The sequence below is a fragment of the Geotrypetes seraphini genome, chromosome 8 (assembly GCF_902459505.1).
Source record: "Geotrypetes seraphini chromosome 8, aGeoSer1.1, whole genome shotgun sequence".
Lineage (NCBI taxonomy): Eukaryota > Metazoa > Chordata > Amphibia > Gymnophiona > Dermophiidae > Geotrypetes > Geotrypetes seraphini.
In genome coordinates, this window is record NC_047091.1 from 131,946,824 (window position 1) to 132,189,137 (window position 242,314).

Consider the following 242,314-nt stretch of genomic DNA (forward strand, 5'->3'; position numbering starts at 1 on the left):
GAAGGCAGATCTTTGGTTTTTTCTTTCTCAGTGCGACATTGGGAGATATAATAGACAAGAGAAAAAGAAAAATAAAGAAAAAACTGTCAAATAAAAATCCTGCTGCCTGAAGTAAGAACTAAATCCTGGGAAAGAAAAAAAAAATTTTTTTTTTGATGGAATGACTAACAAAGATTTGATGATATTTCAGTGCTAATATACAACAAAAAGAAAAATTGCTGGTATAATAAGATATCAAAGACAGATTACTGGGAATTGAGACTGAAAGATATTATTGTGTCTCCTAATAAATATAAATAAAGTAAAATCTAAGAAAAAGAAAACAACAATATGGCAAGTACCAGACAAAACAAAAATGAGGCTGGTACGTCAGCAAAAAGACAAAAGCAAGATCAAATAACACCAAGCAAGATCCCACTTCCTGCTGAAGAATCTGACATATTGAGTAAAGCTGAAGTTATGGAAGAACTAAGACAAATTAAACAAATGCTAAAGGAAACTGTAACCAATATGTCGGATATGAAGGAAGAAATATTGAACATCCACAGACAAATGGAAGTTAATAATCAAAGAACAACTGCACTAGAATCTAAAATGGAGGTCATAGAAAGTGAAACAAACAGATACAAAAATGACAGTCTGGAATTGAATAAATTGAAAGATCAACTGGAAGACTACGAGAATCGAGGAAGAAGGAAAAATATTAAACTTTTTGGAATACAAGAAAATTTAGAAGGAAAAAATGCTATACATTTTCTAGAAAACTTAATTCCAAAAATATTACAACTTGATTTAAAACAACCACTAGAAATAGAAAGGGCGCATAGGATCCCAGTTAAAAATGTAGAAAATCAAGGCAGGCCTAGACCACTAATATTCAAAATGCTTAGATACCAACAAGCATTAGAAATATTAAATGCTGCCAAAAAAGACAAAAATCTAAATTATAAAGGATCCAGAATATGGTTTTTGCCGGACTTTGCTAAAAACACAGCAAATAAAAGAAAGAGATTATTAGACATGAGACCACAACTAAAAGAAAAAGGATATAAATATGGACTATATTATCCGGCAAAAATGAGAGTATCATCAGGAGATAAATCCTTATACTTCGAGGATCCAGAAAAACTAAAAGCCTTTCTTTCTAAATCAGAACCTATGACATTTTAATATAAAACATTAAGTTTGGTTTTGATAACATTATAAAAAATTATTAAAGTATGAGATTTTGAAGAAAGAAAATATGATCTAAAAAAGACAATAAAAATATAAAGAGAAAAGTATAAGATATAAGAAAAATATCAATACCATATTAAATATATGTTTAAGATATATTATTTATGAAGTGAAAAAAAAAAAAAAAATTGATGAAAATAAAAAAACATTAATGAAATGTTAAGAACAAAAATGATTACAGATAGTAAAGAGTAATATAGATAGATAGAAAGGGATATTGATAGAATGTTGGTTGCCTAGGGGGGAGGGGAATGTTCGGGTTGCTGTTCTAATGTGTATCCTTAAGCAGTCATTATATTGGGTGGGAAAGGGAGGGAAAATGATGGGATTTATTAGAATGTTTAAAGAAAATATTAATAAGGGATTGGATATTTCAGGGGTAAATATGTGTGTCATAGAGAATAATTTTTGGTTTTTAAATATGAAAGAAGAGGAGAAAAAGATTATAATGAGAAGTATTAAAATATATAATGTCTTTTAAGATATATTCTATTAATGTCAATGGCCTGAATCACGTAATCAAAAGGAAAAAAGTATTAACATTTTTAAAAAAGCAAAATGCGGATATTTACTGTCTGCAGGAGACCCATCTTAGTATAAAGGAATCACAGAAACTATCGGGTGGGTGGGTAAAGGAATGTTTTTTTTGCTCCAGCAGAGGGTAAAAAAGCAGGGGTAGCAATTCTTATAAATAAAAAATGTATGGCCAAGATTAAGGTAAAAAATTCAGATCCACATGGAAGATGGATACATATTGATATAGGTATGGGAAATGATGCCCTGACGTTGTTTAATATATATGCCCCTAATTCGAATCAATCAGAATTTTTTTAAAAATTACAGAATATGTTATTACCACTGGCTGCTTCTAATTTAGTGGTGGCTGGAGATTTTAATGCTGTAATGGATCCATTATTGGATAAAAAACCAGGTAAAAGTATAAAATCTTTAGGTTTAGATAATTTGGTTCAATCATGTAATTTGAAAGATATATGGCGTATTCTTCATTTTAATGATCAGGAATTTTCATTTTGTTCACAGGTTCATAAATCATTTTCAAGAATAGATTATATTTTTGTTTCAACAAATAAAGTGCAACAGGTGATTAAAGCTTCCATAGATCCTATTATTATTTCGGATCATGCGGGAGTATGGATAGAATTACAATTAGATCAATTAGAGAATGGTAGACCTCTTTGGAGATTTGATAATGCATTGCTTGTGGATGACAAATTTTTGGAAAATTTTAAAACACAAATTAACGATTTCTTTCAAATAAATTTAGTGGAGGATACATCTATAGAGAATGTTTGGGATGCATTTAAAGCAACTATGAGGGGTAATATTATCATATTCAGCTTTTATTAGGAAACAGATTAAAATACAATATATAGAATTAGAAAAAGAAATAAAAATATTAGAAGCTAAATTGGTAAGTAAATGGGAATATGAAGTTTTGCAAGCTCTTTTGAAAGCAAAAGGTAAATATAATGAATTAACTTCAAAAATGATAAGAAGAGATTTGTTTTCCAAGCAAACAATGTATTATGGAAATTCTAATAAGGCGGGGAGATTGTTGGCAAATTATCTTAAAGCAAAAAAAAGAAGAACTAATATTAATGGAATAAAAGATGATAATGGTATAATAACAAATCAAACAAATATAATATTAAAACAATTTTTAAAATTTTATAAGGACCTGTATTCTTCCGAGCCTTATTTGGAGAGACAAAAAGATGGGAAAAAATTTTTAGATTCAATTAATGGACCTAAGGTTCCTGATCATATAAAACGGAGTTTAGAAGAACCTATATCATTAAAAGAATTAGAAACAGCATTGAGATCTCTTAGAGTTGGATCCGCTCCAGGTGGTGATGGTTATACAGTAGAATTTTATAAAACATTTCAAAATATTCTTTCCCCATATTTATTAAATTTATATCAGACACAACTTATAAAAGGTAATATTAAAGGTACTATGGCTGAATCAATAATAATTGTTTTACCTAAGCCAAATAAAGATCCTACTTTGGTTTCAAACTACAGGCCTATATCTTTGATAAATGTGGATAATAAACTTTTGGCGAAAATTTTGGCTTTGAGATTAGCCAAAGCTCTCCCACATATTATAGATATGCATCAAATGGGTTTCGTTGCTAAAAGACATTCCTCTAATAACTCTAGATTATTGTTTCACATGTTAAACTTATCAAAAAAAATGGATGAACCGGTTTTTACAGTTTCATTAGATGCTGAAAAAGCATTTGATAGGGTAGAATGGAATTTTATGTATCAGGCTTTAGAATGGTTTGGTATAGGTTCTGGATTTATACAAATGGTAAAAACATTGTATAGCTTCCCGATTGCAAGACTAAATATTAATAATAAGATATCTGATGGTTTTCAATTGCAGAGGGGAGTTAGACAAGGTTGTCCTTTATCTCCTTTGTTATTTGATGTTGTATTAGAACCCTTATTGTTAGCAATACAGCAAACGGGGGAGATACAAGGTATTCCATATTCAGATATGGAATATAAAATTTCGGCTTACGCTGACGATATTTTACTTTATTTGAGAAATCCAGAGTCTACCTTATCTTCTTTATTGGAATTAATTGATAAGTTTGGCAAATTTTCAGGTTATAAAATTAATTGGAATAAATCTGAAATTATACCTTTAAATATTCATTGTGTAAAAGGATTATTTGATACTTTTCCATTCATATGGAAAGAAGAAGGATTTAAATATCTTGGTATTCAAGTTAAAAATACAATTGAAGATACCGTAAAAGAGAATGAAAAATTTATACTTAAAAAAGTTACGGAGTTGTGCGAGCAATGGAACCCTTTACATATTTCTTGGTGGGGGAGAGTACAAACTATTAAAATGATGATGTTACCTGTAGTTTGCTACCAAATGAGTATGATACCTATTTATTTTCAGGGGTCCTTTTATAAAAAGCTTAATAGCATTTTAACAAAATTTCTTTGGCTTGGTAAAACACCTAGAATAGCTTTAGTAACTTTGCAAAAATCAATTAAGGAGGGAGGGGTAAATTTTCCAAATTTCTATAGGTACCATCAAGCCTATATTCTACGTCAGGGTATGTATTGGATCCTCCCAGAACTTATGGATAATGCACCGGATTGGTTATATTTAGAATGGCGCCTTATGTTTCCCCTAAATTTAGTTCATTTGCCAAGTATTAACATACCTAGAAGATACAGAGAAAATATAATATTAATGGATACTTGGAAAACGTTGAGGTTTATTGATAAATTAATACCTATCCCAATAAACAAATCAACTAATCAATCTATATGGATAAACTCCAAGATCAAAATTGGCGGAGCTCAAATCCTTTGGAAGAACTGGATTATTGCAGGCATTAGATCTCTAGACGATGTTATTTCAGAAGGTAAACTGCTGGATTTTTCACAATTGCAACATAGATTTGGTCTTAATAAAACACAAAGTTTTAAATGGTTGCAATTGAAGCAGGCCATTCAAGTTGGGTTCCCTGAATGGAAAACATTAAATAATCAATATAGTTTAAAGTTCTTATGTTTTCAAGCAGACTTCCTAGGACATCAAGCCGCATTGTGGTATAAATTAATATCTGGATATTTGAATAAAAAACCAAAAAATGGTCTAAGAGATATTTGGAGCATTGAGATTAAGCATCAAATTAATGCATCTCAATGGCCACTAATTTGGTCTTGGAGAATGAGATGTACAGTGTCAGCATCTATGAGACAAACTTGGTTCTTTTTATTACATAGAGCGTTTTGGACCCCTACACGTTTGCAAAAATTAGACAGTTCTAAGTCAAATAAATGCTGGCACTGTAATCTTGAACCAGGGACGTTAGATCACTTACTATATCATTGTCCCTATATTAAATGTTTTTGGAATTCAATTTGGCCAAAAATTAATAAATTGATGGAAAATCATATAGCAATATCATATGATACAGTATTATTTGGAATGATGATGAGAAAAAAAAGTCAAATTTCACCAGAAAATAACAAGCTTTTATTAATCATGACAGGGGTTGCCATTCAGCATATAACCAACAATTGGAAGAATTATAATAACCTAAATTATACATTTTGGTGGAACACAATATGTCATATATTCAAAATGGAAAGAGCAATAGCAATACAAAGAGGGACATATATTAAATTTATAAAAATATGGGGGCCTTTGACAAAATATTGTAATGAGTAAATAGTAGATTTTTTCTTCTTCTTTTCTTCTTTTAAATATCTTTATTATGACACACATAGAGGGGGGGTAATGAAAATAATTTTTACATAATATGTTATAATATATTATACAATATATTATGTATGAATGAAAAGTAATAGAAGGGTGGAGGGAGGGAGAGGGGATAAAAATATATTTAGAAATAATGTATTAGATATAAAAGTGTTATTGTATATTCATCAATTGTATTTTAACATGTTGTACACTTTCTGTAAAATTTGAAAATAAAAAATAATATATATAAAAAAAAAAAAAAAACCTATGTATAATTTTCCTTTCAACCACCTTGTATTCATCTACTGTAATTCGCTGATTGTACAGCTCTTCTTCTTTGTGAACTGCCTAGAAGTCGCAAGATTGTGGCGGTATAGAAAAATAAAGTTATTATTATTATTATATGGTTCCCTTATTGGGCAAAGAATGCAGAACATTTGTTTTTCCTCTTATCTTAATCTACTGGTTGAAGGACACAACCTACAAGTTCTGGGCTAGTCTGGTGGGAATAAAGGAAATAAAACTAGCACATATGAACAAATTTATGCTTACTGTACCACTTCTCAATCAGCTGAAAGAATACTGATTTTATTCTACTTGTCTCATCACCTCTTCAAGACAAGAGCCACACTTGTTCTGAAGCTCTACTTTATCATCCATCACTAGAAGAGAATATTAATTTGGCTTCACTCTTTGCATTAGGAAGGGTTTAATCAACAGGCATTTTGTCCTTGACCTGTATAATTTGATAAGGATGCATGATAATACATTAAATAATATAACAGTGCAGTCTGAAAGGGGGGGAGGGAACAGCAGCTGTTTAATAAAAGTGGTATATCTTGTGGGTTGTTTTTTGGTTGGGTTGTTTTTTGGGGTTTTTTAAGTCCAGCACCCAGGAGATCCAGACTTACCTCAGCTTTGGAGACTGTAGTATTTGTCATGTTGCAGCAGTTCTTTATTACAATTAGCTAACTTTAAATCCTTGTCAATTTAGGGATCAGGATGTTGTGGCACTCCCAAAAGTATCTGGGAAGAACACACTTAAAAAATGGTAAGTGATAAAGGAAACAGCCTCTACCCATAATAAGATATATTTCCAAACAAAATTTAGTCATGAGGCCCTTTGGAAGCCATGTAACAGAAATTATGGAATACCTTTGATTAAATTTGTATTCCGGTAGCTCACACTAGACCCTGCCACAGATATCAAGGCTGAGACTAATGTAATATTAGAGATCAGTCAAATCAACCATACCATTTACAGTTCCTATCAGTGATTTCGCTCTCTATCCTGGACATCAGAAGTTGGCAGTACTATAGACATCAGAAGTGAGTGCCTGATCTTATTCAGACATATCACTGTTGGGTTGAGTTCACACAGCAGGGCTGTAGACTAAAGACGACTTCTACCCAGAGATAATGATGGAACACCAAAATATACCTTGTTTTTTTTTCTGCAGGCAAATGTCCCTTCTAAAGGAATCAGGCAAACAAGCCCAAGCTGTCACTTCCTTATTACTGATCTTCTGTTAGGATTAGCTTCGGGCAGGAAAGAGCTCAGGCAAGACTAGGAATCAATATGGATAAATGACTGAAGAAAGAGCACACAATTGCTTCAGAAAATAGATTTTACACTGCACAGCTCAATTTTCTAAAGGAATGAGTACACCTGTGTGCAGTTGAGAGTAGCTACAATAAGCATTTCTCTCATTTCCTCTTCCTGTTTTCATTACACAGGGGATTAACTGAGAAACTCAAAACATTTGGGTAGGGGAGGGCACAACTGCCAATTCATTATGTACTGTTAATAGGGCTTCCCATAATGGAATATTACCCTGCCTGCTTGAGAGCCTCCTGAACCCGCTTGTATCTCTCTTTCCTTATAGGTGGAGCCCCTATGAGAGCTTCCTTTTGGTCCAGTGCAGAGAAGGACTACAAAATTAACAGTACATAATGTATTTCATGGTAGGAATTGGGGCAGGAAGAAACCTGTACAAAAGGAGAATAGAGCTGCAAGGGTATGGGGCCTTTAACAGAGCTGCTGACAAGGTAGTAATATTGGAGGCTTTTCTTGCTAGCTAGAAGCAAAGTGAAATTCTATCTGTTTGTCCAGCAAGATTTTCTCCTTAAGCAAGATACTAGCTAGAGAGAACTTTGTATTTTCATCACTCTTCCTTTCCTCACACCTAGGATTCCAGCGCCGATTAGCAAAGAGGTGACCCTGCCAGCACTAAAGCAAACTTTAGGAAGCAACTTTGCAGCGTGTCAAAAGAGAACACAAGCAAAGAAAAGTCGTCAAGTGTGGCGCACTGGTCTTTAATCTGCTTCAAAGTTAATGTTAGCCTAATAATTGTCCCTGTAATTATTCATGTTATCCCTTCTGCTAGGGACTCGCTCTCAATACATCCATGGGTTTAGATAAAAATCAAATTTATTTGTATTGTTTGTTTATTGTTTATTCAGAGATATGCTGTACTACATTTTCTGTGATCAGGTCAATGCAGTTTACAATATAACATAACTAAAATCAGAAAAAAAGGAAAGGAACGAATAAAACTCATATACTTCAAGAAAAAACTGGAGTAGAAATAAGGGAAGGGAAGGAAGAAAAAATTTTAAACTGTACTATACTGTTTGTAATTCAGGCTCAAAAGAACTCAAAAAACTCGGTAACTGATGGCCTATAAGCAGTTGAGAAGCAAAAGGTATTCTGATAATGTCTGAATTATGAAAATGATGGTTCAGATCTTACTTAGGTTTTTTTTTTTTTCCAAGGCCACCAGGCTCTGGAATGCCTTACCTGCTCCAAACAAGGCACATTATGAATCTACACAAAATTTGGCTATGTTCATTAAAGGACCACAAAGGGTAGGACGGAGTATAAGGGATAGTTATAGAGGACAGCTAGGCTGGAGTATCAAAATGGTAGGCTAAATGTTAAACACAGAATTTTAAACTGAATGCGATATTTATTTGCACAAGGAAGAAAACAAGCAGCAGTGTTCTGAAAGATTTGCAGATTACATAGCTGAGATTTTTGTAGTCCAGTGTAAACAGTATTACAGTAATCAAGCCGTGATCTGAGAAAAGATAAGGGTTTTGTAGGGATGGAAAACTAAGCAAATTTCTAATAGAACGAAATTGGCGTAGTGACAGAAAGCTAGAACTGGTACTTGAGATACTTGATCCTGGAATGTAAGCTGTGAATTGAATATAAACAAAGATTGGGGTCTTACCTTGATAATATCTTTTCCAGTAGATAGGAATGGAATGCTGTCCACAGGGTTGGCCATCTGTGCTCACAAGCATACTGCAGAAGATGTCAACCACAGCTTTTCAACATCTACTTCCCCCTTGTCTCTGCTGACTTCAGTTTGTATCAAAGCCGGCGACAGCCCTACAAAAGAAGACACAAGGGGTATGAAACTGGGTGTCTGATCTGCTCAGATGAATTTAACACAAACACTGAATGAACAGTAATGTAGTTAAAACATTGAAAAGCTTCTGAGAAGAACAATGAATGTAAGAGAAGACATAGCAGTGGAAATAAACACTAAAAATTTACTGTTTAGTGTTTATTTCCTTTGTTTGCCTGTGTTTTAGCTCGTGTCCCACTCGTGTTTAATGTGCGCTTTTAGCCTCCCACCCAATTTGGCATGTCAAACAAGCATGCTTAGTGTTTTGTACTTGCGCATGGACATATACTTATTTTCAAACCCATGAAACATGTTTTTCTGTGTTTTGAATTTAAATCCTTTTCTCTGCAAGAACTATCTTTTATGTATACATCTGCTCGTGTCTGGCTTTTAGCTTACCATATATTGATACTTTATATTTTTATTCCATATTGGCGTCTTGAGTTTTCCCAATGCTATGTCTCTTTGTCATGTTATGGCTACAAGTCAAACTGTCACTTGCTCACAAGGTTTATATCATTCTGTTTGTAGACTTATGTTTTGTTATTTCATCACTCTCCTAATATCACTGGTAGTGGCACATTCATGCCCTAATTATTGCTCCGCTTCAGCAGTCCATAGTTAGGTCTAACTCATTGTAATTTTTAGTCCTTTTATCCTTGTGCAGTATCATATCTTGTGCCAGTGCATTGTTAGTCATATACATATGTTTTTGCTTGCCTGTTAAGCCTCGGATTGAACACATTTTTTCTTTTAATCCTTTAGTCTTATTGACATTGTGCTGAGTCATGTCTTGTTCCTTTGCATTATGTTTTATTTTGTGCTTGCCTGTTGCTTTAGTCTCCCATTTAATGTTTTAACTTTTTTAGTTTACCTGCGCTTAATGTACTATTCATAAGATAGAAAAATCATCCTTCGACGTAGGCAGATTTAAATATGAGTTTTATCATTAGATCACACAGAGTTTTAAAGTTTAATTTGCTCCATTCACTCTCCAAACATATTTCTCAGTGGTGGCTTATTGATAATCACTTTTTGGGAGCTTTGTCACATTCATTTGGTCCTCCATCTATATCTATCTTTTCTTAATTTGCATCTTCCTTTTCTGCTTTCCATTTTCTAGTTCTTTTTTACTCTGACAATATTTTTGAATGTATTACATTTATTATTACTTGTGAATCTTATTTGATTGTAAATGTTTAACAAATGTTTTGTTATACTTGTTTTACAATTTGCATGTACTGTTCCATTTGCTTTTATTATTTTTCGCCTGTGATATTTTTAGTTTATATTATGCATTTCATATAACATTATTATTGTTTTTAATTTGTTATGGCTCAATAGACTCTTGACAAAGTTATTGATTCTGAAACACTGTCAGTGTCGAGTCTTCACAGTGCTACTACCAATAAAGTGAACTTTGAACTTTATACCTGTGGCTGAATTATTGACATCTAATCCTCACAACTCCTCTGTTGTGCTATGCTGAACCATAGGGACCTACCTAAGCAGTTCCCAAGTCTAGGGTGGGAGAGATGAGCCTACATGTACTTCTGAGGACCCAAAAGGAGCATCCTCCTGTGCTACTATGTCTACCCTGTAGAATTTGAAGAAAGTATAAAGGGAGGACCAGGTTGCTAATCTACAAATCTCCTCAGGAGGAACTGCCTTGCTTCTGCCCAAGAGGAGGCTACACCTCTTGTCAAATGCACCTTCAACGACATCAGTGGTTGTTTGCCACCACTGATGTATGCAGAAGATATAGTTCTACAAATCCATCTAGAAATAGTGCCTTTGGAAGTGGATTTGCCTCATCTCACCTGATTGGTTAACATGAAAAGAAGATATGAGATGAAACTCATTTGTCACCTCCAGGTAATGCAATAGAACTCTCCTGACATCCAAAACATTTAAGGCCTTGAACATAGTGTGAAATGCTGGTAACCTAACCTGTTGGCTGACATGAAATGCCAAAACAACCTTCGGTAGGAAGGAAGGAGACTGAGGAACAGCTCTCAGCACGACAGGGCCTGCAATTTTGAGACTCTCCTGGCAGAAGTAATTGCCACCAAACAGCCTGCTTTGACTGTCAGATCCATGAGGGAGGCCTCCTGTAAGGGCTCATACAGGGCTCTTTTGAGTACCTCTAAAACTATATTAAGGCTCCAGGATGGAAACAGGTCTTGAATCAAGGGCCTTGGCCTTAGGGCACCCTTTAGGGCCCAGGTGGACTGCTAGTGAAGCAGTCGATCCTGGAAACATGAGAGCCCTGCTACTTGAACTCTAAGGGACACCACTGCCAATCTCTTGTCAAAGCCCTCTTGGAGGAATGCCAGTAGCAATGAGATGGGGACACTGCCTGGCTCTAACTTTTCTCTGCTGTACCAGGAATGTCTACCATGCTTTAGCATCCACTGAAACCATCATTGGATTTTTGGCTGTGAGGAAAGTAACAATGACTACTGAGTATCCTTTTTGGACTAGCGCTGTGTGCTCAACAGCCATACCATAAAATCAAAGCGTGCTGGATCTTCTAGGAGAGCAAGTCTGGATACACTTGGAGTCTGAGACTTTGCTCCTTTTGTAGTCATACAAGATTTGCATACCATGGGCGCTTAGGCCAATCTGGTGTTACAAGAACTAATGTTCCCGTGTGATGTGCTATTCGGCGGATCATCCAGTCTACCATGGGCCAGGAGAAACACATACAGTAGCCCTGTCTCTGGCCATGGTTGAGCCAGGGCATTTTGGCGCTTAAAAACATGTTGGGGCTGACCAAAAGCTTCAAAAAGTAGGATTTTAGAGGAAGGGGAACAAAGACCTAACTGCAGAAAAAGTCAAAACAAAGTTTTCCAAGACCCTCCTGATTTTTCCCATAGGCTGTCACGGAAATGGTGCAGCAGCCTGCTTCAGCTCCTTAAAGTGTAGTTGGATCTGGAGGGGTTCTCTGCTTCAAACTGCCAAGCTGAGATCTTCAGGCTACTAGTCGGAACATAGACTGATCCTCTACCCCCCCCCCCTAGGCCATGATGGATGCAGAAAAGAGGGGAGGCAAAACTGCAGCTGGCACCTTAAGCGCCCTAAAGGACACTACTGATGCCTAACAGACCTGTGCTCAAGCTCTGACCAAGTCAAGGAAGCAAACAAGTGTTGAGGGCCCAGAACCCTGAGCTCCACAAATCTTCAGAAGGCTCACTGCACAAGTCCCCGAAGGATACACTTACCAGATGCATACTAAATTCTGCTCCTCTGCAAGCTGGCACAGCAGTCATGAGAGCCGCGTAAAAAACCGCAAACAAAATGAAAAAAGAAAAATCACGAAATAAAGAAATAAATGGAGCAGATCAGAATAACACCTTCATGCTTGCCTGAAGAAGAAATTAAGGGGGCAGCGGACCAGGGAGGAGCAGGAGGAGTTGAAAAGCTGTGAGTAACATCTTCTATAGTATGCTTGTAAATACACATGGACAACCCTATGGTTCAGCATACTATCCTCGTTTACACTGAAACACAAACAGCAAAATGATTGAACTAGTTGAAAATTTAAACCAAATAAATGAGGAATCAATGACAGATGCGGATGAAATCCAGTCATCCGACATACTGCACTTTTTTCTGGATTCAAAATTATTTCATTATCCAATCGGATACTACAAAAGACAATCCTGTAATAGTTGTAATTTGGTGAAAGATGCAAGTTGGGTGTAATAGCAAGATATCAGCATAATAGAAACTTTAATATTGGAATTTTGATCTAGTGTAGCTAAAGGACTTATAAAATATTGAAAAGTAAGAGTGAAAGTATAGAACCCTAATTTGAGATTGAAAAAGACCAGTTAGACAAGTATGAAGAAAACCATGTCAAAATAGTGCCATCTAGCCCAATATCTGAAAGACACGATAGAAGAGAATGATCAATAAGGTCAAAGGCAGCAGAAAGATCAAGAGAAATTGTAAGAACTACATTACCAGAGTCAAGAACAGAATGTATTTCACTTAGAAATGCAACTGTGACCATTTCAGTACTATGATATAACCTAAATCCAGATTGTTGGGGGTGTAGTACCAAACTTATGCAGCTAATTGGCTCCCTCAATCAGTGGCACAATAGAGTACAGCATGGCTCCACATAGCACAGTTACTTATTGTAACAGGTGTTATCCAGGGCTAGCAGGCACATATTCTCTACACGTGGGCGACGTCATCCACAGAGCTCTGTCACGTATAGCTTTTCAAGCAAACTTGATTGAAGATCTCAAAGTTTGCTAGTGCTGTACCACGCATGCGTGTGCCTTCCCACTCCACTAGAGCGTGCGTCCCCTCCTCGTGGTCTTCAGTTCAGATAGCTAGCAAAGAAGCCAACCCGGGGAGGTGGGTGATTTGCGAGAATATCTGCCTGCTGTTCCTGGGTAATGCCTATTACGGTAAGTAACTGTGCTTTATCCCAGGACAAGCAGGCAGCATATTCTCAACACGTGGGTGACCTCCAAGCTAACCAGGATGGGATGGTGGGAAAGTTGGCAATTTAGGAGAACAGATTATGCAAAACTGACTGGCCGAACTGGCCGTCGTTCCTAGAAAAGGTATCCAGACAGTAGTGAGAGGTGAATGTATGAACCTAGACCACATGGCAGCCTTGCAGATCTCCTCAATAGGCGTGGACCTGAGGAAAGCGACAGACACAGCCATCGCTCTGACTTTATGCCCCGTGACCCGACCTGGCAGCAGGAGACCAGCCTGAGCGTAGCAGAAGGAAATACAAGCAGCCAACCAGTTGGACAAGGTATGCTTGGAAACAGGGCGTCCCAACCGATTAGGATCAAAAGATAGGAAGAGCCGAGGAGTCGTCCGATGATACTTGGTGCGTTGGAGGTAAAAAGCCAATGCCCTCTTACAGTCAAGGGTGTGAAGCGCCACCTCAACCGGATGAGAGTGGGGCTTCGGAAAAAACACCGTGGACTGGTTGAGGTGAAAGTCCAAAACCACCTTGGGCAAGAACTTGGAATGAGTATGAAAGACCACCGTGTCATGATGAAATACAGTAAAAGGCGGGTCCGCAACCAGCGCTTGCAGCTCACTGACTCTGCGAGCAGATGTGAGAGCAACCAAGACCACCACCTTCCAAGTGAGGTACCTCAGATGAGCCTTATCAATGGGTTCAAACAGAGGTTTCATCAATTGAACCAGAACCACATTAAGATCCCAAACCACTGGAGGGGGCTTGAGTGGAGGATGAACATTGAAGAGGCCCTTCATAAATCGGGAAACCACTGGATGGACAGAGAGCGGTTTCCCATCAAGCGGCTGATGAAAGGCAGCAATCGCACTGAGGTGGACTAGAATAATGTCGATTTGAGGCCAGACCAAGACAAATGGAACAGGTAATCCAGCACGGAAGGCAAAGAAGCAGATAATGGCTCCATGCGGTACTCAGCACACCGCGCAGCAAATCTGATCCATTCCTGGGAATAGCATTGTCGAGTGGAGCTCTTCCGAGAGGCCTCGAGAACATCCCTCACCGACTGAGAGAAGCCGAAGGAGAAAAGCACGTGGAGAGGAACCAAGCTGTTAAGTGTAGAGACTGCAGATTGAGATGCAACAGCGAACCCCGACTCTAAGACAGTAGAGAAGGAAACACGGGCAGCAGCAGAGGCTCCCTGACACTGAGTTGAAGGACCAGGGAGAACCACGGCTGCCGGGGCCAGCGAGGAGCTATCAAGATCATGGTGGCGCGAGCTGATTTGAGCTGCACGAGAGTCCTCAAGATCAAAGGAAAAGGAGGGAATGCGCCGAGGAACCGGCCCGACCAATCCAGCAGGAAAGCATCTGCCTCGAGAAGATCCAGGGAGTAAATCCTGGAACAGAAGCGAGGCAGCTTGTAGTTGAGGAGGGAGGCGAACAGATCTATTTGCAGCGTCCCCCATCGAGCAAACACCTGGCGCAGAATCGAGGCATGGAGCGACCACTTGTGAGGCTGGAGAAGTTGACTCAACCTGCCCGCAAGGCAGTTGTGTTCTCCCTGGATGTAGACCGCTCGAAGGAAGATGTTGTGGCTGATCGCCAACTCCCAGAGCCGAAGAACCTCCCGACACAGAGACAGGGAACCCGTACCCCCCTGCTTGTTCACATAATACATTGCCACCTGGTTGTCCGTGCGCACCAGGATGACCTGATCCTGAAGCAGATGACGAAAGGTGACCAGGGCATTGAAAATGGCCCAAAGCTCCAACAGGTTTATGTGGCACCAACGGTCAGCACTCGACCAAAGACCCTGGGTCCAGAGGCCGTCGAGATGAGCCCCCAGGCATACGCGGAGGAGTCTGTTGTGAGGACCTTCTGTGGCGGGGGCACGAGAAAGAGCAAACCTCTTGAAAGATTGGAAGAGCGCGTCCACCAGCGGAGTGAACGCCTTAAGGAGGGAGTCACCGTAATGCACCGAGAGGCAGGATCCTGATCCTGTCTCCACTGGGACGCCAGGGTCCACTGCGGTATGCGGAGGTGAAACATGGAGTCACATGAACTGTGGAGGCCATGTGGCCCAACAGGATCATCATGTTTGGCGGAGGTCTAATCTAATCTAATTTAAACCTTAGGTTTGTATACCACATCATCTCTACATTCGTAAAGCTCGACACGGTTAACAAGAGTTAGGGTAGAAAGGAATTCCAGTGGAGGGAACAGGCAAAATGAAGAGAAAATTTAGAGGACTAGAATAACCAGAGAGGGAGGAGGAGTTACATTTTTGAGAATAACTAGGTTTTCAGATATTTACGGAAGAGTTGGAGGGAGCTCAGATTCCTAAGAGGGGAGGTAAGGTTGTTCCAGAGCTGAGTGATTCTGAAAGGGAGGGAAGAACCTAGTTTTCCTACAAGTGAAACGCCTTTTAGAGAGGGAAAGGAAAGTTTCAGTTTTTGGGTGGATCTGGCGGAATTGGGTTTAGAGGAATTCCAAGAAAGAGGAATGAAGGGAGGGAGGATACCGTGTAGGATCTTGAAAGTGAGGCAGGCACATTTGAAGTGGACTCTGGAGATAATCGGAAGCCAGTGGAGCTGAAGGGCAACCCTCCGGCACAGGTGGATAAGGGCAGTTTGCCGAGACTGAGGCAGGAACGAGCGGAGGCGAACCGTGTCCAGCACTGCCCCAATGAACTGCAGAGACTGAGAAGGGCTCAACTGGGACTTTGGAAAGTTGACCTCGAAGCCCAGATTCTGAAGGAAGAAAATAGTCCGTTGGGTCGCTGAAATAACCCCATCCCGCGACGGCGCATTGACAAGCCAGTCATCGAGGTACGGAAACACCTAAAGACCCTGCGACTGCAGGGCCCCCGCCACCACCATGAGGCATTTGGTGAACACCCGTGGGGACGAAGTGAGCCCAAACGGGAGGACCCGATACTGCAGGTGAAAGTTTCCCACTTGAAACCGAAGGAACCTGTGAGAGGCCAGGTGGATCGGAATGTGAGTGTAGGCCTCTTTGAGGTCCAAGGAGCAAAGCCAGTCCCCCTCGTCCAGCAGGGGGTACAACAAGGGAAGAGAGAGCATATGGAACTTCTCCTTGACCAGGAACTTGTTCAGCTCTCGGAGGTCCAGGATAGGGCGCAGGCCCCCAGTCTTTTTGGGGACCAGAAAGTAACGGGAGTAAAACCCCGAGCCCCGTTGAAACACCGGGACCTCCTCCACCACCCGGAGACGAAGGAGGGCATGGGCCTTCTGGAGAAGAAGGGGGAGTTGTGCTTTGTTCGAAGGACACGCTCCTGGGGGCCGGGCCGGAGGCGGTGCCCGAAAATGCAGAGAATACACCTTCCGGATGACAGAGAGGACCCAATTGTCTGCCGTGATCAGAGCCCAACGGGGAGAAAAGGCACTGAGGCAGCCCTCTATAGGCAGAGAAGGCTCGAGGACGGAGGGGGCTGGCACGCCCCAACCCAGATAGTCAAAAAGACAGCACGTGCTTAGCCATCGCCAGTGCCTGAGGCTTCTGAGGGGCCCTCTACTGGTGCTGGCGCCAAGGAGGCAGCCTGGAAAACACTGGCGTCGACTTCTGGGGGTAGCGCCAGGGGGGGAGCAACATATACGACTTCGGAGGGGCGGGCTTCGCCTTGGGCCATACCAACGAGGCGAAGGAGCGCTCATGCTCAGAGAGTCATCAAAGAGTTTGTTGCCCAAGCACGGGAGATTCGCCAGCCGGTCCTGCAGATTTGGGTCCATGTCCACGATGCGGAGCCAAGCCAATTGGCTCATGGCTATTGCAAAAGCAGAGACCCTGGAGGAGAGTTCAAAGACATCATATGACGCCTGAAACATATAAAGTTGAATCTGCGACAAGGTATCCAGGAGCCGGCAAAATTCCGCCTGCGACGGACCGGCAAGTCCTCCAGAAAAGAGGGCAAAGATTTAATGCATTGTTTGAGGTAGGAGGTGAACATGAAGTTGTAGTTCAGCACCCTATTGGCCATCATCGAGTTTTGGTACAGGCGCCTGCCAAACTTGTCCATAGTTCGGCCCTCCCGGCCCAAGGGTACAGCCACATAGACTCGTAAAGGATTAGACTTCTTCAGGGAAGACTCCACCACCAGGGATTGGTGGGAAAGTTGAGCCTTCTCAAAGCCCTTACAGAGGACTGTCTGGTACTTGGACTCCATTTTGGACGGAATAGCCGGGATAGCATAAGAAGTCTCCAGATTCCGGAAGAAGGTCTGCTGTAAGACTGGATTCAAAGGAAGATGAAGGGATTCCTTAGGAGGAGAAGGAAGCTCCATCTCCTCCAAATATTCCCGGGTGTACCTGGAATCAGACTGGAGGTCCAATTACAGCGCCTTGCCCATGTCCAACACAAACCTGGTGAAGGAGGACGGCTTACCCGCAGAAGGCCCCCCCCCGGGGGGAAACTGAGCGAGACTTCGGGGCAGCAGAAAATGAGGGGGATGCTTCCCTCGAATACTGCGCCGGGGTATCAGTGTCCACAAGCATGGACGGTGAGGAAGCCCCACTGAAGGAACGAGGAGGAATCGACGATTGCTTGTGTCGAGGAACCCGGGAAGGTGAAGACCCCCGGGGTCTGAGGAACGAAGAACGGGGCAGCCCGCTCCGATGAGCCCCGGGGAGAAGAAATTGGTCGACCCTGGAGGGAGGCGGGAGTCCTCGACCTCGGCGCTCCGCGATCCAGAGACCGGGGCGGGAGAAGAGAGGGGTCAGACAGGATGAGGTCCGACGGCTTAATGGACCCCCGTAGTGTGGGGACCCGGGGACCGACCTCGCCTCGGGGGAGAATCCCTGGGCCGCTTCGCAGCTCTCTGCCTCGAGGACGAGGCATGTCTCAATTGGTACTTCGCCCGAGGCGGGCGGTGGGAGAAGTCCACTTCGACAGAACCGGCGATGAATCACTCGAGGACAAGCGTCGAGACCGACGCAATATGCCTCGAGAGTCCCCGGCGCGACACTCAGGCTGGTCCGCAACGAGTGAGGTCGAGGCCAGGGCAAGTTGGGCCAAAGCCGAGGAGATTTACGAGGTTAAAATAGCCTTAAGCATATCCTCGAACATTGGCAAGGAGACCATAGGGTTCGGAGGAACTGGTGCTCCACTGCACTCCAACGAGGGCAACCTCGATGCAGAGTATTCCCTTAAAGTGGAGGCAGGCTTGGAAGTAGGTCTCTTCGAGGCAGCAGGACTATGCTCGCTGCCTGGGTGGCCAGAGACTCCGAGGAAGGTTTCTTCGGTAGCTGAGCTGAATCTGAAAGAGGAAGAGGAGACTTACCTGAAGCCGAGGTCTTCGAAGCCGGGGCCCCTGAGGACTTCGAGGCCGAGGGAGATTTGCCTGGGACCGAGGTCTTCGAGGCCGACATCAAGACCAAGGCCGGGGTCGAGGTGTCACCAGCTTCCATGACGAAGAGGTCAAGGATCTTCGCCCGAAGCCAATGAAGAGCCCGAGGCTGAAGGGTGGCACAACAAGGACAGGAGTCCGAGGGGTGATCGACACCAAGGCAAAGGATACACCAACGGTGCGGGTCCGTGATAGAGATAACCCGACCGCACTGCGTGTACTTTTTAAACCCGGTGAGAGGCCAGGACATAAGGCAAAGAGAAGGGCCACGGCGCAGACAAAGCCGAGCAGCCACAAAAAGACCGGGACGCCCCGGTCACGAAGAACCGAAAATAAAAAAAGATTTTTTTAAATAAACGCAGAGCACAGCGACTTCCAACTCGAAAACAAGAAAAGAAGCCGCGGTGCTAGAAAGGCACAGGATCGCAGAGAAGAGAGACAGGGCTTTCTGGCTCCGCGGAAAACTAAGAACTGAAGACCACGAGGAGGGGACGTGCCCTCTAGTGGAGCGGGAAGGCACTAGCAAACTTTGAGATCTTCAATCAAGTTTGCTTGAAAAGCTGTCCATGACGGGGCTCCATGGATGACGTCACCCACGTGTCAAGAATATCTGCCTGCTTGTCCTGGGATAACCTTCTATTTAGATTGTGGCATAGATGCTGTTCCCTCTTTTACTAATGGCACACTGCTCCTTGCCAACCAGTAGTGTGGTCCAGTGGACACTGTTAAAAAAATATATCTTTAAGTCAATATTCAGCTGTCAGCTGTGTTTTGCTCACCGCCAATAGCATTATTCCCAGATATTCAAAGCTGGGGCTTGTGCAGTTTTAGGTTTGAATATCCAGTTATTTTTAAGCCAGCTAATATATAGGTGCCTAAGTTGATATTCAGCATTTAAGCAGCCATGGGTTACCACAGGAAGATAGGACAGACATTTATGAGGTCCCATTAATGTACCATTTGGCTCCTTTACTGAATTTCAGGAACAAATTTTAACATCCTTTGAACATCTTCTCCAAAACTAGAGTATATTGCACTTAAACAGCCAAGTGTTGACTTCACCCCCAAAAGCCAGCTTTGTGTTCAGCACTAACTGCAATATTCAGCGGTGCTTAGCCACTAGCCCCAACCAAGCTCCATTAGTGGCTGGCTAAATATTTTTGAATGTCAGACAGTTTAATTTTGAAATTTTACTGAATCAAACAGCACCACTCGCAGATCTTCATTATATCACTCTCCTCATCCGTGCCCACCGTGCAGACCTTTTCCATGCCACAGAGGGAACAAAGTTTAGAAAAGAGCTGAAAATTAAAGAAGCCAAAATCTGGAACAATTTATAATAAAGTAAAACATAATAAAACAGTACAGTATTCATGTACAAAATGTCAGGAAGTGCTGGGCTGCTTCAGTCACCAGAAAGCAAGCAATTGGTTAACAGTATCTTGGAGGAGGTGGGAGGGGAATTGAATAAGTCTAAGGCCAGGATTTCAGGAAAGCAATGAGATGACTAGAGTATTTCATCATTTTCTTTATGCTTGGATTCAGATGAAGTACCATGCTGCAGCTGGAGCATCTGACCTGCTTCTTTCACATCAAAACAGTGGGATGACTTAACATGTACATGACTTTCTTTGCATAATCAAGGTAGAACCATATCTTAGAAGTCATCATTCTTGGGCTGGATATCATAAATAAAGGGGAATGCTATGGAGCCTTGAGAACCTACTGTTCAGCTGCTCTGGTTGCTATCAGTTATTTGCACTGAATTTCAGGAACAGCTCTTAACATTCTTTGAACACCTCCCCTCAAACTACAGTGTATTGCACATGAAAAAAAAAAAAAAAAAAGAATCGTGCCTTACCATATAACTGAAGCTAGCCTTGGCTCTGTTTAATAGAGAAAGGCAGGTCACGCTGGTTCCTGCCACATCTCTGAAAGCCAGGGCCAGTCTTATCTGTACCTGGCCAGAGACCTCCACGCAAGTTACAGCTATACAGAGTGTGCAGTGTGTGTTCAGGAATACTAAATCTGGTGAAAAGTCTAAGAAGCATGTTAATACTCTCCCATCCTAACCAGTTTGATTTTGCAATAGAAGTCTAGAAATACATTTGTCTTAGAAGACAAATCCCAACTCTTCTTGTTCCTCAAACATTCTGGCATTAAACGGAATTATGTAAACAGCTCCAAGGGTGTATGTAAAGCAGGTCCACCAAGATAGCAGATGATAACACAGAGGCTAAATCTAATTAGCAGTCCGTTCCAAGTACTAAAGGCAGCTTCTCTCCATAGTCCCTGTCAATGCTTCCTATGCAGCTGAAAGGCAGGCCTGACGGATGCTCAGTGCCCAGGTATTGAGGAGAGCTGTGATTGAATGTTTGTCTGGAAGCTGCAGAAGTTTTGATGTCATATACCGATACACAGACTGCAGGAATGGATTGGCCTCTGGAAAGGAATAGAAAGGCAGGTTAAAGTCTTGCTGTACACTGTTACACAGGAGCCGTCTCCACCATATTCTAAAATACATTTCAGCTCTTCAAGCACAGCTGAATGGTGCCAGTTATTACACACACTATCCCACTATTTCCAAAGCTGACACACAAAATTAGGCACAGTTTTAGACAGCAAACGTGGTCACCTAGAGATATTAAGACATGAGAAGCAGTGTCTGCATTTCATGTTGTTCTCTTTACTAGCACAAGATTCCTAGGTAAACTGAACACAATCCTATCTATAGATCCTATTACAATGCTATCTTACAATGAAAAGGAAAATGCTAAGCACATTACCGTACTGCCTAGGGTTGTCTACCCACAGAGGGCTCTGATCAGGATAGTCAGCTGGGATGCTCAGTTGCAGTGGTGGTACACTCGGAAGGTCCTTGTCATCTAAAACAAAGAGTTAATGTAAGCTGTAAACGCACACACAGGACAGTATGGATCTGTCAAGCTGTAAGGATCTTCCTGCTCTATGAGGGAACCTAGCTTCTGAACAGGAGCATAAGATGAATGCTAGTACTGATGGAGCTTATATAAAGACAAAAAAATCACACCGATGGTATCATGATTCTTTAAAAAAACCAAGAAAAGGATGCCCAAAATAAATCACAAAAAATTGCACCCTCCAAGATACAGGACAAAAAAGTCACCTTTCTTTACAAAAAGGGAGAAAAGACCTCAGTGTCTAATAGGGGCTCTTTAAGCTTCCCATATAGACAGGCTAGTTTTAAACAGAATTTAATCCTAGCAGACACATCCTTGGTCAGAAAAACTCCCAATTAGTAAGTGAACCTCTATTCTAATTTTCTAATAGTTTTATATATTTTCTTATAGTTTTATATATTTTTTTAAACTTTTCTTCAAACAACAATTGTCAAAAATAGAAGTCACTTATCTGAGCACTTCGATATTCAGGTGTAGTCCTGGAGTAAAGCAAGCAGGAAAAACTGCTCTATGGAAAAAAGCTATCAGTCAAAACATTCTTCCAAAATATTTGGATATTTTGGAAGAATGTTTTGACTGATAGCTTTTTTCCATAGAGCAGTTTTTCCTGCTTGCTTTACTCCAGGACTACACCTGAATATCGAAGTGCTCAGATAAGTGACTTCTATTTTTGACAATTGTTGTTTGAAGAAAAGTTTAAAAAAATATATAAAACTATAAGAAAATATATAAAACTATTAGAAAATTAGAATAGAGGTTCACTTACTAATTGGGAGTTTTTCTGACCAAGGATGTGTCTGCTAGGATTAAATTCTGTTTAAAACTAGCCTGTCTATATGGGAAGCTTAAAGAGCCCCTATTAGACACTGAGGTCTTTTCTCCCTTTTTGTAAAGAAAGGTGACTTTTTTGTCCTGTATCTTGGAGGGTGCAATTTTTTGTGATCATGATTCTTTATACATGCCTACAGAATGTAATACTAACTCTTATTCACTATTTATCTATCATTTTCTCCCCGGGTGGTAAATTCTATTATATTTTTTCTATGCTGCTTTGGTCTTTTCTGCCTCTATTTTTTAAAATACAGAACAGTCAAAATATCTTGTCTGTCTAGTTATAAATACTAGATGCCAGTAGCTTGGCCTCCTGTAATAAATCACTTATCCTCTTTGAAGATCCTGTACTTAATCCTCTTATCTTGGCTTATAAAGATTTATAAAAATCTTAACCAACAAGACTGTTGCCCAAACATCTGACCATCTAGGTGACCCAATGACCTTCTTGAATAACTTGTCACCATAAAACTAGGTGGTCTGGGGCATTGTAGCCTGCTGGTTCCAACCCACCTACCCTAGCTCCCACAGTGTTGCTAGGCTTCATTTCATTTAATTCTCATATCCCCTAGTGTGCTGAAAGTCATTTGCCTTTTACACCCATATCCAAAATGTAACAGACAATTAGCACTCTTGGATGTGGCACTCAGACATGAGGCCTTTTGGACTTAACTGCTTTGTCTGTTTCTTTTGAACTTTGATACTAAACTAAAATTCACCCCAGGTCATACAAGCCAATTTTATGATAATGAAGATCTGCCTACTTGCCCAGTTTACATATGAGATGGACTGTTCCATTATTACTGCAGTGAGAGGGATCCAAATTAACCATGAATTTAGGATTTAATCTTGCAACTTCTCCTTGCAGTACATTTGGTATGGTCTGCTTTTCGTCGTCTTCAAATTTCCGCTTCTGAGGGGAGAATATTTGGGTCCTGCAAAGAGCACATCACTTTAGTTCTGGCAAGAGGAGCAGCAAAGGTGAAATTTAACACACAGTAAGATCATAGATCATAAGAAAAGAGGCTGGGATATGCAGAATAGAGAATGACATGGTGGCGGTTTACCCGCGGCCACCGCATTTTAGCCGCGGGTCACCCGCCGAAAACGGGGAAGAAAACTAGCAGTCGCTGCGGCGACGGGGACAAGGCCATTCACCGCCCGCGGGGTGGTGAATGGTCTTGTCTCCGCAGTGAGGTATCAAGGATCGCGCGGTCCCCGAAGCCACCGCCCGCCCGCCCGTAGCATTTAGCCAGCTCCCTCCCTCCACCTCACCTTAAATTTCGAGTTTTCCGGCTTCCTTTTTTCCGAGCCGCACGTGTTCAAAAATCCGTGCACGCGCAGCTGCGCGAGTCAATCTTCTCCTCTGACGCAACCGGAAACAGGAAGTTGCAGGAGAGGAGAAGTTTGATTGACTCGCGCAGCCGCGCGTGCACGGATTTTTGAACACGTGCGGCTCGGAAAAAAGGAAGCCGGAAAACTCGAAATTTAAGGTGAGGTGGAGGGAGGGAGCTGGCTAAATGCACGGCTTTTTGAACGCGTGCGGCTAGGGAAAAAGGAAGCCGGCAAACTCGGAACGAATATAAGGTGAGGTGGAGGGAGGGTGGGGGCTGCTGGACCATTCTTCATTACTTTGCCATACTAATTCCATTTTATGTTAGGTGCCACGGACTCAGATTCGAGTCCTAGCGATGATGAGTTAAAGATCCCAAAAGAAGCCAACTTCTAAATCCAGTGGTTAGAGCTACACTACACTCCTTGTGACCCTGGGCAAGTCACTTAATCCCTATTGCTTCTGACAAATGGGCAGTTCCAAAGACCAAGACTGGCCAGTGTCAAAGACAGGATGCTGAGCTTGATAGACCCTTAGTCTCCACTGTTTTTAGTGATCAACAAAGTTCTATGTTTCTATAATCACCCTAATTCTGTTATCATTGGACTAGATATTCAAAATGATTTAAATGGCCAGGACAGGCTCCTGGCTGTTCAAATCATCTGTCCAGGGCTAACCAGGCATTTTCAATCTTCATGTTCAGCCTAAATGGTGTCACACAATTCAGCAAAAATACCCAATGTTGTTCCTCATAATTTAAATATTGCTCATAGAAGGAACAACATTGGGTATTTTTGCAAATGGAAGTTGGAGGGTTAATTCCCTTGAAACAGCCAATTGAGTGAAACATGAATTCATGCTGGGACACAAGATAGGTTGAATTTGTTTTGAATTTAAAAAGAAAAATGATCAATGAAGAATACTATAATGGCAAGAAAATATAATGATAAAACAGCAACTAATTTTGCCTATTTTTATATATTAAAAAAGTACTACATAAGGTGAATGTCCATATTGCTGTCTGTTGTTCTGCTGAGCACTGGCATTGAAACAGCAAAATGCATTTATTGCATACTTGTCCTCTGTCGGAAACATTATGGTGGTATATTAGTTGTGTTAATAAAAATTTATAAACAAAGCCCTGCCAGCTGAACATCTCTTTCTCTAGTTCAGCAGCAGGAACTTTGATTTATAAGAATGGAATACGCTAAATATTAGAGTACTAAGGCTTATATGGATGCTGCGGGGACGGTGACGGGGCGGTGAATGGGATGGCAGTGGCGGTGATGGGGCGGTGAAAGGGATGGCAGTGACGGTGATGGGGCGGTGAATGGAATGGCGGTGACGGGGCGGTGCAGAGGATGGTGGGCCGGGGACGGGGACAGATTTTTTCCCCGTGTCATTCTCTAATGCAGAACTCCAATGGAAAGGGTGTTACAACAGATTATAAGAAGACATATGTATCATTAGAGTTGTCCAGAAAAACCTAAAGTTGGAAAATCTGTGAATTGAAGCTTTTCCCATGAATCTGATTGTGCTTGATCAGAAAATAATTTAAAAAAATTTTTAAAGCCCATGTGGGTTGCTCAAAGCCATTAATTACATAAATCTCTGTTATTCTTTAAATTTACTATTATTTTGCTTAATGGACCACATTTATTGGTATCATAGTTATAGCTTTTATGTTTTCTCAATCAGCAATGATACATTGGTAAAAAGACAGCTTATGAAAAAGGTCTAGAAGTATTTTATTAAATGAACCTTCTTTTTTAATCTTTATTTAGTTTTCAAAGCCAACAAAAAGTGCAATACAATATACATACATACATACATATAATAATCAAATAAGCACTTATAATCAATCAGTATCAATACAAAAATAAAACTCTCTCTCCCATCCAACATTTTCCATCAGGGAATAATACCAAACAAAAGATATACCCCCCTCCCACCTCCCCTGGATGTGTGGGTGCTAAAACAACAGAAAATAAAGATAAAGGACAACTATAACGAATCCACAAAAGACGTCAATGGACCCCAAACTAATTTGAATATCTTAGTATGCCCTAGCATGTCAGCATTCATTTTCTCATACTTATAACTTAAGCATAAATTCGCCCACCAAAAAGTAAAACTAAGGCGGTCCCAATTTTTCCAATTGCGAGTAACCATTTGCATGGCTATCCCGGTCATAATATTTGACTTCTGATATTCTTAACTTTATTTATGTAATTAATGATTTTAATCTTTGCATGCTTTGAGTTCTTATACTAACACTTTTTTTTATATACTGTATTTATTAACAATTCTTATAGCTCCTGATGCTGCCACTGGAGGGAGCGAAACATGGCGGTATCAGGCTACTGTTGATTTTAAGTGCAGTTCCTTAATAAATATCTGTTTAAAGGACTTTTCCAACTGATCTGTTTCTTTTTTACCGCATTGGATCTTGCGGATTGGCTGCCCGTTTGCTTTTTTGGACCTGCAGTGTAGAACATGACCAGAATGCTGGCATTTTTAACTAGCTTTTCAGGAAAAAGACAGTATAATAATCATTTAGTATACACATTCAAAATAATACATACGTAATAGGTGGACCATGAATTGCTGTCATGGCTGGCATGAAGGTCCGGTATAGAGAATGGTTGAAGACAGGTGAACGTATATTTGGCAGGACAGCATCCAGAAGGGGCTGGCACAGATATTGCTGCTTGGTAGGAGGCACTGTTGGAGGAGGGGGAGTTGGCTAGAATGAAGATACACAGCTGTTAGGAAACAGCACAGGTTTATCCTTGAAAATCAACTTCTGCATCAGATGTGTTTCTTAAACTAAGGTTGCTATTTAATCCACTAAGACTCAGTTTTACTTCACATCTCACATTTATGCAACATATTTACATAAGTAGATCCCTTGCAGCATACCTGTTCACAGCAGCACACACCTCGGCTTTACAATGTGGAAGGATGAGGAATTATATTAAACTACATAATGTCATTTATATCCCACATATATTCACAAAGAGTTCAGTATGTTTTACAAACAGAATGCTAGGCATTCCTAGGAATAAATCATTCTCCTTGCACAAATAAAATACTTAAATCTTTAACCATTACAAACTCCCCACCCCTTTTTTTTTTTTTAGCAAAGGCCGGTGTGCTGAATGCTCTGCGCTGCTCCGACAGTCATAAAGTTCCTACGAGCATTGGAGCAGCGCACAGCATTCAGCGTGCCAGTTGACACTAAAAACCTCTTGCGCAGTTTTATAAAAAAAAGGGGGGGAGGGGTAAATTTCTTAAATAAGGCGGCTTTCAACAATTTACAAGAAGTCCATATTGAGAAATTCTAAGCTGTACAGGCAATAGCTTCCACCATTTTGCCGTTTGATAGGAAAAAGATGCCGATATGATGGATCTTTTTTGAGGATTCAAGGTAACAACTACCTGTCCTAACTCTTATTGTAGAAGCCAGAAATATTTTTAAACTGACAAGCTGAGAACATCAAATCTGTCTCCCGTGTTTTAAAGAGTCTGTAGCTGCTTGTGAACATTTGCTCCACTGCTTATATATAGTAATCCAGTTGTGATAATATTCTGAATTTATCTAGATCAAAGTAACATCTATAATGTCTCAATTTCCTCAATATCCAAAAGACCTGCATCTGTAGTTCAAAAGTTAAAAACTTATCCACGCCAACTCTTTCGCCTTTATTTTCTCCGCCACTAGTTTGAAGAACCATATCGGCTTCCTTTTTCTCTTGTTTTTATTGATTTTCTTCACATAAAGGTCCATAGCCATTTTTATCGCTTCTTTCAGCTTAGACCACTGTCTTTCCACTTCTCTTATGTCCTTCCTTCCTAACAGCTCTTTCTTCAGGTACTCTCCCATTACATTAAAGTCCGTATGTTTGAAATCTAGGACTTTAAGTATCGTGCAGCCGCTCTCCACTTTAGCCATTATATCAATCCAAACTATTTGATGATCGCTACTTCCAAAGTGAGCACCCACTCGAACATTAGAGATACTCTCTCCTTTTGTGAGGACCAGATCCAATATCGCTTTTTCCCTCGTGGGTTCCGTCACCATTTGTCTGAGCAGAGCCTCTTGAAAGGCATCCAGAATCTCCCTACTTCTTTCCGATTCCGCAGACGGAACATTCCAGTCCGCATCCGGCAGGTTGAAATCTTCCAACAGCAGCACCTCCTCTTTCGTTCCAAACTTTTGGATATCCACAATCAGATCCTTATCAAGTTTGTGCAGAAGGCGTCATTTAACTTTTTTTGGCTCCACCTCCATCACTTGGCTATGCTGCTTCTTCTCAGCTTGTACTAAAGAGGTTGATAACCAATATAAGAGGAGAAATAAAGAGGAGGGGCATGGGGAACTCCCCAACAAAGACAAATCTGTTATGCTCTGAAACTATTACAGTTAATTAAACCAATGCCAATAGCACATAACAGAAAACAAGGTGGGGCTTGACAAACCACCTACCAGAGTGCACCAAGCATTGCAGTTCTCATAGTCTCTTATATGCCTTTTTGCAATAGAGAGTTATCTCATCACTCTTTGGACCTGCTTGACAGGAGAAAGACAAGAATCTCAAAATACATACATATCAGAGACAGTAAGCAGACTAAACTGAAATCTGACAGGGCAGGCCTTCAAGACTCATGTGCCTTTCTACTAGAAAGATGATGATCAAGGTAAGAACCTAATCTTCTCTTCTAGTACAAAAGGCATACAAGTCTTGAACCAGTGGGACGTACCAAAATAGTCCCCTGAGTCTAGGAAAGCCTGCTGCTAGCACTGAGGACGCAAAAATGACAACTAGATGTGCTCGCTATATCCACCCTATAAAACTTCATAAAGGTATGCAGTTGCCTTACAAATCTCCTAAGGTGGAAATGTACAGGACTCTATCCATGAAGAAGCCGTACTCCTCATAAAATGTGCTCTCTACACCTGATGCATGCTGAAGAAATAGCCATGCAAATCCATCTTGATATGGAAGCCATAGAAGCCGGCTTCCCCATGTGACTAGGACTCAGTAGTACAAAAAGATGATCTGAGAGATGAAAATAATTCATCACCTCAAAGTAACAGAAAACAGCTTTCCTAACATCCAGCAACGCCAAAACTTTGTCCTTTTTCTTCAAAAACATGGCATAGATCAATGTTTCTCAACTTGCAGTACGCGTATCCCAGGGGGTATGCGGGCCGCCTGTTGGGAGTATGGGGGCTGGCCGCTGCCCAGGATCTCTCCCTGCCTGCCCCCTGCTGAAGCCGCCACCAATTCCTCCTGCCACCTGATACATTACGTTCAGTGATTGGCTGGCCCAGAACCTTCTCTCCGTCGTCAAAATTGACGTCAGGGGGAAGGCTTATGGGCCGGTGTCATGCAATCACTGCATGTGCCTGGCCCTTCCTTGCCCGGAGTTGTGGTGGGGGATGATTGGATGGAGCATGTCAGGTGGTGGCAGAAGCGGGGGGCGGTGGCAGATGGGGGGATGGAGTATGTTGGGTAGCAGAGAGAAATCAGCAGCAGCTTCAGTGGGGGGCAGGCAGGCTTCAGTGTGGGTCGGCTTTAGGGGAGGGAGGAAGAGGGTGGTACAAAGGCTGGAAGGCAGTGAACGTAGGACACAAGGGAGGGAGGGAATAGATAGGGACAATTGTTGGGTCTGAGTGTGTGAGTGAGAGGGAAAGAGATGGTGCACATGGGGAGAGGAAGAGGAAAATTGGGCATAGAGAGAGAGACTCCAGTTTCCTAGGAGCCACCAGCACCGAGTGGTGACTGAAGATTTTTGTAGAAAGTCTTAGGATCCCATGCAAAGGGAGCTTTAGCATGGAGGATGATCATAGTCCAAAGTTTCAAGGTACTCCTTACTGTACTTAGAATCAGCCTCCAATTTCATCGAAAGATCCTTTCCCATCTGACTTATAAATCTAGTGAGAGCTTTTTGGTGGGAGAAATAGTTATAGCAGGAGAGAGTCTTGGAGAATCCGAGGTAGGAGAATCCTCAGCATTGGTAGTAGATGGAGTCAGAGTCCTGTAGCACAAAAGGGGAGCGTTGCTTGGATTGCTGCTGTTCCAGTGTTGGGGGTCTCAATGTTTTCTCTTCCGAGACACCTTCCAAGAATGACTGGATGAAGACATGTGATGCTGGACAGATGGAGACCGGTGTCGAGAAGATTGATGCTTCGGCACTGAAGTGGATCAACATGTCGATTCCCTGTGATGGTGCCGGTGATGCTGGCAGTGTTAGGCTCAGGCTGGACCGGTACTGGAGGATTCAATGCCGGGAGCAGCAATTGAAATTGGTCTCCGAGCTCCTCACAAAGCAAAGCATCGAGCATCGAGCTTCAGAGTAAGCACCGGTACTTGTTGCCTAGTCGCCGATACCACATGTGCTACAACACATTCCAGAGAGGATGAACATAAGAACATAAGCATTGCCCCTGCCAGGTCAGACCAGGGGTCCATCGTGCCCGGCAGTCCGCTCCCAAGGCGGCCCCCCAGGTCCATGGCCTGTAAGTGCTTCTAACCTAAAACATTCATACCCTATTCGCCTAATGTCCTGTAAGTAACCATCTATCTGTACCCTGCAATCCCCTTTGCTTCCAGGAAGTCATCCAGTCTCTTTTTGAACCCCAGTATTGTACTCTGTCCTATCACCTCTCCTGGAAGTGCGTTCCAGGTGTCCACCACCCGCTGAGTGAAGAAGAACTTCCTTGTATTTGTTTTGAATCTGTCTCCTCTCAGTTTTTCTGAATGACCTCTTGTTTTTGTTGTCCCCGCTAGTCTAAAGAATCTGTCCCTCTCCACCTTCTCTATGCCTTTCATGATTTTATAAGTCTCTATCATGTCCCCTCTCAGTCTCCGCTTTTCCAGGGTAAAGAGTCCCAACTTGTTCAACCTTTCAGCATATGAAAGGTTCTCCATGCCCTTTATCATCCTTGTTGCTCTTCTCTGGACCCTCTCGAGTATCGCCATGTCCTTCTTAAGGTACGGCGACCAGTATTGGACACAGTACTCCAGATGTGGGCGCACCATTGCTCGATACAGTGGCAGGATAACTTCCTTCGTTCTGGTAGTGATACCTTTTTTGATAATGTCCAACATTCTGTTCGCTTTCTTTGAGGCCGCTGCACATTGTGCCGCCGGCTTCATTGTTTCATCCACCAATACCCCCAGGTCTTTTCCTAGGTTGCCTTCCCCCAGTACCCTCCCTTCCATCGTATAGCTGTACATGGGGTTCCCCTTCCCTATGTGCAAGATCTTACATTTCTCCACATTGAAGCTCATCTGTCATCTTTTTGCCCACTCACTCAGTTTGTTCAGGTCGCTCTGCAGTTCTTTGCATTCCTCAACAGTTCTGACCCTGCTGGAGAGTTGTGTCGTCCGCGAACTTGATAACTTCGCACTTTGTCCCCATTTCCAGATCATTAATGAATATATTGAACAGCACCGGTCCCAGCACTGACCCCTGCGGGACACCACTCGTGACCCCTTTCCAGTCAGAGTAGTGTCCCTTTACTCCTACCCTCTGCTTCCTGTCAGCCAGCCAATTTTTGATCCATCTGTGCACGTCCCCTTCCACCCCATGGCTCCACAGTTTCTTCAGTAGGCGCTCATGGGGAACCTTGTCGAAGGCTTTTTGGAAATCCAGATATACGATGTCTATGGGGTCACCTTGGTCCAATTGTTTGCTTATCCCCTCAAAGAAATGCAGTAGATTCGTTTGGCATGATCGTCCTTTACAGAAGCCATGCTGGCTTGTTCCCATCAGATTATTTCTTTCTATATGCTCATTGATACCTTCCCTGATCAGTGATTTGGCCATCTTCCCCGGAACTGAGGTTAGCTCACCAGTCTATAGTTCCTCTCGATAATGGAAGCACCCCTCGATAATGGAAGTGGTTGCTGGGCCTTGTGCTTGGTTGGCATGAATTGACTCAATGCCTTCGTGAGGCCAGCAGCGTGTCAGATTTTAAGAAAAAATGGGATTGGCACGTGGGATCTCTTCATAGAGGAAGGTAGGGGTGGGTCATTGTTGTGGGCAGACTGGATGAGCCGTGGACCTTTTCTGCCGTCAGTTTCTATGTTTCTATGACCTGCGTCCCTGATGGGGAAGGGGATGGCTTCTTAGACAGCTTACCCAAAGGCGCGATATGCTGTGACACCGGTGGCAATGTTGGTACCTCTAGAATTGCTGAAGTCTTTGATGTAGACAGTGTCAATGGTGTATATCCCTCCATGGTGACACCGAAAAGTTTCTCCTGTTGAAGGATATGACTTTTGATGGTACGTTTCTGTAAGGAAGAGCAGTGCTTACATGTTTGAACACAGTGTTCGGGACCCAAACACTGCAGGCACCAGCTGTGAGGGTTCATAAGCAAAATAGTGTGAGAACACTGAGCGCACTTTTTAAATTCCGTCAGCGGGCATGACATGGATGGGAACACCGCTTTAGCCAAATTAAACTCGATGGCTGAGAGAATACGAAAGGCCCTGCCAGGCCAAAACCCACAGACAGCAAAGAAAGAAATACATATTTTAAAGAATTATATTTATTTTCTATACTGTACCGGGCCATGGTACACCCTCACCTCTATACTGTACCTGCCATGATGCGCCATTACCTTGAGTACTGCATACAGCACTGATCGCCATACATGAAAAAGGAGATGGTACTACTCGAAAGGGTCAAGAGAAGAGCGACCAACATGGTTAAGGGGTTGGAGGAGCTGCCGTACAGCGAAAGATTAGAGAAACTGGGCCTCTTCTCCCTTGAACAGAAGAGCTTGAGAGGGGACATGATCGAAACATTCAAGGTACTGAAGGGGATAGACTCAGTAGACAACTCTCTAAAGTTGAAAGGGGATAGATTTCATACAAACGTAAGGAAGTTCTTCACCCAGAGAGTGGTAGAAAACTGGTACGCTCTTCCGGAGTCTGTCATAGGGGAAAACACCCTCCAGGGATTCAAGACAAAGTTAGACAAGTTCCTGTTGAACAAGGCTAGTCTCAGTTAGGGCACTGGTCTTTAACCAGAGGGCTGCCGCGTGAGCGGACTGCTGGGCATGATGGACCACTGGTCTGACCCAGCAGCGGCAATTCTTATGTTCTATGTTCTTAAGAAAAACAGACGCGAGAGCAGGAAGGCAAGGAAAAATATTCAATGGCTGTTGAAAAACACGACTTCTTAGCTCTGCGGAAAACTAAGAACTGAGGGACTGCGCGCCTAAGTAGGGCGGGAAGGCATGGTGCGGGCTACGCAAACTTTCTGAAGTCTTAAAGTAGCGATGCACTTTTAAAGTGTCCGTACCAGGGCTCCATCAGTGACGTCACCCACATGTGAGAATATGCTGCCTGCTTGCTTGTCCTGGGATAATAGACTGTACTCACAGAACTGCTTGGTGCTGTGCCTGCATCAGCTTACACTGCAGTTAGACAATGGAGACGATTTCTGCCTTAGACAAGTCTCTATGATTCTTCAGCACTTGTCTCTTGAAGTTGCCTTTTAAACAGGCTCTGAGAGCCTGAAACCCTCAACCCCACTAGCTCCTCACATGTCTTCGGGGGGGGGGGGGGAGGGGAAGGGGGCACAGCCAGAACCTGCTACAGTCCTCTGGACCAACACAGGGCCACTCAGTCTGTGCTCAAGTGTCTAAAAAATCAGGAGTGAGCTGAGCTCCCAAGGGAACACGCCCCAAACTATCCCACAAATTAGTGCTGGCTGGCTAGGTTGGTGCCCTGCGATAGGGTTGCCCCTCCCCTTCACCACAGCCCTCTGATCTAGACACTGTATCTTCTCCCAGGCAGAGCTGTCTCAGGAATTCTGTGAACCTCTGTAGTACCAGAAAGCCTCAAAAACCTGAAAATAATAAATCAGATGTAGAGCAGATGAAAAAATATCTTCTGTTCTCACTTTCAGAAGGAAACACTGAGGAACTGAGGCATTGCCCAGTGACACAAGGAGGTGAAGCTGAAAAATGTGCAAACTTTGCGGTTGAAGGAAAAAAAAACCACTTGTCAAACCCACTGTACCCCTTTGCACTAGAAATTACATGAAAATAATCTGATACCCAAATGTGTTCTTATTTCTGTCACTTGTGTACATATAACAATTTCCATACTATAGCTGCTGCTTCTGAAACCTGATTATTTAGAGTGTTTTAATATCTTCTCAATCAGTTGGGTAGCAACTGGACCTTCCTTGACTGTAGTTACTAATGGTATGGACGCAACTGGTCTATAATTTTTTGAGTAGGGTTTTTCTTCTTCTTCTTTCTCTTTGGAGTATTAGGCTGACGATCATGTCAGATTTGGGTTTTCCCTTCCAATTGTATTCTGAATCTATGGGCATTATTATAGTTTGAAGATTTTAATTGATGTGCTAGCCCTATACCTTTCCTTTTGTGTCGTGTCTGGTGGGAGTCTTGTTACAGTATTTGTGTTGCTTTTGTTCTGCTTTGTATTTTTACTGCATACCGCTTTGATGTACTTTAGTTTGAAAGGCAGTGGTTACAGCTATAGCCTCAGCACCCTGAAGTTATGTGTTCCAATTCTGAGCTGCTCCTTGTGACCCTGGGCAAGTCACTTAATCCACCACTGTCCCAGGTACATTAGACAGATTGTGAGCCCACTGGGACAGGTAGGAAAAATGCTTTAAGTACCTTTATGTAAACTGCTTTGAATGTAGTTGTAAAACTACAAAAAGGTGGTATAAAAGTCCCAATCCCTTTCCCTTATTAAATATTTCAAAATAAAATAAATTAATTTGCCACTTCATGCAAATTTTGCACTTTGATCTTTCAGAATGGAGGTAAGAATAATGCCACCTAATTGATTGGGTCACAAACCAGCTTTCAAATTGTCCTCCAACTAAATAAACTTCTCAAAAACTAGTTTGAAATATTCTTCATTTTTTGTGTCAAAAGAAAACAAAAAAAGCAACAGGAGACAAATCCACTCCACTTTCTGGGTTGCTGTTTTTTGTTTGCTTTTTGACTCGTGGTGGACCTGTCTACTGTTGCTTTTTTTCTTGGGACAGATTTCCAACATACAACGTGAGGAAGAATATTTAAGCACCAACAGCAAATCACGAAGTCATTGTATTATTTATTTAATTTTTATTTTTTTTTGTAACAGATGAACAGCAATCATAACTTCTGACATATGTATGACTGCAGAGCCTTTAGAAACAAATCATTACTTTTAGCCACACTGCTGCTCTGTTCACTTAGTACTGAGTTCTATGGAGAATGTGCCTTTCAAACAACTGCCACTCACCACAGCCATGTCATTCTTCAGCTTATCCAGGGCAATTTCACATTTCTCTAGAGTTTTCAATGGACACCTATAGGCAAGACAGAGAGAAAAAAAAAAGAAAGCAGAGAAAATAGTGAGGCACATATCTTGCAGTTAACATAAGAATAGCCTTATTGGAGCAGACCAATGGTCCATCTAGCCTAATATTCCACCTTCACAGAGGCCAATCCAGGTCACAAGTACCTGGCAAAAACCCAAAGAGTAGCAGCATTTCATGCCACCGATCCAACAAGCAGTGGACAATGAAATACCTACTGAAGCCCAAGTTTGAATGCCAGAAGGTAAGATATTCCAATGGATTTTTTGGTCCCCTTAGCATCATCTCTTCAGGACAAGGAGAAGTGAGGTCTGAGTTATCTTTTTGTTAGCATGACATAACAATCGGCTTTTATACCTGCAGGACTGTAAAGCTCTATGCGGTTTACAAAAGAAAAAATTATTACAATTGAATGGAATAGCTTAGTTGCTCAAATATTTAGTAAACAAGTACGTTTTTAAATGTCTTTTAAATTCCAAATAGGTACTGGAGGTCATAATTAGAAGGTCTAAATCAGGTGTGCCCAAAAGGTCAATCGCGATCAACCAGTAGATCGCAAAGGCAATGCGACTCGATCGCTGAGACCATCCTGGGCTCCGTGATAGACTTACATTGCCTTTGAGTTCTACCTGCTTCCCGACGCCATAAAGAGGACGCTGCCTGGCTGCTTGGCTGGCCCAGAACTTCCTCTCCGACATTAGAATTGACTTCTGGGACAGGTGTCGGTTGGGGAAGGATGGTCAGCCCGGTGCTTCTGCGTCCTCTTTACGGTGTCGGAAATAGGGAGAGCTCAGAACTCAGCGGCAGTGGCTTGGGGGCCTGTTCCCCGATGGCTTGGGGGAGGGCAGGGAGAAAGACAAAGAAAGAAAGGGGGAAGGCAGGGAAACAGAAAGAAAGGGGGGACAGAAAGAAAGGGGGGGCATGGAGAAAGACAGACAGACAGAAAGAAAGAAAGGGGGCATGGAGAGAGACAGAAAGAAAGAAAGAAAGAAAGAAAGAAAGAAAGAAAGAAAGAAAGAAAGAAAGAAAGAAAGAAAGAAAGAAAGGAAGGGGGGCATGGAGAGTGAAAGAGACAGAAAAAAGGAGGCATGGCGAGAGAAAGACAGACAAAGAAAGAAAGAAAAGGGGCAGGGAGACAGAAAGAAAAACAGAAAGGGGGCAGGGAGACAGAAAGAAAGAAGGGGGCAGGGAGAAAGAAAGAAAGAAAGGGGAGGAGGGCAGGGAGACAGAAAGAAAGAAGGGGGCAGGGAGAAAGAAAGAAAGAAAGGGGAGGAGGGCAGGGAGATTGGAAGAAAAAGTTGTGGAAGGGAATGAGGTCTAGAGGAGAGGAAGCATACAAGAAGCTGAAAGAAGGGAAGAAATATTGGATGCACAGTCAGAAGAAGAAAGTGCAACTAGAGACTCATGAAATCACCAGACAACAAAGGTAGGAAAAATGATTTTATTTTTAATTTAGTGATCAAAATGTGTCCGTTTTGAGAATTTATATCTGCTGTCTATATTTTGTACTATGGCCCCCTTTTACTAAACTGCAATAGCGGGTTTTAGTGCAGGGAGCCTATGAGCATCGAGAGCAGCGCAGGGCATTCAGCGCAACTCCCTGCGCTAAAAACCGCTATCGCGGTTTAGTATATACAGAGGGGATATATTTGTCTATTTTTGTATAGTTGATACTGAGGTTACGTTGCATAAAGTTATCTGCCTTGACCTCTTTGAAAAAACCCCGGAATAGAAATGATAATTAACATTTCTCTGTATACAGTGTGCTTTGTGTTTTTTTTAATTTTATTGTTGGTAGATCATTTTGACTTGGTCATTTTAAAAGTAGCTCGCAAGCCCAAAAAGTGTGGCCACCCCTGGTCTAAATCTTTACCCCTGAATGCTGTCTGATAAGAAAGAAGGCGATGATGATATATTTTAAATTTGCATCCTTTAACGGATGGAAAAATGAAGTTTGCATGCAAGTGTCTAGTGTGTTTACTATTACTGTAATGAAGGAGAACAGATTTGTAAGATAGTTAGGAGTTGGTCCAAACATGATTTTATAACAAATACTGCCAAACTTGAACCTTACATGAGCCTCCATCGGCAGCCAGTGCAACTCTCGAAAAAAAAGGCATAACATGATCATACTCCTTCTTTTTTTTTTTTTTAATTTTTATTTATAAAATTTTCATTCTTACAATAAATGAATAGCATAATATTTAGTTTATAATAATTATAGTTGTATGTACATTATCATATCATATATATTGAATCCCTTTCCCCTGTTATTTGTTTTTTCATTTTTCCTCATATTAATTTCTATATTTCCCTCCCTAACCCTATATTATTATTATCAATGTGTTAAGATATCTGATCTTTAGAATATTTTGTCAATGGATCCCATATTTTCTTAAAATTTTTTATATTTCCTTGTTGTAATGCCAATATTTTCTCCATTTTGTATATGTGACACACCGAGTTCCACCAGAATGTATAATTTAGCTTGGTATAATCCTTCCAATTTTGTGTGATTTGCTGCATGGCAACTCCTGTCAATATTAAAAGCAATTTGTTATTGTTTGCTGATATTGGACTTTGTGTTCTCATTGCAGTACCAAATAATATGGTATCATATGAGAGACCAATATGATTTTCTAGTAATATGTTAATTTGGGGCCAAATTAAATTCCAAAAGGCTTTTATGCAAGGACAAAAAAAAATTAAATGATCTAATGTCCCTACTTCTATTTTACAATGCCAGCATCTATTACATCTAGTATTATCTATTTTTTGCAAGCGCGTCGGGGTCCATAACACTCTATGTAATAAAAATATCCATGTTTGACTCATAGATGCTGACTTTGTTAATCTTAATCTCCAGGACCAGAATCTTGGCCATTGAGATGCAGAAATTGTCTGTCCAATCTCAATGCTCCAAATATCCCTAAGTCCAGTTTTCTTTTTTTTATTTAGAAATCCATATATTAATTTATACCATTTTGCGGCTTGGTGTCCCAAGAAATCCGCCTGGAAACATAAAACTTGCAAACTATATTGGGTATTAAGATCTTTCCATTCAGGGAACCCTACCTGAATGGCTTGCTTCAATTGCATCCATTTAAAATATTGTATTTTATTTAGTCCAAATTTATTTTGCAATTGTGAAAAACTAAGCAAGGAACCTTCTGATATGACATCATTCAATGTTCTTATTCCTGCATTTATCCATTGTTTCCAGACGATTTTAAATCCGCCAATTCTGATCCTGGAGTTTACCCATATTGATTGATTTAGAGATTTAGCTATTGGTTCTGGTGATAGGTTACTTATGTATCTCAATGTTTTCCAAGTATCTAAAAAGATTCTGTTATCTTTATATCTCCTAGGCATTGTTATGGTAATTAGATGTTCTGGATATAAAGGGAACAGGAGCTGCCATTCTAAATACAGCCAATCTGGTACATTTTCCATGAGATCTGGGAGGATCCAATACATACCCTGTCTTAAAATATAGGCTTGATGATACCTATAAAAATTTGGAAAATTTACCCCCCCTTCCACAATTGGTCTTTGTAATGATACTAAAGCGATTCTTGGTCTTTTCCCAAACCAAACAAATTTTGTAAGAATATTGTTAAGTTTTTTATAAAATGACCCCTGAAAAAATATTGGTATCATACTCATTTGATAACAAACCACAGGCAATACCATCATTTTAATAGTTTGAATTCTTCCCCACCAAGAAAGATGTAATGGATTCCATTGCTCACACATTTCTGTTATTTTTTTCAATAAAAGTTTTTCATTCTCTTTGACTGTGTCTTCAATTGTATTTTTGATCATAATTCCTAAGTATTTTATTCCATCTTCTTTCCAAATAAATGAATATGGGTCAAATAGTCCTTTCGTACAATGAACATTAATTGGGAGGACTTCAGATTTGCTCCAATTAATTTTATATCCAGAAAAAGTGCCGAATTTCTCTAATAAATTAAGTATACATGGAATAGTAGTATCCGGTTCTCTTAAATATAATAAAATATCATCTGCATATGCAGAAAGTTTAAATTCCCAGTTGGAAAACGTGATTCCCTTTATCTCCTTAGTCTTATTTATTGCAATTAATAAAGGTTCTAGGACAATATCAAAAAGTAATGGAGACAAAGGGCATCCTTGTCTAACTCCCCTATGCAAATTAAATCTAGTTGATAAATTATTATTAATATATAATCTTGCACCAGGAGAGCTATACAATGTCTGGATCATTTTAATAAAACCGGAGCCTATACCAAACCATTGTAAAGCTTGATACATAAAATTCCATTCCACTCTATCAAAAGCTTTTTCTGCATCTAAAGATATTAGAAAAGCTGGATCATTTATATTTTTTGCTAAATTTAATGAGTGGAATGCTAGTCTAGTATTATTTGATGAATGTCTTTTAGCAATAAATCCTGTTTGATGTACATCTATAATGAAAGGAAGAGCTTTAGCCAATCTAAGTGCTAATACTTTAGCCATTAACTTATTATCCACATTTAATAACGAAATAGGCCTGTAATTTGAAACCAGAGTAGGATCTTTGTTTGGTTTTGGTAAGACTATAATTATCGATTCTGCCATAGTACCTGAAATATTTTCATTCTTTATTTGATATTGATATAAATTTAACAGATGTGGTAAAATGATATTTTGAAATGATTTATAAAATTCAACAGTATACCCATCTCCACCTGGAGCGGATCCAACTCTAAGAAACTTCAATGCTGTTTCTATTTCTTTTAAAGATATAGGATCTTCTAAACTTCCTTTTATATGATCCGGAATATTAGGTCCAAGTAAGGAATTTAAGAATGTTAATCCTTCTTGTTTTTTATTTTTATAAGAATTAGAAGTGTATAATTCTTTATAAAAATCAAGAAATTGTGTTATAATATCTTTTGTGCTGGTATGTGTGTTACCTTGTATATCTTTTATTGCAATAATCTTAGATTTTCTTTTCTTTTCTTTAAGAAAATTTGCTAATAATTTTCCCGCTTTATTTGAATTGCCATAATATTGTACTTGTTTATTGAAAATGTCTTTTCTCACATATTGAGAAGAAATCTCATTATATTTAACTTTTACTTTTAACAACTCTTGTAATGTATTGTTTTCCCATTTTTTAATTAATTTATTTTCTAATAATTTAATTTGTTTTTCCATATCTTCATATTGTTTTTTAAGTTGTTTTTTAATAAAAGCTGAATAAGAAATAATATTTCCTCTCATTGTTGCTTTAAAAGCATCCCATAAAATTTCTATATTAATGTCATCTGAAGAATTAAGTTGAAAGAATTCTTGCATTTTTACTTTAAGATCTTCTAAGAATTTCGAATCTGCTAATAAATCATTATTAAATCTCCATATTGAATTAAATTGATCAATATTATAATTCTTAAGGTTAATCCACACACCAGCATGATCTGAAATTATAATTGGATCTATAACTGCTTTTGATACACGCTGCGCTATGTTATTAGTTACAAATATATAATCAATTCTTGAAAAAGATTTATGGACCTGAGAACAAAAAGAATATTCCCGATCATTAAAATGAAGGATACGCCATATATCTATTAAATTACAAGATTGTATTAAATTATCTAGTCCTAAAGATTTTATGATTTTACTTGGTTTCTTGTCCACAATTGGATCCATTACAGCATTGAAATCTCCAGCTACTACTAAGTTAGAAGTAGCCAGTGGTAGTAATATCTGTTGAATTTGATTAAAAAACTCAATTTGGTTCGAATTAGGAGCATAAAGATTAAATAAATCCAGGGTTGTATTTCCCAGATCCATTTTAATATGTATCCATCTTCCTGAAGAGTCAGAATTTATTAATTTAAAATCAGCTTTGCATTTCTTATTTATTATTATCGCTACCCCTGCTTTCTTCCCTATTGCCGGTGAATAAAAACATTTTGATATCCATCCTTCTGTTAGCTTCCTAGATTCAGTGTCCGAAAGGTGTGTCTCTTGTAGGAAATAAATATCTGCGTTTTGCTTATGGAGAAAACCTAATAATTTTTTTCTTTTTATAGGATGATTTAAGCCATTGACATTAATTGAAAAAATTTTAATATCCATTTACTTTTGTAATTAAAATTTGACATGAAATCATATGATTATTATTTTCAGATATCCACACATTGTAATAATATATTTTCTCCATACTCCTTCAACTTAAAAATAAGTCTGACCTCTGCATTTTGGACAATTCACAATCTCTGCAAGTTTCTCTAAATGCCTGCCAGGTATAAGATGTTACAGTAATCCAGCTGACTGAGGACCAAAGACTGGACCAAAAGTCTGAATGATGTGGCATCAAAGCATGCCCTGATAGATCAAAGCCTCCATAGAGTATAAAAAAACCTTCATGACCAAAGCATCCACCTGATTCCAAATGGTTAGACTTTGATCCAGAAATACACCCAGTGAGAACGGGCTACTGGGCTTGATGGACCATTGGTCTGACCCAGTAAGACTATTCTTATGGTCAGAAATTCTCCTGGTGCCACTGCCGCAATGACTGACTGCATGGTCTCCGTAAGTAACCATGGCACTTTCATGGCTACATTGACAGACTTCAGATCCAGAATCGTTTCTAGTCTTCCGAGTATCTGCCCAAGCCAATTCTATGGGCAGAACGGACTCTACGGCTCGAATAGCTAACAGCCTGTCTTCTGTGCTTGGACTTTCCTCACTTTTTCTAGCCAGCTGGCTGATGAAACCAGAAAGCAGTCCACCAGAGGGTAGCTGAAATAGAAAACCTTTTCTGCAACGTGACTGAAATTGATTAATGTGGTATATCGCTTTAAATATTTTAATTAAAGATAAGATGGCACAGATACAGGGCATCAGACACACAGTCAATCCCCTCCATGACTAGCTGGAAGCATACTTTGCTGTCCATGCTGAGAATCCTACGGACTTTTGGTATGACTTCCTACGGACTCCTGCTGGTATGATAGGCACATGCCACAAAAGAGGTCGCTGAGGTCATCTTAAACTCCAAAGCTAAGGCTTCAAACTGATGTTTAAGGGCTACATCAACCCTGCAGTCCTGTGAATCCATCAGGACTACACCTCCCTTACTAGAGAGGGAAGTACACTTGGTAAACTGAGCTACCAGTGAGTCCACCTTCAGCTGGACAAATAGTTGCTGAAATTCAGGAGCCATGGAATACAACATTGTCATTGTCTTAGCCCCCCTTAGGAGCCCTCTGGGACCTCCTAAAGCTCTGTAGTTAAAGCAGTCAGATTTGGATGCAAGGGAAAAAATGAAGTCTGAGCCTGGGAAGCACTCAAACGAACACTGCACAGCTGCAGACTGCAGAATCTCTAAGTTTAACTCCCTCAGCAACTCTGGGGTAATCTCCATCAACGCCATTGTCTTTAAAAGGTGGCATATTGGGGTGTGTGGCTTGGGAGCGCTAATGAATGGTTGGGTAAATTTGAAGCTCCTCCTAATCAGGCACTTTTTCAGCTATTTTTCAACCTTAACAGGTTGTTGTTTTTTTTTGGGGGGGGGGGGTTTGGAAAGTCTCTGTCATATTTTAGGTTTAAACAATTTTTATTGATGCAAACAACATCAAATACAGTTGAAGACATGAATGTTTACAATAATGATGCATCAATCACAATAATATAACAAACACATATAAATACTCTCTACATCCCCTCCCCAACCCCCCCCTTCCCCTCACAACCCAATGGTACTCTCTACCCATCTCATCAAAACACCAATCCTACTAAATAAATAAAAACCCAATTAGGATACCCAACTTAAAACCGCACTTCGACCTTTAGGATGTAATGTTTGCAAATATGGATCCCAGATCTGCAAAAACATCATTTTTCGCTTCCTAGCCCTTCCAGCATCTCTAGCTTCCCAGATGGCCAACTGATGAAACTGATTTCTCCAATGCCAAAACCTTGGCGGATCAGGGATCGTCCAATATTGAAGAATACATTTTTTTGCCAATAAACTCATCTTCCTACACAGCGCCTTATGTCCCTTGGGTAAGTGTCCAAAAGCCTCAGGTAAATCCAAAATAAAATGGGTCGGAGAACATTGCAATGATCTTCCAATTATTTCTGACATATAAGATATTATTCGCTTCCAAAAGTGCTGAATAAAGGGACAAAACCAAAATGCATGTCCCAAAGTATGACTTCCCATCCCACATTTATGACACAGTGGAGTTGAAAGACCTCCACCATAAAACAACTGTACACGAGTAAAACAGGCACGTAAAATTACCCTATAAAATTTCTCTTAATCATGCACATGATGTCACCCTAGGTGTCGCCCTTAAAGTACGTGCCATATTCCATTGTTCCAAATTAAGCTGTAATTCTCTCTCCCATTTATCCTGAATATACTGGTAGTCTTTTTCTGGTTGTAATCTTTGTAAGCTAGAATAAATATTAGACACTGAAAGAGACACCCCCTCATCCCTAGTAAACATCTTTCGCAATCTAGCCCCCAAATGCCTACTCAATTGTGCTCTGTCAAGGGATCTCACATAATGTGCCACTTGAAAACACGCAAACTGCGCACCCCAGGTCACCCCTACCTTAGCTAATAATTCTGCACGGGTCAGTAATTCCCCTTCAGCCCCCAAAACATGTTCTAAACTAGAAACTCCTCTCGCTCCCCATAATCTATACTCTCTAGAATCCCGTCCCGGAAGAAAGGCCGGATTACCTTGCAAAGGCAAGAGATCAGTAACCATCAGATTCCCTCCCAAGATTTGCACAAGCCAACGCCATACCACCTGTAATGTGTTAAATAATAAGCATGAACGAATAAAAGAGGGCAATGCCTTCCGGCTACTATGTAATAATGCAAACACATCATAAGGAGCATAAAACTCCTGTTCCATTTGAATTGGGTTATAAGTGCTGGTCATATTTATCCAGTCTCCTAAATGACAAAGGAGACACGCATAATTATAGATCCTCATATCTGGTAATCCTAACCCCCCCCCCCCCATTCCAGTTACTCAGTAATTGTGTCAATTTTATTTTAGGCTTCTTGGACACCCAACAAAAACGAGTAACTTTTTTTTATAAAAGATATGTAAATCTTTCTTTAGTAAACACAATGGCAAAGTCTGCAACATATATAACCATTTGGGAAAAACAAACAACTTAACTAAACAGATGCGACCCATCAAAGAAGGGCAAAATCCGCCAGGTATCTAGCAAAAGCTCCATCTTTTGCTGAAGCTTATCCACATTAAGGCAATATAATTTGGAAGTCAACATAGTCATTATTATCCCCAAGTACATAAACTGCCCTTGCGCCCAAGTCAATGGAAACTCCGAACCCCATAAAGCCTGAACCTCTACAGAGGACGATAATGCTTCTGATTTATTTAATTTTTTTTTTGGTATAATATTTCTTTATTGAGCAACACAATGTCATACAGAACAATACAAAACAGAAACAGAGCTGCAAAACCAGTGCACACCCGCCTAAGCAGGACAGGCGGAAAGCATCAAGCAATAATCCAGCAGAAAGCAGATGACAAGAAGACAAAGTATGTCCAATACTAAATTTTACAATAATAACCCCGGGCCCACCCCCAGAGAAAACAGAGCAATCCAAACAGAATACACAAGCTAAGGCTTACGCACGCAAACCGCACAATTCGATATGAAGACCCTACAAAATTAAGGGAGTACATTTCTCAACAGGCACAGTCTATGTCGTGAAGTTCTTGATATTATTGTCTTCAAACATGTTGGAACACTGATTCTGTGCAATTTTGTTCATTATTATTATTATTTAATTATTTATTTTACAAGTGTAATGGAAAAAAAAAGGATTTGGGGAAAAATATGGTACATTTAACAGAAATAGAGTGCAGCGCTATTTGTTAACATTTGAATAAGCGCACGGCTATCATTCAGGGATCGGTCATTGAGGCGGTTAAAACTGTCAAACTACAATGGATTTCTTCAGAAAGAAGTTTAACAGCTCTGACAGATTTCAGGAACATGAAGTACGTCAGAGAGAATACAGGATCAAAGAGGCAGCTGAGACGGAAAGGGTGTTTATGACTGCATAAAATGAAGTGATGTGAGGTTTTCGCTGCGCATGCGGAAGTGCATATGTTTACGGAAGGAAAAGAAGATAAACAATAGTTATGGCGTAACATGGATCAAATGCGTATAGGGATTTTGCACTGTGCTGGATTAAAGATTTCACTTGAGGCTTCCATTTTAACAATTAAGGATTTCGAGTACAGTAAAAAGGATTTAAGTGTTTTTTCGTCAGAACAACGTCTCATAAGATTCTGTGTTTGCTGGATGACAGTCGTTAAATCGCCTTATGGATGACCTTAACAACAAGAGAAGATTCCGGATATGAAGTTGGGGTCCTGTATTTAGTGCTGACTACGTCATTTGAGATTTCTCTTCATTTTGGAAACTACAGTTAACTACATGGATACAGGATTTGCAGGAAATATGGAGTGGTTTTACTCTGAATTTGCATTCTATGGGTTTTGTATTGCTTAGAGTTTAGAAAATGGCAATGAAATGTGCTAGATTAAGGTTAAGAGGGTATGATGTATGTATGATTGAGGTAATACAAGAGTGGTAGAGGGAGTATGAAGAAGATTTATGTGGATTATGATGAATGTGTGCTGGTATGATAGATTATTGCATTGGTAAAGCATGGGAAATAAATGGTATTTTTATAAGTAATAAATGTAACTTTTGGTTAGCAATGCGGTTGTTTGGGGTTATAGTGGGATATATAAAGGAACATTCACAGTAAGGTATGGGGGTGTGAATGAGATGAGTTGTGGTATGTTGGATGATTTTGATTAAAGTAGAATGTATACTAATAATAATAATAGCTTATATACCGCAATACCGTGAAGTTCTATGCGGTTTACAGAAGATTAAGCAAAGGTAACAAATTGAATTGACTTTAAGAGGGGAGGAAGAAAGAGAATTAATAGGACAGGAAATTCATTGTTGAGGAGAGAGTGATCAAAAGGACAAGTTAATCGCTATAGAGGGGAGAGAGAAGAGAGGATCAGTTGTCTAGATGCTTTAGGAACAAGTGTGTTTTTAGACGTTTCCTAAATTCCCCATAAGTAGTGGGCGAAAGCAATTGTTCTAGGTCTTTACCCCATGATACTGCTTGGTGTGAGAGGTGTTCATGGTATTTTTTCAGTTTACAACCTCAAACTGGGGGGGAAATGAAATTGGAATGTGAGCTTCTCTTGTGTCTGTTGGCTGAGAAGAAGAAAAGGTCAGTTATGTATTTAGGGGCAAGTTCGTGTAGTGCTTTAAAGCAGAAGCAGGCAAATTTAAACTTTACGCGTGCCGCCATTGGCAGCCAATGCAGCTGCCGGTAGTAGGGTGTCACGTGGTCAAACTTCCTCAGCCCAAAGATCAGTCTGACTGCTGCATTTTGCATCAATTGTAAACATTGCATATTCTTTTGGGAAACTGCTAAATAAGCGATGTTACAGTAGTCAAGTAGACTTAGTACGAGGGATTGGACTAGGGTTCTGAATGCCGATGTATCGAAGTAAGCTTTAATGGATCTGAGTTTCCAGAGAGTAAAGAATCCCTTTCTGATTAAGGAGTCTACCTGGTCTTTCATGGTATGATAGATTTATTGCATTGGTAAAGCATGGGAAATAAATGGTATTTTTATAAGTAATAAATGTAACTTTTGGTTAGTAATGTGGTTGTTTGGGGTTATAGTGGGATATATAAAGGATCACTAATATAGTTAGTAGCTAACAGGATGTAAGTATATCTATTCAGAGGAGATAATAGGCGGATAATTAATGAATTACTTTGGGTGTTTGTGTTTAAAGGGAATTCTATGAAGTTATTTGGGTGGTTAAGTTTAATTGGTCAAAGGAAATTGAGGGTATAGGGTTAAAGGGGCAGGTTAGTAGATCTTTTCTCATAATGATTTGAGCAAATGGATTGGTTTAATTATTATTAGTACTATGTTGTTGATGGCTAAAATTTTTCATTATAAGTAATAAATGTAGTTATTAATTAGTATGGGAATGGTTTGTTTTTAAAGGGGGAACTAATATGAATGAATTTGAATGGATGAGTTTTATTTTGATCATAGGTAATTGAAGGTGGACTACATTAAATATTATAGTATTTAAGATAAATGATAAATGATTATTTGAATAGTTAGGAATAATGATAATTAGATATGAAATTGACTAGACAATAATATTTAGAATGCATTATATGTTATTAATTTCATTACTTTTATTTTAAATGGGTGGATGATTTATGTTATAAGCTTAATAGGGCTAAATTTTTGGAAGTAGATTATGGATTGCCTGAGAAGGAGCTTTGAGTTCCTGATCTATATGGGTGCTTTCAAGTATTCGTATTATATATGGGGTAGGGAGGAGGGTTTATTTATGGGTATATAAGGATGTGTATTGTTTACATAATGTTTACAAGGGTTAAGTGTGTTGGATTATATTTTAAGGTCCCCTTTGAATAGGATAGTCATAATGTTGAAATTTTATTCACTAAATGTCAATGGGCTCAATCATTCAGTCAAAAGAAAGAAAATCCTTAACTTCCTGAAACAACAAGACACTGATATTTATTACATCCAGGAAACTCATTTGAATGCTTTAGAATCGAGTAAGTTGATAAATAGGTGGGTTAAACATTGTTTTTCTACTCCTGCTGTGGGAAAGAAGACCGGAGTGGCTATTTTAATTAACAAAAAATTTAAATTACTCTCTTATGATCCTTCAGGGAGGTGGGTTAAGGTTAGCATGAGTTTGGGGGAACATGTTCTGACGCTTATTAACATATATGCTCCTAATTCAAATCAAATTGAATTTTTTAAAGATCTTCAATAGTTGATTCTACCACTGGCTGCCCCTGATTTAGTGGTAGCAAGGGACTTCAATGCTGTTATGGATGCAGTACTGGATAAAAGCCTAGTAGGATATTAAAATCATTAGGATTGGATAATTTGGTTCAATCTTGTGGATTAAGATATATGGCTAATTCTAAATTATAATGCTTGGGAATTTTCCTTTTATTCCCATGTTCATAAATCTTTTTCACGTATAGATTATGTTTTGATGTCCGATTCATTTGTGAAACAGGTAATAAGGGCCACCATTTATCCAATCATTCTATCAAATCATGGTGGAGTGTGAATTGAATTTAGAATTGAAGAGCAAGAATAAATAGACCTGTGTGGAGGTACAATAATGCATTGCTTGCAGATCTAGTTTTATTGAGAAATTTCAATTAAAAATGAATGAATATTTTCAAATTAATAACTCCGGAGAAATCTCTTTAGAAACATTATGGGATGCTTTCGAAGCTACCATGAGAGGGCAAATTATTTCATGTTCGGCACAAATTAGGAAAAAAACTTAGATTGGAATTCTCTGATTTGGAACAAAATATTAAAATTTTAGAATCTCAATTGGCTTTGAATAGGGAGCAAAATACTTTGCAGGCCCTCTTAAAAGCTAAATACAAATATAATGAAATTTCCTCTCAAATGGCTAGGAAAGAGATATTTTCTCTGACGTCAGAGAAAGGGCGGGACCGCCGGAAGAGGAAGCAGCGCAGACGCAGGGCTCAGAGAAGGGGCGGGACCGCCGGCAGAGGAAGCAGCAGGACAACGGTAGGCAGCTTCTCCATGATGGGGGGGGGTGGGGAGGCTGTGCGGATGCGAGTGCAAGCGGTCCTTCGGGGTGGGGGTGTGAGCGGTCATGCGGGGTGAATTGGACGTCGGGGGAGTAACTATGTAAAAAAAAATGTGTACAACGCGCTCACGAATATAACACGCATGGTTATACTCGGTTTGTAAAATCGTGTATAACACGCGCGTTATATGCGTGAAAATACGGTATTTGCAATGGACTCTTCTGGTGGAGATACACCTATATCATGCCAGATTTGCAATGGATGGCCGGCTGAACAGCATCTGTGTACCGATGCCCATAATATATCAAACTCCTTAATCCTTCAACTTCATATTCCCATAATATATCAAACTCCTTAATCCTTTATTTGGCTTGTCTGCTTTGAATAAACTATGTTCTGTCAAGCAGAGATTGTCTTGCATGTTTATGTATAGCACCGCATATGTTAGTGGCACTGTACAGAACATGTAAGACAGAAATAAGCAGTAAAGGTTACAGCTGTTAATACTATCTGTGAGCAGGAGAATAATGTTAATGAACAGAGAGAACATACCTTTTAGAAGGATCTGTAAGAATATCAAGTAGACTCTTCATCTTACTGAGGTCCTTCTTCCTGTCTGAAAAGAAATAAGTCTGATTAGAAGAGAAGAACAGCACAGGAGTCACTCTACCACTGAGACTCAGTATCATAGATCACTGGGACTCAGTATCATAGAAGCCAACTTTTCAAAATGATGAGAGGTGCTAAGACCAATAAGAATTATCCTTTCTTGGACACAATCAAGGAGTTTTCTCAATATTTGAGGTGTTCCACCACCCACAGAGCTGGCTCCTATACACAACAGACCTTGTAGCCCAGCAGTACCAAAAGCAAGGATGCTTTCCTCTCATGATTGTTATATGAAGTACTATTAGTATTTTGTAATCTCCCATACTCATATCCACATGTACCCATCTGCCCTGAGGATCTGCACTTATTCCTGGAATATTCCTGGAAGGAGGTAGGTTGCTTTCAGTCTGCACATGTCAGCATTAGGATCTGTGACAGTGATTAGGAGAGAGTTTCAGTTCATAAACACCTTACCAATGCATGATTCTTAACCTATGCAATACAAGTGACTGACCCAGAACTCTCTCTCCATGGGACAGTTTACAGCACACCTTCACAGAACCCCAAGTATGCGAGTCAGAACTTAGAATGTACCTTCATTTTTGTCTATCTTGTGGATCATCCTTCGTAAAGGCTCGATGTACTTTGATAGCTGCCTGAGCTTGTCCAAGTATTGCTGGTCCTCAGATTGGCAAGAGCTAGCTGGACTCATCACAGAATTTGGATTCCCTGCACAGCATAAACAGATTTTGAATTATACATTTTATTCGTAAATCTTTATTAATTATTAATCTTTCAACAAGTGTACAAATTAAAATCATACATATTTTTGAAAACATCACTTGTAAATCTATCAAGAGAAACAACTATTGTGTATATATATAAACCCATAACCCACCCCCCCTTCCCATTATTATTAATAGTATACACAATAAAATAAGAATCCTTCCCCCTCTCTATTATTCATGGTGTATATTTCAATAGAATAACTGGTGTTTAATCAGCACAAAAAGATGTCAACGGCCCCCATATTTTAGAAAAGGTCTTATAATTTCCATTTTGTACAGCTATTGATCTTTCCATTTTGAACATATGACATAATAAGTTCCACCAAAAGGTGAAATTAAGTTTACTGCAATCCTTCCAATTGTTGGTGGTATGTTGAATAGCGACTCCAGTCATGATTAATAAAAATTTATTGTTAAATGATATCTGACTCTTTTTTCTCATAGCTGTTGAATTATACATTTAATAAAGAATGGGAATACAGCTAACAGTGTTTAGACTGCACCTGGTTTCAAATCCCGCTTCTCCCACAAGACTCTCATTCTCTTTCTCCTAATGCCTCAAGTATCCACTTGTATAAGCTCCTCTGGAAAGGGATTGTAGCTGTATCCACTTTAATAATCTGTCCTGGTTTAGAGCAGCAAATCAATGAAAAAAAAAGGAAGGTCCTTTTTGCTACCAAACCAAAGATCAGAGGAGGTTTATGAGAAACCAACTGTACCATCCTCATTGTAGTTCTTTTCAAACTTTAATTTTAGCACTGTAAACCGCTGAGATTATTGAATACAGCCCAAGCAGTATAGCAAGTTTAAAATAATATTCACAGATTTTTCCAGGTGGATAACCTGAGAAGTTCCAAGGTAACCTCAGTGTTTTAGAAAGCCTCTTCAAAGCCTTGCTTAGCAATCTTCTTAGATCAGGGATGTCAAAGTCCCTCCTCGAAGGCCGCAATCCAATCGGGTTTTCAGGATTTCCCCAATGAATATGCAGAAGATCTATTAGCATACAATGAAAGCAGTGCATGAAAATAGATCTCATGCATATTCATTGGGGAAATCCTGAAAACCCAACTGGATTGCGGCCCTCGAGGATGGACTTTGACACCACTGACCTAGATGAAGAAAGCCTTAAAGATTAAATATGCCCATAGAATTTTTAAAAGTGACTCCTTACAAGTAAATTGAACAGGAGAAAAATCTTGGGTAGTTATAACTTATGAATGAAAGCTCATGGTCTTATGATCCTTAAGTCAGACTTACTGGTCAGACATAACGTGCATCCAGACAGGCAAAAATGTTTTGAGACAGCCCCCAAACCGCAGCAGGACATTCCTCAACCTGGCGCCATTGTGCCTGTGCATCAGGAGGCACAGCCCTGGAGTTGGGAGGAACATCTGTAGCCATCATACCATAACTGTTAACTCTGAGAAAACACCTGTGACGTGTCACTTGCATATATCTGGAAGCGCTGGGCGCCACAAGATTAGAATGACCAGAACCCCAGGAAGGCCAGGTCTGCTATCAGGCCAAGACATAGGGTGATGGTCCAGCCTAGAATCCATGAAGTTGTCCAGACCTTTGCCAAACAATCACAGCTCCTGAAAAGGCAGCCAAACCAAAGGAGCCTTGGAAGTGGAAACAGCAGTCCACTGCGGGCAGAGACGGAGTACTCTGACACCCGAGTCAAACTTGCATAAGGGCATACAATGCATCCGGCATATAAATTGTGCCTGCAAAAAAAATTGAGGAGAGGGAGCCACCGCCTCACTTTCCAGAGTGTGCTTTTGAGCGTGACAGGCATATGCGACACAAGATGTCACCAAAGCAGCTTTAATGCCTAAAGCAGGGGTGCCCAAATGGTCGATCGCATCCAGATCCCACAGATCAGGGTCAGGCAGCGCAAGCATAGTGGCAGGGTGAGTCTAGGACATGACTAAAGTAGAAATGCCACTGTGAGATGCCATGTAGGCGGACTGAGACTGTGTAGGGGGAGAACACATCTACTATCTGCTGAGACTGAGAACAGACTGGCTTGCAGGGGACTGCCCTTTTAGATTAAGTCAAAGCTCATTGGTTCTCAGTCTCCATCTTCTGGTAAGAAAGCATAATACCTATCTGTGCCAGTCTAGAGGCTTGCTATGGAATAATGTACTACATTTGAGACTTACCTGGTGTATTCAAAGGGCCTGGTGATGGAACACTGAAGTTCTGTGGCGTGCGTGCTGCAGCTGGACTTTGCGATGGCTGAGGGGATGGGCTGGGAAGAAAACTGCTTGGGGAAGGAGCTGGTCCAGAACTGAAAAAGAAAAGCATAATACTGTTAAATCTTTTTCAGTGACATGATACAGAAAGGAACTGAATTGAAAGGATTCTTACAAGGGAGGTTAGGACAGAGGTTACAATGAAACAGATGTGTTTCTACCACAGTGGTATGTGCTTGCTTCAAAGGCATTATTTGAATAATTTGAAATAAGCTAGTCTCAGTACCATCTGACAATATCCAATCTTATATTGTTGTTTAAACACTGCAAAAATAGACAGGAAGAAGTCCTATTTCTGCACTATATATGAGGCATCTTCATAAAGCTTCTGTGCTTTTATTTTTTTAAACACTATCTCAAAAATATCTCAAAGCAAATTACATCACTTTTCCACTTAATCGCCCTGTTGCCTGAGTAGTCACAAGCCCTCTTACCACTTCTCCTGCCCCAACCATTTCCCACGAAAATATGAAAGTAAGAAAACCTTATGAAGAACCCTCATATATTAATGCATTGAAATTGTCTCTATTCGGCTCCAAAGCATTATTTCACAAGTGGAACACTGAGCTAGTGACAGGAAATCAGAGTGAATTACAGCAGAGCTTCACCCTTATTACCTGAAGTTCCTCTCAAAGGGTTAAAAAAGCATGCCAATAAGCAGAAGTCATTCACCTAATGTTGGAGTTGGGCTGGGATGTCGGTTGGCCTGGCTGTGGAGATGGTTGAGGCTGAGGTGGGGGTGGCATAGACTGAGGAGTCTGAACTTGCTGGATGGGGGACGGAGAAGAGATCATAGTGATGTTGCTCTGGCTAACCTGTGACTGGAGGGAAAGAGAACAAAAACCTGAAAGTTTCAAAACTGATTAACACAAAGGGCTTGAAGTGCTAGGGAGCAGAGGTTCATGCACTCTCTGCATGAGAAACAGAAAATGTTACGTTTACCAAGAGCCACAAACTTGCTTTTCTCTCTATCATCACCCTGTTGCTAAATTTATCAAAAGCGACCTGGACATTCCAAATCCTGTCCTCCTTTTCGGAAAACACTGCAGTAATCAGAAGAAAAGGAAACTGCCAATGAATTGTCATCTCATTCTTTCCAGCAGTCTATCTATGTACGGTGATTTGAGTGTATTTAAGTAAATTGGAGGCACCATATTTATGCTATATCACAGTCATATTCTTAAGAGTTGTACTCTATGGGTGTTTCAAAAGGCCTGCCTTTAAATTATGTTGTAATGTATGCCACGTGACCAGAGTTTGAAAAACTCCTCCAAGACTTGCTTGCCAGAAACAATATGCAATTGCCATGTAATCTTACTGGTACTACCCCCTTACTTAATTTGGTTTCTTCTTTTTTTTTTTTTTTTTTTGGGGGGGGGGGTATCTCTCTCTCAGATAAATAGATCTCCATCTCTAGATATGAATGCAGTTCTTCTTTAGTGATTGCACTCCTCAGCTCTTCTCCTCTCCCCTTTCACCTCTGTTCTATACCCCTCCCCCATACACATACATACTTCTATTGCTTCCCCCTTTCCTGTCTCCCCAGGTCCCAAACAGGGCCAAAGACACCAAAATCTCATCTGACAAAACAATTCTCACCTCAGGCAAGCTGGCTAGGTGGTTGTTCAAACCCTACACATGGCAACTGGCGATAGAAATACTGTACATGGCATGACTTATTAAACGAAAGTATCAAAGTATGACCCCCATTCCAGGACATGACAGTGTGTGATTCATTAATGCAATACTGTCACTAATTAATTCAGGATAGGACAGGATATGTGACAACACATTTCATTAATCAAGGTAACAAGTGACCCTCATCTTGAGACTAGGCAGCATGGTATTATGTGACCCCTCATTTAAATGCACCATGTGAGCCATTAATCAGTCAAGAAAGCAACAGCTGTAAATGTGTGTGAAACAGACAGAGCATGCAGTGCATGATGGCACAATTTGTTACCCTTTGCCCATTGTGTGAGACATTAGAGAAATGTAAAATGACCAGGTCCACTGACCACAGAGCCAGCCAGGCATTCGTTATATCTGCAAGATTTAATTTGGCACTGCATCTATAAATGTATTCTATGCATATTAACTGCAGATATTCTGTAAACCTGATTAGTTGTGGCATCAGCAGGGCAGATGTGGGAAACTTTGTTCCAAAGTATATCTGCAAAATATGTCCAAGTTCAAGCTGTGATAACCTGAGATAAAAGATCCCATATCAAAGTCAGTTAGCAGACATTTTTTCAAAAGCTGAGCCCCTTTCATAATTCCCTGCTCTTGAAACTGTAAAAGCACTGCTAATAGCTGAAAGAGGACATTTACACAGAGTGTCTGGCACAGATATGCTGCACGTTACCACAAGCTTTTACTGTGTGTCCTGATCAGTGCTGCTCTAAAAACTCATGAAAGATGTTACTAAACCTGTATCTGCTCACAAATAATTAAAAGTTAATGTAAAAACAAGGATTACTACAAAACAAGAGAAATTTTCAAGCATGAATTGTGCCACCAATACAAAGCTTTACCCTGGACTCCATTCTCTCTGAACCCTGTATAAAGCTACTTATCAGCAAAGGCTCTCTCACAGGAACTGAAGCAATGCTGATGAATTAATTCCCTTTGAGTTACAAACGCACTACACCCTCTTTATACCCCCAGCCTGGCCACTAAGTGCTGTCAGTATTACAAAGAGGTGGAGTCATACTTGGGTGATCACAGAGAGTCTAGGAGCAAAGCAGAAAGGAGGTTAGAGCAGAAGAGCTTTTCAACCAGGAGGAAGTGTACAAGCTGCAGGTACTAAACAGCTAACACAACCCAGAGCTGAGCACACCTTCAGCACACCCTGTCACAGTGTGCTCAGACTCAGTAAATACCTGTGGCATTTGCTGTCCTCCCAAGGGGGCAGAGCTTGGAGGCGTGGCTGACACAGCAGTGGCAGGCGGGAACCGTGGTCTTATTTGCATCCCACCTCGGGCCATAGTTGCGCTGATCATCTTTGAGGACAGAGGGACAACAGACAAAAGTAATCGCAAAACAAGAATGCAGTGCAGTGGCAGAATGAAGAAAGGTGCATGCAGCTGCAGACAAGCACAAGGAGGTCATGTGTGCTGTATGTGTAAATGGGGGGAGGGAACAATGCAGTGATGCAATGCAGAAAGGCACATGCAGTCAAAGATGAGCTGAGGTGGGGTAAGAGGAGTGTGTGGGAGTGGGAGTGTGTGTGCAGGAGTGCAGTGGCAGAATGAAAAAAGGGACTGCAGCCAAACACAAGCAAAGGAGGTGTAAACCAGGGAGGGAGGGGAGCCCTGCATATAAATGGTATTTGGGACAGTACACTGGCAAAATGAGGAAATGCACATATAACTATGAATGAGCAAATGGGGTGGGGGAGGGGGAGGCATATATTTCAACTGGTGAGGGAGATGCAGAGGTATAATGAAGTACAGCTCATGCAGCTTGGAAAATGCAAGAGTAGGGGGAATGAACTTCTCACTGCATGTGTGTCTGAATTGGGAAAATATCAATATCCACCACAAGATTCCTTGTATTATCACATACTATCTGCACTAAACTTTTTTTGTGGCCCATCAGAGTTGATTTTTCATATACTTGCAATGAGAAACAATATCACCATAGAATCATTATCAGTCCAATGTTTTTTTTGTCTTTCTTTTCCTTTTCTCTAACTCATAAGTGATTCTTCTAATCTTTTCATAAGTATTTTCTTTGAACATTTCCATCAAAAATCCATTTTCAGTATCTTATAATAAATATTCACACTTATCTTGAACTTCATGCCATCAGGAGACTTAACGCAGACATGAATTCATGTTTCACCTATCGCTATTTCAAAGTTCTACTCCCCTTGAAGAAATATACAACATGTCAAGACTTCATACTGTTCTTCAAAAAAACACATTCTGATGTCCTTACCTGAATCAAGCACTTCTTAATGTTTTTCAACTGCACTAAACCATGCCCATGGTGTCTTTTCAAACCTTAATACGTCATGGTCATGTGACAAGTCTAGCCAAGCCTCATAATGGATTTACACCAATGTAATTATAAGGATTGGCTAGACTTGTCATATGACCATGATATATTAAGATTTGAAAAGACGCCATGGTTCAGTGCAGTTGAAAAACATTAAGAAGGGCTTGATTCAGGTAAGGACATCAGAATGTGTTTTTTTGAAGAACAGTATGAAGTCTTGACATGTTGTACATTTTTTCAAGGAGAGTAGAACTTTGAAACAACGATAGGTGAAACATGAATTCATGTCTGCGTTGTCTCTCCTGATGGCATGAAGTTCAAGATAAGTGTGAATATTTATTATAAGATACTGAAGATGGATTTTTGATGGAAATGTTCAAAGGAAATACTTATGAAAAGATTAGGAGAATCAATTATTAGTGGGAAATGGGAAAAGATAAAGATTAAAAAAACAACCACCCATTGGACTGATGGTGATTCTATGATGATATTGTCTCTCGTTGCAAGTATATGGGAAGATCACCTCTGATGGTCTACAAAAAAAAGTTTAGTGCAGATAGTAAGTGATAATACAAGGAATCTTGTGGTGGATATTGGTAACTGAGTAGTACAGATTCCTTTCAATTATAGGGTTTAATGAGTGTGCAGCTATTTTTTACTGAACTGGGAAAATAACCACATGCTCTTTGCAGGGACTTTTAAGTGTAAAACCATGCCAGCAATCCTGAGATTTCTGGGCACAGTTAATTTTCTCTTCGTGACAGGAGCAGCAATTTTCCATTTGGAATGCTTATGGAAACACAGAATACTGACAACAGATCCAGCTCTGCAGCAATGTACACCTCAGTTCATCCACCAAAAGGTTTTGCTTTCATTGTGGTCATTACATCAGGAATTCAGAAAACATTTCCAAATACAGGTAAACATCACTCAGATAATAAGAGAATACCATCTTCCAAAAGCAAAGTACAAACTGAAACGTAACTTTTCATTAAATGAAAATACATTCTTTCAATTAAACTACAGTAAAACTGAATAACAGGTTCTGAATAAACAATCATGAAAGGTTCTGATTGATAAGGCTGTGAAAGAAGTCCTCCAGTTCTTGCTGGAAAAGGCACAGCATACACAGTGGAACTGAAAGTTGCCCCCACAAATCAATCTCTACTCCTCCTACTTTTTCTAGAAGGCTATGGGGCTCATAATCAAAAGTTTAAAACATCCAAAAACCAGACTAAGTCAGCATATGGCCGTCCTAATAGCAGAGACATCCAAGTGCTGATAATCAAAACCAACTTTCTGGACATGCACTTCTAAGCTGCTGTGCATCCAGAGAGCAAAGGGGCATATTGGGAGGTGTGATTTATGCAGGAATCAGGCGGGCTTCAATCTGGATGTACCCCAGCCATAATCAAAACTTTCCTAGAGGGAACTTACGACGCCAGCAGTTAGACCTGTTTGAGTTGCGTCTAAGTTCCACAAAGGTGGCCAGACTGACAAGACCACTGGATGATTTAAGGCATGACCCCCCCCTCCACCTTACTCCTGCAGTGGTCATGACCCCCTCCCACCACCCAAAGAGCGAAAAAATAAATAAATAAAAAAACCTAGTAGGCTTCCCATCAGCTGATTGCAACAGAAGGAATCCCTATCAGCTGAGCCTGTTTCAGGGGATTCCTGGTGGCTCAGTTTATGGGGATTCTCCCTGCCAGGATCATCTGAGCCATGGAGCCCTACACCCCTGCCCCTGATATCCACCCCCCATCATTCCTGGGGCCCCCCCCCCGTACCTTTAGAAGAGCAAACAGCAGAAGGGAAGCTCACACCCTCCTGCCTACAGGGCTGTGTGCTGCAATGAAGGGGCTTCCTCCTCCCAAAGCATCTTGGGATGCAATGGGAGGGGCCGAAGGCCCTATTGGCTCAAAATTCAGCTGATCCTGGCAGAGGGAATCTCCATCAGCTGAGCTGCCAGGAATCTCCCAAAACCGGCTCAGCTGATGGGGATTCCTTCTGCTGCGATCAGACAAGGTATTTGGTGAGTATGTCTACAAAACTTGCTTTTGTACGTTTTTTGTGTGGACGTTTTTATTTTTGAAAATGGGGAAAAAAGGTATACATCCTTAGGACCAAAACTTATACCTAGCTCATTTTCAAAAATAAAAGATAGACATTTGGCAGTTTTGAAAATGGACATTTTTCCTGATGGGTGGAAAAAAATCAATTATTTTAATTTAAATCCAATTCTTTAAAAAAAATTAAATTTGATTTTTTTTTTTTTAAATAAAATGCATTTTTGAGGAAAAAGCTATCTAAAGATAGTTTTTTAAATTTAAGATTAATACATTATAGTCCAAAAATTATTCATCACGAAATAAGAAAGATTAAGCTCTTACCTTGGTAATCTTCTAGTGGTCCTGAACATTAAGAGTCTTGTATCTGAACTAGCAAGTTGCTTGCAGAAAATGCAAACCTTGTTTTCACTCCATCTCCTTCCCAGGGAGCTTCTCCTGCCCCCTCAGTTTCTACAAAAGCAATCAAGTAGCACTGTAATAAAAGATATAACAGAAAGGAGGAAAACAGGGAAAAATCCCCAAAACTACAATTTTGTTCTGCTCTGTACAAACATAGGAAATAACATTATAACATCCAGTCTTGTCCAACTAGCGCTAATTATGTATAGAGCTCTTAGCTACTTGCAAGACCTGCTATTAAGCAGAAACTGAAGCCAGAATGTATGGTCATGAGGATTTACCTATGCATCATCTTTCTTTTTTTTTTATCCTCTCAGCTCCTTTGAGACAGAGAAAATTCTTCAAATCCGAACTGATCTTAAGGCAGAAGGCAGACAAAGCCCATACACAGGGCAGGGCTTCAGGAAAACTAGACACATCTACAAGAAAAAGATTACCAAATAAGAATCTCATCTTTCTTTCTCGTGCAATGTGTCTACTGATCCTGAAAGCTAGAGACATACCAAAGCTGTCCCCAGAGTCTAGGGTGAGCCCGCTAAGCCTGACTTCAAAACAAGGACCCGAGAGTGGCATCTTTCCTGGCTGCTACATCCACCCTATTGAACCTCGTAAAAAAATATAAAGGCTAGACTTTGCAGCCACTCTACAAATCTCCTCAGGCGAGACAGCCCTAGTCTCTGCCTAAGAGGCAGCAACTCCTCTAGTGGTGTGCATTTTCAATGTAAATCAATGGTAGTTTACCACAGCCCATCTACGCAGAGGACATGGCCATTTTAATCCGGCCTCCCTTTCTTGGTCAGAACAAAAAAGTGATCCAAAAAGCAAAACTCGTTGCTAACCTTGACATTTCATTGATAACTCGCTTGACATCTAGCAAATGCAACGCTTTATCCTTTTTCTTAAGACACCTTGGGCAGAAAGCAGGCAAATTGACTTCTTTATTGACATGGAAGGATGAGACTACTTTCAGTAAAAAGGATAGAACAGTGCGTAAGGAAAGCCCTGCTTCTGTGATCCTAAGGAAGGAAAAGAGCTTGTAACTCTAAAACCTGTCTCGCCAATGCAATCATCACCAGAACACTGTCTTGACTGTAAGATCCGAAAAGGAAGCCTCCTATAGGGGCTCATATGGAGCAGTACTGAGACCTTGCAACATGATATTAAGATTCCAGGAAGAGAAAGAGGAACGCACCGGAGGGTGCAACTGCAGAGCCTCTTTAATGAACATGGCGACATTTAGGTGAGAGGCTAAGGAGCCTCTTTCCCCTTGAGCTTGGAAGCAGGAAAGGCCTGCAACCTGTACTTTCAGAGAACCTACCGACAACCCCTTCTAAAGTCCTACTTGCAAAAGTCCAGGACTACCGAAATTGGAGCTCATCGGAGCTCTACATCCTTCACTGCACACCAGCGCTCAAAGGACTTCCAGGCTTTAGCATAGGCTGCCACCTGAGCAATGTGGTGATGACCATGTCCAAATAACCCTTGCTTGTCAGGGCTGCCTGCTCAAGAGCCATACCGTAAGTCCAAACTGTTCTGGATTTTTGATAGGAACCAGTTCTTAAGTGAGATGATCCACTTGGACCGAAAGTCCGAGGCCTTCGTCCCTCTGGAGATAAACTAGGTCTGCAAACCATGTTCTGTGTGGTAAATTGGGTGCCACTAGGACTACCAAGCCAGGATGGGTTGCAATTCTGAGAATAACTCAACCGAGCATAGGCTACGGAGGAAAAATGTATGAGCTCGTTCTCCGGCCACAGCTGGACTAACACGTCAAACTACTTCCTTCTGAGCTCGGATTTTTGGCTGTAAAAACGAGGTGTTTTGGTGTTCAATGCCAAGGCCATTAGACCCGTCTGTGGAGGCCCCTACCGCTGAACTATGGTGTTGAACACCTGTGGAGAAGGAGACCATTCCCTTTAGTTAAGAATCTGCTGACTGAGAAAGTTGGCCTGCACATTTTCCACTCCTGCCAGGTACATGGCCAAGAGAGCCTTCAAGTGAGCTTCTGCTCACCAGAAGAGAAGTTGAGCTCTAGGCACAACAGAGCGCTTCTGGTGACTCCTTACCTGTTGATATATGCTACTGCTGTCGCATTGTCCAAGAAGACTCTAAATGCCTTGCCTTCCAGAAACTTTTCTAGTGCCTAAAGTGCAAGATGAATGGTTCTGAGTTCCAGGCAATTTATGAACTACTTCTGCTGAGCCGGAGTTCACTGCTCCTGGACTGGGCGTCCATCACAGTGAACCCTCCAACTGTAAAGGCTGGCATTTGTTGTTAGTATCTCTCAGGAGGAGATGCGAAGAGACATGCCCCTGGAAAGGGCAGCTGACCTCAAGCCACCACTGCAAGCTGCTCTTCACTGTAGGTAGCCAGGGGAGTGGCTATTGTAGCTAGTCCGACTGAGGGGACCACCTCTATGGTCACCGCCATCGACCTCAGGACCTGCAGATGCCGCCACGCCATGGAAGCCAGTCTCTGGAGCAGCTCCAAAATCTGCTTCTGGAGCTTGAATCTGTGTGGCTCTGAAAGAAATACTTGGCTCAAGGATGCGTCAAACAAGACTCCCAAGGTACTCCAGGCACTGAGTCAGTTCCAGCCAGTTCCATCTTCTTGAAGATGACTATCCAGGCCAAGTTCTGGAGGAGTTGCACCACTCTCAAAACCGCCAGCTTGCCTTTCTCCTTGTATGGAGCTCTGATAAGCTATTCATCCAAATATGGGTGCACCTGAATCCCAGCTTTGCAGAGGTGTGCTGCTACCACCACCACCATCACCTTGGTAAAAGTGTGAGGTGCCGTGGCCAGCCCAAAGGGGAACACGAACTAAAAATGCTGCTCCAGCACATGAAATCACAAGAACCTCCTGTGGGCCAAGAAAATGGGAATGTGAAGATAGGCCTCCTTCAGAATGAGGGAGGCAAGAAATTCCCCCAGCGCCATTGCCGCTATGACTGACCAAATGGTCTCCATGTGGAAGCGCGGTATCTTCAGAGTTGCATTGACCGAACTGAGGTCTAGAATTGGTCTGCAGTCATCTGAGCCTTTCTTAGGTACGATGAAGTATATGGAGCATCTGCCCAAGCCCAAGTTTGCATTTGGGACCAGCTCTATGGACCGAAGAGCCAGTACATTACATTACAATCATTGCTTATATACAGCAAATACCTATACAAGTTCACTGTTTTTTACAATTAGAAAGAATGGAGACAATGTCCAGAATAACAATTAAAACATTAAAAAACTATAAAATGCAAACATCATTTGGTTTTAACATAAATTTACTGAAAAGATGTGTTTTTAAAAATTTTCTGAAATTCTTATAATTAGTCTGAAAAGAACCTGAACTGGTAAGTTTTTCCAAGATTTAGCAGCCTAGTAGGCAAAGGTTGACCTAAACATTCAAACATATTTTTTCCTCTCACCTCAAGAAATCGAAATGGGGTTCTAATCTAATCTGGGATTTATGAGTCATGCTATGCCTACAAAGGTTCAAGGTGACTTACAGTACAGTTATAGAGAACTGTTTAGTACAATGCAAGGATGCTTAGAGATTCATTACAGTACAAGGATGCTATAGAGATGCATTACAGGATTTCGAGATTCTTTGAGGTAGTTTGTCATATTGTGCCTTTGAAGAAGTGAATTGGTAAAGCTCAGAGGAGCTGCGGGAAGGACATTAAGTAAACATTTAGGGGAGGATTACATACAGCAAGAGAAAGGTATGGTCTATTACAGTCATTCATTACATACAGCAAGAGTTTATCAAGTTTTTATTAGGATTTTATATACCGCCTATCAAGGTTATCTAAGCGGTTTTTACAATCAGGTACTCAAGCATTTTCCCTCTCTGTCCCGGTGGGCTCACAATCTATCTAATGTACCTGGGGCTATGGAGGATTAAGTGACTTGCCCAGGGTCACAAGGAGCAGTGCGGGGTTTTGAACCCACAACCCCAGGGTGCTGAGGCTGTAGATCCAACCACTGCGCCACACACTCCTCCATAGCTAATAAGATTCAAAAAAAGATGCTATGAGATAGGTATAGTCTGCTGCAGTCATTAACTAGTGGTTAGCTATGTGCTTGGTTATATGGTGGCAGTAGGGTGTACTGCGATTCCGTGGGGTCTATTGAGTTTAGATCTTGTTCAGTGCTGATGTCTGTTGGGATTAGTTGTTGGTATAGTTTATTGAATTGAACAGAAATGTTTTTAGTTTCTTATGACATGTGGAGGAATTAGAATCATATCTGATGGCTGTTGGGATATCATTCTTAGATTGTACGTCTTTATCTTTGACAAACAAATTCATATTATTTGGTGCCTCTCCATAATAAATTTTGAATAAAAAAAACAAAAAATAACTTAAAACATATCCTAGTTTACACAGGAAGCCAATGCAACTTCATCAGATATGGTGAGATTCTATCACCCTTTCTCAATCCAAAAATTAATTGAATCACCGTATTTTGTAATGTCTGCAATCTACACCATAAAGATTTTGAGTCTTTTTACTGAAGCCTGAACTTTGAGGGCTCTCTCCAGCCAGCTGGCCAGATGGAAAAATTACAAAGCTGTCTGGCAGGGGGTGCAAAGAACTCAATTTTTGTACCCCAGCGGTCTGTGTCAATTTAAGACCAGACTGACCAAGAAGCCAACAGTCTGCCCCCTATCTGAGGGAGCTGGCCCCTGGCCTGAAGTCATTGTGCTTTCTTAGTGGCTGGTGAGAGGCAAGAACCCGAGGCTTGCTGTCTCCTGCCCCCGCTGAATTTGACATGATCCTTGAAAGGATCTTTGCATTGACTGCCTCCCAAATATGTACAAAATCTTTGGGAGCCTTAAAAATTGCCCAGTCCCAATCTCCGGCCCATCCAGGGTCTGTTGTCCGGTAAGTACTTGGGACCATGGTCTATCACACTGGCCATTAGATCATCTAGGCCAGTGATGTCAAAGTCCCTCCTCAAGGGCTGCAATCCAGTCAGGTTTTCAGGATTTCCCCAATGAATATGCATGAGATCTATTTGCATGCACTGCTTTCATTGTATGCTAATAGATCTCATGCATATTTATTGGGGAAATCCTGAAAACCCGACTGGATTGCGGCCCTCAAGGAGGGACTTTGACCCCTGATCTAGGCCCTTGCCAAAAAGCATCTGCCCTTGAGAAGGAAGCCTGCTTAGTGTAGCTTTAGTGGTAGCATCTCCTGCCCACTGTCTGATCCAGAGCATCTGTTGGGCAGAGACAGAAAAAGGCCAAGACCTTACTTATAAATCTGATAAGATCATACAGAGCATCCACAATATAATTCACCGCAGAGAGAAGCATTTGGGGATCTTTCCCCTATATCAGATCTGAGACCCAAGACAGATGAGTGTGACAAGCACGTGCCATAAAGGAAGATGTAACTGCTACCTTAATCCCTAGGGCCAAAGCTCCAAATTGACGTTTGAAGATAAAGTCCGCTTTGAGGTCCTGAGGTTCCTTTAATATCACCTCTCCTTCACTAGGCAGGGAAGTTTGTTTAGTGACCTGCGCCACCAGTGAATCTACTTTCAGCTGAACAAACAGCCACTGGAAATCTGGCACCATTGGATACAGTTTAGCCATAGTTTTAGCCACTCAAAGGGATCCCTCAGGTGATTCCCAGTGGTCAGTGACCAGCTTAATGATGTCCAGACATGAGGGGAAAAATGCAGTCAAAGCCACAGAACTGCTTATAACTGAGCATTAAGAAGAGGAAGCTTGTAGGACTTCCAGCTTTAACTCTTGCAACGAGGTGGAAATAACACTCAAAAAGTGTAGAGGCCCTGAACAGCCGGCATACTATGGGTCGCCACTTACTTCTTGACCGCTGTCCTCCTCCATGGATGCAGACTCTGCCAGGAAGAGTCTGGGATAAAAGTGGCATGGAATTGGACTTACCATCCTCCCAGTCCATGAAAGACTGAACTTCCTGGTTCAAGACTGCATCCTCATCTGGTCACCTGTCAAGGAGAGAATCCCTGCATCGCCACCACTGGTGCACTGCTAACAGACACCGAGGACCCTCAGTGGTTCAAATAAGCATTCCACATAAGGCTCACAAAATCTGGGGTGAAGCCTTATATTGGGGGTGTCGGCGACCTTGGCATGGACCTCCTGGTCTCTGTGGCTCCCATGCAACAACGCCTGGCCAATACAGATTCAGAGGGTCCTAGGAAGGATCTCTTCCCTGAGAACGTATCCCCTGCAGATCCCCAGCGCTGGAGGACTCTGAGGCTGAGACCAAAGCTCCCGCCCTTTCCCTGCGTGTTCCATCTCATACGGGACATTGAAGCTCCTCGGCCAGCCAGCCAGTACAAACATAAGAACATAAGAAATGGCTTCGCCGGATCAGACTCTAGGTCCATCCAGTCTGGTGACCTGCACCCACGGAGGCCAAGCCAGGTGTTCCCTGCTGAGAAACCTTGTTTACTCGTATCCCCCAATGTGATTTGCAAGAAGGTGTGCATCCAACTTGCTCTTGAATCCCAGAATGCTGGTCTCCATCACGACCTGGCATGATATGGGGTAAAAAGGCTTGAGAAGTCTATCCCAGTTGATTTTGAGCAAAATCAAGAGGTTTTGAGGCAGATGGAGGCAAAATAAAAACAGATTATTTAAGATGGCCACCACCAAAAATGGCCCATGGAGACCTCCCTGAAGGAAAATAATCACAGGGAAAGAGGTTTTAGAGGTGGGGACCTTGGCTCTGGGGTTAGAAACCCTCAAATTCAAATTTAGGAACATCCCCCACCCCCACCCCCACCCCCATTTTCCCCTTATGCTTCAATAGCCTACCTGCCTGCTTCAGCATAGGATTTCAGATGGAATCAATGGAGAAGAAATGTACCTCACAGATTCACTGAACCTCAACCCCCAGAAAATCGCACTGTGAAAAGAGAACCACGTAGCCAGCCCACTGTTAGTCCCAGCTGAGCCAAGAAGGAACATAAGAACATAAGAATTACCGCTGCTGATTAATTCAGGAATGTGAGAGCAGCTACGCAGGCTGACAAAGGCTGGTTAGCCAGGTGTCCCCAAGGGCTGATCCTGCTAGCAATAGACTTCTGCCATATAAGTCTGTGTTTTCTCCTAGGCACCAACTGGGAACCTCTGGGCACTGAGTCTCCAAATAACACTGAGGAAAAAATATACAAAAAAAAAAAAATCTGCAGAGCAGATCAAAAACACTTCTAAGTAACTTGCTTGCAGAAAACAAACTGAGGTGACAGGAACAGCTCCCTGGGAAGGAGATGGAATGAAAACATGATTGAGAGAGGGAAGCAAAGATGGCGGACGGCTTTGACTGAGCTCTGAACACTCATCTAAGTTTCCTTCAGTTTTGGATTTGCCGCAAAGTTTTTTTTTCTCTTTTTCGACAAGATGCCGCCCACTAAATGGAAGGGTACGGTGAAGGTGGTGAAATTGCCAGCTCTTGGCTCCTTTCCGCATCAACCGACGCTTCAGCATTTCTTCAAACATCAGAAGCCGGCCACATCCTGGAGAGATAATTGGGGATCTGATCCCGCTAGGAGCCTGAGTGAGGGAGAGCTTGATTCCTTGAGACAAAGACATCTCATGGTTGCTCCCGACGATCTCCGTACCTATCTGCCCAGTGGAAGGGCGGAGTGGAGAATCCAGCTCTGTGGCGGAGGACAAGGAGACCCCAGAGCTGGATGGAGGAGGAGCCTCAGACATTAGAATACAACAGACCCAGAGCAATGCCGGAGGAGCTGGAGAACCGACAGGAACTCCAGGAGTCACACGGGAAACTCTCCTTTGTGCCATTTAAGAAAATGGATGTTACGTTGGAGAAAATTGCCAAAGATTTAGCGGTATTGGTAGCTAAAGTGGACTCTTTTGCTAACACAATTGAATTGGTAAAACAGAAATGTATTTATAAAATTCAGAGACTGCTCCATTGAAAAACTCAATTGCTGAGATTATAAAAGATAAAAATGTAATTCATCGTAAAATTGAGCAAATTGAGCTCTTCAATAGGCGCCTAAGCTTGCGTGTTCTAAATTGTCCAAAAATTCAAGCCATCTCTCCAATTGAAGTTTTCAAAAAATTTCTTGTAGAAAATCTAATTTTTTTCCTGGCTAATATTCCGCCAATAAACAAAGCATATTATTTACCATCTTAAAAAAATAAAAAGGCATCAGTTGGAGAGACGACAGCAATTGAACCAGAGGAAAATAATTTGCAAAATCTTACTGCACTATTGGAAGATTCAATCACTGAAGTTAAAGATTATAAATAAATGATTATAAATTTTGTCTTTGAACAAGACTTATCGTAAGTTATGAAATTATACTTCAAAAAAGGTGGGACTCCCTTTTGCAGTTAGAAATTGTGGATCTATCCTGACGTTACCAAATCCAGGAACGTCGTAGAGACTCCCCCACCGCTCCGGCTTGCACAGGCCGACCGCGAGTACCTCCCATCTGGAGCACAAGGAGCATTTTTTTTTCCCTCCCCTTAAAAGTGCTCATTGTGCTGAAAAAAACCCTAGCTGTAATAAAAGTGCCGGTTAGATGAGAAAAAAACCCAATACAAATGGCAGTTTTAAAGAGAATTGAGCACTTTAGACTGGCACAGCTCAGGATTTTTTTTTTTTTTTTCACTTGGTCAGAACAGACTCCACGGCTCTCAAAACTGGAGGGCTGACTGACCAGGGGGCCAGGCCGCCGGCTGAGGGACCTCTTCAAAAATGAGGGGAGGTGGAAGAAGGCGAGGGGGGAGACCCAGTGTGAGACCCGCCTAGTTTAACACCCCCGAGGTCGGACGAATCCCCAAAAAGGACCCATCCAAGTTCTATTCGGCACAAAAGGGGAACCCAGGAGTCCAAAACAAAATTCCAACAGTACTAAGAGGGGAGCCAAATTAGTCTAACTACCTGCTTTAATGGAGACTGAGGAAGATTGGATTGCAAGAGGGGAAGCTATCCTGATATACAAGTTTGTTCTCAGTCTCCACCTGTTGGTAGCAGTGAGGTATAAAACCCATTCATAAGGACTATACCAGTCTACCAGGCGCTACAGAATTATGTTTTCAACCGTCTGAGATCAATGCTGGAGTTGTGGATCAACAGAAGGAACTTTTCTCCACATGTAGTGGTGCTGTGAAAAACATTCACCAGTTTTGGACTGCAGTAGCCAATAATTTGTCATTAGCAGTATGAGACTCGGTACTCATCATGCTGCAGAGCTGTTTCTTGGGATTGTTTAACAAGAGACAGAACAGATGGCAAGGTTGCCTACTGTGTCTGGATTTTGCAGCAGCTAAATGTTTGATTGTCCTCCATTGGAAAAGTATCATACTGAGAAACTGGAAAGGCTGGATTTGGTGGTTGATCCAAATAGAAATAAAGCATTATAGACATGAGAAAAGGTCTTTTTGAGTTTTGTCATGGGTTAAAATAAAGTACTGGTTACACAAATAAATGTTGGGGTTAGGGACAGGGAAAGGGGAAGAGGGGGTGGGTTTGGTAACTTGTGTTTTTAATTGAGTACCTTAAAGGAACAACTGAGTACTCTACTGGGTTGATACGCAGCAGATGGGTAGGATTGGGTGGGACTGATGCGATGAAGGGAGCAGTTGGGGAGAGGTAGAAGGGTCTGGTGTATAGCTTGGAAGGATGCTGTTAGTGAGCTTCATTGTTCTATTATTGTTTGCAAAAATGTATAAACACTTAAAGAAAAAACATCTGAAGGTCTGAAAGGACTGCAATATCTCTCCATCATGTGTTTTAGCATTTGTGATGCCAGAAAAATAAAAGATAGTGAATAATGAATATTATTGATGATGCCAATGACGTCATCTACACCAAGCCTGTTGTACGAGACTTGCTGAATGCAGAGTCTGCTACACAGGTTCTCCTTAAGATACCAGTAGAGGCATAACAGAGCCAGTTAACCACACATTGCTCTATGAAAGGGTGTGCTTATACACTCCACACTTTACTTATCAGAAAATACTGACAAACTAGAGCTAGGTCTAAAAGATTTTTTTTTAAAAACCTACAAAAAACTTCTATACACACTGTTTAGGAAAGAAGGGAAGGGAAGTTAATAGCATGACAAGCAGCTAATAATATAATACAGGAGAGAGCTTGTGCAGTTTAACTGCACTCAGAAGGAAAACATATAAGCCTGGAACAAAATGAAAGAATTACAGAGGCTTACTGCAAGTTAGGAGGTACTTGTACTCATCAGAAATATCAAATGCAAAAGTGTCCTGGAGAAAAGATTCAATGAAAACCAAGGTAATATACAGAAATAAAAACAAAGGAACTGAAGTACTACCTTTTTATTGGATTAACTTTGATTAGCTTTCAAAGGAAACCCTTTTTTTCTTCAGATCAGAAACCCAAAAAAGCAAATATATTTATAACCTGCTCAGTCACTATGCTAAGCACCGTCATGCAGCAGTTGCACCACTTTAAAGCTGTTGGACTTTTTTTTTTTACCTGTCCTCCCGCAGCTCCCATTTGAGAAGCTTGAGCTTGCGCCTGAGCCTGTACTGCTTGAACAGCAGCTACTGCTGCTGCTTGCTGCTGCTGTTGTGGCTGATGTTGCTGTGCTATCTGAGCTCGTGCCTTAAATGTTAAAGACAAGGAAAGAAATACATTAACATTCATGGAATGGACTCTCTTCATTCTTCCATCTCTCTATATATGTTCTGCCTTGCTCTATTACCAATGCACATAACGAGCAGAAGCCAGGGCTCTGGAGTCGGAAGCAATTTTTGGGTTACTGGAGTCGGTAAAAATGTGTCAACTCCTAATAGAGTTAAATTGTTTGTCTTGCAAATATTATAATGCTTAAATTTCTTATTTCACAGATAATTTGATTAACCCATTTTTTCAGGATGTTTCACTTTAAAAAAAAACATATTTTGATGTGCTTTTGGAGAACTCCAAAAGAACGCAGTTTCTCAAGCTTTGTGGAAAACTGAGACCTGATGGTCCCACGAGCCAACGTCAGGCAGGAAGGCACTGGCACATGTGCAATACGGGCAATCTCGAGACTTGCAAAAAGTTTAAAGTGACAGGACACTTTTGCACTGTCCATACCGGGTTCCATGGATGACGTCACCCACATGTGAGAATATACTGCCTGCTTGTCCTAGGATAAAAAGTTAAGTTAACCATTGGAACTCATGCTGGCAGCTTAGTAACAGTCATATTGAAAGTTACAAGAAAATTATCAGTAAAGAAAATAGGTGAAATTGAGAACTGAGACAGGTGAACAGAAGAAGCCAAATCACCAAATCAAGGGTTTGGCCTCCGATATGAGTTGGTGTCTCCCCTCAATCATTACTGTCTATCCTGCAATGATAGGGTGGGCAACGAGGGCCGCAATCCAGTCGGGCTTTCAAGATTTCCCCAATGAATATGCATGAGATCTATTTGCATGAACTGCCTCCATTGTATGCAAATAGATCTCATGCATTTTCATTGGGGAAATCCTGAAAACCTGACTGGATTGCGGCCCTCGTTGCCCACCCCTGCCTTATACTTTACCTGCATGACCTGCTGCATCTTCAGCTGCTGCTGCTGCTGTTGACCAAGTGGCACAGGCATCACTTGCCCCTGTGAAACCATTGCCTGTGGTTGGGATGGCTGCGAGAGCTGAGGCTGCTGGGCCTGTGTCACCTGCTGCTGCATTTGTTGCATTTGCTGCTGAATGACCTGCTGTGGTGGTGGTTGTTGCTGCATTGGTTGTTGAGCCTGCATAGCATGTGCTTGTTGCAACTGCTGCTGCATTTGAGCCATACGTTGTAACTGCTGCTGCTGTTGCTGCAACTAGGACAAAAGAGAAGCTGTTTTAGTCCTGGGTGATGCATATGATAGGCTTACAATGATGAGAAGAAACTGATGTGCACTTCCATCTACTATGGTGCGCACCAAAAAAGTGTCCTTCAACTCATCTGATAAATTCAAATGCCTTTATTCTTCTAAACTTTCATAAATTCATCCAATGACTCCGACATGTACATGTTTCGGCCTAACCGGCCTGCCTCAGGAGTCTTGTGAGTCTTCAACGAGTGTATCAAAAAACAATATGATATATGAAGATGCACACACCCTCTAAATGCAGCTGCTAAACTAAGACTTTTGCATCTCTTTGCCGGAAAACCCCACAAGTTTCTCTCCCCTCTCCTCCAAAAATGGTTTGAACCTGCTCCCGAATTGTTCAGCCTAGAAAATACCAGTGCATTTTCATATATCATATGGTTTTTTGATACACTCGTTGAAGACTCACAAGACTCCTGAGGCAGGCCGGTTAGGCCGAAACATGTACATGTCGGGTCATAGAGCCATTGGATGAATTTATGAAAGTTTGGAAGAATAAAGCCATTTGAATTTATCAGATGAGTTGAAGGACACTTTTTTGGTATGCACCATTCTGATTGGGACAATTCCACTCTGTTTCTGTGCTTTTGAGTTTTGTGGTTTTGTTTCCCCTGTTCTACTTTGTACTTTCTTCCATCTACTATGCCAGATTCTCCCCTTCATGAATTTTGTCTTCAAAATTAATGTATATGTTAATAAAAATTAATGTAATGTTAATAAAAATTAATGTAATGTTGATAAAATAAAAAATGAATGTAATGTTGATAAAACAGCAACATACCAAGTCAAACACTTCCTTTAAACACCATGATCTTCGTTGTTTTAAATGTTTTTAAAGTAATAAAATTAGGTGATCACAAAAAGCATCACATTACCAGTTTTTCTGCTCCATGCCTTTCTTCTTTTGGTCATATCTTTGTCTCAGAACATGGTGAGGTTACTTACCCATAACAGGTGCTCTCTGTGGACAACACTGGTAATAGCCATCTCCTACCATAGTGTCAGTCTCTTCCCTTTCCAGTATGTTCTGAAGTAGGCAGGTTCATCCCAGAGAGAAAGGCAGGCAGATCCTGGTCTCCAGAGAACTCCCATTATAGTTAAGTAACCTTACTTCTCCATTGACAAGTAAGATGAGTTAATCACAAACTGGTGACTTCCAAACAGAAGCCTGTAAAGGGGTGTTACATAGATAAGTTATGTGTTTACATAGACTGTAAAGGGCAGAGTGTCGTGATAGGCAAATGCTTAGAAAGGCCATTCTAAGCTTTTCTAAGCTCTAGGAAAGCTTAGTCATGAATGGCACCATCATACATCACCATCAATGTTTGGCTGACTCATCCTACTTATCCATGGAGAATTTTTCTTACATTTTTGTAACTTTAACAGTGATCAAATTTTTTCTTTCTTGAATTTGAATGGAGGTCTGAAGAAAAAATCATACAACATAACAACAGTGTACAAAACCCATAGGAGAAGAAAAAACCTTACCAACAGAACTAGCATATGACATCCTCCAAGAATTGTTTTGTTCCCCCACTTCAAACCAAACCCAGCCAAACAGTGGTCAAATATATATATATATATATTTTTTTTTTAGTTTAACAGGAAGTTTTTATTAAATTGTTCAACAAACGTATAGAGAGTAAAAACTGTACAGAATACAAAATTTCCAGTATGTCCCCAGAACATAATAAAGATAGTTGAACAGAACTTCCACTTTGTCTAAGTTTGGTTTTTAGAAGATATACCCCCCAAAAAAACCCAAAACAATATACAAGAGAGGGGAGAGGAGTGTCATGCACTAAGATGGGAGAGAAAAGTTAACCTCCACATGCCTCCACTTGAGCCAAACAAAAAGGATACACTATGAAAGAAAATTAGCATTTACACCAGCCCCCTGATCTTTTCCCAATATGAAACAGCTTTATGCCTAACCACTGTTAATTTTTCCATCTTGTAAACATATTGCAATTTGCGTATCCACATATTCAGAGAGGGGATGCCTGAACTCTTCCAATGAAATAATGTCAATTTAGCAGCATTCAGCAAATGTCTAACTAGTATAATCTGAGATTTCCAGAAGTCCAGAATGTCCTAATAAGCAAGAAGATCCCTGAATCCAAAGGGATCTTCAACCAGTGATCCACTGCACTTGAAACGGAATAGTCTTCCAAAATGAAAGAGCCTTAGGACAACTCCACCAAATATGACCCAAGGTTCCTCTGTGTCCGCATAACCTCCAACAGAATGGGGGTTACCTGAAGGAACCAATAATACATAAGTTTAACATTGTTTTCTTTCAGACTGGAGGCCACCGCAATAGTTATTAAAGTTTGTTCCATAAGTTCCTAGTCTTCCAAAGAGATGGTCATATTTAAAGGGAGTGTGTGGCACAGTGGTTAGAGCTACAGCCTCAGCACCCTGAGGTTGTGGGTTCAAATCCCATGCTGCTCCTTGTGACCCTGAGCAAATTAGTTAATCCCCCACTGCCCCAGGTAAATTACATAAAGTGTGAGCCCTCCGGGACAGATAGGGAAAAATGCTTGAGTACTTGAATGTAAACCACTTAGATAATAAGTGGTATATAAATACTAAAAATAAAATAAATTCTCTCTCCCATCTAAGTCTATGAGTAATGGGTGTAGGCAGGGCGTCCCTAAGGTAACCATAGAGCTTACCCACCAGGTGTTTGGTATATTTGAAATCCTCAGAAACCTCTTCCAATAAGGTATATTCCTCTGTCATTCAAGCTTGGAAATAAGCATATTGGTGACTCTGAGGGAGAGCATAGTCCCTAACCAAAACCCCAAAGGGCATAAAGATGCCATCATTGTAGAACTGACCCTAACAGGCCCAAAGCTTTCCATTCCCTGTATACAGATTTATTTATTTAGATTTTTATCCCGTCCTCCCAGTAGCTCAAACAGTCTACAGATGAGGACAATCCCAGGTGAAAGAAGGGATTATAGCAAATAGGAATATAGAATAACAGTTGAAAATTGCATGGCGTTCCCATAGACCCCCCCCCCCCCAATACTTTTAAAGTATGTGGGATCATTGGGGAGGTATCCCATAAGATTTTCTGAAAATGCTTAGAAAGCTACACAAAACTCAAGGGAACTTGCCCCACCCAATGTTGTTCAATACATATTCACAACTTGTAAGTGATTTTAGAACATTTCCAGTTCAGCTCTAACTTGGGCCACACGGTAATAATACCATGTATTAGGAACTCTCAATTCCACTTCTATAGTGTCCCTATATAAAACTGCTCTAGTAAAGATAGGCTTTCTATCACCCAAATAAACCTGATAATACAATCTTGCATAGCTTTGATATCTCTTTTAGGAACAGTGATTGGTAAAACTTGGAAAAGATAAACTTCTGGGCAAAATATTTATTTTAATCATGGAAATTATACTAAACCAAGTAAGGAAAAGGCCTTTCCAATGCTCAAAGTCTGTCCTCAAACTCGAGAACAACTTGGGGTAGTTGGCCTCAAGGAAGGCTTGATCCAGACATTCAGATATTTTAAGCCCTGGGTAACCCATCGAAAGGGAAAGGAGGCCTATATGGATTGCAAACCATGTTAACCTTGAAACCCGAGACCCAGGAATACACCTGCAACTCCTTTAACATATTAGGGAGAGTAGTAATAGTCAAGGATAGCAGCACATTGTCTGAAAACAGACTTTTCTTATACTCTATCTCCTCTATCCTTACTCCTTTAATAGAAGAATTAGAACGAATCCCTGAGGTCAAGGGATCCATTACCAATGCAAATAACAAGGGGAAAATGGACAACCCTGCCTAGTACCCCTAGTGAGAGAAAACATAGAATTGCCTCCATTAAATCTGACACAGGCTCTAGGAGCTACATATAGGGTATGTACTCACTCTCGAAAGGCATCCCCAAGGCCAAATTTAAGTAGTGTTTGGTCTTAAAAGTCCCAATGAACCCTGTCAAAGGCCTTTTCAGCATCTATTCCCAGCAGAAAGACATCCTGGGCAGTCTTAACAGAAATATAATTTAGATTAACTATCTTCCTGATATTATCCGAGGCTTGATTTTTAGGAATAAAGCCCACCTGATCCGGATAAACAAGAAAGCTTAACATTTTTGCATAAATCTTAACATTGGCATTAAGAACTGAAACTGGATGATAGGACTGACAGTCTGTCCTGTTTTTCCCCTCCTTAGGTTATTACTGAGATCCAGACACCCAACATTGTGGGTGGTTTAAGCTCACCAAGCTTTCTGTTAATTCATTAATTCTGCCAATAAAGAGGACAGTTTGGGGACAAAGATTTTATAAAATTTGATTGGCAGACCATCCAAGCCTGGTGATTTACCAAACACCAGAGCCTTAATAGACCTCAACACTTCAGTTGGTGCCACAGATACATCTAAACTCTCCTGTTGGGCTAGGGAAAGAATGGGTGGATCAACATTCACCAAATACTGCTTAATGTAGAACATTTGGATAGTGGAATCTTTAGAGTATAGTTCCTGTAAGAATTCCCTAAAACTGTCTCTGATCAGAGCTGATTTACATAGCAACTGGTCCGTGTGGTCTTTAATTTTCCCTACCAAATGCTCAGTTCAGGCCTTACACAACTTAAATGCTAATAGGGCGTTTGCTTTCCCAGAGTATTCATAGTGTATTTGTCATTTCTTATCCAATGAGAACTGCAGGTCCTCTCGGTATAGCTCTTCCAGTAATAAATGGGTCACTCTCAAGGCACTCATAATTTGTTTAGAACCCATCTGTTTATGGTGAGTCTCAAGTTGGGCTAATTGGGTCAAATATTGTTCCTGAAGGGCATTTCTTTGTTTCTTTTTCTGGGCAGCATGTTTTAGAAAAAAAAAAAGCCTTCAAGGCATTCCAATATGTGAAGAAGAGGGCCAGAATCCAAGTTACGGTCTAAGTAATCCTTTAACATCACTCTATAATCACTTAAGGTAATATTGAGGATCCAGAATCTCTCTGCAGGGGGTTCTTGGGAGGGTACATAAATCAAACCCAGCAATCTACATGGTCTGAGAGAGTTCTATTCCCAATCTTGGCACCCCCAACACTACTCCAAAAAGAAAAATATATAAATATACAGTCAAAATTAAATATGTTATAGAGAGAGGAGAAAAAGGTGTAATCTCTCTACTGACCATTGTTCTCCCTCTAGGTATCAAATAAACCCAAATCTGTAAAAAAAAAAAAAAAAGATTTCAAAGCTGCAGTTGCTTTAGAGGCTGTACTGGAATAAGTCCCTGTTACATCCATTTTTGGATGTAATAGAAGTGTTAAAGAAGTGTTACAATCACCCCCCACTATCAGGGCTCTTTAAAAAAAAATTTTTTTTAACGCTCAAGCCCAACTTTTCCTTGTTAAAAATTTCATCTGGCCCACATTAGGGGCATACAGGCTAGCTTTAGTAAGTTCAACTTGATTGTGAGTAATCCAGACAAAAACATACCTCCCTCCAGGGTCACAGTTAATTTTCTGGATGTACACACAAAAATCTTTGTGAAATAGAATTGCTACCTCCCACTTTTTTGTGTTCTGTTGATCAGATGCAAAAAGAATGCGGGGTATGCTCTATGGTATAACATATATTTGTGAGATAAGCAAATATGAGTTTCCTGTACACAAGCAATCTGTACCTTCTGGCATATCAATTCCTGAAAAAAACAGATGAGGTTTACCTGGCAAGTTAAGCCCATTAACATTCAGTGTAACTACTCTAGCTTCTGAAGTCATCACTGTTAAGAACAAAATAGTTGTTCAGGTAAAAGGAACCATAATGGTACCTAATATGAAGGAAACTTCCCACAAAGCACCATCCAGATACTTACCACCTTTTAGAAGGATGTTAGCTCAAACAGGTCAAAATAAAAGAATCTGATATCACCACCTTCAGAGTTTGGTCTGCGGTGAGGAATTCTGTCTTGAAAGATGGAAGGTATTCCTGGTATACCCCAGTTAGATTCAATATTGATTTTCTTCCAGGGGAGCGGGTGGGGGGGTGTTCTTCAATGGGAACTTAAGGAATTGGTCTGTGTTGAACAGCTCGTGGATATAGCTAAGCAGATGATTCGACCATTTGGGGAGTTCCAGGAGAGGTATTCAGCAGCGTTGGTGGAGTACTGCCATGTGCAAAGAGTTCCACGAGGACTTCGTCTTTATAAAGAACCTAGATTTCAAGACAATGCTGAGTTTGTCAAAATTTGTATTCATAAAATTTCAATAAACAAACTTTGACTAAAAAAAAAATTGGAATCAAACTCTGACAAGGTGTTCAATTGACTTGATGCTGTTATCTATAGACGCCTTGAGTCCAATTATGCAAGCGCAGCAATTAGAATTAGATCAAAAATTAGATCAATTGAAACAATGTTTTTCAGAGGAAAATTATAGGGAATCGTATCAAGAACACAAAGACAGCATGGATAAATATAAACAGGAACAAAAACAACTTAAGGTAAAAAAATATAGACGTGATGAGGCCGACTTCACGAAAGGATACGTTTATCCGTGGATGAACCGGAACAGCAGAACGAAATGACAGCGGCAAGGGATAGCAGTTAAGAAGGTGGCCTTCAATTTGTCTACAACTGATTCATCATCAGAAAGTGAAAATAGTAGCATTAACACGACTAGGAATGATAAAGGTTCTAACAACATAAATACCCTGTCGGATTCTTTTTTACGAATTTGAACAACAGAATCAACATCAATCAAAGGAAAGCGAACAGAAACACGAAGCACCGCAAAGAACAAGAAGTAAATAATAAGTCCACCAATAAAGGGATATTCAACTTATCATCTCGCAGCTTGACAAATCAAGAGGCTGAAGTTTTAATAAAAGGTTTATCGTTTGTTCCCACAGTGAAATACGACGGGTTTAGTACCCGAGTCAGTTTACAGAGATTTTTTTAGAACATTAAAACTTCGAGCCTGTTTTTAAGATCATGTTACTCAACAATCAGATTCAACTTTACCTGTGGGTTTAAAATATCATTCAACATGGATACCTCCAGGAGCGCCAGATGCATCGGTAACAGCATTTGAAAGACTAGTCATGAGAGACATTCAATTGATGGAGTCTAAACCTATGAAAATAAGATCTAATTTAACCAACACCCAACGCAGAATTATTCAAGATTTACAAAGTGACTATTCAATTATCATCAGTCGGGCTGACAAGGGAGGGGGTATAGTAGATTATGCAGAATATCAGAGGGAAGCTTATCATCAATTGTCTGATTTGAATTACTATACCCCCTTGGATCAAGATCCCACCCCTGCTATAAAGAATAAAATAGATGTTATAATAAATGTTGCTAAAAATACAGGGGTTATATCTCAAAAAGAATTTCGATACCTTAATATAAATAATCCTAGAATTCCAGAATTCTGCTAGCTGATCAAATCCAAGAATGCAGCGGAAGCAGCACCCAGAGCTCCAGGTAGGAGTCCTGGCTGTGGTTTAGTGATACCTTCAGATATTTAGAATACGCTAGCATCAGTGTGTAGCTTTCGGCCCAGAATAATTGCTGCGTTGGCCAAGGAGGGAGTAAAATAAAATAAAATGCCTGTAGCTATGAAACTTGCTACCACTAAAGCTATCAGCAAAAGAAAAATATGGTCGCCATTGTATATCTGGACTTTCAGAAGGCATTCGACAAGGTTCCGCATGAACGACTACTTTGGAAAATTGCGAGCCATGGAATCGAGGGGGAAATATTCACGTGGATTAAAAATTGGCTGGAGCATAGGAAACAGAGAGTGAGGGTAAATGGGCAATACTTGAACTGGAAGAGCGTCACCAGTGGGGTGCCGCAGGGCTCGGTGCTTGAACCCGTACTCTTCAACATCTTTATAAACAATCTAGATATAGGTACGACGAGCGAGGTGATTAAATTTGCGGATGACACAAAGTTATTCAGAGTACTGAAGATGCAGGGGGATTGCGAAGATCTACAATGTGACATAATTAGGCTCGAGGAATGGGCATCACATGGCAGATGAGGTTAAAGGTGGATAAGTGTAAAGTGATGCATGTCGGTAACAAAAATCTTAAGTACGAATACAGGATATCCGGGGCTTGGGAGTTCTGATCGACAAGTCGATGAAGCCGTCTACGCAATGTGTGGCGGCAGCAAAAATGGCGAACAGAATGTTAGGAATGATAAAGAAGGGGGATCACGAACAGATCGGAGAAAGTTATTATGCCGCTGTACCGGACCATGGTGCGCCCTCACCTGGAGTACTGCGTACAGCACTGGTCGCCGTACATGAAGGACACTTGAGAGGGTCCAGAGAAGAGCGACTAAGATGGTTAAGGGGTTTGAGGAGCCGTACAGCGAAAGATTAGAGAAACTGGGCCTCTTCTCCCTCGAACAGAGGAGATTGAGAGGGGACATGATTGAAACATTCAAGGTACTGAAGGGAATAGACTTATTAGATAAGGACAGATTGTTCACCCTCTCCAAGGTAGGGAAGCACTCTCTAAAATTAAAAGGGGATAGATTCCGTACAAACATAAGGAAGTTCTTCTTCACCCAGAGAGTGGTAGAAAACTGGAACGCTCTTCCGGAGTCTGACATAGGGGAAAACACCCTCCAGGGATTTAAGACAAAGTTAGACAAGTTCCTGCTGAACCAGAACGTATGCAGGTAGAGCTAGTCTCAGTTAGGGTGCTGGTCTTTGACCAGAAGGCCGCCGCATGAGCAGACTGCTGGGCATAATGGACTACTGGTCTGACCCAGCAGCGGCAATTCTTATGTTCTTATGAGTCAATTCTTCAGCTAACTCTGCTGTATTCATGTTTCCATGTACCTATGACACGTCTACACAAGGTTTTCAGGAGAAGCACAGCAGCCTTTTGATTTATTGTAAATGATTTTTACAACAAAAATATGAATGTGTTGTAAATATTTATTTTATTACAGATAAATGTGGTATTACTATAACTTTACAGGGTAAAGGTTCTTGAGAATTTTACTGGAATAAATTCCAGGACATTGGTTGGCCTTCACTAATTTGAATCAGATTAGTCAATATAGACAAGTTATCATGCTTCCAGACAGACCCACATAAGCAGTTTTCAGATGCATTGAAAAGTGCTGTGAAGTAAAGTGCTCTGCAAAAGCATGAGTCCTGAGTAGTACTCACCTGTTGCTGGCTCTGCTGCATCTGTAGTTTTAACATGTGCTGCTGCTGTTGTTGCTGCTGCTGCTGTACTGCTTGTAATTGTTGTTGTTGTTGCTGCTGTGCTGCTGCAACCTGCTGCTGAACCTGGAACTGCTGCTGTTGTACCTGGAACTGTTGTTGCTGCTGCTGTTGCAGGGCCACTTGTTGTTGTTGCTGCTGTTGCTGGTGCTGAAGGGCTGCCTGTTGCTGGTGTTGCAGGGCTGCTTGTTGCTGCTGAAACGGATGCTGTTGTTGTTGAGCTATCTGCTGCAACTGAACTAAAGATATGTCATATGTTAAGTAAATCGCAGGATCTGGCATACAGAAGATTATAGTAAAACTAGTTCTTACCAGCTAATTCTTTCCTCGGGTCTCATCAGATCAGTCCAGAACCTGTGGATTTAAGTCCATTGACCAGTAAATGGAGCCAGAACAAGACCTTGTGAGCTCTGCCTTATAAGACTTATCGTCTAAGTACAGTATTTCAATACTAAAGGTGACTGCTATTGCCCACCACTACAGCCTCCAAAAATATCAGTGTACCAAAATTTTTGTAACTTTTTTTTTTTAATTATAAAGTTAACAGCAATAAATCAGCATCTTAAAAAATGAGTTCGTAAGAGACAGAACTTTTACATCAATACTAGAAACAGGACGGGAATCTGGACTAGTATGGTGAGACTTAAGGAAAGAAAATTAGCCTGTAAAAACTAATTTCACCTTGTCATCCTCACCAGACAGTCCAGAACTGTAAGATGTAGCAAAGCACTTTTTAAGAAGGGTGGGGTTCAAGAACCCCTGCCCTAAACATCTTGACCTACAGTGCTTTGCAAAAGGAAGGAACTATACTTGTATGTATTGAGATCCATGCTTCTGTAAAACTTTAAAAAAGGATCTCTACAGGACAACACCTGCAAATCAAATTCAGCAGGCTGATGAAACAGCCAAGAGAAACACCATTTTCAAAGTGAGGTCATTAAGAGTAGCTTTCTTCAATGGCTCAAAGGGCTGTTGACCTAAAATATTAAGAACCAAGTTGAGATTCCACTCTGCACAAGTGGTCTATAGAGGGGGCCTTACCCTACTAGCCCCTTTAGAAAACATACTATATCCAAATGAACTACCAAAAAGGACTTTTCTACTGGCTGCTATCTGCATTTTTAAACAGCTTACCATCAAACCTTTATTGTGGTCTTCATTAATGCTTAAGTAAAAGTAATACAAAAATTGGGGGGAAAGGTTTCTCTTCAATGTGAGATTACTTAGAGATACCAGGAATGAATAACAGAGCTCTCTGCCCCAAAGCTGCCCCTAGACACCTACCTTGAAGTGGTACATGCCTACCAGCTAATTTTTTTTAATTGTTTTGTTTTTTTGGGTTTTAATGGCATTTCCAATTATTGGTGCCAATTAATCCAATTTAAAAAATTAAGTTAGGCATGCTGATCTAGGCACCTAATTCCAGGCACCATTTATAGAATCTGGGCCAGAGGGTCTTCACATACTTCAACTCCTGTAGTGGAAAGTGGAAGCAGCATTTAGTGCACTCTGCTGGCACCTCCAAAAGAACTACCAATGCCCCTGCTCCCTGCCAAAAGCAAAAACAGGCTATGACCCTGGAGTACATTATCTCAGCACTGCCCTCAGCACATGAACCAGCACTACTACAGGCTGCCATGTGACTGCCTGTATCTCTATAGGCACTGGTGCCTTGTGGCTTCTGCTGATAATTAGAAATGGCATAAATATCTTCTTTAAAAAAACACCAAAAAAACGGCCTCGAGGGAAGAAAAGGCAATAAGCCAGGAGAAGCAATAGGAAAGGAGCCAAAGGAGTTGGGAGGGGGAATGATTCAACTTAACAGGGAAGATTAACAGAAAAGATCCTTGCTCATCTGAACTCCAGCTGGACCAGAGCTGTCCCCTCTAAAACAGTCCAGGAGCTACAGGATACATCCATCATCATCTGCCACAGAAAGAGAAATACTAAGGAGCAAAGTCTTGCAAGGTGCTCTAATAGAACAGATGCTCACAAGCTCTTGTTCTGTCTCCATCTGCAAACTCACACGTTCTGGATTGGACTGATAAGGACAATAAGCTGTTAGTAAATTGTAAACCCATTGTTGCTGTAAGAATAGCAGTATATTAAACCTCCTAATAAACCATGAATATCACACTATCATTCTGGGCATTGGTACTTAGCAATTAAGAAGTTTTCCTCAGGGTTAATATGCAATCAGGTAGTCTTGATGGCCTGATAGCACAGTGCCAGAAGAAAGCAGGTAGTTCACTTAAATCAATACAGTATGCTGGAGAAGGTGCTGTCATTTTATCTGATATATAACTTCTTTAAGAAAATTTATGCAATCTCAAATCACATCTGAATAGCAACAACTGGTTTGAAGACCTCTAGCCTTTTGGGGGGAATCCCAAAAGGATGGAGGCACATTGAGGGGCTCAAATGTTGCCTCAGTAATGTGCTTCTTCTTCCTGCCCTCCAGCCGCACTTGCACCTCCACAAAGCAGCGCTCCCAGCACACTGCTCACAGCTGACCCAGAAGTCTTCTTCCCAACGTCAGATCTAACATCAGAGGCAAGGCTTCCGGGTTAGCCATGTGCAGCATGCAGGAACCACAGCCCATGGCCCTTTGAAGAAGTAAGTGCAGCTGGAAGGCAGGAAGGAGGCAATTGACCTGGTAAGCTCCAGTACAGCCTTGCAGGAGGGGGGACACAGGAGTAGTTGGGCCACAGAAGGGAGGGAGGGAGGGAGCGCGTTGGGCCAAGGGAGAGAGAGAAGGCATGAACTTGGGATAAAGGAGGGGACATGTTGGGACATGGGACGGGCACAAACTTGGGACACAGAAAGGAAGGAGCGCGTTTGGATGCAGAAAGAATGGACGGGGCATGAACTTGGGACAGAGAAGGGAGAGAAGGAGGCATAAACGTGGGACTTAGGATGGAGGGAGGGAAAGATGCTGAGGTGGGGAGGGAACATAAAGGGAGAATTGTTGGGCATGGGTGTGTGAGTGAGAGGGAAAGAGATGGTGCACATGGGGAAGGGAGGGAGGGGAGTGAGGTACAGATGCACAGGAAAGAGAAAGATGAGAGGGAGAAATATTGGATATGGTGGTAAAGAGGAAATAGTGGGACAGATTGAAGGGGATGCAAGAGAGAGGACATGGTGGTAGAGGAAATGGAGGGAGAGATGTGGCATGGTGCTGGAGAGGGGTGATAGGAGAAATGTTGGGAATAGGGCTGGTGGGCAGGGACAAAAAGATGCTGCACAGGGTCTGGGGGATGAGAGCGAGAGAAATGTAGGATGTGGCAGTAGAGGCATTACCCGCCTTTATTAGAGAAGAAAAAATGGAGGATTGATTCAAAAGCAAACTAAAATGCTACTTAAAGATGCCTTCAATTTACCTTAATTAATAGACAGGTTTGCTAACTTTTCCTTCAGATTTCTCATTTCTATTCCCCATCCATATTGTTTTTTCCTTAAGTGTCTTCCTGTCCTATTATAAAATGTATTTCTTCCCCCCTCTCAGATCATGTAAATTGTAATATGTTTGTGAGTTTTTTTAAATTACTTGTTAATTCTCTTTTATGCTTTGTACATTGCTTAGAATTTGGATAGGCAATTTATAAAATTTTAATAATCATTCTGATCGGGAATATAAAGTTTCAGCATATGCAGATGACATTCTGCTCTATTTGAGAAATCCAGAAACTACTATTCCGTGTTTGCTAGAATTGATTGATACATTTGGAAAATTTTCAGGTTACAAAATAAATTGGAGTAAGTCTGAAATTCTTCCTTTAAATGTGTATTGTTCTAAAGGATTATTTGATTCTTTTCCATTTGTATGGAAAGAAGATGGCTTAAAGTACTTAGGTATTATGATTAAAAATAATTTAGACGATACAGTTAACGAGAATGAAAAACTTTTATTAAAAAGAGTTACAGAGTTGTGTGAGCAATGGAATCCATTATATATTTCTTGGTGGGGGAGAGTTCAAACTATTAAAATGATTTGTTTGTTATCAAATGAGTATGATACCAATCTTTTTTCATGGGTCCTTTTATAAAAAACTTAACGGTATCCTTATGAAATTTCTTTGGCAAGATAAAATGCATAGAATTGCTTTAGTATCTCTTCAAAGGCCAATTGAGGAGGGTGGGGTAAATTTTCCTAATTTTTATAGGTATCATCAAGCCTATATTTTACGTCAAGGTATGTATTGGATCCTCTCTTTGAGAATGCACCAGATTGGCTCTATTTAGAAAGGCGTCTCTTGTTTCCCTTAAATTTGGTTCATGTGCCCAGTATTAGAATGCCTAGAAGATATAAGGAGAACAGAATTTTATCAGATACATGGAAAACATTGAGATATATTAGCAATTTAACACCTATTCCAATAAGTAAATCTACAAATCAATCTTTATGTTTTAATTCCAAGATTCAAATTGGCGGATCTAAAATCTTATGGAAAACCTGGATCATTGCAGGCATTCGAACTCTAAATGACGTTATTTCATATGGTAAACTGCTTGAATTTTCACAGCTGCAACATAGATTCGGTCTTAATAAATCACAAAATTTTAAATGGTTGTAGCTGAAGCAGGCTATTCAGGTAGGGTTCCCTGAATGGAAAAATCTGAATAATCAATATAGTCTGGAGTTCCTTTGTTTTCAAGCGGATTTCCTAGGACATCAAGCCACTTTGTGGTATAAATTGTTATCTGGATATGTGAATAAAACACCAAAAAATTATCTTGGAGACATTTGGAGTATTGAGATAAGGCAGCAAATTTCTGCATCTCAATGGCCATGAATTTGGTCTTGGAGAATGAGATGTACAATGTTAGCATCTATGAGGCAAACTTGGTTCTTTTTGTTGCATAGAGCTTTTTGGACCCCAGTTTGTTTGCAAAAGTTAGATAGATCTAAATCTAATAAATGCTGGCATTGTAATCTGGAAGTAGGGACATTGGATCATTTACTTTTTTACTGTCCCTGTATTAAATTATTTTTTAATTCAATTTGGACGCAGGTTAAGTTAACCATTTACTTGAAAATCATGTTGCTTTGTCTTATGATACTATTCTTTTTGGCATGGCTATGAGGGAAAAAAGTCAAATTTCATCTTATAATAACAAACTTCTATTAATAATGATAGGGGTGGCAATTCAGCACATTACGGCTAATTGGAAAAATTATACAAATCTTAATTATTCTTTTTGGTGGAATTCATTTTGTCACATTTTTAAAATGGAAAGAGCAATTGCTGTACAGAAAGGTAATTATAATAACTTTATAAAGATCTAGGGGCCATTAGAGAATTATTGTAATGAATGAACATCGTTTTCCTTTCTGATGGATACATGTATTTTATTGGGGTGAGGGGGGAAATTGGATGATTAATATTTTTATTTAATGATTGGATTTCTGTTGTATTATGAAAATTTCATTGAAGAATTGTTGGGTGGGGGAAGGGTTATAATTTCTACTTTAATGGATTATATGTATAAGAATGTCAAGTGCTGTACATTTTATTAGTAATGTAATGTTTTAATATTAATCACTTGTTTGTCAGTTTTAAAATGAATAAAGAATTTTAAAAAACTTGGAAAACTTGAGAGATGCACCCTGGATTCCTCACTCTCTCTCTCTTTCCCCACTCCCTTTGCAGCAATGGAAGGAATGAGAGAAAGACAGTGAAAGAGAGAGAGGAAGACATGTTGCACATGGGGGTGGAGGAGAGAGGAAGAAATGCTGTGCAGGAGTGGGGAGGGGAAAAGAGAATGATCCAGGATAGAAGGGAGTGAGGATGCTGAACAATGGGAGGGAAGGGAGAGAGATGCTGGATCATGGTAGGAGGAACTAATGGACAGCAACCGCTTGAAGAAGACAGGAAAGCAGAAAAAAGAGAAACTGAAACCAACTTGATGGAAAAATTTCCAAAGGTAAAAAAAAAAAGGAATTTATTGACTGAAATATGTTAGCTTTGGGAAATGTATATAGCTAAGATTACCATATGGCTCCAGAAAAAGGAGGAATTTAGAAACAGGATATTTCTCATAACATGGGTATAATTAGCTTCTAAGAGGCTGGTAGGCTCACCCCAGGAAGTTTAAAGGGGCCGACCCAGGGGAGTCACAGGGTTTTCTTCTTTGCTGGTTTTGACCCACGATTGTGAGCGAGGAAGAGAGGTTGCGAGGTATGGTAGATGTTGGACCCCGCGATAAGGAGGGAGGGGGCTGCTGGACTCATGAGGGGGGCTACTGGACCTGCAATCGCGAGGTGGGTTGCCGGCCGGGAGAGGTAGGAAGGGAGGCAACTCGCAACAGATCCATTGTGGGGAGAAGTCTATTTATTGCTCTGTGGGGCGGTGAAATGCCTTGTTCCTGTACCCACGGCAAAGGGCTGATTTTTTCCCCCTGTTCCTGCAGGTTAGCTGTGGAAAACAGTCCCTGTGTCATTCCCTATGGTATAGCCCTCGCAAATACTGTGAAATTGCGAATAAAACTTATCATTAGTATTCATGATTGTTTTAAAAGAAATAAGTTATTGCAGTTTTTTGCATTGTACTGTACACTTTAGCAGTACAATTAAAGTACTGTATTATAGAATTGACTATATATACAGTGTTCTCCCTAGCATGTTTTAGCCGGTGCTCCGCCCGGCTAATTTAGGTGAGCGCCTGGCTGTCATCTTGCATCCACACCACCAGCATCGAAGCTGCGCGCCAATCCTCTTCCCTGCCCCTACTCCAGGGGTGTCCAACCCACGGCCCAGCTTCTCCCTCCCTCCGGTGGGTAGTTTTCTGGCCGACTCCTTTGCTGCAGTTGTCCGTGGGTGGTGTCAGCTCCTCGTGCGTGATCTGGCAAGGATGCATCTTGTCACCTTATCTGTTCAACCTATATGGTGAAACCATCTTCATAAAAACAAATTTGGAAGAAGAGAGTGTTGGTTTCAAAGTTGGCCAAAATATAAACAGTCTGCACTGTGCAGATGATACAACGCTCATCACTAGAAGCAAAGACAACAATGTATCTACTGAGAAAAATCAAAGCTGTAAGTCATAACATGAGATTAGAACTGAACATAAACAAGATTAAGATTATGAACACAGAAAATGATGAAGATTTTGAGCTTTTAAGGCGATTGAAATCCTTTACAACTTTTATTCTATCTCCTTGGCTCTTTTGTAAACAAAGAAGCAACTAGTAGGGAGGAAATATGCCACAAACAGCACTTAGTTGCTCTTCAATGAAGACTCTTGAAAAAGTATTCAAAAGGAAGGAGGTAACACTCCAAACGAAGATCAGACTTGTCCATTCTCTCATTTTCTCAGTGGTCAGTTACGGATGCGAAAGCTGAAACTATGGAAACAAGACAGGAATAAGATTGAGTCATTTGAGCTTTGGTGCTGGAGAAGGATTTTGGGCATACCATGGACTGCCAGAAGAACTAACAAATCAATTCTGGAAGTCCAAATGATGATGTTACGACTGTCTTATTTTGGTCACACCATCAGAAGAGAGAGATCTCTGGAGAAGGACATCATGTTTGGGAAGATCAAAGGAATTAGATGAAGAGGGCGACCTGCAATCAGCTGGCTGGACAGGCTGAAAATAACTATGGAGATGACCCTGGAGAACCTTTTCGGACTAACACAAAACTGATTTCTTTTTAGATCTGCAATTCATCAAGTCACTAGGACTCGAGCATGAGTTGATGGAACCTAACAACAGAAGACATTGCTGCTTCTGCTAACTCATTCACCTTCAAGGCATGTGCCATGGATGGGGTTGATGTCATAAAAAAAGTCCATGGACAGCACTGAACCTGCGTAGACCCTCTGCTATATTGTCCAAAGTAAACTTGTCTTCTAGCACTTCTTCTCCATCTGGTACTGCCTCTCCTTCGGGAACAGTCAGGTCAATTAGATCCTCATCTGTTAATTTGTCAGCTCTGGTGTCTATTAAATCTTGAATATCCTCCCAGATCCATATCTTGAAAGCCTTCCTCACCTACCTTCTTTAAGTTTAAACATCAGAAACCTAGGAAATTATTTGTCTGTATGAAAGGCTTATTTTCAATCTTTAACTCCTAAAGTATGTAAGTTTTAGCTTAAATTTCTTACATTTATAATTGGATTTGGGATATGTTACTGGGAAGTGTAAGAGTTAAGCCTCACAGTGGGATGGGGGGGGGGTTAAATGACCTTAAAAAAATATACTTACTTAATCATTCTCTGTTATATTGGAAATATAATGCATTAACTACATCTTTTCTTTTTTTTTTTAATTCTTTATTCATTTTTAAACTTTCATCAAGTGTACAAAATTCATAATAAGCACTATTAATTAGATTACTTCTTTTCTATTGCCATTACCTTTCCTATAATATTTTCTTTTTGAATAAAACTGTTGAAACTAAATATCAGTGTGACATATATATCAGGATATCAGGAGTAGAGGTCTGCACAGGAACGGGGATTGCGGGGATCCCGCGGGTTCCCCCCCTGGCCCACGGGACTCCCACGGGGATGCCCCCCTGACCCACGGGACTCCCACGGGGATGAAAACAGCCTACCTAAATTCTGGCGATGCAGCTTACAAGTCCGGCGTCACGGCGGGAAATAGCCATGCTGAGCAGTGAGCTCAGCACGTATACAGATGAAAGCCTTGCTTGCTGATTGGTCCGGCGGCCCCGCCCCACCGAGCCGCCGGACCAATCAGCAAGCAAGGCTTTCATCTGTGTACGTGCTGAGCTCACTGCTCAGCATGGCTATTTCCCGCCGCGACGCCGGACTTGTAAGCTGCATCGCCAGAATTTAGGTAGGCTGTTTTCATCCCCGTGGGAGTCTCTCTCGTGCGCTATGGCTCTAAGTCAGGGGTGCCCAACACGTCGATCGCAATCAACCGGTAGTTCAGGAAGGCAACGTGAGTCGATCGCAGAGCCCATCCCGGGCTCCGTGATAGACTCGTGTTGCCGTCCCGATCTACCGGGCCTATCAGCCTTCCTCTCCCCGACGTCAAAGACGCCGACGTGGGCATTAGGCTGTTTTTGTCATTTCGGGTGGGGGGTGGCAGCGGCAGCAGCAGCAGCCTGAAAAAGAAATCATCCTGGCCAGGGTCGGTGTCATGCTCCGGAGCTTCTACAGCCTTTCTATCTCCCTCTCCCTTCTACCTGCTTCCGGCCACACCCCCTGCTCCGCGGCTCTCTTCGGCAACTCAGCAGCAGCGATCAACACAAGCTTCTGACGTCGGGGCCTACCCTCTGCGAGTCCCGCTTGTTTCAACTTCCTTTTTCCACAAAGGCGGGACTCGTAGAGGGAAGGCCTCGATGTCGGCAGCTTGTCTTGATCACCGCTGCTGACGAGTTGCTGAAGAGAGCCGCGGAGCAGGGGGGTGTTGCCAGGTGCAGGTAGAAGGGAGAGGGCCAGATGCAGGACTCGTGGGTGAGGGAGGAGAAGAGAGAGAGAAAGAGAGAGGGGAGGGAAACAAAAGGAAATATTTCATACTGGGTTGGGCCGGAGTGGAGGGAGGGTAGAAAGATTCTGGCTACCGGGTGCAGTAACAAAGGAAAAGGGGGGAAAGCTTAAAATGGAGATAGTGACACAAAGAAGAGAAAGGGTAAGCAAGACCTATTGAATAAGGATAGAGATACAGAGGGGACAAGAGGAGGAGGTGAAATAGAGAAATAGAAGTAATGCTGAAAAAGTGGGGGGGAGGGGGAGATAATGACATTGAAAGGGCAAATGGTGAACATGGGGTAAAGACAAGGACAGAGACAAATGAAGATTCTGAAAAAGTGGTGAGATAGGGATATAGGTGAGATGGACACAAAGAAGGGTGATGCTGGAAAATAGGTGGAATGGTAATTCTGACAAACACAGAAGGGAAATGCTGGATCAAGGAGAGATGGGGCTCAGGCTGGATGGAATGAGGAGAAATGCCTTGTTGGCCCGGAACTTCCTCTCCTACGTCAGAATTGACGTCAGGGAGCGGAATGCTGGTCAGTGCGACGCTTCTGCAGGGAAAGCTTGGGACAGCGGTGGCTTGAGGGCTATTCCCCGATGGCGGTGGCAGCAAACCGAGTGGCTTGGGGGAGGGCACGGAGAAAGAAAGAAAAGGAGCAGACAGGGAGACAGAAAGAAAGGGGAACAGGGAGACAGAAAGAAAAAGTTGGGGGAGAGAATGAGGTCTGGAGGAGAGGAAACATACAGAAGGCTGAAAGAAAGGAAGAAAGATTGGAATGGATGCACAGTCAGAAGAAGAAAGTGCAACCAGAGACTCATGAAATCACCAAACAGCAAAGGTAGGAAAAATGATTTTATTTTCAATTTAGTGATCAAAATGTGTCTGTTTTGAGAATTTATATCTGCTGTCTATATTTTGCACTATGGCTCCCTTTTACTAAACCGCAATATCGTTTTTTAGCGCAGGGAGCCTATGAGCATTGAGAGCAGCGCGAGGCATTCAGTGTAACTCCCTGTGCTAAAACCTACTATTGTGGTTTAGTAAAAAGGGAGGGGGTGTATTTGTCTATTTTTGTATTTTGTTACCGAGGTGACATTGCATAGAGTCATCTGCCGTGACCTCTTTGAAAAAACCCGGAATATGAATAATTAATATTTTCTCTGCCTTTCATTGTGCTTTGTGGTTTTTTTTTATTTTATTGTTGGTAGATCATTTTGACTTAGTCATTATAAAAGTAGCTCGCAAGCCCATAAAGTGTGGGCACCCCTGCTCTAAGTCTTCTTACTCTGGGGCATCAGACCTCCCTCATACAAAGGCCAGGAATGCAGAGTTGGTTCCATTCTCGGTAGGGGATGCCTTGGTAGGCACACTGCTCAGCCACTGGGAACCCAGATTCGGTCCTGTTCTGGGTGGAGGACACTTGTGGGGTGGGGTGGGGTGGGGAGGGGGGCTAGTTTGCGCCATCGTGCAGGCTCACCACTCTGCCTCTGCTGGCAAAAGCACAGTCTGTCCCAATCTAGGGGGAGAAAACCTAGCAGGGACCAGGCTGCACCACAATACTGGCTTCTAGAAAGCACAATGGACTGGGGGGGGGGGGTCTAGCAGTGTGTGCCACCATTTGGACCCATGTAGACTTGCACGGCCATTCAGATGCTGACCTGAGGTCCCTTTCCATCCAGCATCTGCCCCTCCTCCTCTTTCCATCCAGCATCTGCCCAGCATCTGATCTGTCTCCTCTCTTCCTCCTTTCTGCCCCCTCTGTCATCCCATCCATCATCCACCCTTCTTTCTCCCCCTTCCATCCAGCATCTGCCCATCTTTCCCCCTTTCAGCCCAGCATCTGCTTCATTTCTCTTTCTCCCCCTTCTATTCAGTGTCTGCTCCATCTTTCTCTTTCCTCCCTTCCATCCGTATCCTCCCCTTCTCCTTTCCATTCAATGTCTTCCTCCCCTATCCTTTTCTTTACATCCATCGTCTGTCTTTTTCTCTCTCCTCAGGCATTCCAGCTTGTCTTAGCTTTCCCCTTTCATCCAGTGTGTCTGATCCCTCCCCATTTCTATCTATAGTCTGTCTCCTCTCACCTCCTACATTCAGTATCTACCCCCTCCCACCTGACACCTCAGCCACCGCCAAACTGATGCAAAGCCTTCCCTCCGATATCAGCTCTGGCTTCAGGGGAAGACTTCTGGGTCGGCTACATATGGCTTGCTGCAGGCTGCCTCCAACCCCTGCTGTTATCTGGACTCGAATGAAGTGGTGGAAGGGAGTGCATTTTTGGACACAGAAGTCATGAACTGGGGAGAGAGGAAGGGAGGGAAAGAGATGCTGAGGTGGGGGAGGGAATAGAAAGAGAGAATTGGGTGTGGGTGTGTCAATGAGCGGGAAAGATAGATGGTTGTGTACACACGGCAAATGGAAGAAAGAGGATAATTTTTGGTCGTAGGGAGGAAGGTACAGAATGTGATAGGGAAGAAAAAGATGAGAGTGAGAAATGTGGCAAGGGAACAATGGGACAGATTGAAAGGAATGCAAGAGGGAGGAATATTGGACAGTGGTGAAGGGAATGGAGGGAGAGATGTGGCATAGTGTTGGAGAGGGGTGATAGAGGAGAAATGTTGGGCATGGGGCTGGTGGGCAGGCACGAAAGATGAGAAAGAGATAAATGCTGGACCATGGTAGGGGGAACCAATGGACAGCAACAGAAGATGGGAAAGCGGAAAAAAGAAACTGGGACCAACTTTATGGAAAAATAAGTCTCCAGACAACAAAGGAAAAAAAACGGAATTTATTGACTAAAATATGTTAGCTTTGGGAAATGTATATGGCAGATGTCTTTGTTTTGTGTTCAAAAGAAAAGGAAATGCATTTCTGGTTTTATTTCTACAGTGTTGAAGTACTTGTTGACCCTTGCTGTGACTGGTGGGGATCCCCAAGCACCGCCAGCAGAGGACCTCCTCTAGAGATGGCCAGAACTCCCCTCCACCAAGCGCAGCAGTCGCTGGCAGCATCCATGAGCCACTGAGGTGCCAGCATCTGTGACTCAGCGACGCTACTGCTGCCTGCCAAGCTTGGCAAAAGGGACCCCCGGCCAACTGCAAAGGAAGTCCTCAGCTGACAGTTTGTGGGTTCTCATCAGCTGAGTATTTATATTTTATATTTACATTAGAGGTTCTGGTAGAAACCCATTTACAAAGTATGTATTCTTCCCAATTAATATTTCCAAATTAATAAAGTCTCTGCTTATTTGTAAATGGGTCTCTACCAGAGCCTTTAATTCAGTAGCATAATTAAATAAAATAACTATTTCTGAAGTTTATAGGGAAGGATGGTGATGGAAGGGATTCCTCGCGGGGACAGGTGGGGATGGAGGGGATTCCTTGCGGGGACGGGTGGGGACGGAGGGATTCCTCACGGGGACGGGTGGGGACGGAGGGATTCCTCACGGGGACGGGTGGGATTTTGGCGGGGACGGGTGGGATTTCTGTCCCGCGCAACTCTCTAATCAGGAGGAGAGCAAAAAAATTTTTCACATCACAAATATAAGAACACAAGAATCACCACAGCCATATTGGATCAGAACAAATGTCCATCAAACCCAGGGCTAGATGCACTAAAGTCCCCAATCATCTAACGATCGTCACTAAACCAGTTTGACTGGTTTAGCGCCTGCTCATATTTGTCAACCCGATGCTTTAAACGGCTCATGGTGTGGTTTTCCATGCAATCATACATTCTCCGATTATGACATTCAAATGAGGCCATTAATATTAAAACCATGCATTCGCTCAATGCCTTAACCTTGCATGCCAGAATCGGGTTGGCAGGACCGACCCGGGAAACCCAACAGATCTAGAGACCTGTTGGTAACTGTGTTACCGAAAGATCTGCCTGGTTTTTTCTCTATGGGCACAAATTTTGTGCCAACCCACCCCCACCGAACAAATCTGGTATCATAAAATCGGAAGGAGGGATGCCCACTCCCTCCTGCTGTTGTAACCCCACCCCACACTGACTCCCCCCTCCCCCTGCAAGGACCCCCCAAACCAACCTCTCTCCTCTCCCAAAAATTGGCAGGAAGGATGCCCATTCCCTCCTGCCACCACGAACCAAACACCACCCACATTGACCCCCCCTTGCCATGCTCCCCCAACTGACTCCTCCCCTCCCCTGCTCCCCTTTCTTAAAAACCAAAAATCAGCAGGAGGGATGCCCACTACCTCCTGCCACCAGATGGCCCCCTCCTCCAATACTTAAAAATAGATGACTACAGGAGAGATACCCAGTCCCTTCTGTTCTCCAGGCCTGCCACTGCAAAATGGCAGGCCTTCCTAGTATATCCTGGGATGCACAGGGAGAGGCCTAAGGTCCTGATTGACTCAGATGCCTAAGGCCCCCTCCCAGGCCTTAACACACGAATATAGGCAAGTCTAGAAATTTTAGAAATAAATAAAATAAATTTGTGCCATTAAAAAAGCTCCAACAACTGAGTGGCAAGAGGCTGCTTTGGGACTTCCCCTGCCACTCAGCTGTTTGGGCTTCCCCAAACCGGCTCTGCATATGTGTCAGTTAGAGAATGACACGGTGATTGTTACCTGCGGCTAGCTGCGGGTAACCCGCCAAAACGGTGACCAAAAAAAAAAGGTCACCGCGAGATCGGGGACAAGGCCATTCACCGCCCCGTGGAGTGGTGAATGGTTAGCACGTGCAGTGAACGAGCGTTTAATCCAGCAGCCCCCTCTCTCCCGCTGGCCAGCCGGCCATGCATCTCCCTCCCTCCTTTACCTTCTCTTGTTGAAACTGGCGATTTCTATAAGGCTATGTGCTGTATTACAGCCGGAGCCTTGAAGTTGCGTCGCGTTGCCTGCTGGAAAAGTCTCCTCCGATGCAACTTCCTGTTTCCGGTTGCATCGGAGGAGACTTTTCTAGCAGACAACCCGATGCGACTTCAAGGCTCCGGCTATAATACAGCGCATAGCCTTATAGAAATTGCCAGTTTCGCCACAAGAGAAGATAAGGGAAAGGAAGGGAGGGAGGGAAATGCATGGCTGGTCGGCGGGAGGGAGCTGCTGGACCGCGTGAAGGGTGCTGGGGGTGGGAGGATGGAGAGGAGAAGACGCTGAAGACGGGGCGGTGAAAGGGAAAGCGGGGACGGTGACAGGGCGATGAAGGGGATGACAGAGACGGGGACGGGGCGGTGAAGGGGACGGCATGGTGAGGAGGATGGTGGTCCGGGGACGGGGCAGTGATGGGGACAGAATTTTTCCCCATGTCATTCTCTAGTGTCAGTCGCTCTCACAGCAACTGATCGGACGGAATTATGGTAAACCTCCATGCAAATCATTTGCATGCAGATTTGTTGGAACATCAATCACTGTTCCAGAGTTGGCCAAAAAACTGACCAACAGCAACTCTCACAGTCTTAACGACCATGTTTTGTGCATCTAACCCCCTCTATCCTGATTTTAACAGAGGCCAATCCAGATCACAAGTACTAAAAGTAGCAAAATTCCATGCTACTGACTTCCACAGATAAAGTAGACTTGGAACAGCCATTACTTAATAGATTATAGACCTTTCCTCCAGGAATTTGTCCAAATCTAAAACCAATAAACCTCATAGGTTAATGCTAATGATGGTAAAGTATTCAATGCTATTTCCATGCTTGAGATTGGTGCTGTCACCTCCTCATATAATGGGACTCTATGGCTCAGTTGTTACCTATTAAAAAACAGCATATGGTACTTACTTTGCTGATTAGCTGCAGAGACTCCAGTCATCCCATGTTGGGCCATCCCAGAGGCTCCAGGTTGTGGCTGACCCAGTTGCCCAAGGCCACCCATCCCACTAATTGGAGCTCCTGATGTCCGTGAAGCTATTCCCATTCCAGGTGCTCCTGCTGGGGGCCCCCCTGTCAGATTCTGCAGAGCATTCATAGGATCTGGTAAGAAAGAACAGTATCAGTAAAAGGTAAACATTTAGCCCTGCTTGTTTCCAAGACTCTTACCCCCCTCCCTCTCACCCCCGAGAGATTTGGAAGCTGTATTAAAACTAGATACATTAGGACCTGACTATATTCCAGAATAAAGTGTTAAGATATTGCTTTCATGCAGCTAAGCAGGTACTGGTGAGGTTTTAGATGTACCGTATGTGGATGTTCCCCTGTATCATAAGAATAGCCTTACTGAGTCAGACCAATGGTCCATCAAGCCCAGTAGCCCATTCTCAAGGTGGCCAATCCAGGTCACTAGTATCTGGCCAAAAACCAAGGTGTAGCAATATTCCATGCTACCAATACAGAGCAAGCAGTGGCTTCCCCCATGTCTTTCTCAATAACAGACTTAGTATATTTATGACATGGAAAAGCTTTTAGTGGAATAGTGGCAATCTATTCAGAAATGGGAAAAGGTATGGGTACTTTTGATTATTTTATTTATTATTTATTTTAAAAAGTTTCTATACCACCAAAAATCTCAGCGGTTTTCAAGATTACATAATAAAAAACATAATACACACATACACTAAAACATAACAATCCAAGATTAGGCTGCATGGGCCTGTCATAGCTGACAACTAAATTTTTGTTACATGAAGATGATCCGGATCCTCTTTGGAAGGGATGAAATATTGAGTTGGAGGGAGATAGGGAGTTGACATTGAGTCTGGAAGTGGCTTTCATCAACGGGGTGTGGCATTTATATACCAAACACACAATTGTCTAACTGGAAGTTCCTATTGCTGTATTATACAGTATAACTATTGTTGTTGTTTTTTTGTTTGTTCTATTATATGTTGCTTTATTAAAGTTCTTCTGCAAATAAAAATAAATTGAATATACCAAAAATTTGAGATGAAAATCAGCACATCAAAATTGGCAAAAATAAAGGAGAAATTTGTTCTTACCTGCTGATTTTCTTTCCTTTAGTCCTAAAAAGATCTAGAGTCTACAACAGGTGGAGACAGAATTCAAAACTGAGTTGCACCATAATAGGCAGTGTGCATAACTGGGGTAAAAATGAATCTAGGTGGTCTCTTTCCTCTAAGTAGAGCTGTCAAAATAGTAACCAAATCAGATATACAAAGAAAAGAAAAAGGGCAGGCTTCTGGATCAGATGGAACTGAAGGAAAGAAAACTAGCAGATAAGAATTTCTCTAATCTAATATTTATGCATTACACAAACCTAAACAGGCTCTAGGCGAATCAAAGAATGAAAAGGGTAGCTGAGGTATGGAGGGGAGGGGAGGAAGTACAGGGGAAAGGAGAAGAAGAGCCTAATCGTATTAGCAAAACACGTCCATAGAGATCTAAGCAAAGACAGGTATCTACAGGAATCTTGTTGATATTAATTGTCAAACAGTAGAGTTTTCAGCTTCTTCCAGAATAGAGCATGGTTGGCTTCTTTTCTTATTGTCTCTGCAAAATCGTTCCAGATTTTGATTCCCAGGAAGGTGAACATGGAATGGAAAATTATTTTGTATTTTAGATTTTTTTGTTGAGGGGAGATTCAATTGAATCTTGTTAAGAAGTCTGCGGGAAGCCGACCATGCATCTGTGAAGAGTTTGATATGGGGGGACTGCTAAGTTTCCATAGATTACGTGATATATGATACAGGATGATTTGAATTGACGTGATGGGTAGCCAGTGGAGTTGTCTGAGGTAGATTGAGATAGAGTCAAATTTTTTCAGGCCGAAGATGATTCTTACTACAGTGTTTTGAATAAGCTGCATTTTGTGGGTTAGGGTGGCATTAATTCCCAAATAGGCGGAGTTACAGTAATCCAGTTGAGACAGTATCATCATCTGGACTATGAGGGTGAAATGATGTTGATTGAAGTATGGCCTGATGAGTTTTATTGTTTCATAGTGAAGAAGGCTTTCTTTCGAAGATGAGATATTTGAGGTTCCATGGTTAGTGTGGAGTCCAAGATGCAGCCTAGAATTTTGGAGGTTTTGTCCACAGTGAGGGTGTTGCCAGATTGGAGACTGATGCTTGTTGGTGCTGTTTGTTGGGTGCTGTGGAAGTAGAGAACTTTGGTTTTTGAGGCATTTAGCTTTAGTTTTTGAGTTGTTGCCCAGGCTTGGATTTTTTCTGTGTTAACTGAGATTTTCTTAATGTGTCAGCTTGTTTTTCTGCCGCCAGTATCAGGAATAGGATGTCATCCGTGTATGACATTATGCTCTCATCTTCAAGTTGGATGTCCCCGAGTGAGCTCATGAGCAGGTTAAATAGGATGGGAGAAAGTGGGGTGCCCTGCGGAACTCCACAGAAGGCCCTCCAGCTGTTGGAGTATACCCATCTTTTTTGACGGTGTATTCTCTGTTCATGAGGAAGTCAGTGAACCAGTTTAGAACAGTGTCTGTTACCCCTATCTCTGAAAGTTTTGTTAGGAGAAGTTGGTGCTCGGAGTCAAATGTTGCGGATATGTCAAATTAGAAAAGTATGCTGTACCATGCAACCACAAATCAACAAAACAACACAAAAATCATTCACAGTCATGAGAAACTTAAGGCAAGTTAAAAAATTCTTCGACAGAACACAAATCCAGCTCTTGGTCCAGTCCCTAGTCCTAGGTTTTCTAGACTATTGCAACATACTCTGTCTCCCATGCCCCACAACCATGATAAAACAACTACAAACAGTTCAAAACACAGCGCTAAGACTTATCTATTCACTGAGGAAATACGACCACATCACGGCAGAATACCTTGATTCACAATGGCTCCCAATACAAGCAAGAGCATAATTCAAATTCTACTGCCTACTATTTAAAACCATAAATGGAGATAGCCCAGCCTACCTAAACAACCGCCTAATCCAAACTACCTCAACCAGACACAGGAGAACTCACAAACCATACAGGCATCCCCCAATCAGAGGCGTCAAAAGAAAAAAAAATGTACGATGGCCTTCTAGCCACATAAGCAGCAAAACTAGACTACCAACTCTTCAATTTACTGACGACGACTCCAGACTACAAATCATTCAGAAAAGAAATAAAAACCATCCTATTCAAGACATCCTTGAAGACAAACTAACACCACAAGACTCATCCTAATTCTCGGAAGCAATCACTTTACTCTTCAATCCCTCTGGATAACTTCTTTTGTAATCCGCCTTGAACCGCAAGGTATTGGCGGAATAGAAATCACTAATGTAATGTAAAGTATGGCCTGCCGGTCTCTACTTAACAGTCGTTTAATCTTGGTTAACAATGTTAGAACAAGGAGTTCTGTGCTGTGATATTGTATGAATCCGAATTGTGTTTGGTGAAGGCAAGAATGTTGTTCTAAGTACGTTGTTAGCTGCTTGCTTTTGTGAGTTTTGAGGAGCTTGGTAAGGATGGGGATACCAGCAATGGGCCTGTAGTTTGAGGGAGTTGAGAGATCTGTGTTTGAAGATTTAGGTATCGGGGTCAGAACTATTTTTCCCATTTCTTCCAGTAGGCGGCCTTGGTTTAGTGACTTGTTCAGGAGTGTGGTGATCCAAATGTTGATTTCTTCAGGCGCTGATGTGAGGAGATAAGGAGGGCAGTTGTCTAAGGGGCTGCAACGGGTAGATAGTTTCCATATTAAATTTTTTTGTGTGTCTGAGATTGAAAGGATGGTGAAGGAGGACCAAGTTAGGTCAGCCTTACAGGTCTGTGTCGGTTGTTCGGATGCAGCTGCGGGGGGGGTGCTTGGGCAGGAAGGTTGTCAGCTACTTCCAATTATACAGTTTTGATCTTATTTAGGAAGAAATCTGCTAGTTCTTGGGCTGTAGGTGTTTTAGGGTGACCTGCAGTGTCTTGTTTAGGGGTTGTAGTTAGCTGTTTTACCAGAATAAATGACATTTGTTGTTAATGGTTTTGGTTCCGATTTTGCTAGTGTAATAGCATTCCTTGGCTTCAGATATGTTGAGTTTATATTTATTAATTGCTGCTCTCCATAGTGCTCTGTGGTTTGGTGCTTAGCTATTTTGCCATCTCCTTTCTAGTTGCCTGCATAGTTGTTTTTCAGTTCTCAGTACTTAGTGACTCTGTATACCAGGGAGAGATCCGGCTTTGTTTTACTTGGCGGGGGTGCAGGGGGCTGCAGGGGGATGAGGGCGTCTAAGGCAAGGGTGCCCAAATGGTCAATCGCAATCAACCAATAGATCACAAAGGCAACGCAAGGTGATCATTTTGCCTTTGCAATCTTGTTTTTCCTGCCTCCCCGAGCCAGGCCAGGCGCTTACAAGCACTGGACCTACAAGCCTTCACCTCTGACATCAATTCTGACTTTGGAAAGGAAGTTCTGGGCCAGCCAATCGCTGCCTGGCTCGCCTGGAACTTTCTCTCTGATATCAGAATTGATGTCGGAGGTGAAGGCTTGTGGGTCCAGCGCTTGTATGCACCAAGCCTGGCTTAGGGAAGCAGGAAGAAATCGGCGTGGGAGGGGGCAGGGAGAGAGAAAGAATCGTGAAAGTGGAAAAATTGGCGCAATGGCTTGAGAAGGGCAGGGGGAGAGAGAAAGAAAGACAGGCAGGCAGGGGGAGAGAGGAAAAGACAGGCAGGCAGGGAGAGAGAGAAAAAAAGAGAGACAGAAAGAAAAGGGGAGGGGGCAGAAAGAAAGAAATATTGGATTTACAGAAGAAGGAAGCGCAACCAGAAACTTATGAAATCACCAGACAAAAGGTAGGAAAAATTATTTTATTTCCAATTTAGTGATCAAAATGTGTCCGTTTTGAGAATTTATATCTGCTGTCTATATTTTGCACTATGGCCCTCTTTTACTAAACCGCGCTAGTGGTTTTTAGCGTACGAAGCCTATGAGCTGAGAGGGGCATTCAGCGCAGCTCCCTGCTAAAAACCAATATTGAGGTTTAGTAAAAGGGGAGGGGGTATATTTGTCTATTTTTGTATAGTTGTTACTGAGGTGACATTGCATATTTTAAAACCATCTGACTTGACCTCTGAAAAAAACCCCGAATACAAATGATAATTAATATTTTCTCTGCATACAGTGTGCTTTGTGTTTTTTAAAATTTTATTGTTGGTAGATCATTTTGACTTGGTCATTTTAAAAGAAGCTCGGAAGCCAAAAAAGTGTGGGCATCCCTGGTCTAGGGTATCAGTTATGGATTTGTTCTAGCTTGCTAACATTGCTTTAGTGCTGTTTGTATGTATAAAGTTTTTTATTGATTTTTTCATATAGCAACAAGTGTTATAAATTTTCCATACAATTTATCTTAACAATACACTTGATATTTCTATAATGTATTTTATATAAATCATATTTTATATTATTCTTATTATGAGTTTACATAGCATATAAATAATAATGATTTTATCAATTATTATTTATGAACACTTTTCCCTCCCTTTATTACGTTAGTTTCACACAAGACTATCATCTAGTATGATAAATTATTTATAATTTATGATAAAGAGAATAAAAACCTTACCCCTTCCCACCCTCCCTTCTTTAACCATTATCTTATTATGGGAAAAAATTAAAATCAGTCATTGCAAAAATCTGTTAATGGTCCCCAAATTCTCTTGAACTTATCCATATATCCTTTTTGTGTTGCAAATGTACGCTCCATCTTATATATATGGCAAACTGAGTTCCACCAAAAATTATAGTTTAATCTGTCACAATTTTTCCAATTATGTGTAATTTGTTGTACTGCTACTCCAGTCAATATAAATAAAAGTTTATTGTTATTTGACGAAATTTGACTTCGAGCTCTCATTGCAGTACCAAACAAAATCGTATCATATGTCAAGGCTACCGGATTTTCTAACATCCTATTAATTTGAGGCCAAATTGATTTCCAAAATATTAATATGAATGGACAATAAAATAAAAGATGATCTAATGTCCCTGCTTCAAGATGACAATGCCAGCATCTATTAGACTTAGAGCTATCAATTCTATGTAAACGTGTAGGGGTCCATAAAGCTCTATGTAAAATAAAAAACCAAGTTTGTCTCATAGAAGCTGACAATGTACATCTTAACCTCCAAGACCAAAGTCGTGGCCATTGAGATGCATTAATCTGATGCTTAATCTCAATGCTCCAAATATCTCTAAGACCATTTTTTTTCTTTTTATGTACGAATCCAGATATCAATTTATACATTGCGGCCTGGTGACCCATGGAATCTATCTGAAAACAAAAGAATTCCATACTATGATAGTTATTAAGGTTTTTCCATTCAGAGAACCCTATCTGAATGGCCTGCTTCAATTGCATCCATCTGAAATATTGTGATTTATTTAAACCGAATTTATTTTGCAATTGTGAAAACTCAAGCAGTTTACCTTTATTCATTACATCCTCTAAAATACGAATTCCAGCGATCATCCAATGTTTCCAGATAATTTTAAATCCGCCAACTTTGATCTTTGGATTGAGCCATATTGTTTGAGTCGTTGATTTAGTTATTGGAATAGGAGTTAGATTACTTATATATCTTATAGTTTTCCAAGTATCAACAAATATTTTGTGATCCTTATATAACCTTGGCATTTGAATACTGATAACATGACTCAGACGTAAAGCAAACATTAGTCTCCATTCTAACCAGAACCAATCTGGTATATGTTCAATGGGCTCTGGGAGGATCCAATACATACCCTGACGCATAATATAGGCTTGATGGTACCTATAAAAATTTGGAAAATTTACCCCTCCCTCCGCAATTGGTCTTTGTAAAGATACTAGAGCAATTCTGGGGGGGTTTCCAAGCCAAATAAATTTTGTTAACATCTTATCCAATTTTTTATAAAAGGACCCCTGAAAAAAAATTGGTATCATACCCATTTGGTAACAAACTACTGGTAAGATAGAAACATAGAAATAGACTGCAGATAAGGGCCCACGGCCCATCTAGTCTGCCCACCTTAATGTCCCTCCCCTACCTATGCCCTGTGAATAGATCCCATGTGCCGATCCCATTTGGCCTTAAAATCAGGCACGCTGCTGGCCTCAATCACCTGTAGTGGAAGACTATTCCAGCGATCAACCACTCTTTCAGTGAAAAAGAATTCATTTTTACAGTTTGCACTCTCCCCCACCAAGATATGCATAAAGGATTCCATTGCTCACACATTTCTGACACTTTTTGTAATAAATTATTTTCATTAATTTTCATAGTTTCTTCCACAGTTTTTGTAATCCAAATTCCTAAGTATTTTAATCCCTCTTCTTTCCAAATAAAAGAAAATGAGTCAAATAAACTTTTTGTACAATGTACATTGAGTGGAAGCACTTCTGATTTATTCCAGTTTATTTTATATCCTGAAAATTTTCCAAATTTTTCAATCAATTCAAGCAAATGTGGAATGGTTGTTTCCGGATTTCTTAAATAAAGTAAAATATCATCCGCATATGCTGATAATTTATATTCTCTATCTGAATGCGGAATACCCTGTATCTCCTTTACCTGTTCTATAGCTAATAACAAGGGTTCTAAAACGATATCAAAAAGAAAAAAGGAGATAGTGGGCATCCTTGTCTGACCCCCCTCTGTAGAATAAATCTTTCTGAAAAATTATTATTAATATATAATCTAGCAGCAGGGGAGCTATACAATGCTTTTATTATTTGTATAAATCCGGATCCTATACCAAACCATTCCATTGCCTGAAACATGAAGGACCATTAGGATGGCCACTAGGATGATCTTGGGGTTCAAGGGTCTCTCATACGAAGAGAGACTGAGCAGACTGCGGCTCTACACTCTAGAGGAACGCAGGGAGAGAGGGGACATGATTGAGACATTTAAATACATCACAGGACGGGTCGAGGTGGAAGATGTCATCCTCTTGCCCAGGGGACCCTCGACCACAAGAGGGCATCCGCTTAAACTAAGAGGAGGAAAGTTTAGTAGTGACACCAGGAAGTATTTTTTCACGGAAAGGGTGGTAGATCACTGGAATAAGCTTCCGGTGCAGGTGGTCGAGGCCACCGGAGTGCTTGACTTTAAAAGTAAATGGGACATGTACGTGGGATCCCTACATAGCACGAATCACTAGCATCTAGACTTATCGGGGTGGGTTAGTAGAGTGGGCAGACTTGATGGGCTATGGCCCTTTTCTGCCGTCATCTTTCTATGTTTCTATGTTTCTATTCCACTATCAAAAGCTTTTTCAGCATCTAATGAAATAGAGAATGCTGGGTCATTAATGGATTTTGTCAAATACAACATGTGATGTGCCAATCTAGTATTATGAGATGAATGTCTTTGAGCAACAAAACCTGTCTGATGCATATCTATAATGAAAGGGAGAGCTTTAGCCAATCTTAATGCTAATGTTTTAGTTAGAATTTTTCCATCTACATTTATTAAAGAAATAGGTCTATAATTTGAAACCAAAGTGGGATCTTTATTTGGCTTAGGTAAAACTATAGTTATTGATTCAGCCATAGTACCTGTAATACAACCTTTATTTAGTTGTGTCTGATACAATTTTAATAAATAGGGCATTATAATGTTTTGAAATGATTTATAAAACTCCACTGTATAACCATCTCCACCTGGAGCGGATCCAGCCCTAAGGGATTTCAAAGCTGTATCTAACTCTTTTAAGGATATTGGCTCTTCTAAACTTCGTTTTATATGTTCAGGAATCTTTGGTCCCTCTATTAACTTTAAAAAATCTAAACCATCCTTTTCCTTTTCCGAATAAGGCTCAGAAGAATACAAATCTTTATAGAATTTTAAAAACTGTTTTATAATGGGATCAATTTGAGATAACATTTCCCCATTCTCATTTTGAATAGCAATTATTTTTGTTTTTCTTTTTTTTGCTTTAAGATAATTTGCTAGCATTCTTCCCGCCTTATTCGAATTTCCATAAAGCACAGTTACTTACCGTAACAGGTGTTATCCAGGGACAGCAGGCATATATTCTCACATGTGGGTGACGTCATCTACGGAGCCCCGGCGCGGACAGCTTTTCAAGCAAACTTGATTGAAGTTTCAAGTTTGCACACTGCACCACGCATGTGCGTGCCTTCTCGCCCACTAGAGGGCGCATCCCACCTCGTGGTCCTCAGTTCCATAACTAGCAAGGAAGCCATCCCCGGGGAGGCGGGCGGGTTGTGAGAATATATGCCTGCTGTCCCTGGATAACACCTGTTACGGTAAGTAACTGTGCTTTATCCCAGGACAAGCAGGCATGATATTCTCACATGTGGGTGACCTCCAAGCTAACCAAAAAAGGGCAGGTGGGAGGATGGCAAATTAGGAAAACAGATTTTGCAAAACTGACTGGCCAAACCGGCCGTCACTCCTGGATAAAGTGTCCAGACAGTAATGAGAGGTGAATGTATGAACCGAAGACCAAGTGGCAGCCTTACATATGTCCTCCATCGGAGTGGATCGGAGGAAAGCTATCGAAGCTGCCATCGCTCGGACCTTGTGCCCCGTGACTCGACCCGGGGGAGGAAGGCCAGCCTGAGCGTAGCAAAAGGAAATGCAAGCGGCCAACCAGTTAGACAGAGTGCGCTTGGAAACTGGATGCCCTAATCGATTGGGATCGAAGGACAAAAACAATTGAGGAACCTTCCGATGAGGCCTGGTGCGTTGAAGATAAAATGCCAACGCCCTCTTACAGTCAAGCGTGTGAAGCGCCGTCTCGCCAGGATGGGAGTGGGGCTTCGGGAAGAACACAGGAAGGACAATGGACTGATTGAGGTGGAAGTCAGAAACAACTTTAGGTAAAAACTTAGGATGGGTGCGGAGAACCACCTTGTCGTGATGAAAGACAGTGAAAGGGGGGTCCGCAACCAAGGCTTGCAACTCCCCGATCCGCCTGGCGGAGGTGAGGGCAATTAGAAACACCGCCTTCCAAGTCAGAAATTTCAAGAGGGACTTGTTGAGTGGCTCAAACGGGGGTTTCATCAGTTGAGCCAGAACTACATTCAAATTCCACACGACAGACGGAGGCTTAAGAGGGGGACAAACCCTGAGTAACCCTTTCATGAAGCGTGTCACCAAGGGATGGAGTGACAGAGGGCGTCCCTCCAGAGGTTGGTGGAAAGCAGAAATCGCACTGAGATGAACCCGCACCGAAGTGGTTTTCAAGCCGGAGCGCGACAATTGAAACAAATATTCTAAAACCGAGGATACCGGAACTGATACCGGATCCAGGTGAAAAGACGAGCACCAGGTGGAAAACCTGGTCCATTTCTGCGCATAGCAAAGCCTCGTCGAGATCTTGCGGGAGGCTTCCAACACCTCCTTCACCGATTGAGACAGGTCCGGAGGAGTCAGGGAACAAGAAACCAGGCTGTCAGGTGCAATGACTGCAGATTGGGATGTAACATGGATCCTTGACTCTGAGACAGCAGAGAAGGAGAGACAGGCAGGGGAAGAGGCTCTCTGGCACTGAGCTGGAGCAGCAGGGAGAACCAGTGCTGACGCGGCCACCGAGGTGCTATGAGAATCATCGTGGCCGTGGACGATTTTAGGTGTACCAACGTTCGCATGATCAGAGGGAACGGAGGGAATGCATACAGGAACCTCCCTTCCCAGTCGAGTAGGAAGGCATCCGCTTCCAGACGGTCCTGCGAGTACATCCGAGAACAATATAGTGGTAGTTTGTGTGTCTCCGGAGAGGCAAACAGATCCACCTGTGGCGTTCCCCAGCGAGCGAAGACCTCGCGTAGAACTGCTGAGTGTAGAGTCCACTCGTGCGGTTGCAGAAGTCGACTCAGTTTGTCCGCCAGGCAATTCCGTTCTCCTTGGATGTAGACCGCCCGGAGGAAGATGTTCCGGGAGGCCGCCCACTCCCAGAGGCGAAGAGCTTCGGAGCAGAGGGGCCATGACCCCGTTCCTCCCTGCTTGTTCACATAATACATTGCCACCTGATTGTCCGTGCGGACGAGGACCACCTGGTCCTGCAATATGTGAACGAAGGCTCGAAGTGCTAGGAAGATGGCTCGCAGCTCTAGCACGTTGATATGACACTGACGGTCTTCTGACGACCACAGGCCCTGCGTGCGAAGACCGTCGAGATGGGCTCCCCACGCGTACTCCGAGGAGTCCGTGGTCAGGACCTTGCGAAAAGGCGGAGTGCGAAACAATAGCCCCATGGACAGATTTGAAGAGTCTGTCCACCAACGCAGCGATTTCCGCAAGGGCGGAGTTACCGAAATGAGGCGAGACACCGGGTCGCACTCCTGGCGCCACTGGGACGCGAGGGTCCACTGAGGGATCCTCAGGTGTAGCCTCGCAAACGGCGTGACATGTACCGTCGAGGCCATATGGCCCAGCAGCATCATCATGCGCTTGGCCAACACCCTCGATAGTTGGGAGACCTGGCGGCTCATCCGTACCAAGGTTTCCACCCGCTGGGTCGGCAGGTAGGAGCGTAGGCGCACCGTGTCCAGCACCGCACCTATGAATTGAAGAGACTGCGACGGTCTCAACTGAGACTTTGGAAAGTTTATCTCGAACCCGAGAGTTTGCAGGAAGGCAATAGACTGTCGGGTCGCTGAGATAACCCCCTCCCTGGTCGGGGCTTTGATGAGCCAATCGTCCAGGTAAGGGAACACATGGAGTCCACGTGACCTGAGGGCTGCTGCAACCACCACCATGCACTTCGTGAATACTCGTGGGGACGCGGCCAGGCCGAAGGGCAGTACCCTGTACTGGAGGTGGAGGTCCCCCACCTGGAATCGTAAGAATCTTCGGCAGGCGGGGTGCACCGGAACATGGGTGTATGCTTCCTTCAGGTCGAGGGAGCACATCCAGTCCCCTTCCCCCAAGAGGGGGTACAAAACCGGGAGAGATAGCATTCGAAACTTCTCCCGGGCCAGGAATTTGTTGAGCTTCCTGAGGTCCAGTATGGGCCGCAGGTCCCCGGTCTTTTTTGGGACCAAAAAGTAGCGGGAGTAAAACCCCGTACCCCACTGGTCCTTGGGGACCGGCTCGACCGCCCGAAGCTTCAAGAGGGCTTTGGCTTCGGTTATAAGGGTCGGTAGCTGCGAACGGTTGCAGGGGACTAAACTTGGGGGATTGTCCGGCGGCGAGGACACAAAGTTGAGCGAGTAGCCCTCGGAGACGATCCGGAGCACCCAAGCGTCTGAGGTAATCCCGGTCCATGCCTCCCGGAAGAACCGAAGACGGCCCCCGATAGGAAGGGGTTCCTGAGAAAGTGCGGAGGGGAACCCGCCCCGTCCGCTCAGCCCGTCAAAAGGAAGGCGCTGGCTTAGAAGGGCCCTGCGCCGGGGCTGTCCCCCTCTGCCTCGCTGAGACGGACGTCTCGGAGGCGGTCTCGAGAAAGCCGGGGTCGACTTCTGAGGGTATCGGCGCAGCGGAGGCCGAAAGGGTTTCTGCGGCGGGGGCCTAGGTTTGGGGCGGACCAGGGATGCTAGAGAGCGCTCCTGTTCCGACAAGCGCTTGGTCGCCGCATCCAATGACTCGTCGAATAACTCGGACCCCACACAAGGCAAGTCTGCCAGGCGTTCCTGCAGGTTTGGGTCCATGTCGAGGGTGCGAAGCCAGGCCAAGCGGCGCATGGCCACCGCGAGGGCCGACACCCTCGAAACCAGCTCAAAGGCGTCGTACACTGCATGGAATAGGTACAACCGCAATTGAGACAGGTTGGACATAAACTTGTCGAATCCTGCTCTTTGGGAGTCCGGTAACGAGTTTCGATATTGAGGAAGGTCCTTCACCATACCACGCAAAAAGGAGGAAAAGGTGAAGGCGTAATTTAGAACCCTGGTGGCCATCAGGGAATTTGAATAGAGGCGACGGCCAAACTTGTCCAGGGTCCGCCCCTCCCTGCCTGGTGGAACCGCCGCAGAAACCCGTGAGGGCTGTGATTTTTTAAGAGCAGACTCCACCAGAAGAGACTGGTGTGAGAGCTGCGCCTTATCGAACCCTTTAGGGGGAATCGTCCTATACTTCGATTCCATTTTTGAAGGCACAGACGTGACTGTAAGAGGGTTTGACAAGTTCTTCAGCCAGGTTTGTAGAAGGACACTGTTGAGAGGGAGTCTAGGCACCTCCCTAGGAAGAATGGGGAGGTCCTGTTCCTCCAAAAATTCTTTGGAATACCGAGAGCCTACCATCAGGTCAATCCCCAGGGCTTGGGCCATGTCCTGAACGAAGGATGAAAATGAGGACGGCCTAGCCTGGGGAGAGGGGGTTCTCGACCGCCCCACCGAGGAGAGGGGGGAGGCCTCATGGGAATAATGAGGATCCCTAACCGATCCCGAATCCCAGGATCCCCTCTCGAGGGCCCTCGAGGGGGAAGGGGAAGTTATCCTCCTCGCAGAACCCTTGGGTGAGGACCCCGGGGTTCGTGGGACACTCTCCCGTTTCCTCGGCGAGGCGGCCCGGGAAGACTTCCCATGGGGTGAGCGGAGGAGCCTCGGGTTGTCGAGGCGCAACTCCGACACCTGCAACGCCTCGCCCCCGAACGACGAGGAACGGTCGCGCCGAGGCGAGCCTCGGGGCCGCTTAGACTTCCTCGATCGACGCCCCGTCCGAGGTCGCGTCGAGGGCGAGGCGTGTCTGGAAGACCCGGAGGAAGAGGAGGAAAGACGGCGCACTCTGCGCAACTTTTCTTTGGGCCTTACACTCCGCTCAGGGGGTTCCCCCGAGGTCGAGGTCCGGGGCGGGGCCGAGACCGAGGTGAACGGGGTCCCAGTACCCGAGACCGAGGTCGCCGAGGCCGGGGCTCCCGAGGGAGCCGAGGCCGGGGCCTCCGAGACCGAAGGCGTCCAGGCCGAGGTCGAGGCCGCCGGAACCGCAGCACGCTGCAACACTTCCAGGGCTCCCGACAGCTCCGATGAGATCAGAGCTCGGAGGAGATCCTGGAAGGCCGGAATCCCCACGAAGGTGGGGAGTTCCGAGTCCGGGGCACACTCCCTGGAGGGCGACCTCGGTCTCGAGTATTCCCTCGGGGTGTGCGGAGTCGAGGTCCGATGCGGGGCCGGGGTCGACCCACCCGCCTTGGCCTGACTCGAGGATGGCTTCTTTGCTGAAGGGGATGGAACAGAGGACTTACCCGAAGCTTGCTTCACTGACGACGCCTTCGAGGAAGAGGGCCGAGGCGAGGCCGAGGCCCCCGAGGACGCCGAGGCCGAGGTCAAGGCCGGGGCCGAAGCCGAGGCCGACGTCGAGGCCTTAGGCGGCGCGTCGACGGCGAACAATTCGGCCATTCTTGCCTTACGGCGACGGAGGGCCCTGTTTTGGAAGGTAGCACAGCGATCACACGAGTCTGTCGGATGTTCGGGCCCAAGACAGACAATGCACCACCGGTGAGGGTCAGTGATGGAAAGCAACCTCTCACACCGGCTGCACTTTTTGAATCCCGTAACAGGACGGGACATCCACGAAGAAAAAGAAGAAGGCCGGGAACGTACCGACGTCCCGCGGCCACGGCTTCCGGGAGCCCCCGGAACCCGACGAAAAACGAAAGACTTTTTTTTTTTTTTTTTTTTTTTTGAAAAGAAACGAAAGGAAAACAGTACCGCGAACTAATTCGAAGGAAAAAACAAACTAAACGCGGCAGCTAGAAGGCAAAAACACTGGAGCTCAGATCCACAGGGCTTTCTTGCTCCGCGGAAAAATTTGAACTGAGGACCACGAGGTGGGATGCGCCCTCTAGTGGGCGAGAAGGCACGCACATGCGTGGTGCAGTGTGCAAACTTGAAACTTCAATCAAGTTTGCTTGAAAAGCTGTCCGCGCCGGGGCTCCGTAGATGACGTCACCCACATGTGAGAATATCATGCCTGCTTGTCCTGGGATAATACAAAGCTTGCTGTACAAATAAATCTTTTCTAATAATTTTTGAAGAAATTTCATTATATTTACCTTTAACTTTTAAAAGTTCTTGTTGTGTCAAATAATCCCATTTTTCAATTAATTTTGATTCTAGAGACTTCACCACTTTTTCTAATTCTGTAAATTGCTTTTTTTCCTTTTTTATTTGCAAAGCTGAATAAGAAATAATTTGTCCTCTAATGTATGCTTTAAAAGCATCCCACAAAGTCTCTATTGAAATTTCTTCTGTATCATTAATTTGAAAATAATCTTTCATTTTTTCCATAAGATTTTCACAAAAGTCAGTATCTGTGAGCAATGTATTATTTAATCTCCATATAGGTCTATTTCCATTCTGATCTATTATTTTAATTTCAATCCACACTCCAGCATGATCAGATAGTATAATTGGATCAATGACAGCCTGTGTGACTTGATGTACTAATTGATTAGAAACAAAAATGTAATCTATTCTAGAAAAAGAATTATGAACCTGTGAGCAAAATGAAAATTCCTGACCATCAAAATGAAGAATACGCCAAATATCTTTTAAATCACAAGATTGTACCAAATTATCAAGGCCTAATGATTTTATAAATCTTCTCGGACTTTTATCCATCAGTGGATCCATTACAGCATTGAAATCCCCTGCTACTACTAGATTTGAAGTAGCAAGTGGAAGAATCAATTGTTGCAGAGTTTTAAAAAATTCATTCTGATTCGAATTAGGGGCATATATATTGAAGAGTGTCATGGTGGTATTTCCCATGTCCATTTCCACATATACCCACCTTCCAAGAGGATCAGCTGCCTTAAATTTAAATGAAGCAGAACATTTTTTATTTATTAATATAGCAACACCAGCTTTTTTCCCTATTGCCGAAGAAAAATAACATTGTTTGACCCAATCACCTTTTAGCTTTATAGATTCAATATTTGACAGATGGGTCTCTTGTATGCAGCATATATAAGCGTTCTGTCTTTTTAAAAATAGTGCTCCAAAAAAAGTCAAAGTTTGACATTACTTAGCTCCCACAATAATTGAGTAATAAATGCGAAATTTGGCGCATAATGTCTCAGTACAACGTTGTTTTCAAAAGTACATTTTCAACCTCCAAACTCTTTCCGTTAGTTTACAAATTAAGTGTAAAGTTGCTAATTTGTGTAAAAAGGCCAAAAATACGGTATTTTCAGCCTGCTTTTACAGAAAAATACCTTTTAGAAACTCTTTCAAATCAGTCTCATTAGAAAGAGCATATTTCAAACCCCCTAGAAAAGTGGACTTCATTTTTCAACGCAGGTTAACAATGGCTGAAAAAGAGGGACAAAGTTGGGAGACGTTGCCACGGCAACAACCTCTATTTCAACATAGTTCTGTCATTTTTAAAGTTACAGTTTTGTATTGACGTAGTATTACTACTACTCTATTGCGTTGGTCCATGGTGACATTGTCACTACCAGTTCAAGAGTTTGAACTGTCAACCCCATCGCCATAGGGGTCACGCCCGATAGCTGTGCAATACCAGCCACGGGTGGGCCACTTCGTCCAGGTTCCCAAGCCTCGCATTTGGTTTCTTTGTCAAGATTCCAAAGCCTTTTGTTGGTATCTTTCTGGTTCCAAAGCCAATGATTAGGGTGTCTTATCCTAGGTTCCCAAGCCTAAATTGGTATCTTATATGGTTCCCAAGCCGAAGTGAAGTCCACTTTGATTTTAACTGCCAGCAATCTTTATAACATTCTGTTAAATTTCTGAGCCACTTTCTTCAATGCAGTTTCTGGAAATTGATATTGGCGGCCGGATGATGTAACTGAAGGGGCACAAAGCATGCAGATGAGGTGTTGCTCTGGAACCCAACAAACGTCTTGCCTTTCTGGCCAATAAAACGAATGAGCTGGACCGTGAGGATGCATAAATTTTATCAATGCATCATTTTGTTCAATTGAGACTTCAACAACGTTGCCTATCCACCATTGATTATCGTAAGTACAGGCAACGTAGCAACCAGGAAAGATTTCGGACACTTCAAATTTGGAATGGCAGTATCAGAAATTTTGGCAACAAAATTTATTGTGTCATTTGAAACTTTGCTGACACGAACCGAGTTTGAGTCGACTGGTACAAATTGGTGGTGCTCTCTGGTACCGGCTACTGTGCTGCTTTCATGCCATCTTTCTTCTTGAAACTTTTTGCTTTCTTCAATTTCTTCTTTTGGAACATAAATGTATTTAACTCCGTGTATATTTTGGTCACAAAAGTTAAATAGATCCTTTGGCGTCAATATTTGATCCGTTGATGGTCTTTGGAGGCTAGCCCGGGCAGCCAGTCGTTTAGTTGTTCCACCAACTCCATCGCAGGGTGATTTTCCGTGGCTAGTTCCAAAAAAATTCCATTCAGCTTCAATGTTGAAATCATTTCTGTGACTGCACAAATTCACAAAGTTCTTGTAGTTTTTATATTGTGCAGCTGAGCCGTCACTGAAGTAGTATATTTTGGTAATGTTTGTTTGAGTTACCAAAAATTCGATCAACTTTTGAATAAACACATGTTATCTTATCATGTTGCATATGATCAGAAATAATGCAACAGTTTACAACTTGCAATGTGCCCACTTCATTGAGGTAATATGCAACAAAAGGATGTACCGTAGCTTGTGAATTTTCCCAGTGAAAGCCTTGGGCGGCATCCTGTACAACAAATTAGTAATTTTCAGCGAAATCCATCAAAACGATCATTTCCGTTTCTTTTAAGCCTGTCTTCAACATCTTCAAATATTCACTTTGATGTTTTGAAATGAAATGGTGGCTTGTCAACTTCCAAATTTTGCTTGCAAGTCTTTCAATAAAGTTGTCCATGGTTAGTACGCTTGTTTCTAATGTTTCACGGTCAGCGTGAACCCATTGCTTAAATTCTATTGATTCTTCTGGATCTAAATCCTTGAATATTTCTTCCAGGTATGCTGTTAGTGCTTCTTCACCAGGGCAGTTTTGACATCGTTGTAGCATACAGTCCTTGACATTTAGGTCGCACACAGTTTTTTCCATAAGAACTTTGTAATTCTCTTTGACATTGGCGCCTTGTAGCATGAGCTTTACATTTTGATGTATTGTGCAGACACACACGGAGTGTGCACCTGATGCACCAACGGTTACACACCACTTTGGCCTGAGCTCATATAATTTGGAAAAACCAATTTCAGTTCCGTATTTGTTACAGTACGCCATGTACACCTCTTTTAAATTACACAACAGCAGCCGCTTTTGCTTTTGTACTTTTAAACCATTGAGGCGGACTGAAATGCAATCTTTTTTGCCAGGACATATCCTGCTGAATTCATCGTCTTCGTAAAAATCTTGAACTCTATTTGCAATTTCTTTTGGAAGGGACTTGCCAATTTTTGCATCAGGTATAGAACAAATGCCTTTCTCTTTCTTTAGGGCCATCGTCAATAATTGAACTTTCATTGACCTGTTGGATATTGCAATTTTCGTTTTCATTTCTTCAATGAGGTCAGTGTAATCTTCACATAACTTGCATTCTACAGACTGATGAGACGGCCCAACTTCTTCAGCTGAAACTCCAGCAGCAGATGTAATCTTCTTGGCTATCACATTTTGCACACGTTCAATTTTTCGTATCACATAGCCGGCTTTATCTCTACTAGCTAATCTTCGAATTTTCAATGGAGAGGTTCCTAAAGCAGTCAAGCTTTGATCAACTGCATCGGAGATGCTGATATCAAAATCGTCTGAAGATGAAGATGCTGCAGTAGCTTCACTCATTGAAACGTATTGGGCTTTGCACCTACTGCAAAGTTTCTGACCTGGCTTGATATTTATTTTTGCCACTTTTCTAAAATCATTAGACATGGCAAGATCGACTTTTAACAATCCACTTTGAACAATGTGATTTTTCTTTTCAAATGGATTACAACACGATGTTTGCTTTAATTCGTATTTGTCGAGATACTTTGCTTTGTGGTGGAGGCAGATTTGGTCTTTATCCATCAGTTCAACTTCAGAGCGCCGAGTGATAAGCAATTTTTCATTGTTTGACAAATTATGTAAAAAAATGAGCCCACATTTTTTAGAATAAAATATGCCGTCATGACACTTTGACAACAATTTTTGCCCAATGGCACAGTCTGGCAGAAAAGGATTATTATTAGTCGATTCGTTTGCATCCATTTTAAACTGAATTAATAATAATGTGGATCTGAAAAAGAAAACAAGTTGTAATTTGTGATCTGCATGCAACAAAATTATCACCTCAATTTCTAGTTAGGAATAATCATTAATTAAGAACACTATAATTGTACCCAAAGCTTGAGTAAAAATAAACAGGGAAAAACAGTGTGAAAAGTGACAGAATTGTAAGTTGAAACGTAGGCCGTTGCCATGGTGACATCTCCCAACTTTGTCCCCCTTTTTCGGGCATTGTTAGCCTGCGTTGAAAAATGAAGCCCACTTTTCTAGGGGGTTTGAAATATGCTCTTTCTAATGAGACTGATTTGAAAGAGTTTCTGAAAGGTATTTTTCTGTAAAAGCAGGCTGAAAATACCCTATTTTTGGCCTTTTTACACAAATTAGCAACTTTACACTTAATTTGTAAACTAATGGAAAGAGCTTGGAGGTTGAAATTGTACTTTTGAAAACAACGTTGTACTGAGACATTATGCGCCAAATTTCGCATTTATTACTCAATTATTGTGGGAGCTAAGTAATGTCAAACTTTGACTTTTTTTGGAGCACTAATTTTTTCGGCCAAGTTTACTGTAATTCAGCCATTCACTCAGTGCTCGACAAAAATTATTATTGGTAGCACTGAATAGCGCTCCAAAAGTTGTGCAGGGTAGCTAAGTTTCAGTTTTTTTGGAAACATAGCTCGTGAGATATTGTGTCTCAAAGTTGTCACAATGTCACTGTCGTACTGTATGTCATTGCAGTATGGGGTCAAACAAATGGCTATATCTCCACGAATATTCCACAGGCGAAACTAAAACTTTACCAAAGTTCGTTTGATACATGTGGGACTGTGTGCATAAAGTTTTATCAAAATCCGTGATGGTCATGCAGGGAGCCCTTGATCACTTGACATGGAATAACCCATTAATATAATTTGTAATGTATCATCCCAATCTTCAATATTCTTTATAAACTCCTTTTCCCCAATATAAGATAAATCAAAGAATTACCTACTTTACTCAGACCCTTAAAATTTAATACCCCCCCCATTTCCTCCCTTCCCACCCCATACATATACAAATATTTGGAAACGCAAAATTAGATCAGGTTTGACATCACTCCTTACAAGCTAAAAAAATACTTTAATATCACAAGCTCCATAATAGTAATATAAATATTACTTTTTAAATTTTAACAATTTATATATCTCTGTTTTCTTATTTATATGGATACTTTCATCTATCCAAAGTTTATTATGCTCAGCTGAATTAAGTGTATATTAAAATATTTTGAATTTATAAAAATTCTTATCCAGGATAAGATTACTAAAAAACATTAAGCAAACACTTTATCCTCCATAACTTCAATCATTCATTACATTTCATTCATTACATTTTCTATTCCATAAAATCCATTCATCCAAAATTAGAAGGTAAAAATTATAATAAAAAATTAAAATCTATCATAACCCATTCTCTTTCTCATTCTTATTCATATTTTAATCAGTCAATTGAAATCTTTAGTGAATCCTATCTTTAAACCTTTTTCTCTATATCCTTTGAAGAACTGTATCCTAAAAAGAATGGATTTAGCATATATCTGAATCATAAAACCTATCTATCCTATAAAGATATTATTCTTTCCTATGCAAGACATTTTATTTCATTCTATATAATATATCTTATGTTTAATAGTTCTCCAGTCCGTGTAGTCCCGCTGGTATGAACGCCTTTTTTTTTTATACTTCCTCTTCAAGATCCCTTTTCTTCCTCCGTAGACGTGATGATGTGAAAACAACCAATCCTCTTCACTTCCGGTGCAGTTCATTGTTAAATAAAGATTTCCTGCCAATGCATACTCTCTCGCGTATTTTTCAGCAGTGTCATAGCGATCACCATACTTCGGGCATACCCGTGGCACTGAGGGAATATCTGGTAGGAAACAGTTATTCTATATTCTCCTCAGTCAATCAGAAGTCCGACGCAATCAATCAATTCTCAGAGCCGTGCACTGTCACCGAGGGGAAGTCAACATTCCGCCCTCCCTTCGTGTCACTCATTTATCTACGTCTTCACTGAGTCAAGTTCCATGCTCGTGACAGCGATCTGTATTTTTTTTTTTTTTTTTAAAGTAAGTTGAAAAATTCCATACATTCGAAACAGTTGATTTAATCTGTTGTTTTTTGTTTTTTTTTTTCAGAGTATATTTGCGGTAACGATTTAAAATAAAATAAAATACAAACAATATCATTTGATATTTGATATAAAATCATTTGATCTAAGTTCAATCTTAATAAACTTACTCAGTTTTTATTTAAGAAGTCATTGGTTGTTCACACTGTTCTAGATATTCTGCTAATTTCTTGTGATCAGTGAAGTTTTGCGTTTTATTTCCCAAAGTTACTTTCATAACCGCTGGATAGAGAAGTCCATATTTTGCCCCTAGTGCCCTTAATTGAGGTCTTAAATCCAGTAGTTGTTTTCTTTTGAAGGCAGTTTCTCTGGCAAAATCCGGTACAATGTGTATACGTGCATCTTGACATCGTAAATTTTTATTTTCTTTAGCCAGCTGACATATTTCAACAACATGTTGGTATCTTAATAATTTAAATATTAAAGTTCTTGGACCTTTTTGTACTGCTGTTTTTTGTCCCGGTATTCTGTGCGCTCTTTCAATTTCAAGAGGCACTTTTGATTTCAGAGGCAAGATTTTTGGAAGGAATTGTTCTAGGAAAGTAATGGGATCATTTTTTTCCACTCCTTCTGGCATCCCTATAATTCTTAAATTATTTCTTTTTTCCCTATTCAAACAATCTTCCAAGTCTCTCTTCATTATTTCCATTTCTTTCCAAGCTTTTTTATTTTGCATAACTTCAGTATGTACCTATTCCGATTTTTCTTCCAAGTGAGTTATTTTGTTATCAATGAGGTCCACTCTTTTTGTAAGCATGGCTACATCGTCAATTGCCTTTTGAAGTTGTTTTTTGATCTCAAAAACGATATCCTTGATCTGTCTTATTTCTACCATCATGTCTGGATCTCCTTCTGAAGGCAACGGAACCTTTGAAGGTGTCCCTGGTTCAGGCTTTGATCTTTTATTACTGCTTGTTCCTGATCCTCCGGTTCCTGCATCGTTTTTATTTTGTTTACCCGATGCCATTTTCTTCTTATCCACCGTTTTTTCAGTGAAAATATCAGTTTTGGAGCTTTTTAATTTGAAATAATAGCTTGTTTGACACGGAGCACTTCTATTACCCGACCATTTGCTTGCGTGTCCAAGCCACACCCCTCGCTTTAGTGCTGTTTGATGGAGAGATCAGAGATCTGGTTATTTTGCTCCAGAAGAGGTCTGGATTGTTTTTTTTTTTCATATTAGTTTTATTTCTTTTGCAGTTTTGATGTTTTGGTTTTCTAATGAGAGGTTCAAACTAAAGTTGAGACGGTAATGGTCGGACCAGGGGATTAGGGTCCATTTGGTGTTAGTAGTGAGATTGGTGGGGACAGTTGCAAGCAAGTCTAGGGTGTATCCTTTTCGTGTGTTGGACCTGAGGGCATGATTGTGATTTGACAATGAAAGAACAGTGGAATTTGGAGGAATCATATCTGATCATCTTAATGTGGCCAAGCAGATAGAAGAGGTGCATTGGGAAAGGAGTGGCCAGCAGGAAAAGGAAGATGATAGTGCCTCTGTATAGGTCCTTAGGTGAAACCTCATTTAGAGTTCTGTGTACAGTTCTGGAGGTCACATCTTCAAAAGATAAACAGTATGGAACTGGCCCAGAGGGTAACTACTAGAATGGTCAGTAGTTTATGTCATAAAATGTATGGAGATTGACTCAAAGATCACTATATCAACAAACATGTATTTTGAAAGAAAGGTGTGCATAAGTCTTTTTAATTGAATTGTATTGTACTGTTTAATGGATTACAGTTTGCCTGTTGTACTCCAGACTGAAACAATTTGATAAAAATGGATTATAAATTCTGATTTTAATTAAAATTTAAATTACAGAGGCCACATCTCTAAAAGGATATAAAAGGAATAGAGGTAGCACAGAGAGGAGCTATTAGAATGAAGCAAGCTATGTACCAAGAGGATAAGGATCTCTCCCTTCATAGAAAGACTTCAGCGGAGGTGGAGAGATCAAAACAGTAAAAACAAAATTCACTGAAATAGGATTCCAAGATAAAATCAAGCTCCGCAGTAATGCATGTGGAATAGGCAGATTAAATGGGCCTTGTGGTCACCATCTGTTAATATGATATCCCTAAGTATTATTATGAACTTATTATTCCACAGAAAGTACAAATAAGGTCCAAAAACTACCCATCTCCATAGAATTAGCACCTAAGAGGCACTTACCACTGACAGAAGCCTGTGATTTCTTATTATCTGCAAAGAAAACAGAAATATGATACCTATTATCTTACCAGCAGGTTTTGGTTTTTTTTTTAAATGACTCAAAACAGTGTTCCCCAACTCAGTCAGAAGCAGGCTAAAATCTTGCACCATGAACCTTCATTCACACTACTAGGAGATGATCTCTGTTTTATAGCCCATATCGAAAACATACTGTACTGACCATCTTAGGCTAGAAATGATGCAACTTAGCTTTGTTCAGAACCTTATAACCACAGACCCTAACTTTGACCATCTCTACAGCACTCTCAAAACCACCATCATAATCTCCTTTCCTTGGACCATTGCCTTCCAAACACTCATTGTCTCTGCCAACCAAGGGAATTTCTACATAGTGGTATGCAAGTTTCATGTTTATTATTTAATATCCCACCTAAGGAAAAGTCAAGTTTCAAATTTCAAATGTATTTATTTCTTCTTACCATCCCACATTTTGGTAACTCTTAGTGGCTTACAATCTAAAATCAGGTGGTGAAGTATCATACAATTTCTGGACATCAAAGTGAGGGTAGCTCTAAACAGCTTACAATGCATCATCACCTGAGCCACAGGACAGCCCTCAAATAGATAAATTAGATCTTAACTGCTATTTTTCTTTTCATTAGTTCTATCAGACCAATTCAATTCGTAGCTCGTAGGTTATGCGTGTCAATCAACAGATGGAGACAGAGAAAGTCCTGAGCACACTCCCTTATAAGAGCACCATATCTTCAATCTATAACAAAGCAATGGAAAACTTTCTGTTCCTCTTCTTTCTGATTATTATTATTTTCTTTTCTTCTCTGTTTCTTTTATTTTTAAACAAACAGCAAGAGAACGGTAACCTGACTAACTCCAGAGAACCTTCAGCATACAGAGGGGAGCTGGACTGGTCTGGTGAAACTAAAGAAAAATAGCAGATAAGACCTAATTTATCCTCCATTAATGTCCTCACCAGACTAGACTAGAACTTGTGGGTCATAGCAAATTATTCTCTTAGTGGAAAACCAAATCTCTTGCTCTAATGAAATTAACACTGAACGTGTTATCTAACCTAGCAGCCACATCTAATCTTACAGTTTTGTCGCTGTCCCTGTCCCATTCCTGTAAGCTCTGCCTTAACCGCACAAGCCTTGAACATTTATGATTTTAGTTTGAAACAATTTTTATTGATGACAAAAGCAAGACAAACAACCAAAACAGGTAAGTAAAATGGTACGATAGCATGAAACGAGAGAGAAAAAAGAGAACAAACAGTAAGTCATCCCCCCATTTTTTTGTTCCCCCATCACAAACCCTCCGTAAACACCCACCAACTCGCCCCCCTATAAGAGAAAAAGAGAAGCCATAAGGAACTTATACTCTTAGCACCCCATGGCAATATCAAGCCTTGAATCCCCTACAGACCCCTTCACCCCCACCCCATACCCAAAAAACTAACACTCCCCAGATGGGTGTGCACGCAACTGAAGCCTCGGAGGCAAGACCTGTAAGTAGGGAGACCAAATTTGTACAAAAATAGAGCTTTTCAGATGGGAATAGGACGCCAAACAGGCCTCCCAACCCATCAATTCATGTAGTTTGTTCCGCAAATACCAAACTGTGGGTGCCTTCCCCGATGTCTAAGTATTTAAGATATATTTCTTCCCAACTACAAGGGTCATTTCATAAATAATGCACACTATTTTTTTTACATGTTTTATTTTATTTTTTTCAAGTATTTCTTTACAATCTTTCAATATAGTCTCCCTGCTTTGCAATGACCAAGTCCCAATGTCCGGGAAGCTTCATTATTCCATCCAAGACACCATTTTTGTTCAGTTGCCGAATGGCTGGGGTAATGGCGGAAGAAAGCTCTTCCAGAGATGCAAAATGATGTCCACACATATCAACTTTGGAAAAAGGTCGAAGTCTGGTGGCCTCATGTCTGAACTGTAGGGAGCATAATGTAACAACTTCCAGCCATATTTGCGTAGTTTTTCAATGACAACATTTCCTATGTGCAGACGAGCGTAGTTGTGAAGGATAAGTGACCCAGCCAAGAGCAACCGAGGTCAAGTTTTGTGCATTTTTCTGCGCATTTTTTGCAAAAATTCATGATAATACACTGCTGCGACACTTCTTCCACATGGAACTTTGTCTCTGATGATGATGCCTTCATGATCATTAGGAAAAAATCATTTGTTTGACTTTTGATTGAGCTCATCAAAACTTCTTTCATCGTGGGGAAGATGGAGCTCTCCACTCGTCATTGAAAAAATACACAAATATGGTTGGGAGGCGTTTCCTCGTGCTCCCTACAGTCCAGACATGAGTCCACCAGACTTTGACCTTTTTCCAGCAGCAGAAGTTCCCGCCAAAACCGCTGACTCCAAGATTGTGGCCACGCTGACAATCGGAGCCTCCCCACGCAGATCTGTCTGCTGTCACCCAGAGACCAACTCTGCCACTGCTGAAGCATCCCCACTGGAGCTAGTTATCAAACAGCCCAATTTACAGGCCCCTGTCAAATCAACATTATGGTGGGAGCAAACGGGCATGTCTTTAGCCGTTTGTGGTCTGCATTCATCATGGCTTTTATTTTTCCCTCTACTGTACTCAGGCCCCAGAAAGTAAAAGACCAAAAGTGTTGCAGGGAAGGAGCATCACCACCAGACTCCAAACACTGCCTGGGAAACAACTTTCTTCCTCTATCTTATGTATTTATTTTCAAATAGTAAAGAGCAGACCCCCCACCAGTTCTCTAGACTAGTTGTCTGCCTAGCAGGAGAGAAGCACAATCAAGGCATCAATAATGATCCCTAAGGGATGTGGGGAAAGGGGGTACCTGGCCACCCAGGTTTGACATCTCTAGGGCTAGAGAGACCCCTTGGGGCCTCAACCCCAGTCTAGTGCAATTTTGAAACAAAAAGGGAAGTCACAGTTAGTATAGGCAACCAAAAAAAAAAACCACATTCCCCTAAAGGGCTATAATTCTGTACCTGACCAGGACTGCATAGATATGTCCATTACCTGCTGGAGACTGAGAAATGGCTGGCTGGCTCAGGAAATGCACAGCTGGAATTTAGCCAGGATTCTCAGATTAGTTTTTCCTCAGTCTCCACCTGCTGATCAGGGTGCACATACCTATCTGTACCAGTCTGGAGGAACGCTATGGAATCAACTATTATAAACATTAGATCACAGGCTAAATCCTACCAAAATTATACTTATTTTAGCATATGGCTAACTTACATCACTCAGGTCAATCCAAATAAAAACAGAATTTTGTCACAGCAAATACAGGTTACTTACGGATATCTCGGAAGTGAATTATAAGCCTGGCAACAAGAGAAAGATATTCCTCCTAAAATTAAGAAATGCAACAAGTCAATTTATGATGGTACCTAATGGAATCTATTATCATTCAGATACAATGCCCATCTCCCATCTAGTTACTCAATCCAGAGATGAAATCAGTTCCTTTCTGAAAATGCACCAAGTTCACCTGTCCTCTTCTGAGCTCTACAAGTCAATAATAGAACAACAAACAAGAATGGTCTCAGGGACAAGAGATCAATTGGACAATTCATAAATAGTGATAATGGAAATAAATCTAGCTGTTTTCATCCTCCAATTTAAAGGGATGCTTACTCTATTTACAGGAGCCAAATATTTACAGATATCAATGCTATTCCAACACAAACACAATTAGTTTTGCCTTATTTTGACTAGATGTTCAGTATTTTTCTCAGAAATAAAAATGCATAGCCATTAAACATCTGGCCATAGTCTCTTGGAGGGTAATTTTATAAAGAGGACATCTATTTAAAGCAGTTTCTAAAGTGCTTATATTGAGCCTACCTGTCTTTATAAAATATTAGCATGAAGTGGCAATCAGGAGTTATGCTAGCCCAGGAGTTGGTATAAATGTCTGCACCAACATTTGCCAAGTATGTGTGTAAATTAGTATTTTATAATCTGTATGTGTCCTGTAATCAAACTCTACCCATGTATCTGCTCAACAGCAACATACTTGCCTTCATTTCAAATGATATACTTTTCTACTAGTCTCTATTTATTTTTAAAATATTTATTTAAAGATATTTCAAACAGAAACAACGCTTCAAAAACATTCAGAAATGAAACACACAGCTTGGAAACAAATGACAATACACCCTTCTCCCCGAGTTACCATATGGTTTATTAAGCTGCAATTTTCAGAACCATAACCACTATAATTGCTTTGCTCTCTCCAGTGAATATAGACATCCCAAATGCTATGAAACTTCCTCAGAAGACCCTTCCTTTGAGCAGTCAACTGGGACATTTTATATTATATGATTAATCTGACTCTATTTTGATGAATCTCATACAATTTTAAATCTCTTATTTTTTATAAATTTTATAATTTTCCCCACCCTTTCCCTTCGTTTCTTCCCACTGTTGGGTTTTTTTTTCTTTATTAAAAAATTGTAATTTTCTTCCGTATTTCCCTTTTGTTTAATTCCTTCTCCCTGATTTAGTATGTTTGTCCTTGTATTATCTGCCCTAGTATTGTCTTTACCCATTATTTTATTTCTGATTTTAATTGTACAACGCTTTGAAATATATTGTAAAGCGTTTTATCAAATTTTAAATAAACTATAAACTATTATAAAGAAATGCCAAAGTTAGCCCGAGATATCTTCCAGTCCTTGGCTATCAGTATTCTTGCCGCTATAAAGAAATGAATAGCTAATTGATGGATCTCTTTGGGAATTCCATGCACCAGAAAGTTAAGTAAACATCCCTCAGCCACTTTGGGATATGACACTGAAGTACATTTCCAGAGGTTTAAAAGTAGGGAGTCCCAAAAAAAGGCAATCTGCAGACAATTACTAGTCCCTACTTTATAAGAGGCCATTTACGTGCATGTGTGGCCACATCTGCATGTAAATGAATAAAAAGAATCAACATAGGTACATATTTTTCTGTTTAAAGTATGCTCCCCTTGAACAATCTTCTTGAAGTCTAGTCTGCTCTCTTATTTATGAATGACATTTTCTTCGAAACCAAGTATAAATTACAGAGTACTCATGACAGTCCGTCCATGAAATGGTTCAGGTCCTTGTTCCCGTCTACTGATATCACTGACCATACTACTACTACTATTATTATTATTAATATTTCTATAGTGCTACCAGACGTATGCAGAGCTGTACAGTCACAAAGAAGACAGTCCCTGCTCGAAAGAGCTTATAATCTAAACAGACAAACAGGATGACATGGATACAGTTAAGGGGGATGATTAATCTGCTGGCTAGGTTGGTGGGTAGTGGGAAGCAGGGTTATGGACTGAAGACTAGATCAAAAATAAGTTATTTTCCTGTTATGTGATTATACATTCCAGGGCTTAACTTATGGGGGAGTGGCCTGGAGCCTCCAAGCAGCCAGCAGAAAAAAGGAAGGGAGATAATGAACCTAGAGCATGGGTTCTGAACCCAGTCCTCAGAACACACCAAGCCAGTCTGGTTTAAATATCCACAATGAACATGCATGATATAAATTGCATAAAATTGAGTCAGTCCACTGCTCTATTAGACTACCCTTCCCCAGGTTAGGGAGCACACTGAAATAAAACACATATAAAGTGCCTCCTGGGGGACACCATACAAGGGGACAGCCAATTATAGTACTCTTTTTTTTAAGACTTATTAAGCTATGTCCCCTTTAACTATGAAAATCTAAGCTCCTGAATAATACTGATATTCAATGAAACTGGCCAATTATTATAAAAATAAAATCAGATTTACTTACAAAAAAGTAAACCAACCAAAACTGAAACAAGAATGACAAGGATCTAAGAATTACAGTAAAACCTTGATTTGCGAGAATAATTACTTCTGAAAACATGCTTGTAATCCAAAACACTCATAAGCGAATTTCCGTATAAGAAATAATGGAAACTCAAATGATTTGTTCCACAGCCCAAAAACTTTAATACAAAATACTATATGCACTTTTATTGCAAGACCTCACTTGTTTAGAATAGTCACTACATTCCCGCAGCGTCAGAGAGAAAAACCATCGGCTCAGTTGTGATGATGTGATGTGTGTATACTGTATGTACTTGTATTGCAAGACCTTGCTTGTTTATCAAGTTAAAATTTAATAAAATGTTTTGCTTGTCTTGCAAAACACTTGCATTCCTAGTTACTTGCAATCCAAGGTTTTACTGTATGTGGAAATGCAAGGCAGCTCAGAAAGCAGTAACAGACAGACTCCCTGGGCTTATAAATTGGACCACCTACTTAGTACCCAACAGCAATAACAGAGCCAGCGTTTATACCCCATGATGTCAGCACAGCATACCAGAAGAACAGCTGGATTCAGAAGAGCCCTGGAGAATCCCAGCGGTGCAAAGAGCAGTCCAGTGGAGCTCTATAAGCTGATAGGCAGTTGACAGTGACAGCTTCCTCCTAATGAAGTCAACAGATGCTTCTTTATACCGCTCTGGTAGAGGCCCTATCCCTGAAGATGAGGTAAGCACCTCCCTTTGTCCTGGACATTCTGATCTTAGAACCACAAGATATCAGTCTAGGTCACTGAGGATGCAGTTCTTGGAATTTAAGAAAGTCCCCGGACCCAGGCAAGAGTAGCTGGGACAAGCAGAAGTTTATGACACAACAGTTGCAATGATTACATTTAGTCCACAGTTTCTTATGTTTATTGTACATTTGATATCCCGCTTAATGCAAAAAGTACAGACCCAAGATCAGGCTGCAATAAAGCACTGTATAGATTACAGGAGGTTGTTAGTTAAGCTCTGTTGGTAGCTTTATAGGAAGGGTCCTAGACCCCCTACAAGCACATCTAGACTTTCTCACTTCCATCAACTGGCAATAACTATAGTAGTTTCTGGTTAGAAAGCACAGGCCAGTCACCAGCAAATTCTTTTTTTTTATATTCTTTATTCATTTTTAAAACTTCAATTGTGCACAAAAGATGATGCATTTACATAAATTAATATCATTACAGCACAATATACTTAATAGAATAAAGACAAAACTTATTTTTCCCACCCATTTTCAATTTACAAACATCTCATAAAATACTTGTAATCAACTCTTCTATATTTCTATATGCCAAAACATATCCCCTTCCCCCCCCTCCCTGGATGTGCATGTTTTCCCCAAATTATACAAATAAATCAATCTTTACAATATTTAGTTAATGGTTCCCAAACTTCCATAAATTTTTTATAATAACCCTTCTGAATGGCTATAAACTTTTCCATTTTAAAGATATAACACAGGGATTCCCACCAAATGAATAATTTAATCTATCCCAATTTTTCCAATTCTTTAAAATAAGCTGCATGGCAACTCCAGTCATTATAAACAAAAGTTTGTTATTTTTGCCGAAATTTGACTTTTTGCCCTCATAGATGTTCCAAATAAAATGTATCATATGATAGTGCCACTGGATTTTCTAATAAATTATTAACCTGACCCCAAATCGATCTCCAGAATTTTAGTATCAAAGGACAATAGTATAGTAAATGATCTAACATCCCAACTTCCAAATGACAATGCCAACATCTATTAGATTTAGAACTATCTACTCTATGCAAACAAACTGGAGACCAAAATACTCTATGTAATAAGAAAAACCATGTTTGTCTCATAGATGCAGACATTGTACATCTCATTCTCCAAGACCAAATTCATAGTCATTGGTCCACCATGGAACAAGGGAATTTTGTTCATCAATACACTCAAGACAACAGTGCATGCTCTCTATAGTCTCTACCAAACTTGAGTAGTCCACAATTTCTGTATTCCAAGCCACAATCTCATTTTGCAGATAAATATGGAGTTCTGTAATCCTACGAGTGCAGAAGATTCATCAAAAACAAGGTATTTCAAATCAGACGATAAGATTTCTCTATGACCCTCCTCAATCTGGCAATCTCATACGCCTTTCCTCTAGTCCTACCAATATTACAGACCTTTTGCTAGTCCTGACAAGTAAAGAAATAAATGAGCCCCTTAGCAACTTTTAGACCTAGGAAAAATCTGTTTTCTCCTCTTTTGAACCATCTGTGAAAGAAGTGGCAAGGTTCAACATATTGATCGTGTCCCAAAGTGAGAATATCTATGATCAAGGGTGTCAGGTCAAAAGCACGCCGGGACAAAGGCGCGAGCAGACAATTGAGCGCAGCGCAGAGGCGCGCACCAAGAAAATTACTGTTTTTAGGGCTCTGACGGGGGGGCATGGGGGGTGAACCCCCCACTTTACTTAATACAAATCGCGCCGCGTTGTGGTGGCGTTTGGGGGGTTGTAACCCCCCAAATTTTACTGAAAACTTCACTTTTTCCCTGTTTTTAGGGAAAAAGTTAAGTTTACAGTAAAATGTGGTTTGTTACAACCCCCCAAACCCCCCACAACGCCGGCACGATTTGTAGTAAGTAAACTGGGGGTGCTCCCCAACAAAAACTCCCGTCGGAGCCCCTAAAAACAGTAATTTTCTTCGGCGCGCGCCTCCGTCTTGCGCTCAGTTGTCGGCGCACGCCTTTGTCTTCCGCGTTGTTGTCTATGAACCATGATCAAGGAAACTTACATCTTGGAAATCCTATGTTCAAACAAGGATGATTTTCTCTTTAGTGAACAAATTTGAGTAGAAATTCCTTTCTAGGCCCCACGGGACATTAACAGAATAAGCAGGGACTCTCTGTAGAATACAGAAGCATGCAGCTTTATTATCTAGTGATATCTGCAGGAGAGCCTCCTCATAGCTCAAATGGAAGATTAGGTTCTTACCTCGTTAATAATTCTGTTACAAGACATAGGATTCTTTACTGTAGTTGTTGCTTCCCAATAGTCATGAACTTTGCAGAAGGGTGTCGCTCAAAACTTCCTACTCCTCCCCTTCAACAGTGAAAAACAGCTCCTCCTTCAGTTAGTACCATAGCAATAGAACTCCAATGAAACAAAAGAGAAGGAGGGGCACAAAGAACCTCCCTGGTGACAAACCATATTCTGTTCTGTAACTTATGACAAAAGAACACTGATTAATAATTAACAATGCACAACGAAGTAAGCTAAGAGTAGCTAGGAATCAACCTGCTAAGTGAAACAAGGAAACCTGATAAAAACATCAAAGGATAAAAGATTATCTCTTCTGAATCTTAAATGAAAGAAAAAGTCCCATGACAGACAACAGCAACGTCCGAGGCAGAAATCAGGCAAATCAAAGCTCTGCATAGGGTGGGCCATACAAAATCCTATGGATTGTAACAGAAAGAAGATTAACAAGGTAAGAACCTAATTTTCCATTCTGTTGCAAAGATATAGGATTCTGTACTGTAGCTGTTGTACTAAAGTAGTGCCACACGTCTAAGGAGGGACAGATGAGTCTACCTGCAGTACCAAGGATCCAAAAGTGGAATCCTCTTGAACTGCCACATCCACTCTGTAGAACCTCATAACGGTGTGGAGAGTAGACCAAATAGCTCTCCAGATTTCATCAGGTGAAACAGCCCAGGCCTCTACCCAGGAAGCAGCTATGCCTTTAGTCAAATATGCAGTGATTGATGTCTTGGAAGCTGGCTTGCCTTGTCTTGATTGACTGGCCAGCACAAAAAGGTGGTCGAAGAGACAGAAATCATTAGTCCTTTCCAGATAGTGGAGCAGGACTCTGTGCACATCCATCTTCCGCAAAAGCCTGTCCTGTTTCGCTGAGCCAGTGGGGTGAAAGGCGGGTAAAATGAATCTCTTGATTCACATGGAAGGCAGAAACCATCTTTGGTAGAAAGGAAGGTACCATCCACAGAGAAACACTAGACTCTGTAAACCTGAGGAACGGTTCTCTACGGGGGAGGGCTTCTAACTCTTGAGAGCTGCCTCACTGAGAATATAGCACCGAAAAATACAGGTTTTTTGTTTGTTTGTTTTTTATCTTTATTGAGTTTCTAAAGCTAACAAAAATGCAATACAATATCTATACAAATAATAGTAATCATATATGCACTTATAATCAATCAGAATCCATACAACATTAAAAAAACACCCAACCAACATTTTCATAAGGGAATAGAACCATACAAAAGAAATACCCCCCTCCCACTGGGTGTGTGTATATTATACCAACAGAAATAAAGGAAAAGATAACTATAATGAATCCATAAAAGATATCAATGGGCTCCAAATTAACTTGAATCTCTTAGTATGCCACAGCATATCCGTATTCATCTTTTCATACCTATTTTTGTGGAAAAATACAGTCTTAAATGAAACATCTTCAGAAATGCAAATTTGGAAGAAGAAAATGTTGGTTTCAAAGTTGGTGGTCAAAATATAAACAACCTGTGCTATGCAAATGATACAACGCTCATCACCAGCAGCAAAGAAGACATGCTGTATCTACTGAGAAACGTCAAAGCTAAAAGTCATCACATGGGATTAGAACTTAACATAAACAATGCGAAGATCATGAACATGGAAAATGATGAAGATTTTCAGCTGAAGGCAATAGAATAGAAGCTGTAAAGGATTTTAATCTCCTGGGCTTTTTTGTAAACAAAGAAGCAACTAGAAGGGAGGAAATACTCTGCAGAATAGCACTTGGTCTCTCTTTAATGAAGGCTCTCGACAAATTATTCAAAGACAACACTCCAAACAAAGATTAGACTTATCCATGCACTCATTTTCTCAGTGATCAGTTATGGATGCGAAAGCTGGACACTACAGAAACAAGGCAGAAAGAAGATTGACTCATTTGAGCTTTGGTGCTGGAGAAGGATTTTAGGTGTACCATGGACTACCAGAAGAACTAACAAATTGATTCTGGAAGGGATCAAATTGGCTATGTCACTCGAAGTCCTAATGATGAAGTTATGATTGTCTTATTTTGGCCACACCATCAGAAGAGAGAGATCACTGGAGAAGGACATCATGTTTGGGAAGAATGAAGGGACAAGGCAAAGAGGGTGACCTGCAATCAGATTGCTGGACACATTGAAAACAACCATGGAGATGATGCCGAAGGACGTTTCCAGACTAGCATTCATTGAGTCGCTAGGACTCGAGCACGAGTCGACGATGGTACCTAACAACAACCCCTTGGAAGACTGAAGAGAAGCTGAGCCCAAAGCCCCCCACCCCCAAGGATATATGGAACATAACTGTTTCTCAGTCAGCAAAACCATGCATGAATTGGAAGTAGATCGACCTGGGAACTCCATTGCAGATGATTCCCAGGCAAAACGAGGAGTTTTGAGGCAGAAAAGAGCACTTTTAAAAAAGATTACCAAAAATCCAAGATGGTCACTGCCAGACAATTCATGTCAAACGGCCCATTGGAGCTGAACTAAAAAACAAAAAATAGTGAAAAATGGGTTTTGGAGGGGGGGGGGGGGGGAAATTGACTCTACTGACCTTTTTAGAGGAATAATGGGAGAACTCACTGTAACTTCTGGTACCTGTCAGCTCTCAGAAGCCTACCTGCAGTGGATGTTCTGCCTCAAAGATAGCCAGTACAAGTCCTCTGATGGAAATCTTCAGACTGCTAATCAGGCAGACCCCAACCACGGACTCCCACCCCCAGAAATCCATGCCACGTCAGGGGGAGAAACTTTGCAGCCAGCTCCCTGATACACAGAGGATTGTTACACAGGGGCCCCACAGCCTACACTCAAGCCTCTAATAAATCAGCAAGCAAACAGCTCCCAGGGGAACCAATCCTGAGCTCCGGAAGGGACACAAAGCAGATTGGCTCCACAGGTACTCAAAGAGATTGGCCTAGGAGCAGCAGTCCACCCTCGCAGGATTGCATTCTTTCCCCGGCAGAATAGGGGTCATTTGAGTATTGAAGCCACGCAGAAAAACCAGAAGATCGATGGCAAAAATATCCAAAAAGAACAAAAAGAAGCAGAGCAGATCAGAACACACCTTCTGAGTTCACTTGCAGAAGGAAAACTGAAGAGGGAGCTGTTTTCCACTGCAGAAGGGTAGAATTAAGAGTTTTAAAACGATACCCTTCTGCAGATATGCAACTATTGGGAAGTAACAGCTACTGTACAGATTCTTATGACTTTGCTACTGAACTAGCCTTTCATTGCATCACAGCAGCAATTATTCCCCTGCATAGACATGTCTCTTCACCTCCTCTTTCCGTCTGTAACTTAGGCATCCTTTTGTTCCACTCTCCCTACTTTTCCCTTCAATTATAAAATTAAATTACAAACTGCTTAGATATTTGTGATATATTAAATAAAGTTGAACTGTGAACTTCTTCACATCACACTGTCTTCTTCTGAGTTACCAGAAGAAAAATACATTAAATGGAAAATGCAGAGAAGCAATATGCATCTTTTCTTATTGATTGTACAAGGAATTACCGTATTTTTCGGACCATAAGATGCACTTTTTCCACCCCCAAAAAGGGGGTGCGTCTTATGGACCAAATACATTGCACCCTCCCCGGTACCTTTTTAGTGGTAGTCCAGCGCGGTCTCCAGGACAGCTGTCTGTGTCTTTAGAAGAGCGACGCACAACACAGGAGCACGACCTATGCGCTTCCTGCCTGGTCGCGTCACTCTGTGATTGGCAGTGCGGGACCAGGCAGGAAGCACAAAGGTCGCGCTCCTGCGTCGCTCTGCTAAAGACACAGCCAGCTGTGCCAGAGACCGCGCTAGACCACCACTAAAAAAGGTGGGAGGGCTTTGAGCGGCTTCTGGCGGCTGTGGGTGGCTTCGGACTTCTGGCGGCTGAGGGCTTCTGGCAGCTTTGGGTTTCCCAACACCAGACAACCAGAGACACTTACATGTAGAGGAGCAAATTTTTTTTTTCTTGGTTTTTCCTCTCTACAGGTGGGTGTGTCTTATGGTCCAAAAAATACGGTATGTTCTGTAAGTTTCCCAGCTTTGTACTGTGTACTGTGCATCATGGCCCAAGGTACTTACCCGGTTTTTTGCTTTCATAAAAACATGGTTCTCCATTTCCTTACTGGTTTTGTTATGGGCAACACCAGCTTTCCGCATTGCTTCATCTCTGTAACAAAAAAGAGAAAGTGATTTCCCTAAAGGCAACAAAAAGAGTTAATGGAAAAAGCATAGATCCTCTAAAAACATAGAAAAATGAAGGCAGAAAAAGACCATATGGTCTATACAGTCTGCCCATCCATGCCATCTATTATTCCTTCTTCTCCTTTAGAGATCCTATGTACTTGTCCCAAGCTTTCCTGGTGATTAAAACTAATAAAAAGTAATTCCAACAGACCTAATAAGCCTTCTTTTTAGTTCACACATGCAAGGATCTGGAAGGGGGAAGGCACATAAAATTCCTTCTTGAATCCTCATGCAGACCCTGACCATGTCTACTGTCTCCCCTCCTAGCAACTGCTTGGTTTCTTAATCTTAAAAACCACCTTCTTTAGGGAAAAAGACTACAAAAATTTGACATTACTGCATGGAAAGTGAAGATACTCACCTATGGCAGGTGTTCAAGAACAGCAGGACATACATTACCATATATGGGTGACATCATCTGACTGAGCCTGACACAGACACTACCTTGATTTTTCTTGAAGCCTTTGGAATCACACGAGTGGATGCCTTCCCAACCAACGTGAGCATACAGAACCAGCACTAAGGAATACAACTTCTTGGGGAGGGAAAGCAAAAGGGGATGGGATTTGATATACCACATTTCTATGGTTACAATCAAAGCAGTTTATATATTATATACAGGTACTTAATATGTACCTAGGGCAAAGTAAGGTTAAGTAACTTGCCCAGAGTCACAAGAGGTTGGGAGAGTATGTGGTAGTGTGTGTCCTTGTGTCTTTGGAGAACACCTGTTAGAGGTGAGTAACTTCCCTTTCTCCTAGGACAAGCAGGACAGCACTTACCACATATGGGAATCTCTAGCTACATGACTCACCAAAAACAATAGACAGCCGAGACTTGCAACAAGCAAAGCCAACTAGGAACCAATTAATTTATATAATTCTGTTGTATAGGTGAAACCTGAAACAGAATACAAATCAGCCTAGGAGGGTGAAGTTGGATGATAGACTCTAAACAAATTATGTAGAACTGTCTAACAAAACTAACTGTCACATCAGGAATCCTACTCAAAATAGTAACATGTGAATGTATGGACCAAAGACCATGTTGCCACTTTCCAAATCTCAATGGAGGCTGACCAAGTAAGCAACAAATGCAAATATGGCTGACATTATGAGCCACGATATGACTCTTCAGATTCAGACCAGCCTGAGATCAAGAAGATGCAATCTGCTAGCCAACTGGATAACCACTATTACAATGAAAACTTGTGTAAGATGGGATCAGCTTCTAGGGCCTGAAGCTCAATGATCTTGTATGCTGAAGTAACTGCTACCAAAACCGAATCTTCCAGGTCTAGAAATTCAGGTAAAATGCAAAAATACAGAGAGGCAAAGCCAAGCTGCAGCAAAACACCAGAAATCAGAAAAAAGCAGCCAGAAGAACCAACTAGTGGCTGATAAGTAAGGAATTTATTTAAGAGGCAATCTTTAATGATGAGATGTGTTGTATGCTGTCCTACCATATAGGTGTTTTGTCATCACCGAACATATTTCGAGCAGCTAGACTGCCTGTATCAGGGGCACATTCAGTCTTTGCAGAATGAACAAGTGACACACCTTGAAACAAGGATTTCAATGCACAAATAAATATTGCCTACACTGGACTACACAAGGCCAGTGTGAACTGCTTCATAACTGAAGTAAAAATGGCTCAAAAGGAGCTTTCATCAGCTGGATAAGGACAACATTAAGGCCCTACAACACAATGGTAGGCTTAGTAGGAAAAGGGGATGGGAGGTTTAGTCAAAAGCAAACCCCTCATAAACCGAATAACTAGAGGCTGTACAGAGATGGGTTTACCTTCACCACAGTGATGAGTTCCAACTGCACTGAGGTGAGCCCTTACAAAGTTGGTTTTGAGACCAGACTCAAAAGGCATAAAAGATATCTATGCAGTACATTTTAGGGCAGGGCCTTGCCCTCATACCAAATAGCAAACCTCTTCCATTTGAAATATAACCTTTTAGTGGAACCTTTCCTGGAAGCAAGCAGGATCCAGAAGGGATGCTACTAGCTCAGTGCTCTCAACATTCAAACTATGAGGGATAGGGATTGGAGATGGGATGCCAGAGATCCCTTGTTCTGAGTGTTGAGGATAGGAAAGGAATCCACGGTTCTCCAGAAGCAGAGGAAAACGTCTAACTTGGCTGAGGCCTGAGGCTGTGGGTTCAAATCCCTTGCTGCTTCTTGTGACTCTGGGCAAGTCACTTAATCCCCTCATTGCCCCAGGTACACTAGATAAGAGTTTGAGCCCACCGGGACAGATAGGGAAATATGATAAAGTACCTGAATGTAAACCACTTATGATATAAGTGGTATATAAATAATAAAATAAATAAATAAACTTTGCTAATAAGACGCAATGAGGATCATGGTCCCCTGGTCCTGCTTTAGTTTCAGCAAAGGTTTTCCCAATGAGTGGTAATGAGGATATGCATATAGAAGACCTTTTACCCAACGAAGCAGGAAAGCATTCAATGCTAGCCTGCTGGGTAATCTCAGCCTGGAGCAGAACTGAGTGACCTTGTTTTTTGAGATGAATGGTGAATAGTGAGCCAGCGCACTTTTCAAGCAGCAGTTGCCAATTGAACTGCTAGCTTTCACTCAAGGTGTGTAAAATAAAAAATACATGGAAAATGACATATGACGCATGTTTTAAATTAAAATAATTATTGCTTTTATTATTTTCATCATGGAACTCAAAAGATTGGTTGCGTCATCTGGGAGGTCATTATAGTTGCCAAAATGCTGGCCTTCTGATAAGATCTCAACTCGATAATTCGTAGCTCCCCAATATATACCTTTTGTCCTGCATGACATCATTGGCTGTCAGCTAATCCATTAACAGAGGCTGTCCTTAAATTTGGACAAAGAACTTCTCTTTCTCTTTAACATGGAATAAAAGTTCCACAAACTATATTTTTTGTTTACATTCATCCTTCAATATACATTAACATTTTATAACATAGCCAAAGAAACGTTAAATCTAAAACTGCTTATCTGTTTCCAAAGGACCTGCATTTGAACTGCTGAAAACTTCATGGCCCTGTTAGTACCATAGAAAGGAGAGGCTGTTCCCCCCCCCTGCTGACAGTTTCAAGTTACACTGACACATTCCTAAGTGTGGGCTACCAATGCCCCCCTTCCTATGCTGGACACTGATACAGCAGTTTCTGACTCTAATAATTTCCAGATTTTGCCTCAGGATTGCTTCTTAGAATTTCTTCAGGTTTAAAATATGTAAAATATTAGAAATTAAGTACACACCATTCTTTCATATATATCTTCCATCCATCATTCGCTTGGGGCCCCTTTCATCCACATCCATACCATGTATTTCATTCATATTTAATGCAAGAAAATTTTCTCTATTATGCCCAGTATACCCAGCTCAAGCCCATCTGGTATCAATTAGACCATGAAGGAAGCTCAAGGCGGGCAAAAACATGAACAAAGACTAGGGACATAGGCTGAACACAAAATGGAGTAAAGCCAAGCAGAAGACACAGAAAAACAGAGAACAAAATGGAGTCACTACCTCAAGATGGAGTTCATGTATATCCTGATTTCCTCTATGATCTAGCTTAATAGCAAAGTACATAAAAAGATTATTATTATGCTTTTCCTTAATATTAATCTGTAGTGTGTTTTTCTGGCCTAGGGGTCATTCCATGTCAAGTGATCAGATTCTTGGAAAGTGCCCTGCATGACCATCACGGATTTTGATGAAACTTCATATGCAGAGTCCACCATGTCTCAAACGAACTTTGGTAAAGTTTTAGTTTCGCCTGTGGAATATTTGTGGAGATATAGCCATTTGTTTGACCCCATACCACAATGAAATACAGTACGACAATGACATTCTGACAACTTTGAGACACAATATCTCCCGAGCTGTGTTTCCAAAAAATCTGAAACTTAGCTACCCTGCACAACTTTTGGAGCTCTGTTCATTGCTACCAATAACAATTTTTGCCGAGCACTGATTGAATGCCTGAATTACAGTAAACTTGGCCGAAAAAATTAGTGCTCCAAAAAAAGTCAAAGTTTGACATTACTTAGCTCCCACAATAATTGAGTAATAAATGCGAAATTTGGCGCATGTCTCAGTACAACGTTGTTTTCAAAAGTACATTTTCAACCTCCAAGCTCTTTCCATTAGTTTACAAATTAAGTGTAAAGTTGCTAATTTGTGTAAAAAGGCCAAAAATAGGGTATTTTCAGCCTGCTTTTACAGAAAAATACCTTTTAGAAACTCTTTCAAATCAGTCTCATTAGAAAGAGCATATTTCAAACCCCCTAGAAAAGTGGACTTCATTTTTTAACGCAGGTTAACAATGGCTGAAAAAGAGGGACAAAGTTGGGAGACGTTGCCACGGCAACAACCTCTATTTCAACATAGTTCTGTCATTTTTAAAGTTACAGTTTTGTATTGACGTAGTATTACTACTACTCTATTGCGTTGGTCCATGGTGACATTGTCACTACCAGTTCAAGAGTTTGAACTGGCAACCCCATCGCCATAGGGGTCACGCCCGATAGCTGTGCAATACCAGCCACGGGTGGGCCACTTCGTCCAGGTTCCCAAGCCTCGCATTTGGTTTCTTTGTCAAGGTTCCAAAGCCTTTTGTTGGTATCTTTCTGGTTCCAAAGCCAATGATTAGGGTGTCTTATCCTAGGTTCCCAAGCCTAAATTGGGTATCTTATATGGTTCCCAAGCCGAAGTGAAGTCCACTTTGATTTTAACTGCCAGCAATCTTTATAACATTCTGTTAAATTTTTGAGCCACTTTCTTCAATGCAGTTTCTGGAAATTGATATTGGCGGCCAGATGATGTAACTGAAGGGGCACAAAGCATGCAGATGAGGTGTTGCTCTGGAACCCAACAAATGTCTTGCCTTTCTGGCCAATAAAACGAATGAGCTGGACCGTGAGGATGCATAAATTTTATCAATGCATCATTTTGTTCAATTGAGACTTCAACAACGTTGCCTATCCACCATTGATTATCGTAAGTACAGGCAACGTAGCAACCAGGAAAGATTTCGGACACTTTCAAATTTGGAATGGCAGTATCAGAAATTTTGGCAACAAAATTTATTGTGTCATTTGAAACTTTGCTGACACGAACCGAGTTTGAGTCAACTGGTACAAATTGGTGGTGCTCTCTGGTACCGGCTACTGTGCTGCTTTCATGCCATCTTTCTTCTTGAAACTTTTTGCTTTCTTCAATTTCTTCTTTTGGAACATAAATGTATTTAATTCCGTGTATATTTTGGTCACAAAAGTTAAATAGATCCTTTGGCGTTAATATTTGATCCGTTGATGGTCTTTGGAGGCTAGCCCGGGCAGCCAGTCTTTTAGTTGTTCCATCAACTCCATCGCAGGGTGATTTTCCGTGGCTAGTTCCAAAAAAATTCCATTCAGCCTCAATGTTGAAATCATTTCTGTGATTGCACAAATTCACAAAGTTCTTGTAGTTTTTATATTGTGCAGCTGAGCCGTCACTGAAGTAGTATATTTTGGTAATGTTTGTTTGAGTTACCAAAAATTCGATCAACTTTTGAATAAACACGTGTACAGATATCGTATCATGTTGCATATGATCAGAAATAATGCAACAGTTTACAACTTGCAATGTGCCCACTTCATTGAGGTAATATGCAACAAAAGGATGTACCGTAGCTTGTGAATTTTCCCAGTGAAAGCCTTGGGCGGCATCCTGTACAACAAATGAGTAATTTTCAGCGAAATCCATCAAAATGATCATTTTCGTTTCTTTTAAGCCTGTCTTCAACATCTTCAAATATTCACTTTGATGTTTTGAAATGAAATGGTGGCTTGTCAACTTCCAAATCTTGCTTGCAAGTCTTTCAATAAAGTTGTCCATGGTTAGTACGCTTGTTTCTAATGTTTCACGGTCAGCGTGAACCCATTGCTTAAATTCTATTGATTCTTCTGGATCTAAATCCTTGAATATTTCTTCCAGGTATGCTGTTAGTGCTTCTTCACCAGGGCAGTTTTGAAATCGTTGTAGCATACAGTCCTTGACATTTAGGTCGCACACAGTTTTTTCCATAAGAACTTTGTAGTTCTCTTTGACATTGGCGCCTTTGTAGCATGAGCTTTACATTTTGATGTCGTGCAGACACACACGGAGTGTGCACCTGAAGCACCAACGGTTACACACCACTTTGGCCTGAGCTCACAGAATTTGGAAAAACCAATTTCAGTTCCGTATTTGTTACAGTACGCCACGTACAGCTCTTTTAAATTACACAACAGCAGCCGCTTTTGCTTTTGTACTTTTAAACCATTGAGGCAGACTGAAATGCAATCTTTTTTGCCAGGACATATTCTGCTGAATTCATCGTCTTCGTAAAAATCTTGAACTCTATTTGCAATTTCTTTTGGAAGGGACTTGCCAATTTTTGCATCAGGTATAGAACAAATGTCTTTCTCTTTCTTTACTTTTTGGGCTGTTCTGACCATGCGCTCTGAAACGCCAAACTTCATTGCTGTTTCCTTTATTGACCAACTTTTTGGGGCCATTGTCAATAATTGAACTTTCATTGACCTGTTAGATATTGCAATTTTCGTTTTCATTTCTTCAATGAGGTCAGTGTAATCTTCACATAACTTGCATTCTACAGACTGACGAGACGGCCCAACTTCTTCAGCTGAAACTCCAGCAGCAGATGTAATCTTCTTGGCTATCACTTTCTGCACACGTTCAATTTTTCGTATCACATAGCCGGCTTTATCTCTACTAGCTAACCTTCGAATTTTCAATGGAGAGGTTCCTAAAGCAGTCAAGCTTTAATCAACTGCATCGGAGATGCTGATATCAAAATCGTCTGAAGATGAAGATGCTGCAGTAGCTTCATTCATTGAAATGTATTGGGCTTTGCACCTACTGCAAAGTTTCTGACCTGGCTTGATATTTATTTTTGCCACTTTTCTAAAATCATTAGACATGGCAAGATCGACTTTTAACAATCCACTTTGAACAATGTGATTTTTCTTTTCAAATGGATTACAACACGATGTTTGCTTTAATTCGTATTTGTCGAGATACTTTGCTTTGTGGTGGAGGCAGATTTGGTCTTTATCCATCAGTTCAACTTCAGAGCGCCGAGTGATAAGCAATTTTTCATCGGTTGACAAATTATGTAAAAAAATGAGCCCACATTTTTTAGAATAAAATGTGCCGTCATGACACTTTGACAACAATTTTTGCCCAATGGCACAGTCTGGCAGAAAAGGATTATTATTAGTCGATTCGTTGGCATCCATTTTAAACTGAATTAATAATAATGTGGATCTGAAAAAGAAAACAGTTGTAATTTGTGATCTGCATGCAACAAAATTATCACCTCAATTTCTAGTTAGGAATAATCATTAATTAAGAACACTATAATTGTACCCAAAGCTTGAGTAAAAATAAACAGGGAAAAACAGTTTGAAAAGTGACATAATTGTAAGTTGAAACGTAGGCCATTGCCATGGTGACATCTCTCAACTTTGTCCCCCTTTTTCGGGCATTGTTAACCTGTGTTGAAAAATGAAGCCCACTTTTCTAGGGGGTTTGAAATATGCTCTTTCTAATGAGACTGATTTGAAAGAGTTTCTGAAAGGTATTTTTCTGTAAAAGCAGGCTGAAAATACCCTATTTTTGGCCTTTTTACACAAATTAGCAAATTTACACTTAATTTGTAAACTAATGGAAAGAGCTTGGAGGTTGAAATTGTACTTTTGAAAACAACGTTGTACTGAGACATTATGCGCCAAATTTCGCATTTATTACTCAATTATTGTGGGAGCTAAGTAATGGCAAACTTTGACTTTTTTTGGAGCACTAATTTTTTCGGCCAAGTTTACTGTAATTTAGTCATTCACTCAGTGCTCGACAAAAATTATTATTGGTAGCACTGAATAGAGCTCCAAAAGTTGTGCAGGGTAGCTATGTTTCAGTTTTTTTGGAAACATAGCTCGTGAGATATTGTGTCTCAAAGTTGTCAGAATGTCACTGTCGTACTGTATGTCATTGCAGTATGGGGTCAAACAAATGGCTATATCTCCATGAATATTCCACAGGCGAAACTAAAACTTTACCAAAGTTCGTTTGATACATGTGGGACTTTGTGCATAAAGTTTTATCAAAATCCGTGATGGTCATGCAAGGAGCCCTTGATCACTTGACATGGAATAACCCCTTGGCTACATCCATATTCAGATTTTTATTCACCAACTTTTCGTACGCTTCTATTAGGCGTGGCCTTAACTAACACATATGCTTGTATCTAACTAGAGCTTCCCAGAATCATACGAAAAGCAGGCGCTTTTGTAGAAAAACTCCACAAAATACTGCACCATCATGTCCTTACTTCCATTCCATTAACGTACCATAGATATCGCCCCCTACAGGCCATGAGCCATTACTGCTCAATAGATCATTCAAAGGCATGTCCTATATGAGAGTGACCACTCATACAGCTGCATCACCCATGTTCAGAGACCACTCATACAGTTGCATCACTCAGTCTGTCCACCAGGCTGTTGTACAGCTCACCTTCCATATTCACGGTTTTGGGAGTTATGGGTCTCAAAACAAGCAGCCTCCCTCCCCAACTTCACAGCTTACATTTACTGGTGGTGTAGCAGTGAAGTTTATATTTATGTTTATTAAAAACTTTATATACCGCATAACAGCCTATAAAGGATCCAAGCGGTTTAAAGACACTTACATTGTTTTTAGTCTACAATTGTTTTTTGAGATCATAGCATCCAACTGGACCCCTGAGGAAGGCGTGTTCACTGAAACACGGACTGTGTAGGTTCTGGTAGGACTACACATGTGGACCATTATATCTGTATTTATTTGTGGTTTTTTGGAAGAATAAATAAATAAATCATCTTTTTAGAACATCTTTTGGGCTAATTCAAGCTCTGACAGTCTCATGATGGCACACAAAAATATGTCACAACAATAATGAATGCCACTCAGCAAGACACTACCACATGTTGACACAAACACAGATGTGAGACACTGATATACCAAGGTTTTGAACCCTTATTTAGCTGTTTGTACAGTGCTGCCAACATAAGAACATGGTGGCAAGTTCATGAACTTAATTGTCAGACCTTGTATTCTTGGAAAATAGGTAGCTGTGTGATCAAGTCAAGTAGATCACCACCACAGACCTTTTATAAACATTTTTCAGAGAGAGTCTGGCTTATCTTTTGTGGCTGATGGAACTTTCTCCCATGCCTTGTAATGAATATCGCTACCAAACTCCACTGTGACAGCAATTACGACGTTTGACCTTTGCATGATTCATATTCTCCTTTCCAGCGAATGGATATATAGGGGTCCTTTTACTAAGGCGTGCTAAACGCTTACGAGTCCGTAGACTATAATGGACGCACAAGCATTTAGCGCACGCTAAAATAGGTAATGCGCCTTAGTAAAAGGACCCCATAATTATTTGTTTCACTGCTGCACAAGATGTTTTGCCAGAAGGTGCTGATATACTCAATTTTTAAAGCCTGTAACTTCAACATCATTTTTCATACATATAGCACTTGCACTAATCAAATGGAGAATGTCTCAGTATGTCAACATTTGCAATTCACAACTTAAAACTAAGAAAAGCTTTGTGCTATCTGGATGGCACAATCAAAATACTTTGTATGCTTCTCTTAAGTACATCAGAAGGAAATGTTTACGTATTCTAGTCTTAACACCATTTTTCCCCAGTTACTTCATCTCTCACCTTGGGTGACACATACTCGCATACATAGTATCACAAAGAGTCCCTGTGCCTGCCAGTGCAAGTCCAAAGAAACCTGCTCCTGGGGTTAGGCAGAAAAAAACAAAACAATTTTCTATTAAGCTTAGTCCTGTGCCACAATCCAGAACTGGGAATAGAGAGAATGCACATACTAGCAAGAAAGCACAGTTACTTACCATAACAGGTGTTATCCAGGGACAGCAGGCAGCTATTCTCACATATGGGTGACGTCATCGACGGAGCCTGGATGCGGATGCCTCACAAGCAGACTTGCTTGAAAAAACTCGAAGTTTCGAGTCGCCCGCACCGCGCATGCGCGAGTGCCTTCCCGCCCAGCACAGGGCGCGTCTCCTCAGTTCAGATAGCTATCAGAGAAGCCAACCAGGGGAGGTGGGTGGGTTGTGAGAATAGCTGCCTGCTGTCCCTGGATAACACCTGTTACGGTAAGTAACTGTGCTTTATCCCATGACAAGCAGGCAGGTATTCTCACATATGGGTGACCTCCAAGCTAACCAGAATGGGATGGTGGGAGTGTTGGCAATTTAGGAGAATAAATTTTGTAATACTGTTTGGCCAAACTGTCTATCCCGTCTGGAGAAAGTATCCAGACAATAGTGAGAAGTGAAGGTATGAACCAAGGACCAAGTAGCAGCTCTACAAATTTCCTCAATAGGTGTAGATCTGAGGAAAGCTATTGAAGCTGCCATTGCTCTGACTTTATTGGGCTGTGACTTTACTGTGAAGGGGTAATCCAGCCTGGGCACAGCAGAAAGAGATACAAGCCGCCATCCAGTTGGAGATGGTACGCTTAGAAATACGATGTCCCAACTTATTTGGATCGAAGGAGACAAAAAGTTGAGGAGCAGTTCTGTGTGGTTTGATGCGTTCCAAATAGAAGGCCAAAGCATGTTTACAGTCCAGAGTATGAAGAGCTGATTCTCCAGGGTGAGAATGAGGCTTTGGAAAAAACACTGGAAGTACAATGGATTGGTTGAGATGAAATTCTGAGACCACTTTAGGTAGGAATTTCGGATGAGTACGAAGAACAACTTTGTCATGATGGAACACCGTGAATGGTGGGTCAGTAACTAAAGCTTGCAGCTCACTGACTCGTCGAGCAGAAGTGAGGGCAATAAGAAACACCATTTTCCAAGTGAGATACTTCAGATGAGCCTTATCAATTGGTTCAAATGGAGGCTTCATGAGTTGAGTAAGGACAATATTGAGGTCCCGAACCACAGGAGGCGGTTTGAGAGGAGGTTTAACATTGAAAAGTCCTTTCATGAATCTGGAAACAACCGGATGAGCAGAGAGGGGTTTCCCTTCAATAGGCTGATGGAAAGCTGCAATTGCACTGAAATGGACTCGTATAGATGTAGACTTGAGGCCAGAATTGGATAAGTGCAAAAGATAGTCCAAAACAGAAGATAAGGAGGAATGCTGAGGCTCCTTATGATGAGAAAAACACCATGTAGAAAATCTAGTCCATTTTTGGTGATAGCATTGTCTAGTTGTAAGTTTTCTAGAAGCTTCTAAAACGTCTCTTACAGATTGAGAAAACTGAAGAGGGGTTATGTTGAAAGGTACCAAGCTGTCAGGTATAGAGATTGCAGGTTGGGATGAAGCAGAGATCCTTGACTCTGTGTAAGTAGAGAAGAAAAAACTGGTAGAAGGTATGGCTCCCTTCTGCTGAGTTGAAGTAGAAGGGAGTACCAGGGTTGTCTCGGCCACCGAGGAGCGATTAGAATCATGGTGGCATGATCGTTCTTCAATTTGACCAGAGCCTTGAGAATGAGAGGGAATGGAGGAAATGCGTAGAGGAAAAGATTCGTCCATTCCAGAAGAAAAGCATCTGCCTCGAGGCAGTGAGGAGAATATATCCTGGAGCAGAACTGAGGCAGTTTGTAGTTGTGTGGAGCTGCAAAGAGGTCTGTGGCGTTCCCCCTGTGAAAAAATATGACAAAGAGGCGAGGAATGGAGAGTCCATTCGTGAGGTTGCAGTAGATGACTCAAGTTGTCCGTCAAGCAATTCTTTGCCCCTTGAATGGAGACAGCTTTGAGGAAGGTGTTGTGACGGATTGCCCAGTCCCAAACCTCCAGAGCTTCTTGACAAAGGGAGTCAGACCCTGTTCCTCCTTGTTTGTTGTCCGTCCGAACGAGAACTACTGTGTCATGAAGCAGATGTTGAAAAGCATGGAGAGCTTCGAGGATCGCTCTGAGTTCCAACTGATAGATATGACACTAACGATCCGTACTGGTCCATAGGCCTTGAGTACGGAGACCATCGAGATGAGCGCCCCAAGCGTAGGTTGAAGAGTCTGTCGTGAGGACCTTTCGATGAGGGGGCGTTTGAAAAAGTAAGCCTCTGGAAAGATTGGAAGAGAGCATCCACCAACGGAGAGACTTCTTCAATGAAGGAGTGACTGAAATGTGTCGAGAAGGAGGGTTGCAAACTTGCGTCCATTGAGATGCCAGGGTCCACTGAGGAATTCTGAGGTGAAGTCTGGCAAAAGGAGTCCCGTGTACTGTGGAGGCCATGTGACCCAGAAGTAACATCATGTGTCTCGCTGAGATGGAAGAGCAGGAAGGCACTGTATGACAGAGTTGAAGAAGAGCTTCCAGACGTTGTTATGGAAGGAATGCTCTGAGTTGGACAGTGTCCAGTTCAGCTCCAATGAATTGTAGAGTCTGTGAGGGCTGAAGTTGAAATTTGGGAAAGTTGATTTCGAATCCCAAACTTTGTAGGAACCAGGTAGTCCGTTGGGTCGCTACAATAACCCCTTGAGATGTAGAATCTTTGATGAGCCAGTCGTTGAGGTAGGGAAATACCTGAAGACCATGATTCCGTAGAGCTGCCGCTACAACTACAGGCACTTGGTGAACACTCTGGGAGACGAGGCCAGGCCGAAGGGTAGTACTCTGTATTGATAATGCAGATTCCCCACCCGAAATCTGAGATATTGATGGGAGGCCGGATAAATGGGAATATGAGTGTAGGCCTCCTTGAGATCCAGAGATCAAAACCAGTCGTTCTGCTCGAGAAGGGGATAAAGGGATGCCAGGGACAACATTAGAAACTTTTCTTTGACTAAAAATTTGTTGAGAGCCCTGAGATCCAGAATGGGTCGCAGATCGCCCGTCTTCTTCGGAACAAGCAAGTAATGGGAGTAAATCCCCCTGTTCTGCTGTTCCAAGGGAACTGGCTCGATGACATAGAGAGAAAGCAGAGCTTGAGCTTCCTGAAGAAGGGCGGTCTGGGATGGATTGGAAGGATACTCTCTTGGAGGAAACTCTGGTGGAACCTGAGTGAAATGAAGAGAGTATCCTTCTCTTATGATGGTCAGCACCCAGAGGTCAGATGTAATTAGCGTCCATCGGTTTTAAAATGATGGAGACGACCTCCTAAAGGGGGAAAAGGAGACAGAGACAGAATGGTGGAGATTATGCTCTGTTGTAAACAGTCAAACAGGCTGAGAAGCCTTAGGTGCAGCAGAAGGTTGGGATTTCTGTTGCTTCCGAGGTTGCTGTTTTTTCAGAGAAGGGCAAGTATAAGGAGCTGGCTTTGGAGCAAAACGCCTTTGAAAGATAAGAGCAGGGCGTGCAGGCTTGGCAGGAGCTGGCTTTGGCTTAGGTCTGACTATAGAAGCAAATGATTTTTCATGGTCAGATAATTTCTTGGTGGCTGCCTCGATGGATTTATCAAAGAGGTCGTTGCCCTCACAAAGAATGTTAGCTAAGCGGTCTTGAAGGTTAGAGTCCATGTCAATGGTACGAAGCCAGGCAAGAAGACGCATAGCTACAGAGCAAGCAGCCTCTCAGGCAGACAACTCAAAGGCATCATAAGATGATTGGAGGAGATGCAGACATAATTGAGAGAAAGAAGCAATTACTTCCTGAAACTCAAAATGCATTTGATTATCCAAATAAGCCAAAAACTTTGGTAGAAGAGAAATAAGAAATTCAAAGTAAGTGATGAAATAAAAATTATAATTGAGGACTTTAGAGGACATCATAGCATTCTGGTAGATGCGACGTCCAAATTTGTCCATAGTTTTCCCCTCCCTTCCAGGAGGAACTGTGGCATAGACCTTGGAAGGATGGGATCTCTTCAAGGAGGATTCAACAAGCACGGATTGATGAGGTAACTGTGAGTTGTCAAACCCTTTGCGATGCACAGTTTTATACCTAGAGTCCAATTTTCCTGGAACAGCTGGTATGGAAAAAGGTGTTTCACCAAAAGTCTGATTCAAAAGCTTATGAAGTGGAAGCTTAAGACACTCTGCCGGAGGTTGAGGAAGATGACTTCTAGATACTCCTTAAAATACTTGGAGCCAGTATCCAATTGAATATCCAAGTCTACAGCCATCTGTCGCAGGAAAGACGAGAAAGATAGCTGATCTGCCAATGCTTTGCCTCGAGAAGGACTCGAGAACGTCGAGGCAGCCTGTGTCGAAGAAGAAGCTTTGGCATTGAAAAAGGCATCAAAGGAACCTAATGACTTGGATGAGGCAATCGAGATCGGAACATCCTCGAGGTCCGGCATCGGAGACCTCGAACGAGGTGGTCTGGTCAAGGTTGGAGTAGATCAAGGCTTCGAGGAAGATGGTCTGTCATGAGAAAAAGAACGATGCCTGGAAGGATGCCTCGATGAAGGCCTCAAATGTCAGTGAGAACTGTGTCTGGAACCAGATCTCGAGGAGATTAGAGATGTATGCAGCCGATGCCTATGTATGAATAGGACTAGAGGCTGTAGATCAAAGCTCCAGAGGCTTGGTGGAGGAACCTCGATGCACTCTCAAAGACTCTGCTCCTTGTTTAGAGTGTGAGGATTCTCGTCGAGGCACTTGCAAAGAATCTGCTCCTTGCTTTTTGTGCTTGGATGGCAGACCAGACACTCGCAGAGACTCTGCTCCCTGCAAAGTGTGTGTAAGTTCAGACTGCAGCAAAGGAAGCGGCTCGACCTCGCAGGAGTCTGATGAATGCCCAGGCTGGATAAGAAAAACAGTTTAGGTCCCATGTTAGTAAGGAACTGAATAAACTGCTTCTCTAACATGGTCTGGAAAGAAGCTGGCAAGGATGGATCCGCGTCTGAAACCAGACCACCTGCTTTGGCTGGAGGTTCCTTCGAGGTAGTGTGAGTGTGTTTCGACTTAGGAGTCTTGGACACTTTAATCACCACCGGCAGAACTGACTGCTGAGTTATCTGACCTGAAGAAACAGAGGAAGATACAGCAGATGACGTCAAAGCAAGAGCCGCTGCAAACGACGAAGGTCTGATGAGGCTCGAGGTGGAAGCAGTAGGCGCAGAAGGAGCCTCGATGGATCCCTCGAAGACACCTTTGAAGTCGAGGGATCAGTAGGAGAATCCATCTCGAAAAGCTCCACCAGAATGCAACGACGCTTGAAAGCACGAGGCTGAAGTGTTTGGCAAGGCAGGCACGACCTAGAATGATGTTTCAGCCCAAGGCACTTGAGGCAGCGTCCGTAAGAGAGATTGCGCGCTGTAGCAGGCCGGGACATAGAGGGAAAAATAGCCGCCGCAAAGTCGAAGCCCTCAGGCTGCAGCCGAGCGGCCTGTCCCGGAAAACGAATGGAAGAAGAAAAATTATTATTTTTTTTTTAACTAAAATAAAAGAAATAAAATAAAACAGCGATTCGTGAAGAAAAAAACACAAACCACAGTAGAGAGAAGGCACAAAGTGAACAAAGTTATGTTGAATCAATTTTTATTATCAAATAACAAAGGACAGGCCAATATGCAATAACCACAGCAACAGAAGAAAACAATCAGAAACAAAATAGTAGATCCAACAATCCCACCCAAACCACCTAGTCTGAAGCAGGAATAACTGTAATGCAGTAGACTTGGACTCAGATAGCCCACTGCCAAAGACAATGATTGACTCCAACACTGAAAGAAAGAAGAAAGAGAGAAAAAGAAAGAAAAGAAAGAAAGGGAAAGAGAAGTATACCTGCCGCCCCTCAAAGATGGAAAACAAGCCCGGGTCTCAGAAAAAATCACAAGGAATTTAGAATGTCACTTCTAGCCCATGGTGATAATGAAAAAAGGTAAGAATCCCAGATCCGAAGAAAGAGTCGCCTTCGTCATAAGCTATAAGACGCATCTTTATGCTCCAGCAGCGGCAGAGCATGCAAACGATTCCTCCAGTCCCAGAAGGATGGTAATGTTTCTCCAATCCAAACAGATAGAATTACCTTCTTCCCCAAGACACCCACCCGTCTCATAAACTGCCGCTGACCTGAATCAGATAAATGGAAGGCCTCATACTTATCCAGCAAGAGACCAGCTGCAGAGAAAGGTAATGCATTGCCTAAAACGCTCTCCACATAAGATAAAACCTGCCGCCAAAAACGTTTGATTTTCACACAGGACCAAAAAGCATGGATAAACGAATGGGGTTGCTGGAGACACTTAGGGCATAAAGGAGAATCCGTGTAACCCGAATAATATAACTGACTTTTCGTGAAATAGCCCCGATGAAGTACCCTAAACTGACACTCCCATAGATCTGCATTAAAAGAGACTCCCGGGATTCTTGCAATCAAGGAAGGGAGATCTAAAGCGTCCAGTGCTATCCCCAGATCATGGCACCAACGGGCGTGTAGGACAGCACGGTCAGTCGGACCCAATAATCGACGGAAGTCCTTATAGAGACCAGAAACTGTAAACTCATCTTCCAAATAGGGATCCAGCAGTGCCGCGAATCTGTCCTCAATAGGAAAAGCCAAAGCGGTTCGGGGGAGGGATCGAACATAATGATGAAGTTGCCGAAACGCAAGAAAGTCACCCACAGAAAAAACACCCGACCGGACCAGAGCATCCCAGGACAGTAAAGAACCATCAGCCTGGAGAACATGGGTAAGCAACGTGAAATCCCGGGATGCCAATTTATGAAAACTAGCAGTCTCCATGCCGGGGCTGAATTGCAGATTCCCCTGAATAGGTAAGTATCTAGTAATCGAGGGAGTACCATTCCAGGAGTCCAACACATAAGACCAAATAACGCGTAGCGAGTGCAACAACAAATTCCCCCGAAGTGGCGCCGGCAAGGCAGAACGGGGCGTGTGCACCAAGGACAGAATATGCCAAGGTGCAAAAAATTCCTTCTCATAGAATTTTGGAGTAAAATCCTGGCGATCCGAAAGCCACTCCCCCAGAAAACGCATCAAACAGGCAGCATTGTATAACCGAAAATATGGTAACCCCAGTCCCCCTCCTCCCCATGCACCAAACAGATAACGCAACGCCACCCGTGGTCGCCGTCCCCCCCCAACAGAATCGAGAAAGCATAGAATGTAATTTAGTAATATCCCGTTTCAAGAGCCATAAAGGGAGCAACTGCAAAGTATAAAGCCATTTTGGAAAAAGGACCATATTAAACAGATGGATTCTGCCCGACAAGGACAGAGGAAGAGGAGACCAACGAGCAAAACACTCAGCCGAAGAACAGAACAAAGAATCAATGTTAACACGATATAACGCGGAAGTACAAGGCGTCAACAAAATCCCTAAATAACGAAATGAGGAAGAAGCCCATTGAAGAGGAAAGGGTCCAGGCCAAGAGTCCCGCAAAACCGAGGATGTGGCCAACACCAGAGATTTATCAAGGTTAAGCTTAAAACCAGAATAGTCTCCATATTCTTGAAAAGTGGCCATCAGATTGGAAAGAGATATTGCGGGGTCCGAGATATGGACCAGGAGATCGTCCGCAAAAGCCCAGATTTTAAATTCGGAAGAACCAATTTGAATACCCGAAATAGCTCCATTAAGCTGAATATCACGGATCAAGGGATCCAACGACAGAGCAAAGAGCAATGGGGAAAGGGGGCAGCCCTGACGCGTGCCACGACATATGGGGAATGAAGGAGAACAAAGTCCATTGGCCCAGATAAAAGCTGTAGGAGAATGATAAAGCACCCGAACCGCATCCTGAAAAAAACCCGTTACGCCATACCGAGTTAAAACCTCAAATAAAAAATTCCAAGAGACCCGATCGAAGGCCTTTTCAGCATCAAAGCTGACCAATAGAGAAGATAGTTGGGTTCTCTCCACGAATTCCAAAGACGCCAATATGGATCTAATGTTTTTCACACTAGTACGCCCCTGCACAAATCCCACCTGAGGGGAAGCAATCAAATCAGGAAGAACACAAGCCAATCGATTAGCCAAAACCTTGGCGAACATTTTGGCCTCCACATTCAGCAGCAAAATGGGGCGGTAAGAGGAAGAGAGGGCCACATCCTTATGGGGCTTCAATAGCACAACTATTTGAGCCAAAGTGAGAGAGTCCGGAAGGGCACCCCGCTGAATGGCTGCTGTGAAGGTATCAGCTAAGACTGGAGCTAATGTAGGAAGTAGAAGTTTATAGAATTCCATCCGGAAACCATCTGGTCCGGGGGCCTTTAACAAGGACCCCTTCTGTATGACTCCTGCTACCTCCTCAGCCGTTATAGGGGCATTAAGTTTAGCTACCGCCCTATCAGACAAGCACGGAAGGGGAAGGCCATCCAAATATGCCGTGCCTTCCATTAAATCAGATTGTTGTGAATAAAGCTTCCTATAATAGTCAAAAAACACTGCAGTAATCTCGGTATCCGTCCTGACCATATCCCCCCCTGCCGATCGAAGTTGCAAGATATGAGTACGACCCGCCGATCGACGGACCACCTTTGCCAGAAGCGCCCCACGTTGATTTCCATGGCGAAAAAATTGATATCTATAATAAGCGAGCGACTTGACTGTTCTAGCATGCAACAATTCCTGAAGCTTACACTGGGAGGCTAAGAGCTGGGAGCGCAAAGAGGAAGCGTGAGACTGACTATAAAGCCGACGGAGGTTACCAATCCTACGTTCCAACTATAAAAGCTCCCTATCCCGAGCACGACGTTGATGGCTGGAATATGCCATGATCTCACCGCGGAGTACCGCTTTCGCAGCCTCCCAGAAAAGCGTAGAATCAGCCCGATGTTCAATATTATGGAGTTGATAGTCAGACCATTTTTGAAGCAGGAATTCCTGAAATTTCGGGTCCTGATACAAACGGAGCGGAAATCGCCAACGGAAGGAACCCGGTGGAGAGACATCCAAATGCAAGATTAACAAAAGCATGGCATGATCGGAAACGTCAAAGGAACCAATCGTGGCCGATTCAATCTGAGAAAACAAAGTGCTAGAGGTCAGCCAGTAATCAATCCGGGATAAGGAAGCATGAGCTCTAGGTATGTGAGTATAATCACGCTCCCCTGGGTGAAACATCCGCCAAACATCAATAACGTCCAAGGATGAGCAAAGTAAAGAAATACCCTTAGTAGGATGCATCCGATCCTGGGGAGCAGGAATTGATTTATCCAACAAGGGGTCATGAACACAATTGAAATCCCCCCCCACAAGCAAAGGCACATCCGAATGTTGACCAAGAAGGCGAATAAGTGAGGAGAAAAATCGAGAGTCATAGTTGTTAGGGGCATAAACATTACAAAGAATCAGGGGCAGACGATTAAATAGCACCTTGGCGATGATATACCTACCTCCAGGAAAGTGAACAAAGTTAAACGCAGAGAGTCAAAGACGGACTTCTCAGCTCCGCGGAAAACTGAGAACTGAGAAGCGCCCTGTGCTGGGCGGGAAGGCACTCGTGCATGCGTGGTGCGGGCGTCTCGAAACTTCGAGTTTCTTCAAGCAAATCTGCTTGTGAGGCATCCGCATCCGGGCTCTGTCGATGACGTCACCCATATGTGAGAATACCTGCCTGCTTGTCCTGGGATAATAAAGGATACACCATCAAGCAGCCACTGACCCTTTTTTTTTTTTTTTTTGCCTACTCCAGGGATTAGTTCCTGGTGGTGTTGCAAACCAGGTCACACCTAGCAGCAAGTGGGGGACCAGTTTAGGGCAACAAACTGTACACAACAGCAGGCAGGTCATTAGGGAACAGCCCACATTTGTTCCTCATTCCCTCAGGTCTAGTAAAAAGTAGGCAGGAGGAGGTAATAGGACAGGAGAACAACATCAGCAGCAGCAGTTAACACAGAGCAGTGTGATGTGGTGAAACCTGTTCCAAAGCAGAGGAAGAAGCCAGCACAGCCAAAAAGCAAATTAGACAACTCTCAGACTATACTGTTGATTACCCAGAGGTAGAAATGAAGGAAGATTACCTGGCAGAGCTTTCTGACAGTAGGGAATCTGTTTGGCCAGAGGAATATATTGAGCTGGATGAAGCTCAAGGCCCGGCACAGGAAGCAGATTTTCGGGCATAGGACATGCTGGTGCCGATGCGGAGGCTACACTGGAAGTAAGAAGAGGGTTCGGGTGGGTTGGGGGGATCTCAGGTCGCAGCGGGGGGGTGCCCGATGGCGGCGGGGGAGTGCCGGATCACGAGGGGGGCCTTCAGGGGGAGCAATGCCGGTTCTCGTGGGAGGGGGGAAGCAGCGCTGCTGGCCTCGGGGGGGGGAAGGTGGGGGGGTGGGAACATATCAAAGCAAGTTTCCTTTACTTCCTATGGGGAAACTTGCTTTGATATACGAGCATTTTGGATTACGAGCATGCTCCTGGAACGGATTATGCTCGTAATCCAAGGTACCACTGTAATGCCAAAAACATTACTATGAACACATTAGATTTTGAAGCTTCCAGTAGCACTATATGGAAATGGTTAAGTTAGCGCCGAGGGGAATAAGAAAGATTTCCCAACTAACAAATTTTATGACTGAAGATGAAGAAAGATTTCCCAACTAACAAATTTTATGACTGAAGATGAAGTATCCTATACCATGTTTACATCATGGTGAAAAGTAGCCAGAAAATTACCCTGGGATGCCATGACCATTTATACCCCCATGGTAGCAAATCATAAAAATCTGTCATGTGCTAGAGTACAAAATTGTACTAGAACTTACATTAATAGTGGACTAGCTTTATGGAACTGTTCGCATTTTGTAAATATTTCATATCTTAATGCTCACCTTGTCCCTCCCACCTGCAGGATGTTCCTGCTAATTTAACACACAACACCCCATGCTGAAAACCGTTCTGTCTCTAACACCTCTGATAGTTATGTCTTAACTGACCAGTGTTATTTTAATGTTAACTTGCTCTCAAAAGCTAAAATTATCTCTTTGGCTGTCTCTTTAGTTGGTGTACCGGGGTTAGCATTATATAATTAAAAAACTTTACCCCGATTAGCTTGTGCATTAGCAAAAATACATTAATCATACCTCGTACACATTTAGCTTGCTAAATCAAGAACACCATGAAATACAGACAACTGTGTTAGACATAGATTAGATGAATTGGCCTCTAATATGCGTCAAGATAACTTACCAGAGTGGTGGAATGCTCTATGGTCTGGTCAGTGGTTCCAGTCATTTTTCAGTCTCCTCATTGGAATAGGTCTTTTGATTACTCTCTTTTGTCTTATTCAATGCCTGCCTTCCTTGTTTGCTTTATGTATCAGTCCATATCGCAAATTATCCCGAGCAGATTTGCCTCACCTCTATAAGCCCTTAAAAATAGTTAAGTAAGGGGAAATGTAGGGACGCCATTCTGCAACAGGGCGAGATTGGCACATTGATTTCACCGCCCCTGTGAAAGAATTATGAATTATTCCCATTCCCTCTCCCCTCATTAAGGAAGGAAAGTGTTAGCACTTTGTGACAGAATGCTGAGGCATTCCCCCCTCCGTTCTTGTCACAAGACTCCTGTCACATATTAACCCTTATCTTAATCAAGCAGTCCTTATTTGGAAAGGACATCATCTGACAGGTATTGAGGACGTGCAAAGACTCAGATGCTGTCCACGTGTTAATCAGGCCCTTGTCCAAGTGCTGAGTTGGAGGATGATCACGAGGTAAAAGCACAAGGTAAAGGGAGGGTGATCACGATGTATAAGCATGTATCTTTGTACCCACCAATCATGAGATGTGTAAACGAGGGAGTTACTATGATGTCATTAGCTTAGAAGCATAATAAAAAGGGACTCGGAGCTAGCCCCTGGCAGTGCCTCCTCCCGAATCTAAGACTGCGTGTGTGTGTTTCCTTTATGTCATTCCTACACTGCATGCTGCTCTTTAGGGCAGAGCTGGCAAATGGTCTGTCTCCAACTACTGGCTGACAGGCACAACCCATTAGTTACTTACTGTTTTAGAAGCCTCGTCTTATACACTACACATACTGTCACAGGAAATGTGGTAGTTGTACAGTTTGCTCTAAGTCTTGAAATTAATGGATTCATACATCCCGCAACAGGTAAAACCTATGATTTACACCTACATTATACTATGTCCATGTAAATTGATATATGTAGGTCAAACAAAGAGAATTATCAAAACCCATATAATTGAACATCGGAGTAACATTATGAGATAAGTCTTATCCGCACCATTAGTTTCACATTGGTTAGACCTGAAACATGCAGTTAATGACCTAAGGTTTATCATTTTCAAAACAATAACCATATATACTCAAATATAGGATGAGATTTTTAGGCCCAAAAATAGGGAGGGTCTTGTCCTATATTTGGGTCATCAACCCCCCTCCCGGACTTGTTGCAGGCCTCTGCTGGCCTGCCATATGACCTGGTAGGCTGGGACAGGAGGGATCACTCTGGTCTCCCATCTCAGCTAACAATTTTTTACCCGCCCAGTACCTTTTTTTTCACCTTTTTGAATCCTTGGTGGTCCAGCGGTGTATTGGGCAGGAGCAAGCTTTCCACGCTCCTGCCCTGCACTAAGCCTCTCCCTCCCTGGATGGCTGACTCCGATCTTACGGCACAACCGGCAGGAGTGAGCTTTTCGAGCTCCTGACAGCCCTGTGCCGCTCCCTGAATGGCTGCCGCCAATTCTTGCGAGTCAGCAGCCATTCAGGGAGTGGCAAAATCCGAGGCAGCCTTCCAGGGAGGGAAGGGCTCAGCGCAGGGCAGGAGCACGGAAAGTTTGCTCCTGTCCGATACACCGCTGGACCACTAGGGATTCAAAAAGGAAAAAAGGTACGGAGGGGAGGGGGGGGGGGCAAAAAAAATTGCTAGAATCGGTCGAGACAGGAGGGATCCCTCCTGTCCCGGCCTACCACCAGAGGGAGGACAGGGTACAAGGCAGGAAGGTGAGATAGGATGCAGAGCCTGGCAGGGAGTGAGGAAGACTGGATTCAGAGCTTGGGAGGGCAGGGAGGGAAGGGGACTGGGTGCAGAACCTTGCAGGGAGGGGGCTGAGTGCAGAGCCTAGCAGGGGAGGGTGTGAGGGAGGGGACACTGGGTGCAGATCCTGGCAGGGCAAGACACTTGAATATTAAGCCCCCGTCTTATATTCAAGTCAACCATTTTTCCTCCTTTTTGGGGAGAAAAATGGGGGTCTCAACTTATATTCAAGGTAGAAATGGAGATATAGACACTACCCTTTTACAAGTGGAACAACAAGTCATTCATGATTTAAATACTCTTCGTCCATTTAGCCTTAACACAGATAGAGACTACAATGTTTTTCTTTTATGTTCCAGTTGCATACTATTGCTTTTTTTCTTTATCATTTTAATAAGTCTTACATTTTCTATATGTCTTTAAACAAAAGGGTCAATTGTTATCTTATTCAAGTATATTATAATATGTCTACTCTAATTTTATTTTATATTTTAATAGCATATTTTTACATTTTTCATAATATGTTTTTAAACAAAAGGGTCAATTAACATCTTATTCAAGAGTATTACAATATATCTACTTGTTATTTTACCTTATGTTTACATTACCAGTTTTTATTTCATTTAAGGTTTTACGCATATTTACATCATTCCTATCCATTGATTTATGCCTCTCGCACAATATAAATACCGATGTGCTTGAATGAGTATTACAATGTTTGAAATTTTTATCATTGTGTTTTGCAAAATGCATGATAAAACCCTTCTTTACACTACTTAAATCCACGATGTTACCTTCTACATTATACTTTCTTACAAAAGCCTTTTTTTGCAATCAGTGTCCATATTTATTTTTCGACATCTAGCCATTTATATTTCCACAAATGCACTCATTAACAAAGATGTGTTTAGATGTTTTTTTTCACGCATCATTTTGCTATTTCATATTTTGGCATATTGTTTTGGACCTCATTCATATTCATTCATTCCCATTTTTATTTCTATGGCACATGTGTGGGGCTTTTTGGCGCGAGGAGCTTTTGAAGACGCCAACACGGTACGCTCTCTCCTCTCCTAAATCCAGAATCTCTTTAAAAGTACGTAATAATTATCTTTGCCTCACTACTTATTATTATTTTTATTCTTTTGTTTAGATTTGCATTTATTGGTATCACCATATTTGTTCTCTGTCCTAATTTTTAACAGTATCTAGATCTGTACTTTTCCAAGTCACATCACTTTTTAGTACAATAATCATTTTTGCTTTAAGTTTTGGCCGTCATACCTCAATTGCACATTTACAGATATATTTCTATTATCCTTTTACTTATTTTAGTATGCTCTCTGTGAGAGATTCTTTAATTCATTCATTTTAGTGTGATATTTTCATTTGATCTAAAACGTGCCCCACTCCTTCGCCTTGCGGTCTGTTTTGGCATATGCATACTAAGGCGCACTAGGATATAATGGACGCGTTAGCATTTAGCGCACACTAAGATGCAGTAGCGTGCCTTAGTAAAAGGACCACATTATTACGTCGTTTCATATATTTATTAATTTTTAATGTTTTTACTTTAGTCATTATTATGTATGTATCTGCATTTTCCTTTTAGTTACACGATTGTCCCCTGAAGAAGGCATTTCAGATTGCCGAAACTGGGATCCTAGTTGGGACCTTAGTAACCATACTGGGACTTTATGTGACTATTTTATTTGGTCTTTATGAGAATAAATGTAACTGCTCATTGATACAGTCATCTCGCTTGCTCCTTTCTTTTTTTGTTGTTCACATATTGAGGTAAGTTCTCTTCTCCCTTGTTTGTTCTATTTGTAGCATGTATTATTCTATGTAGCGATATGCAGCTAGTAACCTTCCTAGAACACAGATTTGCCATTTATTTGGCAGGATATAAGACTGCACATAACATCTGGGCTTGTCTAGCAAGACCGATAAAGAAGTATGTTTTCACCTGGAATATACAATTGGATAAGCTCGCTATAAATATTATTAGGCGCAGAGACTGCAAACACCATAATGAACTATGCCATAGTTTGAAAATCCAGCAGTCTTCCTTCTCTATGGACAGTGATCCATCTAGCCACACATGTGATGATGTCACAAGTAATGGTACAGACTTGGCATGATGGCCAGCTGAGAAAGCTGTGAAAAGCCTTCTGTACATGAGGCCATTCCCGCCACCATAGTACTCTATAAATGTGCCCTCACCACACACCCCACTCAGTTTTATTTTGTCCACCGTTGCAGTTATAACCAGAGTTTTCATTCCCGTCAATTCTTGTTGAATTCGACTTTGTTGCTTTACTTTACTTTTCATAATGTCTGAAAAGAACTGGGCTTTAAATGGTGTGGTAATTGTTCTCATAAAATGTCTGCTACAGACTCTCACATTTTATGCCTTAGATGTTTGGGAGCCTGTAGGGACTGTTCAAAATTTCAGCCCAAGGCTTTGAAATTAAAACTCCTGAAATTAAAAGATTATCTTCAACAACAGATAGCTTCTACAGAGAAACCACCTCATACAAAGAAGAAAAGACTCTCTTCTCCGAATCCATGTAATCTTACGGAGCACTTACCTTCTCCCAAACTGACCATTACTACTCAGCACAGTCAAAGGGATTCTCTTCACCATTAGCTGCAGGTTGATGTTGACATTTATATTACCTCCCAGAGCTTCCACTGGCCAAATCACCTCTCAAGCTCCTTCCCCTCATACTGAGAGCTAATCAAAAGCTTCTCATCAGCATCGGTGTCATAAATGTCATGCTGGGAAACGGAGCCAATCCGCAAGCCATTCAAAGTGTTGACGTCGATATAGTCACTCTCCAGAGGGAGACTCTTCTTTTTCATCACAGGGCACTCACTAGCTCTTCACATACGGATCGCTCCACCTTCTCCGGTACTTCAGCATCTTCTCGAGGTGATGATAGACAGCAGAGGGCTAGTTGTTAGTGCTCAGATGTCATCGCTTCCTCGCGACTTCTCTTCCCAACTGATGCAGCTTTTTCAGAAGTGGTTGAACAATCAATCTAGTGTCCAACAGCCACTTCCATCTCCTGCAGTTCTCCAGTCTGCACAAATTGTATTCACAGAGCCATACAGACGAACCATCTCATAACAACGTGAGCAAAAGGAACTATAACAGGGAAGGACTGAAGGACCAATTCCAAATGCTAGGAGGGAAGCTGAAGAATAAAACACCGACGGTAGTGTTCTCAGAGATCCTGCCAGTACCCAGGACTGACGAGAAGTGGCAGACGAAGCTGCAAGCACTCAATGTATGGATGAGGCGCTGGTGTGAGGAAGAAGGATTCCACTTTGTGTGCAACTGGACAATGATCTGAGGGAAGAGCAAGCTATTCAGAAACAATGGACTCCACCTCAGCAGAGACGGAACAAGGCTACCTGCAAGCAACATTAAGAGAGAAATTGAGAAGTTTTTAAACTAGGAAGAAGGGGAAAGCTGACAGTTGACCAAGAGTCGATGGTTCAGGAATCGGTATACCCAGAGGATACCGAGTAGGAAGATAGCAGGGAAGACTCATCGGATCATAGGCAAGACAGAAACCCTGATGGATCGAAAGGGACACTAGAGGGAAGGAAATGCAAAAAAGTAACAGGCCGCAAACTCAAGTGTATGTACACAAACGCAAGGAGCCTAAGGAATAAGATCGGGGCATTGGAAGCTACGGCACAAAAAGATAACCTTGACATCATCAGCATCACGGAAACATGGTGGAATGAGGAAAACGTCTGGGACACTATGCTACTGGGATACAATTTATACCGCAGAGACAGAGTAGATCAAAAAGGTGGGGGTATTGCCCTATACATCAAAAGAGGGAATTGAGTCTACCGGAGAGAACATGCCGGAAACGAAAAATAAGGTAAGTCTCTATGTGTCAAAATTCCGGGAACAAATGGAAAGGAAATGAAGATCGGCATCTACTATCGACCCCCAGGGCAGTCCGAAGAAATTGATGGAGAAATGACGGATGAGATTAAATGCAACTGCAAAGGAGGCAACGCAGTGATAATGGGTGACTTCAATTATCCGGGGATAGACTGGAACTTAGGTATCTCCGGCTGCAGGAGGGAGAACAAGTTCCTGGATGCTGTAGGCGATTATTTCCTGGAACAACTTGTCAAAAAAATACGAGACGCTGGAAAGCAGTGATCACAATATGATCCGCTTCAACCTGGACACAAAGGCAAAACATCGATCCAGAATGATGGCCATGGCACTGAACTTCCGAAAAGGGAATTACAAAGGGATGAGATTCATGGTGGGGAATAAGATTAAGAAGAGGATAAGAACTGTAAAAACACTAGAGCAAGCATGGTCCCTTTTTAAGGACACAGTCATAGAAGCGCAAAATCTATATATACCGCATATCAACAAGGGATACAAGAGGAAAAAGAACAAGGAACCGGCGTGGCTCACTGTAGCGGTGAAGGAAGCGATCAGAGACAAGAAGACTTCATTTAAGGAATGGAAAAGGTCAAAAACGGACGAAAACTGGAAAAAGGACAAAGCAGGTGCCCCAAGGCGGTAAGAGGGGCCAAAAGAGATGAAGAAGAAATAGCCAAGGAGGCAAAAAAACTTCAAGCCGTTCTTTCGATATATTAAGGGGAAACAACCTGCGAAGGAAGCGGTGGGGCCATTGGATGATCATGGAATAAAGGGAGTGCTAAAGGAGGACAAAGCCATCGCCGACAAACTGAACACATTTTTTGCGTCTGTATTTACCGAAGAGGATACACGCAACATACCAGAAGCCAGCAGGCTATACACAGGAAATGAAGACGGGAAACTGATAGGGTTGACGGTCAGTCTAGAAGAGGTATGCAGGCAGATTGCTAGGCTTAAAAATGATAAATCCCCGGGACTGGATGGCATCCATCCGAGAGTAATCAAGGAATTGAAAGGGGCTATAGCTGAACTGCTCCACTTTACCAGGCCATGGAATACCTGGAAGGCCTGGAATACTGCGTCCAGCACTGGCCGCCATACATGAAGAAGGACACAGTACTACTTGAAAAGGTCCAGAGAAGAGCGACTAAAATGGTTAAGGGACTGGAGGAGTTGCCGTACAGTGAGAGATTAGAGAAACTGGGCCTTTTCTCCCTTGAAAAGAGGAGACAGAGGGGACATGATCGAAACATTCAAGATAATGAAGGGAATAGACTTAGTAGATAAAGACAGGTTGTTCACCCTCTCCAAAGTAGGGAGAACAAGAGGGCACTCTCTAAAGTTAAAAGGGGTTAGATTCCATACAAACGTAAGGAAATTCTTCTTCACCCAGAGAGTGGTAGAAAACTGGAACGCTCTTCCATAGGCTGTTATAGGGGAAAACACCCTCCAGGGATTCAAGACAATGTTAGACAAGTTCCTGCTGAACCAGAAAGTACGCAGGTAAAGCTAGTTTCAGTTAGGGCACTGGTCTTTGACCTAAGGGCCACCGAGTGAGATAGTAGTTCAGAAGTAGAAATCACAGAAATGAATGAGAAACTTTCAAAAATAGCTAGATGGTTACATGACAACAAGCTGTCGCTCAATACAGCTAAAACAGAAACTATGCTTTTTCCATGTAGGGAGGGGCAGAAATTAGGAACCAATATAATTATGAACACAACTAAACTTAAAACAGTCACTAAGGTAAGCTTAGTTACCATGAGCAAATCAGTGCACTTGTAAGAACCTGCTTCTATAGGTTAAGACTAATCAGATCATTATCTGCTTTCCTTGATGAATCATCATTAAATATATTAATACACTCATTAGTCATATCAAAAATTGATTATTGCAATGCCCTGTACAAAGGGTCCACTTTAAAAGAAATACGCAGATTACAAATTCTGCAAAATACTGCAATAAAAATAATTACAAAAAAGAAAAAAATTTGATCAAGTAACACCACTTCTAAAGGAAAAACATTGGTTACCAGTAAACTACAGAATCACATACAAAATAGCATTACTTACACATAAAATACTTATAAACAAAGCCCCTACATTCTTAGAAAGATATCTAATACCGTATGCCCCCATAAAATCTTTAAGATCGGATGATAAATCTTTACTGGTAGTTCCTTCATTAAAAATTATATATTCTAGGAGAGATATGATCTTTTCGGTTACAGCCCCTCAAATTTGGAACTCACTTCCACTTAATATAAGAGAAGAAAAATTACTGAGCAAGTTTAAAAGTCTCCTAAAGAGTTGGTTATTTAAGGACGCTTTTTAATGGATTTATTCTAAGTTACAATAGACTAGGAAGACGATCTTTATAATCAAGCAGGTTTTGGTTCCCCAACCTTTTGTGTCTCGAGACCTTCCTTTTTTTCAGAATTGTATTTAAGCCAACTGTTTTCGGTCCCGATTTCCCTAAATGTATTATTATAACTAGTATTAATTGTTATGTTTGTGTGTTTTTATTTTAAACTAATGCTTAACTTATGTAAATCGCATTGGATTTGGAGTATGCGAGTAAATCAAAGAATTTAAATAAACTTGAAACTAGATCACTGGTCTGACCCAGCAGCAGCAATTCTTATGTTCTTAACAGACATCAATCACGTTCAATATCTTCCCCTTCAAGCTCGGTACACAATCCAACAGTAATGTCAGAGGCTGCATCTCAACCTATATCTCCTGGGGAAAGAAAGTTTATTGTTTATTCAAATTTTTGATTAAACGCTTTATCGATTACCATCAGACTCTTCTCCGCTGGAGACAATGCGCATTTCTCAACCTGAAGATACCTCTTATCCAGTTTTTGATGACTGTTAGAAGCCTTACAGATTCCTACATCTAAAAAAACAAAAGATCCTAGTGCAGAAAATTTAAGTCTTAAAGTAACTGAATTTTCCAAAAGAGGAGTATAGTACTTCCTTTACATGAAGGCTCCAGGAGAATCAAACTCATTTGGAGTTCACCTTATAGGCGACCAAAAGAAATCTTTAATCTAAATATAAGGTTGTCACTATCGGATCATGGAAAACTGCAACTTCCTAACCAAAATATTTGGAATCTCATTCCCTGCTGCATGATTCTCAATCAGGTTTTAGATCTCATTATAGTACAGAGATGGTATTAGCTTCACTCCTGGACCATCTAAACAGCCTTTTAAGCAAGGGAAGTAATGTGTTAGTGCTTCAGTTTGATTTGAGCAGCACCTTTGATTTAATAGATCATTGTAAATTGCTTGAATTTTTGGATTCTTTAAGAATCCAGGGTAAAGTACTCTCATGGTTTAAAGGATTCTTGGAATCAAGACTTTATCAGGTTAAATTTAAGGATGCTTTTTCAGTAATTTGGAAGAACCCGTGTGGAGTCCCCTACACTTTTTAATGTGTATCTCCTCTCATTGGGCTATTAAATGAGTAAAATGGGTTTGAGGTTGTTCAGCTATGCTGACGATATTACAATAGTTATTCCTTGTTGTAATACGTTATCTAATAGTACTCAATTGGAATCCTGGATACAAGAATACAAGCTGAAACTAAATCAGGAAAAGACTAAATTCTTTTTTGTGTCATCTCAAAGGATTATCTTAGAACCATTAATTAAGATCAATTCAGTATCATTTACAATAAGTTCTACAACTAAAATCTTGGGAGTGGTTCTTGACCAGTGCTTGACCATTAAATATCAGATAGATGCAGTAGTTCAGAAGGGTTACTATACCTTGTGGAAACTTTGCACCATCAGATCCTACTTCGATACTACTGCCTTCACGCTTTTAGTCCAGACACTACTTTTGAGTATTTTAGATTACTGTAACATTGTATATTTGACAAGCACTAAGAAAAACTTGGCTAGGCTGACTTTGGTTCAAAATACAGCAGTAAGGATGATTAATGGCTTGAGAAAGTACGACCATGTAACTCCTTATTACTGTAGGTTGCATTGGCTCCCAGTTGGCAACCAAGACTGTCTGCTATCCCATTCTGGGAGCCTGGAAGATAAGAGTTTATGAGACGAGAGCCCAACTGAAGTCAGTTTCCAAATACAAAGTGCTTCCTTACAAAGTGTTTCAGATCCCATGCCTCCTTGTTTGTTCACATAGAACAGGGGTGTCAAAGTCCCTCCGTGAGGGCCGCAATCCAGTCAGGTTTTCAGGATTATCCCAATGAATATGTATGAGATCTATTAGCATACAATGAAAGCAGTGCATGCAAATAGATCTCATGCATATTCATTGGGGAAATCCTGAAAACCCGACTGGATTGCAGCCCTCGAAGAGGGACTTTGACACACCTGACATAGAACATTGCTACTTGATTGTCGGTTCAAATGTGAATGAGCTGGTTGGTCAGATGATAATGGAAAGCTTAGAGAGCTTTTCTGATAGGAGATTTATGCTGAGAAGTCGAAAGTGTGGAGGCCAACAACCTTGTGTTTTCCACTGATGAAGATGGGCTCCCCAGCCCTTTTTGGAATCATCTGTGGTTACTACTGTTGATGGAAGAGGGGACTGAAAAGGAACTCCCTGAGAAACATTGTGAAGATTGAGCCACCATTGCAGATATGAGACTAAAGCTGGTAGAATTGGAATGTTTAGTGACAAGGGATGAAAATTCTGTGTATAATATTGTGTATAATGAAATTGATGCACAACGATATGAGTGCTGAGCTTCGCATTCTGAAACATTTATCTCCCTTCGTATGTCTAGTAGTACGGGGGTTAGAGAAATCTCATAACATAACATAATAACAAATTTCTAGACCGCATAACCTTAAGTTCAATGCAGTTAACAAAAGATTATGCTATGAGAAAATACAAAATAAAAGAAAATGTAAGTACATATAAATTAGTTAATCAAAAATTTGGAAAAAAGAAAAGTCTTCAGTAGTTTTCTATAATGTGTGTAAGATGTAGATCTAATCAATAATGGGCGAAAATCTTTATCGCTATGAGCTGCTTGATAAGAAAGTGACGATGTTTCTTACTTTTACACCCCTTAACTGAAGAAAATGTAAATAGGGCATGAGATTTTCTACTCTTCTCATGTGTCATAAAAACAAATCTGTCAACAAGATAAAGTGGGGCCACACCAGATGGCGACTTTATAGTATAGACAACCTAATAAGTCAGTGGTCCCGTTTTTCTCACCCGTAATCAATTCTCCCCAGAAATTACATTTGTACCTCAAGTGTTAGGTTACCAGCTTCATCTAAAATCTGCAGGCCTCAATTTTAATTCCATACGGACTCACCTGTCTATTTTCCATGACCCAATAGATGGCTTTACCCTTATATCCTGTTGTAAAGAGATTTCTTATTAGGTTGCATCCACCGTTCAGACCTCCAACTCCTGCCTGGGATTTAAATGTAGTCTAGCGACCAACACAATTTAAAGGTAGCAGGGTGTGTGTTGTATATTCGCTCCATAAGATGCACCACATTTTGGGGGGGAAAAAGTGCGTCTTATAGAGCGAAAAATACGGTACTTTAGGAAGGAATCTTGGATGGGTATGTAAAAGAATCTTGTCATGAAGAATCTGCATATAAGGAGAATAATAAACCAAGGCATGAAGTTCTACAATTCTGCATTCAGATGTAATAGCAATTAAGAATAAAGTCTTCCCCGTCAAGAACTTCAGCTCTGAAGAATGAATCACCTTATGCACATCTCAGCCTTATGCATCACCTTTTTGAACCTCTGCATTCTTCAGAGCTGAAGTTCTTGACGGGGAAGACTTTATTCTTAATTGCTATTACATCTGAATGCAGAATTGTAGAACTTTATGCCTTGGTTTATTATTCTCCTTATATGCAGATTCTTCATGACAAGATTCTTTTACATACCCATCCAAGATTCCTTCCTAAAGTACCGTATTTTTCGCTCTATAAGACGCACTTTTTCCCCCCCAAAATGTGGTGCATCTTATGGAGCGAATATACAACACACACCCCGCTACCTTTAAATTGTGTTGGTCGCTAGACTGCAGCCTCCTCATGATGTTGGGGCCAGCGACGCACAAGCGCGCTCCTGCATGGGTGCCAAGAACTAACGGCATACAGGCCCATATAGGAACACGCTTGTCCGCCACGGGCCCCGACATCATGAGGAGGCTACTGTCCAGCAACCAGCACAAGCAGGAAGTGGCGGCTCCTGAAAAGAATGTTGCCGTTAAAGATAAATTTGGGTCTCAGTTTGGAGGAAGGGTATTCCTGATAACCTTAAGCAAGAACTACGCCAATCAGAAAGAGTATGAAGGAAAAATAGAGATGGTGCCTGGCTTGTGTTTGGTGCTGGCTCAGATCTGATCTGGGGGGAGACTGTGCTTGAATCCCAGGACTGGTTCTGACTTAGGCTCCCGCAGCTCCTTCCTTCCCTCTTTCAGCCTTTACAGCTAATGGCCAAGTCGGTAGCAGTCCCTGCCTTGCTTCTTCCCCTCCCCCCACCCTGGAGAAGCTCGGCACTCCGTCAAACATTCCAGTAAGACAGGCTTTTTCGTATATTTTTACTAAATAGACCTCAGTAGCCTTTGTAAGGTCCAACATCATGTGTATTTTAAATAGATTTCAGTTAGTAAAATGATGCAGAGGAGAGGGGGGCAAGGATGCAAAGCCTGGCAGGGAGTGAGGGGGGCTAGGTGTAGAGCCTGGTATATATTAGTATACAGTTTGGTTCAGAATGTTTTTTTCTTTGTTTTCCTACTCTAAATCTAGGGTGCGTCTTATGGTCAGGTGCGTCTTATGGAGGGGGAAAAAATAGGGTAGTTTCTCAATACCATATTAATCAGACAATTGTACTGTCAATTTTCTGTCCACCACCGCCTTCTAACAAACAGATCCTACCGTACATCCTTCTTCTTGCATTTTGTAATTCGCTGATTGTCCAGCCTTCTTTCTAAGTTAACTGCCTAGAAGTCAGTTTGACTATGGCGGTATAGAAAAATAAAGTTGTTGTTTGTTTTCTTCACTGTTTGGACTGTAAAAAGGCTCAGGAAATCTACATCTGTTGAACCAAGTTTCCTTTTTGATCTCCTCAACTATTCTTGTCTTACAAGACCCAGCCTCCTCACATACCAGTGTTGAAACGCACAATATCGATATGGATTGCTCAGTGTATAAAGTTTTGTTAAGACCTAACACTACAAGCACTTCGGTACCTCATATTACAGCTCAGACTATATTCTGTGGCAAACACAACAGCTCATCTTCAAAGGGCGTCTTTACAGGATATCTGCACAGCAGCAACCTGGTTGTCCATTCATACTTTTTTAAAGTGTTACTGCCTAGAAGACCAAGCATCTAGGACATATTCCAATTTTGGTTCTGCAGTACTTCAATCAATTTTCCGATGCACAACTCTCCACTTCAGATAACAGTTACTTTTAAATACATTGTCAGCTTTTTTTTTTTTAAGGTAACTGTTACCTCTTTATAGCTTGGGAGTCATCACAATGTGTGGCTAGAAGGATCACTGTCCATGGAGAAATATAAGTTTCCTTACCTGTAACTGTAGTTCTCCAGGGACAGTTTATTTTCCAGCCACACAACCCACCTGCCCTCCCTAGTTATCCCATGCTTCACACACAACTGACTGGGGTGTGTGGCGAGGGCACATTTATACAGTACTACAGTGGCAGGAACGGCTACTCCTGCGCAAAAGGTTTTTTTTTACAGCTTTCTCAGTTGGCTATCATTCCGGGTCAGCGCCGTCGCCCGTGACGTCATCACATGTGTGGCTAGAAGATCAACTGTCAACGGAGAACTACAGTTACAGGCAAGGAAACACATTTCTTCCCATAGCATCTCCTACACTCCCCTCCCCTTCTCACAGCGCGCGCACAAGGAAGAGCAGGTCCCGCTTCTCCACCTTCCCCGGAGTCCCTGCCTGCGCACACCCCCTACACCTCCTACCGAAGCACAAGCAAGCCCCCGGCTACGGCCTACTCAGGACTGTTTCCCGAGTCTCAGGACTTTTACTTACATCTGACTGACCAGTTTCTGTCGGAAGGCCGCGCTGCGCCAGTCACTGTCCTGCCCTGCAACGTCCATGGTCAGCCCTGAGCACTTCTACCGGAAGCGACGTACTAATGGCGTAAAAGGCGAAGAGGAGTCTGGGAAGTGTTCTTTTCTCCGCTCTGGTGCTCGGAGCTTCTCTTCGTAATTGGGCTAGTCGCCGAGAAATGTTTGGCCCTCGGCACCGTCAAACTTGGTATCGCTGCTGATTGGCTGCAGTCGACCAATTCCGCAGAGCATCCCTTTGCCCTCAACCGAAAACCTGCAGTGGCGTTAGTGGGGAAATTGCATGACAGAGACAGATAGGGTTAGAAGACAGGCACGAGCAGTACAGGAGGGGGGAGGGAAATACAGGGACAGCAGCAATGATGGATGGGGAGTAGACAGGTAGGGGGAGGCATCGATGGAGGGAAAATGAGGTGACATTGTACTAAATACGGTTTTTTTGACCAATTTTCTAGCTTTTGGAGGCCAAAACCACCTCCCCATCAGGTCATGAGAGTGTTATGCTATACTGTTTTGATCCAAGAAATGAGATTTTGGTAGTGCCGGACCTAGCGTATGCTACACCTGGGGCCGGTAATTTTTAACATCCCCCCCCCTCATTATAAAAAATATTTTAGTAATTTTATTTATTTTTTATATCCCGTCCTCCCTAGAGAGAGCTCAGAATGAGGAGTTACAGTTTAACATTCATAATGTTACAATACAACGCTACATAGGGTTACAACCTATCCAATCCCCACGCCAGCGCTTTGGTTTAAACAAAACATACATTTCCTCTCTCTGTTGGCAGGATACACACTTCAAATCTGACATATTGTAATCACAAAATAGAAAATAAAATGATTTTTTCCGTTTGTTGTCTGGTCATTTTTCCTTTCTCTCCTCTCTTCTACCTTCCAAAGTATTTAGATCAATGCTGTCTTGTTAAAATGTTTATTTTATTTTTATTTTTCCTCTAACTCTACTTTTCACTTCTCTATTACCCTCCAGGTACTTTAGTTAGATTGTGAGCCTTCGGGACAGTAAGGGAATTTTTCAAGTACCTTTCTTATTTCTAATCTTAATGTATATTTTCTGTAAACCGCTTAGAACCTAACGGATGTAGCGGTATATAAGAAATAAATTACATTACATTACATTTTATTATTCAAATCATGTTGGTCCCAGGCTCTAGTTTCTGTTTGTCTTCTGTTAACTCGCTCGTCAGGGTCTCCTGCCCATTTGATGTTTTCTTCTTTTTCCGTCCTCACCATCCATCTTTTCTCTCTGTACCTTACCTTCCACTGCCATATCCAACATTTCTGTTTCTTTCCCACGTCTACCATCTCTCCCTGCCTTGTGCCCCTGGTCAAACCTTCTTTCTCCCCATGAACTATCACTCCCTGCCCTTCATCCTATGTCCAACATTTTTCCTTCTCCATACATGTCATGTTGCGTATCCCTTCCTCTTCTCCAGCTCATGTCCAACAATTCTTCCTCTCTTCTTTCCCCCCCCCCCCCCCCACCATGCAGCAGCTTTCCATCCATCCCATCCCATCCCATTGTGCAGCACTTCTGGACCTAACCAACCTCCCTTCCTAGCCCACCATGAGATTTTTTGTAGCCTGCTCCTCCAGGGCTTCTCTGCTGCATCATCAGTGATGCGGCAGAGGAAGGGCCCCAGCAGGCTTTAAGAAGCCTGTTCAGAGCATTCTCTCGTCAGCACCCTTAACTTGCTGCTCTGCCAGCATTGGGCCTTCCTCCTGCTTTTGCGAAGGCAGGACCTGGCAGAGAGGAAGGCCTGACACCAGTAGAGCAGTGAAGTTCCCGGACCATGATGTTTACCTGGGAGCACCTCCTTATGGGCTGCACCTGGGAAGGACCCCCCACCCCCAGTACACCACTGGATTTTGGCTTCCGAAAGCTAATCCAAAAATGTATAAAGTAGTTAAATAAAAAGGCATCACATTATTTTCCATTTGTTAGTTTTTAATTTAGTGATTGGAATATGTCAGTTTTTGGAATATGTCAGTTTTGGAAACTTACATCTGCTATCTTTATATTTTGCAGTTATACTCCTGGAGGAATTCTATACTACTGCACATGCAAAATTCACCACCTCTGCAGAGTACAGAATTCTGTGCAGTCTACTTTCCTGCTGTCTTCCTGCATCCTCTCTGGCTTCAGTATAAGGAGGAGTTGCCGAGCAAAACATTGGGCTGCTTCCTACTCTGCTGCCTTGGTTCCCAGCTGTTCCTGCCACCAAAAGAACAGTCAGACCTAGGACAGCAGAGGAACAGGAAGCAGCCAGGCTTCCTGCTGGGTAGCTCCTCTTTGTGCCATGAGCTGAAGCTGGTGAGGGTGCAGGGAACAAGAGGCCTGGAGCATGGGGACTCGAGAGGGGCTGTGAAAAAAAAAAGGTGGATGGGGCATGTGGGGGTCTGAAAGAAGGTGATGATATCCCATCTCTGTAATTTACTGGGAAGTCTTGGTTCCTCAAAGGTTCCCTCATTTATTGTGCAGCGGAAGGAAGAGCTAGGTCACACAGATCACGATTGGCCTCTTGTTTATGGGAATATGAGGGGGTGCTGGAAAATTCTTTTCAGTCCAACCAAGAAAGGAATGGATGTGGAGTCATGAAACTTACAAGTTATTCCACATTTCTTGTACAACGCCATTCTATTCCTGAACTCTCGGTAGTCAATCCCTTCTCACGAGATCTCTTGTAGGAAACATTTACATTTTTTTGCTCCTCTCATCTCTGGACTGCCCTCCAATTCCTCAGTTGTGTTCCTACATGCAAGACAGTAAGAGCTTGTCTTATATGCTCATGTTTATTTTCTTTAAATTCAGTTTTTTTTGCTGATTTGCATGGATTCATTATCCCAGGACAAGCAGGCAGCATATTCCCACACATGGGTGACATCACCGACAGAGCCCCGCAGCGGACAGCCTCGAAAGCAAACTTGCTTGAAGATCTCGATCTTTCGAGCACTGTACTGCGCATGCGTGAGTGCCTTCCCGCCCGAACTAGGGGGCGCATCTCCTGAGAGGATCCTCAGTTCGTTATTTTCCGCGGAGACAAGAAGACACGTTTTTCTTCGGCTCTGCAGCGATATTGCCTTCTCTTCACCGCGGCTGTTTCTTTTTTTCACAAAAGTTCGGTCGCTGTGCTCGTTTTTCTTTCTTTCTTCTTTTAAAAAAAAAAAATAATAATTTTCTTTAATTTTACTGCTTCACTAGTCCGGCCGGTGAGCCTTGGGCCTAGGCCCAATTGCTCCTTCCGTTCAACACGGACTTTATTTTTTCTATGTCCCAGCCTCTTACCGGGTTTAAACGTTGTCGTTGGTGTAATCGTGTGATTTCGGTCACCGATCCCCACTGCCGCTGTCTACGGTGCTTGGGTCCGACCCATTCACCCGAAGATTGCCATACCAGGTTACAACTTGCTTCGTCGGGACAGGGAGGGCAAAATGGGAGGTGGGGTAGCATTATATACTAAAGATGACATTAAGGTCACCAGAATCACAGATGTACAGTACACTGGGGAATCCCTTTGGGTAAATTTGGCCAGAGGGAAGGACAAATGCCTGTATCTTGGCGTAGTATACAGACCCCCAAAACATCAAGAAGTCCTAGATTTGGAATTAATCGGAGATATAGAGAATATCACCTTGCGGGGGGACACAGTATTGGTAGGTGACTTCAACATGCCCGATGTGGATTGGGTCACGCTTTCCTCTGCTTCCGGCAGTAGCAGGAAGCTATTAAACTCTTTGAATGGAGCAGGACTCAGGCAACTGGTATTTGAGCCAATAAGGGTTCAGGCAATTTTGGACCTGGTACTTACCAATGGTGAAAGTATCGCAGAGGTCTCGGTGGGTGAAACTTTGGCCTCCAGTGACCACAATATGATATGGTTCAATCTCAGGAAAGGTTTCACGAAATCTACCACACTGACCAAGGTTCTCAAGTTCAAGGACACAAACTTCCAAGACATGGGAGACTTCGTTCACCAGGCACTACAAACCCAAGCAGACACCGACAGCGTGGAAGAAATGTGGACAACTTTGAAAACCACCATACAGGAAGCAACAAACCGCTATGTTAAATCAGTAAGCAAACGGAGTAGGAACAACAAGCCACAGTGGTTCTCTATGGAGATCTCGGACCTCATCAAAGAGAAGAAAAAAGCATTCATCTCTTACAAACAATCAGGGACACAGGACTCCAGAGTAGATTATCTGACCAAATCAAGAGCCGTCAAAGTGGCAGTTAGAGAGGCCAAATTCCGCAGGGAGGAGTCTCTAGCAAAGAACATCCAGAAGGGAGATAAATCCTTCAGGTATATTAGTGACAGAAAAAAGAACTCGGGTGGAATAGTACGACTCAGAAAACCAGACGGAGACCATGTAGAGACGGACTCGGAAAAGGCCCAACTGTTAAATGAATACTTCTGTTCAGTCTTCACCCGCGAGGCGCCAGGAATCGGCCCTCAGCCACAGACAAGGATTAAATCAGTAGACCCGTTTAGGAATTTCAAATTTACACCCAGCAGCGTCTACTGCGAGCTGTCAAAAATCAAGGTCAACAAGGCAATGGGGCCTGACAACCTACACCCTAGGGTACTCAGGGAGTTGGGTGATGTCTTGGCGGAACCACTATCCGCGCTCTTCAATCTCTCCCTTAGTACAGGTAACGTCCCGATGGACTGGAAGATGGCTAACGTCATTCCACTACACAAGAAAGGCTCCAGGATGGAGATGGCAAACTACAGACCAGTGAGTCTCACTTCAATAGTGAGCAAACTAATGGAAACCCTAATCAAACGCCAATTGGATAGGATCATGGACGAGGAGAATCTGCGGGATCCCCGCCAACATGGATTTACTAAGGGGAGATCCTGCCAATCCAACCTGATCGGCTTCTTTGACTGGGTGACGAGGAAGCTGGATGTTGGTGAGTCCCTGGACATCGTCTACCTGGATTTCAGCAAAGCATTTGATAGCGTGCCACACCGCAGGTTGCTGAACAAGATGAGTTCTTTAGGTTTGGGCGACACACTAACCAAATGGGTTGGGAACTGGCTTGGAGGTAGGCTTCAGAGGGTGATGGTGAATGGCACCCCCTCCGAGATGTCGGAGGTGATAAGTGGAGTGCCACAGGGCTCCGTCCTGGGCCCGATCTTGTTCAACATCTATATAAGAGACTTGACAGAAGGGCTCTGAGGTAGAATAACATTGTTCGCCGATGATGCCAAACTGAGCAATGTAGTGAGCAAAAGCACAACAGACAAAAAAGCAATGACAGACGATATGGTGCATGACTTACTTCTGCTGGAACACTGGTCTAGGTCCTGGCAACTCAGTTTCAATGCCAAAAAATGCAAAGTCATGGACCTGGGAAGCCAAAATCCATGCAAGATCTACACCCTAAATGGCGAGATCCTGACAAGAACTGAAGCAGAAAGAGACTTGGGGGTGATTGTCAGGGAAGACATGAAGTCTGCAAACCAAGTGGAGCAAGCTTCATCCAAAGCAAGCAAATCATAGGTTGCATACGCAGGAGTTTCGTCAGCCGTAAACCTGAAGTCATTGTGCCACTGTATAGATCCATGGTGAGACCGCACCTGGAGTACTGTGTGCAATTCTGGAGGCCGCATTACCGCAAGGATGTACTGAGACTGGAATCGGTCCAGAGAATGGCCACCAGGATGGTCTCGGGACTCAGGGAGCTCCCGTACGAGGAGCGGTTGGGGAATTTGCAGCTCTACTCACTCGAGGAGTGTCGAGAGAGGGGAGATATGATCGAGACATTCAAATATCTCACGGGCCGCATCAAGGTGGAAGAAGACATTTTCTTCTTCAAGGGTCCCGCGGCAACAAGGGGGCATTCGTGGAAAATCAGGGGTGGGAAACTGCACAGTGACACTAGGAAGTTCTTCTTCACTGAAAGGGTGGTTGATCGCTGGAATAGTCTTCCACTTCAGGTTATTGAGGCCACCAGTGTGGCGGATTTTAAGGCCAGATGGGATAGACATGTGGGATCTATCCGCAAAGATAGATAGGGAGGATCACTGGAGTGGGCAGACTTGATGGGCCGTGGCCCTTATCTGCCGTCTATTTCTATGTTTCTATCGTTGCTTCACTCTCACTCCAAAAACCTTTCACCGTCAGTGTGCCCAATTTTTTCAACTGTTTGGAGACATGGAGCAATCCTCGGATACGACCTCGACCTCGGCGGCTGCCCCGGTCTCGAAAGCTTCGACTCCGACGACCACGACCTCCACGGTCTCGAAGGCCTTGACCTTGGCTCCAGCTGGAGCTTCGGTCTCAAAGGCCTCGACCTTGCCGACTTCGGTGCCCTCGAAAACAATGACATCGGTGAAGTCTTCAGTGGGTGGTAAGTCTCCTGGTTCTCTTTCAGGTGCCGTACCCAAGAAGCCACCAGAGTCCTCTTCACGCCCATCTTGTAAGCATACCTCCAAGATAAGGGAATACTCACCTTCGAGGTCGCCCTCTTCGGAGTGTACTGCTGCACCTACAAGATCAGAACCTTCTGTCTCGGTGCCGATGCTGGAGGACATGCTCAAATCTATCTTGACCACTCAGATTTCCTCGTTAGTAGCTCAATTGGTCCCGTCTTTGACCTTGCCTCGGGTGGATCAGCCTGTCACCCAACCAGAGCTTCCAGTGCCTCAAGGCCGATCCCGGACACCGAAGAGGATACCTTCCACTGATTCTTCCCCGGAATCCCCTCCTCCGAAGCATTGGTCGAAGCATATGGGACATCTTGCTTCCAAGTTCGAAGGGAGTCCTCTGCTTTGGATACCGAGACTTCTCTGCCTCGTTCTTCGAAGTCGAAGCACTGATCTCGACACCACCGAGCATCGACCCGAAGTCCTTCTCGAAGACTCCACCGTCGAAGCCAACTTGTCGAGACACTTCTCCTCAGACTACGACTCATTCAGTGCCACGTACACTTGGTACTTCTCCATCCAGGAGCCTCAAGAGAAAACATTCTCTTACTCCACCACATAGTGCAGCTTCTTCTATAACCTTACGGCTTGAGTCAGAACCACTCTCACCATATTCTAGAGAGGCTTCTCCTTCCTACATCTCGCAGTTTGTCTCCTGAGGAAGCATCTGATTTCAAATCCATTTCCTTTGCGAAATTTGTCTTTGATATGGGACAAGCTCTCAAACTGGATCTCTATTCGGATTCTAAGTTTACTCCTGAGTATCTAGCAGATATGGAGCTTCCTCATCCACCTAAAGAGTCCCTACGATTACCAATGACTCCTGTGCTCAAACAAACTTTTATTCGTAACATGGAGACTCCTTATTCCATCACTGCCATTCCATCTAAATTGGAATCCCGTTATCGAACTGTTCCATGTAAAGGGTTTGAAAAGTCACAACTTTCTCATCAATCCTTGGTAGTCGAATCATCCTTAAAAAAGCTCATCCTTCCAAAATCTACGCTTCAGTTCCTCCAGGCAGAGAAGGTCGTACCATAGATAAGTTTGGTCGCCCTCTATACCAGAACTCTATGATGGCAAATAGAGTTCTTAATTACAACTACATTTTTACATCTTATTTCAACCATTTTCTAAAAATATTACCATCCACAACTCGTCTTTCAGAATTCAAACTCATCCTCAAGACACTTGCTCAATTAAGACTCTTCGTGTTACAAGCCTCCTATGATGCATTTGAATTATCTTCTAGAGTCTCTGCCTTTGCTGTAGCCATGCGTTGTTTGGCATGGCTCCTCATTGTAGATATGGATCCCAACTTTCAAGATCGTTTGGCGAATCTCCCTTGTCAGGGGAACAAATTATTTGATGACTCTATTGAAGCAGCTACTAAGCGTCTCTCAGAACATGAACGCTCTTTTGCTTCCCTCATTCGCCCAAAACCTAAATCTACACCAACTAGAGGGTTTAAACAGACTCCACGTCGTTATCCTCAGAAAACGACTCCTGCTTTTTCCAGGCCTTCTCCTCCTCGTCCTCCCCAGCAACAGCACCAACAAAAGTCTCAGACTCCCGTTGCCACCAAACCAGTTCAGTCTTTTTGACAGTCTCAGCCTGAGCATTCAAATTTCTCTGTTTCCCAATTCTCCCCTTCCCATAGGGGGTCGTCTTTCCACTTTTTATCACCAGTGGGAGCTCATCACATCAGATCTCTGGGTGCTTACCATCCTACGAGAGGGATACTCTCTACGGTTCCTTCAGGTGCCTCCAGATCGCCATCCAAGAGAGTGTCCTTCCAATCAGTCGCACCTTCCCCTTCTACCTCAAGAAGCTCGGGCTCTTCTTCGCCTGCGAGCTGTAGAGGAAATTCCTCTTGCCCAACGGAACTTGGGATTCTACTCCCGTTATTTTCTGGTTCCCAAGAAGACGGGGGATTTGCGACCTATCCTAGATCTCAGAGTTCTCAACAAATACCTAGTCAAAGAGAAATTTCGAATGCTCACTCTGCCGACTTTATATTCCTTAATGGATCAAAGGGATTGGATGTGTTCCCTCGATCTCAAAGAGGCGTATACTCATATCCCTATTCATCCAGCATTTCGCAAGTACCTCAGATTTCAAGTAGGAAGCCTTCATCTGCAGTACCGAGTTCTCCCCTTCGGGTTGGCTTCTCCCAGAGTTTTCACAAAATGTCTGGTGGTGGTAGCTGCAGCTCTTCGCAACCAGGGTCTCCAAGTATTTCCATACCTTGACGACTGGCTCATCAAAGCTCCCTCTTTTTCAGGGGTTATTGCAGCGACCCAATAGACTATTCTTTTTCTTCAAAGTTTGGGATTTCACATAAACTTTCCAAAATCTCAGTTGACTCCTTCTCAGTCTCTCCAGTTCATAGGAGCAACTCTGGACACTATCAATCTGAGAGCCTACCTTCCACAACCACGTCAGGCTGCACTTCTTCAGATTTCTCGTCAAGTCTTCCACCTTCCTTCCGTACCGGCACGAAAGATGATGGTTCTGCTCGGTCACATGGCTTCTACGGTTCATGTGATTCCTTTTGCCAGACTTCACCTTCGTATTCCTCAATGGACACTGGCATCCCAATGGCAGCAAACCGTGGATCCACCATCTCAACTGATTTCCGTAACTCCTTCATTGCGGAAGTCTCTCCGTTGGTGGATGCTCTCTTCGAATCTTTCCAGAGGCTTGCTGTTCCACCACCTTCCTCATCAAAAAGTCCTCACAACCGACTCATCAACGTACGCTTGAGGGGCTCATGTGGACGGTCTCCGCACTCAAGGTCTATGGACTTCAGCAGACTATCTGTGTCATATCAATCTGTTGGAACTCAGAGCGATATTCTATGCTCTCAAAGCCTTTCAACATCTCCTTCATGACATGGTGATTCTTGTACGTACAGACAACCAAGTAGCCATGTATTATGTAAACAAACAGGGAGGGACGGGATCTCACTCCCTCTGTCAAGAAGCTCTGAAATTGTGGCATTGGGCAATTCTTCACAACATCTACCTCAGAGCTGTTTATATTCAGGGTCAACACAATTATTTGGCGGACAAATTGAGTCGCCTTCTACAGCCTCACGAATGGACACTCAATTCTCCTACTCTTCGCCAAATCTTTGCCCGTTGGGGAACTCCACAGATAGATATGTTTGCGTCACCTCTCAACTTCAAACTGCCTCAATTTTGCTCCCACATTTACACTCCTCAACGTCTCGAAGCGGATGCGTTTCTACTGGACTGGAGGAATCAGTTCCTTTATGCCTTTCCTCCGTTTCCTCTGATTTTCAGGACTCTAGTCAAACTGAAGTCAGAACATGCCACCATGATTCTGATTGCTCCTCGGTGGCCCAGACAACCTTGGTTCTCCCTTCTACTTCAACTCAGCGTCAGGGAGCCTCTCCTTCTACCAGTATTTCCTTCTCTACTCACGCAGAGTCACGGATCCTTGCTTCATCCCAATCTACAGTCTCTACACTTAACAGCTTGATACCTTTCTGCATAACAGACTTTCCTCAATTTTCTCAGTCTGTTCAAGAGATATTGCTTGCTTCCAGGAAGCCATCAACTAGACAATGTTATGACCAAAAATGGACTAGATTTTCTGCTTGGTGTTCTACACGTCAATTGCAACTGATATCGTCCTCCTTAGCATCTGTTCTGGACTACTTGCTTCACTTGTCACATTCTGGACTTCAAACTACATCTATTTGAGTCCACCTTAGTGCTATAGCTGCTTTTCATCAGCCTCTAGATGGAAAGCCTCTTTCTGCACACCCTATGGTCTCTCGCTTCATGAAAGGACTTCTTAATCTCCATCCACCGCTTAAACCACCTCCAGTGGTTTGGGATCTCAATGTTGTTTTGGCTCAACTGATGAAACCTCCTTTTGAATCGCTTGACAAAGTTCACCTCAAGTATCTCACTTGGAAGGTTGTGTTCCTGATCGCCCTCACATCTGCTCGACGAGTCAGTGAGTTACAAGCTTTGGTTGCGGATCCACCTTTCACAATTTTTCACCATGACAAGGTGGTCCTCCGTACTCATCCTAAATTCTTACCTAAAGTTGTTTCAGAATTTCACATCAATCAGTCTATTGTTCTACCTGTATTTTTTCCAAAGCCTCATTCTCATCCTGGAGAAGCGGCCTTTCATACCTTGGACTGTAAACGTGCCTTGGCTTTCTATCTCCAATGCACTCAACTTCACAGAACATCTCCTCAACTTTTCATCCCCTTTGATCCGAACAGATTGGGACGTCCTATCTCGAAGCGTACCATCTCCAACTGGATGGCTGCGTGCATCTCTTTCTGCTATGCTCAGGCTGGTCTTCCTCTGCAAGGTCGAGTGACGGGCCACAAAGTTAGAGCTATGGCGGCATCTGTAGCTTTCCTCAGATCAACTCCTATTGAGGAAATCTGCAAGGCTGCCACTTGGTCCTCGGTTCATACTTTCACCTCTCATTACTGTCTGGATACTTTATCCAGGAGGGATGGCCACTTTGGCCAATCTGTTTTGCAAAATCTTTTTTCGTAAATTGCCAACTTCCCTCCATCCCTTTTTACTTAGCTTGGAGGTCACCCATGTGTGGGAATATGCTTCTGTTTGTCCTGGGATAAAGCACAGTTACTTACCGTAACAGTTGTTATCCAGGGACAGCAGGCAGATATTCCCACAACCCTCCCACCTCCCCTGGTTGGCTTCTTGGCTAGGTATCTGAACTGAGGATCCTCTCAGGAGATGCGCCCCCTAGTTCGGGCGGGAAGGCACGCGCGCATGCGCAGTACAGTGCTTGAAAGATCTTCAAGCAAGTTTGCTTTCGAGGCTGTCCGCTGCGGGGCTCCATCGGTGACGTCACCCATGTGTGGGAATATCTGCCTGCTGTCCCTGGATAACAACTGTTACGGTAAGTAACTGTGCTTTTTGTGCTGCAGAGGATCCCTTTAAGGGACAGCTCTGGCAGCAGATCGTAAACTGAGGCAGAAAGTTTGCTTCCAAGGAGTTGGCTGCTTTACAGTGCACTCCTTAGACAGCCTGCATTTACTGATCAGGAGCTCAAGGATCGTTCCATTGGGAGCATAGCTCGCCCCAGGTTCATTCGCTAGTGGGTTTGAGCGCAAACTGCATGACTCCGTAGCGGTCTATCCAAGATAGGAGCCAACTGCGTTCCTCCCAGTTTGCGCACACGGGCACCAGAGGAGTCAAGGTCTCCAGCTGGGACACTGGCCACGAGAAGCAGTCAGAAAATATAAGCAGTCCAATTTCCAGGCTTATTGAGGCAAAGGATCTCCCTGTAAACTGTTTCAGCTTCCATCTTGCAGCTCCCAGCACACAGCCTGGCACAGTAACAGGCTAACAGAAAGATCAATTTTGGGGGGTCTCCAAAATCTTGGTGGGGGGTCAGGTTAATGCGAAGTCTTCTCTACCTAAAAAATCCTAAATTTGCCATTTTTTTAGTTTTTCAGGGTGGCTTTCCCAGGCTATTTCAGTGTTGAAATCGCTCCCGCAGCAACCATCTTGGATTTCCCAATTTGTTTTGGACCTGGGACCCTGCTTTTACTGCAAAACAGTAATTGTGACCCTGCTTTTATTGCCTTTGTTTATGCATTGTTTTCCATATAATCTGACTTTTCTCTTATCTGACAATAGGTTGGTCCCATTTAGCTGGAAAATCGAGACTATGCTGTATTTACATTGTTGCGACTCTGCTACAGGCGGAACCACAGCAGCATGTCTATTCCTTCTTCTGAACTTCCACTGTTTTGGGGAATTGTTTTTATACAGACCCGAAGCTCTAGTTTATATTATGTTTTTGTAACAACATACTGCTATTTCAAAAATTACTTAAGGCTCATTTTTTCATCTTAGCTTTTAGCTATCCCTCTGACATCCAATAAAATATTTGAGAATGACAATTTTTTGTTGTAAACAAAGCTGATTGATGTTTATAATGTATTGGAAAATGTATGGTAAAATTTGACTTCTACTGTGTATGTCTACTTGTAAGCCGCTTAGGAGATAAGCAACAAGTACTTTAAATAAAATATAATTAACTTTGTGCTCATCATTGCTTGACAAGTTTTTTTTTCCTTCTTGGTTCCCCCTCCCCCCTTATTTATTTTTCGTTGGAAATGTGGAAGGCAGCAGTGCTCAGGCTGACGCAGTCCAAGGCTAACTTACTAACAACTTAGGCCAAGAAAACATACCTACACCAGCTTATTAATTTTACTACGGACATTAGCAGTAACCCCTTCTATTTCAACATTGCCCCCATCCCTCTGCCCCGGCTGTGCTGCTCTGTCTCTCCTTTCCCCCAGCACTCCACAGACTCCTCACTAAAGTCTGCAGTGAATTGTTCATTGCCTGATCTAAGGGCCTTTACTCGATCCCCATCCTCCTTGACCTGAATGCTGCCTTTGATATTGTTAATCACTGCTTACTCCTTGATACGCTGTCCTCGCTGATATTCTGTGAATCTCTCCTTTCCTAATTTGCCTCCTAACTTTCCCAAAGCACCTTTAGTGTTTGTGTTGGTAGGTCCTTTTCTGCTGCTATCCCAGCAGGATTCTGTCTTAGGACCTCTTCTCTCTCTACACCTCTTCCCTCGGTGCCCTGATCTCCTCCCATGGCTTCCAGTATCACCTATATGCTGATGACTCCCAGATCTACCTCTCTACACCTCAAATTTCACCTAAAGTCCAAGAAAAAGTCTCTGCCTGTTTGGCTGACATTGCTGCCTGGATGTCCTGCCGTCATCCGAAACTAAAATATGTCCAAGACTGAGCTGTCCTCTTCTCTCCTAAATCCTCTGCTCCTCCATTCTCCATCTCGGTAAATAATACTGTCATTGTTCCAGTCTCCTCTGCTTGTAACCTTTGAGTCGTCTTCAATTCCGACCTCTCATTTTCTATGCACAACCAACAAGCTGCTAAGACCTGTCGCTTCTATCTCTTCAATATCTCCAAAATTCACCCCTTCCACGCTTTCATAACCTCGCACTTAGATTACTGCAATCTACTTCTAACTGGTCTCCCGTAGTGTCGCCTTTCCCCCCTTTCAATCTATGCAAAACTCTGCTGCACGACTCATCTTCTACCAACCTCACTATGCTCATGTCACCCCTCTCCTTAAGTCACTTCACTGGCTCTCTATCCATCACATACAGTTCAAACTCCTATTGCTGACCTACAAGTGTGTTCATTCTGCTGCCCCTCAATATCTCTCTTCTCTTCTTATACACCTCCCAGAGAACTCCGTTCCTCAGATAAGCCACTCTTAGACTTTACCTTTCTCCTCCACTGCCAATTCCAGACTTCGTTCCTTTCATCTAGCTGCCCCTTATGCCTGGAATAAATTACCTGATTTTATCGCCAAGCCCCTTCCCTTACCTTGTTAAAAGTAGACTGAAAACGTACCTTTTTGATATAGCTTTCAATCCTTAACCCTACTCCTCTGCCCTCCAACCCAGCCAGCTGATTAACCGTTCCCCTTAACTGTATTTCCATGACATCCTGTTTGTCTGTCTTGGCTATTTAGATTATAAGCTCTTTAGAGCAGGGACTGTTTTCTTCTTTGTAAATCTGTACAGCGCTGTGTACGTCTGGTAGCGCTATAGAAATAATTAATAGTAGTAGTCGTCCCTGTCTGGCTGCGGTAGAGCGTAAAGCGAAGCTGTGTGCCGCGGGATTGGCTAATCGCAGCCAATCAGCAATGTGGCAAGTTTGTCGATGCCGCGGGACAGACGGGCACGTTCATGTGCGTAGAAAAGTGAAACTGGGGCGGGCAATCCGAAAACAGCAGATACAACTGAAAGTAGCCCCCCTACCCTTACAAATAAAGCACACACACATAACCCACCCAAGCCAAACTTCCCCGATTGCAGGCTTCAAACCTAGCCCAACCTCCCTCTTCCCTCGCTAAATACGACTCCGTCTCAGCGGAAATGACGCCAAGCGAGACGGAAGACCAGGTAGGACACCGGAAGTTGGTGTACCGCAGGTAGGGGTTTTGTGAACTGCAAGTGGAGGTAGGATTGTTAGTGTTGCAGGGAGGATCATGTGATTGGGGTTGGTGGGGGTGGCGAAAGATCGTACTGCGAAATGTCTGTGATGCAGAGTGTAAGAACTGTTTTGGAGACAAGGATGTCTCCTTTAAGGGATTGATATTTGGTGAGGAAATAGATGTGTCTTTGAAGGGTTAGGGGCTGGTGGGAGAGATGTCTCCTTGGTGGGCAGGTATGGTAGTGGAAAGTGAGAGGTTAGGTCTGGGGAAAAGGGATGTCTGTTTGAGAGGATGAGGAATGTCTGGGGAAGTGATAGAAGCACTGTATTCTCAGGTAGAGAGAGTTCTCCATGAATGGGTTAGCAACACACTGGTAACATTATCTAATGGTACTGTGAATGTATTAGCTCGCCTAAAGCTAAAAAAAAAAAAAAATCCTGGAAAACACCTTTGTGAGCATGAGCAAGCTACCCTACTGCTTCCATAATGCCTGCTCCTTTCCTCTCCAATCTGTTCTGTCTGCCTGGCCAGAAAGATGGACGGTTTCTCTTGCTTTCTTAATATTTTTTCTTTGTGGTTACAACAGCCGGTGTGGAGCCAGGAACTCCTAGGTTGTGATCCAGTTCCATTGGCTAAGTTCTGGAAGGATAGCAAAATATTTACTAAAGCTGGATGCAACGCCATTCAAGCTACCACTAAGAAATGAATGAGCTTAGCCAAGTCCTCAAACACTCCATAAGGCCTTTGAGTTGGTACTGAACTTCCATGGTGCCCACAAAATGAGACTAATGCTTCTGTGATTCCTTATTTCCCAAGATCACTGCTTCATGCCATGCCAGGGGATTGAACTCTGGATCAATGTTATCCTTCTGCTACAGACTCTAATTGGAGCAAACCATAGACCAGCAGGACTGATAGCAACATGCTGCCAACAGAGCTATGTGTGCTGCTGGCTTTCAGAAGAGGCACTGCATCGGGATCAGGTGAACCACACACCAGGAAGCACAAAGGAAGCTTCCAAACACCTACACAATTCTCGAGGGGGTGGGCGGAGAGGATCTAAAATTTACTAAATCTACCCAGTATACATCTATGATGTAGTTGGACTTTCTTACATCAAGATCCTGTAATGATAACCTTCTACAACAGCTCCGTGTTTTATCCCCTGTGGGCTGTCAAAACCTATCTATGGTGTCAATAACATGCATCACTCACAGCACAATGTAATGTGGATGGTTATTCAGATGCTATAAGTTCCTGCACAGTCTGGTGGGTACCTGAAGCAGTGAGGATGGTACCCTGCTCAGGATGGACTGCTGTGCCTAAATATAATCAAATTTTGATACTTGATATCGCTCTACATGAGCTGGTATATTACCTGTACTAATAATGATATTGATGAATATTTATAGCCTGCTTTATCCCTAAAAATTCATTTCAGAGCAGGTTAACAATACACGAGGAGGACACATAAATCCAGAATTACAATAATAATAATTATATTCAACAATGAGATTTCTACAATATCATAACAAAAACTCTGAAAGCAAATGTTTTCATCAATTTTCAAAAATGCATATAGGATGAACATAATCTAATCTCCACAGGGAGAATATTTGAAAGTTTTGCTATTTGAGTTATATGGGGCTTCTAGAAGACAGCAATCACAGTAAGATATTTTGGGGGATCATGGAAGTCCCAACTACCCCTACAAGGCCCCCTTGCCACAGTACAACACTACCAACAGGCGTTGTTGCAGCTTACTGGTGTCAGTTATACCCAGGCACTCCATTTTGATCCTGGTCTTCTCGCAACACCCAAAGTTTACTAACTTTCGAGTATACCTCTACCCCAGCAGCCATTCAGGTTCCTTATGTAAGACATTCACTAGTTATAGCAACAAGCTGCAAATCAGAATCCAGGGCTCTGTCCTACTGGATAAACCTCTGCTGGTGGAATATCAGATGATAAATTCTATAGGGGCAGATGAATAACCTACCTCACCAGTACAGTTTTTCATTGTGTTTATAGGCCACATCCCTTTTTCAATATACTTTATCAGCTGCTTCCCCAAGTGACCACTCTTCCCCATGCCCCCTTGCATTTACATGCTATGCCTCTTGCATGAACCCTTACAGAATAGCACTTAGTTTCTTACATATGTAAGTGTACACTTAACCTTTGTGCATTTACACACCCAAATGGCACATAAATGTGGGTACCCAGTAACAGGATTGCACTTTAATAGTTTATTAGTCACAGTTGTAATAATGAAGTTATACAGTTGCTGTTACATTTGAGTCTCCTCAGTAAAGATCTGAAATTAAAAACTGGGTTAATGTACATTTTTTCCCCTGCGGTTCATTGTGACCCAAGTTAAGAACCCTGCTCTAATCTCCTGGACTTTTGGTCTATGATATAGGCTGGAACAGTGTGTGCTGACCTTCACCCTGTCACATGAATCTTCTCCCACAATTCATACTTAAGAGGAACTGACTCAGCAGCTAGTGCTTAGAAGAAATGGAATGGAGGAGTTAGCCTAATGGTTAGTACGTAGGGCTGGAAACTGGGTTTGATTCCCACTACAGCTCTTTGTGACCTCGGACAAGTCACTTAACCCTCGATTGCACTACGTACAAAACTTAGATTGTGAGCCCAGTAGGGACAGAGAAAGTACCTTTATGTACTATGTAAACTAAAGTTTGTATTTCAAGAATCTAATGAACAATCCCCTGTGAATTAGGTTCAAATTCAATTTTGTAAATAGTTCTCTTTTTGTACATAGGGGAGAGTTGCCTCCTGTATGATAGCAAAAATCTTGCCAGTGCCCCCTCCCTGATCACTAATTTCTTTCCAAGCTCATACAGTATTCTTTCAAGTACTTATTTTCCATTTGAGTTGAAAAAATATATAAATCACAAAGCTGTACAAATGAGCACAAGTCCTCCTGGTATGATGACTTTTAAATTACTCTTGTGCTTAGTTACAGTATTCAGGGTTTATAGCCCTTTTGTGAACTCCATGTTTTTGTTCAAGGTATGGTCCACAAAGCCTCTGATTCAGACACCGCATTTGGCTTACTCAAATCTTCTGAAGTTAATTTAACTCTCTGCCTCAACTTTCCAAGGGAATTATTAATTTCTGTATAAACTAATTGGCATAGGGACTACCTTGATGAGCACTGAGTTTTCTGACAGTGGCCACCTCTGGAATGTAGGATATGGGAAATAGAAAGTCATGGGTCAATGAGGAACCGTGGTGTAAGAAGAAGAAAAATTGTAAAGGAAGAGAAAAAGAAAGAGCTGTGTTGAAATTAAATATCTACGATATTAGGGATGTGCATTCATTTGAAACATGTTGCAGCATATCATTTTCAATGTGTTTGTTTGATGTGTTAATAGTTACACAATCTTTCCAAAACAGTGCACCCTCTTCACTAAAAATGACATTGTTCCTATAATGAAAAAATTGCCTCCCCCACCAAAAAAGAATCTCATACAAAATGAACATTCCCATGAATGGCATAGGAAATAGCAAAAGGTGAAATATTTGTTTGAACTGCAGACCTTTAGGGCCAGATTCAGTAAAAGGCATTCAAACATTGGCAGAAATTCAATTTCCCATTCATATATTCACAATAATTCCCATGGACTATCAGAAGTGAACTTCTCAAGATCACTTTTTTTGAGAGCACTTTTCACTAGTCACTTATCACTTAGTCCAATTACTTTTTAATTTGTTTTCAAAATGTTATATTCCACTCTTCTTCAATAACTTTTCTCGAAAGACAAAACTTTTTTAGAGTTGGCGCAGGAAATAAATTGTCACTTTGCTCTATTTTATAAAGGATGCCCCCGGCTGGGTGCTTTTTATAGAATAGCATCCCTCTACCCTATATTTATTTATTTAATTTTATATCTTTCATATCTTTCTGTCCAGGTTGGACTGTAAGCTCCTTCAAGTGGGGACCATCTATTAAATGTCAAATGTACAGCGCTGTGTATGCCTTTCAGTGCTATAGAAGTGATAAATAGTACAGTAGTCGCTCAGCTATCCAGTACCCATGGGACTTAGTGGATGCCAGATAACTGTAGTTTCTGATTACTTTAGAGCAGGGATCTCAAAGTCCCTCCTTGAGGGCCGCAATCCAGTTGGGTTTTCAAGATTTTCCCCAATGAATATGCACTGAAAGCAGTGCATGCATATAGATCTCATGCATATTCATTGGGGAAATCCTGAAAACCCAACTGGATTGCGGCCCTCAAGGAGGGACTTTGAGATCTTTGCTTTAGAGTTACTGTAAAAATAGTTTTGTCTCCTCACCTCACTCTATCATCCCCCCCATCCCCACTTGTAGGTCCAGCATCTGTTTTTCCCTTCTTTCTGGGTCACTCTCTCTCCCCCTTTCTTGCTCACCTTCTTCCCCACTTTTTCTTCCCCCTTCTCCCCCCCCACTCCCTCCCTCCCTCCATTCCCAAAATAGCAGAGCCGGTCCTGAAAACCCCCTCCCTCCATTCCTGAAAAAGCAGAGCTGGTCCTGACAACCCCTCCCTTCGTTCCCAAAACAGTAGATCAGTCCTGACAACCCCCTCTCTCTGTTCCCGAAGCAGCAGAGCCAGTCCTGACAACTCCCCTCCCTCTCTCACTCACCTGAAGCAGTAGCAGTAGTCGGTGAGCAGAGAAAGCGCTGGTAAACAGGCAGCTCCTGGCCAGCCCTGGCAGGGCCTTTCCTCTGCACCTGATGCCTCTGAGGCTGGAGGGAGGAAGAGAAGAGGGGTGTTGGGTCAGGAGCACGACTTTGGACATTGTCTGAGGAGCTTGAGAAACCTTTTTTTTTTTGCCAACAATTTTTTTGCTGGTTGGTTGAGAGTGCTGGTTAACTGCCAGTTAACTGAGAGTCTACTGTAGTAGTAGAATAGCATATAGTGTCAAATCATACCCAGCTTTGGGCACAAGGGCTTATTATACCTGCTGAAACCAGGTGTAAATTCTAGCATGCAAATTGGACATAAATCCCCAGTATTCTATAATACTGCACCCAAGTTTTTGGAACACCCTTGACCCAGCCATGCCCCTCCCATGGCCATGCCTCCTTTTGGATTACACACTATGGAATCTGGGCACTCAGTGTTATAGAATAACGCACAGGTAGACGCACATACAATTTCTTATTGATTCCAATTAACATAAGAAATGCCTTCACCGGATCAGACCTTAGGTCCATCTAGTCCGGCGACCCGCACACGCGGAGGCTAAGCTAGGTGTTCCCTGATTTCCATGTTTATCCGTATCCCTCAATGTGATTCGCAAGAAGATGCGCATCCAACTTGCCCTTGAAACCTAGAATGGTGGTCTCCGTCACAACCTCCTCGGGGAGAGCATTCCAAGCGTCCACCACTCGCTGTGTGAAGCAGAACTTCCTGACATTTGTCCTGGACCTGCTGCCTCTCAGTTTCAGATCATGTCCTCTTGTCTGAGACACATTTGACATCATGAATAACGATGATTCTTACTCTATTTTGTCGAATTCTTTTAGTATGTTAAAAGTCTCTATCATATCCCCTCGCAGTCTTCTCTTCTCGAGGGTGAACAACCCCAGTTTTCCGAGGTGTTCCTGGTAGCTCAAGTTCTCCATACCTTTTACTAGCTTCGTGGCTCATCTGTGCACCCTGTCCAGCAGTGTTATATCCTTCTTTAGGTAGAGAGACCAGTGTTGGATACAGTATTCCAAGTGTGGTCTGACCATTGCTCTGTAAAGCGGAATTATGACGTCCGCTGATCTGCTCGTGATTCCCTTCTTTATCATTCCCAACATCATGTTTGCTTTCTTTGCCGCCGCTGCACATTGAGCCAATGGCTTCAGGGACCTGTCTATCAGCACCCCCAGGTCCTTTTCTTGTTCACTCTTGCCCAATGTGGCTCCTAACATTTTGTATTTATATTCCTTGTTTTTTCTACCCAGGTGCATCACTTTGCATTTTTCTATATTAAACTTCATCTGCCACTTTTCCACCCATTTCTCTAGCTGGTTCAAATCTCTCTGGAGTTCTTTGCTGTCCTTTTGTGACCCAACTGCCCGACATAGTTTTGTGTCATCTGCAAACTTGATTATATTACTTGTTCCTTCTTCCAGGTCATTTATGAAGATATTGAATAAGATGGGCCCAAGAACCGAACCCTGGGACACACCGCTTGTAACCCTCTCCCAGTCTTAGAACTTCCCATTTATGCTCACCCTCTGCAATCTGTTTTCCAGCCATTTGCCTATCTATCTTAGTATATCCCCCTCTATTCCATGGTTTTGTAGTTTCCTCAGAAGTCTTGCGTGTGGAACCTTGTCGAACGCTTTCTGGAAGTCCAAGTATATTATATCCACCAGTTCTCCGTTATTGATTTGTTCGTTTACCTTCTCAAAAAATTGAAGTAAATTCGTCAAACATGACTTCCCCTTCCTGAAGCCGTGTTGACTAGCTCTCATCAGGTCGTGATTTTCCAGGTGTTGCACTATGCTATCCTTAATTAGTGCTTCAACCATCTTCCCAGGAACCGACGTAAGACTCACAGGTCTGTAGTTGCCCAGTTCTCCTCTCGATCCTTTTTTGAAGATTGGGATGACATTCGCTATCTTCCAGTCGTCTGGTATTCACCCGGTTCTAATTGACATGTTAGCTAGGGTTTGTAATAGTTCTCCAATTTCAATCTTAAGCTCCTTTAACACTCTCGGGTGAATTCCATCTGGTCCAGGGGATTTGTCACTTTTTAGTTTGTCAATCTGATAGTATATCTTGTCCAAATCCACATTCACTGTGGTGAGGCTTTCCTCCTTTTCTCCCTTGAATACTCTCCCTGTTTCGGGCATTGTTGCAGTGTCCTCATTGGTAAAGACAGAGGCAAAGAATGAATTTAGCCTGTCTGCAATCTGTTTGTCTTCCTACACCCTTTTTTTCCTTGGTCGTCGAGAGGACCTACTGCCTCCTTTGCTGTTTTTTTCCCTTTTATGTATCTAAAAAAGGGCTTGAAGTTTTTGGCTTCTTGTGCTATCTTTTCCTCATAGACCTTTTTGGCGTCTCTTACCGCCTTGTGACATTTTTTCTGGTCAACCTTGTGGCAGTTCCAGGCCTTCGTTGTTTTTTCACATTTCCATTTTTTAAACGAGTTCCTCTTTTCCCTTACTGCATCCTTCACCTCTTTAGTTAGCCAAGCTGGTTCTCCTTTGTTCTTGTTTTTCCTTCCTTTGGATATCTGTGGAATGTAGAGATTCTGTGCTTCGGTGATGGTATTTTTTAGTAGGGACCATGCTTGATCGACCGTTTGGATTTCGGCTGTCCTTTTCTTGAGCCGTTCTTTAACCATGGCTCTCATGCTGTCATAATTTCCTTTTCTGAAGTTAAGGGTTGTGGTTTGGGTCTTGGTTCGTTTCCCCTTCCCGATGCCAATTTTAAAATTGAACATGCTGTGATCGATCGTCCCCAGCGGGGCCGTTACTTCTACATCTGTTGTCCTTCCAGTTATTCCATTTAGGACCAAGTCCAAGGTTGCGGTCCCTCTTGTCAGTTCTCCTACCATTTGTTCTAGGAAGCAGTCCCCTATCATTTCCAGGAACTTTATTTCCTTGCCACAGTTTGAGGTTCCTAGATTCCAGTTTATCCCCGGAAAGTTGAAGTCTACCATGATCGTTATGTTTCTTGTTCTACATCCATGGTTGATTTCCTCTATCATTTCTGTGTCTATTTCCTCCGTCTGTCCTGGGGGTTGATAATAGAGGCCAATTTTTGTGTCTGCTTCGTTTTGTCTAGGAATCTTTATCCAGAGGGACTCCAATTTTTCTTTTCCTTCCATCTCCCCTTTTCTGATAGACTCTATTCCTTCTTGGACATACAGGGCAATACCTCCCCCTTTTTGCCCTTTTCTATCTCTTCTGTATAGTTTGTATCCCTGCGGTACTGTGTCCCATTCATTATCTTCGTTCCACCATGTTTCTGTTATTCCAATGATATCCAGTTCTTCTCTTCTTACTAGTGCTTCCAGTTCCCCCATTTTGTTTCTCAAGCTTCTGGCATTCGTGTACATACATTTGAGCTCCCTTTGTGCTACTTTCCTGGACTTTTTAGTCTTCACATCACTTGATGGCATCCAATTATTGCTTGTTAATGGCTGATCAACCAATTAAGTTGCACGTGCACCTTGGGATTACAACCAAATTTGAACAACCTTTGATAGCATCCAGGGGGTTAATGACATATAGTAACATAGTTAATGACAGCAGATAAAGACCCGAATGGTCCATCATGCTGCCCAATCATACATTCTCTATAAATTAATAATTTAATTTAAGTGGTCCTTTTTCTTAGATATTTCTGGGCCAGATACCCAGTACTGACTGTGCTTAGATTTTATATACTGGAGTCTCCGTCAAAGCTCACTCCAGCCCATCTAAACCATCCCAGGCATCAAAGCCCTCTCCAGTCCATCCTCAACTGAATGCCCATTTATGAGACACAGACCATGCAACTAATCCCAGTACTAGCCTTAGTTCTTCAATATATATCCATTATTTTCTGTTGTTCATCCCATGCTTTTTTCAACTCTGTCACCATTTTCTTCTCTACCACCTCCCTCGGGAGTGCATTCCAGGCATCAACCACTCTCCGTAAAGAAGAATTTCCTACCATTACTCTTGATTCTACCACCTCTCAACCTAAAATTATGCCCTCTGGTTTTACCATTTTCCTTTCTCTGGAAAAGATTTTGTTCTACATTAATAACTTTCAAGTATTTGAACGTCTAAATCATATCTCCCCTGCCCCTCCTTTCCTCTAAGGTATACATATTCAGGGCTTCCAGTATCTTCTCATATATCTTTTGGTGCAAATCTTCTACCATTTTTGTCACCTTCCTCTGGACTGCTTATGTCCTTTGCTAGATATGGTCTCCAAAATTGAACACAATACTCCAAGTAGGGCCTCACCAATGACCTGTACAGGGGCATCAGCACCTTCTTTCTTCTACTGGTTATGCCTCTCTCTATACAGCCTAGCATCCTTCTGGCAACAGCCAATTTGTTGTCACACTGTTTCTTTGCCTTTAGATCTTCGAACACTATCATCCCAAGGTCCCTCTCCCCATCCATGCATATCAGCCTCTCACTTCCCAGCACATATGGCTCCTTCTGATTTCTAATCACAAAATGCATTATTCTGTACTTCTTTGCATTGAATTTTAATTGCCAGATATTAGACCATTCTTCTAACTTTTGCAGATCTTTTTTCATGTTTTCCACTCCCTCCTTGGTGTCTACCTTTTATCTCATTTCGTGTTATACAGCCCAACGAGGATAACTAGGAATTTCAATCTATTTGCCTATCCAAATATTACACACCCTCTCACTTCTTCAACTCCCATCAATACACGTGAACCTCCATCTTCCCCTCTTATTGTACCCACCAAACCAATTAACTTCAATGACCTGTACATTCCTAAAATGTTAATTCCAATGTTTTCATCGTTTGTAATCTTAATTAATTGCTGTGAACTGCCTAGAACTCTCTGGATATGGCGGTATACAAAATAAAAGTTATTATTATTATTATTATTATCCAAATATTACTGGCTGCAGATATAAGACTTTTTTGGATAGGACTCTTGCATTTCAAGCAAGTAAGCAGCAGTCCTGGTGGGGTAATTGTATTGGTGGAGCTATGTTGTCTTATGGTGCATTTCAAAAAGTAATTAAGTCAGCATTGTTTGATAAATTCATTTCTAAATGTGGATATCACTGCTAACAAAACTTTACATTGAATATATTTAAGAAACTTGTATTTTTAACTATTTGTATTTCGCTGATTGTCCAGCCTTCTTCTGTGTAAACTGCCTAGAAATTGTTTGATTATGGCGGTATAGAAGAATAAAGTTATGTTATGATATATTATAAATCTTGGTATCCTCTGCAAAGGGGCAAACCTTTCCTTCTAACCCTTCAGCAATATCGTTCACAAACATATTGAACAGGACCCGCCCCAGCACTGATCCTTGAGGAACTCCACTACTCACCTTTCTTTCTTCCGAGCGAATTCCATTAACCACCATCCTCTGGTGTTCATTAACAGTTTCTAATCCAGTTCACCACTTTGGGTCCTAATTTCAGCCCGTCAAGTTTGTTCAAGATCCTCCTATGAGGAACCCTGTCAAAGGCTTTGCTGAACTCTAAGACTGTGGGGAACCACAAGTACATGGGGGCACTCGGAGAAATTGAAAGGGGACAGGTTTAGAACAAACGCTAGGAAGTTCTTTTTTACCCAGAGGGTGGTGGACACATGGAACGCGCTTCCGGAGGTTGTTATAGGCCAGAGCACGCTACAGGGGTTCAAGGAAGGTTTAGATAGGTTCCTAAAGGATAAGGGGATTGAGGGATACAGATAGAAGTAGAGGTAGGTTATAGGAATAGTCAGGGACCACTTCACAGGTCATAGGCCTGATGGGCCGCCGTGGGAGCGGACCGCTGGGCGCAATGGACCTCTGGTCTGACCCAGTGGAGGCAACTTCTTATGTTCTTAAGTAAATTATAACTAGCATATGTCCTTGATCAAATTCTCTGGTCACCCAATCAAAAAATTCAATCAGATTCGTTTGGCACGATTTACCTTTAGTAAAACCATGTTGCCTCAGATCTAGTATTCCATTAGATTCTTGGAATTTTACTTTCCTTTCTTTCAGCAACGCTTCCATTATTTTTCCAATAACTGAAGTGAGGCTTACTGGCCTGTAGTTTCCTACTTCATCTCTGCAACCACTTTTGTGAATAGGGACCACATCTGCTCTTCTCCAATCCCCAGGAACCTATCTCCAAAGATTTGTTGAACTAATCTTTAATAGGACCCGCCAGAACCCCTCTGAGCTCTGTCAATATCCTGGGATAGATCCTGTCTGGTCCCATTGCTTTGTCCACCTTCGATTTTTCAAGTTGTTCATAAACACTTTCTTCCGTGAACGACACGGTATTTACTCCATTCGTGTGAGTAACTTTGCCAGACAGTCTCGGTCCTTCTCCGGAATCTTCTGTGAACACAGAACAGAAGTATTTGTTTAGCCTATTTGCTTTTCCTCATCACACTTCACATATCGATACATATCATCTTTTAGTCTTGCAATTCCATTTTTTATCTTCATCCTTTTACTAATATATTTGAAAAAAATTTTGTCTCCCTTTTTTACATTTCTAGCCATTTGCTCTTCCGCTTGTGCTTTCGCCAGACGTTTCTCTCTCTTGACTTCGTTCAGTTTCACCTGGTAGTCCTTTCTGTACTCCTTGAATGTTTTTATATTTCACGAACTCCAACTCTTTTGCCATTATTTTCTCCACCACTAGTTTAAGAACCATATCGGTTTCCTTTTTCTCTTGTTTTTATTTATGTTCCTCACATATAATAACAGAATTAATTATAAGCATTTCTTGGGTTTCTGAGAATCTTCTGCGTTCATCCTGTGTTATCGCAAGATGTCTTCAATGCCTTGAACAGCAGCAAGGAGCCCTCTGTTAGAAGACATTCTCAGGATAAGTGTAAGGCAATGTCTGTTTTCAGCCACGGCGCACTAATCTTGGGACCGCGTCTAGAAGGCCTCCAAGCACGTACAGAAGTTGACCGATGACGTCGCATGCATATACATAACGTTATCGTGTTGACGTCCGCACATTCTCAGAGGCCTTCCAGATGCGGCCCTGATCTCAGGGTTTTTCCAAAACTCAGACAAACTGCCGGGTTTTGGAATTCCCTCCATCTGGTAACCCTAAAATTCCAGTACACCAGGGGCAGAGAGGAGAAGAGGTGCCAGCAATGACAGATGTGTAAACGACCTATCTCTCTCAGCATACCCAGAATCTCGCCGCAGTTCACAGTTTTGCAATACACTGGTGTAAGGTATGGGGTAGCTGAGGTGTAAGAAGCAGACAAAAACTGGGAACTTACTGCCTAACTGCTTCAACTTTGGGGTTTCCCTCATATTGTAAAGCTAAAGCAGGTTCAGACTGTATCAGATGTATTGCAAGAATGGAAAACCATTTTCACATGGTGTGTGTTGATGATCTGCAATGTATGATGGTTTTATTTTCCTTGTCCTACAAAATGATAGAGCCTCCATTTTGACTGCAGTGAAAGTTCTCTCTTCTATAGATTCTTAGGTGTCAAACTCAAAGCCCACAGGCTGAATCCAGTCCGCCTGTCCTTTTATGCAGCCTGCGGTGCAATGCGGTGTTTTCATTGCCGCTCCCAGTGTTATCTTCTGGCCGGCTCCCTCCTTCTCACTGCCGCAGTGTGCACAAAGCCGCAGGCAGCGGCTCCTACGCGCATCTCGCACTTGAACTGGAAGCCTTCCCTCTAGAGGGAAGGCTTTCAAATGAGGTGTGAGACACTCGAGGAGCCGCCACCCGTGGCTTTGTGCACACAGCAGCAGTGAGGAAGAGGGAGCCAGCCAGAAGATATCACTGGGGGCGGCAATGAAAACACGCATCGCACCGCGGGCCACATAAAACAGCCAGGTGTGAGCCGTCCAGAAGTTAAGACACCCGCCAGAGGGAGGCACTTGGTTGAGGCACATCATGGAGGGAGGGAGACAACAAAGGTAGGAGGAATGATTTTATTTTCAATATAGTAATTGAATTGTGACAACTTTGAGAATTTTCATCTGCTGTCTATTTTTTTGCACTGTTCAGGAAGAAATGCATTAGTTTCTATTTCTCTGGGGGTTGTACTGCATGCAGAGTCTTGAATCTTAGGGTTTCATTTGTATATATTAGTACTTATGACCATAAGAATTACCACTGCTGGGTCAGACCAGTGGTCCATCATGCCCACAGTCTGCTCACGTGGCGGCCCTCTGGTCTAAGACTAGCGCCATAGCCGAGACTAGCCCTATCAGCGTGTGTCCTTGTTCAGCAGGAACTTGTCTAACTTTGTCTTGAATCCCTGGAGGGTGTTTTTCCCTAAGACAGACTCCGGAAGATTGTTCCAGTTTTCTACCACTCTCTGGGTGAAGAAGAACTTCCTTACGTTCGTAAGGAATCTATCCCCTTTCAACTTTAGAGAGTGTCCTCTCGTTCTCCCTACCTTGGAGAGGGTGAACAACCTGTCCTTATCTACCAAGTCTATTCCCTTCAGTACCATGAATGTTTCGATCATGTCCCCTCTCAGTCTCCTCTGTTTGAGGGAGAAGAGGCACAGTTTTTCTAATCTTCTGCTGTACGGCAGTTCCTCCAACCCCTTAACCATCCTAGTCGCTCTTCTCTGGACCCTTTCTAGTAGTACCGTGTCCTTTTTCATGTACAGCGACCAGTGCTGGACGCAGTACTCCAGGTGAGGGCGCACCATGGCCCGGTACAGCGGCATGATAACCTTCTCCTATCTGTTTGTGATTCCCTTCTTTATCATTTCTAGCACTTTATCATTCCTAGCACTTTTAGTTTTCCTAGTACTTTTAGTTTTCGGTCCTGTATTTGCATAGGGGTTATCTGTGTTCTGGTAGGAATGAATGTTGAGGAGCATACAGTGTACTTTGTGTAGTTTAATTTTGTGGTTAACCATTATGTGTTGTTAATAAGATTATATTGTGTGTGTATATATGAAAAATGAATGGAAAAAATGGTGTTACAATTAGTACTATTATGGGGCGGGGTCTAGGGCGGAGATTGGGCAGAGATGGGTGGGGTCTGGCCCGTGACTTAGCCTCTATTTTGGATTTCAGCCCCTTAATGTCATTGAGTTTGATACCCCTGCTCTGCACTGAAGTTTACAAGAGTTTCATATATCTTTACATTTGAAGGTCTTTTATACAGTATATTTGTTTCTGTAGGAACTTGTCGAGCACAGCTGATGGCAGAGGATCAGGAACTGGTGCGGTCGCACACAAGCCCCTCAGAGCCCTTGTTGTCACAATATGCCTGCAAGACTTACCGGAGCACTGAGCACTCACAAGCCTTGTTGGGAGGACTGGTTTCTCTCAGAAACAGTGGGATTCTCTTTGATGTGGTCCTCAGATTAGAAGGAAAACCAATTGAAGCTCATCGCATTCTGCTGGCTGCATCATGTGACTATTTCAGGTCCGTCTTTAATTAAGCAACTTTCACAACTCTTTGCTTCCTCACATCTGTAGGCCCTTGCACTGATAAACCATAATAAAGATGCTTGGAGTGATCACTAAGCATTGACATGTGAATAGAATTAATCCTTATTAGTGCTATCTTGCATTTGGAGCAACACTGCAATCACAAGTTTTACATGCTATAAAATCAAATGTCATGAAAGACAAAATGGGGTAGTGTCTCTAAATGTTAGTTTCTTGCACAACATTGTGGGAAAGAATTAAGGGGGCCCTTTTGCCAACTTGCTTTGCATTAGATGCTAACACACCCCTAATGCAGCTTAAAATTACAAACCACGGGATGTGCTGAGGTGCCCTGCAGTAAGTGCCAAATGTACACACACCACTTGCTGAAAATATTTTACAAGTATATTTTTTGGAGAGGGAGTGTCGGGACAGAGAGTGGGTATTTCTGTGCTAATCAGTTCCATCATACCTGTGCTACATTATCGCACACTAACTGGGTAGTGGTAAATGCATATGTGTTAATTTTTTTAATGGCCATGCGTGTACATGACCATTAATACAGAAAATTTTAAAAATGTCAATTTTTACTGTTGCTCTAAAAATGGCCTTCCGTTATCATCTTGGCTGTACCATTCTGCACAAGTGGGTGTTATTCCCCTCCTTAACAGCAGATGGAAATAAAGAAAAAGCTAATCTTTACCATTATCCTCACCGGTATATCCTAGTGGTACTTTGCAGCATTTGTATGATCTAGGGTGGAGGAACCCGTCCTGTTAGCAGAACGGGGATTGGGACATTACTCCAATTTATTTCGTGGTCCCAAAGAAGGGCAGCTCCTTTCGATTCATTCTGGACCTCAAAGAAGTAAATGCTTGTCTGCGAGTCCATCGTTTTCACGTGGAAACCCTCCTCTGATCACCCCAGTCTGTCCAGGGAATTCTTGATGTTCTTGGATCTCTACACATTCTCATCATAGCCCATTATGAGATATCATCACTTTTGCATGCTGGGGCAGCACTTCTAGTTTCAAGCCTTGCCTTTTGGTCTGGCTACAGTGCCCTACACCTTTTCCGTGAAAATACAAACACACTTAAGGAACTAGCCCTACTGCTTCCTGTCCCACTGCAAACCAGCAGCAGAAAACTAATCAAGAAGGAGACCAAACACCTGCAGAGGAGTATTGCTTCGGTACCAGCATGTGGATCATGAAGTTCCTTGTTTATTGTACTGTGCATTATAAGTGACCTGGTGACACATTTATAAGGACTCTTGAGGCAATCCTGTTAGCTGAAACATGGCCTGTGTCAAAGTCATTTGAATGTCTGCATCATCTGGTTGCTAATAAAGTTCCTTTGGGTTTAAAGACCTGGTCTTTTCTGCTTTTTCAATTGTATGGCCTACACGTTTCATTACGCAGAGACTGATATCCCCTATTTTCTGCAGTGCCAGGACAACTGGCTGATTCAGTTTTGTTACTTTTCAGGTCATTTTCTTCTGGAGTCCTTGGGCTGGGTTGTGAATTGATTCAAGTTACCTGGTTCCATCTCAGAGCCTGAAACACCTAGGAGTCTGCTTCAACACTGCTTGGAGGATGGTTTTTCTTCCAGGGGACTGAGTGGTGAAGCTTTGGGCTCAGCCCCCAAGGTTTGGGATTACCTGCAGCTCTTGGAGTTCATTGAAGCAATGCTGGAAATTGTACCTTAGGCGAGGGAGCACATGTGCCCACAGCATTGGGCACTGTTGTCATGTTGGGCCCCTGTTTCTTAGGACTTCGAGTTTTCCTTGCCTCCCCTTTCAAAGTGAGAGTCAGTGTAGATTGGTGGGACAGTCCAGTTCACCTCCTGAAAGGGATGTGCTGTTGGAAATCATGGAATGGGGTTGGTCACCACAGATGCAAGTCTGTACGACTGGGGGGCCTGGTCTGCTCAGGAGGTAGCGTGCTTATCAACTACCTAGAGACTCAAGAGGTCCACCTGGCTCAGCTGGAATTTTTGCTTCTCCTCCATGGGATGGCAATCAGAGTGATGTTGGACAATGCCACCACAGTGGCCTATATCAAAAAGCAGGTTGGCAGCAGAAATCAGGCAGTGGCCTTGGAAAAGCTTGCCTCTGTTGTTGGGTGGAAAGTCTCCTACAGGTGCTGTCAGCAGTACATATTGTGAACAAGAAAAATATGAAGACAGACTTTCTCAACCACTCTCTTCTGGACCCAGAAGGATGGGAGCTGGGGGACGAAAACCATTCAGCTTATTCTGGACCAATGGGGCTCCCCAGTCTTTGACCTGATATCTTCCTGTGAAGGTGGACTGCTGCTTCAGTCACTGGTACAGTCCTGGCTGTAGGAGGAGCTTCTGTTAGTTCTGAGAAAGGAAAGATGTTAAACTTTAACTGTGAGAGCCACAGAAAAAATAGTTAGTAACATAGTAGATGACGGCAGATAAAGACCCGAATGGTCCATCCAGTCTGCCCAACCTGGTTCAATTTAAATTTTTTTTTTTTTTCTTCTTAGCTATTTCTGGGCGAGAATCCAAAGCTTTACCTGGTACTGTGCTTGGGTTCCAACTGCCGAAATCTCTGTTAAGACTTACTCCAGCCCATCTACACCCTCCCAGCCATTGAAGCCCTCCCCTGCCCATCCTCCTCCAAACGGCCATACACAGACACAGACCGTACAAGTCTGCCCAGTAACTGGCCTAGTTCAATCTTTAATATTATTTTCTGATTCTAAATCTTCTGTGTTCATCCCACGCTTCTTTGAACTCAGTCACAGTTTTACTCTCCACCACCTCTCTCGGGAGCGCATTCCAGGCATCCACCACCCTCTCCGTAAAGTAGAATTTCCTAACATTGCCCCTGAATCTACCACCCCTCAACCTCAAATTATGTCCTCTGGTTTTACCATTTTCCTTTCTCTGGAAAAGATTTTGTTCTACGTTAATACCCTTTAAGTATTTGAACGTCTGAATCATATCTCCCCTGTCTCTCCTTTCCTCTAGGGTATACATATTCAGGGCTTCCAGTCTCTCCTCATACGTCTTCTGGCGCAAGCCTCCTATCATTTTCGTCGCCCTCCTCTGGACCGCCTCAAGTCTTCTTACGTCTTTCGCCAGATACGGTCTCCAAAACTGAACACAATACTCCAAGTGGGGCCTCACCAATGACCTGTACAGGGGCATCAACACCTTCTTCCTTCTACTGACTACGCCTCTCTTTATACAGCCCAGAATCCTTCTGGCAGCAGCCACTGCCTTGTCACACTGTTTTTTCGCCTTTAGATCTTCGGAAACTATCACCCCCAAGGTCCCTCTCCCCGTCCGTGCATATCAGCTTCTCTCCTCCCAGCATATACGGTTCCTTCCTATTATTAATCCCCAAATGCATTACTCTGCATTTCTTTGCATTGAATTTTAGTTGCCAGGCATTAGACCATTCCTCTAACTTTTGCAGATCCTTTTTCATATTTTCCACTCCCTCTTCGGTGTCTACTCTGTTACAAATCTTGGTATCATCTGCAAAAAGGCACACTTTTCCTTCTAACCCTTCAGCAATGTCACTTACATACATATTGAACAGGATTGACCCCAGCACCGAACCCTGAGGGACTCCACTAGTCACCTTTCCTTCCTTCGAGCGACTTCCATTAACCACCACCCTCTGGCGTCTGTCCGACAGCCAGTTTCTGACCCAGTTCACCACTTTGGGTCCTAACTTCAGCCCTTCAAGTTTGTTCAACAGTCTCCTATGAGGAACTGTATCAAAGGCTTTGCTGAAATCCAAGTAAATTACATCTAGCATATGTCCTCGATCCAGCTCTCTGGTCACCCAATCAAAAAATTCAATCAGGTTCGTTTGGCACGATTTACCTTTTGTAAAGCCATGTTGCCTCGGATCCTGTACCCCATTAGATTCAAGGAAATACACTATCCTTTCTTTCAGCAACACTTCCATTATTTTTCCAACAACTGAAGTGAGGCTCACCGGCCTGTAGTTTCCTGCTTCATCCCTGTGACCACTTTTATGAATAGGGACCACATCCGCTCTCCTCCAATCCCCAGGAATCACTCCCGTCTCCAGAGATTTGTTGAACAAGTCTTTAATAGGACTCGCCAGAACCTCTCTGAGCTCCCTTAGTATCCTGGGATGGATCCCGTCTGGTCCCATCGCTTTGTCCACCTTCAGTTTTTCAAGTTGCTCATAAACACCCTCCTCCGTGAACGGCGCAGAATCTACTCCATTTTCTCGTGTAACTTTGCCAGACAATCTCGGTCCTTCTCCAGGATTTTGTTCTGTGAACACAGAACAGAAGTATTTGTTTAGCACATTTGCTTTCTCGTCATCACTCTCCACATATTTGTTCCCAGCATCTTTTAGCCTAGCAATTCCATTTTTTATCTTCCTCCTTTCACTAATATATCTGAAAAAAAATTTTTATCTCCATTTTTTACATTTTTAGCCATTTGTTCTTCCGCCTGTGCCTTCGCCAAACGTATCTCTCTCTTGGCTTCTTTCAGTTTCACCCTGTAGTCCTTTCTGCTCTCCTCTTCTTGGGTTTTTTTATATTTCATGAACGCCAACTCTTTCGCCTTTATTTTCTCAGCCACTAGGTTGGAGAACCATATCGGCTTCCTTTTTCTCTTGTTTTATTGATTTTCTTCACATAAAGGTCCGTAGCCATTTTTATCGCTCCTTTCAGCTTAGACCACTGTCTTTCCACTTCTCTTATGTCCTCCCATCCTAACAGCTCTTTCTTCAGGTACTTTCCCATTGCATTAAAGTCCGTACGTTTGAAATCTAGGACTTTAAGTATCGTGCAGCCGCTCTCCACTTTAGCCGTTATATCAAACCAAACCGTTTGATGATCGCTACTACCCAGGTGAGCACCCACTCGAACATTAGAGATACTCTCTCCATTTGTGAGGACTAGATCCAATATCGCTTTTTCCCTTGTGGGTTCTGTCACCATTTGTCTGAGCAGAGCCTCTTGAAAGGCATCCACAATCTCCCTACTTCTTTCCGATTCCGCAGACGGAACATTCCAGTCCGCATCCGGCAGGTTGAAATCTCCCAACAGCAGAACCTCCTCTTTCCTTCCAAACTTTTGGATATCCACAATCAGATCCTTATCAATTTGCTGCGATTGAGTCGGAGGTCTGTAGACTACACCCACATAGATAGAAGTTCCATCTTCTCTTTTCAGAACAATCCATATCGCTTCTTCCTCTCCCCAGGTCCCTTGCATTTCGGTCGCTTGGATATTGATCTTTACATAGAGAGCTACTCCTCCACCTTTATGACCATCTCTGTCCTTCTTAAAAAGATTAATGTCTTATTAAAGAAATGACAATTTTGCATGAAGTAAAACTCTTTATATTGTATAAATCTTTCCTTTTAACTGTTAAAGGAAAGATTTATAAAATATAAAGAGTTTTACCTCATGCAAAATTGTCATTTCTTTAATAAGACATTAACTATTTTTTCTGCTGCCCTCACAGTTAAAGTTTAACATCTTTTCTTTCTCAGAACTAACACATTTCAATCATTATATTGAAAATAAAATCATTTCCCCTACCTTTGTTGTCTGGTGACTTTATTTTTCTGTGCTTTTAACTACATTCCCAAGGCCTTCTTGTCCATTTACTGTTTTTCTCTCTGTCTTCACTTTCTACCTTGTATCCATCTTTGGCATTAACTTAACATTCAATTTTTCCATTTTTCTGCTTTCTTCTTAAAATCTACTTTTCCATGTCTTACCTTCCCTTCAAGTTTCAAGTTTTCAAGTTTATTAGGTTGCTTGTTAAATCGCTTAATCAGATTTCTAAGCGATGTACAATAAAATATACATGTAAGGAAACAACAACATTACATACAATTTCAATTATAACGTAAACAAAGGGTAAGAGGGAAAGAAATACATTTTTTTATAGTAAAGAAAGAACTTACAGGGAGAACACATAAGGAGATTAAAAAATGGGTAAAAAATAATTAACTAGAGTAACACTGTGTAATAAAATTTAATTAATTTGCAAATGCGTCTTTAAACAAAAAAGTTTTTAATTCGCTTTTAAATTTCCCAAACACTTTCTCCTCCCGTAAAAACATGGGAAGCGCATTCCAGACCTGGGGAGCTGTACATGAAAAGATAAATTGTCTTCTTGTGTTAATTACTTTTAACGTAGGAATTGATAAAAGGTTCCGTTCACTAGATCTTAAAGTTCTTTTAACAGAATATGGGATAAGTAGTCTGAATAAAAATGCTGGAGTCTTATTTTCTAATGTTTTAAAGATAATAGTACATAATTTGTGTGTAATTCTGTGTATGACTGGCAGCCAATGAGCCTTTTTAAGGAGTGGTGTCACATGATCGAATTTTTTAGATTTTGTTATTAATTTAATGGAAGCATTTTGAATAATTTGTAAACGTTTAATTTCTTGTAACGTAATTCCTGTAAATAATGAATTGCAGTAATCGATTTTAGACATCACCAGAGAGTGAATAAGAATATTAAGTGCTCTAGGACAGAGGAATTTAGAAATGGATCGAATTTTCCGCAATCTATAGAAGGTGGTTTTAACAATACTACTAATGTGATCATGATAATTGAGTTTATTATCAAAAATTACTCCTAGAATTTTAGTATTTTTAACTAATTGAAGAGGAATATTTTGAATCATAATAGGAGTAACTAAAGAAAAGTTTTCCTTCCAAGGAAACAGCATGATGTTTGTTTTTTTGATATTGAGAGCCAACCTGTTTTTGTCAAGCCAATGATGAATTTGCTCCAGTTTCTCATTAATTGTCAAAATTTCATTTATGTTGTTATTATTTAGGGGGTACAATAATTGAATATCATCGGCATAGGCAAAAACATGAAATCCTATAGATTGACATAATGTCAAAAGAGGTGCCAAGAATATATTAAAAAGTAAAGGTGAAAGAATTGATCCTTGAGGAACCCCATATGATGTTTGTGAAATTGAAGAAGAAGAATCATTAAAGATTACTGTAGATGTGCGATTACTGAAGTACGATGTAAACCATGCTATCTCTCTCACCTTCTCTCTCTATTTCCATGGTCTGACATCTCTTTCCTTCATTTCTCGCCCTCCCTCCTTCCTTCCTTTCTCCTGGTCTGGCATCTGTCTCCTTCCCTCCCCCCCCCATGTCCTGGCATCTCTCCCTCCCCCTCTATGATCTGGTATCTTCTTTCCTTGTTTCATTTCCCTCCCTCAAACTTGGCATCTCTTGTTCCTCGCCTCTCCCTTGTCTTCCTTCTCCCTCCTTCCCTCTCCCCAATTGGGTGCAGCAGTATTTCCTTTCCCCCCTTCCCTGTGCAGTAGCAGCATTTCTCTTTCACTTCCCCCTCCCCTGTGCAACTGCATCATTTTTCTTTCTCTCCCCCCTCCCCTGTGCAACTGCAGCATTTTTCTTTCTCTTCCCTCCTCCCCGTGCAGCAGCAGTTCTCTTTCTCTTCCCCCCCGTGCAGCAGCAGCATTTCTCATTCTCTTCCCCCCTCCCCCATGCAGCAACAGCATTTCTCTTTCTCGTCCCCTTCCCCCTATGCAGCAGCAGAATTTCTCTTCCTCCTCCTTCCCTGGACGCGATGACTACCTTCCTGTAGTCTTTTTTTCTATTCAAAGCCGCAGGTGGCGGCTCCTCACGCAATGCGCGCCTGTGTCGGAAGCCTCTCTGACGTGATGTCAGAGAGGCTTCCGATGCAGGCCGGATCACGTGAGGAGCTGCCACCTGCGGCTTTGAATAGAAAATAGACCGCAGCAAGGGAACCGACTCTCGATCATCACATGCAGACCGCGGGCCACAGAATAGTACCTGGGGGGGAGCCACGAGTTTGAGACCGCTGGTCTAGAGGATCTCTGAACTTTGTTCTGTCTTGTCAAAATCTGTATCTCACTTGAGGGAGATTGTTTCCCTTCTCACAGTTCCTTCTTTTCTTCCTAAGGTAGTGTCTTCTTTCCATGTGAATCAAGAGGTTTGTTTGCCTTCCTTTTTAGCAGAAGGCTGTGCTCCAGTTATGCTAAGGCAACACTGGTGTATGAAAGAGAAGGTTAAGCCTTGTAGTGCTCTGATCACGGTTGTGCTAGCTTTTCTCCAAGCAAGTCTCGACAAAGGCCTTGTAGTGGCAATCCTCAGGGTCCAAGTAGTGGGCCTCTTGTGCTTCAGAGTCCATGGACACAAAGATCCACTGGCTTCTCAACCAGACCACCAGATTCCTAAAGAAGGCACTAAGGCTCAGACCACTGGTAAAACAACCATTTCTGTCTTGGAACGTGGTTTTCAATGGCCCCAGTCAGATTCCTTATGAGTCTATTCAAGAAGTATCCTTGTTGGATCTTTCTATCAAGACCGTTTTCCTTGTGGCCATTGTGTCAGTGAGATGAGTCTGAGCTGCAGGCCCTGTCGTGCAGGGAGCCCTTCCTCAAGATCACAGAGGCAAGGGTTTCCTTGCTACCTTTTTGCTGAATCTCATTTCGATGTTTTATATCCAGACCACAGGGTCAAAGAAAAAGGACCGGATTCTGAAGAAACTATAAGTGAGGAGAGTCCTCCTACGTTATCTAGAGGTCACCAATGAGCTCTGACTGTCGAGCCATTTGTGCTCACCAGTAAGGCTAGACATGGTAGACTGGCATTTAAGGCTATCATTTCTAGATGGATACAGATGGTCATCTTGTCAGCCTGTGGCAAGCAATCACCAGTCTCCTTGAAAGCATATTCCACAAGAAGCTTGTCTTTTTTGTGGGCTGAAGATCAGATAATTTTGCCCGAGATTTGTAGGGCAGCAACCTGGTCCACTATGCATATGTTTTCCAAGTTCTGCAGAGTGGATGTGGCAGCATGGGAACACACCATCTTTGGGTCCTCATTGATATGAGCAGGCACAGAGGTCCTGCCCAAGATGTCTGGGATTGCTTTTGTACAACCCTACTGTCCAGAATGACACACCTATTACACTAGAAAAAGAAATTAGGTTCCCTTGCTATTATCTTTTCTAGTAGATAGATGTGTCATTCTAGAACCCCACCCTGTCAGTATTTCTCCACCTGCCTACTGTCTCAATCAGGAAGTTTGAGTCAAAACTGAGATTTTGATGTCAGTCATACATTAAGGGTTTGAAGAATAATCTAGTGCTATATATAATACATTGGGAGAATGTTTGAACTCCATAAATGTTTCTGATTGGTATGGTTATTTCATTGTTTCAATTGTTCAATTAAAATGTTTAACATGTTTGTTATACTTTCAGAGCAGAGCAGATTTGTAGTTCAGGGAGTCTCCCCTTACCCCTCCTTATTATGTGTTCCGATATAGGGTTATCATTCACTTTGATGCAAAGTGAATTGGGCAGCAGAGTCCTCTAGAGAAGGAGGAGGAGTTGTAGCGCAGTGGTTGGAGCTACAGCCTCAGCACCCTGGGGTTGTGGGTTCAAACCCCATGCTGCTCCTTGTGACCATGGGCAAGTCACTCAGTCTTCCATAGCCCCAGGTACATTAGATAGATTGTAAGCCCTCCGGGATAGATAGGGAAAATGCTTGAGTACCTGATTGTAAAAAAACGCTTAGATAACCTTGATAGGTGGTATATAAAAACCTAATAAACTTGAAAACCTGGAATGGATTCCTTCTGCACAGTTTGCAAGCATGGGGAGACTATCCTATTGTCCAGAATGACACTCATATCTACTTGAAAAAATATTAGCAAGGTAAGACCTTAATCTCTATTTTTTTCATGACAACACTGTTACATTTATTGTTATATTGGTTTTATCAATAAAGCCTTGAAGAAGGCCTTTGCTGAAACATGTCAGTCATTTCTTTTATGAATGTTTATTTTTCAAGTTTATGAATATGCCTTATTGTATGTCTGCTTATTAAATGTGTGTTTTCTGGTACCTGCAGTATTAATGAAGAAATGAAGATTAATTTCTGCACATCCTTTCAGATTCTGCAGTGTTTGACACTTTTATTCATAAGCTTTTCATTCATTTATTTATTAGGATTTATTTACCGCCTTTTTGAAGGAATTCACTTGAGGCAGTGTACAGCAAGAATAAGTCAGACTTAAACAATAGATTTTTGTCATCCAGATGCACTTAGTTTTGGGTAATCTATTCCCTCTGTGGTAGAGAGAACCTCTTTGTTTATTTTCTTTTTTCCTCCTCATACACCATTAGTTTGTCTCTTACATGGGCCATGTTTTCTGCATAGCATAGCAGAAATGAACCTCACTGATAAGCCAGACTCTGTTAAAGATGATCTCAATCTCTTAGATTAGTTGCTAGTAGTTTTAATACTTGCACTGTAGCTAGGAATGCCTCATTCAAGAGTTTATATAGCAATATGTATGACATCTGTATCTCACAGGGGTATGTTTGCTGGTGGACTGAGAGAAATGGAACAGCAAGAGATCCATATCCAAGGGGTTTCCTATGCCTCAATGTGTCAGATTGTAAACTTCATCTACACATCTGAACTGGAGCTCAGTCTTACCAATATACAGGAGACCCTGGCTGCTGCCTGCTTACTTCAGGTAAGCAGAAGTATGAAGGATGGTGAATGAGGAACTTTCTTAGAAGATTGTGAGGTTCTGTGGTGGTGTTTTTACTCTGGTGGGTACATTTGTCTTTTGTCCTCTGAACAGAGAATATAAAACTATTCCTAGTATTTAAATGATACATTTAACCAGGGTGTTTTATAAATGCCAGAATCTGTCAATGCACCAACAGAACTCTGAACTAGAGAGCTGAATGGGGATTGTGGGAATCCTGTTGGTATGAAAGAAGTTCCTTGGATTTCCCACAGGAATGTAAAAGTTGCTGTGGGATGGAATAGATCTTAGTGGGTATGGATGAGTACAAGTTAGATTCTATTGGGGATGGGTTAAATTTCCATCCCTGTGTAACTCTCTACTCTAAACTAGACAAAAGCTGACAGAAGGCAGCATGATGGCCATTTCACTTGCATCTGCAATTTCTACATCCCATCCTGTGGTTGGAAAGAGTGGTAGGAAAAGTGATCCATGTCATCTTTATAAATTATCTAAGAAGAAGCTCTAGCAGTTTTCTAGTGAAATCAACTTATGATGATCACTGTTTCCTGTACTTCCCTCAATCAATCTCACCTGAGTAATGGATTGAGAAGTCCAGTTGTTTATCAGTGAACTGTTAATGAGGAAGATGCCCAGTTCTCCTTTTTCTTAATATTTCTTATTGGATATTTCAAGCCAACATATTGACCACTTGCTTTCAGGAAGGTAAGAGGCAGTTCTCCATTCGGTCATATCCCTTGGCCAGATTACCATTGTCATCATGCTGCCCATTCCACATGATAAAGAAAGGAATCACGAGTAGATCAGAGACAGTTATAATGCCGCTTTATAGAGCAATGGTCAGACCACATTTGGAATACTGTGTCCAACTTTGGTCTCCCAACCTAAAGAAGGATATAAAACTGCTAGAGAGGGTGCAGAGACGAGCAACGAAGCTAATAAAATGTATGGAGAACTTGGAATACGAGGAACGACTTAAGAGATTGGGATTGTTCTCCCTTGAGAAAAGGAGACTGCGAGGGGATATGATCGAAACTTTCAAAATACTGAAAGGAATCGACAAAATAGAGCAGGAAAAAAAATGATTTACAATGTCCAATGTGACACGGACAAGAGGACATGGACTGAAGCTAAGGGGGGGGACAAATCCAGGACAAATATCAGGAAGTTTTGCTTCACGCAATGAGTGGTGGACACCTGGAATGCTCTCCAAGAGGAGGTTATTGTGGAATCCACCGTTCTAGGATTTAAAAGCAAACTATATGCATATCTCCTTATGAGAGGCATAGAGGGATATGGGTGACTAAAATTACCCCAGGTGTACACCTGGCTGGGCCTCCGTGTGTGCGGATCGCCGGACTTGATGGACCGGAGGTCTGATCCGGAGATGGCAGTTCTTATGTTCTCTTTGGTCAGGTTTGGGAGATACCTCATGCATATGCAAATGAGTTCACCTTAAAGCGGGTTGGAGCATGTATAATCCATATCATAGTGGGAAAATACGCTTCAAATACTGTGTGCAATTCTGGTCTCTGTATCTCAAAAAAGATATAGTGGAAATAGATACAAAGGGTGATTAAAAATGATAAAAGGGATGAGGCAAGCCTTTTCAAGTTCAGAGTTTACATGGGAAGAGACTGGAAGACCTAAATATGTATACTCTGGAGGAGAGGAGGGACAGGGGAGATATGATACAGGCATTTAAATACTTGAAAGGCATTAATATAGAACCAAATCTTTTCCAGAGAAGAAAAAATGGTAAAACTAGAGGGCATAATTTGAGGTTACAGGGAGAAAGACTTAGGAACAATGTTAGGAAATTCTTCTTCATGGAGAGGGTGGTAGATGCCTTGAATGCCCTCCTGAGGGAAGTGGTGGAGAGGAAAATGATGATGGAATTCATAAAAGCGTGTGATAAAAATAGAGGATCTCTAATTAGAAAACAAAGGATGTAAATTAAAGAGCTAAGGCCGGTATTGGACAGACCTGCACGGTCTGTGTCCCATATATGGTGATTCGTTGTAGGATGGGCTGGGATGAGCATCAATGTGAACTCCATTAATATGGAACATGAGGATGTTGCTGGCCAGACTTTATGGTAGATAATCCTGCAAACAACTGGATGGTTGGATAGGCTGAAGTGAGCTTGGACAGCCACTTCAGCATTTGGAACCAGGGACAAAACCAGACTTTACAGTCTACGGCCCAGAAGTATCAAAGAAGAGACAAGTTAATCAAATCATGTATTTTTTTTCATGAGTATCACTAATAGGCAGACTGGATGGACCATTCAGGTCTTTATCTGCTGTCATTTACTATGTTACTATGTAACTTTAAATTGTAAAGAGGACCCAACACGGTCCTTGTTTCGACCTTAATGTCTTCCTCAGGGGTCCCGAGTGGTCTCTTCAAAAGGTTCGTGGATGAAACGACTAATATCCAGCGTCAATAGGTGCTTTCTCCTAGCGTTCCTACTTGAAGTTTTATTGACACAATAAAGTCTACATCAGTTAAACATGACTCCACAGTCTTCTTGTGTTGCATATTTCATTGTCCATGGACAGGGTACTTCCCTGCTTGTTTTTAATCTATAGAACTCTGTGGGGACCATTCCATGTTCTGATCGCCTTGGCTAATAATTTACCGTTTTTGTTACCCATTTTGTACAACAGATAATGAAAGTATTTCACAGATGTCGGAGCCCTTTGGTGTATATGCTGTTTGAGTAGCATGAAGTGCACTAGGGTTAAGACCAGAGTGCTGATAATCTTAATTAATTGTTTCTTCAACCTTAAAATGGCCTCATTTTCTTGTTGTGATTAGAATAGGCTATAATTATTTATTTATTTATTTGTTTAATTGTATTTATATCTCATCCAGCCCTGAGAGCTCAGAATGGGTTACAAGGCAACATTCACAGTAATCAGACAAACAAGATACAGACAGTTAGGCAAAATGAGGTATATATTTTTGTTTTCCCCTCAGTAAAGGGTTGTCTTTATAAGCGATTTTTTTTCAATAGAATTCTCTCTTATCAAGCAGCCCTTTGGGATAAGAGGTATAGTAATTTGATCTCAAGTTCTAATTCCTATTTAAAATTCAGTAAATTGTTAAAAACTTATCTCTTTGAGAAATTTTTTAAATAGTTGAATTGTAATTCCTCTACGAATGTGCAGTTTCTTTTTTAAACGCTGTAAACCACACTGAACTGTGAGGTAGTTGCGGTATATAAGTGAATTGTTATGTTATCGTCTAACACAGTTGTTTATCCTAAATATTCCCCCCTCAGTACAGCTTTCATTGTTTTCCAATACAGAATGACATCCTTTTCGTGCTGTTTATTAAAGGATTTATAGTTAAATTTATCTGGTATCTGGTTATTTTTTTAATTTGAAAACCACTTTGAATGACTTGTAGCTAGGAAAGCAATATGGAAAATTTTTAAGTAAAGAGCAACACTTAAGGGATCATGCCTTTCATTGTAGGGTGTCAGAAGGCAGTTTGGTTGAGAATTTGTTGGCTTTTAAAGATCACCTTTAGACCATGGTTATTCATGGCTTTTAATAAATTATTTAAGGATGGATGGAGTTGGTTATGTGCAAATGGAATGCTTAATAATATTTTGTGTCTGTGCTAAGTTTGATTTATGATTCATTTTGAGATATTTACAGGTAGAAACAGAATAAATCAAAAAGAGAACTAAATGGCAGCCTTTGACTCCTTGCAGATTCCAGAAGTCATTGAGTTTTGTTGTGACTTCCTGATGTCCTGGGTGGATGAAGAAAACATCCTAGAGGTGTACAAGCTGGCAGAACTTTTCCATCTGGGGCAGCTCAGCGAGCACCTAGACTCTTATATCCTAAAAAGCTTTGTCTCCTTCTCCAAGACAGAGAAGTACCGGCAGCTTCCTCTGGAAAAGGTTTACTCCCTCCTAAGCAGCAACCGCCTGGAAGTGGACTCTGAGAATAAAGTATATGAGGGAGCACTCCTTTACCATTACACACTAGAAGAAGTAGAAACCGATCAAGTGTCATTGTTGGAGCCCCCTAAACTTTTAGAGACTGTGCGTTTCCCCCTGATGGAGCTTCAGGTTCTGCAGAGGCTCCATGATAGACTCAGCCCATGCCCATTAAAAGAGACTGTAGCCAATGCCATAACTTACCACAAAAATGAGTGCCAGCAACCCACTTTGCAGAGCTCACAGACAATGCTCAGGTCTGAATTTGACTGTGTAGTGGGCTTTGGGGGCATGTATTCTACTCCATCAACAGTTCTTAGTGACCAGGCAAAATATCTGAACCCCCTGTTGAGAGAATGGAAGCACCTAACTACTGCACAGGCTCCCAGGATGTCCAACCAGGGAATTGCTGTACTCCATAACTTTGTGTATCTGATTGGTGGAGACAACAATGTGAGAGGGTTTCGGGCAGAGGCCCGATGTTGGAGGTAAGGAAGTAGTTTGTTTCTGATTAAATCACTTTCTGTTTCAATGATGCTACTTGATTGAGGGGGTTAGTGGTTGCTTAGCTATGATGGAGGCATAACTGTTATCTTCTTTGGTGTAGAATCCTGCTGTGCAGGGAAGAGAGGGATTTTAGAATGGCAGCAGTAATCACACTGCTGCAGATCAACCTAAGTGCCCATGATAGAAAGAAGACCCAGGTGGGGACTGGGTCTAAGGAACCTAGAAGCACAGATCTTTCTACTTGCAGTGTGCTGGAGAGCAGGATATACAAGAAGGGGTGTGGAGATGGCACTCCTTACAGTGCACAACCGCAGTCTAGTGATTTCTTTTGGAAACTGGTTTTTAATCTGCTTTTCCTCCAAGGTATGACCCGCGGCACAACAAATGGTTTAAAATCCAGTCCATGCAGCGGGAGCATGCTGATCTCTGTGTGTGTGTCCTGGGGCAGTACCTGTATGCTGTTGCAGGACGGGACTACCACGAAGAGCTGAATGTGGTGGAGAGGTATGATCCAAGAACCAACAACTGGGACTATGTAACACCCCTGAAGAGGGAGGTAAGACACAGCTGTGCACTGGAGTGATGAGGTCATTACCATGCATTCCATTCTTAAGTTTCTTCTGTAGAAGGTTTCTTCTGGGGGACGGTACATCTTGTCCTAATCTGTCCCAGCACTGTAGGGTCAGGATCAGTGACACTGGTGGTGCCATTGATTTGTTCCTTCCTAATCTTACGAGTGCATACAAAATTTCCTTGGGTATCTCCATGTTTTGTCTCTCTGGAACTCCATTACAGCCCTCTGCAAAACACTGATGTTTGAGTTCTGGACCTGCTGATTGGGCTAGGAGGCCTTGAGTAGGCTGTCGAGATGCCCATCTTAGCCCCACAGGGACCGGTGAGGAGGAAAGAAGGGGGTTGTGTCACACATATTCTGCCACACAGTGACATCTGATATGCAGGTGATCTCAGCTATCACTGTTATGGTTGGGTTACACGAAGAAGGTCATGACCTAATCGGGGATTAAACATGAATAGCTGGAGTTCAGCTGCAATTGCCTTCAAGACAGTCATGCACTTTTTTCTCTCTCAGTTCTTTTATTGTACCTTTATCTTATTGATCTGTATGTTCTTCTTGCCATGTTCTTTTCTCTGTTATGTTGATGTTATAAGTATCATGCCTTTGTTATAAGATATTTTTAATGTCTACTGTACTAAATTGTGTCATATTATTGTGATTTAATTTGCCTATTTCAAAGCTTACCTTGAGAGGAATGATGTGGCAGCCATGTTAGCCCACTCTTAAAGATAATATGTAGAAATAAAAAGAAAACCAAAAAGAATTCAGGTGATACCTTTTTATTGGACTAATTAGAGCATGGTTAGATTAACTTTTTGAGGTAATCCTTCTAATTGTGTACTAAACTGACATTTGAGCATTTTATTACAATCACACCATCACTATAACTGTAAATTACCCAATGTGCAGTTCAACTTGCTCTACACCAGGGGTGTCCAACCTTTTGGCTTTCCTGGGCTGTATTGGCCGAAAAAAAATGTTTCTGGGGCCGCGCAAATGCTGCAGCAAGACAGAGGAGGCAGCTGTCAAGACGGTAAATACCCAGGGGCAGCAGAGGAAAACACTGCATCACCCTCGACTGAAGCCGCACAAAATACTTCACGGGGCCGCAGGTTGGACACCCCTGCTCTACACCATATACCGCCTTGGATGAATTTCTTAAAAGGTGAAAAATAAATCTGTTAATTAATTCCCTTTGGGTCCCAGAAAAGATCCCTTCAGAATAGTTTTATATTAGAGCATCTTTGATATACCATTGCTGAAATCTTAGTGAATACTAAAGCTGGAACCAGGAAGGTACCAAAGGGGCACGAAAAGCTCTAAAGACAGTGGCTGAGCCCTGCAGAAAACCTCAAATGGGTTTTGCAAAATGTTAGTTCTCTACCATTGCCTCATCTTGCATTATTTTCAGAAAACTGACCTCCTTGGCCACTTTCTACAGGTTCATGCCCATGCTGGTGCGGCGCTGGATGCCAAAATGTATATTTCATGTGGCAGGAGAGGAAATGATTATTTAAAAGAACTGCAGTGCTACTACCCAGAGAGTGATGAGTGGGAAGTCTTGCCAGAGAGTCCTGTGAGGCGGGCATGGCATGGCATGGTTGCAGCCTTGGGAAAACTCTACGTGATAGGAGGCAGTAATGATGACGCAGGCTACAGGAGAGATGTCCTGGAGGTGAGTACTACCCTGCTAGATAGGATGTAAATCCAAGTCTTTTTAACATCTTCAGGAAATACACTTAAAAAGAATGAATCACAAAAATTCTGTTCTTTATCTAGTGCAAGGATGTCAAAGTCCCTCCTCAAGGGCCGCAATCCAGTCGGGTTTTCAGGATTTCCCCAATGAATATGCATGAGATCTATTTGCATGCACTGCTTTCATTGTATGCTAATAAATCTCATGCATACTCATTTGGGAAATCCTGAAAACCCGACTGGATTGCAGCTCTTGAGGAGGGGCTTTGACACCCCTGATCTAGTGGCATAGAAAGTCAGGAGGTTCCTCTCCCCAACCCGCAGAATTTATCTCCCTATAGATTAGGCAAGCACATTGAACAAGGCAAGTAGTTTGTCCAATTGTAAAGAGCCAAGTTCCCTCTTTTCATTTGTGGGTAAATTATTAGAAAGTGTAGTGGTGAGTCAGTTAAGGAGATTTATAGTGCACCTTAATATTTTGATGTGGAGGTAGAGAGGGTTTAGAATGAGATAAGGCACAGAGACTGCTTTGGTGCCCCTAGTGGACAGTGTGTTTAGAAGTCTGCATAAAGGTGGAGAGGGATAATTGTTTCCTTGGATTTCACATCAGCCTTTGATAATGACATTTTGGGTTCATTTTTCAAAGGCGCGCTAGGGCCTTAACGCTAGCCGCTACCGCCTCCTTTTGAGCAGGCGGTAGATTTTCGGCCAGCGTGCACTATAGCACGCGCTAATCCTGTGCATGCGCTAAGACCGCTAGCCTACCTTTGTAAAAGGAGCCCTTTGTTGAGGATGTTGAATTATGTTGGTATTGGAGGTGCTGTTTTTACTTGTTCCTTTCCCCGTTTTTAAAAGGCATTCTCAGCAGATGTGGTAAGGTCATGAATATTCCCCAGATTACTTGCCTCAGACTGGTGTCCCTCAGGGACCTAACTTATCACCAGCTTTATATAATATCTACTTGCAGCCATTGGTTTGGATAATTTATTTCTTTTCATAATATGTATATATGGATGATATTTTGATTTGTTGTGGTGAGGGTGTTCGTGATGAGACTGGGAAGTCTAATTGACTGTCTGTCGTATTATATTGCACTTCCTAAGTTGCGTTCCTCTGACCACTGGGATTTGAAGATTCTGACGAGAATGGAGTTAAAATTGCAAACAACAAGTGCAGGTGTGTTCTCCTGTGTTGGGCCAGAGGAATGGAACAGGCTTCCGCAATATATACGGTAACAGGGGAATTTGAAAACATTTAAAAGATTACTAAAACGCCATCTGTTTTGCAAAATGAAATATGGTTGATGTACCAAGCGTGCAACCAAATCCAAGCCAGCAGAAAGAGGTGATGTCTAGGAACAGGCGAAAGTCAGGGCAGGCAGGCAGAGCAGGTTCATTATCAGAAGATAGCTGGGGTCAAACACCAAAAAGGAGCAAATAAGGTACTCGGAACCTCACAAGAGAGCTGTCTAAGGAGAAAGTAAGTGGAGATTTCTAGGGTTTATATAGGAGCGGGAGGCCAATCAGAGGAACCAGTTAGAACAGCGTATTCATAATGGACCAGCTGGGGTGCAGCAGATCATCAGCCTAAGACTAGTGACAGCATTAAAAAACAGGAGGAGGCTGGGGCTTACTTCCTGCATGGGATCAGCCTTCTGAGAGGTACGAGGGGAGTGCTGAAAAGTTCTCAGCCCAGCCAAGAAAAGAATGATGGTATGGTTCAATCAATGATCTGAAACAATGTCAAAACATAGAATTTCTTTTCTGTAAATTGGCACTTAACAAAATAAGATGACACACTCTTCAGTTACAGTGGCAAAATGATGTTTAGAATTTAGGAAGTTGGTTGGTTGGACTAAGAACTTTTCAGTACCCCCTTGTAAGTGTGTGATATTCCCCCCTCTTCCTAGAGCCCAAGCAGCTCAGGAAGCAGAAAGGTGTGAGGATAGAGTGGCTCAGAGTGTGCAGAAATAGAGAAACTGGCAGGGGGGTTGTCTATGAAAGAGGGGTGGTCAGGTTGTTAAAGAGTAGATGGCTTGTGTGTAAAAAGAAGCTGGAAGAGGGTAGATGAGTGTGTGCAGAAACAGACAGAAAAAGGATTAGGGTAAAAAGGGGAAGAAATAGGGGTTATGAAGACTTGGGGAGAGAGAACAGAACTAGAACCACGAGAGGGATCCTTCTCCCCCCAGGATCTTAGCATTGCCATCTTTCCTTTCTTTCCACACCCTTCTTTCTTGCCCATCACAATGTTCCCTTTTCCTCCTCCCTGATCTTTCCTTCTGCTTCTCATCATCCTCATCTCCAATCTTCCCTCTTCCTGTTTGCCTGTTTCTGTTCCCATCTCCTTATCGTTCCATCCCTGAGACCTCCTCTTCCTCTTCTCCCTCACACCAATAGCAGAGATTCAGTATCCCATGATATAAAGTCCACCCAAGTGGCCCTTGTAGTTTAGGGGTCCCAGGGATGGAGTCACTACTTATCTTCTGAGATGGATTTCTCCTTTTCTGAAAATGTTGAAAACGCAATTGTTCATAAATGCTGTCTTATGTAATATGATTATGATTATTGAGAGGTTCTATACCGTACTAATGACTAGGGCGTCAATTCAGAGCAGTCTATATGAGCATCTGCAAAGGCGCTACACTACATGAGCTTCTGTAAAGGTGATATGATACATTAGCTTCTGTAGAGATGTTATCATAAGGAGTTGTGAGGTATTACATTTCATGGGCTCTATACTGAAATACCCAGAGCTCTGTGGTGGTGTTACAGAGTTATTAATACTGGCATGGTTATGCCAATAATTCATCAAGCTACTTATATGCACATGTTTATACCAAATCAGTTGTCCTATGTATGTACACATATCATACTAGGTTTACTATTGCTGCTATACACATTTACATACCTCTTAAGGAGGTTAGCCATTTCAACTAAATATTATCTTTTTATATGCATCCCTAAAAGATCTGGTTATAAGCTGATGTTTTATTAGATTGATGATTTGAATCTTATAGCAAAGTTTGTTTGTAACCATGTAATTTGTATGTACTGTCCATTATTTATGATTGTGGCTATGTAAACCAAACCATATAGGTAATATACGGTATATAAATTTTTTAATAAATAAAATATTCAAGTTCCACTTAAGTTGCTTTTAAAGATTAAACATTGGCTTTTCCAGTCTAGTAAAATACTTGAGCCCCTTCCACTAGTCCTGGCAATGTATAGTAAGGAGAAAAAAAGGCAGAAAATGTTTGAAATGGAAGCTGAGGTGTTTAGATATAGATGTCAAATGGTTTCTTCTTTTCAGTGTCAATAAGCTTACTTTGTTTTTCTTTTTTATTCAAGGTTCCCTCTTATAACCCGAGCATTGGTCAGTGGACAACTGTTTGCCCTCTGCCCGCGGGGCACGGGGAGCCAGGAGTTGCTGTTTTGTCTAACAGAATTTATGTCTTGGGTGGCAGGTCCCACTATCAAGGAGCCCGTATGAACTATGTGCACATTTTTGATGTGGCACGAAATTGCTGGGAAGAAGGTCCTCATCTGGATGATGATATCTCAGGCATGGCGGCCTGTGTTCTGACCTTGCCTCGAGCGCTTCTGATGGACACAGAGCAATGCACTTCAGACAGCAGCATGGACAGGCCACAGCGCTATATGGATTTCACCTGTGAAGTCATGAGTGTGTCGGACTGGGAGGAATTGGACAATTCTAGTGAAGATTAATTATTTGGGAAAGAGGGATAGTAACATAATTCCTCTTTTAAACTTTGTTATGAATCTATAATGTACATTTGTCAGTGCTCCTTGAGAACTCTCTACAGAAAAGGACTTTTAGAAAAGGTGTTCTGTTTGTAAATACAAAAAGCTATTATGAAGTAATCTTATAGCAGGGCACATATAAAATAGCCTTCCCAAAACCTCCCATGCAAAGTTATACTTGCTCTGAGGTTGGAGAGGTTTTTACATTTGTGCTGTAAAATACTTGCATCATTGACCACTTTGTATATCGCAAAAAAAAAAAAAAAAGGGTGTGTTTAATCCCTGGAAATTTGTATAAGCACTTACTTGAGTGTGTAAAAGGCCATGCTACATGCCCAAGTCATTTATAAATTGCTCCCTTTCCTCTTGCTTAAAAAAGCTCAAGGCCCGCCATGGTTCAGCTCTTTCCTTTCTTTACAGTTATTAGCTTCCACCTTGTAACTGGAAGGACTGGGGAAGGGGGCAGAGGAACCAGTTGTACTACTCTGTCGCAAGTGTTCTTCAGCAACTTGTCTTCTGCTGATAAGAGGGGTGGGCTTTGTACAACTAGGACCCCTGCTTTAAAGGTTTTGCCTTCTTAACCCCTCTGCTCTATGGCTAGTCTGCATGTTTCTGAATCCTGTAATTGTTTTACAAATACTGTTTTTAGATGACCTGTACCATATAAAACTTTAAACGCTAATTCATATACTAGAATGGAATAATTCCAGTGCCATTGTATGAGAACATTTCAGCGTAGGAGGCCTGCACTATGGAGAATGAATGCAACTAATCTCAGAAAATAGGAGACTTAGATGTGGTCGTAGAGAGGCTTGTGGGCGAGAGCACACCTTCAACACTGTTAGGATCTGATGAGTGCTGGTTTCCAGAGAAAAGCTGCTCATGCTTCCTATAGAGATACACTTGGCTATATTAACATTTTCATTGGCTAGAGAAGAAAATAGTCATTTTTTTTCTAAATATGTTTGTTTAACTCTTCTATAAAATAACAAATTTATGGAAAATCAAAAAAATTGTCATGGAAAGAGCAAGTTTCACAATTTTCTAAATGTCAAGAATACCATAGGAAGTGCCAAAAGATGATTGAGCCCAGTATCTTATCTCCAAGTTTGGCTAAACCTGGTTACTTGGCATTATCCAATATAAGCACAAGAAGTAGATTATTTCCTTTTTGCTTACCCTCAATGTTAAATTATGGCTTTCCCATGTCTTCCTTGCAAATAATGGTTTATCCCAGTATAAGCAGGCAGCATATTCTCACATGTGGGTGACATCATCCACAGAGCACAGTACAGACAGTGTAAAAGTGTACTGTCACTTTAACCTTTAGAAAGCTTTAAGATTGCCCGCACCACACAGGCTCGTGAGGTCATTAGTTTTTTGTTTTCTGAAAAGTGAAGAACATATCTAAACTTTGTCTAGTTGAGTTTGCCTTCATGCTTCATACTTATCCTTAATTGCATTATTTCTTTCTTGTTACTTGTTTTTTGTTTACATCCTTTACAATTTCAAGTAGAGTGTTATATAGGTGATCATCTAGCATCCAGTGATCACTATATGGTACAGTTTACTATTAAGATGGGTATAGAGAGGGCTCATTCAAAAGCAAAGGTTCTAGACATTAACCTTGTTCGGATAGGGGTTTACGTCAAGGAATTGTCTGGGTGGGAACGTCTGGAAGGAGTGGAAATGCGGTAGGCAAAACTGAAAGGAGCGATTGTAAGGGCAACAAACCTTTTTGTGAGGCAAGTAAGTAAAAGTAAGAGAAAAAGATACCGCTTTGGTTCTCAAAAGTAGTAGCTGAGAAGGTAAGGAATAAGAGGTTAGATTTCATAAACTACAAAAGATTGCAGAAAGAGGAAGACAGGCAAAGTATCTGGAATAGTTAAGAGAAGCTGGTCATGTAGTCAGGAAAGCAAAGATGCAAATGGAAGAAAAAAATAGCTGACACGGTAAAACGGGGAGACAAGATATTTTTTAGATATATTAGTGATAGGAAGAAGTGCAAAAGTGGCATTGTGAGGCTCAAAGGTGAAGGGGAAGAATATGTAGAGGCTGATAAAGAAAAGGCCGAATTGCTTACCAAATATTTCTGTTCTGTATTCAAGGCTGAAACGCCGGGGTGGGACCACAGAAGACAAACGTGAAAAGGGATATAGGAGTAATAGACCCTGATCAATTTTCAGAGGGTTGTGTTCATGAGGAGCTAGCTAAAATAAAGGTAGACAAAGCGATGGGGCCGGATGGTGTACATCCGAGGGTGCTGAAGGAACTTAGGGAAGTTCTGGTAGCTCTGCTGACTGACCTTTTCAATGAGTCTCTAGAGTCAGGAGTTGTATTGGAAGACTGGAGAAGGGCGGATGTGGTCCCTCCCCACAAAAGTGGAAGTAAGGAAGAAGTAAGGTATTACAGGCCGGTAAGTCTGACTTCTGTGGTAAGCAAATTAATGGAAATGCTTTTTAAACAGAGAATGGTCAAGTTTCTGGAATCCTGTAGATTACAGGACTAGAAGCAACATGGATTCACTAGAGGTAGGTCTTGTCAGACAAATATGATCAATTTCTTTGTCTGGGTGACCAGAGAATTGGATAGAGGAGGTGCACTAGATGTGGTGTGTTTAGATTTTAGCAAAGCCTTTGACAGTGTTCCACACAGCTGTCTAATAAATAAACTGAGTGCCCTTGGGATGGGTCCCAAAGTGATGGGCTAGGTCAGGAACTGGTTGAGTGGAAGGCGACAGAGGGTAGTGATCAATAAAGATCACTCTGAGTAAAGGGATGTTACCAGTGGTGTGCCTCAAGATTCTGTTCTTGGGCCTGTTCTTTTTAACATTTTTATAAATGATATTGCTGAAGGGTTGTCGGGTAAGATTTGCCTCTTTGCGGAAGATGCCAAAATCTGTAATAAAGTAGACACGTCGGATGGTGTGAATAACATGATGAAAGACCGGAGAAGCTTGAAGAATGGTCTGAAATTTGGCAGCTAAAATTTAATGCTAAGAAATGCAAGGTCATGTATTTGGGCTTCAAAAACCAGAGGGAACGGTACAGTTTAGGGGGTGAAGAACATATATGCACAACAGAAGAGCGGGACTTGGGTGTGATTATATGTGATTATCTTAAGATGGCCAGCAGGTTGAAAAGGTGACGGCAAAAGCTAGAAGGATGTTAGGGTGCATAGGAAGAGGTATGGCCAGTAGGAAAAAGGAGGTATTGATGCCTCTGTATAAGACTCTGGTGAGACCTCATTTAGAATATTGTGTACAAGTCTGGAGGCCACACCTTCAAAAAGATATAAAAAGGATGGAGTCGGTCCAGAGGAGGCTACTAAAATGGGGTGTGGTCTTCATGATAAGGCATATGGGGACAGACTTAAAAGATCTCAATCTGTATACTTTGGAGAAAAGGCGGGAGAGGGGAGATATGATAAGAGTCATTTAAATACCTACATAATATAAATGTGCATGAGTCAAGTCTCTTTTATTTGAAAGGAAACTGCAAGGAGAGGGCATAGGATGAAGTTAAGAGGTGATGGGCTCGGGAGTAATCTGAGGAAATACTTTTTTACGGAAAGGGTGGTAGATGCATGGAACAGTCTCCTAGAAGAGGTGGTGGAAACAGAGACTGTATCTGAATTCAAGAGGGCCTGGGATAGGCATATGGGATCTCTCAGAGAGAGAAAGAGATAATGGTTACTGTGCATGGGCAGACTAGATGGGCCATTTGGCCTTTATCTGCCATCATGTTTCTAAATAAATTTTTAATTTTCGGTGCCTGTAGGCGTGTTTGCAGCCTTTGTCCTTGCTGACAGTGTTAATGGCTTTTTGGCCTTCTTATCACTCGACCCATGCTTTTGGTCTTTGCTGCTGGATCCCTTCCCTGATCTTCCAAGGCTATAATAAAAACAACTGAACAAGAAGAAAAATAAGTGCCTTACCAAGCAAATGTTTTTATTCTTTTTGTTCATACATTTTATTTCTGTAAGAAGTTATTAGGCCTGGAGTTGGGTACCCTTCAAGTTTGACTTCTATGGCACCATTTCCTAGTGGTACCGTTACATCGACGTCATTGAGCATCATGGGCATATCTCACATTGAGTCTCTTGTTGCATGCCTCTCCTTGATGCCATCGATGCAGGCTGTCATTCTGAAGCGTGCCTCTTTTTGAAGTTACCAGTGCTTCGACACCCTGCTGTACATATAGTACCAGCTGAACCGCATACGGTACTGGTGCCACCTTTCCATGGATTGATCATCTAAGTGGTATCAATTCCCTTCCAGTCCATTTCGATCTCCTCGTCTATTTGGCAGTGGTCTCTACTCTGGGTATAGTGCCTCTAAGTGGATTACATTGTTTTTCGCAGTTCTCCTCTGCTATGACAGCTCACACTCTCCAACTGTTCCACATTGCAGATGTTTTCATTGGAGTCTTCCATTGCACCTCATTCAGCCATTGAATTTCAGTGAACCTCTCCGGGAGATTCTTCCCAATCTGTCACAGATGTTATGTATTACGGCGAGGACGCAGCTCAGGAGACTGGGAAGGTGTTGGCGGGCAGCGGCGGCTGGGGCCTCCTCCTGCAGGCGCTCGTGTCTCAGGGGTCCGGCAGGGAGAGAGCTTGCCTGCGCTTTCTCCCAGCAGCAGTTGGTGAGTGAGGGCGGGAGGAGGGGAGTGGCCAGAATGTTCCCTGCCGCGGGGATCTAAAATGGAACACGGCCACGGATCACACACCACAGCGGCAGGGAACACGCTGTTTTAACAGCGCATGCACCGGTAACCTTTTATTATATAGGATGCACAGAGAATCTCAGGGCGATGAAGAGATTGTAGGGCTTAGTAGTTGGGTGGCTGGGCAGACTAGATAGACTGTATAGTCTTTATCTGTCATCATTTTCTCTGTTTATATGTTTGTCAAAACCTTTTTTTAAACTGAGTTATACCTTATGCCTTGACCACATCTTCTGGTAATTAATTCTAACTTCATGTATTCATTCAATGAAAAAATATTTCCTCTATCCTAAAACCACTAACGTACTTTATGGTGTATCTCTATCTCCTGGTTCCTCTAAACCTGTCCCACAGCCAAGGTTTTACAGACCTATGTCATGTCGCTTCTCCAAATTAAAGAGTCTCAGCTTGATCAGACTTTCTTCATAAAGGAAAGAGATTTGAATTCAGTTCACACCTCTTTCAGTAGTAGATCAAGCCAAGTTACATTTGGATACTGTAAGTATTCCTCTATTCCCAGAGGATTACAATCTTAGGGCCAGATTCTGTAAAGGACTTCTAACTTTAGGTGTCCATAATGTGGACGTCCATTGACTTAGGCATCCAAATAAAAGTGGACAATAAGTCTAATTAATTACTTTAACAAACATTAATTGGAACTTAAACATCTAAACGCTGGATGCGATTCTACAAATAGACGTCTACAATTTTGTGGATGCCCATATGAAAAAGCTGCGCTAAAAAATGGGTGTGGTGTGGGAGTGGCTGTGATTTGAACGTCCATTTATAGGCTTGCATGCCGCTCAGCGCACAAAGGAGCTGGGGCAGGCAGAGAAAACCACACAGGACACCTATAAACCAATTCAAAACTTTTTTAATAATAAAATAGAACTTTTGAACTTTTACATTTTTTTTTTCAACAATATATAAAATCTAATAAAATAAACTTGTGAGGGGGCAGGTGCCCCCAAGAGAAGCTGGTGCTGCCTCAGGAGTGGATCAGACTACGGACATTGGGAGGGGGCAGGGGGCAGGCCTTTGGGAAGAAGCATGCCCTTGGTCACCAGAACGGTTCCATATGGCATGCTCCAACCCTGTCCTTACACCCTTCCAATGCCTGTAGTCGGCCTAAAATGGCTTCCTCCATGGCCCCCAACCTCTCCAATACCTCAAGGATTCCAGGGACAGGTGCATCTGCAGCAGCAGGTGCACCTCTCCCAGGATCCATCTGTGTTGGAGGGATTGGGGGAAGGATGCAGGAGGCCAGCCTGCTGAGGCCCAGATGACAAATGCCCCTTCTGAGGCTGGTCATGCTGCTCCTGAGGGGGGAGGAGAAAGGGGTTGGATGGAGGCAGGGGCAGAAGGTGACATGGGTTATATGGGGGCAGCTGGCGCATCTTCCTCCTCCTCTAGATAGAGCCAAGGCTCTTCCCCCCTACCTTCTCGGCCTCTTCAAGCTGGATGGAACCAGCCCTGGTGTCCTCTCCAGGGGGTGCCTCCACTGCTGCTTCAGCTAGACAAGAAAGAAATATGAAAATAGGATACAGTCAGGTAGTATCAGCATGATATGACATATTCTTTGTTGCTCTCTTTTCTTTCAATGTTAATACAAGTAGGCACATACCAAGGACTCCACTATAGGCCACATTAAGGGGAATAAAAAGCATAAACCTCCTACAAGGTACATTATTAACATTTCTTTATTTTATTTTCTATACTGTTCCCCCAGGAAGGCTCAGAACAGTTTACATGATTTTTTTCCTGTCTGTCCTGGTGATCTCACAATTTACCTAATGTCACTGGAGCTATGGGTGGGTTAAGTGACTTGGGCAGGGACACAAGGAGAAGTGTGGGTTTGAACCCACAATCTCAGGGTGCTGAGGCTGTAGCTTTAACTCCTGTGCCACTCTAGAAATCAAAATGTAGCTGAAGTAAGCCAAGTATAGGACAATGAAGCCATTGTGACATCACTGATGAGGTTGGCTCTTATTGGTGGAATGAGGCATTATGATGTCACAGTACAAGCTCTGGTTATCAACTTTTCACACTATTTATTCAATTTTCTATACTGTTCTCTTAGGGGAGCTCAGAATGGTTTACATGAATTTATTCAGGTACTCAAGCATTGTTCCCTATCTATCCTGGTGGGCTCACAATCTATCCCCTTTTCCTTAGATCTTCAACCTGTATAATAGAGAAAGAAAGGAGAGGGAGGGGCAAGATGAGTGCCAGCTGCATGACATTGTTCATATACATAAGAAACTTCACACACTGTGTTGAGGAAGGCAGATAACACTACCTTATATTAATGAAAACAAGCCTCAGAAACCCTGTTGAGGCATTCCAAGCACTCACCACGCCTAATTCAGCCACACAGGCTAAGGCAAATTAATCATAGGCTCCTCATGCAACCGGGAACTGCCACAGTAAAAAACTAAAACATGAGAAAAACCTATGCCGGTCCCGGTTGCAGAGCAAAAAATATACGTAGCACTTCTACATAGCACAGTGTGGAAAAATGTGGTCACACAAAAGCCAAAAAATACAAAAATAAACACAGTCAAGCCAAATACTTAGCTGAAGCTAGTTGGAGCGCACTCTCCTGGAAGACTGCAGATGGGCTCACTACTCCCGGTGAATTCCAATGTTAAGAGCCACAGTCTCTACCAGTGGGAATACCAACTGTAATCCAACTTTAGTCTTCCAGCTCCACCACCAACAGCAGGTATGTAATCCACTCCGGCAGCAGGCAACACCTTCCATAGCTTCCAACCATCCAACCAAGTTTCTGAGGCTCGTTTTCATTACTATAGTGTTATGTGCCTTCCTCAACACAGTGTGTGAAGTTTGTCAAGTTTGATATTTATTAGTGGGATTATTGTTGGCAAATTCACCTTAACAGGAATTCTTCATATACAGTCGTGAAAAAATTAGGACACCCCATGAAATATTCAGTTGTTTTAAAGAAATGTTCACATATTGATGTCAAATCTTTTCTTTTAATCTCTGGAAAAGAAAGTGATGTAATTGCAGGTAAACAACAAAAATTGTCCTTGATTTACTCATGAAACAAAAGATATCCACAACAATGTGTATTTTAACTGAGGAATAAATTAGGACACCCTACACCTTAATAGCTAGTGTTACCCCCTTTGGCTGAAATAACTGCAGTGAGATGCTTCTTGTAGCCATCTACCAGTCTCTGACATTGATCTGAGGAAAGTTTGGCTCGCTCCTCAATGCAGAATTCTTTCAGCTGTGAGATGTTTGACGGGTTTCTTGCATCACAGCATCTCAATGGGATTAAGATCAGGGCTTTGACTCGGCCACTCTAGGACTCTCCATTTCTTAGTTTTCAGCCAGTCCTTAGTGGATTTACTGGTATGTTTTGGGTCATTGTCATGTTCCAGGGTCCAGTTTCGCTTCAGCTTTCATTTTCTTACAGATGGTCTCGCATGTTCCTCAAGCACCCTCTGATACACAATAGAATTCATGGTGGATTCTATGATGGTGAGCAGGCCAGGTCCTGCTGCAGCAAAGCATTCCCAAACCATGACACTTCCACTTCCAAGCTTCACAGCTAGTATGAGGTTCTTTTCCTGGAATGCTATATTTGGTGTAATAATAACTTTATTCTAATATACTGCCATAATCGTGCGACTTCTAGGCGGTTCACATTGAAGAGAGCTGGACAATCAGCGAGTTACAATATGCAGATAGTGAAATTACAGTATGCAGAATCTTAAAATGCAGTGAATTACAATATAACATACAGTTTGTTAAGAATTTCAGAGGGGACATATTAGAAATAATAGAATTGGATTTAGTGTTTGGTACAGTTACTGTTTAGGTGATATATCTGTCGAATAAGGCAGTTTTTATGACTTTTCTAAAAACGTTGTTGTCAGTTTGAAAGTGGCCCCCACAATATTAGGTGGTAGGGGTTAAGTGAAATGCGCACTGACAGACGCCAGGTCCCAGGTTCAGTTCCTTCACAGAAGTTTCATTAGGGATAGAATCAAATAAGAAGCACAGCCAGGGGTGATTATATAAAGAATATATTATAGAAATAGTCTTATAGAAAAGTAATATTTATAAGCATTACAATTAAGCAGAGAGCATTACACTTAAGCAGAGAGCAAGCAGTCTCACTGCCTTACAGAGGTCAGAGGCAAAGAGGGACATAGAAGCTTGCAGTTCTAGGAAGCTTCGTGTTCCATAGATAAAGGGAAGGATAGACAGAGAGAGGGGGAGCCAAAGTGCCAAGCCAAGAGCCAAGAGATAGCTAGATAGAAAGAGAGAGAGAGGGCCAAGACCCCTCTCCTGATAGCTCCATAGAAAAAGAGAGAGATAACTTGATAGAGCAGAGAGCAGGCTTTCATACCTTGGAATCTTATTCTGAATAGAGAAAATATTGTATCTCCCAGTATCTTTCTGTTTAGAACTTGCAAACTGTTTGAGACAATGGTCAATTTAATTGACAAAGGAGGGTGAGAAACCTGCAAGCATGGTGATGGGATTAAGTCTCTGGCTTGATCTGTGCACCATTGTCCTAAGCACCCTCTTAATCAGACATTAACACCTTTTAGCTAGCCATGATTCAATCAGGGCTACTTGAAACTTAAAATATATCAATCAGGGCTACTTAAAACAGTTTCCCTGCACTAAGGGTCTATCTGCCTTCCCATGCCAGGGTCAGATTGATATAATCTCCCAGAGGCCTCTAGGCTGACAGTTGTAGGTGAGTCTAGCCCCATTAATGTAGTTGTCTAGCCCAGTGTTTTTCAACCTTTTTATACCCGTGGACCGGCAGAAATAAAAGAATTATTTTGTGGACCGGCAAACTACTAGGACTAAAATTTAAAAACCCCTTTTCCGCCCCATCTCCGCGAGCTCTGTCACCTCAGTAACTATAGAAAAATAGACAAATATAGTGCAAAATATAGACAGCAGATATAAATTCTCAAAACTGAACGTTTTGATCACTAAATTGAAAATAAAATCATTTTTCCTACCTTTGCTGTCTGGTGATTTCATGAGTCTCTGATTGTGTTTCCTTCTGTCTGTGTATCCTTTCTTTCATTTCTTTCCTTCTGCACTCAGGCCCAAGAAATGTCCCATTCTATTCCCTCCCTCTTTCCTTCTTATGTCCTTAGTGCCCCCAGTGCCTCCTTCCCAAGTCCTTAGTGCCCCTTCCTATGTTTTTAGTGCCCCCAGTGCCTCCTTTCCATGTCTTTAGTGCCCCCAGTGCCTCCTTCCCATGTCTTTAGTGCCCCTTCCTATCTTTAGTGCCCCCAGTGCCTCCTTCCTATGTCCCTCTCACTGCCTTCCACACTTTGTCCCACCCCCACCCCCGAAGACAGCCTGCCTGCCTGTCTACCTCCCTCCCTCCCTGGCCAAAGCCAGCCTGCTGCCTGCCTACCTCCTTCTCTCCCTGCTGCCAAAAAAAAAAAAAAAGCCTCTCTCCTTCCTTTCCCCTGCTCTTACCACCCTGCTGCTGCTGCTAAAGCCAACAGGAAGTCTTCTTTCCGACGTCAATTCTGACGTCAGAGAGGACATTCTGGGCCAGCCAGGCAGGATTGGCTGGCCCAGAATATCCTCTCCTACGTCAGAATTGACGTTGGAAAGAAGTCTTCCTGTCGGCTTTAGCAGCAGCAGCAGGACGGTAAGAGCAGGGGACCAGGGGAAAGGAAGGAGGGAGGTTTTTGGTTTATTTTTTTTTTTGCATGACAGGTAGGGACAGGAAATGATCGCCTGTCCCGTTGTCCCCGAGCACAGCTTCGGGACGCTGTCCCGAAGTTGTGGGTGGGGACAACGGGACAGGAGGTCTGAAAACGTTCTCCTTAATCTTGCCGGCCCTGCGCAGACCGGCAGAAATTTCCTGTGGACCGACACCGGTCCGCGGACCAGCGGTTGAAGAACAGTGGTCTAGCTAGTGTTGTTTGTTTGCTTGGTACATAAAAGTTCTATCCAGAAAGATTTTGTATTTACAGCCGGTAATGCTTGGGTATGCAAATAGACTGCAGTTTCTGGTTTGTCTTATAGGGCTGTATAATACGAAGTGAGATAGCAAGTATGTAGGAGCTAGTCCCCAAACCAGCTTGAAACATATGCAAGAGAACTTGAATATTATTTGTGCCTCCACAGGCAGTCAGTGCAGCAGTCTGTAGTAGGGGCTAACATGGTTGCTTTTTTTCAATCCAAATATCATGCGGACCAGTTTGTTTTGAACAATTCTAAGTTTCCTCACTGTACGCCAAACATGTCCTCTTTTCTGGTATCTAAATAATTCAATTTTAGACTCATCTGTCCATAGAACACTATTGTAGAAGTCCTGGTGTTTTTCTCCATTCTCTCTGGCAAACTTCAATCTGGCCTTGATGTTTCTCTTAGAGAGCAAAGGTTTCCTCCTTGCACAGCTCTCATTCAAGTTAAATCTGTGCAGTCTCTTTCTGATTGTAGAGGCATGCACTTTCATATCAACAGTAGCAAGAGTCTGCTGTATGTCCAGTGATTTCTTTATAATGTCACTGGGGTACTAATAGTTAAATATTAGTGGAAGTCAGAAAAATATTAGAGTTCAAATAAAAGAACTGTCTTCTCATTCAAATTGGTAACCAAACTTCAGGATTGCAACCGTCACGTTTGAAAGTCACTCAGAGGTATAGAGTTCTTCAAGAAGAGAGTTGCGCCCTCTAGTGATGAATCAAAGTATATTTTTCAGTCGTTGCAACTTTATTAGTTCTGGTTACGCTCCAAGTTTGATTACAAAAGTAAATAAATAAATGTCTTTACAGTCTTTCAAACACTTGTATGAAAATACTTTGTTTTTTCTTATCTTTACAAATCTTTTCAAATGAACATCGCTCTGTGAGAAAATTGAGAGCAGCTTGATAATTCAGTTTATAACAGGTTCGGGGTCTCTACGTGGCCCCGTTTCGATTCCTTCTTCAGGAGACCCTATTGTATGTAAATTGAAAAACCTTTTCAATGCTGATAGAATGCTTCAAGTTTGCGATGTGGTAACATCTGAAATATAAAGTGTATATAAACAGCCGGGTATGAGAGTAGAAATTTCACTATCCTCACTACGGCAAAAATTCTAAATTAATTATAAAGCTACTATAGGAAGCGAGGCATAACAATACATACCGTCAAAAGAACGCTGTCGGTGCTGTGAATTTAAACTGTCAGAGAAAACATAGCATCAGCTGTCTGGTTTAAAAGAGTACAGGGGGAGGAGTTTATTACACGTCAGAATTAGAATTAGAACTGACGTGATTCCTAGAATGCTGGTGAATAAGTACATAGAGTGATGAGTTACTGTTTAGCATTAAAAAATACTGTTTAGCATTAAAAAATACAGGGAAGATTTTAAATGTTATTGTAAAGACAGTGAAATATGACTGTGTGTAGTCTAAAAGCCTTGTTCATAGGAAAGCGATCCATTTCATATCACTATTTAGGCCATGAGGCTGCAGTGTATTTAAAGTGAAAATCCACTTTTGTTCTTGTCTCCAAAGTATATGGGCCACATCTCCTCCTCTGATTAAATTAATGACATTGAGCACTGAAAATTTGAGATCTGTGATCGCATGTTAGTGTAGTAACCAGTGCTGGACTAGGGGAGCCTCTTTTACTTCAGAGCGAATTCTACTAATATGTTCTCCAATCCTGATTTTGATGCAACGAGTGGTACAACCTACATATAAAAGATGGCACGGGCATTGAATCACATACACTACTTGTCTGGACTCACAATTTGTGGCAGAGGTTTTAATTTTGCTAAGACAGCTATTGTGTATGGACATGTGTTTTAAGGTGACACTGTATTGGCACATTTTACAGTGTCCACATGGAACATGTTGCCCTGCCATTTGTTCTACTGGATGTTTTACAAAATGGGATTGTACCAGCTGTTGTTTGAGATTACGTTGTTTGGAGAATGCAAAGCAGGGTATTTGATGGAATGTCTTGTGGTATTGCATAATACCCCAGTGTTTCTTAATGATCCTTTTAATGTCAAATGCTCTGACTGAGTAGGGGAGGACACATACTAAAGTGTCCTCATCTTCTTTAGAGGTGGGATTTAACAATAAAGATCTATTCGCATACAGTCCTCTTTTATATGCTTTTTTGATAACTGATGTTGGATACCCTCTTTTTATGAATCGCATTTTCATGTCATTAGCCCTACAGATATACTCTTGAACTGTGGTACAGAGTCTTCTGAGTCGTAAAAACTGTCCTATGGGAATATTATTTCTTAAATGTTTAGGGTGAAAACTGCTGTATTCCAATAAGTTATTTCTGTCTGTGGGTTTACGAAAGATGGTAGTAGAAAAACTACCTTGATGTAAACAAATCTGTATATCTAAGAATGATAACTGTCTCACATTAGTACTCATGGTGAATTGTAAATTGCTGTCACAGGAATTTAACCACTCTAGAAAAGTTTGAAATTCAATAGGTGTACCTATCCATACTGCAAAGATATCATCGATGTACCTTTTCCAGAGTAAAAAATTATTCCAATATCTGGATGTGTATAAAAAAGTTTTTTCGAATTTGGAAACATACAAACATGCCACAGATGGAGCCATCTTAGCCCCCATAGCCGTACCTTTGATTTGTTTATAATATTGCATGTCAAACTGAAAATAGTTCATACTTAATGCAATATATGCTAATTGTAATAACAAATCTATTCTATGTTGAGATAAATCCAATGCTGATAATTTCTCTTTAATAATTTCCATTGCGGCATTTTGTGGGATGTTAGTATATAATGCTGATATATCTAACGTAATAAGGATGGCGTGTGCAGGTACATCATGATATTGTTCTAAAATATTAATCATGTTAGTGGAGTCACGAACATAAGATGGAGCTAAAGGAACTCTATCTTTTAAATACATATCGATAATGGTAGATAAAGGTTCTAAGATGGAGCCTATTCCAGAAACTATGGGTCTTCCTGGAGGATTATGGAGAGATTTATGAATTTTAGGGACAAAATAAATTACAGGGATTCTAGGGTGTTTGCATGAAAGAAACTGAAATTCTTTATCTGTAATGGTCCCTGCTTCTAGTGATGACATTTTAGGGGTCTTTTAGCATCTTGCGGTCTGCTCTGGGGGTCAATTTGCCAGACCTGGGCATATTAGCAGTTCTTTGGAAAGTCCTCCACTTGTACACTATTTTCCGGACCGTGGAATGCCTAATGTCATATTCTTTCGAGATCTTTTAAAATCCCTTACCAGATTTATAAGCTGCTACAATCTTCTTTCTGAAGGCCTCAGACAGCTTTTTTGATCTCACCATGGTGTTCACTCTCACCGCAGCAGTTATGAGCACACCAAACTAAATGTCTGAGGTTCAAGAAGGGCAAACCTCCTTCAAAATGCTGATTAACAGTGTTCTAATGTGATACACCTGTGTGTGATTTGAGCCACTTTAAGTGGGAGGATATGTGGGGGTGTCCTAATTTATTCCTCAGTTAGAATACACATTTTTGTGGATATCTTTTGTTTCATGAGTAAATCAAGAAAAAGTTTTATTGTTTACCTGCAATTACATCACTTTCTTTTCCAGAGATTAAATTAAAAAAAAAAAAAAGATTTGACATTGATATGTGAACATTTCTTAAGAAATAACTGAATATTTCATGGGATGTCCTAATTTTTTCACATGACTAGCAGTGTGACATAACAATCTTACTCATGTCTTCACCTCTATGTCACAGGACTGTTTCCATAAAATTTGAATATAAGATATGCTGGCCTTGTGTACCAGTGCTACTAGCTACTGATAGGGTAATAGTAGAAGCTCCTTAAAATATGAATAAGAACGTTGAGTATTACCTACTACATAGTGGTATGGGGAGAGTGAGAGATGCCTAGGGTGGTAGAGCCCCTGCCCTGCCCTGCCCTCTGCTCCCCCCCCCCACCTACCACACATTCCTTTCCCACCCCCCACCCACGCCGCATGCACACCGCTTCCCTTCCCCCATACCACTGTAATGTTCCTAGGTGCAGGTTCAGGACCTGACATCAGAGGAAGAGGTAACACTGGCACAACAGCAGCTTGGGGGTTGTTGCTCATGCCAGGTACATTACAATGGTATGGGGGAAGGAAAGCTGCACACATGTACGACAGTGGAAGGGGGGGACTGGGTGGGGGACAGAAAAGAGGGCAGATGCCTGTGTACTCACCAAGATGGTGCCCAGGGCAGACCGCCCCCACCCCTTTTACTATGCCACTGCCTGGGATATAGGAATTTGCAGGGAAGATAGATTTCAATCATGTTCACTAACAGCTGCATCCTGTAATAAATGCGGTCCACATCCTCCAAATTTCCCTAGTCTCACCTACATTGTGTGATAGTGATTGAGGAACACAGAGGCCAAGGAAAGCAGAGGAAGCATTCTGATCACAGATTGCGCTGGTGCGAGAGTAGTTTTGGAAAACAGCAGGGGGACCTGGACATGTGTTGAAGGTACATGTTTGATATATATCCTAGAGACTGCTTATGAATCAAGAGGATATAAGCTTGGCTTTTGAATTGATATGTGGTTTAATGCCTGGGTTGGGGGAAAGGGAAAGAGGGCAGGAATGGCTCAGTGTTAGAGCAGCTACCTCAAGAGTCCGAGGGTGCAAGATCAAATCACAGTACTGGCAAATGTTTTACCAAAAGGATATCTGTGAACTATTTTATACATGCTTAAACAAGAAGGTGTTATTTACATTGTTTGTAGATACCAGTAACATATACTTAACAGCACGAGGAAAGGAGGCACGGCAGTTGTACTATATTGACTTTAAGTTCTTCTCTGGCCTGGGAGGACAAAGTAGTGATGTTCCTAGGGGAGGAAGAGCCTGGTCAGCAGCCTGGAGTCTGCCTCAATAAAATTGGGCTGCCTCCTGCATGCCATCTTTCCAAATATAGTTTTAGTGTAAAAATTGCCGTTCTGATGACGTCAGGATGCTAAAACGTGATTACATCATTAAATGCCACTAGGACATCCTTGAGACGCCTAAAGAATAGATGCCTCCAGAACGCTTAAGGAACGCCTAAGTTGCATCTACAGAAATCACACATAAATAAAGCTCAAAAGACCTAGTTTTGGAATTGACATGTTGTTTAATGGCTGAGTGTGTGGTGCACTGGTTAGAACTACAGCCTTAGCACCCAGATGTTGGTTCAAATTCCCCACTGCTCTATTTCACAGAACAGAAATTAAATAAAAAAGGATTAAAAGATACATAAATAACATATAATAGTGGTACCAGCATTTTGCTGCATACAGTTTTAAAGAAAAACAGCATAAAATTGCCATTCTAAAATAAATAAGAGTATGTGCTGGAGTATCTAACCATACTTGGGATAGGAACCCATGACCTTTGGAAGATAGAAAAAGTGCCTTTAACCACTGAGCTACAGGACCTTTTATTTAGATAGTGGTTCCTATTATTTTGTAGTGACATTGCCATCTAGGTGCATCTTGATGATGTAACAATGATGTCAAGATTATGCTTTGGGCACATCAACTAGCTCAGAACTACAGCCATTGTATCTCCTTTTCTCCTTTTCTTAACCTTTTGGAAATGAGATTTAATATGCAATATATATTTTTTTTTCATGTGCTCTGCTTGAGTAATGCATTATTAAACATATTTTGAGCTTAATATCAACCTGGAGTCCTCTTTACCCCCCCCCCAAAAAAAAAAAAAAGTTTAGTATGCAATATATTTATTTTTTTCATGTGCTTTGCTTAAGTCATGGCTGCCCAAGTCCAGTCCTCGAGATCTACTGGCAGGCTAGGTTTTCAGGATATCCACAATGAATATGCATGAGAGAGTTTTGCATACCAAGAAGGCAGTGCAGGCAAATCTCTCACATGCATATTCATTGTGGATATCCTGAAAACCTGGCCTGCCAGTAGATCTTGAGGACCAGACTTGGGCAGCCCTGGCTTAAGTAATGCATTATTAACCATCAAAAAATAGAAGCCCTGTTCACCTATATGCAGATGCCTCAAGCACGCCTAAGTGATGCCTAAGTCACATTCACCTAATTGAAGCCTATCTAGCGCCCAACTCACGCTCAATAGTAGACCTTCTTTTGCAAGCAGTCTTCTTACTAAAATCCAGAGGATTTAGTATGCAATATTTTTTTTTTTTTTCATCTACTTTGAGGAACATAGAGGCCAAAAGAGGAATTGGATAAGTGTTGAAGATACATGTTTGAATTTATCCTAGAGAAGAAATGACTGTTTCTAAAGAGGATATTAACTTGGCTTTGGAATTGACGTGGTTTACTATCTGAGTATGTATGGTACAATGGTTAGAGCTAAAGCCTTTGCATCCTGATATTGTTGGTTCAAATCCTACTCTATTCCCTGTGACAAAGCAAATTTTTTTTTTTAAAGGATTTTTTTTTTTTTTAATCTTTATTCATTTTCAACTTGAACAACAAGTGCACAAAAATACATTATACAAGTAATTCTAATATAGCACTATAATATCTAACACATAAAATCTAGTATTGTAATAACCCCCACCCTCCAACCCACCCTTCATCATATTTTCAACCGAATAGATATATACACATGTTATAGAACATATTATAACATATCTTATAAAATTATTCCTCAACTCCACCCTCCCCCATTGAGTGTGCTAGATACAGCTAAGAAAGAAAAGGAAAAGAAAAGAATTGATGACTATTCCTCTCAATATTTTGCCAATGGCCTCCATATCTTTACAAAGTTATTATATGTCCATTTTTGTACTGCTATTGCTCTTTCCATCTTAAAAATATGGCATAATGAATTCCACCAGAATGTGTGATTAAGATTCTTGTAATTTTTCCAATTTTTTTAAAAGGATTAAATTATAATAGTCGTGCCAGCATTTCCCTGCATACAATTTGAATGAAAACCAGAATAAAATTACCATTCTAATGACATCATAATAATGAGATGTGATAATGTTCTAGATGTTGTGAAAATGTCTATGTGATGTCTAAAAGGCGATTAAAGAATGTCTAATTATTTAGACACATCTAGACTCGCTGAGCGTAATTCTCTATAGTATGTCTATGCATTATAGAATCACGCTCAGCATTTTCCTGCTGAACGTCTAAACGGCGCCTAATTTTCAGAAGTCCTTTGCTGAATTTGGCCAGTAGGGTCTGAGATTCAGAAAATGCTGAGCTCCTGAATTTGTGCCCTATCTTTAGCCAAACTTAGAAGCATAACTTTTCAGCTGAAAAATTCATCCTAATAAAGGAGCTTAAAAGTTGTGCTCATAAGTTTAGGTCTGCCATTCATTCACCTAGATTTATGAGGCTAATTTATGAGCCTAGTGCTCAAAATCAGTACTAAGCACCTCATTTATTTTCCTCACCCTAAATCCACCTGTCGCCACATACTTTTATGCTCCTAAATAATGAAATTTTGAGTAAAAAGTTATGCATAAAGCCTTAGGAAATTTTCAAAGAGGCCAATTTATGAGCGTCACTTTCAAAGTCAGGAGCATAAATCCTTTGAATATTGAGACCTCAATTTTTAGCTTGGCAGTGGAGAGTTGAGTGACTTGCATGAGGGAGTTCCACCTCCTTTATATTTTTATTGCCCTTCTCAACATTGTGTGGAGATGAGACAACTAGAATCACAACTACTCCTCAGGATTCCATATTCAACTAGATTGTTCAGCAGGCAGAATCTTCATCTTGTGCATGAAGTCAGCTTTGTATAAATTTAGATTTTTAGATATGTTATCTTTTCCCCTATACCAAAATCTGATCCTGCTCTATTACATTTTCAGTTATTTTGCCTGCAGACAGACATTCTTGACCACTTAGTATAATTCTTTCCAACACATTAAATTGGAAAGAATAAAAACATAATACAATGCAGGATGTGGTATTGTCTGCTTCTGACTTATTCCAAGATTGTTATAGAAGGAAGCTCAAAGCAAAGGACAATACATAAATAAAAGGTGGAAAAAAGGGCAAAAGACAAAAAGCAACTTTATTAGGGTTTTAAGTGGTGTGCAAAGAGATTATGGACAGCTAACAAGTCAGTTTTCCCTATAAAGAGGTAGGGGAGTATCCTAGTGATTAGAGCAGTGGGATGAGAACTAGAGAAGCCAGGGTTCAAAACCCATTGCACCTTGTGATCTTGGGCAAATCACTTAACTTTCCATTACTTCAGGTATATAATTTAGATTGTACAATATCTGGAGAAAGAAAAATACTTAAGTACATTGCTGTAATTTACCTTGAGCTCAGAGATGAAAAGGGTGAGTAATTTAAATCTAAGTCCAAATTTACCAACTGAAATGTAAATGGCTAGGGAGAAGGTATTGAAGAATACCCTCATTACTATATTTCTTAGTGTCTTCACAGCATTTGAAATCCCTTCTATTAAGTATGTAGAGGAGAGCTGTTTAGGCTAATGACACTATCCAGAAGAAGAGGTCATTGATGGAATAGGGATATAAAACCATTTGTAGGGGAGGGCTCATTGTTCCTTTCTCTTCCATCCTTGGAATGCAAGATCATGTGGACCTTGGGCAAGGCAACATAAAAGGTGGAGATGATGTACCACAGTGTTCTGTTGTTTTAGCAGTTCTCCCACAGAAACTCTTAGGAGGGAGTCAGGAATACAAGAAAGGTTTTAGGAAGCCAAAGAGAGAAGAGGCTGGTATAAGGGACTTGACATGTTTCTAGGAGAGGTTCCTGTGACTGCCATTCTTTCTCCAGGCCAGGTCATATTCAGCATTTTCAGCCAAGGTGAGTGACAGAAAGAAGACAGCACTGGAAGAACTAGTCCCTCCAGTGGCAAGGAGCTAATGTATCACTGAACTCACGAGTCCACCTGAGTCGAGGCTCCTTTTACTAAGATGCGCTAGCATTTTTAGCGCGCGCTATGGATTAGCGCACTGCCCCCGCGCTACGTGTAAAAATAACACCAGCTCAATGGTCACGTTAGCGTCTAGCGTGCATGCTAAAACCGCTAGCGCAGCTTAGTAAAATGAGCCCTAGATTTTCTTTTGTCTACTGATATTACTTGATGTGCTACAGGACCTTAACCTGAATTTTCCTGCCCATTGCTGTTTTGGCCTTTCTACAAAGTCATCCAGTAAAGTTTTGTTTATTGTCTTTATTTCGAGCACTTGTTGGACTTGGGATACAGAAATTAAGGCCTTGGAAGCTATAGTTCCCCTCTCAATATAGCTAGGGTTATCATTCATCCGGATTTCCCTTGACATGTCCTCCTTTTCGGGGACATGTCCAGGAGTCCGGATGGCTTTTCAAAACCCGGCACTTTGTCCGAGTTTTGAAAAGCTTCCTCAAAATCACGTTGGGCAGGAGGACATCCATTCATGTGCAGATGCCCTCCTGCCTGACAAGAGCAGGCAGCAGGGATGGGGATGGGGCAGGGCTAGGACAGGATTGGGGGTGGGACTGGAATGTAACAGGGAGAGGATGGGTGAAACTGGGGGAGCGGGTCTAGGGGGTCCGGATTTTACTAAACTAAAATCTAGTAACCCTAAATATAGCCCCAGGAATAGAAAGAGTGTGAGCCCTTACCCATACCAACACCCTGGAAACCCACTTAAGAGGGACTTAAGTTAACCCACTTAAGAGGGTCAAATGTTTTTTTGAACCGTATAGTATTTACAGTTCTAATATACATTGGCAGTAAATTCCACATTGTTGGTGCAAATCCCATACTGGTTTTCTCACCTTCCTATGATACCAAACTGAACAATCATGGGGTAAGCAGCACTGCTCGGCACATACTACTCCAAAAGCAAAGGCATAAGGGAAGTTCCTATTCTGCATGACAGGTACAAGTCCTAAAACATTAGTATGAGTAAAGCCACTTGCACCACACAGCAAGTAAAACTTCAAAAGACAAATGCTTGATGTAAAGTAACTCACACTGCACAGCAGGCATAACTCCAAAAGCAACAATGTGAGGGAAAGTAACTTGCAGTGTACAGCAGGAATCGTTCCAAAATGATAGCATGAGGAAATGTGGAAGTTCCAGTTAGTATGTCATAAATGGATGTATTTTAGATCTAGATCCATCCGGTTCTAAAATTTATGCGAGATGGACATTCATGTACTCGTAATGTCCATTATATAAACTTTAACATCTAAATTATGAATGAGGGACATGGACATCTGTTATAAAATGTCCACACAGACATTTTAGGTGGAGGGATAACCTAATGGTTAAAGCAGCCAATTAAGAGCCAGAGCTGATTCAAATCCTACTGTGGCTTATAATTTCTTTTCTTTTTTTGATTAACCAATAGTAAAAAGACCAAATATAAACAAATACAATGAGTGAGGTAAACTCAATATCATCCTCTTAAACACAACTTGGCATTGCCAGCAAAGTGCTTTTGCACAGCCACCCCTGACCCTGAGACATATAGCAGACCGGCAGAGGTCCTAAGCCAAGTCTTTGACTCTGATTTTGTAACTTTGATGTATGCAGCTTACCAGAAGCTGAAAGGGTTGTCCATGGGTCAGTGGGTTAGCTCTCAGAGGAGTTTACCTCCACAAAATGAGGTCTCGCTGCAACCAAAAGAGCTGTAGGAAGTGGAGGCCCAGTCGGATGCAATTCCGCTGCTCTCACACCATGCACCTTCCCTGGAGGATTCTAATTCTCAGGGTAAGGTGGGGACAACCAGGGATCGGTGACAGCCCTAGATCAGGGAGAGGACTCAATACTGCACAGGCTATTTAAGTTGACAGATTTATCTGAGGTTATTACAGTTTCTCTGCGGGAGTTGGATGTAAAGTAAAGAATGACACAGGGACAAATTTGTCCCCGTTCTCATGGGCTCTATCTCATCCCCACCCCAACCCTGCAAGCTCTGCAGAGAGAAAGCTTCTAGGTTGGCAAGAAGTGAGACTGCCTTGAAAGAGCTGACATTGGAGAACTACAGCAGCAGCATGTGGGGTAGAGGAAAGGGGAAAGAGATGCCAGACCATGGGAAGGAGGGAAAAACACTACATCATAGGAGGTGGGAGAGGGAAAGAAATGCAACCACTTGTGGGAGAGGGGAAGGAAGCATGTATTGCCACCTTCAAATTGGAGGGCTGCCTATGTTCCTATAAAATCCCTCTCTCCCTCCCATTGTCCGCCATCTCTCTCTCCCCGACCCCCTCTGTTTCACAATTTGTTTTCTAGTCCCTCCTCCCCCTGACTTCATGTGTGAGTTCTGGTGGAGATAGAGGTCTCACTCCAAAAAAGCAAGCTAGCTGGGTTTTCAGGTTTGTCTGAGGAAGACGTTATCTGGCTGCAGTTTCAGCCTTAGCTCCCAGCACCTGCATGGCACAGTGAGTACAAGCTGTGACAGTCTATGAGAGAAATTTTTTTTGTGTGTGTGGGGGGGGGGGGGGGTCTGTAAAAGTGGTTTTTAGAAGTTTATAGGGCTAGGGATAGGGTCCCCCACCTCTATATAGCTACTGACTGAGGAGTCAATTCAGAGCGGCTTACATGATCTTCAGTAATTGTGTTTCACTACATGAGCTTCTGTAATTTGGTGTTGCAATACATGTGCTTCTGTGATGGTGGTATAATACAGAGTTAGTATGTTTCTGTGATGGCTCCCACAGACTGTTTTTTGGCACTAAAATCGCTGCCATGGCAGCCATTTTAGATTTCCCAATTTTAGAATTAAAGCCTCTATCTGCCTCAAAACAACTTAATTTCACTCAAAATCACCATCCAGATTTGCTCTGGATGGTGGGCCGAGGATCATCCATGTCCCACATGTCATGTGGCATTTGAGAGGGAGCAGGAGCCACTGGCTTAACCTCCTCTAGTCCTTCTGGTGATATGGAGTCCCAGATTATTCAAGTTCCAAGTAAAAAATCCTGGTTGGGAAATGGTTAAAATGTGTCCCCAGTGAAGTGCCATTAAAACCCAGAGTGGAAAATAGAGTGACTGCAAGAGCCTTCTGGGCACGCTGGTCTGACTTTTGCTCTAGAATTTATAAGGGTCTTAAATATCAGTGGTCACAATGACTCCTTGGGGAGTCACAGTGGTGGTAGCGCTAGGGGTTCTCCTCCCTAAGAGCACAGTTTCCCCACAGCAGAACTATGTGCAAGGTACAGGGGTACAGTCAAGAGGACTGGGATGAAATGGATTCTGTATATATGCCTTTACTTTCCCAGTCTTGTCCTCAGTACTAGGAGATTCTGCATCGTGATTGGGAGGGTCAGGTTATTACCAGGTGGCAGCCCTGGATCTCAGAAAGGACCTGAGTGTGTGCAGGCTGTTTAAGCCCACAGCATTTTTAGAGATTACTGAGTCTCTCCAAGAATTAAAGATAGAGTCTCCTTAGACCTCTACTGCCCAGTGCTCGCTTATGAGCAGCACTAAGGCTCAGTCACATGCTTTCCCTCCCTTCCGGACATTACTAAGATACTGACAGACCATTGGGAGGTCCAAGAGGGGCCCCTTTAGATGGCTAAGGCCATGACAAAGCTTTACCCAATTGACACTGATTTTTATCAACTGTTTATTCTGCCAAAAGTGGATTCCCTGGTGGCACAGGTTATCAAGCATACCTCCCTCCTCAGTGAAGGTGGAGTGGTGTTGAAAGATGCACAGGAGCGCAGACTGGATTTTATCCTTAAGAGGCAATTTGAAGCCGTGGCATTGGGTTTGATTTTTGGTTTTCAAGATGGCGCCTAGCTAGGACATCAGTTGTACCTGCATAGTTTTTAGTTCATTTATTTTATTTTGTTTTTTATCTGGTCTTGTGGTCTGAAGCCTCCAGTCTTTATTTTAACATCAATGATTTTATGGTTTGACCATTGGCTCTGGTCCAACAGTTGAAGGGCCTCCTACCTTCTGTTGAGTTGTTTCCACGGTGGCAATTGGGGGATGTCAGCTCTGGCAAGTGGAATTGGCTGGGGTCCCTTCGATTTCCCCTTTGTCAGGAGGTGGCAAAGATTTGATTTTGGCATGGCTCCTCTGCACTGCCAACAGGACTGCATCATACTTAATGGCTGTGCTGATGACTTCCTCCCTCCATAGCCTGATCTTGTCACCGCTGGGGTGAAAGTTGTGCCTCTTCCCAGTAGTCATGTGGTTGAGACTTGAGAGAAAGGAGGAGGGGGAGATACTGGATCACAGGTGGATAGATGAGGGTGTGTCATGGAAGGAGTCGTGGCTATCCTGTCAACTGAGGATCAGCATTGGAGTTGACGACGCTGAAGTTGAATGCTTCAGATTGGTTTGTTGCTGATCCTCTGCATTGCTGTTGCGGCTGCCTGCTCCAGTGGAGAGTCTAGGGGGGTACCTAGAGGAGGAGGTGGATGTGCTGATGTGCTTCCTCGATCTGGCAAAATCTATTTTTTTGTCCATATCTTCAATTGATATCCTACTCTATGCTGTGGAAAAGTTGATCTTGTTAAGAGACTCAGAACTGATTCCATTTGAGATGTGGTAACTGTATTTAACAGGGTCTTTTTTTTCATTTTATTTAGTATTGTTTTTTGTTTTGTCTAGATCTAATTTTGCTATTTTGCTTCTGTTTTCTTCTTTTTGGGGGCTTCGTCTTGTATTTATTGGTCTCTTTTTCCTTTTTCTTATCCTCAGTAATTGTAAAAGGTGCTTTAGCTAGATTGTGAGCCTGTTGGACAGATAGGGAAGTTTTCCAAGCACCTAATAATACTTTATTGTTTGTGAACCACTGTGAACTTCAAAGAGGTAGTGGCAGTATACAAATTAAAATGGTATTGTATTATTGTTTGAAGGCAGCAGCAGCGACATGCGCTGGAAGTGGATGCTGATATGGATCCCCAGTTTCTTATGTCTGGAGTGGATTATGTGGCAGATACACTGTATGATCTGTTTAGGATCCTGAGCAAGGTTTCTACATATGCTATTTTCACCTGTAGAATGCTTTGGATCAGATTGCGGGTGGGAGATTCATCCTCTAAAGCAGTGTTCTCAAACTCAAACCCTTTGCAAGGCCACATTTTGGATTTATAGGTACTTGGAGGGCCACAGAAAAAAATAGTTAATGTTTTATTAAAGAAATTACAATTTTGCATGAGGTAAAACTCTTTATTGTTGATAAATTTTTCCTTTTGGCTAAGTCTTAATACTAATATTGTCATTTATAGCTAAAGAGACATATGATCAAGAAACTGTTTTATTTTACTTTGTGGTTATGATAAACATACCGAGGGCCTCAAAATAGTACATGGCGAGCCGCATGTGGCTCCCTGGCCATGAGTTTGAGACCACTGCTCTAAAGCTATGAGCAAATTGCCTTTTAAGGTCAATTTCTCTTTAGTAAGGGACTTGATCACCTTATGGACAGAGTGCAAGATCATAAACAAAGTCTTTACCAGACAGGAGGCCAAGGGCCCCTAGGGGGTCAGGTCGAGGTAATTTTTGTGGCTCCAGGCACTTTCACCAGTTCTTGGGAGGATCTATGGTCCAGAGATCATTTCAAGGTTCGAGACAGATTTGGGGGTGCTAAGCATCCCCAGTCCTTAGGATCTCACCCCACAGTGACCTCCAAGAAGCATTTATGATCCCAGGTCAGGAACTGTACCTCCAAGGTTAGGAGGGAGGTTGTTGGCTTAATGGGAAGCATGGGTGAAGATCATATCAGACCACTGGGTAATGGAAATTATTCAGGAGGGGTACAAGCTTGAGTTCTTTCATCCACTTCTGGACCTCTTTGTGGATTCTACAGCAGGAAAGTGGTCAGAGTACGAGCAATAGTAAAGAGGTTGCTTGATCTAGCAGCCAATGAAGTCATCCTGGATTAAGAATCGGGCTTAGGCAGATACTCTATATACTTTATTGTGCCCAAAAGAGAGGACTTGAGGCTAATTCTGGATCTGAAGTTGGACAATGTGGCCCTCAAAATACCGCAATTCTTCAAGGAAAAGGTAAAGTTGGTCATT

At 42.0% G+C, this 242,314-nt stretch overlaps 2 protein-coding genes across 9 annotated transcripts; one reads left to right on the forward strand and one right to left on the reverse strand.

Annotated features, from left to right (window-relative positions):
* Positions 1-20,044: 20,044 nt before the first annotated feature.
* Positions 20,045-181,423, reverse strand: MED15 (mediator complex subunit 15). Of its 4 annotated transcripts, none has more exons than XM_033953765.1 (19): positions 181,317-181,423; positions 166,948-167,241; positions 131,871-131,958; positions 122,239-122,290; positions 118,909-118,938; positions 95,361-95,552; positions 80,108-80,403; positions 70,599-70,880; positions 69,543-69,671; positions 55,466-55,585; positions 53,256-53,404; positions 52,491-52,618; positions 50,132-50,266; positions 49,481-49,544; positions 35,131-35,197; positions 26,425-26,585; positions 23,275-23,441; positions 21,523-21,621; positions 20,045-21,178 (listed from the first exon to the last, which is right to left on the reverse strand). In XM_033953765.1, exons 2-19 carry the CDS (start codon positions 167,013-167,015, stop codon positions 21,042-21,044), a joined length of 2,364 nt encoding a protein of 787 aa, XP_033809656.1. In that variant the 5' UTR covers positions 167,016-167,241; positions 181,317-181,423; the 3' UTR covers positions 20,045-21,041. The 4 variants fall into 4 exon arrangements, with proteins under 4 accessions (XP_033809656.1, XP_033809657.1, XP_033809659.1 ...); XM_033953766.1 differs by lacking the exon at positions 181,317-181,423 and adding an exon at positions 169,612-169,744; XM_033953768.1 differs by lacking the exon at positions 55,466-55,585.
* KLHL22 (kelch like family member 22) lies at positions 181,237-216,887 on the forward strand. 5 transcript variants are annotated; one of them, XM_033953769.1, is made up of 8 exons: positions 181,506-181,627; positions 182,277-182,443; positions 195,303-195,549; positions 205,938-206,103; positions 209,849-210,567; positions 210,950-211,142; positions 212,605-212,838; positions 216,209-216,887. In XM_033953769.1, the coding sequence occupies exons 2-8, from the start codon at positions 182,383-182,385 to the stop codon at positions 216,584-216,586; spliced, it is 1,998 nt and encodes a 665-aa protein (XP_033809660.1). In that variant the 5' UTR covers positions 181,506-181,627; positions 182,277-182,382; the 3' UTR covers positions 216,587-216,887. The 5 variants fall into 5 exon arrangements, with proteins under 5 accessions (XP_033809664.1, XP_033809665.1, XP_033809666.1 ...); XM_033953773.1 differs by lacking the exons at positions 181,506-181,627; positions 182,277-182,443 and adding an exon at positions 181,237-181,457; XM_033953774.1 differs by lacking the exons at positions 181,506-181,627; positions 182,277-182,443 and adding an exon at positions 181,237-181,428.
* The last annotated feature ends 25,427 nt before the right edge of the window (positions 216,888-242,314 follow it).

Coding starts and splice junctions, on each gene's coding strand:
- KLHL22 (XM_033953769.1), top strand. CDS start 182,383: ATGCTGCCAACAGAGCTATGTGTGCTGCTGGCTTTCAGAAGAGGCACT. Junction 195,550..205,937: donor GCATCATGTGACTATTTCAG/GTCCGTCTTTAA, acceptor TGTATCTCACAG/GGGTATGTTTGCTGGTGGAC. Junction 212,839..216,208: donor ACAGGAGAGATGTCCTGGAG/GTGAGTACTACC, acceptor TTTTTATTCAAG/GTTCCCTCTTATAACCCGAG.
- MED15 (XM_033953765.1), bottom strand. CDS start 167,015: ATGGACGTTGCAGGGCAGGACAGTGACTGGCGCAGCGCGGCCTTCCGA. Junction 122,291..131,870: donor TTATGAAAGCAAAAAACCGG/GTAAGTACCTTG, acceptor TCTTAATTTTAG/GAGGAATATCTTTCTCTTGT. Junction 70,881..80,107: donor TGCAGCAGAGCCAGCAACAG/GTGAGTACTACT, acceptor CTTTTGTCCTAG/TTGCAGCAACAGCAGCAGCA.